The sequence below is a fragment of the Oenanthe melanoleuca genome, chromosome 10 (genome assembly GCF_029582105.1).
Source record: "Oenanthe melanoleuca isolate GR-GAL-2019-014 chromosome 10, OMel1.0, whole genome shotgun sequence".
In the NCBI taxonomy this organism is placed as follows: Eukaryota; Metazoa; Chordata; class Aves; order Passeriformes; family Muscicapidae; genus Oenanthe; species Oenanthe melanoleuca.
Window position 1 is genome coordinate 12,290,708 of NC_079344.1, and position 205,752 is coordinate 12,496,459.

The 205,752-nt window shown below is 41.8% G+C and overlaps 1 protein-coding gene across 2 annotated transcripts; it reads left to right on the plus strand.

Moving 5' to 3' along the window:
- The first annotated feature begins 51,962 nt into the window (after nucleotides 1-51,962).
- On the plus strand, nucleotides 51,963-168,777 carry MCTP2 (multiple C2 and transmembrane domain containing 2). 2 transcript variants are annotated; one of them, XM_056499993.1, is made up of 24 exons: nucleotides 51,963-52,052; nucleotides 66,625-66,722; nucleotides 67,507-68,047; nucleotides 73,133-73,195; nucleotides 74,305-74,413; nucleotides 85,341-85,483; nucleotides 86,290-86,366; nucleotides 87,469-87,580; nucleotides 89,506-89,541; nucleotides 97,754-97,918; nucleotides 99,257-99,387; nucleotides 105,847-106,033; nucleotides 106,744-106,837; nucleotides 110,583-110,685; nucleotides 112,335-112,437; nucleotides 121,436-121,537; nucleotides 122,445-122,519; nucleotides 123,282-123,401; nucleotides 146,006-146,128; nucleotides 148,916-148,957; nucleotides 158,788-158,897; nucleotides 161,238-161,347; nucleotides 163,676-163,773; nucleotides 165,973-168,777. In XM_056499993.1, exons 3-24 carry the CDS (start codon nucleotides 67,571-67,573, stop codon nucleotides 166,039-166,041), a joined length of 2,649 nt encoding a protein of 882 aa, XP_056355968.1. In that variant the 5' UTR covers nucleotides 51,963-52,052; nucleotides 66,625-66,722; nucleotides 67,507-67,570; the 3' UTR covers nucleotides 166,042-168,777. The 2 variants fall into 2 exon arrangements, with proteins under 2 accessions (XP_056355968.1, XP_056355969.1); XM_056499994.1 differs by lacking the exons at nucleotides 51,963-52,052; nucleotides 66,625-66,722; nucleotides 67,507-68,047; ... (4 more) ...; nucleotides 87,469-87,580; nucleotides 89,506-89,541 and having other exon boundaries at nucleotides 97,841-97,918; nucleotides 99,322-99,387.
- Nucleotides 168,778-205,752: the final 36,975 nt, after the last annotated feature.

Here is a 205,752-nt window from a genome sequence, read left to right on the forward strand (position 1 = left end):
AGACTAGGGCTTTGATTTTTTAATACTCTGATCACTTGACCTGATGACAGCCAGGAGCCACAGTTCTTGGGAACATCTTCCCTCACTTTGACAACTTTCTGTCCTTTGCTAGAGAGCCCTTTTCTAAGGCAGGAGCAAAATATCCTCTAGATCACAAACTCTTAGATGGCAACCTAACAAAAAAAATAAATCTTGGACCTTTTAGCTAAGGCATGAAACTAAGAACATTCCAGCAATGCATCTCAGTGGCAATATTTTGTTTTTATTCACACATCTTAGTAGCTCAGCCCTTATGTGGGTCACCAGAATATTTCTCTGTAAAGAAGAAAACCTCTACTGCCCCTCTCCAAACTTCAGTAGTATTTAAAGCAGACATAGCAGAGGTAATGAGAAAGAGATTATTGATTTTATGTATGTAAATAGAGCATAGCTGAGTTGACAATGTCTCTTTAAATAAGTGGAAAAATCTGCTTCAGCTGACAGTAGTTCAGCAGATAATGAGGCTGGCAGTGGAGGAACGTGAATAATTAGAGAGTGGGATTCTTGCTGCGTGGAATTGACCCTTGGGGGCTCAGAAAAAGAAGGATTTGTGGCTGCTCTGAAATGCTAGTGGTCTGCTGCAGCATTCCTCTTGTCAATACGAACCTTGTGTTTTTATTGGGAACACGTGTCAAAACAAAACAGCCTTTGAGGCTGCTGCTGAGGGAAGGTGGGCAAGCCCAGAGACACCAAACCTGTTTTTCTGTTTGTTGCCAAAAATTCCATGCCACTGCTGCCCATCATGCTCAGATGGGAGAGAGATGATGAGCACCCTCATAAAACACTGGTGATTCTTCTACTATTGCCTCCTCAGTGAAGTTATTTACACTCATAAAATTAGAGAAATCAGGCATCTTGATATACTTTGATGAAGTCTGGATTGAGGGCTTACATTGCAGTACTTCCCTGGAGAAAAGCTCTAGCAGCAAGTGAGTACTTACCTCTCCTGGACAGGCAGAAGGGCATTCAGTCATGTGTTATATTTAACTCCCTGTGGGCTGCCAAAACATTATGAGAACTTTGTAAATTTTGAGTATCAGCTCCATTACCTCCATTATAGAAAACTCGAGTCACGCAGTATCTGGTGTTTGCATAAATAAATCTTTGGGTTTGCTGGTTTCTTTTTTCTTTTTCTTTTTCTTTTTCTTTTTCTTTTTCTTTTTCTTTTTCTTTTTCTTTTTCTTTTTCTTTTTCTTTTTCTTTTTCTTTTTCTTTTTCTTTTTCTTTTTCTTTCTTTTTCTTTTCTCTCTGATGTTAAACATCTGCCTCTTTCTCTGCCCTCCTTCATACCCACCTCCTGAGATGGTTTTATTTCATGGGTGAATTAAATTGTTTTGGGAGATAAAGAACCCAATTTGTAATGTGCTTTGGGGGCTTACAGAATGAAAGGCAGGGATTGAAGTAGAGTATTTGGTTATTAGTGTCTCCATATTTCTTTCCCTTGATCTACCTGTCCCATTGTGTTGTCAGATCTTCACGGTTGAGGTTTGAGGCAATAATGGTGAAAGCTGGAACATGTGAGTCCTATTTAAACCCAGCACCATAGTATTTCTGGAGTGAATCTAAGTCTAATTGAAAAGGCAAGTTGGTTTCTCTGGCAAAAGAAAGCGTGGCTGTCATAGGCTTTACCAAGTTCAGTTAAACAGAGTAGAATGTGCTCTGGCATCTTTGTTTGGTTTCCATTTAAAATACAAAATTAAAAACATATTTCATCTGTTGTAGGTTTTAAGGATGATTTACAAACTTTAAAAAAAGAAGAATTTTGCAGCATTCCAAGATCTGCCTCTGGAGATGCCAGGAAATAAGTCTCTCCTCATCTCCACAGTATCATCTCCACACGAGTTAGTGCAGGCTGCCTTACACATCACCTCGTGGGCAGCATGGAGAGTTGTCACCATTCCTCATCCTTCTTATGTATTTCCTATTGCTGTGGAACAGTTCAGGAAATAGAAATTCTTTGCTTCCAAGTTCCAAAGGGTTAGAGCCAAGCTTTGAGTTGGAGGTGGAGTGGAGGTGGGATGAGAGCAGCCCCATTTCTTCTCTGCTGTCACAAGCACAAGCAGCTTTGAGTCACTTTCTTTGACTGGTCAAAATATCCCAAAGCTTGCAGGCACAGCTCCATATGTTTCCATCTTCTGAGATATTTTTCAATCATCACTGTTATTTTAGATGTATTTCTTTCAGTGAGTATCCATTTACAGTTGCAGATGACTTTTTTTGTAATTGATACACCTTTTTTTTGTTTGAACCACCATATGATGATTGTCATGTGCCCTTCAGAAGAGAGGTTATGGGAAAGCTTCACCCTCAGTAACAGTTTTATCAAAAGAGTTTCCTGTATTATTTAATTACAGAAGCTCAATGGATTCTTTAATGGAATATCACAAATAGATATCCATTCTAAAAATCTAAATCCACTTGTGCTCTTTTGATCAAGTGCTGTGGTTTTACCTGTGTCTGATGAATTTTAGTGTCCTCGTTGCTTACTGAACAAAAGCGCTGCCATGAACCAGGAATATTTTAAGAAAGATTTTGACAAAATAAAAAAAAATCTCACATTGAAGAAAGATACCAGTCAGTCAGCTGTGGAGGGCTCCTTTTGAAGGCCTCATCTGTCACTTGGGAATTGGCACTGGCAGCCCCTGGATTACAGAGGAATTATGTGCACTCTCTCCTCGCAGCGGTGGCACAATGGTTTTGAAACTAGGCAGATCTTCTGTGTTTACTATTTGGCAGGTTCTGTGTTTTTGGCTGGCAGCCACGCTGAAATGTGTTTAGTTTTAATTGACAGCCATGGTCAACACTGCAGATCCCAGGTAGGTACTGCTAATCCTGACAAGGCAAGGCAGAAACAGACAGGCTTGTGTTCCAGCTAGGCAGAGACTCAAGCCTTTGGGAAGCAAAGGCATTTTGCCTCCAGACAGTTCTGAACCTCAGGAACTCACCCTTCAGCCTCATCTCCTCAGCACCTCTTTGCAAGCAGCCCCCAGACAAGGGAGCTGTAAGATGCTGCAAACAAAGTGATTGTGAGATAATGTTCTCTAGAATGGTTTAGGTTGGAAGGGACCAACTCCCTGTGCCATGGGCAGGGATGCCTCTTATTATCCCAGGTTGCTCCAAGCCCCATCACTTCCAGGGATGTGACATTCCCAGCTTTTCTGGGCACCCTGTGCCAGGGCCTCACCACCCTCCCAGGGAAGAATCTCTTCCTAACACCCATTCTAAACTTTCCCTTTTTCAATTTAAATTCATTCCCCTTGTCTTGTCACTCCATGCCCTCATCCACAGCCCCTCTCTAGCTCTCTTGGAGCCCTTTTGGGCACTAAAAGTGTTCTAAGATCTACCCAGAGCCTTCTCTTCTGCAGGCTGAACAACCTCAGCTCTCTCAGCCTGGCTCCAGAGCAGAGGTGTTCCAGCCCTCAGATCATCTGTGTGGCCTCCTCTGGACTTACTCTTGTGGGTCCATGTCCTTCTGATGTTGGTGGCCCAGAGCTGGACACAGAACTCCAGACAGAGTCTCACAAAGGCAGAGGAGAGGAGGAAATCCCTCTTTTTATCCTGCAGTGAGAAGCCAGGTGCTGGTATCCTTGCACAAGAGATCTTATTAGAGCCCAGAGACATCCATTTTCCTGGGCTTGAGACTTGAAAGCCAGAACAGCTACACACAGACCTCTAGTTTAAAATATAAGAGACATTCCAAAAGTGCATATGGTTAGATTTATGTAAGCCACAGTTTGTAATGGTTTAGATTTCACCTCCTAGTCCTTGTGAGAGTTTCAGCCTTGCTCTCAAGAGAGCAAAAAAGTAACACAGAACATTTACAAAAATAAAAGAAAAAAACCAAAACCCATATGCACAGACTTAGGGTGGCTTAGTCATGACATCTAATTAGGGACAGCAATGATTTCTGTGAACCACAGAAATGTTAGTTTCAGTTGGCATAAAATTCCACAGAGTAATATTCAGGACTATCTCTCAGCCTATCTGTCTCTCTGTCTATCAGCCATGCTCATATGCTTTATTATTAGTGATGCATTCCTTCTCATGTTATTGTCTTCCTTTATAAAATAATTTCCCAAGGCATTCTTTAACTTCCCCCTGAAGTGCCTTGCATTTCAAGTAGCTTCTCAGCAGAGCTCCACAGCAGAGGGATTTGTATTTATGGAGAAAGGTTGCACCTGGCTACTGGGACAACAGGGCCCCCCCATCAGCATTTAGGTCTCATCCTTATTAACCTCTTATTTCTCTGACAGAGGGCAGAGAATCACCAGCATCGAGTTAGACACCACCAAGAGAGGGCTTCACCACCACTGAAAGCAGAGATCCAGAACAAAGGAAGACTTTTGTGTCACCTGGGAGGAGATGGGATGTTTATTCCACCCCTGTGTTGTGGGATGCCCCAGGGGAAAGAGACAGACACTGTCAGTGACAGCTTTAAAACATGAGATGGGTGAGTCAAGGTATTCTCCAGCCTCCAGCACAATTCCTGGTGGTGCCTCTGCAGAGAGACATCTTCAGAACAGGACAGCATTTATAAATCCTCATTATTTCTGAGGGCTGGTTTTTTTCAATCTGGGAGAAGTTAAAGAGGATCTCCCAGTTTCTCATTTTTAGTGGGCCTGTGAGATTGAGGTGGAGACCTGGCTGTTCCAAACTTTCCAAAATGCATTTCCAATAGCAGAGTAGCCCTATTTTCTCTTTCCACAGGTCTTTAAACTGTGCAGTACTTGTTCATCAGCCTCAGACTTTGATTTGGCACTGCTATGTCGTGCAGATGTAGCAATCACATTTGCAAGCCTGGAACTAATTAAAAATGGAATATTTTAGATCAGTCAGGGTGAGTGTGGCCAGATTTACAGGGAGAATACAAGGGAGCTTAAGCAGCAGAGTGATCCAGCCTTTTTAAAATGTTCTTCCTTCAACATTGGTACATTACCTACAGGCCAGCTGGGCTGGACCTTTACAGCACTGTCTTTATGCAACCCCTGGCTGGTTAAAGGGGAGCTTTAAGAGGACACCAGTGTTTCATGGTTTGCTGCATTCCAGATGCATGCAGAACCGTCTCTAAACTCTGTCTGGCAAGACACTGCTTTTTTTTTTTTTTTCTCTTTTTTTTTAAGAGGGCATGGTTGCCAAGCCTGTCAATCAATTTAACAGGAGACAATGAGTTAAAGGCAGCAGGGAATAGAAAAATCTGAAGATCTGAACAATAAACAGATGAGGGGATAAATGTGGCTCTAGCCCTGTACTACCATGCATCTGACAGCTGCACAGAGTGGGGTAGGGCTGTCAGAGGTAATGCTGCTACCTAAAAGTTGGAGGCTGTTGGTTTGCAAGGGCCTCCCCAGTCTGTGAGCTCGGTGTGTGAGAGGCTGAAGAGAGCTCTCCTGCAGACAGCCCTGCAGGGCCTTTGGGGAGGAAAGATTATCCACAGAGCAATTATATGGTGGGTCACCATCGTTTCCTCCTCGCTCAGCTCAACATTTTCTAGTTTTTGCTGCTCCTGGCTGCCAGCTCTGCACCTGCTCCGTGCTGATTGAACAAAGCCAACCCCTGTGGTGTAGCCAGGGCGTGTGGTGGAGCAGTGTTTTCCCTTTGCACCACCAGCAGCTTGCTCTGGTGGTCACTGGCAGCCAGTGTGGCACAGCACCAGCCACACACCCCCCACACCACTGAGCACAGCCTGGTGGGACACTGTGCTGCTGTCACCTGGGCTCTGTGTCACCTGGCTGTCACCTGGCCGCGAGTGACTGGAGTCAGCATCTCCCCCTGACATGCACACTCCCCTGGGCTCTTTGGTCAGATCCTTGTGGGATTGCCACTGGGAAAACAAATGCATAGGGTGCCCCAGATGTTAGTGCTGGAGGATGGAAAGCTTACCTGGGGGCTGTCATTCACGTGACACTCCTTGTAGGGTGTTCAGATGGCCAAGCCTGTTGCTGGTTGGTAAATGTGGGGGTGACTATTTATCCCTCATGCACCACAAAAGTTTTTGATTTGCAAACCTGCAGATGAGCAGGTGATTTAGTATCATACAATGGTATTTAAAAAAAAAATTTTGAAATACCTTTAAAATTAAACTGTAGACAAAGGGTTAAAGTGTTGAATGCAGGTGGAGGCACTACCATGGGGAGGTGATCAGGGAGTGTCACACTCAACTTTGCACTCCACCATGGATGCACTGTCACCAAAAGGCCCCATGTGCTTCTGCTGAGAGTATTATCAGCCTCCCCATAAAGATAAATAAAAAATCAACTATTCTTAAACATGGTTTGGCTGGCAGTCTCTGCCCAGGATTCTTTGCAGCATGGCTTTTCTTATCATAAATGATTTAAATGGAGACTCTGCCCAGCAGCATTGTAAGTGACACGTTCCCTAGCTGCCATGTATCCAAACAGATTGCTGCTGGGCCTTGAATAAACATTTTGCAAGTCTAGCTATGAAGCAATTTACATCAAGCAGCATACATTGCATGGATGCCAACTAGTTCTTGTGTATTCCTCACAGAGCAGACAATGTTTTCTATCAAATCTGTTGGGTGAAAACAGAAAACCTATTAATAATGTGTCAGGAACCTGACTGAATGCAATATTTATGTGGAAGTCTCATAGAGGGCTTGTTTATAAAGAGTACATGAATTCTGTGGTTCATGTTTGAAATGTGTAAGAGGACAAGAATAATTTGAACATTTTTCTCACAGGTACACCTACCCACACAATTTCATTCCTCTTGTAATACGAAGGGTTGATGTTTTTCTCAGAATGAGATGAATGCAGAGCTCGCCAAAGCTGGTCCATGCATTGGTCTCAAGAGGTTTAGTCCAGGGTCAGGGCATTGCAGTAAAGAATTAGACTAAACCATTCAAAATTTATCAAAAGAACCAAATTCCCAGGGCTCTTAAATTTTTCTTGTGTGTTACTATGGTGAAATCTCAAGTCCATCCATTGGTTTTGGTGACAAGTTGAGGCTGTGTTGAGATGGAGCAGAACCAGGTCTTGGCCGGCGCGCTGCTCGTTAGGTGGTGAGTTGAGTGCTAAGCACCTCAACACTGAACCTCATCCAAACCCCAGGCCTGCAGGATGGAGATGGAAATTTCATGGAGTCTTCAGCTGGAGTATTGCTCCTTTTTTTCTCTTTTTTTTTTTTTTGCTTTTGCACAAATCACCAGGGCTCTAAAAACAGCCTCCAACGCTCATTTCTACTGGCACGGCCGCTATCGATCGTGTCCAGAAAGAGGAATGGAAAGACACGACAGAACTGGCAAGGATCCCGAGCCATGAAGCTTGGATCTAAGCCCCAGTCCAAGCTTTGCTAAAGAGCAGGAGGGTTTTTGGTTTGGATTTTTGTTGTTGTTGTATCTGGAGGTTTGATTTAATCTCTTGTACTTGCATGGAAAATCCATCGTGCTGGAGCACGGTGTTTCCTCGGTGGATAAGATCTGTTGGTTCTGGTGCTCTGGGTTGGCTTAGTGGGGAAATTTTTAACCTGGGGAGAGAGTGGCTTAAGCAGCATCAGCAGCATCTGTGAGGAGAGGGATCTCCAGCCATGGGAACCAGGAGAGCAAAGAGTATTCCCAGTGTTCCTAAACACAGTTCAGCTCAAATGTCTCATCTGGCTTTTTTTCAGAACAGTCTCTTCTTGGTTTTGTTTGGGGTTTTTTTTGTTTGTTGGCTTGTTTCTTTTTTGTTTTTGTTTTGTTTTATTTTGTTCTGTCAGCTGGAGCAGGTATAACACTTAAAGCCTGATTCACAAATTGACTCATGAATAACGTGGAAAGTTTAATCAGCATGAAGACTTTGGTCACATTGTGATTAATACTTGCCAACTCTCTGCAGCATTTTCTTTTAATGAGTTGCAACTCATTAAACTAATTAAATTCATTGATTTCAACCAGATGTTTACACCTGGAAATGCATTTATTATCAGAGAGGGACTCTCTATCAGGAACTGTAGTGATAGGACAAGGAGTAATGGGCTCAGATTGAAAGAGGGGAAATTTAGATTAGATATGAAGGAGAAATTATTTATTGTGAGGGTGCTGAGACCCTGGCACAGGTTGCCCAGAGAAGCTGTGGCTGCCCCACTTGTGGCTGCAAGTGTTCAAGGCCAGGTTGGATGGGGTTTGGAGTAACCTGGGGTAGTGAAAGGTGTCCCTGTCCATTGAACAAGATGGTCTTCAAGGTCCTTTCCAGCACAAACCATTCTGTGATTTAATATTAATTAATATTCTCATTAAATTTCAGTTTTTTCTGTCTCCCCAGTTAATTAACAGAAATATTAGCACGTGATTGAGCCAGCTGGTACCATCACAGTTATTAAAATCAACTAACAAAATATCATATTGTACAAGTTGCAAAAAGACAACAGATTGGCAATTTCTTGTCCAAACTGTATGGTAAATAAATTCCAGTAATGAGTGGCTTACCAGAAAGCAGGAGAGAAAAGACCACAAATAAAATCAATATTATTATAAATATTACTTGCCACCAGTAATTTGAAATGCTACTTTTTCATCCAAAACATTTGTTTTAAATTATATGTTGACATATTCTGGAAATAATTATGATAGACTATTTTTAAATTAGTAGTGCACAAAGGACTTTCTTCTTTATGTCCTTTTTTTTTTTACATCCACAGTTTCTGGTTTCTGCTGTACTAAAATAGACTTGGATAAGGATCCATAAAAGTGTGTGTGTGCATGTAGATACTTTTATTTATTTATTTTTCTGGTTTGGACAACGGAATTGTGTGCTTTGGGAGGCAGGTGGCTTCCAACATTTGCAGAGTTCTGCATGTTAAATGAGTTCTGTTTTGTATTGCAGGAAAGTATTGCTACATGTATTTTCATGACATTCCTTTCAGGCATCTTTTTGGGGTTGTTTCCAAAATGCTACAAAAAAAAAAAAAAAAAAAAAAAAAAAAAAGATTTGCTTTCAGAAAGTAATCGCTCAGCTAAAAATAATGAATATGTTATGGCTAATGTGGAAACTCAATATGTCAGAGGTGATGTGGAAAACTTTGGAGCAGACTGAACTGAAAGGACAAATGATCCCAAAAAGAAATCAAATGAAAGTATTACAGAAAATCCTACTTCTGCCAGTGTCAGGACAGTGTGGAAACTACAGATGAAAGACCCCTGGTTCTCTGAAGGGTTCAGGAGAACAGGAGACTTTCTGCTGGTGTTGATCAATGAGTTGGTTCTTGGCCAGCCTATGCTCACATCAACCCTCTGGGCAAAGGATCCAAGTGTGGGTGGTGCCCCGAGCCCTGTACCCCATTATGGGATGGCCGAGTGTCCCCAGAGGCTTGTTCATCAAGGAATATTTATAGTTCCAGTGCCAAGCACACACACGTGTGCAGGAGGAATACTGGGGATCTCGGCTGGGAATGAAATTTCCTTGTATTTCTCCTAGGAAGCCCTGACAGAAATGCAAATGAGGAGCTGCAGGTTCAGCAGAGCCCTGTCTGATGGCTGGCAGCCCTGAGGGATGCCTGCCCTGTCCCCATCTGCAGTGTCCCTACCACACTGGGTCTCTCATGGCTCCGTGTGTCTATTGTTTCCCTGGTTTTACCACCAAATATCACATTGGCTGAAGGTTAAAAGAGAATTCTGATGGGTGTCAGCTCTGCTTTTGAGAGTATTCATCCTACCAGAGTGCTCTGATCAATTCTCCAGTTTGACTACCAAAATGAAAATTAAACATCCTATCCACCAGGAAAACTAATTTGAAAATACATTTTAACTCTAGAGCCATCTTTTACCTGCAAACTTAATTGTGTTCCTTTAAGAAGATATAATTAAGTATCCTCATGGCAGACCATCAGTTTTAACAAAGCACCTCTAGAGCAGATAGACATCATTACTAATACAATTCTTTGAGGTGCAGGCAGGAAAATAAATTGGTTGTCATTGGGACATCATCAATATAATGAACATCTGACATGTAGACTCTGTTTCAGATGACACAGACAGAGATGAGCAGGAAAAATTGTTAATAAGAACTGCAGACAGGACATTGCAGACTGTATCTGCCTCATGAAATGTTATTTGCTGCCAACACATTGCAGTAAAGAAAGACTGTTCTACCTGGAAATAGATGAGAAAAATAAAGTGAAGAGTCACTTTCAGGTATGTCCTGAGAAACTCTGCTCAATAATACAGTTTGAATCTTTGACTTTTTTTACTGCATCTTGGTAGCTACTTTCATTTCAGGCAGGAAATTGGTAGTTTGCCTGTTTTTCATTTCCATTTAACCACTGCAGCAAGATGGAACCTTTGATTTTTTGGAACTATACCATCTCCAGCAGAAATCAGTAGCTGACATTGTCATTCAGACAGATACAAAGCAGAGCTGGTTGAAGTTCTGCAAAGCCTACGGGGAAATTTTGACATGCAGAAGTGAATACCCAAATACCCTTGGCTGTCTTGGGGATTTCCAGCAGCGTCTGCAGGATGTGGGGAAAAATTCCAGGGTTGAAAAATGTTCTACAATGGAGTCCCAGCTCAGCACTCTTTAGTCTCACTTGTCTTACGTGGATTTAAGCATGTGTTTATTGTTAAGGGTAAATGTTTAATCCAACAAAGACCCCCTGCTTTTCCAAGCAGGACCATAGCTCCTTTTCTGTTTCATAAATTATTTGGAAAGTGAACCTACACTCTTTCAAGTCCTTTCTCCCAATATTCATTAACAGGTTTGGACGGTGTGTACTCTCTGAATCAGTTGTTTCCTATTCAATTCACATGATGAGTGAACTGAACCACACAATATAATTCTTTTTCCCAGTTTTAGATGACTGAAACACAATGAAGGAGAAAATTTTCTTTACTTGGAACAGTTTTAGCTCATGTCAAAGGGATTAGCAAAGGGGTTTGTCAACATACTCAGATCCCCACTTGTTGGGATATGTGTGAACTAAAACCCCACAAGTTGGAGCAAAGTAAAAGAAGCAACACCACCAGGAAGCATCTTTATGCAAGCAGAGCAGTTTGAAGCACTGTGCACACCCTGAGCTCATCAGGAGATGTAAATAACCCTCCTCAGGAGATGCATTTGGCCAGAAAAACCATGGTAGGCAGAGTCAAAACTTACAGGGAATGTGAAAGAGTTATAGGATCAAAAGCTCAGATAAGCTCCTAACACTTAGATACTAATGTGGGTGCTCTCCAAAGTTCCCCAAGCCATCTGGGCCCAGCTCATTCACCTCATGGTGTCATGAGGAAAGGGTTTCTCACAAGGTTGCTGATGCTTCCTCTTGTTTGACAAGTAGCAAACACAACCCAATGAGCCTTTCTCACCAGAATTCATAATTTTTGGTAGGAGAGAGAATTAGATAGTGAGGCAGAGACAGAATGTAAAACAGAATGCTGGGGTTGGGATGAGGGGGAAGAAGGGATGCTGAGAAGGAAAGCTTATCAAGTTCTCTAATGCCACAGAAATGTGCCAGGTCTGAAAGGCATCAGCTCCTGTGGGGATGGGATGCTGTGCCAGGATGTGCTTCTGGAAGAGGAACTCAGCCCACTCACTGGTCCAGCACAGGTAATAACTTTCCCCTGCGACTGAGGAATGCAGCAGGATGAAATGAGAGGCTGAAAATGCACTTCTAAAATTATTTTTCCATGTGAGAATCCCAAACCGGTAACATTAATCTTGATGCTGTTGTCACTTCTCAGTGTACCTGGCATCGTGTAAAAGGCTTGTCATCCACTGGGTTTTTAAAAATTATTAATGATTTTGTTATTTTGCAGGGCTCTAATTAGGCTGGTAGTGTTTATCTGGCATGCCCTTATTGCCCCAGGGTAGCAGGGCAGCACCACCACCCCAGTGACAGACCCAGCTGTGTATGGCTGTTGTTCTCCTACAGAGAGAGCACAGGCAGCATTCTTTGTGTGCAAGTCTGAGGCTGTGTACTCGTGTGTGAACTCTCCAAAGGCAAACAACTCACCTTTAGAAAGCCAAATTCCGAGCAAGAAACGAGCTCAGCAGCTGTGAAAGGTGTCTCTGTGTTTCATTGTTGATAAAAGCACAACCCAAACCTGACTCAGACCTCAGGATGTGGTGGGAAACCGGGAAGAAAAGAAAGAGAGTGGGGAAGAAAGGGGGAAAAGCCAGCATTGTCAGGATGAGGAGTTCAGACACGCCAGATTTCTTTGGCACAGGCATTGCTGTCATAAGCCTTGTGGACATTTCATGTTTGAGCTCCTGCTTTCTTTTTGTTGGCTCTGAGCATTTTGAAAGATTTTGAAAACAGTATTGCAAAGTGTTTCAGGTTGCAAAGGTGGCCAGTGAGTGCCATAAACAGCACTTTGTAGGTTGACAGTTCAGGCAGAAACCTGTCACCTGAGGGCTGCCACCAATCTGTCATTAACCTGCATCTCCTCACTGTGACATAAATGTCAGTGGTCATTTTCCTCCACATCAACCCTTTCTTCAACTCTCCTGGGCAAGCAGAGGGCAGCCACTGGGAGGACAGGGGCTTGGCAGTGAGAAAGGCAAAGGGAAAAGCTGATCTGGAAGCTGAGCACTAAAAGCATTGATTTCCTATCATAGAGATGATGTGTTTGAATTTACTGTGCTGCTTTAGATGGAAAGGCATTCACCCAGCCAGAGGGACTGCCAGGTGTGCTGTGTTCAGATGGAATAATGCTTCAGGGTTGGTTCCAAGGCCCTGCATTTCACTGCTCCAGCCATCTGGCTCAGGCACAGCTTTTACTGAAGTGACTTGAAGCTTGGTGGCCCAGTGTTTCTCCTGTGATGCTGTCAGATATTTAGCTATAGGAGCACAAGCTCAGGCACGAGGAAGGAGCTAAACTATCCAAAACTATCCTGTCACAGACAGTACCTAACTAACAGAACAGGTCTTTTTTCTACTGAACATGTATATTCTTGACGTGCAGTGAAAGAGGAGGGCAGCTACAAGATGTGTGGAGAGCAGAATGCTGCAAGGAATGAAGAAAATAAGAAATGGAGTAAATGGAGTGAAGGCTGCATGGGCTGGTCACTAGTGTTCACTGAAGGAATGTAAGAGGATCTCCTGTTGGGCTGCCAGAGGCTGATCCAGCACAGAGATGCAGTGCCTGGTCCCCAGAGGAGAGGCTGAGCCCCTGCAGCAGTGATGACTGCACTCCTGGTGCTGGGAATCCAGGAGTGCTCACACCAGGCACATTGAGAGCAGCTAAAGAAAACAGGTATAACTGATGGATTTACATTGCTCCCCTCCTCCATCAAGCCATTACTGAGGCCCAAGAGGCTCACACCTGCAGGCAGATGGAAGCCAAACCAAGCTGCTCTGCATCACCTCCAGTGGTGATGGTGATGGGATGGTGATGGTGATGGGATGGTGATGGGATGGTGATGGGATGGTGATGGTGATGGGATGGTGATGGGATGGTGATGGGATGGTGATGGGATGGTGATGGGATGGTGATGGTGATGGGATGGTGATGGGATGGTGATGGTGATGGGATGGTGATGGTGATGGTGATGGTGATGGGATGGTGATGGTGATGGTGATGGTGATGGTGATGGTGATGGGATGGTGATGGGATGGTGATGGGATGGTGATGGTGATGGTGATGGTGATGGTGATGGGATGGTGATGGTGATGGTGATGGTGATGGTGATGGGATGGTGATGGTGATGGGATGGTGATGGTGATGGTGATGGTGATGGGATGGTGATGGTGATGGGATGGTGATGGTGATGGGATGGTGATGGTGATGGGATGGTGATGGGATGGTGATGGTGATGGTGATGGGATGGTGATGGGATGGTGATGGTGATGGTGATGGGATGGTGATGGTGATGGGATGGTGATGGGATGGTGATGGTGATGGGATGGTGATGGGATGGTGATGGTGATGGTGATGGGATGGTGATGGGATGGTGATGGTGATGGGATGGTGATGGTGATGGGATGGTGATGGGATGGTGATGGTGATGGGATGGTGATGGTGATGGGATGGTGATGGTGATGGGATGGTGATGGTGATGGTGATGGGATGGTGATGGGATGGTGATAGTGATGGTGATGGGATGGTGATAGTGATGGTGATGGTGATGGTGATGGGATGGTGATGGTGATGGTGATGGTGATGGGATGGTGATGGTGATGGTGATGGTGATGGTGATGGGATGGTGATAGTGATGGTGATGGGATGGTGATGATGGTGATGGGATGGTGATGGTGATGGTGATGGTGATGGGATGGTGATGGGATGGTGATGGTGATGGTGATGGTGATGGGATGGTGATGGTGATGGGATGGTGATGGTGATGGTGATGGGATGGTGATGGTGATGGTGATGGGATGGTGATGGTGATGGGATGGTGATGGTGATGGGATGGTGATGGTGATGGTGATGGGATGGTGATGGTGATGGGGTGGTGATGGTGATGGTGATGGGATGGTGATGGTGATGGTGATGGGATGGTGATAGTGATGGTGATGGGATGGTGATGGGATGGTGATGGTGATGGGATGGTGATGGTGATGGGGTGGTGATGGTGATGGGATGGTGATGGGATGGTGATGGTGATGGGATGGTGATGGTGATGGTGATGGGATGGTGATGGTGATGGGATGGTGATGGTGATGGTGATGGGATGGTGATGGTGATGGGATGGTGATAGTGATGGTGATGGGATGGTGATGGTGATGGTGATGTGATGGTGATGGGATGGTGATGGTGATGGGATGGTGATGGTGATGGTGATGGGATGGTGATGGTGATGGGATGGTGATGGGATGGTGATGGTGATGGGATGGTGATGGTGATGGTGATGGTGATGGTGATGGGATGGTGATGGTGGCAGGAGTGGGATTTCAGCATCCCACCTCTGGGGGAGGTTTGCCTTTGAGAACAGCAGGTTGTGTCTATTTAACTTCCAATGAGGTTACAGGAGTCCTGTGAGCTCTGAGTGTCTGGAAAGGACCACCCACAGGAATAATTGCAGTGGTACCAAGATTCCTCAGCAGACAATGACACCTGATCCATGCAGTGCCTTGTGGTGCTTGCTCTTTGGTGGATCACAAATGCCATGCAGCCTGGAGGGTGTCACACACAGCTCCTTTGGGCACAGGGAGAAGCCACAGCCTTGGCAGGAGCAGAAGAGTGACTTACCCACTGCCCCTTGCTTCTGCTCTGCTTTTGGCTCAGCTCTGCAACAGCATGTGGGAAAGCTAAAGGAGAAGTATTTATTTTAATATTCAGATGTTCTCATTCACACTGAGGTATGTGTGTGTGGATACCACACATGTGTAACATGAATGTGTTTGTTTACCAGAGCGTTTCCTGAATGGCTCTGGTTCTCTAACAGCACTATCTTCTCATCTCCACAAATAAATAACAATATTAGTCCTGAATTCTAAATATATTCTGAAGACCAATAACCTCCTGAAGTTTTCTGGATATAGAATAAAAGCCAAACAAAGCAATCAAAAGAAGGGTTGGTGGAGCCTCTCTAGCCATTTGCTGGTGGTTAGGAGAAGAACCAGGTACATTTTCATGGCAAATCTTTGCTTTTAGACCTCTCCAGCTTTTCTTGGTATCCTGCAATTATTTTTGTATGCATTTTTTGGTACATGTTTATATTCTTAGAAATTTTGTATACATATTTTGTATAAACGCGTTTCAACACCCTGGTAATAAAGTGCTGCTTAGCTGTATTCAGGGCTGTTAAAGGTATTTGTGTGACATTCAGTGTCCAAGAAGATGTTTATACTTGGAGACCAGAAAACACTATAAAACAGAGAGTGAAAAACCAGAGATTCCTAGATGATCACACAAGCACTTGCCTAAACTACTAGAATGATGCAAGAGTAGACAGCATGACCCAGCATTATTTTAGTATATAGGGTGTTTTAAATTTCTCATATCTTTGTTTTCAGATTCTGATGAAGTTATAGTTCACTTTTTAGGACATAATCCATGTTCAAGGATATTTTACCTTTTATCATTTCTTCTTCAGGTGATTTCCATAGGAACAAAGTAGTCCCTTGCTGTAATGCAAATACCTCTGGGGTTAAACACTTCTGGTTAACTCCCAGCCCAGAAGCAAAGCACATCTGTTTCTTCAACAAAAAAAAGAAAATCAAAAGAGAAGAATTGGATAGAGGGGAAGAATGTGATTTGTGAGGGTTCTCTTCAGAAAGTACCATGAGATCTTAAAGAAGGCAGCAGGATTAGAGTTCCTATTGCTTGTGAATTGCCTGAACTGCATGAGTGAGCTTTAAGGAGAGCTGTAATGAAGAAATAAAACAGCTTAAAAGCTACATCAGCCCTGGAAAATAGGAGCATTTCACAAATGGTTTCATCTTCTTTGACTGGTGATACCCAACAGCGATGTACAATCACTTCTTGTTGTAGTCCTTTTGTTGTATCTGAAACACAAAGCTTTCAGTCTAAACCTGGTTAAAGAGTAAAACAAGGGAATGCAGCAATTTCTAAGCTAGCCATTAGGTCAGCAGCAGGGTTGTCTCAGGCTGTTTTGATAGACACAAAAAGAAATTAAAAAAAGAGAATATTTTAAACTTTGCCTCAGGGGTTGGAAACCTATTTTTCAGGCTGTTTAACTGTCATTCTCCGTGCATCTGTTCAAATTAGCTTCAGACAGTGAAATAAATAGGAAATATGGCCCAAGGGTCCTTGGTTTTGTCAGAAGGGACTTAGAAAGAAGTGGAGGAGAAGAAGAAGGAAGTCTGGCTCATGAAGGCCTGCTGGGTCTTTTTGCTGACATGAAGTCAAAGCTGACTGAGGGTAAGTTCTTTCAATCATCACAAACACCCCAGTGGACAAGAAAACCCTGGATGTGATACTGGATGGAAAGGCCAAGACAAGGCGTGGTGTGAACTTCCCCAGGCCTGGACTCAGAGTTTCAACAAAGGAAAAATAATGACAAGTAAATCTGGGAAATGGGTTTGGGGAGGGTGAGAGAAAAGGTTATATGCTCACAGTACAGAGTGGCAAAGCAGCTGCAGGGGATGTGCTGATGGGGCACATCTGGGCATTGTGAGTCAGACTTTTGGATCTTAGTGTCTCCTCGTGTCACAAGACATTGCTGTTGATTCTAGAGAGCCAAATGAGGGGGAAGCTTGGTCACACACATCTCAGACCCAGCTCAAGAGAATGGCTTTTCTCAGGCAGCATTTTGAACAGCTCTGTCCCAATAAACCCTGCTCATCAAAAATCCTGGATACTTGGTCCCTCTTCTCTCAGAGCACAGAAGTGTCTTTGTTTCCAGGCTCCTTTGGTGCTGGTCTCCTCTCATTTTCACAGGAAAACCCTTCATCACTGCACTGGTGTCAAACATTTGTGTGTCAGTGGAATGACACATGTATGTACAGCTGTAGCATCTCCTCACCTCTGCAAGGCTTCCCCCATCCCCTGATTTCTGTGGTTTGGTACCTAGAAATTCAGTTTACCTGTTGTTCCTCTGTCACCTCTGTGTGCATGGATCACCCTGCAGAGCTTCTCTCTCCTCCTTGACTGGATCTGGAGTTGCTAAAGCATCCATTACACATCAGAAAGCAATTATGAGATGTTTGTGTTCATTTAAGAATCAGTTTGTGTTGGTTCAGTGTTTGTTTCTCACAGCACAAAGCCTTGCATAGGACACCTCAGGTCCAGAGTTCTTCTGGACCACCTAGAACATCCTTGCTAGGTAAGCATGAATGGCATTCCTGGAAGCAACTTCATTAAAAATATATATTTTTGTGTCACAAACGTGTCTTGCTAATGCTGATGATTTTTCTCTAACACAATTAAAAGTGCCTAAAATCAGCATGGAACTGTACAGACAAAAGAGTCTTAATTAATCCTATTTTTGTCTAATTTGCACCTCCAGGATATTTTGTGAGAAATAAAATGCACTTCACAGCTCTCTCTGGCATGTGCTATAATTACAATCAACATTTCTATGTACCATAATGATGATGATGATAATGACAGCCACTGTTTCCCACCTCCTTGCTGCAGGAAAAGAGCTGACTGCAACAGGATGTCCTGGGAGTTAGATTTATTCCCAGATTTATTCCTCCCCTCTCTCCAAGGCAAAATAGGTCAATATTCTATTGTAGTCCAAAGATTATTAACTTACTGTCCTCATACATTTTGATATTCCAGTGGAAAAAAACCACAAAAATCAAAATTGAACTTCAGAAGCGTGACTTATTTCAAGTGAAATTTTTTATGTTTTCTCAACCCATATTTTCCTTTTTTTTTTTGTCTCCAGGTTTTCTACCTATGTGCACTTTGCTTTCTCAACAGAAAAAAAAAAAAAAGGGGAAAACAAAAACTGAGGACCGAAAATGGAAGAAAACAAAACAGATCTTGGTGCTTGTGGTTTTTTGCACTGTGAGAGAAAATATATTAAATATATTAAAGCAGAACTACTGTAAATGTCCTGTCCATTTATTAGGATGACTCTTACAAAGAGCATTTGTGGGGTTTTGCCACCTCCTCTGACAGAAGAGAAACTGCAGTGAAGGGAAGAAATTCTTCTGTCTGTGCCCAAGGTTAAGGCAATCCATAGGAAAGAACAAGAACAACACTGAGAAATTAATATCTTGTTTCAGCCAGGCCTAAATCATTATCTGCAGCATTTTGGATGACTCACTGTGTTTCCTGAGCTTTTTCTTGCTCTTTTCTCTGCTGTACCTGAAGCTTTTCCTCCTGCTGATTGTAGGATAAATCAGGTGTAGGTGCAATGGAGAAACACTGGTGTGAATTCACTGGTGTTACACATCTCCAGATCACTGCAAAGACCTCAGACCAGGGATAAGCAAAAATCCTACAGGAAACACAGCTAATTTTTGGATTAAATGACTGGATTTTGGAGTTAATGACCAGGACAGTGAAAAGAACAGAAACAAATATAATCCAAGGAGCAACCTTCCCTTTCTCCCCAGGCCCAGTGTATTGCTCCTCACTGGAAAATAAAGCCATGAGCACATTATTAAAAATGGGATGGAACAATGCCTTAACCTTTTGATTTAAACAGGAGAACAGAGTTTTTAGGATTAGCATATAAATTATTCCACTGATGTGTGATATTTGCTATCAAGGGTCAAATATTAGAAAGCAGTCTCCATTTCTTTTTACTTATAATCTATTACAGAAACAATTAATTATAAACATAAGCTACATGTAAGAGGGGAGAGAGAAAATTAACAGCTGGAGTGGGTAATGAAAAGGGAGAAGCATGAGGAAATGAAACAGAAAAATACACATAACCACATTTGCTGCAGAGATAGCAAGGAGAAAAGTATGAACTTGTATTCTTTGAATATGTTCTTGTTGACAGGACCCTGGAATTTTTATTCACCACAATTTCCTTCTCCAAGGTATCCATTTTTACTTGAAATCTTGATATTTCAGATAATTTATGTCCCAGAGAATCTTAACTCCCTGGTCTTCCTCCAGATGTGTGTGATGAGAGTTAAAATATCCAGATTTTATAAAAATACAATGAAAGCTCCATAACAAACCTATAACAAATATCACTGATAATGTACAAAATTATAAAATCACATTTTCATGCTCTTTTTGGGTTGGGTTGTTTTATTTGTTCATTTGCCAATCATTTCCTCTTTGAGGGAGAAAGGTAAGCAGAGACACCAGATAAATGGCTGGAGGTGGCTAGGAATGGCTAAAGCAAAAAAAAAAAAAAATTGCTAAGTCTTTTTATGAAGCTTGTGCCCCAGCTCATGCGTATGGAATTAATTATTATATTGTGGATCTTGTTTGTCAGGCACCATTCAGAGGAGCTCTCCTTGCCCCAGAGCTGTGCAGCTAAATCCCAGCTATGGAAATAAATTGGCAAACTCTTCAAAATTACTTGAGAAATAAGCATTTGGTCAAAGGTACAGGTGAAAAGGCTGAATGGGCTGATGAAAGGTATTCCCCCAATGAAGGAAATCCTGTCCAGATGAAGAGGTCACTTCATCTGCAAGCCTTAGGCACTGCAGGGATAATAATCCCCAGGTTCAAGCGTTAACAGGAGAATAGAAGACAAATGGAGCCATTTGTCATTTATTTCCAAATAAATGCAAGTTCATTTTGCACAGAACCTTCACTCTGTCTCAACAGGAAGATCCTAAAGGGTAATTTCAGGGCAGTTTTCCCTGGTGTGTGCTTGCTCAAGGTTTATGTGAGTTTCTGCTTCACTCCTTCAAGGCACTGGGCTGCTCAGAGACTGGCTGGTGCTTTGTATTTTATGATGCTGCTTTTGGTGAACAAAGATCCTTAATAATTTCACATAGTTTTCTTATAAAGAGATTTCCTTAAGCTAAGAGAAACTCCTACAGTGATGCTGTGAACTGTGAAGGAAGGAAATAAATGTAGATGTGTTTTTACTGCCTTGGCACATACCTGGGAACGATGCAAATGCAAAAAGGCTGAGGTTGGATTTGGGGAAATGACAGCCATGAATTGATTAAAGCACTTTGCTGATATGCAGGGAGGGACACATGGTCCTGATGGAGAATGGTTGGATCTGCCCACCTGTGGGCAGGAGAGATTGCAGGTGATTCCCACCCCCATGGCACCAGCCTGGGAAGGGCCAAAGAGCACCAGTGATCTCAGTTGGGAATCTGGGAGGCAGAGCTGGCCAGAGGGATGGCCCAGAGGGGCTGTGGCAAAGGTGGGGTAGGTTTGTCTGTAGGCTGTGCAGGGCTCCTGGCCTGGGACCATCAGCTCCCCTGCTCCATCCAAGGGCAGCTGCTCTCAAGAGGGAGATGACAATGGCAATTTTTTGTCAAGGGTAGGTAATTTTGAGGCTTAAATATAATGTTCATCTTCTATAACTACGTTAGAGCTGCTTTCTAGTCCTTGAAACCTGGTCTGTGTTTTTTGGCTGCAAGAGGTTTCCCAGGTTGGCTACTTTGCCTGGGGATGGAGTAACAAATGCTCCAGCTCATTTCAACTGTCTCCATTTATCTCCCTTCCTTGGCAATACTGGGACTAGAGAGAAACAGCAACAGCTCTTCTGCTGCCTGGGTTTTCTGTGAGCTCCCATGTGCCAAAGCTGAGCTGTTGGGATGCTTTGAGCAGGTATCTGAGAGCTGTGGAAGTGGGCTGGGGGGTGGCTCCAGGGCTCTAGAACAGCTTTGCTGAGGAACCAGCCAGTTCATCCTCTGGTCATTGCTGAGAATTGAGGGTCTGCATTTCCTCTGGGGCAGTGGTGCCAGTGAAGGAACCAGCCAGTTCATCCTCTGGTCATTACTGAGAATTGAGGGTCTGCATTTCCTCTGGGGCAGTGGTGCCAGTGAGGGGGAGCTGAGGTACTGATGGACTCCTCACTTTTCCAGTGCTCACCAGTAAAGTGTTTGAGGGCCCTCCAGAGGAGAGGCAGAAAAAAAAACACAAACAAGAGAACTCAAACAATAAACAATCTGGTTTCATTGCTGAAAAATAAATCACTGCCTCTGTTCTGTGGCGATAAGGAGAATTTGGTTTACAGATACACTCTGGTTTCCCAAAGAATCTAAAGTGGAGGCAAGGCAATAACTAAAAAAAGAAACACACACAAACCCTTATAAAGCTCTAAGCTTGTGGCCTGTTTTGCTGTTTCCCTGCCTCCTCAAGCCCAACACACCTTCAGACATTCCTGGCTGAGGTAGTTATAAAAAAAAATAATAAAATAAATGTCTAATTTGGATTCCTAGAGCCCAGTCCTATCCTAAACAAACAATGCTGCCTGGAATGGCTTGCCAGACAGTTGCATAGCTGTCAGATCAGCTAACACTAACAATAAGGTGTTTCAAGAAGGAGAAGAGGCTGAGCCTGGCCTCCCTTGCCAGCTGGAATGGCAGTGTGGGGATGTGTGCCCATCCGAGCCCCTCCTCTCACAGGAAGGACTGGCAGAGAGCAGGTTTCCCAACCCCAGCACTGAACCCTGTGTGGAGGTGGTTTGCAAGCTGAGCTGGGAGAATAATTCCACTACAAATTGCTCCAAGTGTTAAAGCTCCAGGGAGCAGATTTAATAGCTGCCTTCAGCTCCTGCACTGGTTGGTCAGACTCTGGTTTATGGGCACAGCTGGATGATGGGGAGAATGCCAGGGAGGGGAGGTTATCCTGCACTGAAATTTGTGGAAAAGTTAGTGTGCACTTGTCCAGGCTTTCCTTTGTGTCGATTCATCCCTGTAAGTTTAGATGCATGGAGGAGAGGTGCAGGCTGTGAGGGAGGAACTTTAATCCTGGATCAGGAATGTGGGAACCAGCAGCAGCCAGACCTTACACGCTTTATGTACAGTGGAACGGGGTTTCAGCAGCTTGGCCTGGAATTTGGGTGGCCACATGTAAACACCAGCTTAGCTTTCTGGGGGGAAAAAAAACTCCAGGACTTCAAGCTTATATTTGTCTCAGATGTCAAATGGTGAAAGGGGAGGGTGTATAAATGCCAACTCAGCAAAATAAATGGTTCACACAGAAAACCCAATGTCAGGAGTGAAACCTGACTCGCTGAGAGCCCCTTGTGTTCCAAGTGCATGTGCTGCAGTGACAGGAGAGGATCCCTGCTGCCCTCATCCCAACACAATCAAAACGCTTCTGGGCCAAGTGTTTGCAGATCAAAATGCCAAGAGCAAAGGAACAAAGGCATCTCTCCAAAGATGTGAATAGGTGGAAGCTGAAGTTTCAAACATCAGCTTGGGGAGTGTGCAAGGCAAGCAGCAGTGGTTCTTGCTGGGAGCCCAGCACATCTGCCTCACACCTGCAGGGCAGACCTGGCTGCTGGGCAGTGCTGGCATCACCTTTTGGGAGGGAGAATCTGAGGGGGTCAGCATTCCAAATGGATCTGTGGGGTGGTGATGTGAAGGAAGCACCTTTTATGAGCATTTGTTTCTGTCAGCTTGTGTGGAAATCTCACCTGGCAGGCTTTGGAAACACTTCCTTGAGGTCTCCAGTATTTGTTTCCATTTTCTTTACATCCCATCCCCAATGGCAGCATCACCTTCTAGATCCCCAAGCAGCTGAGTAAGGACTGGCAGTGCTCTCCCCAGTATTTTCCTCTTGCCTGCAGCCCAGAGCTTGTGTGTCAGCCTCTTTCACTGAGGAGAAGGCAGTGTAGTCCTGTAATACCCACTGAAATGCTCGTGCTGCTGGAATGGGCTCTGTCCCTCACTGCTATCAAGTCCAGTTCTTCTCAAGACTAAAACTTTCTCTTTGGCTTCTGAGCAATGCAGCTTCTCCAGGTCCAAATCTTGTAATTGCTCAGTGGTTGTTAACAGCTTAATGTTGTTAAAAATGGTCAGAAACTGGAAAATCACAACAAGGGGAAATATTAGGAACGTGCTTGCCAAAAACCCCCTCAAACCATCAAACAAAACCCTCCAAAATGTAAACAGCTGTGCCAAACAGAAACAGAGAAGTTGTTCAGGTGGCAAAAGCACTCTGTGTTTATCTAATACCTCTTCAGACCATTTCTAGATGCCCAGGGCTGTGCAGGTTTCCACTTGCTTGCTCCTAAGCTTGGCCATGCTTTCTGCTTTTCCAGCCCCTGATCCAGTGCCAGGGCTGGGAGATGCTCCCAAATCAGCTGTGTGGACCTGCCTGCACAGCCTGGCTGTGTGGGGACCTGCAGACCCCTGAGCCAGGGGCTGTGTGACAGCCAGGGTGACTCAAGGGTGACAGAAAGCAAAGCTGAGCCTGGCGTGTCCTGTGCCAGTGTCTGCAGCAGCTGAAGAGCTCAGGTGTCTTGTAGGGACCTCTGTCCCCCCAAAGGGGTGCAGAAGGCTTGAGGGATCACAGTTTTATCACTTGTGGGGAGAAGTGAAGCATGTCCCAGCAAAGGGCTCCTTCCTGGTGCAGAAGGCAGCTGCCTGCTGAGCCCTGGAGCTCCAGCCCAGGGCAGGGGGCTGTGCCCTCTCACAGAGCACCCTGCCTGTGAGGGGACCATTGAGAAGCTCTGCAGGAAAAACTTGTCCATCACAGTCAGAATATTGCTGGAAATAATCCCAGGGAAATCTGGAACCAGCCAGAATGCACTTATTAACTGAAATTCCAAATAATGGGAAAGTTTTTCCAGAGCCTTCTGAGTGCTAGCTTCCTTTGTCCCAGCTGGTGTGGAAGTGCAGCCCCAGAAGGGAGGCAGTAAACTGGGAGCAGGGTGTTTGCCTGGGGAGTGATCCTGTCAAAAAGGAGTGTGGGAGAGGGGATCCTCTCTTTTGGAGCTGAGGAGGAGGCATCTCCACCAGCCAAGTGTGTGTGGAGTCAGAGATCCTCTCCAGAGCTCAAGGCAGCTTCTGGCCCTTGCTCTTTCTGCATGGGCAGACATCTGTGCATGCACCTTTTAGAGCCAATTCAGCAGCACTTACCTAAGATGCCCTTCTTTAGGCTAATTTTGCAGTTTTGACTGTTTTGCTGTTGAACATCCTCCTAAGGTAAATGGAGCAAATCAAAGTGAACATTCCTGACAAATTAATGGGCAAACACATTAGCAGCTCTGAAATGAAATGCCTGCACAGCACATGAATCCATTGCACAGTGTTTATATATTTATGGAAATTTCTTTGAATTATACCCCCAGCTCCAGCACAGATGATTTCTTCCTGCATTATAAAGCAGGTTATGTGGTGATAACTTCTAGACCCCTAAGAGCTACTGGAGCATGTAATTATCTTGTTCCACTTATTAATGATGAAAGGTCCATGCAAGTCCCAGAGTAGCTGTATGTACTATGCTCAGTAACCTAAAGAGGCTATATAAATTTAATTTAGTTTCAAATTTAGTTGCTGACTTTAAATAATCTTCAAATAGAGAATATAAATGTTTTAGGGCATTTACAGCCTTTAAAAATTATTAATGGATCTGTAGTACTGGAAATCTAAACTCAATTTTGTGGTGCTAAGATATGGAACTGAGAAAGTGGGCTACCAGCAAAAGAAGCTGACCAGGCTCTACTCTGAAATTAATATTACAAAAAAAATCAAGGTAATACAAATTAGGACTCAGACTTTTAATTGTGAATGGAAGAAATGTTAAAAATTAGTTTCATCTTGATATGCTTGGAAGGTGGCAAATTTATGAAATTCTGGGCTAGAGAGCTGCAAACCCCCATTCCCCAACCTTCCAAAAATGGCATCACTCATGTGATGATGTCTCCCAGCTATAATCCTGCTTCTCCAATCTGCCATAATAATGCTAATTAGTTCTGTGTGTAAATAAACCATTGTTGACAGGACACTTTAAGCAATTCACACATGACTCATGGAGGGGGGAGAGAGAGAGAAGGTTTAAAAATGATTTATCCATAAACAGAGATTCCATATGTCCTAATCTGGCATGGATTTCTCTCCTTCTCTTTATAGCAAGGAATGTGTGCATGCCTGTATAGCAGGGCTATAATGTGACAATTTGTCTCAAAGGGAAACCAGGATTTATGGTACTTAGCAAAGACCACAGAGGTAAAATGAACAGCAGGCTGTATTTAATCATCTGAATTTTCAAATATTTCTTTTGCTTGGGTAAATGTGTCTTTGTTCCTTTTTGGAAATGTGCTCAGCTGGAGGAATGGTTCCTGTAGAGGTGTCTGAAAATGCTGCAGGCAAGTTTAGTGGAGTGCATACAGGGAGTGTGGAAGGATCCACAGATAGGGGACATTCCAGCTGGAAAGGGGTTGGACCCCAAGTTCTCTAGGCAAGATATTACCAAATCCTTGAAGAAAATGCTCATGTTGGGTGTCCCATGCAGATTTCTGGAAATCAGGGTATATTGCACTGATCCCAGATGAATGCCATAGGAAATCCCAGGCAGAGGAAAAAAAGGAATGCTGAACAGTTAAACACTATTTATTTTTCCTTCAGGGCCTGATCCTGTGGCCTTCAGTGATACCATTCCAACCCTGAGAGGAGCTGTGCTGATATGAATTTAAGGCAAATGTAATTTGGAAACTTCTCTGGGAATTAACCTTAGGCTGAAATACCTTGTATCTGGATTTTATTATAGCCCTTGTAGTCTGGACTGCAGTACATATTATTCTGGTGATGCTTTTTTTTTTCCTCCCCATTTCTTGCTTTTGACTCTTGCCTTAAATTACTTTTGGTTTTAGCACAGGGTCATTCATGTGAACTAAAAGTAATTTCTGTAATTTGCTGATTCTACTGTTGTTTTAAATCAAACTCAGGGCTCTCACGACCACAAGGTTACAGAATATGGAGTTTTGGGTAAACCAAATAGAAATAATGGAATTTTGGTACTTAGAAAATGGCACATGGATTACCTGAGCACAGATAAAGCAGATTTACAACACAACAACACCAAGGCAGGTGGTGTTTGTGCCTTCATGGTTTGAACAAGGCAATGCTGCACATGTGATCCATAAAATGAGATGAAGTGCTGCTGGCAGTGAGTTGTGATGACAGAACAAGAGGAAAAAAAAGCTGAATTTTGAGTGAGAAGGGGCAAAGCTGGCACCTGCAGAGAGAAGGGCTGGCTGCTTATTTGTGCAGAAATGGCAGTGGAATTGCAGCCTGCTTTCTCCCTTAAAAGACAGGGATCTCTCCAGGGGTGGCAGTGGTTTAATTGGGATGGCTTGTTCCAGCCCTGGGCTGTGAGCCCTGATGGGGCTGCCAGGGAAGTGCCAAGTGGAGGAGATTTGTCTGCTGCAAATCCCTGTCTGAGAACTGGACCAGGCACAGATGCATTGGCACAGCTGTTTGTGGGAAAGGCAAGGCCAGAACCACTTTTCCCTCCTCTCTTGAATTTTCAATGACTTTCCCCCTTCAGGCTGTGCAGGGAGAAGAGACAAAGGCACTGAGATGGCTCATCCAAAGGAGGGATCTATGAAATCTGAAATTTTAGAGCCCATTCCTATTGCACTGTCTCTGTCCTTTGCTTCCCACCAAGGCATTTCTGGTGTAAACACGTGGTGATGCTAAAAATGAAATAAAAGCAGGTTTTTGTGAGGCAGAGCAGAAATTTGGGTGTGAAGCAGGAGCTGCCTTTGCCCAGCCCTGTTAAAACTTTCCTTTTTCCCCACTGTAAACACTTGACAGCTTACAGAGGGATCAGAGATGACATTTTCACGCTGTTGCCATTAATTAGTGCTTGAAAGGTGAAATGAGGAGTTGGGCTGTTGGCTGCTGTGAGGAGAGTAATGTGTATTTACTGAGTGGTGATCTTGGCTACCTGTGCAGGCTGCTTTCAGCTACAGAAAAGAGCTTGGGGTTATGTTGTGTTGGATCCATAAAAACAAAGGGAAGGGAGATTCTTTCCCAGCTGTCTAAACAAATTATTTAATGAGCAATATCCCCCAAACAGGCTGAACAAAATTTTTGTCAAACAGGGCAACACCAACCCAGAAGTCAAGTCATTCTCAGGGAGAGCATGCTGGAGAGAATGGATTTTGAGTGTGAAAAGTGAGCTCAGAGATATGGCTGAGGCTCCCAGTATAATTTTTCAGGGAAATTTGAACATTTCTGCATTCAGGTGCCCTGTGCCACCATGCAGTGGTGGGTGCTCCTCATGCAGAAATGTCAAATATTCCTTACATGCTGGAAGAGTTTCTATTGAGGGATTATTGCCTAGAACCTAGAAATTCCACAGAAAATCTTTTGCTTAAACTAGGGCTTATATTTTTAATTGTTTTGAGGTAAATAATGTAGCTGTTTGGAGAAGTAAGTGCAGGAGGAGTGCAGGACAAGTCCACAGGAAATTCATCAACTATTCCCAATCCTATGCCCAGCTTTTCTGCTATAAATATTGAGAGAAAGGCTTGTGGTATGAAGATCTTGCAATATTCCTCCTAAGAATCTTTTGTCCCAGAGTCCAAAGTGTGAAATTTAAATTTGCCCTGTGTGCATAAACTCTGAACAGAAATGTCAGGATTATGGCCAAGGATGATTGAATAATTAGTTACAGAATTTTTTGCAGAAACATTCTGGAAGAATCCTCCCCAAATTTCTGGGGTTTATGTCAAAATGTAGGTCATGAGGCAAATATAAAATTTGGTTTGCAGATGCAGGTGGCAGTTTAGTTCTCAGATTACCTGTGTGTGTTAGCAGGTTTTTGTGGCTGCTGCTTATCTCCCCATCCTTTGGAGCAGATTGTTCAAGCCCAATATTTGCAGTGATGGCTGTGGGTTGCCCTGGCAGAATCAGAAGTGTGTGGGCACAAAGATGCTGATTGATTTATGTGAATTTTTGTTACTTATCAAAAGTCCCTATTGAAAGGGACTTCCTGTTCAGGCCTTGTGTTACTGTTTATTGATCTGATATGAGGCTTTTACTGATATGAAGTTTTATTTTTCCTATGGTAAAGCTTCACTCAAGTTTGATAAGCCTTTTAACAAGCCTACAAACACACAGGAGCTATACTAGTTATCCTAGAGAGAGAGACTGTGAATTGTCAGGCCCCAAAGCTGCTGGGGTGTCTTTTGTGGGAGGTAAAAAAAAAAAGTTCAACTAGTTGAAAAGCTGGTGACAGTGAACTCTAACATGGGAGTGTTTGGGGCAGGCTGGGATTATGTTTGAGCTGTTTGCTGAAATCCTGTTAAGGGGTCAGTGAGGCTGAGTGGGATTTGAGGACACTGGGGGTTTTTTTAACCTATAAAGAAGTCTTCAGCAAAATGTGTCAGCTCAAGGTCTGCTCTGGTGTTTCCTGGTGCTCCCAGCACTTTCCATTGGGATGCAGTGGGGAGGTCACTCTGGGTACCTGCTCAGCAATGCATCTTGCTCTGCTGTTCAGCCAGTTCCTGCACTCCTTTCCAGTGCCTGGAGGAGGGGGAGACTGGACCTAGAGCTGCCAGAAGGCAAAAATTCAATGACAACTTGCATTCAACAAAAAGGTATAAAAATGCTCCAAAAAAAAGCAATTACTGCTATTGTCCTCTAAATTTTTTCAGAGCAAATCAGTGCTCTGAGCAGATGTTACCCAGAGAAGCTGTCCCTGCCCATGGCAGGGGGTTGAATGAGATTTAAGGTCCATTCCAATCCAAACCATTCTGTGATTCTACAAACCTGAGCTCAAGAGCTCACTTGGAGCTTGGCTGTTCTTGCTTAGGGAAGAAGTGGGGCCAGCTAAGAAAATCCAGTTCAGCATGAAACAGGCATCATGTGGGTGGCTTTCAGTAATTTCAGATAAAAAAATAGAGGGAAAAAGGGATACCAAATTGATCTGCAAAAAGAAATTGCATCAGAACAAGTATGGATAAGTGAAGTAATTCAGAAATTCTTTGGGCTTATTTAACAGCTTCTGAAGAGTCTGTCTGAGCACAGACTTGAAAGTGGATTAGAAGGTTAGCCTGGCAGGATCTAAACTTTCAGGTATTTCTTGAGATCCATGTTTTGTTCCAGGCTCTGCTACTGGCCTGGAAGGATGAAGAAATTTGGAGAAGATATTTCATCTGTCTTTGATTTCCTGTAAAATCAAAGCAGTGATACCAGCTACCATGAAAACATGTGGAGATAAGCTGAAGGAAAGTTATTAATTATAATAGTAAAATGATTTCCGTGGTTGTCTGTGGCAAGTTTCCCAAATTAAACTCTTGAGTTAGCATCTTTTGGTAAATAAAAATCCCTTGTTTATGCCTCTTTCCATCTCATGTCCGGAATACAAGAGGGATCTCAACTTTCTGTTGCTTCCACTTAATTGGATTAATCAACTACCTGCAGAGGTATGTGCCTCAGGTCCAGTTCTTGCTGACAGCCAAACCAATGGGCCATTACATGAGGTAGATGGAATCCAGCATCAAAGGAAAGAGCAATTTGGGCTGGAGAGATGCCAGGACCTTTTTGTGCTTAACCAAATACCTGCATTCATAGAGATCTTTTTCTCATTGCTGCCCTGCTTCCTTATTGCATGTTGAAATGGATTAAAGCCTCTGCTGTGTGCTTGTGCTACCATTATCTCCAGTGCCCAGTTAAAAAAGGTGTGGGGCTGTTTGTGATGTGGGAGATCATTTCTCATTTTCCAAAGCTGGTGCCTCTGGGGAGTGACAACAAGTGCTGCAAACAGCTACCTACACATGGGAATCTTAGCACTGCTTCCATATGATCAGCTCTTCATCTCTTCCTGTCACAGATTCAACAAAGAAAATTAAGACTTACCATTGTTATAATGTGGCAGGGGGTGGTTGCAAGGAGAGGGGAGCGCAGAGTTCCTGCTGGGTTCTTCTAATGAAGCTGTTGCTGCAAAATAGCTTCCAAAACATCTGTGAAGGTCCCTGGAGAGCCTGTCAGAGATGTGGCATTGCAATAGTTTGTGTTGCCCTGGTATAGACCTCAGCAGTGTGCTCTGTGCTCTTGGCTGTGGTAGCTCACAGTGCAAGGACCACCTGCAACTTGAGAGCAGCTCCTAAGCAGACACTGGGAAAGCTGGAGCTGAGTTCAAAGTCTCTTGAAAAGTAGGAAAAAAAAATCAGATAAATATCCAGTTCATCATGTGTGAGAAATTAATCCCCTAGACCTCTACAGAGCTGAGTGCAGCTGTTCTGCAAATTGACCCCTTTGGTTTCCACATTGAGCCAGACAGCTCAAGAGAATTCTGTTTGCTGTGTTATTTCTATCCTGCTATCAGTATCCTCCTGGGAAAATGATCTCTGTGTTCCTTTTCTGCTGAGCAGTTTGGAAGCAGAGGCAGAAGGATGGTAACTGGGCTTTGCTCTTCCCAAAGTTACTGTGGGGCCAAGCCAATGTGCAGCTAATGTCACCTGGAAAGATCTGCTGATCAAATTGTTGTGCCCTGCTTGGCACAGCCCATCCCCTGCTCTGTGCCTTAGTTTTCATGTTGAAATGTGGGAGAGGATGCTGATCTTTGAATTGCTTTGTCTGGAAGAGGATAGAAATGTTTGGGAGTTGCTTATGTGGGACCCTTCCTCCTTATTTCTAATATATGGAATGGAGAGCTTTGTTGAAGTAATTAACAGGCTAACATGAAGAGTAGTGAAATCATATGAGATTGCAAAAAAGCTCAGGACTGCCTTAGAGATGCAGCCTTTCCTAGAGTATCTGCTAAAGCTGTGAGAGACCTGAATCAACTTATTGGGAGCAAAGTTGTTGTCTTTACAGCCCACAATACATTTGTACCAAGTCAAGTGCTCAGTTTTGGGTTCTTTTGGTGTGAGGGTTGTTGGGTTTTTTGTTTATTTTGTTTTGTTTTGTTAATCAGTCCCTGGCTTCTTCCACTTCTCCCACTTTTGCTGTGCAGATATTCAGCTTTTCCACAATCCCTGAGGCAACTTGCCCATACAGATCAGGCAGGTACAAAGACTCCTCTTGAAAGTCTTGTCCTGGGGGTCTGCATCTGTAAAACCTGGCTCTATAAAACCAGCATCTGGCTATGGTTGTTCCCAGCATAGAATAATGTATGAAGTCAGGAATTCCAGTGTTAGTCCTGGGTGTGGATTTGCCACTCTGGCTTTTTTTTCGTTTCTTCTAAGGAGGAGATATTCTTGCTTTATTTCCAGAGGCAAGCCTTTCCAAAGTTGTGAACACAAGAGCTTGCCAAATATTAGCTTTCAAGGTTTTAAGTCACACAGTGTTTACTCGAGTTACCTCTTCTTGAAGTCTATATAAAGAGTCATGTTTGCTCAGGCACACTCCTAAAAGCCCCAAGACGTGGCTCTGGAAGGAGGTATGCAGCAGCAAATGTAAATATTGTGTTCTTAAAACTGGAAGCCCTCTGAGCAATCTATAGAAGGAAATAGTAATGTGAGGAAAAAGCCTTAGATTTGGAGGAAACTTTATATGATTTGGAGGTGAAGACTGCAGAGCAATACCTGGAATGGATAAAATCCAGAAATTCAGGGATATTGTACTCACAGTTTCACGTGGCTCAGGCTTAGCCCTGCAATCACAGCTGCTCTCTTCTGTTCCCCAGAGTTTCCCTTTGCTGTCACCAAGGCAGCATTTTCCCATACCCCCTCCTTGCTGGGAACAGTTTTTAGGGATTTTGCTGGACAAACTATGCTGGCCTCTTGCTGTGGGACGAAGTTAGAAACAAAATATTTGTTGTACTTAGCCAAGTGATTCCCTCCCACCTTTTGTCAGTAACTGGTGTCATTTTTCTGAGAAGACATTTCTGTGGAAATGTGAGCTGAGTTTTAGGTACTCCATGATATGATAAACAGGAGAGGAATTTTCATGAAGTGCCTAGAAACAAAGTGCAAATAAAGAAAAAACAATTGAATTGAAATTCAACCACAATATTTACCAGCCTGCCTGTATATGCAGGTATGCTGAGACCAAATTCACATCATGTTTCCTGCAGCTGAGACAAGTGAGCAGAGTGCTGGCTTGACTGAGGAGAATATTTGCCCTTGCCATGCCACTTTTTCTATGTATCAACAGGCAGCCCACCGAATTCCCATTTCCTTTCTTCCCTCTCTGTACATAGCTATTATCAGCCTTCCACAGCAAGGGCAGGAAGTCAATAAATGGAGCTGCAGCAGGAAAAGCCCTGTGCACGAGTTAGTGCAGAATTATTGCCCTTATCAGTGTATTTATCTAGTGCTGTGCAGCCTGGATGAGTGAAGGATCGCTGCAGGGCTGGAGCAGCAGGAGCAGCTGTGCCCCTGCATCCTGCAGGTTATGGATTTATGGTTTCCCGGTGCCATCTGCTGGCACAGGGCTCACTTGAGCACTCCAGCTCCTCTCCTCAGCAGATGCTGCAGCTCTTAGCAGATGGTGTAACCCCAACCCACCCTTCCTGGGTGATTTCTTGGGCTCTGCAAAGCAAATTCTCCCTGCAGCCAAGCACTCTGCTCACGGTCCCTCCTGGAGCTCTGCTCAGCTGGGAGCCCCTGGGCTTCCCCCTCCTCCCTTTGTCCTGCTGTAATTCTGTCTGCTCCTCGGGAGAGAGCTGCAGATGGAGCTTTTTTGGTAATATAACAAGCTAAACTTTTACATTTTGAGGTTTTGAGGGAGAGGGTTTGTCTTCAGTGCACAGTGATGCCAGTGACGCTGCTAGGTGGGGCTGTAAAGGCACTGCTGGAAAGCTTTCAGGGCAATGGAAGTGAAATTTGAAATTGCAAATGGAATTTGTACTTCTGTACAAATCTCTGAAATGGCCTGAAAAAAAGGAATAAAAAACAACCCATCCATGTGACAGAGGATATAGGGAAGCTTTTCCTTTTTTCTTGTAGAAGGGATGTGTGGCAAGCAAAGATGAGCTGTGATAACATTAGTGGTGATATCCCTTGGCTTTTGCAGTTAGCACTCCAGATAACTAAGTAGAGCTGGTTTTGTGCTTTAAATTTGCAATTTTCACTGCCTCCATCACAGCACCTGCTCTGGGATGGTGTGTGCTGCAAGAGCACTGATGTCTTTATCTTCCTTGCTTCTGAAAAGCACATTTTGGTGTGTGCCAGTCCTGATGGTGCCCATGTGCACTGCATGAGCCTAAAGACAGGATGTGTGTAAAAGCCAAGCCACCAATTCACTTTTAAATCTTCCAGTTTTTAGAGGTAATATATAATTCTGTGCAGTGGCCACATAAAAAAATTCAAACTTGCTTGATGCACCTTGCTTTGACTTCAGCCCAGGTTTGCCCTGGGCTTCCCTTATTTCTGCCCATTTGTTCTGCAGGTTCTGTGAGGAAATTGCACCAGTTAACCACAAACAAAGTGGTGTTTTCTGACACCTAAATTCTGGTATGTCAGGAGTGGGTAGTGACAAGACCTAGCTGGGATCTGTATTAGCATGTTTGCAGATATCAGAGGTTTGAAATCCAGATGACGTGAGCATGGATGAAGAGGAGAAATTGCTAATCAAATTCTCCAGGGCTGCAATGCAATAAACCAGGGTAACTTGATGGAAAATGTAATCAAGCCTTCTAGTCTGTTTTTCAGCTACATCTAGGCTTCAATTTTTCAGCCTTTGTGCCTCCCTCTCACGTGGACTTTAGAAGGAAGGAGGATGTCTGTGAGGATCAATGAAGTAATTTAGTTTTACCAAGTGAGTCCAGTAATCCTGCTGGACAGATCTCTCAGAGATTTCTTTCTCTTAATTAGGGAAATATTGTAAAGAAATTCTCCATCTTCAGACTGTTTCTAATACAGTTAATGCCAAAGCAGAAACATAACCTTGTAGTGGAAATGGATTTTTCTCCCACTCATTGGTCAATAACCCTCATTTGAGGGTTGTTTTCTCTATCTTGGCCATATATAAATCAGTTTTTCTGAGTTTCAAGACCTGATTTTGTGCTGGGGGATATTGGTACTTGTCATGTTTATCAGAATGATTCAAATTAATACAGAATATTTATCAGTAAAAACATTTGTGGGCATTATGATGGGCTGCATGTATATTTTTGAGATGACAGGATGCAAAAAGCATTGCCCTCACATTACTGGATGGAGGTGTCTCCTTGTTTAGAGACTTTTACTGGATACATAATTGCAGATATTCTGACATTTCTGCAGGATGAAAGGAGCTGAGCAAGTTCGTAGTGGACTTGCAGGTGTTGGTTTTCTCCAAAATAGAAAGCTCTCCTCTGAAAAATGCAGTGTAAAAACTCAGCAGTAGCTGATACACTGCCTCCTTTTTGAATTTTAGCCAATATTTTACCTAAAAAAGTAATGATCAAGAACTTTGCATGCCATAGTATTTCAGACCCATCACTTTTCATGTTTTGACATTGGCCAGGGGAGAGAGAATGTCCAGAATTGCTCCTTTAAGTCTTGGATGGTTTCTGTGAATTAATAGCTTAATTTTTCCTTTTTTTTTTTTTTTTTTTTTTTTTTTCTAAAATGTGCTTCCAGGTTGCATGCAAACCGTTGCTTTGATAGGGACAGCCTGATTAGTTTTAAGAAAAATGATAAACTGCCAGCAAGCTGTGAGCAGTAATGGGACCAGATTGCTTAAAGACAGAACTTTTCCAGTTCCATCTTAGAGGTAATCTGAATGTTTACCAGGGGGTGTGTTTATGTGCCCTGGGAAAATCACATAAGGGATGTTGTCAGCTCTCCTGGGCCAGTCAACAACAAAAAAAAAAAAAAAAAAAGGAGAAATACTTGAGTGATCAGACCTTGCAATGGGCATCATCTTAAAATGGGTTTTAACTGGCAGGGTTAAAGGAGGGAGTGTCACAGCCATTTAAAGGATTTTATGTGCAATTTAAAACACATTTCAAGGTGTTCTACATCATGGGAAGGATGGGGGTGCAACTTATCAAGGCCCTACATTTCAAACAGCATCTTACCCACTCTCCTGTTGCACAACTTTTGGGGGAGCTTGGCAAAGCTGGAGGATGCTCTGGCTGTTAGAAAACACAGAGGTTGGATTTGCTATCAAATAGAAACAAAAGTTCAGGAGACAGCTGGAAGCAGTTTTCTACATTTCAGTTCAGCTCCTGCAGGCCCCCAGGAGCTGGGGATGGGAGGGGGTGGAGGGAGGAGCTGCCCTTTGCTTCGTGCTGCCCCTCTGCAGGCAGCACTTCTCTGAGTGAGGCTTGGGACAAGCCTCATGCCAGAATCAAAATGGGATTTGAAAGAAGAGTTTTGGTGATTCCATACCTCAGTGGTAATATTCACTGGGAAGGGACGTGAGAGCTTTTATGTTTTGTTTTTATGTTGCCTCTGCACTGTTTAGCACTCAATTGATGTTTTGCAAATCAACTGATTTGGTTTTTAGGCTTCCTCAAAATTTCCATGTGGTTTAACCCAGAGATGGTTATACTTGGTGGTGGGAGAAGGTTTACAGGTATTTGAATGATAAGAATACAGAACTATTTAGGGGGTAAAAAATAGGAACTGCCACAGGAAAACCACAATGGCTCTTATTTAGCAACTGTACAAGAGCTTCCACCAATATCATACTTTGCTTAATTCTCACCAGGATGCTCATGCTCCTACATTCTACATTTCTCATCAGAAAAAAAAAAAAAAAAAAAAAGAAAAGAAAGGTATATTTCTTTGATAATATCTAATTCTGCCTGAAAATAAGCCACACAAGCCACTTGTGTAAGAAAATACAGAAGGCTGGAGTCTGTGTAGCTGTGAGCTGTCAGAGTTGCAGCACTTTGCCTTGAGATCTTTGCTCCCCATGGCCACGGAGTGGCAGCAAAATCCAAACAGGCTTCCCCATCCTAAAGCAGCGTCAGGAATGAGCCCCAGAGCTCTGCCAGGTGTGATCCTGCAGTGGGGAAAGGCTGGTGGGGATGGGGATTCACCTCCAGCAGTGCTCGATTCCTTTTGTGCTTTGCTCCTGGAGGACTGGGATGGGTGGGAGTGACACAAACTTTTCCAGATATTTCCAGTAAGTTTTGGCTGACTTGCATGGTTTTTCGACGAAATTAATAAAGTTTTTTTTAGCCTCTCTCTGAGGATGAATTAAAGGCATAGCAGAAACCAGTCTGGCTTTGGGGCATATGTGATTTACTTCAGTCCTGTCAGATTGTCATTACAGCTTCAGGGTCCTGTTAGGCTCTACAAACACAGTATGAAACCATTCCCTAACCAATCCTTGAAGCCTGAATAAAAACCAACAAGGAAAGGACCCTTCCATTACCAGTAAGTTACAAAAGCATGGAGGCAGAGGAAACTTCCTTTTTGTGGCTAAGGATTTCTCTAGAGACAACTAAAAAACTGAGTCTTTATAAAAGCCTAATTCCCTTGGGATAAACTCTTCAAGTGTTTGCTTCTTGCCTAAAACTACACTGGAAATACTTTGGGAGATGACTGGAAAACAAAGTTTTATCACAGTCCTGATTCAAACCCACTTGCTGCCCCATGGCCTGAGCCACTACTAATAAGCAAGGACAGGACTGAAAGGCAACTAATCATCTATTATAAAAGAAAAATAGTGCAGCTCAAAATGGATTTTTGCCTCCTGGTATATAAATTTTCTGACTTTCTCTGCTTGTCTAGAAGAAAAGGAATTTCTTTGCAACCAGTTAAAAAGATGGCTGTGTCTGTAGCGTGCCCAGCTCAGAAGGGAAATGCTTGTTCATTTTTTGCAGCCATAATTAGTATGGGACACTAGTTAAAGGAGAAGCTGTTTGCTAAGCAATCACCAGGTGAGATATGAGGCTCTGGGAGCTCATGGGACAGCACTTGCTCTAAGGAATGTGGTCCTACAGGAAAGCAGAGCAAAGCACCACCAGGTGTGTGAACTCTGCAGCAATTTTTTCTGCCTTTCTCGTAAATGGATTAGAGACAACTTGAATGCCTTCCTCAATTAGCACCATTTCCTATAGATGGAGTGATTTACTAGTTTAAATAGGAAATAATGTAGTGCAATTTATTTAAATGACTCATCAAATGGAGTAAGGCTCACTCAGCCCTCTGCTTTGTGCCTGTCCTGTAGGAAGGGGTATCTCAAGGTGCCCCCAGAGCACAGCTGTCACTTTGGGCTGTACCTCTTGCATGTCACCAGGGGCCTGCTCAGTACTTTTGTTCTCCTGTCTTTCCAAGTTTGCCAGACATGAGGTACACACATCTGGGTGATGTGGGTGCCAAGGAATTTTAGGGAGAGATCATCTTGAGTGGGATTGCAGGATAACCTGGGCATCAGGCCCAGCCAGCACAGGGTGTGAAGGGCAGGTCCTGCCTGACCAGCCTGATCTGTGACCAGTGACCTGCCCAGAGGATGGGGAAAGGGATGTTGTCTGCCCAGACTGTGGCAAAACCTTCAACACCTTAGTGGTTGGACTCAATGATCTTAAGAGCTCTTTTCCACCCTTAACAATTCCACGATTCTACAGCTGAGATGGAGATAAATTATCTTGCAGTTTACAACAGCTGCATGCAATAAAGAGTGTATTGCAATTTTAAACTTTTCTTTTGATCACTGACCATTAATTATAAAAGAAAAATAGTGCCACCCAAAATGGATCTCTATGTTCTGGTTCATAAATCTCAAAGGTTTCTCTCCTTGTCTTAAAACAGGAATTTCTTTAAGGTGCTATTGATCAAATTTAATGCTTATCTGTGTTCAAGGCTGAACACAAGGTTGGAACATTGGCACAGCCTCTGCAGATTCCTTATGATTTTCTTCTATATTGCAAATGAAATATTCCAGCACAAAATCTGTAGTAGTTTCACTGCAAATAGCTTTTGGAGGGCTACTCTGACTGTGAACATAGGTCAGAGTAGGAAGGTTGGTGTATTCTTTTGGAGAAAGGAATTAATTACATTTAATTACTATTAATTACAATTAATTACAATCCTTACAACTCTATTCCTGGCAAACCTGATGAATCCCTGACCAGCCTCTTGCAGTTCTTGGGAAGGTACAAACACCTCTACAGGAGGTGGCACAAATAATCTGGATCTCACCTGATACATTTTCATGCATCTCACTGGTTTTCTTCCTCTTCTATGTATACTCTAAATGTCCATGACAAGTCTCTTATTTCCCTCCCTCAACTGGGGTCAGACTTGCAGCCCCTCAGTGCAATGCCAGCTTTGGAGCAGAGAGGGTTGGGTGAGCTGTCCCTGCACCTCCCTTCCCCAGGGCCCAGCTCCATCAGCTCAGTCAGTCTGTGGTTGAGATTTCCCCTGAATGTGCCTGGATCCTGTTCTTTGGTGCCATTCCTGCTTGCACAAGTTCCCTGAACTTTTGCTGGCTGTTTGCATAACCAGGAGCGTATTTCCTGGCTGGCATGTGGCCCTGGGGGTGAGTTGGTGTTCAGAGCTCTGGGATGGTGCTTCTCATGCTCTGCAGGGTTTCCCATGGGCTTGACTCCTTGTCTCATTCAGTCACTTTGTCACTTAATTGCTGCCTTTCCCCCACCCCAAATATCACTGCACTCAGAATTTGTGCAAGGATAAGATTCCCTGATGATGATCTGAGGGAAAGTGCCTGTCACCAATTGCCCATTTCAGTTCTTCTCAGAAGTTTCTAAACATCAGCCACCTTCTCACCATGCAGCTGTAAACTTACTGTCTTTAAAGCCAAGTTTTCAGGATATGGAATAATTTATGGAGTCTGAGCAGTAATAATGCCTGAAATGCACTTTGAGCTCAAGCTTTTGATATTTCTGTATACCCATTTGTTATCCATCTGATTTTCAGATTCAGTGTGGATTTCTTGCACACTGCAGTTCTTCCCCCTGAGCCATCTATCTATTGAGTGTCAACTGATCATCTTTAATGTCTCAAGCAAGCCAGAAGACTATTTCTTTGTTTTTCCTCCTGTGTTTGCCATTTCCATCCCATTCTTCCTCATGTAAGAGTGGTGCTGTTCTCAGTACTATGGCATGAAGTTTAGTGTTATAGGAAGTGGAAGAAATGTGGTGATGCCAGTTAGCATAGGCTAAAAAACCTTTTTAACCTTATTTAATTCATGTACAAAGCAATTCCTATGCAAGACAAACAAATGGAGAATTTGAGATGTTTTACCATAAGAGCTATTTCTTTTCTGTAGAGTTCAGTTGACCATTTAAAAATGGAAATGCAGTTAATAGTGAAAACATGTTTGACACAGTGCAACAGAACCCATGGCCTTCTCTAACCAGAAGGAAATAATATTCTACAACAGGGCTATGATGTGGTTTCTCCCTGCCAGAGAGAGGCAAAGGAAGAGAGGGGAAATATTCATTTCAGGCAGAGGAGAAGGAGAGACTTCCATCAAGTCTGTCTTGTGTTGTCAACACTGGAGAGAAATATTTCATGCTTTTTTATAGCTTTACTAAATCATATGGGAACATCAGGCTCTGAATAAAGAATAGCATGGAGGAAAAGAATGACTCAAAAGTCGATCTGTCTTACTGAAAGCACAGCTAAACTCTGGGCACACACAATTCCTGAAACTGTTTTCCCTGCTCTTAAGGTTTATCCTTGAAGTCTCTGACTAGCTACAGCTATTGGAGGAAATGAATGTTGGAGTCTGTACAGGATGTTTGTAATTTGTTTGTAATTCTTCTAGTGGTACAAAAATAACTTTCCCAGTTTTGATTGAGTCCTCATAAAGATCATTTTGGGTTTACGTAACGAAATTTGGCAAATTCCTAAAGATATTTTCTATTTAACTGCCAGTCTTAGAAACAAGATTGTCAGTGTACATCATTGATATATCAGCTGTTAGGAGTGATAGACTTGTAAAGAAGCAGTATTTCCCTTCATTCTTAGTGTTGTAATTTTGAAAATCAGTGTACTATCCTTCAATTTTAGATTAGATTTCATTCCTTACTCTTGGATTTTCCCAGTTTTTTTTTGAGATTCAGACTCCTAAAAAAAAAAGTTCATTTCCTTCTGGAAACATACATTTTGACCCTTTAAATAAAATAGTCCTAAATTTAATTTCTCTGCAAAAATTGTGGAACTAAATTTGATACCCATGTAAGTTTTCTTAATATTTCTTCTAAAAGCACAAAAGGTGATGGTGGTGATGGTGCAAGAGTTCCTCTTTGGATAGGTCACAAACTGGAGCCACTCTGTAAGATTTAAGAAGGTTTATGCTGCATCAGACTTTCTCAGCATTCCCACTCCTCCTCACAAAGGTTTAAAGGTATGTAAAATAACAGCCATGTGAAATATTCACAAAGGCAAATGAAGCAATAGCCCACAGTCATGTGGGGTTTTTTTTTCCTGTGCATCAAGAACCAAAAAGGGGAAATGTTTTCATCTTGCACCATTTTTAGGCAAATTCAACCCAAATATTAATAAACAATTTTTAGAAAGGAAATTCTCTTCAGGTGGGAAGAGATTTGCTTTATAAGAATCCACATCTGACCTAGATAATCTTCTCTGTCTTTGGGAACCAGGGCAAGCCCAATAATTCTATTGAGAAGGTGGGACCTGAAGAGACCACACTGAGCCCTGTGGTGTGACCAGTGGGGTCCTGTCCCTTGAGCTGAGATACTGGAAAACATTTCAGTTTCCAGGTGATCCATGTCACAGCTCAGTGCTGGGAGTGGTTACCCCTGGGAGGCCTTGGCAGAGGGATCTGATGCCAGGAGCTGAGCTGAGGGAGCAGCAAGGAAGGTGCAGGAGCATCCAAAGGGGCTGGGGAGGAGGCACAGTCCCCTCCTGCTGCCCAGACCGACTAAACCAGTGTTTAAAAGGCTGTCGAGGCTCAACTTCTCTTTCACAGCTGCACAGGAGGAGGGTTCAGGCAAACCTGATTGTCAGCTTGTGTCAGCCAGAATAGCCACTTACATTTATGCAACCAGTTTAGTTTTTCCAAGTGATGCAAAACCAGGCAAAGTGGGAGAGTCTCACTGAAACTCAGGGTTTCCAGAGCTGAATGAAGAGCAGAACTCAAAGGCCAGGCTATCTGGGAAGAGTTTTGTGAGAACTCTGGGAGAAGAAAATGATCTGGAATATTTATTTTGGCCCCAGAGAATGTAATTATTTAGCAAAAGGCAGTGAAGTGGGGCAGGAAGAGCCTTGTTGGGTGCTGGAGTACAGGATTAGAGGCAGTGGGAGGGTAACCTTGAAGGCATCTCCTAAGTAATGAAGTTCAACTGCATCAGTATGAACTGTAAATTACCAGTGTGTAAACTGGCATGTTTAGCAGTAGCTCCCCTTGTGCTGCCCCAGAGCAGGAGCTCTCTGTTCCTGTGTGTCCCTGTCACCCTGGATGCTCAGAGCTGTGTCCCCTCTCCTCTCCCAGGTGGAACTGGTGAGTGTTTGGAGGCTGAATCCCTGCTCATTTCAGGTTTTTGGGTTTTTTTTGTTTTTTTTTTTTGTTTTTTTTTTTTTTTTTTTTGTTTTTTGTTTTTTGTTTTTGTTTTTGTTTTTGTTTTTTGTCAGAGTCCCTTTGCTTTTTCATCAGGATTATATCTGTCTTGGAATGTGTCTTCCCCATCTAGTTATGGAATATTCGGCAGAGAAATGGTGTAATGGGAGCCAGGCTGGGCATGGGAAATAATTCAGGGACTGACCAGAGAATATTGACAATTTTTGGAGGGTTTGGTGCCATTATTGGCATTTAGAGTCTCTATTCTAATGTGGCACAGGGTTCTGCTTTCTGGGACTATCTCTGATTTTTACAAAGTTACCATCTTCATGTTTAAAATATCTTCTGTTAAAGGAATCTAGAAGAAGAGAAAATATTCTTGATGTTTTTATCTTATGTTTTTCTGCTGAACTTTGTTTTCTACATCTTGTGATCTCCTATGAAATAGATGGAGATTGGTCCTAAGAGATTTTTGTGGCATCTGGGCTAGGAAGTAAAAGTTGTGGACATCCCCCTGGACTGATCACCTGTTCTAGGGTTGCTTTTGACTGCAAACCTTCTTTCCTATACAGAATTTTAAGGTGTTAACTGGTGTTGGGGAGAAGAATTTGTACTTTACAAGCAAACAAATATTTGTTTCCTTTACCTAGTACATAAACCCTTTTTTCCATGGTTCCTTTTCTAACTCTCCAATTTACTTGCATGTTTTCAAAATAAGAGTCTGGAAGGAGTCCCAGTTTGCTCCACTTAGGCATCACTGCAATTATAATTTCACATTTGGCCTTCAGCAGAACAGAGTGTCTTATCTCTCAGAAAGGAATATTCATAGGAAAACAAATAAAAGCACTCACCAGCTGGTGCCTGGTGAATTATACTGTTCGAAGTTCAAGGATACTGAGTGGAGTACATGCTGATTGGCATTTATGTGGATGTTTCACTGGCATCATTTGGCTCCTTCTAGCACTAAATTCAGGCACCCATCCACCAGTGTAGTTCTTGTCTTGCTGTGTGAAAAAGATGTTTAAGCTCTCAAGAACTTTCCTTGTTCCCTGTAGAGACTTGATTTGCAAATGGTCTAGGTTGGCTCCTCTCTTCCTTGAGCCCACAGAATTCTGTCTTTAGTCCTTTATAAAACATAGGTGGAGGCAGGCTGGAGCAGCAGCTGGCTGCCAGGAATGCCTTGCCTGCAGTGGGATTCCAGCCAGGACAATCCTCCTCCTCCTCCTCTCCCACCACCCAGAAAGGGGCTTGGAAAACTGCAGGAAAAAAGGAAAGCAAAATGCCCTGGTGTTTTCCCCCTGGGGTAAGAGGAATCATGCCACAGCTTCCTTCACCTGCTGCTACATCACAGCTTGCAACATGGAAATACTGTCTGTGGTGAAAGAAAGTTGTAAAAGTCAACCTGTGGAAATGCTTTCCCCAGAATTTTGGGGGATTTGGATCCTTCGTTTCCACTGAACTAGACAAACAATGGGATTGCATCAGTTGTCTCCAGGACTTAGAAAAAATAGGACGTTTTGGTGCTAAGGCTGTGCTGCAATAGTGGTAAAAATCCTGATTTTTGAAGAACAAAGTCTCTCCCAACTTGGCTGTTTAGTCTTTCTCAACACTAAATTATTTGCATCAGTTGGAGATTTATAAAGAAAATTAACAACAAGATGCTTAAAGGATAAATCATTTTGGAACATCTTGCCATGTGGTATATAGAAATGCCATAAAAACACATACATGCATTACAAATGCATTTATGTATTACAAAACCCTTTAAAACACCCACACTCCACAGGTTGTTTTTCTCCTCTGTTTTCTTTTGCTGTGTCTTAGTTCTAGGTACTGAGGATGGTAAATGTACAGACAAAATTGGGTTTGGTCATTCTGTACTAAAACCTTCATTCATATCCCTGTGCAAAGCAGAATATTCTTTCATTCCCAATTCACTGATGCCTGCCTATCTCTTATCAGCTGTGCTGAAGCTGGATGTGTAAAGCACCTGGCTGTCAGCTAGGGCTGTTACCTGGAAACATCACTCAACTTTTAGTGCTCTTTCACCCACCTGGTCCCTAGGTTTATATTAAAAACCTTAGCAGTAACCTTTTTGAGTTTATCAGGGAGGCAGAGGGAAAAGCAAGCTCAAAGTACTTTTGCTATACATATATATTTTATATCAGCCTCAAACTGCTGAGACAAGAGTTAGGTGGGTTTTTTTCAGGCTGCAGTGCCATAAATCTCCAGACTGGCTCTTGTAGTTTATCAGGGCTGAGTGGCTGAGGTGATCCTCCATAAACAACTCAGACATGGGGAAGATTAATTTTAACGAGTGTTCTCAAAGCTAAGTGCTACATCTTGCTTCTATGCCTCAAATTTTTATTTTTTATGTTATATCAGAGGCTGCTCTGCGGTTTTTTCCCCTCTAATTATCTCCACTCAAGCTGGATTCTGTCAAACCCAGAGGAAAGGGAACAGAGCTGTGTACACAGAGGTGGGGTTTCCACCTGGCCTGACTTATGCAAGGGTTTGAACTCCCAGTGGAAACACCTGGGCTTTTAAAGAGGAGGGATTAGACACTTGTGCCTTGGGATTGTTTCATTTGGTTTTGCCTGTGCAAAAGGCTTTTGTGTTTCATGTCCTCTCTGTAAAATGTTCAACCTTGTTCTAGGAAAGGCTCCAAAGTAAATTAGAGCAGCCTCAGGGGCTGTTTTAAATCATAGCAGCTGAGGCCTTCCCCCAGCACTTAACACTCCACCCTGTGTCTCTTCCACCAACACTCTCTATAACAACCTCACATCTTCACTTTTTCACAGAGAGGACTCTTTGCTTTGCATCACTGCTGGGTTTTCCCAGGTAGGCTGGGAAATCATGAGATCTGGTTCACAACAAGCAAAGAGAATGAGAAGCAGAGCCCACTGGCCTTGCTGGGAAGCAGGCAGTCCCCAGTTACTGTAATTCAGTATTCCTGTTTATATTCTGCAGCACGCAGGCTGACGAAGTAGGAAAAACACAGCTAGAATAATTGCTCCTGGGTATTGTGCTTTCATTTACAAACATAACCCTCCTGAAGCTGCTGAGGACAATTTCCCTGAACTTCCAGCATTGTGCAATTGCCCCATGTCTTCTGTGGGGTTTCCACTTTCCTCAGCTCTGACAGATACTGGTCCCTGAATGGATCAGTGAAATGATCCAGTACCAACAAATTCATAGTTACAAAAATAGGCAGTTATTCTTATCATTTCCTTGTTCTGACACAATTTCCTGCCCTCCTCTCAGGCTGTTCTGAAGATTGCCTGGATGACAGACCTGCTTTGAAGCCTGTCAGCCCCTCTGCAGAGCACCTCTCCTGTTAGGAATTGCTGTCCTGGAGAACAATGGCTGGGAGCAGGGAGGGGGGCTGTGCTGTGCCTTTGATCACGCCTGGCACACATCCAAACTCTTGGGCACTGCTGGGTTTCAGCATTTCTGATCATATCACCCTGAAGTATAGGAACTGTGCTCTGCTTGGTGAGTTTTTAGATTTAGTCATCTCCAGCCTTCCTGGAGCAGCTGAGAACAGGAGAGGGATGTGGGGAGCAGAGATGCTCCTCAACGAGGTGGTTGGACGTGTCTGCAGCAGCCAAGGGAGGAAGGTGAATGAGTTTAATTAACAGGCTCTGCCAGTGCAGTTGATTTTGACAGAAGAGGATTAATGAGGTCTCACAGCTGCAGCCCTGCTGCCAGGTCTGTGATAATGTTTGGCACAGGGGGCAGTGTGCAGATGGAATTGATAACCTCCTTGGCAAGTGCAGCTGCCCTTGGCACAGGGAGCATGAAAGGCTTTAACAATTCCATCAGGACCCTTGGGGATCTGTCTGCTGGTGGCTCTAAGGACGTTTGTGACACTTGGCCAGGCTTTACAGGCTTGCCACCTTTAGCTTGCCATTCTCAAACCGTGTTAGGCTCAGTTATAGTTTTCTCAGCTCACCTTTGGTAATTTTTGGGTCTTTAATATTAAAAAATAATTGAATTTGAAAGACTGAAGAGTCCATAGGTCAGTGTTTTGTAAAACAAAGTCTATTTGCTCATGGGATAATGCTTGGAGAGCAACAGTAGGTGAGGCTGTAAGTAGATCTGTGGCCATGCCTACATGTAAACACTTGTTCTGACCCAGGAACTTTAATATTGAATAACTCATTCAGCATCTAGGAGTATGTGCAAGACTAAGCCTCAGTGTCAGTAGTTCTATGTTATTCTGATTAAACAATTCACTGGAAATATGTATTGCCAACAGGGATGGGATCTGCTGTGCTTCAGTTTTAGGCTATGGATTTCAGCTCAGTGAGAGTTTTGAGCTATAATAGAGTGCTAAAACCCCCCAAACCAGTAACAGAAGCAAAAATAAAAAAGCAAATAGCTGTTTTTCCTGATTCAAGTCAGTTGTGAGGAATGTAGAGCTTGGGTTTTAGCTACCAATTATTAGAAAATAGATGAAAACTCTGCTGTGTTAAAACCTGTGTCTGTAACTTTCTTCCTTCAGCTACCCCAGATCACAATTTATGAGCAAATGCCAGTTCCAGCAGTCATGGTTCAAGGTAGGAAAAACCCTGTTGAACATGCATTTTGCTGAAAATAGACATAAAGGAAAATAATACCTTACTTGGTAGAGTCTGGAAAAAAGTAAAACTCTTTCTTACATTCACTCCCAGCCCTGTGCTCTGTTCTATAGATCCAGGACTGGGTCTGGAGCACATGATTAATCTCTAGTTTGTGTTTGTATCTCCTTCCCAGGAGGATCACTTTATGAGAAAGCAGGGGTAATGGTACACCAATAATCAGCTTTTAATAACTCTGTACTTGAAGAAACAGGGAGAGGATATTCAGGGGAAAATATTGGAAGACTGGGGCTTTTTTTGTTTGTTTATTTTTTGTGTTTTGTGTGTGTGTGTGTGTTTTGGGTTTTTTTTTATTTTTCCAGCCTTTTTTCCAGTGTTTATAACTTATTTGCATTACTCAGATTCTCCACAGCTTGTGAGGTGCCCACCTCCCCTCTTTCAAGGACCAAATGTTTCACTGCAGCTCTGGTAAGAGCTTGGGGCTGGGAGCTGCAGACACTGGGGTCCAGTTCTCCCTTTTCAAGAAGTACAAGCAGAAAACACAACCAGAATAAATCACTCACCATCTCCTCCCCTACCAAACACTTTGATATTACTGGAAGGATCAAAATTTCAAAATTTATCCTTGACCGGTTTCCTGTCTAATCCTGAGCCAAACATCAAAAAACAACTTTGCTCATATCAGCCTTTTTTTTTTTAACAATACTTCTGAGATGTATGAGGATGTTTGATTAATGCTGGTAAATTCCTGGATACAATTCCTTATTTAAATCCCTGGCTACACTTTTGTTCTAGAAGTTGTCAGCTGGTCTCAGGAGCCCACAGACCCACTGCTCAGCTCTGCTTTACTCCTGGGATGAACCAGAAACTGAATTTTCAGATGTTCCAAAAGCTCATTATTTGCGCAAGAAACAGTCCCCAGCATTGCTCCTCAATGGATTGTCAGGAAAATGACTGCATAGATTCTGAATTATAAGTTCTGTCACAAAATGCAGCCTGTTTAAATGGCATTTAAAAGCTAATAATGAATCCTGAGGGGTTGAAACAATTGTCTCACATCTTTGTTCTTTCTCTCCTTGTACAGCTGATGGAAATGTTGTCAGTGCTGTTCAAATGGTGAAGCTGCACACAAACACGGGCATGGGATTGAAAAAAACTGAGGAGGAATGTGATGGTTTCATTTCTGTGAAGTTTAGGCTCAGGTTTGCCCATGTGACATTTCCACAGCTGAGACAAAAAAATGGTCAGTGACATTTCAGACCAGGGAATCCAGCCCTAAAGAATGCATTGCACATTTAACTGATAAGATGAATCATAATGATGTTAAGTGGGATTGAAAATATGTGGTTTTCCAAGGGAACCTGTTGGAGCTGAAAGCAAATAGTCAAGCCATAACTAATTATCATTACTCATTTATTAATCCCACATTTACTGCCATGCTTAAGTCTCCTAAGATCTTGAGTACATTTATTTGTGCAGTTGCACAGAATGACTTAAACCTTGGCTTAGTTTGTGTTCTGGGAATGGCTTAACACTCAAAGACCTGGGAGCAAGCACACCCTTGGTCCTGCTCCAAATTCTGCCTGTAAACCAGGTGCTCAGCTGCAAGGAGAATGGGCTGCAACTTAGGGACTTGTAATTCTAGATTTTGGGGTCACCAGGGCTCTGGGACCCACTTGTCTAAAAGGAAAGAAACATAACACTTAACTCTTGCAGGAGATTTCACTTTGGGGTTTTGAAGAGTCTTTATCAGCTGCATCAGGCTCAGAAATGTCCCAAGCAATCTGTCAAGCCAAGTGCTGTAAACATGTCAGTAAAGCTGGTGCTGAACAGGTGGGTGCAAACAGAATTGCCCAAAATCCTGATAAGGGCATCTTCAAAGCTGGAGGTGCTTCCAGTGAACACCTTCCACTTGCAGGTGAGATAAGAGGAGGAATTACTGACAAGCTTTTAACTTGATTGAGCTCCAAAGTCTTGGAGCCAGATACACACCAGCCAGGTCAGGAAAAGGAGTTAAGGAGTTTTAACCTGCATGGGAGAGAAATCCAAGTTAGATATCAGGCAGAAATTCTTTCCTGTGGGGTGGTGAGGCCCTGGCACAGCCTGCCCAGAGAAGCTATGGCTGCCCCATCCCATCCCTGGCAGTGCCCAGGGGCAGGGCTGAAGTGGATGGGGCATTGAGCAATTTGTTCTGGTGAGAGCTGCCCCTGCCCTAGGTGAGCTTTAAGGTCCCCTTCAACCCAAACCATTCCATGGCTATTTTCTTCTGTGATTTGATCTCCTTGTGTCCTCCTGTCTCTTGCTCACAGCCTGGAGAAATGCTGCTGCACACAGGCTGTGCAGAGGGGTGGGCTAGATATAACTGCTTCACTTGCTGCCTCTCTGACAGGTTGCAGCTGAGCCTGTAATTAGGAAAGGAGCTAAACCCATTATTTTCAGCAGCCTCACACTGACCCACTTTGGCTGGGTTTTGGTGAAGGCTGAGAAGGTCATTTTTTCTTTCAGCAGTCAGAATACAGGGCTAGAAAAAGCAGGCAAAGAAGAAAAGTTGCGGTTTTTCCTTTTTATTCTTTGCTAAGAAGACAGGACTTCTTTCCCTTCTGAGAAAATGAGATATTCACACAAAAGATGAGTAGGATTTGATAACGCCAACTATGGTCCTCAATTATATATTTTCTCTTCCCTCACAGGAATTGATAATGACATCCTTAATAAAATCCAGAAGAAAAACATTTGTGTGCATGAAGAGAAGGTGAACAGGGGCTCCTTGTGAGTATGGAAAGCTAATGAGAAATCTTGTTTGGACATATAAATTTCAATTTCTCATGCTGAAATGCTTCTGTTTACTGTATTTTTAACTGTGCCTTTTTTTTTTTTTTGACAATGTGTTTTACAGGGGGATTTAATTAGTGCTCATCTTCAAGTCATACTTAATGACTTACTGTTATAATAATGCACATCTTGGCTCTCAATTACTTCATAATACATTGGATACTTTCACAGAATACCTCACATGGATGTTTTGGTGACATTTTCAATGTTTCACATTTCCTCCTCTCTTCCTTTTAACCTGCCAGTGATTTAAAGTTCCCATCCCAAGGATCTTCCCAGTACTGTCCTCCTTTTTTTTCTCTTAGTTAGCATTGAAATAAAAAAGAAATTTGATATTCAGCATTCTGTGGCCTTACCAGCATCCTTAATACAGCTACATGATGACTAAGACAAGAGAATTTCTCAAGACAATGTTTTGCAGAGCCCATATTTGGGTAATCTTGTAACAGGTAATCAATTTATCTCTTTATTGCCAATAAGCTGTGGCAAGCTTTTCTCATTTGGGTGGATATTGGCTATGAGAGTTTAATTTCTGTAACTCTTTCTCCTATTGCATCCAAGTATCACTGTTACATTTCATTTTGGCAGAGGCACACACAAGCTGCTTTCCTTTGCTACCCCTGAAATCAGCAGCCACCTTTATTAATTGCCTTTGGGCATGTGTACAGTTTTTTTCTCTCTTGGCTGCAGCCTTTGACAAAACATGCACAGAACTATATTTGATACACTTTTTGTAGGATCACACACCTAAGAAAAAAGCATTTTAAAGGCTGTGTTGTCTTAGTTCTAAACTTATCTAGTTATCTGAAGCTGATATTTTTCTTGGTTTAGATGAAAGGAAAGTAAAAACATTAGTGGCATGAGTTTCCTTCTCTTTTCAGCTGACATCGTTGATTAGTTTTCTGATCTCAGCCAACTTCCCCTTAGATTTGTGATTGCATGAGCAGAGTAAAACTGTCCTATTCAGCATTAGACAAACTTGGGGAAGGTTTATGCACTTTAGGAGTTGTTGTATTCTTATAACGCTGTCTGCAGTGACCAATGTTGTTGTTGAGCTTGAGCTGGAACATCAGGATCTGGCCCTTCAAACATGACCTTTAAGTCAGGAGGCAAAATGAAGCATTGCCAGTTTTTTTTCCTGTTCCTCTAAAATTGCTCACGTGTTCAAGCAATAATCTTCCTGAAGTGTAGCTCCCAGCTCCTGAACTGATGGCCCCTGGTCCTCTTTTTGTGAATCCATATGGGACCACACATAGGTGTGAATTCTTCCTCTCCAGATCTTGTTGAAAGAATTGGTGTAATGGCTTTTATGGTTTCCCCAGAATTTTATTAAGTGGTTAGAGAATGATTCTTTGCACTGTGACAAACCCTTCCCACATGTCCATGACCATTTCTGTTTTGCAATGGCATCACATGGTTGCATCACCAAGTTTCACTCTGAGGTGTGAGATGGGTGTCACCACGTTAGTGGCGCTCGTAGTCAAGGTGTAATTTCTGGTCAGAATGACATGTATGGAATGTAAATATGTTCCACCACCAAGCTTGTCTTTCCCCACCTCGTTGCTCTGCACCTCCTGCAGTGATGCCACACTCAAGGGATGTTGAACACCGCAGGTGGGAGTGGTGAGCTCCCAGTGTGCGACACAGCGTGCTCCAGAAACAGCCTGGCACAGAGGGTGGGTTTGGGAGATGTGTGCCTTCCACACTGTGGCAAACTCATGAAGAAACACGTGTGGGACCATGTCTGAGCTGCAGACACACCAGGTAAGCACATCACCTTACCCAGTCCTGCCTCAGTTTCCTTGCCTGGCACGGCTGCGGCCCTTGGCTCCCTCGTCAGGCACCTGGAGATGCTGCCAACAAAACGTGTTGGGAGATGCAGCCAAGAACAAGTGTTACGTGGCAGCAGTGCTGCTCTTTGATTATGTTTCCCTTGGCCTGTCGTCATTCACGTAGTTTCCTTCCTAGCTCCACCCTCACCCAGAGCTCTCCAGGGCAGTGCTGCCAGTGCTGCCCTTTACCATCATTCCCAATGTCCCTGGAGTGTTGGGCTCGGTGGGAGCTTGATGCTTTGGTCTTGGTGTGGAGTGGGAGGGCAGGATGCAGGTCTGGGAGGGGATGGCGATGTCCCAGCCACAGGACCTGAGGGGGGATGCTCCAGGGGGATGTCCGGGGGATGCTTCAGAAGGATGCCCTGGGGAAATGTCCCAGGGGGATGCTTCAGAAGGATGCTCCAGGGAGATGTCAGAGGCATGCTCCGGGATGCTCCAGGGGGGATGTCCTGGGAGGGGTGCTTCAGCGGGATGTCCGGGGGAAACGTCCCGGGGGGATGCTCCAGGGAGATGTCAGAGGTGATGGTCCGGGGGGATGCTCCAGGGGGGATGTCCCAGGGGATGCTCCAGAGCGATGTCCTGGGGAAATGTTCCAGGGGGATGCCCTAGGGGATGCTCGAGAGGGATGTCAGGGGTGATGCTCCCGGGGGATGCCCGGGGGATGCTCCAGGGGGATGCTCCAGGGATGTTCCAGGGGGATGCTCCAGAGATGCTCCAGGGGCATGCCCCGGGGATGCTGCAGGGATGCTCCAGGGGGTGCTCCGGGGATGTTCCAGGGGGATGCTGCAGGGATGCTGCAGGGGGTGCCCCGGGGATGCTCCAGGGATGTTCCAGGGGGATGCTCCAGGGATGCTCCAGGGGCATGCCCCGGGGATGCTCCGGGGATGCTCCAGGGGGTGCTCCGGGGATGCTCCAGGGGGTGCCCCGGGGATGCTCCAGGGATGTTCCGGGGGTGCTGCCGGGATGCCCGGCGAGGCGGCGCGCAGCGGGTGCCGGCGGGGCGGGTTGCGGGAAGCCCCGGAGGCGCGGGGGCGGGCGGGCAGCGGAGCTCGCAGGGAGGCGCCGCCGGCGGCACCGCCCCGGCAGGCGGGAGGGGACGGGGACAGGGCCGGGTCGGGCGGCGGTGACAGCGGCGACAGCCACGACAGGCGCGACAGGCACACGTGCCCGCCGGGAGCGGCGCAGCGCTGCGATGGGCGTCTGCGGGCAGGTAACGCGATCCGAGCGCTGGGCACGGCAGCCCGGCGGGCCGGGGCGGGGGTTCTGCAGTTTGGGTTTGTTTCTTTCTTGCTGTTTGTGTGCCTTTTTGAGGTCTGGCGTGCGCCGCCCGCTCTGTGCCAGCCCCGGCGCTCTCGCTGTTGCGCTGCCCTGCGCTGCTGCGCTGTCCTGCTCCGCAGGACCAACTTCGCCGTGCGAGGTCGGGGCTGCTTCGCTTTTCTGCTGTGTGTCGCTCGAGTGATGCTGCTCCGGGCACTCGCACCTTGTGTGAATAATTCTTTTTGTTGCCGCTGATGCGAGAAAATGATGCTGGGGAAATTCTCTCCTTCCGCAGCCAACTCTGCCTGAACCGCCGCATCCCCGTGCGCACTTGCCGACTGAAATTGGGGTGGTTGCCTGTTGGCTTTGTCTAAATAAATAAACCACTTAACAGTAAAAATAAAACAACCCCTAAACTAAAAACAAACAGCAAAGTGGAACATTCACACAAGTGCATTGACACAGCAGAGTTGTTTTAAGGGTAACTTTGAGGGAATTGTAATGTGTAAGGCATAGTAGTTTCATAGTTTGTTTTTTGTTTTGTTCAATTTTTTTTTTCTTTTTTTTTTTTTTTTTGAAAGAGCTGTTCACACGATTGCAATGAGAACTAGTGTGAGTTTTCATTGCTATTCACCCAGCACAACTATGGCAGCTGGCAGGGATCCAGTTGATGCCCTTAGTTTTATGACAGTCACTTGCTCAAAGCACACTGAAAACCGAATTGCTGCTATGTGGCATTAAGAAAATAGAAGTTCTCACCTGGATATCTTACTATTAATTTACTGTGATTAGGCTGTAGAATTTGTCGTGTATTTTTCAGTAATTCTCAGAAGATGATACTGTTGAGTGAGTCGATTTAGCTGTCAGGATGAGTGAGTGTATTTGAGTAATATTCTTGCTTGTTTGATTTCTTGCTGCTGTTCAATGCCATCATAAAATAGCTTATCATAAAGCAAATAAACTGCCATGTGCTGTAGCCTGAAGAAGGATTCAGTATGTGTAGTTTCACTTTGCTACACCCGTGGAAAGAATATTGAAAAATGGTGCTGAGAGGAAATTTTCATTTTATTTCTTAAAAATTTTGCACTTTTGAAAAAATAAAAATGGTAAATTTTGTGCTTTTAAGACCAGTTTATTTTTTATTATGTTCAAGGAGCTATGAGATAGTTTGTAGATGTGTGGATTTAAGGTGTCATTTATGAACAAGGGAATGAGGAGAGGCACTGCTGTCATTTACAGGAAGGTGGGTGTCTAAAGAGCTCAGGGATTCCTGTAATCATCCCCTCCTGGGACAGTGCATGAGGCTGTAGCTGTGCTAGAAGTGTTGCTTGTCATGTCAGTCAAGGTAATTAGAACCATAACTGGCTCAGTTTCACTTATTTCACTGCAGGTTTTTTCCTCCAGTGTCTTTTGCATTTAGCAATGTAAGCAGCTGCTTTTGACTCACTGCACCTCTTCCTTGAGCAAATTATTATTAGAACAATCTACCTGCTCAGGCAGGGAACACTCCTGAGGAGAACAGGGGTTGCACCTCAGATGTTGAAGTTCACTGGGATTTGGGACTGTAGTGGTGAAGCTGGGGTAGGTTGTGTGTGTGGCTGGAGTGGGCTTGGGACAGGGGATAAACCTCACCCCAACCCCTTGGTTGGTCCCCTGACATTTCCAGGCAATACTGAGCATCTGCTTCTCCTCCTTTGGTCTGCACTGTGCAGATTTGCCCATCTTATCTTTAATTTCTCATAGACAGCAGAAGAAGGCTGGCACGAGGCTCCCACCAGTGGCTGTCAAATTCAGGCAGGATGTGTGTAGCAACTTGTGCTGTCACTTTGTTGTGAGAATTTTGGGTTTTAATTGTTTCATTCACCATCACCTACCTATACCATGAAATAATTACAGTATAGGGTTTTAAATTCCAGTCTCTCAAAGTGCAGAGTTGGGGTCTCATCACCTGGAGTCCTTCTGCCTGGGCACAGGGGAGAGAGAAGCTTTACCTCAGCAGAGGAGAGGGAAGCATGCCAAGTATGCTCTGCATTTCCTCTCTGTTGTTTCCACCCTTGAGTGGAAAATTGCTCCTGATTTCCTCAGATTTGGAGGATTTACATTGGCACTCTTCCCACATTCCCATTTTGCTTCCAGTTGTACTTTTTAGATAACAAGCTTGCATAGAAGCTTGTTTATAAGAAAAAGGACATTTTTCTTCAATCTATTCCTATTTAACTTAAGCAGTTAAATGTTCCCTAGGTCCCTATTTCTTAGGGTTTCACTGGTCTTTGCAGGATTGTGAGGATGTTGGAACTACAAGTGCCTTGAGATCTGATTTTAAATCATGTATCAGCATAAGAGCTCATCCTGAGTGCCCCTCTGTTTCCTACGATGTTGATGCTGTAAAATCAAATCCTAGAACCAGATGGAATATTCATATTCAGACAATTTATGTGTCTCAATATCAAGGCTTTCTTTGTGTATTTCCCTGGAATCCACATAAGGTTTTCTGTGATCCACATAAGAATTAACTCCCCATTGTCTTTTGTGTGAGGGTTCTGATGAAGACCAAGAGTGAGAAGAGAAACTGGGCCAAGTTTCCCACATTAGATCAAATGTTTGATCACCTTTTTATATAGATGCCAATTTCTGCCTTGGAGAAATTAGCTTGGGTGTAGCTACAGGTTTGCCAGCTTAGCTGTGGAGTGGGTTGATTGCTGCGTGGGCAGATGGTTTTGGTCCAATTTAGGGATCAGTAGTAAGGAAGTCTTGTTGATGGAGACTTTATTTCTATTAGATGTTCTCCATCTTCCCTGGATATTGGGTATCTCCTGAGCTGCAAGGCACTGTGGATGTGCAATCTGTCTGTCCTGCCCTGAGGATGTCACCTCCTAAGGCAAATTTGACTTTTGGCACCCCTGTGGCCTCGTGTCTCTCTGTGCCAGGGTAAACAATTGCAGGAATACAATTGTGTTTACAGTAACTCATCCAAAAAGCTACTTTGGAGTGACATAAAGAAGGGTCTTGCTCTAATTTTTTTGAAATATTTAGGGATTACAAATTGTTCTTAATCAAAAACTTCAGTCCTTTAAAAAGCTACACAGCCAGAGGTAATTTTCAAACCCTTTAAGCTATTCTTGCAACTTAGAAATTACTTGGTAAAATATTTGTAAAGACTGTAGAAAACAAAATGTTAATTACCTTTTCTTGAAACATTCCTAGATGGTTTTGAACTTAGGTTGTTTTGCACTACATTATATACTCAGACAAATCAATTATCTCAGGGGAAAAAGCAGCCTGTGGTGTGTGCCAGTTCAGATGTTTGGATGGTGTAACATTAACCAGGTTCCTTGAATGAACCTCTCTTTCAATTAAGGGAGATCATTAGAGAGGAGAATGCAGAAGTGGGAACAATCTGAGTGATGTGGAGTAAACAGAGAACAATTATTTATAATTTCACATAATTCCAGATGTTAAAGAGGTAAGAATAAATGAGCAAGATTCAAAGATTTTTTTTTTCCTAAGGTGCTCTTCAATAAAAAAATAAATTCTTCCATAGCTAAATTATGCTTCTGCTTCACACAAGCATAATTTATCTGTGGAACTCATTATTCCAATATCTTTCTGTTGTTAAAGATATAAATGAGTTTTAAAAGTTGTTTGGCAAATTAAGAGAGAAAACATACTGTGGGGCTGTTAATCACAAAGGTGCAGGTACAGTTTCTGGCTGAAGCAGCTCCTAAATCACAGATTCCTGGAAGCAAGAAGATTATTTTGCAGGCAGATTCACAGTATGATTCTGTGACCTTATGGGCTTTCCCCGAGCATCTGTTTTTGGTCAGAGTTGGAGGCAGCTTATTGGGCTAAGTGGATTTTGGAGTGATGCAGGCCCCCTGTGTACTGTGTGTGATGGAAATGTGGTTGGGTTTTCCTGGGATCACTGCTAATTATCTGGAATAGTTTCAAGCAGGTGAACATTAGATGCAACTTCAATTTTCACACTTGGGGGAAAAGCCTGAAGTAAATTGTGGGCTCAGTGCTGTGTTTCTTTGAGTTTTGATTAACTGGCTCTTCATAAAAGTAATCTGTATAGAACACAGATGGAGTTGACCTTTTGCAAGGCTACATTACTGCTGCAAAGCTCCATTGTGAAATAATTGGATTATTGTGGGAAAATCTGGAACATGTAATAATTTTAGTTTTCTATTTTCTTAAATGCACACTGCTTTTCTAAGAAGACTTTTTTTGTTTTATTCACATAAGCAGCCTGATGACCTTTAGGCATTTTTTTTAACCCTTGCTTCTGATTTTTTCACTCCCTCCTGTCAAACCCTAGATGGGGACAAATTGTGTCTGTGCTTTCCTGGTGACTTCCACTGCTGCTTTTCTGAGGAAAACAGACCCTGGAGCTCAGAGTCTTCAAGTCTGCCTGTGGAGTTGAAGCTGGAACTTCATTGTGATCATGTAGGTGTCCAACCCCTCCTGCCACCAGAGGAGCCTCCCGTTGGGCAGGTTGGATGCATGCTGTGACCACCTTCAAGGAAAGCCTCTTGGCAACAATTTCTGGTGGTCTTTAGTTCAAAATAATTCATTAGCTGGCCTGCTCCTGGTGTTTTGGTCACTGTGATGGAGCACAGTGACCCAGTGGGTGACTTTTCCTCCTGCTGTGGTGGGTGCCTGTTCCTTATGTATTTACACAGATGCTCCCTTTGCTGGCTTGTTTTCACTTTCCCACAAAAACAACTTGCTAAAATGCAAGCTAAATACTAATGTAGTTTTTGAGATCTTTGTTTGGTTTTGTTGGCCTTTTGGGATGGGGAAAAATAAGGAGATCTTATTCATATCCTTCCTTTCTGGGAAGTACTTGTACCCTTGACAATTCTTCCTGTTGCCCACTCCTAGAACTATAGATGTAGTCTGTGGAGTAAATTTTGCTTTACTGGAAACTTCAGGTTTGGGAGAATTTCATTGTTTTGGGAATTCTTGCTGCCTTGAGATCAGAGCCAATTTAGAAATAAAACAGTTCTGCTTTTGCATAATGCCATAAATGAAGACACAGAAGCAGCTCTGTCTTTTTAGGATTTATGAGTGTGCACTTTCATTCTCTCCTCCCAAACAGATAAGCCCTACTCTAGAAGGTAAGTTTCTAGCCAGGACAGGGTGTATAATCTATACTGTTTGATAATACTTTAATAGGGGTGAGTGGAAGTGAGGGGGCCATGCTAATTTATTTGAGCAGGCATTTGTCTGTGTTGCCATTGATGTGGAGGTGGTGATGATCAGGAGCTGTCAGCAGGGATGGGGCAGTCTCTCTCTCAGCTCACTTTATCACGGTTGTGAAAGTTCTTTTTTTTTTAAAGTCTGACTCATTTGGGTTTAAGTGAGGAGAGATTAAGAGCTCAGTTCTTTGAAATTTTATTGGATACAGGTTCCCCTTGAAGTAAAATCTTATTGAACCTAATGGTTTTGACAATTTCAAATAAAAATATCCAGTTGAATGAACATAACTCATCCCCTTGTCGCTGCTTCCCTGGGTTTGAAGAGGAATGGTTTTTTGCTGTCTTCCCTCATGGGAAACATCTGCAGATCCAAATGGCAGATCATTAATGCTCATTCAATAGCAGGCTTTGTTCCCAGTTTTTTCGACTTGGAAACAATTAACTGGAGAGTTTTGTTTTGTCTTGTTTTCCTCTCTGAATGCAAACATCTAATTCCAGTTACATATTCTAGTGGATTTTGTAGAAGTCCTGCTATTTGGGATTGCTTGTAATTATTTTAGAATAAATGCTCCCTACCCAAATTCAGATAGTGGGAACAGTGCCTTTGTGGTTGGGTGATTTTAATTTATTTTATTGTATAAGTGGCTGAATTTTGTTCAACTCTGTAAAACTGTAAGATACAAATCTCATTACAAGCATTTGTGTTCAGTTCAGGAAGGCTTCTCGTTCCTCCCATTCACCAAATGCTTCATAGTAGCATTTAGCAAAAAAATCTGTCTGGTCTTTGATAGTAAGCAAACGAAAGCCAATCAGACATTCACCTACTTGGGCGCAGAAATTGAACCAGAAATCCTGCAGATCTGTTTAGCTGACTGTGAGCAGTTTGTGTTTCAAGACACTTGCCAGATTGGTGACTCCTGTCCATGTCTGCTAGATGGAGGAACTGAAATGTGAACAGCTCTTAAATCCATTAAAAAGAAATTACTACATATTTAAAGGGTGTATTGACACCTGCTGAAAAGTTCTGGATTTGAGCTTTATGTGATTTTAATCCATAAGCCAAACCAGGAAATTATATAATTATGACAGCTGAATTAAAATACCTTTTAGTCAGTATTCACCAGAACTAAACATCCATGATTAATAAACTCAGTGTTTTGTTGTTAATTAAGGGCTAAGTAGTCATAATTTGTGCACTTAACATTTGCTTTGAGAATATGTGAATGGGGCACCACAATGACAAGTGGCCAGCTTGATCTATTCTAAACTGTCCTGCCTGGAGCTATGTGTGCATGAAAGGAGGATTAAAAACAAAAAACCCCACTGTGGTAGCAGTGTACAGAGGAGCAGCAAGAGCTGTAAATATGCTTAAGGGAAGGTATTTAAAGTTTAGCAATCTACCCCACCCTGCCTCTGGCAAGTTTGCCCCAGATGAATCAGGGCCAAAGAGTTTTTTAAGGACTGTGTAATGTGTCTGCAGGTTTCATGGTGCAGGTTTGTCATGTAGAATCATAGAAAAACTGAAAGTGAAGTTTAAATTGCTTTGGCAGTTGTCATCCTAGCTCTTCTATACGTTAGCAATGCAAATATTCCTGTTTTGTGGAGTTTTTCTGATTGGATCACTTCCAGGAACCAGAATTAACAAAACCAGGCTTTGCTGTAGTTGAGGTTCTCTGAACTTCTGCAAGTAAAATCCTGAACAGATCACTTATTATTCACCCCAGCAGAGTATTTCTATTTAATATTTTAATTTTTGTCCCTTTTATCCAAGCTTAAAATAGTTATTGGAATAATAGTTTGTGGTTTTCTTTTGATGCTGCTCCTGCCTGTACTTAGGGACTTCATCTCTAGCAAACCAAAACTCCAGTGTTTGGAAGTGCCAAGGTGTAAATTGCCAATGCACATGAGTTAAATTTACAAACTTTCCCTAATCTTCTCAGTGGGAAAATAATGCTGTAACAGAATAATGCTGTAACAGAAACTGGAGACAAGGTGCAGATTTCTGGTGCCAGGAGGCTGAAAACTCAGATGGTGAATGGAAAGAGAAACCTCAAAGCTGGCTCTTTTCTGTGAAAAATTACTGACATTTAGAGATGTGTGCTGGCATTTGTTCAGTCTCTACTGTTGGAAAAAAAAGGAAGTTTAAAGGAGTTAAAGGAGTCTTTGGGTTTGTGCTGCTGTTTTTGTGCTGAGCACTTTGCTGAAATGACTTCAGGGGAGCAATGTGACTGTTTTTAGTTGTGTGCACTGGCTTCTTCATATTAAAAGTACTAAATTATTGTCCAGGTGAGACCCTCAAACACTTGGCTTCACCAAGAGATTCTCTGTCTGTGGGTTTCCCAGTGTCCCTTCCATCTTTCTCAGGGTGATGCACAATTCCAGATGTTTATGTGCTGTTATTTTCTGTAGGGAGACCTGTGGCTCTTGCAGAAAATCAGGGCAATTACCTCATTCAGTGCTGTGCTGCAACACAGCAAACTCTCTTTTCTTTAGGGTTCTTCTTTGGGAATTAAAAGGCTGCCAAAGCACAGGTTCACTTTACCTACAGATACACCCAAGCTGTGTGGAGATGTTAAATGTGAGAGGACATTTAATCATAAAGGTTAATACAAATTCAGAGTAATCTCAACTCTCCCATGTGCCCAGCTCTCACTGAGAGCTCTGAGCCTGGCTTGTGCCATGTTACTCTTGGAAAGAGGAACACACTGTAATAAGGAGAAGAAAAAAAAATAAAAAATAAAATAAAAAAAGGCAAACCAGCAGGTTTTTGTCCTGCTCAGGTTGTCATCAGGCCATTTTTATGAATCAAAAGTGTTCTGTTTGGGTTATTTTTGTAAATTGTTAAATAAAGAATCACACAGAGCTTTTAATAGACCTTTCCTCTATAGTCACTGAATTTTGATAAGAAGTGTGACAGTAATAGTAGTTATTTAGGGAGAGATGCTGGCACATGGACAAGTAATCTGTGTGTAGTCACAAGCTTCTTTCATTGAAATATATGATTTAAGTGCTAATAAAAGGCACGGGTTGATTTGGCCCCCAGTGGAAGTGAGTCTCTATTTCCTTCCTAGGTTTGTTTTCCCTGAGAGTTATGGAAAGGGAGGATCTATTTCTGTGCACCTCTTGTTGTAAAAATAAACCTTTTGTTACAAGGGAGGTGAGCAGGGGCTGGAAGGGGAGAGTGAGGAGGAAGGAGCTGCAGGGCTGGATTCCCAACAGAGCTCCTCCAGCAGGGACCAGCGTGGGTACCTGCCTCATCCTGGATTTGTGTGAGCCCTGGCAAACCTCAGGTACTGTACAGCAACTAAACTTCTTAAAATGAGATAAAAAGATAACTTTTTATCTCCTTCTTATGCTGCTTGTACCCACAGCTCTCCTTCCCCTCGCTGCTCACCAGCTTTCCCTCTCTCCCTTCTCCTCTGCTCTGTTCCAGGTGCCAGCATTCCCAGGGATCTTCTGATGGGGTTGGAAACAGGGAGACAAATTATGAACCAGATATATTCAGTGGTGATGATGTGTCCCAGGTGCTGGTGTGACCTCAGCCTTCCAGGAGAAGGATCTGCCCCTCCAGGATCTTTCTTGGAGTCTGGTTTGGGGTGCACATCATCACTGCAGGAAGCAGATCTCTGTGCACAGGTGTCCCTGGGCAGGTCTGCTGCTCAGCAGGTGGTGTTTGCACTGTAGAGATCATACCTGGTGCAATCCCACAAATTAAACTGAAAAGGTTGAAAGGGCCCTTTGGCTTGCACAGGTACAATTGCAAGCCACAATATTTTGAAGAAAGCTCAAAGAGTGGAAGGAACTTGTGAAATATGTTTGGAAAAAATACACCCAAACACTTCCTCCCTCATTTCCTCTACACATACTCATCATTTTTCTTCTGTTTTAGAAAAGACAGAAGCAAAATGAAAGCAATACTTTCATAAGCTGGAGGCAGGTGCAGGGTATTTTCTCAGTAACTTTCACTATCTGATGCTATTTTAAGATGCTTGTAGCAGCTGGTTGTTCTCGTCTTGTAGTTACTGTCTGCTCATGAATGTTGAGAAAAAAACCCTCCAGATTGTGCAAAAGAGCCTCTAAGGAGTTAAAGTGTCCCTGTTCCTCTCTTGCTGCTAAGTGGAGGAGGATGTATTCTTGTTTCATGTGTTTGTGAAAGATGAGACTCATCACGTTTGAGCCAATTAAAAATCAAAAAACCAAGCATGGGATCTAAAAGCCCAGACGCTAAATCTGTGAATCTGTGAAAAAACCCCAAACCCAACCCAAAGCAACAAACCCAAACCTAAAATAGAAAATATTACTTTAGATGCCTTTATTATCTGCATGTAACAAAGAGGCTTTTCTGTAAGCTTTGTATTTACCCTGGATGTTACCCTTGCCATCTTCTGCAGAGACTGGAGATTTCTTTCACCCCACATCAAGAAAATAAAGCTGGTTTGTTTTGGTTATCTTGTTTTCACTGAAGCATGTAAAATTGTTTCTTGTGAGGCACTTGTACTAGTTTGGCTAACAGCAACAGGTCAAGTCTCTATTTTATTTTATATATTTAAGTTTAGCATCCCACTGCACTCTGCAAATGAACCTGTTACAAAAGAGTAACAGAAGAGCAAGATCTGTATCCCCAGACTGGCATCATTTCAAGCCCTACAGGGAAGCTTAAGCTCAGTGGGAAGATTTGGAAGCTGCCCAAGCCATGACCCTGCTTTAGCAGCAAATCACCTGTGCAGTGAAGACTTTACCTGCACTGCATCGGTGCACTCTCTGTGATGCTTGTTAGTGCTAAAAATAATTCTAGCACTGATTTCCCCGGGGTAATTAGCCTGTGCAGAATCAGATTGAGATTAGACTCTTTTTTTTCTGGTGCCTTATCATATTTAAGTCTAGGTATTTGCCATATGCTGCAGGGAGAAAAGGCTGTCTCAGTTTTTCCACGTTGTGCTGTATGGAATTCAGTGTCCCTTGCTGCCTCCTGGGATCATACCCTGGGAGGAATGGCCTCAGGCCCACCCAGCTCAGCCTTTTGCTTTGGACTTGTTTTTTTCTGAAAAGGAAGCACAGTGCTTGCTTGAAGGTGTTGATGATCCAAGGAACATCCTGCCCCTGGTACAGTATTCCCTTTTCTTTTAATAACTGGTGCTGGGTTTGGAATGCTCCAGGGCAAACTGGTAATGCTGCACAAAGGGTTACTTTATTTGGATGATATTTTCTTATCTCTGTGGCTGTTGGTGCTTAGCATGAAGCATTGACAGATAAGGTACTGAAATGAGCCATTGCAAAGAAGGAAGTGTTGGTTTCTTTAGAAAAAGTTATTCCATTCCTAGTAATGGTTTGTATTTGGTTTGTGTTTGAGCTACAATGATATTAAAAACCTGGTGTACTTGGTATGTTCTGTTATAGAAATAACCATCCAGCACATACAGTGATTGTTCAGCCAGCAGAGAGCTATTTCCCTGACATTTTCCTTTCTCTCCCAGGGAGAAATGGTTTCATTTATGGCTCCTAGAGCCAGAAGACTCAATTTATAGCAAAAAGATAAAAGAAAAATATGGAAAAAAGTCCTCAGTCCCTTACTCCCCTGCTCCCTTATCACCTTTTTGTCAGCTTTCTCAGTGCACTGAATTCAGAAATTATAAACCTAATGGAGGTTATAAACTTATATTAGAACTTTCCATAGACAAATATTATGTTGCATAACAGAAATGTAATTATCTTTTCTTGTAGTTTGTACAATGTCTCGTACATTAGGTTTAAGTCAGTGAATGTGCCAGACAGGCAGAGATTGGGGTGAATATCCTATTCCAGAACAGCCAGAATCAATAGAGGCTTTTCATGGAGTTCCATTAGTTCCTTCCAATTTGAGCCTGTGCTAATATGCATTCAAGTGAGGAGCATCTTCCTAACAGCCTCTGATGCATGTGTTAGTAATTTCAGCTGCCATGGATTTAAGTGTTTATTAGCATTTAGTTGTAGCTGAAAACATGCTGAATGAGTTCCAGCTCAGAGGTGCCTGGCATGCACACTGACCCAAAGTTTTCACCTTCATTGGATAAACAAATGTGTATAAGTTTAATAGATTCAATTAATCTAGAGCTCTAATAGTGCTGGCATGGTGCTCAGGTGTGTTTTTGTCATCTTGGCTGACTTTGAGGATGATACTTTGAAAATATTAACCAGCATCTTCAGCATGCATGGGGCACTTCTGGGTGTGTGGGGAATGGTTCCATAGTGAAGAAAGACAGTTTCTTCCACAATTTCCAGTGTGTAAATCAATTTGGGTTTGTTCAGTTCATTTGCTTGGTTATATTGGGTGCTTTTATACAGTTTTCAGAGTGTCTTGCAGTGTTTCTCACTTGTGGCTTTGCTGGCTTCCTGTCAAGACAGTAAGTGAAGTAGAATTGCAGGATGATTTCTCTAGGCTTTCAATGCCATTTGAAATATCTCTTACAACCACCTGGTAGAACATCTAAAAAATCATTTAGCTCTAAATATTATATGAATTTAAGGGAGTGCATATGGAGTGTTTTACAGAAAGAAACCAAAGCACATAAAGTTTTTTTAAAGAATTCCAAGGACCATAATTAGAAGATACTTAAGGAAGGATAAAATGCTAGAAATATTTGTTCAATCATAGTGAGCTGTGACCAACTGTTCTCTCTATAATCCTTTCTCTTTTGTCCCTATTACCCCCAGAAGAGGAGGAGATGACAAAATAAAAGGATATAATAAAAATGACAGGTGCAATCAAAAGCAGTCTCTCTGAAGGATGAGAATAAAGTATATGGATTCTTCTGAGCATTTGAGATTTGGCAGTGTATTAAAGAGAAGGCTGAAGGAGATAGACTGAAAACATTATTTTTTTCTTGTTGCATAAGAACAAGGAGCCATTCAATTAAATCAAAAACAACAGAGTAAAATTGATAACAGGAAGTGTGTCTCTTTGAATGTTTTCTGTTTGCAGATTTTTGCTACAATGTGCCATTGAAAGGGGAAGAATAAAGAGGCCAAGCTTAGACCAAGAATTTGGCAAAGTGTGTTTTTTCCCTGTGGTTGCTTAGGGAATATTTGGCCATACAATTGGCCATGAACTTCTGAGGCTGAGGAAGGAAGAGGGAAAACTGGTCTGTGGAGGATAAGGAGTACATGAACAACATGTTGGTACCAAGAACACACTTTCTACACTCAAGGGAGAATTTCTCTCTCTTCAAAATAAAGCATTTCTATGGATGCTGTTCTGCATGGAAGAGAAAGGCAGAGGAAATTGATGTAGGAAGAAAGAAGAGTTGTATATGTGAATATGGGCTGGCCTGGCAGGGGTATCCCAGTAATCCTGGCACCACTGGGCAGGAGGGTGATCCCCTTTCCCAATCTTCCAGGGATCTCCCTAGGGAACATTTCTTGTTATGGTGGTGATCTGTGTGTCTTCTGCTTGAACTGAGGAAGTGAAAAAGGGCCATGGGCCGATGGCTGATGTCAGTGCATTTGCCCTTCAGGCTGTATTTACACTTTCCTCAGGTGAGAACACATCGTGTGTTTGTTGTTAATTGTGTTTCATAGCCATCATCTGGGTTAATTTATTTATAAATACAATACTTATATGAGAGAAGTTGTAGCTGCAGCAGGAATGTGGGTGCAAAGGTTCAGAGGCAGAGTATGGTTAAACTTCCAGGCAATCCAGTGACCAGGGATGGGCTTATTTCTTCAGCTGAGGCAAGCTGCTGCTCCCTCTGCAGCAAATATCACTGATGTGGTGCTCCAGTGTTGGAGCTGTGAGGTGGCAGCTCAGTGAAGCCATCCCTGCTGTCTTGACAAAACCCTTCTAATTTTTTTTTTAAACTTTTTGATTCTGCTGTGTTTCTGCTGGGCTTGAGGAGGACTCTGCCCACTCTGGGTTCAGTGCAGGTTGGTATCAGAGACACAGTGTGGTCTCTGCACCATCCTTTCTGAATGGGCATTTCTAGTCAGCAACTGAGGCAATATAACTGGGAAAAAGAACATTTGACTTGGGGAAAGCAACTGGAAAAACCTACAGGAACAAGTCTGCTCCTTGGTAACAACATCTCTCAGCAAACAAAATAAAAACAACGGCAGTGGGTCCTCAAAGTGAGAGGGGTGGAGAAAAACAGGAAGGGAATAGGAAGCAGTAAGTGCCTTGAGAAGTGGATGTTGAGCTGGGCTGTGCCTTTATTTGCAGCATCGTGGCTCCAGCAGGTTCCAGCAGTAGGCGAGCCCACAGGGAGCATGGCAGAGGATGAGCTGTTCAAATGACTCCCAGCAGTGTGTTTCATAATGTTGTGTGCAAACGTGTTCAGCCCAGTAACTGCTGCTGCTGGCACGTGGTGTGACGCTGCCAGGGAGCCCTGTGCCTGCCTTGTCAGGATTTTATGGGAAGAGGGAAGGGCTAAGGGAAAGCTCTGAGCTGGTGGGAGCAAGCCCAGCCACGGCTCGAGAGGTTGTGCAGGCATCAGGTGCTGCTCCAGCAGAGCATCCCTCCATCCCCAGCCAAATTGGGATGGCATTTATGTCTTTTCTCCTCCCTCTAAACCTATTTTGTTCAGCCTGAGTTCAGTGAGAAACACAAAGGCATGGTGGCTCTTTCTATGTGAAATCCTCCTCTGTGGGTCCCCAACAGTTTTTTACTTAGTGGTTTTGTAAGGGAAAAAACAATTTCAGTTTGTCCATGTGCACTTTGATATTGTGGCTGTGTTAAGCTGATGTATCTGCACTAACACACATTCCTCTTTGGGCAAAACCTTTTATTGCCTTGTGAGTGCATGCACTGCCATTAAGCTTCTTAATTTATTGTATTGAATATAATCGTGCTGATATTATTTATTTGCCAATATAAATGGAGGAGGGGAGTATTGTGCAGCTTTAGTTACACAGTAATGCAGTCAGAGAATTTTTTTGTGGATTCCTGAACGCTCTGCAAGTGTGGTGAGGTTAGTCATAAAGTTATTTAAATAAGTTATTAAGTAACAGCCTCATTCAAATTAATGAATGCAAGAGCAGATTTCTTTGAAAGCAGGCAGTAATTTCTCTGTGTGGATTAATCTAACAATTGTGTTTCTGTTGCCTGTCCTGGTGTTTTTCCTACTAATCAGGAAAACAGTGGGAAATAATTTTTGTCAACTGTGCAATAGTTAGAAGGTAAACATGCTGTGAGTTTAGGAAGCAGCCCTCATGTAGTTAATGTGTGTGTATTTCTGAGGACATGGATATGTACTGTAACATCTATGTGTGTGCCTGCAAAGGAGTAAATCTGAACGTTTCACCAGCTTTATCCTTACTGGGTTTTGATGATGATTTGACCACCTCTTTTCACAGAATAAGGATGATTGCTCAGCTGTTACCCACAGAAGAGTCTGTCTGTGAGGATATTCCTGTGCTCAGAGGTGTCCCTGCTCCCTTACGATGCACACACAGTGAGTGATTTTATTTTAGCTCTTTTATTCCTGACCCTTCCAGCTGTGTAAATGCTCACAGTGAACCAACTCAAAGTTGAGTCCACCAGTAGGTTTTCAAAAGTGACCCATTCATCCATTTTTGTATTATTTTTCTCTCAGTTGCCTACTTTACAAGGAAAAATAATTCTTTAGTTTTTACTGACAGTGGGTTAATGCAAGGAAGTGTTTTGGGGTCCCAGTTGGGATTCCTCAAGTTCAGTGTCCTGTCTTCAGCCTCAGTGACTTAGTTTGTGGAGCTGTTTTTTATATGTGCCATCAACACATCCTGTAAGAATCCATGTAACCTTGAAAATAGCCACCAACGCCCTGCATGGCCTGGGAAAGTGGCAGCAGAAATGTCAGTGCCAGCTTTGCCAGCATGTTTTGTGTGCTTGCATTATCACGATTTAACTCCCATCACTAAGCTTTGTACAGAAACAGTTTCAAATTGGATAAATCTCAAGTTTTCACAAATCAAGGCTTGACAGAAGAAGAAATATAATGGCCTCTCTTAGCAATTACGAAGTAGTGGGCAGACATTGCATTTTTGTGTAGGAATAAATACTTGCTCTGGCTGTTTTCCTCCTAAATAATCAAACCTACCCACCAGATTGTATTTGGAAGCACTTACTAATGTGACATGCTCCGTTTTAAACTGTTCAGAGAAATGACTGAAAGTTTTAAGATGAGACAACATGAATCATAGTCTTGAGCGGCTGTTCACTTTTGTGATTGACTTGCCTCCTTCCTACGTTCCTTTTAGTCACCCTGGGGATTGCTGAGGCTGCTGTGAGCAGGAGGCATTGCTGAGAGATCCCCTTGCAGCAATGGACTTGGACAAGCACTCGGTGTGGGGATCCCTCAAGCAGAAGACGCGGCCGTTCCTGCGCAACCTGAGCGTGAGGAGGACGAAGAAGAGGCCTGGCAAGATGCTGGAGAGGAAGGGCCGCTCCTTGGACCGCTGTCTCAGCGTGTCAGTGCCCGACATGCTGGAGGTGGAGACCCTCATGGAGGAAGGAGAGGAGGAGGAAGAAGAAGCTCAGGCGCTGCCCGGCCGCTCCCCCAGGAGCTTTGGCAGGCCGGGGGTGTCGCTGAAGGGCAGCACGGCGGCGGGAGAGGAGTGGCCGTGGGCGTCCCCGCAGGGCCCGCGGGCGGAGGTGGCCGTCGCCAGCCCGGCCACGCAGGCCGTGGGCGCTGCCCTGGCTGAGGCCGTGGGCAGCGCCGTGTCCGAGGGCAGGAGGAGATCCAGCGAGGACCTGCTGGAGCTGCTGCCGAGCGCCCGCCGGAGCAGCCAGGGCGCGGAGGTGGGTGTGGAGCAGCACTGGGGTCAGGGGCCTCCTGTGGGCTCCTGTGCTTCTCCTGCGTTTTCTGGGTTATACGGGGATGGAGGATCCGACCTAGGCAGGGTTGGGCAGGACTCTGAGTGCAGAGCCCCCATGGCAATGAGCATTAAGGTCCTTACCCACCTGAACCATTCTGTGAGGAGGGGGCTCTGTTCAAGGAATGAATGAGCAATACAAATAAGCCTAAACTTTACATGATATACACATTATTCAAGACTGTCCTTCCTATCTGGGGCTGCAAATAACACTGCTCCAATTTTTTTTTATTCTTTTATTATGCTTCTTTATTATTCTTGTTATTTGTAATGGTACTTTGGATTTTTCAGATTTGTTGGAATTGCTTGCTCAAATCAAAAGTTGTTGCAGTTCTCTGAGCTCTGAAATGAGGTGCTGATACATTTGCTTTCTAGTTAATATAGTTACCAGGATTGCTATGTAGCACAATCAATTTGCCATCCTTGCACTCAAGACCGATGAAGGCAATAGGTGAAAGATAGCTCTAAGCCAGGTGAAGTCTGGCCTGTACCTGGAATTAGCCAAAACAAGCACATGGTGGGCAGCAGACCATCTAGCATCATTCTCAAGACTTTTATTTTGTTTTTTACGACGGTGATTTGAGGAGGTGAAAAATCGAACATGTTTTCTCTGCACTCCCTTTCCTTCCCCCTGTCTCTGTGGTCAGTATTTGTGTCTGGACATAATGTCCCATGCACAGGATGATCAGATACCAGTACTGCCATGAAACTAATTCCTGCCAGGCCTGAGCAAATTTGGAATCCTGAGGAGCTGTATGATAGCTTCATTATATGGACAGCAGGTGAAGATTGTGGCTGCAGGAAACACTTCAGGCAAAATTTGTTTTATTTATATTTGGTGGAAGTATGTCTGCTCCTGTTGAGTTCTCTCTGGGAAGGTTACATTTTGAACTTCTTGGTGCCTTTTTCTCATGACCTGATGGTTGCAGTTGTGGGAGCTGCCTCTGTAGTCACCCAAGATGCAAAAATGGGAACCGGGCATTTTTGTTTGAGTCCTCCCTGGGGAATGGGGGGTTTCCCAGGTTAATTGTTTTTTAACTGCACGTTCAAAAGGATGATTAGCGCTGTTGTGGGGAAAATGGTCCTTTCTGATACAAACTGCTTGTTTTGCATCTCAAAGGCCTGTGTATTCCTACCAAATGGGTGTCGGCTCCCAGCCTGGTGTGATGCAAAGTGTCAGACCGGTAGCTACTGACCATCACTTGCGGTTTAGTGTTGCTAAATTGTTCACAAAGTGGTTTAATCTTGCTAGAGTGTTAATTATTCTGAGGGGTACTTAAGAAAAGGGACTGAAATAGTATAGTGCTTTCTTTCTATGCTTAAATCGAACTCAAAAGTTGTAGCACCTCACTCGTATATAGTAAATATATGGACTCATTATTTTGGAAGTTTTTTAAGGTTGTTTTAACTATAGCAGCGACTTTTTTCCTGCACAACGAAGTTAATACTAAGTCCTGCTTTGATTTTTGAACAAACTGAGTGTTCTAGGAGAATGAAGTACCTGTGCAGTGATTTAATAGCTTCACCTCAAATCAAGTTTCATCCAGGTGCACAATCTGAGTCTGGCTTATTTTCTGCAGCACTTACATCTTTCCCTAAATGTGTATTTCTGTATTTATTAGTGTGTGTAAATAATTTGGTATTTACTTGTATGGCAAATCATCTCTCTGTGTGAATATGCTTTTTTACTGTAACCTGCCTCCAGTGCAACTTATAAAGATCTTTTTCCTCAAAAATGCAAGGAGAGAATGAAGCAAAGGAAACTAGAAATTAAAATTGAAATCTGAAATAGAAATTGAATCTGATGAAAAACAAAATCAGTATTGGAAGGTGTCCATGGCAGGGAGGGTGGCACTGAATGATCTGTAAGGTGCCTTCCAACCCAAACCTCAATATTCTAAGATTATTTGACAACTTCAATATTCAGCTTTGCTTGTACTTAATTGAACAGCTGCCAGATTTGTGCTGTGTGTTCCTCGGATGGGAATAGTTTGTTAGAGAGGTTTTTGGTCCTGAATGCTGGGTGGGGTTGCTCTGAGGGGCACAAGAGTTGTTCTTGTGTGGGCATCACTCCCTGCCCAGGGAGGTAAATCAGAAGGGAGGCAGATCCCTGGAACAAAACAAACTAAAAAAAGCAGAAATGTAGGTTGAGCTTCTTTTCCCCTGAATTGCCTGTCACATGCCACCTACTCATTTCCTGGCTGTCTCTGGCCACCCCAAATCGTGAGATCCTCGTGGCTGACATCAGCTTTTGCTTGTGGCTTTCTCACATTTTCTGAACTCTGTGCAAGCTGAGGGTGCTCAGCACAGCCCATCTTCACCCAGGCTCTGCTCACAGGTATCATTTTTCCATTTGTCAGAGATTTCCTCTCTGTTCCTCACTGCACCCAGGGCAAGCCTGAAGAGGCAAGTGAAGTTGTGTTGAATCCCTGTGTGATTCAGGTTGTAAAGGGTTCCTGTAATGCCTTTTTTTAATTTTTTTTGCCATTGGGTTTTGTCCATGGCCCATGCTGAAGTGCTCTGGTATCTCTTTATCTCCTTGCCAACACTTTGCAGTGAGTCACTGGCACCCCAAAGCCTTCTCCTGTTGCTGATGCACTCAGTGGTCTTGTATTTTGAGTAATTCTTCTGTGGAAAACAAGGGGAGGCAGAGGTAGGAACACCTGCCAAGAACTTTCAATTTATGTGTATTGATACACCTACTCTTGCTTGATTTTTCATGCAGATACATTTGGGGCTGTGGCCCCCCCTGGGTGTGCCCACTTGTTTAAAGTTGAGAAGTGTCACTGTAGTTCGATAAAATCAAGATTTCACGACCATATTTTCACCAAGACTTTTATCTATATTCAGTGATCTCATTGCAGTAAGCTACCTAGAATAACAGTAATTTATATTATGTGGAGCTAAAATTAAAAAAACAAGTTTTTCTAGTTGAAATTGTAATAGTTCAGTAGCTGTGGATGCAATGCAAGTAAACAAAAAACAGAATAAAGACAAAATCATAATTTTGAGGGTATTTTTTTAAAAATAAATTATATCAAGCTAGCCAAGACAGTACTTTTAAAATTATTGTAATTTAAAATTATTGTAATTTCAATGCAGTTCTTTGATCCTGTGTTTGTGCCATGTAAAACAGGCTGCAAAGAGAAACCATTACCAGTGCCAATGATGGTGCCTGAAGGAGATTCCTGTGAAGCCAGAGACTCCAAGAAACACTAAGTTTAATGCACATGAGTGAGATTTTATGCATACTAGTCAGAAAATTCAAAGTTAGGGTTCCCCTAGCAGCTGTAACTCAGCTCCATTGTGTGAGAAAATTCTTTTGCTGCTCTTTATGATGATAATTTTTCCGCTGTTAATGTGCTTTTGCAAGGTGGCCAAGTTATGATTACTGTGGGAACCATAAAGTTAGATTTTGTCTGTCGTGCAAGGGAAATCTTGCAGTGCTGGATCACTGTACTTCCTGATATATAATACATGCATTTACAGGAGGAGGAGGAAAAGAATTGCACAAAGGGTATTTATGTTTATTTCAGCATGTCAATAGAGTTAAGATTTATGTACTTTGGTGCAGGAGCTGGCTGACTTTTAAATATTTCTGTAGTGCTGCAGACAATGCTGCTCTCATCTGACAGGTTTGGATGGTACCACACTTTCACATGAGGATCGAATTCCACCTCGTGTGCATTTCTGCAAAGATTTCAGCACAAATCTTTGTGTTTGAATGGGCTGCATCAGTCCTGAAGAGTTTCCCAGGCTCTCTTCAGCTTAAGTGATGGTCGTGGGCATTGGAGCAGCCAGATGAGCATCAGAGGCTGGGCCAGTAGCCTCAAGTTTTTGGATGAGTCAGGATTTAGGAAGAAATGTTTGACTTGCTCTCCTGTAGATAAAAAATCCTTTGGATCATCCAGTTACTGCAGGAACATGGGGGAAGTAGATGCTCCTTGTGTTTTTTTTCTCTCTTTTGTCGTGGTTTAACCCACCAGGCAGCTAAATATGACACAGCTTCTCTCTCACTCCTTGCTCAGTGGGACCCATCATATGCAACAGAGAATAGGGGGGATAAGGTAAAATTTGTGGATATAAAGATATCCACCAAAAAAAAAAAAAAAAAAAAATTTGGGGAGATAGACAGGAAAAGACAGAAAAGGAAGAGGTAATTATTTTAACAATATTTTATGTTTTATAATATAAAGCTACATAAAAGTCTAAAAGTTAATTATATTAATTGTATATTTTATATACACGATTTTAAAAGAAGCAATATTTTTTTAAAAGTGATACAACAGTTCAAATATTCAAAACAGTGCAATTGTTTGTCACCTGCTGGCTGATGCCCAGCCAGTTCCTCAGCAGAGGGACAGTACTTGTCCAGCAAGAACTAAAAACATCTGTGTTATCAACATTGTTCTCACCCTAAATCCAAAACAGAACACTGTACCAGCTATTAGAAGGAAAATTAACCAGTCCAAAACAAGGACACCTTTCCCTTCAACAATTTGTAACTTTTCCCCTGAGCATTTTTTTTTTTTTAAACTGAAACCAAACAACCCCCCCGCCCCCCCAAAAAACAAAAACAAAAACCCAACAAACAAAAAACCCAACAAACAAACAAAAACCCCAAACACCAAACCGAGTAAAAAAAGATTTCCAAAACCTTTAAGTGGAAGTTGCTTTTTGGATGGTGAAGGAGAAGTTGTGGTCAGTTGAGAGCAGCTGGCCACCAGACACAACAACCTCCAGATATCAGGAGAACTTGTGATAAAGCCTTCAGCACCCAGTGCTGGGGAGGAGAAGAAGAAATTTATTCCTGGCTGGAAGCAGGCACTTATTTTTCCTGGATTAAACTCAAGAGCCTAAGAGCAGTTACTGTAAAACAGGAAAAAAAAATTTAAATTATCTATATGCATAAGTAAGCATTTCTTTCATTACACATATGTGTGAGTAATTTCTTGATTGATGCTTTCTTTCCTGTATTGTTGTCTAATTCATTGTATCTTTTGTTTTATAGTACCCTTGTGGAGAAATGGATTTTGACTCTTCCCTATCATCTCAAAATTTTGATGACCAAATGGTAAGTCCTGTCAGTTTGAAGCTGATCAACAGCACAATTTATTTTAGGTTATTTGCTTCTTACAAATTTAAAAACTCATCAGGTGAAGAAGTCATCTAGAGATTTGCCCAGTGTGGGTTTTGTTTTTTTTTTTTTTTAAATTTGTGGGGATTTTGTGTGTTTATGGGTGGTTTTTGTTGTTTGGCTTTTTAGTAGTTCAGAGTAGTTGCTAATGTTTAGAATAGACCCAAACGTTCTGGATTTTTTTAAGGTTCTCTATAATATCCATATTGCACTGATAACTGATGAAAGCATCAGTATAAATACTCAAATAACAGTGTAGGAACAAACTGGATTAAAATAAATACAGAAAATAACACAGCTGTAGGCTTTGACAGACAGCAAAATCAGTTTTAGGGCAGTGTGAAAAGGCACTGGCAGTTCTGACAGTCATTCTCATGTAAAACAAGTTTGCTTTGTGGATGAACTTCTCTACCTTTGCCCTCTGATAACCTCTCAAGTGCTGTCCAGAGCTGTTTTCACTGAGTGCTCCAGCTGGAGGATGATGCTGAGGTGTGTAACCCTGGCAGCACCTCTGATCTGCAAAATTCCTCTTGAGTTTGTTCTGCTAAACCTCACAACCAGCACTGCCTGCCCCTGGGCTTCTCTCTTTTGGGGCAGCATGAAGAAATGCATCCTCTGCTCTCAGGAGCTGAGTGAAATGTGTTCTGTCTCCCGAGGATGCAGATGGATGCAAAGGACAAGATGATTTTTAGGGGCCTCTTCCAACTTGAGATGCTATGAATGCACAAGAAACAGGTCCAAAAAAAAGTGCTGATAACCTGATAGGATTTGGAAAACCTGTGCATGCATTTGTGATTGTTATCACCTTTCATTTCCAAGTAAAACCCTTGCCTTTTTGAACATACTTGCTGCTGACACTTGGCTACTTGCATAGTGAAGCAAAGCCTGGGAAAGGTATATTTTTTTCTTTCCACTCTTTGTTTGCTTTCTGTAAAAGATTGCCCTAAGGAAAGGGCAGAACTTTGTCTCTGCAGCACTGGGAGCACACCTGCCTCGTTTATGACCTGCTTCAGGAGGTGTGTGACTGATTCCTTTGTTCTCCTTAGGCTCTGGAGGAAGCAAACGACTGCCTGAGTGACCTGCCCAGCCCCTTTGCCTACCTGCTGACCATCCACCTGAAGGAAGGCAGGAACCTGGTTATCAGGGATCGCTGTGGTGAGTCCCACCTCTCCCCTGCCTTGCTCTAGAACTCACATCTCTCCTTTATCACTGATCTCAGCCTGGCAGCAAGCTGGCTGCTGATCTGCAGTGCAAGAATTCACGGAGTTGTGTCTGTCCTGCAGGTCAGAGCACTCAGTGGTTGGGTTTATTCTCTCTGGAAATACAGAGGAGGGAGCTGCCCTCTGCTTGCTGCTCCTCCTGCCTGCCTGTGCAGCTGCAAAGCTCCTTTTGGCTTCCCTTTGCACCTGTACCCATTCAGGAACTGCAAGAAATTCTATTTCAGCTTAAAAAAACCCCCAAAACAAAGACTAATTGGAGGTTTGTTCAATGATGGAGCTGCTATTAGGAGTGCTTTTGGGGTTATCTGCAAGGATGTTAATGAAACCACAGGAGCAGGGCAGTAAGCCAACAATCCTCTCTAACCTGGGGTGTGACTGAACAATGACAGCGTGCTAAAATCCCAAAACCCACCCCCAGATGATGTGTCAAATGAATTGTGAAATATTTGGGGAATTCCTGGAAAAAATGTGTGAAAGTGCCTGCCCTTAACCTGGCTTTTATTCAGACTGTTGAAAGAGGGAGTAAAGATGCTCATGAGCAGCCAGTCCCTTGCTGTGGAGGGAAGATCTGTCCCCTCTGTGCAGGATTGAGGACTCTGAGCAGCAGCTGCATCAGGATCCTCAATCTGAACCTGTCTGAGAGCTCTTCCATATGTCCAGTCTTACTTCTTATTTTTTCCCTGCATGTGGGAACAATTCTGGTAGTTTTGTCTTGCAAAACGTCTGAGCAGCTTCTTTTGAGGTGAAGCCTTGGGGTTTATTCATTTGGTCTTAAACAAAAGCTTGCTCAGCCTAAGGGCCTGTGAAGGTTTGCACCTGGAGGGACCTGTCTGATTTAGGTTCTCACACAGGCTGCTCCTTGGGATTTCTGTTATCTGGTATCTCAGTTACCTTTTTCCATTCTGGTTTTTCATGGCTACAAAACAGTAACTTTTGGTTGAGTGTATGCTTGTTTTTCCTAGCAGTTTTTGGAAGGAGTGAACCAGTACTTAGATTAAGATCTTTACTGGTTCTACAGAAGCCTGTATTTCCTAACAGGGTAGCAGTTAATCTGATTTTACTAGCAGACTGCACAAGCCAGGACACATCCAACTGCTCCTATGAAAAAGATGCTGGAAATGAGCAATTCCAGCAGGGTAATATTTCTAGAGAAGACAGAGCATACTTTGCTCTAGGCTGTGTTTTGTTGTGTAAGAAAGCAAATGCTTGTCTTAGTGAAGCATTGGACAGCATAGTGAAACAACATAAGGGGGGAAAAATCCCTTTTGATGAGTCTCTGTTGCTTTGTGGCAAATGACCTCTCATTTAGTAAACTGAGTATGTGAGGTGATGCTTCCTTCAGCAGAATTGCTGCTTTTTATTGCACAGGCAGCAGGAGGGGAGAAAACAGTGATTTAATGATTATTCATCAGTCCCCACCATGCTGCAGTGGTGGCTCCTTTGAAAAATAAAAAGCACACTGTGGATGCCCATCGTTACAGGTCTGTGCTGCCACTGGTTATGTGACATCTTTGTGTGATTCTGGGGCTTGACCTGCAACCACTGGGTTTTCTCCACGTGCCTTTGAAAGAAGGTTGTGAGCTCTGCTTGTCTCTTCAGTGTGAGAAAGCCTCAGAGATAACTTGTGGGCTGGGAGAGTGTGACTTGCCTGCTCTCCCCCCACCCTGGTGCTGGTTAGAGCTGCTGTGCTGGGCTCTGAATAATCTGAATTTAGCAAAATATCCACCACAGACTGAGTGGAGAGTTTATGCCTCAGGATCTTTAGCCTAAACAGGGTTTCACATAACTCTTGTGATCTTCTTAAATTTTAATTTTCATTTATCATGCAATCAGTGATTTTTCTGGAAAAAAAAAAACCAAACTCAAAGCAGTCATCAAACCCATCAATTTACATTTTTTGAAGGAGTTTATCTACTTAAAGATAAATGAAATGGTGTTTAAGTGTAGTTTCCTGCTTTCTTCTCATGTTTGCACTTTTCCCCTTAATTCTATTTTACAACAGTGTAAATAGCTCAGGCTTAGGGGCTGCAGTGTGGGTGGGTGATGCCCTCTCCTGGCAGCTGAATAAAGTTTCTTGTGCTCATCTTCAGTCTGTTTCTGCCTCTGTTTTGCCCCAATGTAAGAAGTATTTATCTGTGTGTACATGTAAAAATAAACCCAAGGTGTGTGACCAAGGAAAAATACTTCTGACATTGGAAACAGCTGTTGCTAAAAAAAAAAATCCTGGCACTACTAATGAAATTCACAGGTTTCTCCCTGAATTTACTCATTATATGCTTGTTATTAGTTAGGAAATAATTATGCTTGGCTGAGTAAAAGTGAACAGGAGTTCTGCTTAGAACTGCAGGCTGTAAGACCACCAACTTTCCAACTTTCCCAGTATTTTTTCTGACTCTTTGCCTCACTATGTACTGCTGTTTCCAGGATATGTTCCCTTTGGTGTGATAGAAATTCCTCCTTCACTTTACCAGATTTTTATTGCATCTTTTTCCTCTTCATAGTATTAATCCTGTTAACATCTGCTCTTTCCTATTTTTTCCTTCACTTTTTACTTCTTGTATTGCTTTTTATCTGTCTCTTGTGTCTCTGACTTTCTGCAGCTCCTCTCCTTGTACTGCTCTCTTTAGAGAGGGTGCATCAGCCCAGGAGACTGGTTCAGATGCATGTACTTCCTCTAAATTGCACAACAATGCAGAAAAGAAAAATAAATCAGAGTTTCAGTGTTTCTTTCTCCTCTTTTATCTATTTTTTGAAGGGTAGGTGAAAGAAAAAGCCTCTCTACAGCAACACCCAATATATGTGCCCAAGCCAAGGAATCCAAGTGCTGCTAGAGCAGGATCTTGATTCTGATGGAAAGTAGAGAAGCTCCAAAAACCCCTTTTTTGGGTCAAAATCAGTGTCCTGTCTAGGGATGCAGGATGGGAGAGGTGTTACCTGTTGGTCATCACCTTGCTTGGAGTCTGATTTCATTGCTTACAGTCTCAGCAGTCACACAGTAGAAGCTGCCTGAGCAGATGGTAAATTTGGCATGTTACCTGTGTGCACCTTTGGGGCCAATGTTAGGCAGTGCACGGGTCCTACATTTATAATTCTTGTAGGGGACAAGCCAAACATTGAAGGTTATGGGTGTTTGTGTGTGTATACACAGCACCAGAAGTTTGATTTTTATGGTATTACTGTAATTAGATGTGTTTCAGTGATGACAAGGAGTTTGTGTCTGTGTAGTTTTAATACTGTAGGTAGTAAGAAAGCAGAAATGTTATTTTTTATTAAAAATCTATGAAGCACTGCAGGAACATGGCAGAACAGAGAGATGAATATTCTGTATCTCATTTGGCATTAAAAAAATATCACTGGTGCTCTAAGTGTTGGCATCTTGTCACACCCTTGGTGATTTTATGCTGACACTTTTGTGAAGCTCAGCTTCGTGCTTTGAGCTGGGAGAGGCTGCAGCCCATTTCCACCTACTGGTTCACCTTCACAGGGCAGGGTGTTTGAGTCAAGCTAAAGGAATCTCAGAGGTCCTGCTCCCTTTTGGCACTGGGGTGCTCTGACTGTGCAAGTGTCTCGTGGTCGAGTCTCCCTTAGAGAGCAGTGAACAAAGTGATGCCACAGCTGTGAGGAAGGGCTGCCTTCCCTCAGGGGCAAACCCAGCTCTGCTGCTGTAAGAATAAACAGAAACTGGGTTTTGAGTGCCTGTGAGGGTGAGCAGCCCCTCCCATTTCCAAATCCTGTGCTTTTAAAGTTCATTTTTCATCTGTGAAACAGTGTGGTTACAAGAACACAGTTCCCAGATGTGATGTCAGCTGGTGAGTGGCTGTGGTTGGTGTCTTTTTTCTTTTTTTCCCCTTTTAACCACGTTGTTCCAGCCTGAACTTTGTGTTTCTCTTTTCTACCTGGTTTTGTGTTTCATAGATCTTTTTTTCTGCCCCGTCTCTGTTTCTTCCTTTCAGGTTTCATTTGTTTCCTGTTGCTGCACTTTGGTTTTCCTGTCCTTTCTTTCCTCTGGTGACAGAGGCAGCTGAACGTGGGAAGGGAGCAAGGGGAGGTGCAGTAGTACAGAAAATGCAGCACCTCAATGTGTGCATCCTGCTTTCCTTAGCACATCATCCTCTGCTCTCACATCTCACAGCTCCCACTGCCAGAGGGTGCTGGGGAACTCCCTGTGAGCTGTAACAGAGATCCTAAGAACAAACTAAAAGGAGAGAAAGGTTGTAGGATAACCTACACTTGAACTTTCAGCAGCAGTGAGCCTGCTGAACCCACCACTCTCAGCTCTGGGCTATCCAGGGGTTAGACCTTGGTGATCCCGGTGGGTTTTGGCAGCTCAGGGTATTTTATCATTCTGTGATTCACTGCCTGGGTCTGTGCTGATACCAGAGTGACAGAGGAAGGGATGTGTGTATGCTGTGCTGGGTATTTGTCAGCTTAGAGCAAGTAATTGTTTGGAAAGCAAATGCTCAGAGCAATTAGGCTGAATCGCTCTCTGCAAACATGCTGATTAATTTAGACTTTCTCTGTTTTCAGGGTATCTGCAATTAGATCATTAGGCCTTCAGATTTATTAATTATTGCCATGTATTAGGCAACTTTTCACACTTGTTTTTGAAGGGGGTAATCATGGCTAATTTACCAGTGCTGAGGGTTTGAATGGTGCTGAGCCCTCGTTGGGATGTGGCTCTGTGAGCAAGGGCTTGTGCTGAGTGTGTCTGTCTGTGCCAAGCCCAGATTCTGGAAATGCAAAGTGTGTGCCTCAAACTTTGCCCTTGGGCACGGTGATCCCTGTGAGCATCCTGCCTGCACTGCTGTGGGAAAGGAATGCACTGAGATAGGAACCTCAGGAGGAGATCAAACAAAAGCAGTTTGTGTGTCTGGAGGAGTCCAAACAAAAGCAATTTCTGTCTCTTCCCATCCTTGTAACGTTAAGTTAGGAAATGTAGGGATGATAGCATAGGGGGAGAATATTTGGGCCCAGAGAGCACCCTGTGACTCTTATTGTGCCAGAATTGTAGTTTAGAAAACAGGTTTCTTAACCTGTTCTAGCTCCATCAGTTGTCAGAGCTGAGCCTTGGGGGGCACCTGCCTCCATTAACAGCTCACACTGCATCTTCCTGAGACTTGTAAGAAGATTTTGTTAGGGTGAAGACTCAGAATACAAGAAACAACACTGAGTTGGGGTAGTTCAGCATGCAGAAGAGAAAGCTTCAGGGAGATCTTGGAGCCTCTGCCAGTGCCTAAAGTAGTTGGACCAATTCGTACCAAAGACAATTCTGTGCTTTCTGTCACATGTCCCTAACCTATGTCACATGGCATTTTGGTAGGTTTTTCCCAGATACTTTTTTTTTTTTTTTTTTTTTTTTTTTTTTTTTTTTTTTTTGTGTTTCTGAAGTGTATTGAATAGAAAGTGCTATATCTGCATCTTTCATTCCATTACTATTAAGTTCAGACATTTTTTCCCCCTCCTTCACCCTCCCTTAAACTGTGGGTTTGCACACTTTCTTCACACTTCTCTGGTCTTTTTCGTTTATTGAGTTTTTTGTGGTGGTTTTTATTTCTTTAGGTCTGTGTGTATTTTTTTTTCTGGTTGGTTTTATTTTCCCCTGAAATCTATTGGGACTGCTTGTTTCCAAGCAATGTTTCATTTCCATCTGGCCGTGTAAAACTAGCTGGGCACAAAACTTTCCAAAATCACCTGAATTTCCTGCAAGCAGAAGACTTTTTTTTTTTCTGATTTCCCCTTTAAGCCTTGGTCTTGGCTGTTTCTCTACAAGGATGTAGTGGTTTTCCACTTAAAAAGAAAAATGTGTGTTCTGTTTTAGAATGTCTTTTACTCCTTGTCGTAAATAACTCCAGTAATTCTATTTCTAGGAAGATTGTCAGATATTTATTCTTTACATGCATATAAAATAAATCCTTAATTTCCTTCTTCAGATTAAAATTTAGTTTTTTTAACCAAAACTTAAGATGGTCTAGGTTATATTTCACACCGCTTTTTGATTTTTTCAAGATTTGAAGGCAATTTGGTGGTCATTTTTATTTATTTATTTAAGGAACGAGACTTGTTTCATATGCTACATTTCCAGTAAGTTTGCTTCCATAAAACAGTGTGTGGCTTGAAAATATATTGGGTCTTCTGGGTTTGTTGGGTTCTTTTTTCCCTTGTTCTGAAGCAGTGGATGTGATCCATCGCTCGGTAGCTGCTAGAGGGCAGCAGTATCCATTTAAAAACACCTTTAACAGTTTAGTTTCTTGGGCTACTAAACCCTCTCCTGCTGCTCTGTCCCAGCATCTTTTTGCTCCCTGAAGCTTTCTCAGGTTTTAGGTGATGTCTGGTCTGCCTGCACTCATTGCTTTTTAGCATTAGTGGAAGGAAATAAAGTGAAATTGGTATTATGTAAAGGAATTCCAGGGAGCACCATTGTTGAGATGAATGTTCTTTTTCTCATGGGGAAAGAGGCCTAGCTGATGGAATGATTATTTTTTTTTAAGAGGTCAACCTTCCTTTTTATTCTTATTTGGTTAGCTTTTGGCTGAGAAGTAGATTATCTTGTGTTTTAATATATACACATTTATATTATTATTATATTTACAATAATATATATTATTATATATATCATTATAGGCTATTATATATAATATATTTATATATATATATATATTTAATATATATTTTGTCCATATATTTTACTGTGTTTACTTTGTGTGTATTTTACTACTTGTTTCACTGCACAATATGCAAATTAACCTCAAAGCACCTTGCTTTTTCCCCACCAGAGAGATATTTTTTGGGGACAAAATTCTCACCTGGCTTTAACAATAATCCATTTCCCTGTTGATACTGCTACAGCGGATGTGAGTAAGACCTTGCTTTCAGAAGAGCCTGTATGCACGTGCTTAAAAGTTGTTGATTCAGTTGCCTTCACTAGGAAATGGATGCTAAAAAGATTTTTTTTTTTTTAATTGGTCTGGCTTCTTCAGAAAATTATCCATTTCTGTCACAGTTAAAAGAAGATTATAAACAAAAAATCCTTTTTTTAGTCTGGTTCATCTCTAACATCACCAGGCTCTTTTCAGAAAAAGTTATGTTTTTCTGCCTAGATTGTAGATTGTCTCTTATAAATAGCTTTCAATAGACCCAGACGTCTTTCTGAGCTTGAATCCAGAAGGCTTCAAGCCCTGAATTCAAATGCAGTCAGTAATTTACAGTCTGTGCTGTTCATCCCATCAGGAGAGGCTTGCCCACCTGGCTTATTTCTCACTCCCTGTCAACTGTTTTGGTCACCTGGATGCAATCTGGGGTGTGTTAAGGGAAGCCAGGAGCAGACACAGCGAGCCGGGAGTTTCATCAGCATCTTGGGACCGACCTGGGGGCTGTGGTGCTGCCTCCATCCCGGACATTTCTCCATCCCTGACATTTCTGTGGCCACCCAGCTTCACCCAGTGACAGCACCACCCCCAGGTGCTCTGTGTCCCATGCCCAGGTGACAGCCCAGCTGCTGGTGCCGCAGAGGTGCCACCCCTCGTTGGCAGGACGCGGCTCCCTGTGCCACCCGCCTAGTTGAGATGTCACCCCGTGACAGCCCGGCAGGCGAGCCCACAGCACCCCCCACCCCCCACAACCATTTTCCCTCACAATTAACAGCAGCACTAAGTTGACACCTTTCCCTTGTCTGGCTTTGGTGAGCCCCGTGCCCCTCTGGCCGTCGATTCTCCGCATTGATATTTTCGGCGCGCGGGTGCCGCCGCTCACCCGTGAAGCCGCTGGAACATTATGGAGCTGTCAAGATAGCAAGGGATTACCCAGGCTGCCTTGCTGGAGTAAGTGACACCACTGAGGCCCTGCTTTGAGATGTTTATTTTGAGAGTAAGCTGACAAGCATGAAGGCCTGATCCCAGAGTGGCAATCTTATTTAATTAAGGGCCTCTTTTTATTATAGCTTCCCCCCCCACACCTTTTTTTTTTTTTTTAAACAATGCACAATATATATTTTTATATTAAAAAAAATGTATATTTCCTTTCTATTTATTTTCCTTCTCTATGTTTCCCTTCTCTATGTTTCCCTTCTCTGTTTCCTTTCTGTTTCCCTTCTCTGTTTCCCTTCTGTTTCCCTTCTTCTATGTATGTTTCCCTTCTCTGTTTCCCTTCTGTTTCCCTTCTTCTATGTATGTTTCCCTTCTTCTCTGTATGTTTCCCTTCTTCTCTGTATGTTTCCCTTCTTCTATGTATGTTTCCCTTCTCTATGTTTCCCTTCTCTATGTTTCCCTTCTATATATTTCCCTTCTATATATTTCCCTTCTATATATATTTTCCTTTTATATATATTTCTTTTATATGTATTCATTTAAATACATGTGTATATTTCTATACATAAATACATGCAAATATAAAGGAAGAGTTTATTAAAAATAAATACGTAAGAATGGATGCTAAAGCCTGGCTTGCATGAGCAGTGCTGGGCAGCCCTTCCCTTCCCCCACCCCCAGCTTTTATTTTACTGTATAACAACCTGGAAAGCTTTTCAGAACAATAATGCAATTGGGAGGCTTACTTAGCTATAGTCTTCCTGCTTCCCATCCTCAGAGAAAGGGCTTGGAGTTTTCTGCTTGTTGGTATTGAACTCACTGGCTGTTTGCTTTTATTCTGTGTCTCCTATTTTTCTCTCTTTTTTCAGGTTTTGCCCTTTTTCATGGGTTTTCTGTGCCAAAAGCAGATGAGTTATGGCCATAAACCACCTGCCTCCATCGTCTCTTTGTGCTTTCATTTCATCACTTGCTTTCCTTGTCTTGGCCAGTTGCTATTTTATGCACAGAATAGGTTGTGGACATTATTATTATTCTTACTTTTAATTACACAGCTTTGTCCAGCTTACCCTGTAAATAAAAGTCAGGGGATTTTTTGCCTTTTTTTGGTCTTTTAAAATCTTTTTGAAGTGACACCAAAGAGCTCAGCACTGTTATTTCTTAATTCTGCATCTTCTGAGGACTGCTGCCCCCCACACTGTGGGGCTATGATCTGTCTGTGTGTTCCCACTCCTGGAAATTGTGCTGGTTTTAAGATGGATGCTTTGTATAATCATAGTTCTGAGAAATTTTTAGGGAAAGGTCTAGTCCTAATGCACTGGGAACAATGAGAAACTGCCCTCTGTCTTTTCTGGCTTTGGATCAGGCCCTTATTATTATTCTCTCTTAGAAGAGAAGAAAAAGAAAACTCTATTTAAGAAGTCTGCAGCTTTTTTTTTTTTTTTTTTTTTTTTAACAAAAAAAAAAAAAGGTTTTTTTTTCAACAATTATTATTCAGGAAAAGGATCAGCTGCAGATAGTATCTGAAAGCCAACTTATATTTTCCTTCTGTGAATGAAACACACTTTATGTGCAGAATGGCCCAGGTTCTACAACTCTTCCCTTTTGAAATTAAAGCAGAATAAAAACTTCCTATAATTCTTAGATATAGGTCTGTCTCCCAGGAGCACAGTTCTTTACAGTGCTGTGTAATTCCAAATAGATGCTTGCACATAATTGTTTTTTCTTGAGTTTAAGTTCACATAACACTGATGAGAGCTTTGGATGTTTAAATATGGATTTTTCACATCCTCACAGGTGCACGAAATCATTGGCAAGACTGAGTATTGCTCTTAGGCTGGATTATACTGCCATGCTGGGCCAGTGGGAACCAGGGAGGACAGGTTCAGATTATTTCTGACTCTGAAGTCTGCTGTAGAAACCAGTTTTTTTGTCCAGCAGCCCTTTCTGCAGGCTGGGGGCAGCCAGGACCATCCCCTTAGCTGTTACTCTTCTAATGAAATTGAACTGTTAGGAGGGAAGTTTAATTCCAACTATCACATACAGCACAGAAAATGCTGGATATGACAGGTGAATGGCACCTAGGCTCAGTTAATTGTAGATGCTGCTACATCTCAGTTTGATTTTCCCCTTTATTTGCAGCTTGTGAAGATTTTTTTTGCAAAGTCTGTTTGGATAACTAAATCAAGCATCATCCAGTTAAATCCTCCCTGTGCCTTGTTCCCCCTCTTACCTGGTGTCTTGCATGGTGGTTGGTGTTAGTGCAGATGCCACCAGTTTTACAATAATAAAAAGTTGATTCCCTCTTCTGTCTTCCTTTGACAGATGCAAGTCTTTCTATTGCTGCAGAGTGGCCTCATGCTCTGTCCATGGACATCTGCTCCATAAAAACAGGGGACATCATTGCCCTGGCAAATTGTGCCACTTGGATTAAAAAACGTGTTACCTGGACAGTGCTGGTTTTTACAGAGTCTGTTCTCTGTGTGGTTTTTATCCTGAGCTGATGAATAACGTCGCTGTTTTTTCACTGAAACCTCAAACTGAGTTTTAAGTAAATTGGCAAAGTGACACCAGTGATGAAATCCTGACGGGTATTTTAGCTATTGTTACTGGTTTCCTTGGAGCTCCTGTCCCAGTTACGATGCTTTGGAGTTTGGGTCCTTTGAATATATTCCTAGTCACAGCATCACATTTTCTCTCTTCCATTCATTAGCTGGCCTGTAAATAGTGCTTCAATGCTGCTTCTGTTTGCTGTTTTACCAAATTAAAATTTTAACAGAGTTGTTAAACAGCAATTAATGTTGTTTAGGAATAAAACAACAGAGATCAAGCAAAGAATGGAGATTTTTTTTTTTTTGGTGCCTGCTCTCAGACAACTTTCTGGTTCTGTCTGTAGATTTCCTGTAAGAATGAGCAATTTCTATATAGGTAATTAAAAATAAGCTTGTATCTGTAAAATAGGTAATTACCATTAACTGTTTTTAAGTATTTTATGAAAATATAATTTAAGGTTGTGGAGTTGCATATGGCCATGCTAATCTATTTTTTAATAAATTATCACAGGTACAAGTGACCCGTACGTGAAGTTTAAACTGAATGGCAAAACCCTCTACAAAAGTAAGGTAGTGTACAAGAACCTCAACCCAGTTTGGGATGAAACAGTTGTGCTGCCCATACAGACCCTCGATCAAAAACTCTGGATCAAGGTAAGTTTTGGTCTCAGATTTTTGAAAGTCTGGCCAATATTTTTTTAAGCAATTATTTTCAACTTTAGAAACATATTGATTTTTATTCGCTGTAGCAGCACGGCATAAAACACAATCGAGTTTAAGAACTTCAGCAATTTCAAATTAAAATGCACATATGTCTTTCCCAGATTTTACTTGCATGTTTTGCTTTCTGTCTGCAAAAACCCAAGTTTGAAACAAAACTCCTTGACTGGATCTGTTTAAAGCCATGGAGCTGAATTCTCTCTCTCTCTCTCTTTTTCTCCTCATGCTTGTACAAACTCAGGGAAACCAAGGGCGGTTTCAGGAGCACGTTTTAGGAGTGTAATTTGGCTGGGCTGCACAGAATTATTACCTGGGATGCAGCCGTGACAAGTAGCAAAGCCTTTTCTGGTTATGAGGAACGTTACAGTTACCAGAACCACAAGCTACCAGTTGTGAGCACTAATTGCTAAAACATCTGTAAGCAGAAGTACCTGATTTTTGTGCAGCGTTTCATTATGCTGTCGTGTAGAGTATAAAGGAGCAGGCACAATCCATAGCAGCACACATGTCTCTGTTTACATAATATTAAGAAGATACTTTCAAAATGCTGGTTAAATATTTAGCTAAAAATACAAATTAAAGCGGGGAGATGGAAAGTGATCCCTGAATTATATCTAAGCTTTGATCTTTCAAATACAAAATTGAACTGAAAGGGCTTAAAATATCTGTTCTTTCATCGCCTGGGATAAAACTGGCTTATGATGTGAAAATTGGAAATATTTGTCTTACTTTGCCACCAGGTGTACGATCGTGATTTAACCTCTTCAGACTTCATGGGTTCGGCATCTGTAGCGCTCACTGAACTTGAACTTAATAGGTAACAGTTCATTTAATTAAAGATTATTAATGCAGCTTGGTTGAGAAACAGAGGGGAGTAGTGAAATGCTTTTTTTTCTGGCTCGGAATTTTTCTATTCGTGAAAACTTGTTTTTGATGGAGGAGTGGGGATTTCAGGAGGAATCACTTGATATAAATCTTCTGCACGCGTTTTTATCCGGCGTTACGCACCGGATTCAAATCCCGCCTGGACGGAGCCCAGCTCTGGCACTAAGAATTTCTGTGTGCAGCATTGCTCAGGGAGAGCCACACCAGGACAGTTTATGGAGGTGGGAGAAGGTTTGGGACCTGTCCTCAGCCCCACGGGGTGCCTCTCCCGGGGCTGAGGAGCGTTCTGCCGTTCTGCCAGCGCCCCTTTTCCAGCTCCCCCCACATCCATCCCTGCTGCAGCAGCTGCATCTGGCCCTGATTTAGTGCCGAGGCAAGCCCTGTGCCTTTTGTCTGCTGCTGATGCTGCTTGGGCTCAGTGTGGAGCTGGAAGCCAGGAATTCAAGTTTTAGTTGTTTCTTTTATACTCCCTTGCTGTGCGATGACTTTTTTTTGGGAGGAAACGAGTTCTCCCTGTGTGGGGGGTGTTGTAGCTCCTGTGGCTGTTATATCTGAATTTCTAGAAATGTTAATTTGTCCATGAGATAGTGCCACTAGGTAAATACCAGCATTCCTGTTTTCAGCAAGGGAACAGAGTCATGGTGAGGGATTAAAAGCAGGCAGAATAAATATCTCTGGAGTCAAATACAAACCATTAATATTAGAAGATTCACTTGGATGAGTTTCCCTGTCACTCTTCTCTGTGTAGTGGAGGTAGTAGTAACTTAATTCAGTGTGTACCTGCATATGGGGAGTTATGAGTAGTGAGCAGTGCTATAGGAACACTGTGCTGCATTATTAAAGGAGGAGTGTGTTTTGTCAGAACCAAGAAAGAACTCTCCAGGTTTCCCATTTTAACATTTAAACTCAATATTGGGAATTTCAGACAAGAAGCTGAAATTTGCACAGCTCAGCCTGACCTTTAATAATCAACTCAAGTTAACTGGAGTCAATAAATGCACAACTTTTTTTTTCTTTTCTTTGTTGCCTTGTAGAACTACTGAACAGGTTTTAAAACTGGAAGATCCCAACAGTTTAGAAGATGACATGGGAGTGATTGTATTAAACTTGAGTCTAGCAGTCAAGCAAGGAGACTTCAAGAGAAATGTAAGTGGCTTAGGAAATCAAATTTATAGCTGGAATTTGTAGGGGGGAGAAAAGAGGAGCTGGCATAATCTGATTTACTGGGAAATGCCACCTTTATTTTCATCCTCTGAGACTCAATATTGAAATCGAGATAGAGCATAACTTTAAAAAAAAAAAGCCTTGTATTTAGCTGGGTTAAAGTTGTGTAGACATTTGTAGCTGGATGTTTCTCTCTTGTCACTGTGATGTGCACTGTGGCAGTGCTCTCTGTGCTCTGGGCTTGTGCCCAGCATTGCAATGGGCAGGTTGAAAAAGAGCTATTATATTTCCCTTTTGTTGTTTTTTTGTTTGTTTGTTAAAAAAAAAAAAAAAAACAAACCAACAACAAAAAAAACTTACCCACATGAAATCTTGGAACTGAGCTTGGATGTTAAGATTTAAAGTGCCCAATCCTGTAGAGGAGCACCAGGCTGAGAGGAAGAGGTTGCTTGTAAAATCCTGATCTTCCCACTGACAGTTTCTTCACTGAGTTAATTGAACTTGTCTTCTGATGCAGAAATGTGGTGATTAGTGATGTTAGAAACCCAGAGAAGCTGGGCAGAGACTGGGGACACCATAACTGAAGCTGATAGTTTTTTAAAATTTCAGGTCCTGCACGTGGCTATTTTTGCTTCTGCTTTTAAAGTTTTCTCCTAGTGCTTTATTCAGAGTGTACAGAACACAAATATTGGTGAACTAATCCTGCTCCTGGCCAGCAAGGGGTGGAGAATACCCAAGATCAGGCAATTAACTTGGATTGTCTTAAAAACTAGACCTAGTTTAAAATATGTGTTATACCTATTAAGAGAAAATATTTCTACAAGTTTTCTGCAGAGTCTAGTATGAAACTTGCTGTTTACAGCACATTACTGAATTATAGGTGTGGAATTCCAGCCTGAATGGGATTATTTATAGAAACATAAATGTTTCAAGGGGGTGGAAAGCAAAATGAGAAGAAGCTAATGTGGGATATTTGCTGTTCATATTTATTTTTCATATAGATGCCTTTTTGAGAATTTTAAAGTCTTAATTAATAACAAGGTAGTGATAGTTATTTTTACCTCACTATGTGATTATTTGAAAGCTTAATGGCAATATTTAAAATAATGGTGTATTTGTATATTATGAGATGGCTTTTATTTGGAATGTGAATTCCCCTGTAACTTGTACAAGACAGCATTGTTGCCATGTGTTACTGAATTGCAGGAAGGGGTGAAGCAAAAATATAAAGTTACTTTTAGCAAAAAAGTTAGTTTAGTCAGAAGAACCTCAGGAATTCTAGGATTTTTAGTAAGGCCTGGGCTAAAGTGGACCTAGCCAGTGAAACAAAGCTTATTGGTTTAAATAGCAGCTTTTGGTGCTCTTGGGTGCTTAGTTAACATTCAGAGTGCAGATGATAGAAGAGCTGGTGCACACTGTAATTTTTTTTAAAGACAATGTTTTAAGCCCTCATATTTCAAATGCAGATTGCTCAGCCATTTCCAAAGGAGTCAGAACAGTGAAATAGCTCTGTCCACATTAGCACTTAACAGCAAGATGATTTTTTTACCCCCCTTTTTAAATTAGCTTACTGTAGAACCAGATGGCACCAAAAGTATAAGCCATGTTTCTTACTAATGGCTCTGGGTCTCTCCACTTTTTATTCTCAATTACTTTTTTTTTTTTTATTGCCTCTCTTTTGGTGCAATGCAGGTATTTTGAGTTTGTTGATTCTTATGTTCCATGAGGCAGGAAAGGTAGATGGAGATGCAGTTGTAGATTTAGCCCCCTATTTTGTAATAGGCTTTTCTAGCTCATTTGACAAGCTGCTGTTTGAATTATTTTACTAAACACTTTCCCCATTTTGCTCCTTACCTGTTTCCTTTCCCTGGATTCCCTTTGGTACAATAATGGGGACTCATGAACAGAGATGGTCAAGTCGAAAGAAACGAACTTCATCCAAGGTAATCCACTTTTTTTTTTCCCACTTAAAGAAAATGAAGGTTCCCTCCCAAAATCTGTGCCCTCCTCTGAAACAAACTAAACAAAGGAAAACCCAGAAATGTAGAGGCAACCTGTCACAATGTGATGTCTGTGGTAACCTTTGCTGTTCTGATTTTTCTATTCATCATGATGGGAAATTGCTGTTGTTTTCTAATTGTAGGTTCCATGGTAGTGTCTCGTGGCAAGTGAACTTTAGACTCCATTCACAAAGAGCTGTAGAAAGAGAGGAAAACTTTCTGCACTAAGGAAAGGGGTGTAAATTCAACCAGGATGAAAGGAGCTGTGGAGGGTTTGGGTTGTTTCAGAACACCTGGATGGGGTTGGTGCAGGAGCTGAACGAGGCTCTCCTGGATCCCCCTCTGCCTTTGGGGCTGCCTCTCACCACGGGTGGAATTTTGTGAGGCAGTATTTCTTCTGGTTGCCCCTGTGGGTTTTGAAATTCCTTTTGTTCTTGGAATGGAGGCTGAGCAGGGAGTTTTCATTGCCTCCATTGTAACAGGATTTCCAAGATTTGTGTGCTGCCACATGTCCATGTAACATGCTTCCCTTGGTCTCCTGTAGGATCCCTGCAGGCTTCCATTGCTTTTATATTCCTGTATCATTTTTGCATTAGATTTCAACTTGTTCAGGAAACAGACTGTGGCTTTTTATGTGTTCTGCAAAGCTTTAATTTGCTATTGAGTAAATAACAATGATACAGACACTGCAAGCCCCAGTACTCAGCTTGAGAGCTGTACAGTCTCAATCTCTGAAAAGCAGAATTTGGCTCTTAAGAAGTGTGTTCTCATGATATTTTCCCTCTGTAACTATCGGTTTGTGCCTAAATAAATTGAATCATTAACCTCCTCTTGTTTTATTCATTACAACCGTGGTGTGCTGTGTAGAGGAGCCAACCATCTCAGGTACTGTGCCAGCAAGAATGTTTTTGTCAATGGAAGAAGTGCAAAGCACAGCCTTTGGAGCCCTGATTGCAGGGATATTGCAGTGCTTGGAGCAGAGAGCTGCCAGGAATCCCTGAATGCCACATGATAGGCAGTGATGGAATAACTGAAGGGCTCATCACTTTAGTTTTTAACTAAAATTCTGGAAATTACTGTGCCCTGGCTCGGTCAGTGTTGCTTGATCCCCATATTTCTCACATGCTGGTTGGCTTTGGTATGTGGGAAAGGGAGTCAGGTTTTTAAACTCAGGCTCTTTTTCTTCAGAATAGCCAAAATTCTGTCTTGGCTGCTGGCACTGGAAGTTTTGAGGTGTTTTTTTTTTTTTTTTTTTCGTTTCCCTAGGGTTTTTTTGTTTGGTTTTTCTTTTTCTTTTTATACAATATCTCCTTGCATTTTGTATATTTTTTTACATACATGATTTTGGACCTTTAGCTGCCAGCCTTTCAGCTCTCAAGACTCTGTCTTGTGCCTTAACACCTTTCAAAACAAAATTAAAAGATGCTGAAGCATGGTGCTGATTTAGGAGATATAAAAGTATTGTTTTAAAGGAAAAAAGCTTCAGCCGTGTGCTCTGTTCTGTTCCAGTCACTAGAGGGTAGGAGAGCTTCAGCTCTTCCTAGGGAAGACACAGTTCATGCTCCAGTGTGATCTCTAACGAAAACCTCTGTGACCATCCAAAGGCAGTAAAAAATATTTCCCAGCATGCGCCCGAAAAAATCTGACAAAGCAGTATTTCCTGGTTTATTGATTCTGCTACTGCACTAAAACACTAGTACTGTACATCAATAACCATCTTTAGTTAGGAAACTCTGCTCTGTAGAAGCAGTACTAGCAGTTTGTGGCAGAACATAAAGCCTAGGAAGAAAAATTGTGTGCATGGGGAATATAGGTGTCTAGGGAAGGCACAAGAGGTTATGGAAGAATAGCCAGAGAGTATGATGGGGTAGAAAACAATGGTGCTGGACGAGATAAAGATACAGAAATAAGGAGGGCAGGGGAAATGGAGAGAGCTGTGTAATGGATCCACAAGCTTGTCTGATTTTTGGCTCCTGAGCTGACTCTTGTTGGGTTTTGCAGGAGGAAAACACAGTATACTTTCCATTTGAGCAGCTGAACTGAGACATCTAAATTTCCTTTCTCCAGGTTTAGACAAATAAAAGTTTTCTATTTGAAATAGTTTTCCTGGGATTTTTTTTTTTTTTAAATGTGCTGAACTGCAGCTGACCCCTATTGTAATATTTAGCTTTTCCTCTTCTATAAATACAGGGAAAATGACTTATTTTAAGGATGGACAAAATGAATATAACTTTCACAGCTGTTTTTTAATCTGTATTGCCTACATGAAAGAAATCTGATTATCCTCTAATTTGACCATTTTATGTTGTCTTAATGCAGATTTGGCACATCAGTATCCTAAATGAGTCTTTTCACATTAATCACGGGATTCTTGCTGACTTCCCAAATTTTCCCCAAATGTTGATGGCATGGATACCTGTTGCAGCTCCATGTCAGACTGGCAGCAGGGCTCATGTGGGCTGTTGTGGATGCTGTACTCTCTTCATGTGTGTTCTCTGAGCTCCCTTGCTTTTTGAAGAAAGAGCTGCATTTCAGACAACTGTGTCAGCACAGGATCTCCTGTCCAGCTCCAGTAGCCTCATGGTCATTACAGGAAGGATTCCAGCAACTCAGTATGGTGTTTTAAATCATTTTGGAGCAAGAGCTGTTGAGCTGCATGATTTAGGTATCTCTTGATTATTACACAGTATATATTTTTCACTGCTGCTGGAAGGGAATCGTTGCATATTTGGGTGGATTCCCAAGACATGGGCAGCACATTCAGATCCCTCATTTTTCAGGGGAGCTGAGAACAGCATTGTCCTCACTGGGAGCTGTTTTCAAGAGTGTGGCCTTCTTCTTTTCCTGGTGGAGGGTGACATTGCAGAGAGAAGAGGATGCTATTAGGCAGCATTAATATATTCACTCATATCTGTGTATTGGCAAGCTCTCCCCTCTGTTCTGCTTTCCTTTCTGGGGCACAGAGGGAGTTGGTAGCTCTCTGCTGGAGCCCAGCATGCTGATGCTCAGTCCCCTTGTTTGTCCCGGGTGGCTTGAGTCTCACCCTGAGTGCCCTGCACGCTATTTCCAGCATTTGTACAGCTGAATAACCTTTAAGTGTTGAACATCCAGGAGGCAGATAAGCAGGTCTGCTTGGGGTGGGTTGACCTGCAGCAGCTCAGTCCTGAAACAAAAGCGACAGAATTGCCACCTTGCTAGCCGAAACTGATTGAATAAATTGGCTGAAGGGCTGACCGGGCCCAGGGGCTCCTCAAGCATCTCATCGCAGGGGAAAATCCCTCACTCTCATTTTTTTTTTTTTTTGTTCTCCTGTGTGGGCTGTTAGGTTTCATTTTTGTCTGCCTCATTGTGCTTGCTCTGTCCCCCAGTCCCCGTGGGCAGTGCAGCTCTGCGGGGACTCGCTCGCCACAGGTCACAGCTCGTGGTGCCAATCTCGTGTTGGTTCACTTGCCTTTCCCGCTGCCCTCTCCTCCTTCCCAAGGGGAATCTGCCTCTGCAGAAATGCTTTCCCTGCCTAATGAGGAGAGGTCCTAAGAGTCCTCCTATTTGTGTGTTGTTGTTTTCTCAAATGGCAAATTACGTGGCCCAGTTTTGACGTTGACCTCTTCACAGGGATTGCAGCAGGATTTCTGTTGTCCTGTCTCATCCTTTTAAATGAAAGATGGGAGAGATGGGCTCACTTCACACTTGGCCACCTCGCCGTGTCATTTAAATGTACAATTTTTCTACATCTCTTTATTGCTTCAAAAACAAGTTTGAACTTGGGGCATGTATGTGTGTGTCAGGAAAAGAGACAGATCTGAAAGCAGCCCTGATGCACCAGAGGGGATTTGCTGGGTGCCTATAGAGGGAGATTATAGACAAATGGAGTTATCAGGGAGACTGGAGCTCCTAAAGGATTTTGTGAAGCTGGGTCAATGAGCCGGTTCTTTCCCCTCCAAAGCTCTGTCATTCTTGCTCAGCTCCTGTATTTGGCTCTGTGAAGGCAGCCCACCTGCTCATTGTTCTTTTTTAAACCAGTACCAGAAAGTGATAAAAAATTGAATGTTGATATGAGAAACTTTTATATTAATTTTGAAACCAGGAGCAAGATTTTGAGAGTGATGATGTGAACACTGATTTTTAATTTTTCTTTTTAGAGCTGTGGGAATTTTTTTGGGCAAATGTCCTTTCTAAGCAGTTGGGAGAAGAACCATCTTCTGGTCCTTTTGTGGCAGGGTTCTGCTCTATGACCAGGTCATACTTTTGCTTCAGAGATTGCTCATTACTTATCTGATAAGTTACACTCCCAAAATCTGCAGTGGACATGGGTTCTTAGACTTATAAAACATCTAATTTGTTTTAAGGAATAAGGATCTCTGGATATTTTTGTGCTTATTGTCTGTTTTTGGGTTTTTTTTTTTTTTGGCTGGCTTGTTTGAGGGATGTCTTCAGTTCCAGTTTTTATCCATTTTACAGCAATGAACTGCTCATAAAGGTTACTGCTTATTTGCCCACGGAGCCCAGCCAAAATCAGAGCTCTGTCTAGAGACAACCCTCAAATTCTGGTCTCAAGGCTACCTTGATTTCAGAAATGATGAAGGGAAGGAATAAGCAAGCTTACCCAATGCCTTGTGCCTGGGACACGTGCCAGCTTCCATCATAAATCATGTATTTCTTAATTTCCAGCCCTGTAGCCTGATCCCAGCTTCAGCCAACTTTTCTGTACCTGTGCAAGGCACCTTTACTTAGGCCTGGGATGTAGCCAGAGTGTGAGCAGAAAGCTTACAGGAAAATATAGCAGGAGAGGCCTGAGGGAGCTGGCATTCAGTGTGGGAGCCCAGCTGGAAAGGGCTCAGGTTCAGCAGGGAGGAGCTGCAGCACCCGAGGCATCAGTAGCCTGGGAGGTAACAGCAAAGGGAAGAGCTGAATAGATAAAACACTTCAAAATTGTCAATGATTAAGCAGTTATGTCCTCATTTTCTGGCCAGTATGGACCAGGGCTTTGGCTTTTCTGGTCTTGTCATGAAGGCAGGTTAGGGTGGTGGCTGGAGGCAGGGGAGAGTGTTTGGAGTGGTTTGTTGGACTAATGGCTGTGCTCTGCTCTGCAGTAGTTCTGCCAGCTCAGAGGGAGGCTGTGAAGTTTAATCAATTAGCTCTGTGTAAATCAGTTTGAAATGAGTAGGTGTGGGGTATCAGAGAGGAGGTAAGACGTCTAAAATAAATAAAGCAATATCATTTTCTTGTCACCTGGGAGGCATTTTCCATAGTGCAGGCTTCCCTAGGCAGCACTAAAGTTGACTCATTGAAGGCCTGGGTCTGTGGGTCTAGCACACATCTGATTTTCCCCAGACGTGCTTCCTTCCAGAAACAGAGAGTGGAATCTGAGACACTGCCTATTTCACTGGGGTTTCCATCAGGGTGGTCAGAGGAACAGCCTGCCAAGTACCTGGGGAGGCTGGAGAGGTGGCCACAGAGCAAGTACAGAGGGGCTCTTTGGTGCTAGAGGTGCAGGAAATGTGCCAGACCTGCTGAGTAGACTCTGTGGGGGCCACCTGGGCATGTGCAGGAAATCCAGAGCATTCCTCTTGCGCTGTGCCTTGCAGGGCTGTAACGCAAGCAGCTCAGTTTGTGCCATGGCAGGGCTGGGCTGGGAGAGGTGGGGAGCTGGGGGAGCCTGTGTGGAGCTGCTGCAGCTCAGCACCGTGCCCTGGACCACTTGCAAACCTCCAGTCTGCAGAGGGATGCTCTCAGGTGATGCTGGATCTCATGCAGCCCTGTGAGCTGGAGGCCAGCACAGCCCTCCTGTGCAGCTGCACAGCCAGAGGGGGGGAGCACGAGGCTGCTTGCTTGGGGCCACCTGTTTTGGGAGGTCAGGGTTGGTGCATTGCAATGTGTTCCAGTAATGCTGAGTGCAGGTGCTGATTTTTCTGGGGCTGTGTGGGATCCAGGATGGTTTGGGTACCTCCCAGCAGTGCTTTGAACTGTCAAGTCAGCAGCTACAAGGGTGGGGTTATGTGTGCTGTAGAGCTGGGGTAGGAAGGTCCCCAGTGCTGAGTGATCCCTAAAATACTGGCCTGGATGAAAAAAAGGATAGAATCCAAGTTTGATTTGAAAACTGAGTGATAACAACTGTCTTTTGTGTTCAGCCTGGAAGCTTTGAAGAGAGCTGGATGCTTTGTTTTTAAAAGAAATTGTAACGTGGATAATAAACTTCATCTGTTTGTTTTTTGTTTTTTTTTTAAATTTTTTTTTTTTTTTTGTGAACTAACATCAAATACCTCTTCCTCCTCCTAGGAAGGAGCAGGAGGGGGAGGGAAAATCCTTGCTCCTAAAGCAGCGAGTACATCACATCAAACATGACTATGTTAAATACTAAAATGTTCAAAGTACGAGCGAGATAGATAAAGGCTTTGATGGGAAGTGGATATTTCCCAGGGACATTACAAGCAATAATCCAGATGTTCTGGTGTAATGCAATGAGTGTCCATGGATAGATGGGGAGCTCAAGCCAAGCAGCGCCTGCTGTAGGCCTTAGCCCTCCACTCCCATGCTGTTACGCCATATGGAAGCAATCTCCAGGCCCCCTTAATAGCCAGCTTTGGATTCCATTTTCACAGGGCTCATAGAGCTAAGTGGAGCTGTTTTATGGACAAGTTAGATAGAAGCCTTTCCAAGATAAACATCCAATTCGAAATTAGGACATACCAAGCTGCAAAATTATTTTAGGGCATATTTCATGGAAGCACTGCCATTTTTCTAAGGCGATTGCCAGACTGTAGAATGCCCTTTGATCCCTTGTGGACATTACTCCCTTTTTTATAAAAAGGATTTTGAAATAGTTGCAGTGTTTAGGGAGGAGTATATCTGCTGGGACTTTGAAGTATGTCCATGGGAACAGTCATGCTTTAGCTTTTTGGCCCAAAAGACGAACTTTAAAAAAAAAAAAAAAAGAGAAAAGAAATTACATTGCAGCTGGATTTATGAATCAAAATCTCGTTTTCTTTTTAAAGGTAGGAATTTTTACCCAATGTGCCAGGAAAGCCAAACGGGGTGTTTAAATAGAAGTATATTAATATGCCTGTGGGATTCAGAATTCGGTATTTTAACCAGTAAAAAGCAAGTAAAAAATTTGTGAGTTCACCACCTATGATTTAAGAATTTTGTTGCCGGGTAATTGATCCATAAAAAGTAATCTTCAGACACCAGGTGCTTTTGCAATCGTTTTATTTAGCAACAACATTTCTTACTTGCTTTTAAAGCTAACACGTCCTGTTTTAAAGTGACTTGTGAAATCTTCTCCTCCGTCTTGCTCCCACCTGTACATGACATGATTGAAGCTCCAAAGTGTGGCGAGTTAAAAGTTGCTTCAGGAGAATAAAATATGGCAGGATTTTTACTGCGGGAAGAAGAGTGTAGCCTTGAGTTTTAATGTTTCCAGCTCACTCCCCCCAAAAATAAAGGCCTATTTAATCATCCTCTGTCCAATAAAATATTGCCAGTTAGCAAACTGTTAGCGCAGCCCTGCCGCCCAGGATGAAGCTGGGGAGGTAACAAATGTGGCTACCAGGTAACCATAACTTCAGATAAAGAGCCTGGTGGTGTCAGTGGTTTTTCAGCAGGCATCAGTATTTTTGATTCGTGGGCTCAGTTTCTGGAAGCAGGAGCGGCAAAGGCAGCGGGCAAAGAGCGAAGGCGGGTGGCTGAGTGATGGAGGAGGTGGAAGATGCTGCTCAGCCTTTCACCTGGCTGTGGGCTTTATGACCCTGGGCTGCCTCCCCAGAAAGGACAGACCCACGTTTTATGGATGTAGCTGGAGATGTTTTAAGAGTTTACTTTAGTTTCTCCCTTGCTCCGTTCCCCATTGCTTTCCTGTGCTTTTCCCTGAGCCAAGGTACCAGATTGCTCTCAGTGCATGAGGTCTGCTCTTGCCAGAGCTCAGCCAGGGTAGCTGAAGGCGACTTCTCTGGTGGTTGAAGCAAATCCTGCTGATTTTGCTGTGACATTGAGCGTCGTCCCTTCTCAGGGACCATAGTATCCACAGCCTTCCATACTGCTGACCCTTAGGGAAGCATGGTGCCTCTGCCACTCCTGCTGTGCTTTCACAGCACACTTAACGTGAGCATGAAGATGTGTTTGGGTCCTGAAACATTTCGTGTTGGTGCTTGCTTTGCAGTCGAGTTTCACGCGGAGCATGCGGCTCTCGGAGTCTCTGCGCAAGAACCAGCTGTGGAACGGGCTGGTCACCATCACCCTCTTGGAGGGGAAGAACATGCCCAGAGGGGGCTTGGCAGAGATCTTCATTCTCCTCAAACTGGGAGATCAAAGATACAAGAGCAAGGTAAGTATTAAGGATTTCCTTAAGTTGTCTGAGGTCAGTAGGGTGCTTCTCTTTTGGTGGTGCTGCCTCAGATGGAACTATTCTTGATGCTCTTTTAGATAAGTGAGTTCAACACCAGGAAACAAGACCAGAAGCATTAACATTTCGCTGTTTTGATACCAGTAGAGAAAGAGCAAGTTAGGAATATTGTGTGCTATCAGTGCTTTGTGCATTTAACATAATCATCATGTCGATGAATGTTTGAAATGAATAGGAAATGAAATAAAGCTACATCCATCACACATGTGTTTTGTTCTCTGCCAATACAGAAGTTGGGCTTGCAGTGTTAGATCTGCTGGAAAAGTAGATCTGAAATGGTTTCCAGTGCAGGGGAATTATTACTCTTTTAAAGTACTTTTCTTGAAAAATATGTTACATATTGCAAAGCCTGCCCTCCAAACAGATAAAATGTTCTGTGGTTTTGATATTATTTTTTATTCTTCTAGGCTGTGTTTATCTGTATACAGTTCAGTTATATAAGAATCTAAGAAATGAATGGGGTTCCCAAGGATACACATTTCATCTGGAAAGTCTAATAAGAAAGGCTATAATTAAAATAATACTCTTTTGAGGGAGCAAGAGCTCTGCATGTCATGAACTGGAAGTGCAGAGGAGGAGAAAACAAACCTCCTCCTGTACAAAATGTACAGAGCAAGTTCACAGAACATAACATTTGGACGTAGGCGCGTTTGAAACCTGCACTCTGTCCCTCAAACCAAGGTCACGATATGCTTTTTATTTAGAAAAGTAGTTTTGAAAAATAACAAATGGTTTAGTTACTTTAGAATAAATAGATGTTATTCCCATTACAGTCCCTTTTCATGTGTCTCTTTAATGGCTAAAGAGATAGATGTGTTGTGAATCTGCAAGGCTGAGCTGTTTGCTTAGCACAGAGGGTGAAAAAATACTGCTCTGGGTTCCTTAATTAATTCAAACCTGTTTCCAGGTGATTGCCCTCAAAAGGGTTATTCCTGATTTTTTCTAGTATGTGATGGTGGATGATGACCACAGTCCATTGCAAGTGGAGCTGGTGGGGTCTACCTTGTAGTTCCAAATTTTGCCAGCCATTCATTCAGATAACAACTGTATATTTATTTTATTGAGAGGGAGGAAAGAGAATATTTCAGAAGATGAGACTATATGTGATGGGCTGGGGAGCTTTGGTTGGAATGACATTAGTACTTGATGCTCTAACATCCAGCCTTGTTCTGTGGAATTGATTTATTTTTTTCTTTTTGATTTACTGTGAAAATAAGTACTGTTTAAGAAAAGTAAATATTATAACTGCATGTTTTCTAGACACTGTGTAAGAGTGCAAATCCTCAGTGGAGGGAACAGTTTGATTTTCACTACTTCTCTGACAGGAAGGATATGTTGGACATTGAGGTGTGGAGAAAGGATAACAAAAAGCATGAGGAGCTTTTGGGAACGTAAGTTGAGTTTGAGTTAGACTTTATTTTTTTTTGGGGGGGAGTGGGGTGGAGAATGAGCTAAGTACAAAAAATAAAGTGATTTTGACTATTTTTTTTTTTAACTGAACAGTTTATTTTCATTACCAGCATCATAATGTATTTTTCTGTCCTTATTACAGTCATGTCCAGGTTATGTTTACATCATGTTTATTAAACAATTGAAAGGTAATTGATTAGCCAAAATCTGAATTCAGAGACACCCAAGCTGCCTCTAAAACCTGAAACACTGTGGGAGCTCAGTGGCATCAGGTGGCAGAATTTTTCTGTATTTTTGTGGTGAAATTGGCTCCACATCTTTATATGCTCTGCTGGTGCCAACCCAGGGATTTTGTGCTCCTTTTGAGAGTGGTCTCTCTTTTTTTCTGTTTGCACTTTGATGTTGTGTTCTTCTAAGACTCTTTAATTCCATCCCACTCTATCTGAAGTTGTACAGTGTTGGTTTCTTAGTAGTGCCTCTCTCTTCCTTGCTTTGGCTTTCAGCATTGTCCTGTGGACCCATCTCCCCAAAAACATCTGTGCTTTGGGTACATGCAGCAGCACCAAGAGCCATTCCCTTCACTGGACACCCTCCTTGCTCTGTCCATGCTCCTCTGCTGGCAGGACTCTCAATTTCCTGAGGGTGGGAACCCTGCCTGCATTTGTTTGCTGCTCTCACCTGGCCAGGGTTTCACAATGTGCTGACTAAATAACAGTAACTCATAAGAACATTCTCTTACTTTAGGCATTCAAATAGTTTGAGACTATTCACTGAGAAGAACAATGCCCTTTGGCTCTACAAATGTTTGTGGTTTTGCAGAGCAGGAAATTCTTTCTGGCTGAGTGCTGTTGCTCATCACATGGAGAAGTGGCTGAAGATGAATCTGTTCCTTCCATTCTCACAGTTACTTCCATTACTTCTGATATTCTGTTTAGAGTTAGGAAATAAAGCAGTGTTTGCAGCTTGCCTCAAGTCAGTCTCTGATGCTGAAGGAATTCTTCCTTAGGTTTATCCTCTTTATTCTTATTTTTTCTAAGCTTTTTCTTTTTCATCCCCCACTTTTTCTTTCCCTACTGGTTTCTGGCAGGTGGTGTTCAGTGTGGCAAAAGCTATCAGAGAAATGCTTATTCTGTTCAGCACTGGCAGGGTCTGTGTGGTAGATTTACCTTAAAGTAAAGGTAAATCTTCCAGGGTAAATCCCTGGAAGTGCTCAAGGCCAGGTTGGATGGGACCCTGAACAGCCTGGTCTAATGGAAGGTGTACCTGCCTGTGGCAGGGGGGTTGGAACAAGATGATCTTTAAGATCCCTTCCAACCCAAACAATTCCTGTGTTTCGATGTTTAAAATTATTTTTGATGTCTGTGTGGAGAAAAAAAATTTTGCTTTTGTTGTCTTAAGCACAGCAAATTGGCTGTAGCATCGAAACAGGAAAAAATACACTAATTTTTGAAGAGCAAGAATGGATAAACACCAAGTGCATAATAACAGGTATTGTTTTTACAGTGTAGAAACTTTTTGACACCCTATAAATAATATTTTATGAAGGGTTCAGATGCAGTCTAATCTGGAAAAGGATTCTTTTGGAAAAACAGCATTATGAGGTGCCATGTTTATTGTCTCCATGATTTCCAAGTTGAGTTTTGAGATTTCTGGATTTCACAATATCATTGTAAGAAATATTCTTTAGTAAAATGTCTGTGGGTTATATTCGGTCATTACACACTGCAGCCAGCTGCCCTCAAATAATTTGCATGGCTTTAAGGAAAAAGCAAAATTTTCTGGATCTGACTTAATAATTTTGTGGTCAATTTATGAATAGAGTTAGAATTCATTATGGTCTCTTCTAGCCTGTTCAACCTCCAGCTGTGTTGATTAAACCTTTAAATATATGCATGTTTTTAATATTTAACTGAAGCTGGAGGTGCTCACAGTGGAGTCAAATCTGATAATCCTGACTGCAGAACTTTTGTGGCACAGAGACTCCTGTTAATTCCTTCAGACCCAGGGTTTCAGATAGTAAGAATGCCTTAAGACTCCAGAATACAGTTCTTCTCCCAGGCATAATTTGTTTTCAAGGTAAAATATTGTTCTTGAAATAGGACCTGAAGTGTCTGTGGAGAGCATGGAACATGTAGAATAAGGAATGCCTTGGACCTCTGGTGCTGAACACAAACACCTGGGGTGCTTGTCTGCTTCTGAATTAGTGAGGAAACATTTCATGTCACCCTTCTATCACAAAACAAACCCTCACTGTCAGTGCACATCACCAGCTAAATTATTACATTCAGCCTACCTGCAGTCTCCTTAGAGTTTCAGCTGGGTCCAATTTCTCTTCCTCACTTAAAATCCCTCAGCTTTGAGTGGTTCAGCTGCAGGCTCTGACACTGAGGGCTGCCTGCATTTTGGTGCTGGATGAAATAATCCCTCTATTTAGTCTGCACAGGACTGTTAGTAACGTTTATGGAGTGCTTTTTGTGTCCTCTGGGATAAGAGGCATGCCATAAACAGGAGACAATATTAATGTATATGAATAAACAAAGGTGTTAACGTGTGCAGAATTTGTCCAGGCAGAGTTAAATTGTTTGTGCCAGGTTGTTAGAGAGTGTTTCTGCATTAGGGGATATGTTCTGGGAAAAGAGGTGCTGCAGAATGTTGGAGGGTTTTCCTTCACATATTTACCTCAAAAAAAAGATTTTACAAAAATTGCTAAACTTAAGACAGTGAGCTCTGAGACTGGAGTGCATCCAATATCTTTATGATGAATGCCTCCAGGAAACTGTCTTTGCAATAAGAAACAACCTGTGTTTTAAAGGCTGTGCTGTTGAGATGGAGCAGTAAAATCCCCATTATGTCTGCAACCAAAACCTTCTCTTAAATCTCACTAGGCTGTAGGATGAGTCAGAAAAAAACAAAATTTGTCCATTGAATAAGTAATAATAAAATCTTACTAATTGCTTCCCTGACACCTGTGACATTTGAAATTTCAAGTATTAATCATAGATACATCTTTCTGTACTCTGATGATTCTGATCTCTTTTGTGAAGGGCTTTCAAGAGGTCTGCAGGGTGTAAAGTGGCACTGTTGTGTACAGATGTTTTTATATGCATCTATATATATTTAAAGATTCCTGTCATAATTTGATTAACTATGAGTGGGAAAATAAAATGCAACAACATGGCTATTAAAAAGCTAACCTCAGCACCTTTTAGTGGAATTTTAACATGTGATTCCCTGATAAATATTTTAATCCCAAATTTACTGTGTACTGTTCTCAAGCACTATTTCTCTGCAAAATTAATAAAAAACAGGGGAAAAGAAGCTACAGGTGAGGGCTTTAAATCAGAAGAAAAATCTTAAATGAAAAGCTGTGCTGACTGGGACTAATACAGATTGTAGACCTCAATACTGATCAAGAGGAGGAAAGAAAGCATTTAATTAATCGTGGTTAAAAGAAATAAAAGTGATACACCTGTATGCACAATGCATTCTTAACTTACAGAGCTGCAGCCCCTGTAGATTGTGCATGTAGCTACTTGTGTGAAAAATTAGGTCTGAATTTAATATGTAGCATAGTGACAGATGACAACAAGCAGAGCTATTCCATGCTAAAATGGGATTACTGTCGAGAATTTAACTCAGGAGATCATTTGTATCACCTAAAATACAAATGTTCTGAGAGTTTTGCCCTTTGCATTCAGAGCAGGTGACTTTTAAACAAAAGTGGATTACCTCCATTAGTTTGATTCTGTGCCCATCACAATAGTCTCTTACCACTTTCCTGTGAAATAATTATCTGTAATTAGATCTTGCAGATAGAAAGCTGAGAAAGAAGGAAAGGAGGAGTTTCTGTTTCAAGAGAATGAGGGAAGTAGTTTGGAAATCATTAGACTCGTTTTAATAGTGTAGAAGTGTTAGTGTGGAAATTGCTGAATTTATATAGTAAATTGAATGTCTAATAGTTTTACCAAGCTGCATTCTCTGCAGTCTGATCAATTATGTTGTATAACCTAAATGAGACAGATTGTCTTTTTTTTGTTTTTTCTTAAGTCTTTTGCCAGTGCAAATGTGGATTTTTTTTTTTTTCAGCTCCTCACAAGAAAATACAGGCATACCTTGAGTGAACACAGATGTTTTAAGGAAAGTTAGTTTGCACAGAAATCAGACATGATTTGAGGAAGAAATACTTACACTCCACCTCCTGCTGTTTTCCCCTCCACATGTGCATCCCTCCAACCCCCACACCCTTATGCTCCATCTTTTCTTTGACCTTGTGCAAATCAAGTTCTTTTAAGAACAGAAACTATTCCAATTTGCCAAAACAAAATCGAATTATATTTAACTTTGACATATGATGGAGTTTGAGGTTATCTATTGGTGGGAGATGCAGTGTTGTCTGAAAAAGTTGTGTTTTATGTCTTACTCCATGGAAAGTTTTAAACATAAAAAGCAACTGCAGCTTTTCCCAGTTGTGGATTTTGTTGAGTGGGTGGTGTATGAAATGCTGATGTGGGAGACATGGCCTGTGTTGCCAGCTGAACCACACACCAGCTGGGTGACCTTGAGATTTCCCCTCTCCTTCCTTCAGTTTCTGCATCTAGGAAAAAAAAACCCAAAACAACAACAAAATCCTAAACTGTAGGATAAGGATACATCCCCCCTTTTGTGCTGATACCCAAAGTATCACTGGAACTGCTGCAGTCTGAGACACAGCAGTGTTAATGCAGCCAAGGTGAAGCTGACCTCCAGTGTGGAAGTGATAAGGGCTTTTTCTCAGAAAGAAATAAGGTCTTTTTTTTCTCTCTTTGTTGTTGTTTTGTTTTCCTTCCTGCTGTAACTTTTCCTGTCATATTTTTCTGAAGAGTCTAGGCGAAGCAATGAGCTTTAAATGCAACCTCTCACACTTGGAAATGGTGTTGAGAGGCAGCCCACGCCGAGCCTTGGTACTCTGCCTGGTTTATTTTCCTTCCCTTTCAAAGCTCTTGAAAGCAGTTAATAAGAGTAAACTTGAAACCTGTTGTACCTCCAGAGCAGTGGAGAGAAAAGAGCACACTTAAGGCAAAGTCATTCCCGTTGATTGTGGTCAGAGGAGGCTTAAGGAGTTGTGTTTTAGTACAGTGAGCTACTGGACAGCTTAGAAACTCTTCAGAGCCGTGGCTTTTACTTCATAACACGGCTTCTTGGGTTCTCAGGCTGAAATGTTTTGAGATTTTTTTTTTCTTTTTTTTTTTTTTTCACCCCCTTTAGCATTACAGAAAATAGGCTGTTAAGAAGCGGAAAGCGTGCAATTTATAGCAGATGGGCATAAACTGCTCCAGCTCTACTACTGGAATGGGATCAATCAGGAACACTACATGCACCATTTACCCAGAAGAAACCCACCTGGGGGAACCCTGTGGAATTTTAGCCTATTAAGACAACACCTTAACAAGTTTAGTTTAAATAAAAACTTGTCGGCAGGCATTAAGTGAAGCAAAACCCCTCACTCTCCATCATCCACTGCCTGTCCCTGTGAGGAATGTTCCTCCTCTTGTAGTGTGGCAGCAAACCTTCTCTTTATTTTATTTGTTTTGTTTTGATTTGTTTCTTTTTTTAAACTCTTTTTTCATCTGTAACTTTTGTTCAACCTGTTCTCACAAGCCAAGCTCCACAGAGGTTCAAGGAAGTTCCACTCCATTTACTGGACTTCTAAATAGAAATCATTTAGCTGAGCCAAGTGATTAGACTTTTTGTTGCATTGATCCACTCCCTTCGTGTGTTGCTGTCTGCTTGGTGATCTCCCTGCTTTAGCCCATACTCATATTTTATTGTTGTCTTTTTATGAATGTTTCTCTTTTATCCTCTTCATTTTTATTTTTGGGGGAAGCATCAGGTTAATGATACATATTATGTGCAAGGAGTGGGTGGGGGGCACTTTTAAGGCAATCCTTCCCTTTGGGAAATATAACAGTACACTGAAAATGTAGCTGTAGTAAAGCTTGTAAAAGAGATTGGGGCATACAGTATAATGTAGCATAAAATGGAGTATGTGACTTTAAAGAAGTGAATCTATTTTAGGCTAATGTTTTAAATTTTGCATTTTCCCCTTTTCCCCCAGGTGAAATAAAATTGTGTTTCAAATCCATCACAAAACACTGGGGGATTTTAGAGGGGAAGTGAGGCAGGCCAGAGTTGTTTTCCTCCTGTACTTGCAGCCCAAACCTTTTACCTTTGCTTATCAGTAGACAGACCAGAAGGCAAAATCTGACAGTAAGTGCAATAGAATCTGCCAGATTGGTTTCCCATGTTTAATTTTGGGATGATTTTTTTTTCATCACTCTTTCTATCCTGAAGAAACAATAAGTTTTGGTGCCTGCTTATTGCTGAAATCAATATAAATGTTGCTTTCTTATTGTTTTCAACCAACTCCTTTTCCTTATTAACCCTTGGCAATGTCCTTCCAGATGCCACGTTGACATTACTGCCCTGCCAACAAAGCAGACCAACTGCTTGGAGCTGCCTCTGGAAAAGCATCCAGGGTCCCTGCTGATGCTGATTGCTGTTGCCCCATGTGCAGGAGTGTCCATCTCTGATCTGTGTGTCTGTCCTTTGGCAGACCCCAATGAACGGCAACAGATTTCTCAGCGTTATGTGAGTTTGTCTTTCTTTTCTTTATTTTTTTTTTTCGTTTGACATAGTCAAAATTGCAGAAAAAAATTTCTTCAGTCATAATAACACGCCCCCTACAAAGAAAACTATTTAATGGAGTAGTTGCATTTTGAATGATGAGGAGATTGGCAGGGCAGACTGACCCAAGCAATTTGGCTGTTTGTATTTGTTGAGTTTAAACTAATGCTGTTCTTTGGAAACTTGTATTGTATTAGGAGATTATCATGGGGAATGAGACACTGAATATCATGAAGAGATAATAATATACCTAACTTTATTCTCTCCTTTGGGGAGGTTATTTTCTGCACTTTCAAATGTTGGGAGATAAAGCTTTGACGCTTCCACATCCTCAAAAGCTGGTCAGGAAGGAATAAGTGTATCTCAAGTTGTGCCAGGGGAGGTTTAGATTGGATATTAGGAAGCATTTCTTCACCAAAAGGGTTTTCAACACTGGAACAGGCTGCCCAGGGAAGTGGTTGAGTCATCAGTGCTGGAGGTATTTAAAAGAGGGGTAGATGTAGCTTTTAGGGTTTAGTGATGGGCATGGCAGCACTGATTAATTGTTGAACCTGATGATATTAGAGGTTATTTCCAACCTAACTGATTCTGTGGCAAGTTATTTAGTGGTCCAATAGTCTCTGTTTCTCACTGAATTACAAGCAAAATACATCTTTGCACTTTTCTCCTTGCAGTGTATAAAGAATTCCTTTCGGGACATAAAGGACATTGGCTTCTTACAAGTCAAAGTTTTAAAAGCAGTGGACCTGATGGCAGCAGATTTTTCAGGTATTTTATTTCTGTTTTGCAGCATATGATGCTATAATATATTGCAAATGATAGACTTTGTGCAGTACTGTCAGTTGATCAAGGAAAAGTAAATCATCCCATCATCTCTCCAGCACTGAAACCTGCCTGGGGAGCTGAGATACCAAATGACTTTGACTGCCTAAAGTATGTGGGAAGGTCCAGTGCATGGAGATCTTAATTTCCCATTAGACCTGAGCAATCTGACAGATAAATTTACAACAGCACGTCATGCTAAGTGTTTTTTCCATCAGGAATATGTAAAATAAGTGTTGATACAAAACGGTGGTGCCTGCAAAGCACCTGCAAAGCAAAGCCTCTCCATCTTCTATCAGGTGCCTTGTGAGTTTGGAGCAGGACTGGAAGATTTTGGGGTGTCTGACGTGGTGCTGGGTGTGTGGGTTTGGGGGATGCTGCAGGCTGTCACCTGAAAGAGAAAACTTGTCAGCAATGGGGTTGCCAGTGTGATGCTTTCTCTTAGAGCTTATATGAGGCTTCAGTTTGGGATGACCTTTTGGTGGTCTTACTCCATGAAAAGTATGGATTTTCCACTGAGCTGTTCCTCAGGTTGTGCTTGGTCCTGACAGCAGTGGGCACTAACACCTTTTAAAACCACAACTTTATATTGCACCTCTGGGGAAAGTCTAGGAGGTTGATACTTCTCTGTAGCGACTGCCTGGATATTATTATTTTTATTATCATCTTCTCCAGGATTCTGGAGACCTTTTAATTCCCCTCTCTATCTCACAGCAGCTCATAATTCACAGGCACAGCATTGTGTGTTGTGTATTTGCTGACACAGTCATTTTTTTAAGATAACTTGTTGATAAAAGCAGGAAAGATGGTAGAGAGAAAACATTCTTGCCCCATTCCCTTGTATTTGTTACATAAGAGAATGCTGCTCCTAAGAAAAGGAGCAAAGGAGAAAGCCCATGATTAATCATGGAACTGTTTTAGGGCTATTTTCAATTCATTGCTTAACCCTGAATTGGAAAAAAAAAGTTTGCTCCAGTGAGCAGTACTTTAAAGAACTGAAAAACTTAATTTAAAAAAAACCCAAACCAAAGCAAAACCTGTCAATAATGAAAGGTAACATGTAAAGAAATCCATACCTAAATTGACATAATGTATAGGTCCATATGGAATTAGGATGTAACTGTACCTTGCTGACTAATTTAATTTAATAAGTGTAGCACAGCAGAGCAGCCCCAGTGCCAAAAGTGCCATATAGAAATATGTGAGGTTTTAATATAGACAGAATTCATGGAAAGAGCTGAGCCCAGAAGGTTATTTACCCTCTGGAAAACTTTGCTGATGCTAAAGCAGTTGCATCAGTGATGGATTTGGCCCCCTCTCCCTCAGTACTCAAACAGGAGCATGTGGGTGGATAATGAACATTGGAAGAGACACGCAGGTTCTTGATTCTGCAATTCAAAGACTTTTCAGATAGAGTATGTGACACACATTCCTTGTGCATAGCACAGAATGAAATTCTGCTTAAGTAAAAGGTTACTCAGTCTGTCATTATATTCAAAATAACCCAGGCTTTGAGCCTGATTCATGAAGCAAATGACAAATTGTTTTTCAATGGCAGTGCTGAAAATATCCTAGTATTATGCTGTAATAGACCCACCAAATTGCAAAAGGATGCAGCCATTTTAGGTAAAAATAGCATAATTTCTGATCATGAAATGAGAGACATAAAGATTAATTATCTGTTCTGAGCCATTCATAAATGATTAGTGCAGCAATTATGGGCTTCCATAATAGAGCCCTCCTAGAGCAGTGCCATATTTCCTGCATTGCCAAGGAGACTGCTCAGATTTATTGTTATTGATAAAAGTAAATTCAGAGTCCCAGCTAAAAATCTAATAAAGGGAAAATCGCAGAGGGAATCAGAGGTACAAAGATTTCCAAGGGTTAATAGAGGAGCAGTGTGAGCAGGTAGTGTCCCCTCCCTGTCCCTTCCCATGGCAGTCAGGAGTCTGAAATCCCCCAAGTCCTGCAGAGCAGTGGGCTTGGTGAGTGTAATGCCACCTTATACCTTATTCCCGCAGCAAAGATTGGGTTTTGGTGTGATTGGGGTTTCTGTCAGTTGCTTGTATATTATCATCAATAGATTTTAATTGCAAGTTTTTAGCCTGCTGTAATAATAGTGATCAGAAAACACACACTGTCTGCTTTGGTTTTGAACACTGTTTTGAAAATCCATATTTTACACTTGGACATAAATTTTTGGGCTGGTGTCCAGGCAGCTGTATCATATATGTAGAAGCTCTTCAGCCACAGCTAGCCCAGTTTGAGCCTTCCATACTTTTATATTCCTAGATAATAGTTCTGTTGACGTGGAAATGACTTTTTCTGCTTTGTTGGATGTTTTCTGTGTACGCATGAGAGTTCTTCTCAAACACTGCATTTGCTCACTGACCAAAAAATAGCACTCAGAATACCAAATTATACAGTAGGATTGTTTTTGGCATATACCAGTTTGCATTTCAAGCAGTTTCTCTGAAAGGCTTACATGCATTTTCCAAACTTACCAGGGAATGGACATGTAAGCTGAAAAGGAGAAGACAAATAGATTCCTGTAATACACATGGTCTTTAAACTTTACCAGTATTGACTAGTTAATACCCACTGTTTACATACTGAAAAGATTCCTGTTTAGTTTATAAACTTCTGAGACTAAGACCCTTACAAGCTCTGCATTAATAATACAGAAAATAAGGATTAAGAAAAGGACAGCTTTTGCTTAAATATCTTGTTTGTCTGGTATCTAAATCCCTGCATTGCTGACATATTTAGTTGCCTACATAAAGTTAGGCTGGAGTGTCTGTGGCTGAGTTGTACATGAACATTGGAGATGAGATTAAATCAGATTCTGAGCCAGACATGCTGATAAGGGGCCATTCTGCTCACAAGGGAAACTGCTGAGCTGCAATGAGTTAGGAAAACTACAAATTCATTTAATGTGAGTGATCAAAAAATACATTAGCAAACATGTGTTCACCTAATAGATTCCATGTTGACATCCTTCTTTAGAGAGGAGGGTTTTTTGGTATTTTTTGCCTTTTTTGTTTTATTTTGTTTTGTTTTGGGGGAGTTTGCTCGGTTTGTTTGCTGTAAGTACAATACCAGGATCATGCATGGATTCTCCAGCTGATGTTGGGTTTTGTTAAAACTGTGGCATGGTGTAGAGATTTCATAGCTTCAAGGACTTGCTCACGTGGAACTAATTGAAGAAATGCTTCTGATTTCAGTCAGTGTTGTGCTTCTTTTCTCATGATGTGGATACTTAATCCTGTAATCAGCTGAAGAAGACCACAGGCTCTAGGCAGAGGATAAAACAGGGAGTGTGACTGCAGCACTGCTCCTTCCCTGGCTCAGAGCAATGGTGCTGTTTGCTAAGGGCAGCTGAGTAATTGTCAAAATGAGCTGATCTCTCTTGCTGTAAAGACTGAGAGGTGATTCACTGAAAGTCTCAGATTTCAGGTATTAGAGGGAAGCCCCTGAGTGAGCTGTAAGGTAAGTGTTGGAGTTTCCAGAACTGGGCATGATCAGATATACTGTTTTTTTTGGCAAGTCATTCCAACAGAATGGGGCACTTCGAAGTTTTTTAATGGATCTAATTTTATTTAATCAATCACTTCCTCAGCCCTACTGCAAAAAAAGAGTCTGCATACTAAATACCATTACTGGTCTACTTAATTTTTTTTCCTTTCCCTAGGCAAAAGTGATCCTTTCTGTGTCTTGGAGCTGGGGAACGACATGCTTCAAACACACACCGTTTACAAGAACCTCAATCCAGAGTGGAACAAAGTTTTCACATTGTAAGTGGATTGCTTTGGAAACCATGCAGCAACTCCAGCTAGCAGCCTAACCAGGAAAGCTATTGACTTTGGGAAAATACAAAGGTCAAGTTTAAGATATGTCATTTTTTCATAGTCGGAGAGGATGCTGGAGAAATCTCAAATATAACTTAATTAAAGCCTTTTGCCTTTTACTAGTTCTTGCATGGAGTTTATTAATAGAAGTCATTAAAAGAAAAATTACTGTGATATTTATAGGAAGAATCATGACTAGACATAATGGAGTCATAGCTTGATCCAAGAGATAATGTAACAGAAAGTTGAGAGCAGATACTCACGCCTACATTTTCCGTAACTTAAAATAAAATATGTTTCATTGAACCTTGGTAGAACCCTTGTTTAATTTGAAGTAAGCAGAGAGTGTTGGTTTTGGTATATCTTCTGAATTTAAACTAGTCAAACATGCTCCAAATCAGATGCTTAAATTTTTATGGAAATCAAGGTATTCTTTTATTTGTCACTTTATTAATAATATAATTTATAATTTAGGTATTGCTTTTAGGCAGCCCAATTTTTTAATCTTGCTTTATGCTGACAGAGATTTTTGTGAGTAAGTGAGTGTGATAAACGCCTCCCAAGGCTGCAGCAGTCTGTGCAAAGGCTGGCAATGAAGCATTTGTGACATTTGCATCTGTCCAGTGGAAGAACAGTCTGAAAATTATGAACTTCTTGCTAAAGCAACATTCATAAATACTGGGCTGAGTGAGAACACAAGAAAAGCTATCTGCTTTCTGTATTAGAAATACTTTGCTGGATTTTTGTTTAATTCAGGGACACAGCTGAATGCTTGTTTCTTGGAGTCCTTTCTCATACTTTGTTCTCAAGTAGCTTCCACTCATCACTGTTTTTTCTGTACCAGCAGATGAGTCTTGTCGGATGTTCAGCCAGCAAAATAAATCTAATAACAATCCAAATTTATTTTATTTAAAAAGAAAGTTTGTGTCTGTACTTCCTGTGGGTCTCAGAAATGTCAGCTATGGACTCTCTCTAACTTTCTTACTGATGTTTCCTGCCTAATCCAAGCACCAAATCTGCAGAACCAGTCAGGCACTCGCCTCTCTCCTTGGTTTTTTGTCCATAAAAAAATAATTAATTAAGCCCCTTAAAAGCTATTGATGATTTAGATTTATTTTGGAGCAGTGTGGATTGTTTTGGGTGGATGAGTGCATTTCAGCTGGAGCTTTCATTACCACTAGAAAGCCCTCCCCATTATATCCAGGTTTTCTGCAACACACTTCTCTGTGTGTGTCACAGTGCAGTTTTAATGCAATGAAACTTGGGTTGAATTCAGCCCCTGACCTTTCCCAGTCACCAGCATTCTCTGTTGGAAAACTGAGTTTTACATTGATAGCATCACCAATACAAAAAAATACCAAAAAGTCACTGCCTGGTAGTTTCTTCACCTAGTTATGCAACTGAAACATGAGGGGAGAGCTTGGGGAATACCCATCACTTGATTTGTTTTGGGGGGAATTTAATTAAGTGCTAGTTATATACCCCAAGGTAATACAAACTTAATTAGTAAAACAGTAGTCTCAGATCTTTGTGGAGGAGACTGTGTGCATGTGTATTTAATATTGTTTTTATGTGTCTGCACTTTTTTGTTCCAGCCCTATTAAAGATATTCACGATGTTTTGGAAGTGACAGTGTTTGATGAAGATGGAGATAAACCCCCTGATTTCCTTGGAAAAGTTGCCATCCCTTTGCTGTCTGTAAGTTACCTTTACCACATGTATCATGATTGGCTGGGAACAAGTTGTGTTTTTTTCCCCCTGTAGCATAAAACCCCACAGATTTAAACAGGTTTTGTGATCTGTACATGCCTTAGTTGGCAGTGTTTATAGTTCTCCTTAGTGTAACGAGCATTGTCAACCCATCTTAGTACAAATTTGGTTGATTGGAAAGCAAATTGCAGAAATGTCCTTACTTCATCAGTGCCATGTAGGTCTGAAAACATAATTGAGTTGTTCTGTGTGTTTCCACATCATCTTCTGAAGGTAACACTTTAAGCATGTCTTTGTTCCATCTTGCTTCTTTTTACTCCAAGAAAGTAATTGCACATCGCAGTAGGATTGACTAGAGATAGCTGTTGTTATTGGCACAGCTGAATGAAATTACCTAAAAGGGGTGTTTTCCACTCCATAGTGCTTTTAAAGACTGGTGGCTTTTGTTCTGTAAACAAATATGTGAGGAGTGAGCGCTACCATGGGAGTGTAAAATCAAAACTGGAAACAAAGCGAGCTCAGGGGAAAGTGGTTGCTCTGGAGATTAAGGAGAGTTGAAGCTTTTTCAGAAACTGCCAAAAAAAGGCCAAGCTAAAGAGAGTGGAACATGAAAGGATCATTAAAAGACTTTAATAGGGGAATGGGGGAAAAGCAGCTTTGTGTTTGGTAAGACTGATTTAATTTTGAAACAAAACTGGTAGTAATGGCAAGCAAACCAGATCAAGAGGACGTAAACAGCTCCATGTGTATGTGCACTGCCACAGAAGGTTCTGGTAGTTTTTACAGTAACGTGTAGGAAGAACTTTCTAGGCTGTGACTTATTAAATCAATTAGTAGATGAGGCTTGAAACATCATGGGACTCTTGTGTCATATTAGCCAAGTTGTGTGAACACGTTTGGCTGCAAGCATGGGGGTTTCTGTGAGTTGTGTGAACATGTTTGGCTGCAAGCATGGGGGTTCCTGTGAGTTCTGAGGCAGTGATGCTTTGCAGGAGCTTCCCTGGGCCCAGGGGAGGCTGTGACAGATATTTGTCCAGTTGAGCCCTGTGCAGACGTGTGGGGTGATGATTTGTTGTACAAACATTGTGGTGTGATTTTTGGGGTTGTCCCATGCAGGAGTTGGACTCAAGGATCCTTGTGAGTCCCTTTCAAGTCAGGATATTCCATAATGACATTTATACCTAATCCAATTCCAGCAGCACAGGCTGCGGTGAGACGCTTTCGGTAATGCTCGGTGTGATGCTGTGGGTAATAGCACTCTCAAATAGGCAGATGGTGGATCCTGATTGAAACTGCAGAGTACAGAATTGCAGTCTTGTTTTGAAACATCCCCGTGCAAGCAGATTCACATCTGCAGAAAGGCTGCCACACATCTTCCAAGGGTAAGGCAAGAGCTTGTCGTTGAATTTTAGAGGTCGGCTGCTGCAGGAAAGGCAGTGATGGATCTGTGGGGCTCTGTCCCAGCAGAGACTGGAGAAATGGGAGATTTCTAGAGGGAAAGCAAAGGTCCCATCTGATCAAGGCAAGCCATATAAGTCTCACAGCATCAGCACAGTTTAGGTAAGGGAACAGTCAAGATCACAGCGGGGGACTGAAACATTTGGTATTTCCAAACAAATAATGAACTGCCCAGAAAACTCTTGAACTGACTTAGAGGATATGATCCCAAACTAAGGAATGCTTTATAGTGGTAAAGAAATAGGTCTGTGTGCTCCAGTTTTGTTGTGAGTTTGTCTAAATAAGCGTATTTCTTATATATGAGAATTAAAAGCAATGTGGTTTCTGAATCTCTTCACAAAAGTGTGTATGCTTTCATCCACCCTCTGCTGTTCACACTGGTGTCTGAAATGGGGGAACCCCAGCAATCTGAGGATGTAAAGAGCCTAAGATACAGGAGTAAATACTGAGCTCTCAGTGGCCCACACGCTGCTGTGAGCTTTACAATGCTCTTCCCCCCGTGGCTCAGACTATGTGATCTTTTTGGGGATATTTTAGATCGTTCATCTATTTTCGTAGCTTGAGTTGTCAATATCTCCTATTTTAGAGTAATATTCGAGTCAGTTGGGCATGGAGGATTATTTGATGTTTACAGGGAGGAAAAAACCTCTTAACATCTTTTATTCCATTTTTGATCACTTTGTTAATCTCTCCCCAAGTCCTCGTATCTCTGATGTTTCTGGAAGAGAGTGGCTGGAGCAGCTGCTCTCCTGCAGACCCAGTGCTTGCCAAATGGCCTGCATGATCGGCAGCAGGCTGTGTGGGCTCACAGTGAGAAGATGTTAGATTTGGATTTTCTGTTGATTTTATAGGCATTTGTCAAGTATCCCTTAGGAAGCATGTAACAAGGCAGAGGAGGGGAGTGCATGTGTGTGGTAATGTCCAAACTATGCAGTGTAGGTTTTTCTGTGTCCAAGGTTTGGGACAAAAATAATAAAATAAAAGTTGTTTATGCTTTCCCTTGCCAACTGATCTTCTTCCTTCCCATCCAAAGTTTTCTGCCTCCTATTTCAGTCAAATCTAGTGTAAATATACTCATCTCTGCTTCTGATTAAAAACATTTTGCACCTATTAACTTGGTCTGCTCAGACAGAGAGCTGTAATTTTCTAAGCTCTTTTTCTTCAAATGGGAATTTCAATGTATGTTGTCATTCTGACTGTAACTTTGAATGTATCCTTTGAACCATTTAGATAAATATACTAAAAGAGAACAAAAGTTAAAGACTCAAGGAAGCCTCCCAATCACGTAGATTTAATTTCTGTATGTAATCAGGCCTAATATTTGCTTGGCATTGAATTGTCTTTTGAAAATAGATGTGCTTTTGCCATTCTTTATTCCTGTTAAAAATTCACAAGTTTGACTTGTGAGCTGTCAGCACATGAAGTAAGTTTACTTCAGGAATTGTTCATGGATGACTAGATTCTTTTCTTAATGAAAAATTGCCTTGAATAAAGTGTATGTTGGAGGGATATGAAATGTTTAATTAATATGACACCAAATTTTGGGTTAAATGTGTTCAGTAGTCCCACACTGGCATTTTGCAGACATGACTACACCCTCATCATCACATTAACACAGGAATAACCTTGCAGCACAAAAATTCAGGGATGGTGAAATTATGTTTTCTTTCCCTTCATCCTTGCCTGTGATCTAGGATTATAGCAGGAACCAAATAAGAAAAATAAAAATCTGGGCAGCATGAGAATGGTTTTAAAGTGCCAAATGATGAATAAAGCTGCAAACTTCACATTCTGGTAGATGTGATAAAGCAGAATTGGATAAATGCACGTTTTGCTAGCAATAAACTGAATTTGAGGAGCAAAACAGAGGGAGAGAAATTTGTAGTTTAGCTTTAACTTTTCCATGTTGATCAACCTATTGTAATTTTCTCCTGTTCTTTTTGTCAAATTACTGTCCTCCTCTAAAGCACGTGTGAGACCTCATCTCAAACACTGCTCTGGTCAGCCACATGCACAATTTACACCAGAAAGGACATAAATTAGTGCTGCCACAGTGCCCAGCAAAGTGGATCCTTCTCTTGCAGAGGTGACCCATGGAGTGTGGCTTGGCCAAGCCTTGGGCTGGGAGGGAGATTTTGGGGCATGGGCAGTGCAAGGGAAGCCCATGAGCTCTGAACAGCTTTTGTGCCAGAAACTGGAGAAGAACCTGGGGAACAGAAGAAGTAGGGCAAAAACTTTATTACTTCAAGAAAGAAGTTTGATAGGTTTTAGAAGTTTTGTAGGTTCTGGGGGACTTGAACTAATTATCAAAGAAGTCCTTTCTATCTCTGTGTTCCTTTGTGTCCTAGATCTTAGTAAAGGCAACCGTGTGTCTCTTTGTGAGGGTCTGTCTTTTTTCTTCTGCTTCAAGAGACTCCTATCTCCTAGAAGGCTGCAAGTTATTAGAGACATGGGAGCATATAGTGTGCTTCAATGAATTTGAAAGCAGAGTATATCAAATATCCTCATGTAGAAAGGCCTTTGAGTGAAGAGTTGTAGCGCAGAATGGAATATTTTTTATCTGCTGGATTATCAGGTCAGAGTAGTCCTCAGCTGCACCCTTTTTTTCCAGCCAACAGGAAGAGGTCTGTGAAATATTCCCAAGTGCCAGGCAAGGTCACTAGCCAAGGATACACTGAAAACAAGGAGTGTGCCTTTGGCAAGCTTAATGGTCTACAGGATGGCCTGGATTCAGAGAGCACACACCTGATGATTGCACTTAGCACTTGACCACAAGTTGCACAGCCCTTTCCAGGAGAAAGTTTTAAAGTTTGAGAAAAGTGAAATCCCTGTGTTTATGCAATGGAGGCAGCTGTGAAGTGTGCTGCTTGTTCTGACTTTTATCCTGATCATGAACTGGGATTTTTGGGATGGGGAAAAATCCCCCACATCTCTTCCAGAGAAACAACATCTTGTTTCTGACATTAGATTCTCCCCCAGCCACTCGCTGCTCACTGGAAAGATATCAACAGGGATGTTGTCTCAAGTATCACCTAGGATCCTTGTGCTCCCAGGGTTTCAGCTCCTCCTCAGACAGGCTCAAAGCCCTCATTTGAAAGCCCTGCCTGCTTTCTTTCAGTCCAGCAGCTCCATATCTCTTTGGTCTTTGGTCTGCCAAAAACCCAAATCTCCGTTCCACTTTGGATCCCACAGAAGGTTATTCAAAGTGAAGTGTTTGGGGTAAGGAGTTTTGGGGTGAAGGAACAGGCATTTTGTACAAAATTGGTTTGGTGGGGAGGAATAAAAACCTCTTTATTCACGTGCAGGTGGGTCAAATATGTGGCTTGCTTTCATCTTTTCCTGGGGAAACACGTCCTTTGATAAGGGGAGGTGTGTGTCTATTACAAGACAGCTTTATGTTATGCAGGGCAAATGGGATGACATTGTGCATCAGCAATGAGCTCAAGCAGGAGTATCAGAGGTCCCAAATGCTTTAGATGAATTACCCTTGGAGAGTAGCCATTACCCTCTCCACACGTCACGGGTGTTGATGTACAGAGGTTTAACCCAGCGCTCTTCTGTCAGGTCATCAATATATGACATTGAATCTGCATCAAAGCTGGATACAGAGTGAAGTTTTCTTAAAATCAATGTAAAAAAAAAAGCCTCTAAACCATATTTCTTTAAGACAAGAGCAATGAAAAAACACGCTTTGCTGCGTAAGGGTCCTGTCTCCTCCGTGTTTTGTGTCATATCAATCTTGGCTTTTGCTATTTCATTAAAATTCCCAAGCGGTCAGAAGGTTGTTGCTTAATAGATTTAGCATTGGCTGGCTACATCAATACTGTGTTTAGTCACATTTGTTTTACTGGGGACATCTGTGCGAAGAGTTTAGCAAATATATTCATTCATTTGAGAGGAACCTGGTGCACTTTGGACCTTGACTGGATGGTGGTCTCGTGTACCTCAACATTTCCTTCAGTTAGAGGCAACTTCAGGGAGTTTTTTTGCCTCAAGTGCCTCTGTAAAAATATTTATTGCAAAAAAGAATTTCAGCTTTTCTTCCAACTGATAATTTCCTTTTCTTGGTCCTGTATAGAGAAGGGATGTAACATAGAATATACAGTTTTTCCTGTGAAAATATGGGTGGTTTTGTCTCTCTGTGTTGACTCAGAAGAGGGAAATGCCCCAAATATCAGAAATTCCCATGGGATGAAAATCCAGACTATTTTTCTGACAGTGACCTTGCAAAATGCAGCATGTGGGTGTGGTAGGCAGTTCTGTCTTCATGTTAATCCCAGAGTTATGGGCAGGCTTGCTTGGTAGTTGAGCCCCAGTAAGCTATTAAGAATCTTTCAGAGAATGCAGGCATTAGTATTCAGTGAGGATATAAAGCATCATCAATAAAGGAATAATATTGATTATGTCTCTTTAAGGTGCTTACCTGCAGATATTTTCACATTTAATTTGAATATTCCTTTCCCTTCCTTTCCCATAAGTAGATGTTAAGCTGTTTCAGGCACAGATATCAGATCTACTCATTGAGTCAAAACTGTGACATCATCAGGTTTGTAGCTAAAGGTGACAGAAGAAACCTGATCTTCCTGACATTGAGGTTCATCCTACCACACCAGTCCTGGCTGCTCTTTTCCACAGCTGGAGAGAACATTCCAGCATTCTTTGGGAATAGCAGAGACTGGGGGAAAGTACCCAGAGAGCAGAAAGAAAGAGATGCAAAATGAAATTACTGTAACTGTCTGTCCCTCAGGTTAGGGGAGAGGCTGAACAGAAACTGAACCCTGCCCCAGGAGCAGGATGCAATGAAAATGAGGATGTTGCATGTTTTCTTGTGGGCACAGTTGAGACATGCCACCAGTGTAATCTCTATGCAGTCATGGGTCTTAGAATTACCCTGTGCCTTCTGTTGAACCACACTGCCCTAGCATGGTGCCAAAAGTGTAAGGGAGTCTTCTGTTTGACTTATTTTTCAAGGTTTTTTTCCTTTGTATCCAAATAAAAATGCAAAGAAGACAGACTATTTCATAGCCTGCCATTCTTCTCTAGTGCTTTTCCCCCCTGAAGAAAGTCTAAAGCTAAAATATCTGTATGAATGTTTAGTCTCAGATTGAGTTATAATTGCATATCTTTTTCCAGACAGTTTGAACACTTAGAATTAAATACACCAAATAAATCTGACTGTAAAACTTTATTTGCACTGCATTACTTCCTGCCCTGTTCTATTTAAGAATAGCAGCAACCATAATAATGACACCATTCAAGAAATTTCCTAAGCAACCCCTGTTTACAAATACAGAGGTGGAAATTACTTGTTGCTGATTTAAAACTTACTGTTTGAAAACACCTGCAGACACACCCAAAATGTTTGATTCAGCTCCAGCTCTTAAAATAACAAATCTTTTCTTCCCCAAAGCATTTTTTTTTTTGAGTGCAGAATACCACAGTATCAGGCTCAAATACTCAGAAACATTTCTTTTCCTTTTTCTATCAGTTTAGCTCTGTGTCACATTTCCTTTCCTTGAGGGTTATGCTCTTGAAAGATGTAAGAAACAAATATATCCCAAGGAATATAAAGAGGCCTTCCCACTAGCTTCTGGTGTAACTGGCTGAAATGTGATGATATGTGTACCTGAAATACAAGGAAATTCAGCTCCAAAATTAATAACCATGGAGAATCCACAATTAGGATATTGTGATATATACTGGACATCTGCATCCCTGCAGACACACTGGGAATAAAGTACATTCTATCCTGTCACAGCAGAATCCATGAATCAAAGCTCACGCTAAACCTGTTGCTGGGTTGCAACGACCTCAAACCAAATCCTTCTCAGTACCCCTGCCATCAGTAAAACCATGTGTCCTTTAATTTGTAAAATTCAACAAACTCACTATTTTCCAAACAAAATTTTGTTTTCATTCAGTAAATTAAGGGTTTTTTTGCCTTTTTTCTTTTGAAGGGAGGAAAAGCAAGCTGGTGAGAGAGCAGAAACCTTTCTGATGGGTTGACAGTGCTGCATGTGGCAGTTGGCCCAGGACCTTCTGACGCCAGTCCATTTGGCCCTAGAAAAGGGTCTAATCACTTTGGCAGCTCTTCTGTTTTGAGGCTGCAGGACTGCAAAATGTTTTATCACCTGCCCCTCTCCTGGGAGCTGCAGCATCCACCTCCAGCACTGTGTGTGCTCTCTTGTGGAGAAAGCGGAGGTGCTTAGTGATCAGTTTAGTGTTACTGCTTTTTTTATTTATTGGTATTAAATGAATTCCATGTAGGTCTCTGTAACTGTAGAGCTTTGGATGGAAAAATAGGAGATAGCTGGAGTTCCTGGCCATACACCACAGAGGATGCAAAGCTGGTATTTGTGAGATCCCTCTTCCCTTGCAACCCTTAGGCAGAAATCCCATCTACCCTTTGACAAGCTGTTTTGGTGTAGAAAGGGTGGAGCAACACTGGGAAAGAAAGTGACCTTTCCCTTGTCTTGTGAAATCACTTTGTTCCTATGACACTTTTTTTTTTTTTCCTTACTCATTTCTACCATGGTTTATATGAGTGCCTCTTCTAAATGCCAGAGCAGCAATAGCCATTTTAAATATGGTTGCAATTTCATGCCCCCAAATCTCCTCAGTTATCTTTAATCTTTGATCATTACAGTCCCTCAATATAGCTTTTTGGTAAGCTGCAGTTTTTTATGTTACTGCTGTTTAGAATTAACTGGTCTGCTTCCTAAAATGCCAAATGTTTAATCAATACATATCCTACTGTGTATAATAAATACATTTCTGCCATCATTTTTGAAGAGAGAATGCTTTTGCTTTGAGCCAAATAGTTTACAAAATGGCAAGGAAGGTATTTTGTTTTTTGGGCTGGTTGTTTTTTTTTTTTTAATAGATGCTTAATGAGATAGGGCCAACCGGTTGATCAGAGCAGAGAAGTGGTATTGAAATGGAGGGGTGGGGTGGGGGGAGAAGTCTTTTACATGAATTAGTTAATTTTGAACATTTGTTGCATTAGCATTCGCTCCACTTCAGCCTATTCATTTCTTTGGATTGCATTTGTTTTCTGGGTAATAATTTGATAGCGTTGCAATAAACTAAGCATTAAGAAGTGGTTTCGTGTGCTGGAGTGTGCAATAGGCAGGTAAAGTTGTTGTTTGTGGCTCTTTTCCTAAACTTTGGAAGAAAAATCTCATTTTAAACTTGTAATAACAGAGGCTGATTACTTCCCATCAGCTCACTGGCTTCCAGGGCAGAATTTTCAGACTGATTATTGCGTGCACTGCTCTACTATAAAGTACAAGGTCTGAAAATTAAAGTTGGACCATAAGAGATTTAATCTGAAATTTTATAGGTCTCTAATCCAACAGTTGTTTTGTATTTCAGGCTCCAAGTATATTATCAGGGTTTGGGGGAAGTTTTTATTTTTTATTCTTTTGTGTTTGAGTTATTTATTTATTTGTTTGCAATGTCTTTAAATTATATTTAGGATTACAGCCAGGAAAATATTGATGCTTTTTCTCCCCATCCCAAACTATAGATTAGAAACGGTAAACAAAGTTGTTACACACTGAAGAATAAAGACTTGGAACGTGCTTCAAAAGGAGTCATTTACTTGGAGCTGGATGTCCTATTTAATCCTGTAAGTTGAAGTATTTTCTTTTTGCTTATCACTGTGTAAGAAAAGAGCAAATCTACAAGGACGAGGCGGGGGTGACGCTTTTAAAACCAGGAGCCAAGCCAGAAAAGTCCTGTCCCCATTGCATCTGGTGCTGGAGGGATGTTTGATGTTGGGAGTGAAGAAGATTTGGGCTATCAGAGCTGTGGCCCCTCCAGGTGGATGGGACAGAGAAGGGGCATTTCTGGAGGGACAAATAATCCACAAGCACTTTAGGAAGGAGGTGCTGATTGCTGCAGCCAGGCTTCAATTGCAACAGCCAAAAAAGGGCTTCAGGTTCATTTTATTATACATTACTTTTAACACTTACTTCTCCCCCAAAAAGCTGACCCAGGATGTTCTCTTCCCAGGGTGTTGACAGCAAAATTAATGAGGCATGGACACAGTGCTTAGTTTTTAGGTGGCTGAGTCAGTCTCAATCGTTTATGCCCTCCAGCCTTTTACTGAGTTTAACTCCTATTTATTAAGGCCATCGTGGGCTGTGCCACAGCTCTGCTCCTGCTGAAGTGAGTCCAGCCTCACCCAATTTAACTTGTCTGCATTTTCCTTAGAATGGAATCATAGAATGGTTTGGTTTCCAAGGGACCTTAAAACTCAAATCATGGGCAGGGGCACTTTCCCCTACACCAGGCTGGTCTGAGTCCTGCCCTGAATGTTTCCAGGGATGGCCAACCTGTGCCAGTGCCTCACCCTCCCCATTGGAGAAAATATGTGTTAAAAGCAACTGCTATGTCACACAGTCTGGACAGACCGAGAGATGCTGAAATTCCTAATCTTCCTGAGCAGTGCTGGTGCTGCTGAAATATGAAACTGAAATAACTGCTTTAAAACGACATGTTGTTACTTTTATTGTTTTTTTTTTTCTTTCTAGATAAAAGCAAGTATTAGAACATTCAAGCCTCGAGAAAAGCGCTTTACTGAGGAGAACCGCAAATTTTCTAAAAAGGTGAAAATTGTGTCTGGGCTAGGCTTCTGAATTGCTGTAGCATGGTTGCAAGAACAAAACCTATTTATGCATAAAATGCTGAACACATGTAAATCCAGTGTATTTCTGTATATATTAAAAGGTTTGTTTGTGTTAACACAAAATTGCTTTCTGATCTGGCTTGCATCAGTAGTTCTGCTTTGTGCTTCAGAGTGGGGAAAATGATAGCTGTGGATTTTGCACAGTTTAAAGCTCAATGAGAGCCTTATTCCCTTCTTCATGAAGAAAAGCTAAATTCCTTATGTAAAAAGTCCATAGGATTTTCCACAGGAACAATGGCCATTATTCTTATTAAAATCAATAGGCCTTATAATAAGTCTAAAAATCCCTGTTTATTTTTATGAACTAGTGGAAAACATGTAGAAAAGAGGATCAGACTACATTCTCTCTGTCCCTTTTCCTGTGACATTGATGTATTTTAAGAATTGAATGAGGATAGAGGTAGATTTGTATAACTGTTTTATTTAATTTTGGCATCAGTTTGTGCCTTTTTTCTTGGTTTTTTTTTTTGGTAAGAGATGAGGAAAATCTGGAAGGTTTGGGTGTAATCAAAAAGCAGACAGGAGCTGCTGAATGTGTCTGAAATAGAGGCTTTATTTGTAATATGTGTCCTGGCGTGCATTTGTAGCTTAAATTGTCCCTGTTTCTGAAGCAATAGTAGGATATTAGTGTGTTTGATTAAACTCCTCTTCTCCTCCCCTCCTCCCACTCAATATTTATCAGATCTTATCAAGAAATGTTGATCGCGTGAAAAAAATCACCATGGCAATATGGAATACAATACAATTCCTTTGGAGCTGCTTTCTCTGGGAGTCCACAGTAAAGAGCCTGATAGCATTTGTGGTAAGTGGATTTCTTCTTTTACTGCATGGGGCTGAGTGATCCAAGATCTGGAGTGTTCCTGTGCCTTCCTCCCCACCAGCACCGAGCCTCTTCTCCTTTGTTGTTGCTGTTTGGTGGCTGCAGGGCAGCCTGGGCCACACTGGGCCTGATGGGGATGGAAGTCAGACCTTCTGGAAAGCCTTTCCTGGCTTGGAGCAGAGGTATTCACCCTCTGCACCGAGCACTGGGGATGCCCATGTCCCCTGGTGGGTGACATGTGTGTGGCGACTTTGGAATTTTTAATTATTTTTAATTTGAACATGGCAGCTGGGGTGTAGGAAAGGCTGGAGGTGGTGGCCAAGAGGGTGATGTAAGGAGATGCTTTTGGTCTCAGTGATGCAGTGAGCTGATGGGTTTTGTCCCTTCCATCTTCCATTGCAATGAGGCATCACTTCACTGCAGGTTATCAATTCCTGCTCTGCCTGTGTTGGCATTGCCTGTTGCAAATTTATTGTCTGACTGTAATAATACATTGTTTAAAGGAAAAAAAAAAAAAAACAGGAGAAGGCTGGTCAGTGAGTTCTGCTGCACTCTGCAAACAAAAAGCCAAGTTCTCCACCTGCCTATCCTGCTTTTCATCTCTCGTTTTTCCTCTTGGTAGTAAACACCCCATTTGCAGTTTTCTCATAATCCACTCAAGCACAAAAAGATTTTGCCTGCTCTTTACTCTGCGGTGTGACATTTTCTTCATGCTTGAAATGTTTGGCATGCCATTAAAGGTTGAAAAAATCGTTTTGTGGTGGTCCAGCATGCAGAAAGAAAGTTTTTGAGTTGAGTGTTTATTAAGCAATACAACATCCACATCTCCAAGATTTTCTCTTGTGTTTACTGTCTGTGAATTGTAAGATGCTTAAAGGCTTTTTTAAGGAAAACACTTCAGTGTATTTGCCACAGATGGGTAAAATAGACCAATCTTGATTGAAAGCAGCTTCAGAACAAGGACAGAGGAGCTGTCTTCACCCTGTAGGTCAGAGGGATGGCTCACACAGATGAGTGGGTAGGATGAAGAGGGTCTTTTCTTTCTAATTTTATGTCTTCATGTTTCTTGAAGTTCATTCAGAAGATATTGTATTGTATATCTTATATATAGTTGATGGCTGGAGTAGTTGGCACCTTACTGAAGTAAGAGTGGCTGTGCAAAAGAGTACTTTGATTGTGTCCAAGGAAATCAGATGGCTGTTCATGCTGGGGCTGGAAGGAGAGGGTAAAATTCCAGTGTCCATGTCCTGCCATCACTGTACAGCAGGGATCTAAGCACATATTTGAAAGGGTTGCTCTTTTTTCACCAAAGTGCTTGTGAAGTTGCAGCTGTCAAGTTCAGTTTTCCAAACCTAAGAATAAGTTTGGAAGGGGTGGAGAGGCAGAAAAATAAGAAGGTGGGAAAATGGGTCTACAGGAAAAAGAATTTTTTCCCAGTGAAAAGGAGTTTAAGCAGGTTACAAGTTACAGGTTGATAACATCTTTACTGGATACCATAATACTCCTGGTTTCCTGAAAGGAAGTGGGTAATGGGAAAGGAATAAAAATACTCAACTCTAAGAATAATTACCACAGGCTTCTTCTACAACCCAAAATTTAAGTCTATCTGATTTTTCTCACATGGAGATAATTCAGCTCTGGCACTGAAAATGAAATGCTAATTATATATCTCTCTCTCACTATTTCCAGCATGGGTGTTCATAGTATTGAAAATACACACACAGCACAGTAGGTGCAGCATCCCTCCCTGCCCAGTCTGTGTGGAAAAGCCACTCCCATGTGCTGGTTAAAAGATGAGGTGAGGAGATTGCACAAAGCTTCTCTGCCCATGTTTCAGCTGGGTTCATGAAACCCTCATTGGTAGCTTTGATGCCAGTTAAGCCCTTAAACTAGAAAATGTGTTTTTTAAGAACTATTTTTCCTTACAGATGATGTCCCTTGGGCCCCTGGCAATTGCCATTTTGATCTGGTATTTCCCTTGTTTCCCTCTACAGGTAACCCATGCTCCTTCTTCCAAGGGGGAATGAAGTGAGGGAGGAGGAGGGAGACAAGCAGACAGTGTAATCATGAGAGCCTTGTTTTCCTCAGCAATCAGACAAAACCCACTGGCAGACAGATAAAATATTTGTGAGGTGGTCAGAGGACAGCAATAGCCAAGGACAGGGAATATTTCACCTCCCTCTTTTAGTCTTCCCTCCCCATTAGTGCAACAGCTCCTGAGTGTGACAAGGACATCAGCTGCTTTTGGGGGTGTAAGAGAAAATGGGGGAGGTGAAGAGGGAGGAAACAGAGGACAGCACAGGCAGGACATGAGTGAATGAGAAAAATGCACTCACTCTGTTTCCTCATTTATAAGATTCATCATCCCAGGGTAAATTTCTTTATTAGGGTGTAATGGTGAGAGGAGACAGTCCAAGAACATGTGAGTAGATGAATTTTTTTGTGCTATAAAAATGTAATCACATTTTTCATCAGCGTTCTGTGCTTTTAATCTGAAGATTTTTCATCTGAGTTAATTGTACAGACACAAAGGACACTGGGCTCTGCTGAAGCACATGTAAAATCAAGATTTTTTCAAGCTTAGAGGTGATGTTTGCCCTGTACATAAAGGGTTTGGTGGAAATGGTGTTACACCATCAGAGAAAACATCCAGGGACAGAGGAAAGGATCACACACAGGATTTCTGGGTACTTCATATTCACCTCTCTTCACTGGTCTGGTGTGAGAAATGGTCACACATGGTTGTGTGTGCCTGGGAATATCAGGAATATTCCCCCCACATGAAGAATGTTGCCTGTAGAGTTGACAGTGTTCATATACCAAGAGATATCTTTAAGCACTTTGTGTATTCTTCTCCACCAGTTCAGTGTCTGGGAGGTTTTGTAGATTTTTAAGACCCAAAAGGCCTTCAAACATTCCTTTCTGTTTAATCTTGGTATAGTTATCTCTGTATTCAATCCAATCTGTTGTGTTTTGATTGGAACATGTGTCACAAAAAGATCTTTATGTTGAAGATCCCTGGTCACATAGTGCAGTACATCCCTGTCTGGTCTTTCTTGTGTGCCTGACACACTTCACATCCTACCCTGGACAATTTTTTACCAGTTTGCAGTCTCATTGTTGTAGCCTGTAGTTGTTGTAGTTGTAGCCTGGTCCTCTTCACTCCTTCCTCATCACACTTTTCTCCATTGAGGCATCACTTCCACACAACATTACTGGTGTCCAAAAAGCCAGAGCTGTGTCGTGCAAAGTGCCTGGGGAATATCTGCTCACAACTCAGCATATAAGTCTGATTATAACCTGTTTGCTTTTCCCACTCATGCATACAAAAACTTGGTTTTTTACCTTCCTATTGCACACTTAAACCAGATTTTTCAACCTTCATTCTGTATGCAAACACTCTCTGCCTGCTCTGCTTCCCCTTTGCTGGTTGTGGAAGTGAAGTCTGTAAAAACCAAATCATTCTTACTGTACTGTATGTATTTTTAAAACATTTAAAAGTTAATTTTAGTCACAATGATTTTCATAAGGAATTATGCATCATTGCACATTGTGCTTGTGATTTTATACAGCATAATTACACCTTCTATTGACAGTTTTCTCTGCATTAATGGTAATTATGCCATTTAATGAAATTACAGTAATTGCATTAAAAAATATAATCTGGTGCGAATTAAAAGGATATATTGACTGGAATTTTTACTATCATACATATATTTTTTGAAAGTTTGTATGATAGTTGCAAGAGATGTTGACAGGATCAGGCAAATGATGGGAAACCAGCCACCAGAGCACCTCTGGTGTGACTGGCAGTGCTGCTGCTGGATTCCTTCGGGGTCCCTGCACACTCACCCATGCCAGAATACTTCATTTTCACTGGCAGCATTTCCCTTTCTATCAGGTTTAGGCTTCTTGCTGATCCAGGCTGCTGCCAGGGTGGGGACAGGTGGGAGTGATTTTGCTGGCAGCAGGGCCAGCCAGACAAGGAATGCACAGGCAGTATTTATTTATTTTGCAGTGACATTGCACTGTGTCTACTAATTATTTTATGATGGCTTAGTCCTGGGAGGAAGGGGAGGAATGTGTGGTGAGAGTAAGGAAGCTCTTGGGGCTATGGATGCAGCAGCACAACCCAAATGTTTTGTGCTCCTTGCAGCAGAGGTGGGATTTTGTCTCTCTTCTGCATTGGGAGCTCCAAAGCTCTTTAAACCCAGAGGGAGCTCCAGGGTGCCTGGTTCTTGGCACTGGCCCCTTGGGCTGTGGGAGCATGAATGATGGGGAGCCCCAGGGCTGGCTGGGTGAGGCTGCAGGGATGTGCATGGCTCTGCCAGTTTGCTGCAGGTCTGACCTGGGGCAGTAGCAGAGAGAGGACAGGAACTCCTGGGCATCTCTGCTGTGTGTGATTGAGCACTGCCACTTCATCCTGCCTGCCACAGGAGCTGGATCTGAGCCCAGCTAAACTCATCTCAGAGAGAAGATACCAATCATCTTATTAGACATGAACAGTTTTTGATCCCCGTTGAGCTGGGCTATATTTATAGTGATGAACTATGGGCAAAAGGCCATTTGCCTATTGACAGTGTCCTCTAAAATTGCTAATTGCCTAGCAGTGAGAGGGAAACAAAGATATTTGTTAACTCAAAATCTGAGCCTTCTGGAGTTTACTTGGGGTAAATCTCTCATTCTGTATGTGGACAAGTGTCTCCTGCAAGTTATAGTTTGGCTTTCCCAAGCAAAGCACAAAATGTTCCAGCCCTGGTTGTACTGAGCATAATTCAACCCTGGACATGGCAACAATATATGGGTAAAACATCCAATTTAACTCCTGCATTGTTTTGCAGCACAGCGATTTATTTTATTTTATTTTCCCCTTGATGGGAGGGGAGTTATAGATCAATAAGAGGAAATTCTTGGGATGAAAGTTTCACAGGGAACATTAGAAATCTATGGAGAAGGGAGACCAGTAGCAGCTTTGGAATAAGATAGAGACTGAGTCACCAAACCTCTCTTGCACCTCTGGCCAAACAAACAGAGAAGAGAGGTTTAATTTAAGTGAGTATTTACCAGTAGGTGGTAATAACTCTTCTGTAGGGTGGGGAAACAAGATGTACTCTCACATGAGCTCCCCTAAAATATTTCTTATTTTCACTGTGGAAAGCACAAACCCTGATACAAAGCACAAACCACCCTGCCATGGCTACATGTGTAACTGATGAGAAGGATATAGTCTTTTTTCTCCCCTTTTTTTTTTTTTTTTTTTTTATCCTCACAGCTGAAGACGAAATATAAATCATTGTTCCCAAACTATTCGGGAACAGCATTAAAGTAATGGTAGATTAAAATGTCTCCACATTAAAAGCTAAATAAAATGAATAGATGTAATCCTAAAGAGAGAAGAATGAGTATTCTTCAAACACTGAATAGGGAACTTGGAAGAAGAAAAAAACTTGAAAAAAAAAAAGAAGGAAAAAAGTATTAATGCAAAAGAGATGGTCTTTACATCCGCATTACTGTAGAGCTTTTGCTAAGGGCTGTTCTCAGCCCATTTGCAGCTTGTGTTTTGCTACAGTTTTAAAGAAGCAGTCGGCAGAGGAAGGCAGGCAGTTTCTATTTAAGTAGGGGAGCTGTAAAATAACACTGCTACAGAAATTCGTTCATGTTAAGGCTAGAGCTGGCGCTGGAGGAGCAGCAAGAGGCAGGTTTCAGGAATTTGACCTAGTAAGTAATTCTTCAGAAACCCCAACATTTCTTCCCCTCTTTCCCTCTGCAAACCCCTGGCAAAGGCACACCTTTGAAATCTGGGACTCTGGAGAAAAGGCTGGAGTGGTGTGTTTTTATTTCGGGCTGTTACATCCCAGTAAAAGCCTTTTCCTGATGATGGAGGAAGCGTTTCCATCCTGTTTCCCCTGGCTGCTGGTGGCAGTGCCTGTGCAGAGCTGTCAGGAGCACGGTACCTGACACAAGTGGCTGCTCAGATGAGAAACAGGCTTCTCCAGGCAATTAAAGGAGATGGTTTCACCCTTTCCCCAGCAATTTTTACATTTCCACTATTATTCTTCCGTGGTCGAGGGGGGAATACAATTTAAGCTTGAGATCCTTTGCTGCAGCAGTTAAAATTCCTGGAATAGCAACAGTGATATTGACGATGCTGAGAGACACACAGCAAAGTAAACACATGTTATTTCCAGCTCTTTCAAAAATGCAAGAACAAACAAGGACAAAGTTAATAGGGAAATAACCACTTTGAGCCTTGACAACACAATAAACAAGATTTAAAAAGAAAAGTTTGAAGCTTTGGAGTCAGGGTGAGATGGAGCTGAGCAGAGACCAGTACAAATATCCCTTTTAACTTGGAAAAAGATGGATGGCCTTATGTTTCCAGCTCAGGAGTTTTGGGGATTTGCTTCTTAGCAGTGAAATGTTCCAAATAAAAATAAAAAGCAAAGCTATGTTTTGCATCTGAGGAGGCATTTCCTCTGTGTGTGCTTAACAAGGCATTTACCCTGTATAGCAATTCCCTTGATTTTGGGGTTGGGGATCTTCCTTTTAAATTAATGCTGTGCTGATATTTTTGAGGCTTTCTGTGTCATGTACTCAAAACTTGAATGCATCACATCGAAATGATTCCCTCAGCCCTGGTAATGAGAGAGACCTAAATCACTGCCTCTCACTCTTTAATTGCATTTTGTTGGGTTTAATTGATGATAAAGCCTTTTAATACCTTGGCTGTGTGTGTTAAATTCTGTGGTCCAAGTATTTGGGTAAAAGAACAGTCCTGATGTAGGATAAGCCTCTGTGCAGCTGGTCAGCAGGAATGTGTGTGCAGACATCTAGTTGAGAATTAAGGGGAGGAGAAAGAAATTCAGCTTTGTTATAGTATGTGGATTTATCCCTGGAAGGTGTTAGTGCTAAGATAGCTAACTAGATACGTGGATCTGTCAGTCTCCTGAACCAGATTGGAAATGTAGTTTTCATCTCTTTGGCTATTTAATCACAGCCCACAAAGCCAAGATCAAATGTGGATTCATTTTATCTAATAATAATAAAAAAAGGGAAATGGAAAAAAAAAAAAAAAGGGCTTTTCTAACTAAAACCTGAGCTAACTGCATCCACAAATCCTCCTGCCTGCCTTTGTGCTCAAGTTGCAACCTGTTGGAGAACTCTGCTCAGTGCTTGCATTTCCTGCTAATTCGATATCGCCTCATTTTATTTTTTTTTATTTTATTTTTTTTTTTTCTGTTGGTTGAAGCTTTGTCATTTGTTTCGAAGCTGTCATTTTTATTAGTCTCCCTGGCTGATCTTTTTGGGCTCTCGTCAGGTGGTGTGTGTTCTCCATTGTCTGCCTGCTCTTGGCAAGCTGCAGGTCCTTTTATTGCCATATGACGTGGGCGTGCTTGCAGCAGTAGCCTGTAATTATACCCACCACAGGTGACAGCTACAAGAGAGCTTTGGTAATAATTTTAGCTGCCTGATCTGATGTTTATGAAGAGCAAACCCTCTTTGTGGTCTGGTTGGAGTTTGCTGTGTTGTGTTGTACTTTCACCGTGTGATTTATGAAGCCTTTTTTCCTAATTTTTTAAAATTTATTTTATTTTTCATTTTTCCCTAATATATAACGTCTTGTGCCTTTATAAGCCCTGAAGTTTTGCAAAAGGTTGTTGTTGATCTTGTGCTATTTTGTACTTTTCCTATTTATTTTTGCACGCCTTGTATTTATTTTGCTTTGTTCAGCACAGTAAAATAGTTCTCTTGCCTGTTGCTGGGTTTATTTGTATATTTAACACTGCTGAACTCCTGTATCTAACACCTTGCTAGCAGATATTCTGTGCTTTCCCAACTAGAGAGTAATAACATATTAGCATCAAATTATTTATTTTTTTTTTTTCCTTTGGCTATTATTTAACTGTATTAGAAAAGGTGAAATTTTCTCTCCAGGAAGGCAGCACTGGTTCCTTTACTCCCAACAAAATTGCAAAACTTGGATTATGTCAAAGGTGAATTTAGCTCATGATATTTATGGTTAGCTTACAAACCTCCATTCTCACTTTAGGAATCTGCAACAAAAATTTTGGACAAGGCTGAGTGCCCACTACCTGAAAGCTGTCTTATATTTCTTTTTGCAGTCTTAAATTCTTTAGAGGAAGTTCAGATTAAAACTCATGGGCATTTTCTGAATGTTTGATTCTTATCACAAAATTCTGACTTGTAATTCTTCTGAACTGAATAGCAGGTTAAAAACCAAGACAAATTTATCTGCAATAATTTGCTATCTTATCTGATCCTAAAGAGATGATTTTCCACGTCAAGATCCAGTCATTTTCATTTTCCCAATTTGCCTGGTGCTTTTTCTGAAAGTTCACTTTATTCATAGACTAGAAATCACATAAACAAGGATGAAATTAGTATTCTGAGTTGAATGAATGTTGCATCTGCGTGAGACTCATTAAACAGGAGTGTGAGACAGAAGCTACTTACCCACCACTATTGGAAATACCAGAATTTGAGAAGCTTATTTGTAAAATTCCCAAAGTTGGCATGGATTTAAACTCTGCAAGCTGTATGGGAAAAACATACGGCTCAGCCCAAACAAACAAACAAAAAAAGGCAGGAAACCCATGGCATGTAGGATGAAAAAAGTATATATAAGGAAGCAAAAATTCCATTAAAATTAAAAATCCTTATACTTTGTGTGCTCTTTTTCCCCTCCAAAGCCACAGGTGTATTGATTTTCTTTCCATCAGCATCTGCTTGGGTTTGTCTCATTATTCACATTACTTTGACCTGACACCTCTTAGAAAGTATTTTAAAGCACTCAGTTTTACAGGAAAATTGTAGCCATTTACTATTAATGCCCATGTTATTGGTGGAACATCCCTATCAGTATTTTTCTTTTTTTAATTATAAAAAGGTCGATTTTTTTTTTATAAACACAAATGTAAGCTTAGAGCAACACTGCATTCCCCTGAAGCCGTAGAGGAATTTTTTATTCTTCCAAAACAAGGGAATAAGTAGAGACATGTCTGTAGATGGTTTAAATCACTGTAACTCCATTAGCTTCAGCAAACTCTTGTTACTTAACATCAGTTAAAAAATCTACATCCTCCTTTTGGGCAAAAAATCCTGTGTGAACAGAATGATGAGGTTTTCTGAGAGGAGGAAAAGCCTGTAGATGGCGATGGACCCTCAGGAATGAGCCTGCTCTGGCATTCAGCCTTTTGTCAGATTTTTCTGGCAGGTTTTCTTTCTCTTGCTTGAACTATTTTATTTTTAATTTAATTCACCCTTTCCCTCAGTGCTAATGTAACAGTAGTTGCAGAAATCGTGACAACTGGAAGAAATTTCCTATTTGAAGGTAATGCAACATTTTGGTTTTATGATGGAGACAGATACACCTTGAGGGATTTCTCTTAAGGCGTTCTGCTTGTCGGGCTTTTTTTTTTATTTTTTTTTTTTTATTTTATTTAAAATAAGAAAGAGTTGGATCCTTTACAAGTTCTGAAATAAAAAGAGATTAGCTGCAGAGCAAATACACTTTTTAAAAAGCCTGTTCTCATTTAGCTTTACTTTTCTTTATTAGCAACTGAGATGTGCTTTAACTTAGAGGTAATTCTTAAGTAACCAGAAAGTTTTTGGGTTGTTTGAGGATAGCAGCAATAGTAAAAATACCTTAAATCAGGGTATGCCTCTTCCTTATTTTTTTTTTGTTAATGTTCAGTTGGAAATAAACCTGGAGCAGTGAGACGACTGCAAAACCCCAGAAATCTGATTTAAAAAAAAAAAACAAAAATCTTTACTATTAATTATGTATGAATTTGACTGCTTCCACAGTAAAGGTTTGCACTGCTACCAATAACATCAATAGAGTTTTGATCTCTTCCCCCACAACTTCATGAAAATTAAATCTGTTGTTCTTAATTGTGGCATCCACGCTGTAGTCAAGCTTGGCTGATTTCTTTTGGTGTTTTTCTGTGGTTTTTTTTCACTTTTTTATTTTTTAAAGGTAGTGCTGTGATTTTGAGAAGTGTTAATAAATATGTAAAACATGTAGTGCTTTGTACCAGTCTAATATGCTGATTTATTTTACCTTTAGCATTACCCATGTAAAGTCAGCATGTTTACTGAGAGATGAGTGCCAAAGGTGAGCAAAAGTCTTCACTAAAACAGCCTTTAACTACTTTGCTAGCTCAGGTTCAGAACTTTCTACTTTTGTTTTGGGAGAAGTCACTGTCTTCTGTACTTTCCTTCAGCTTTCATCTTTTAATGGAAGAGAAGAGCAGCACATCTCTGTATCAAAGCCAATTGTCAGCTTTCATTAGATGCATTCTATTGTTTGTTCAGATTAGAAATAACTGCATTACACTTTGACTTTGAAGGCTTGCTTGTTTTTAAATATACTGGGTATATGTGACCTTTTTGTCATTTGTGATGCACTTGGCTTGGCAAATTTGAGATACCCATTTCAACAGCAGCCAAACCTTTTTGTAGTGCAGGTACTCCACAAAAAGGCACTTTTTGTAGGTCTACAAAAGTAAAACAAAATCCTGCTGCTAGTGAAAAGCATTATTAGCCTCATCTAAATATTTTTAGCCATAAGGGTGCCTCAAATGCATGGCATGGGAGGGAGAGCCCCCAGTGCTTGGGGAGACTGCAGCACCCATTTTTTGGCAGGGGGTGGGAATCCAGTGAGCTGCTTTTATCCCCCCATTATGTATGGGCCATAGGAGATGTGGCTGCTGTCAGAACATGATGGCAAGAAAGTCTAATTCCATTAAAAATTTGCACTAAGCAAATTTTCTTAAAATGTTTAGAATATTAAATGGGAAATGCATAATTGATACAGTGATATTAGCTTCTTTTTTTTTTTTTTTTTTAACTGAACATGCCCATCAGGAATGAGATGATGACTTGTTCTAGCAGTTAAGAAAACTTCCCCAGATACTTCCATGTACACATTTGGGAAAATTATTTGCAATGATATATTTCAATTTCCTTAATAAACTAGACCTGTCTTCCTAATTCCCTTTCCCTTAAGTCCCTCTGCAGGGGTTAAGAAATGAAGTATTTTGAAATTATTATCAGATAACTGTTTCTATGAATAAAAAACTAATCTAAGCTTTTTTTCTAAAAAAAATAGATTTATATTCCAAAGCTGGGAAATAAACAGTGGCAGTAGAAAGGAAATATGAGATTAATAAAAATGAAGACATTTTGCAGAGCTACTCTGGATGGTTTTAATCTTGTTTTGTTTCTTTTTCTTTTTTTTTTTTTTTCCCTTCTTCTGGGAAGTAGTACTTCTGCAGCAGCATGCATTGCAATGAAAGCAATTCCTGCTTTCTTTTTTGAAAGTTGGATGAATACTGGCAGAGCCAGTGGTCCTTTAGTGCCCAATGAATCCTGTCTCCCACACTGATACCTATAGTCAGGCACACAGAGTGGGGATGAGATCAAATGCTCTGGTTAAAAAGCCTTGGGGAAGCATTATGTGTCTGAGGTCTGATCTATTGTCTGCGAGGTCGGAGAGTGTTAATGCACTCTGCAAAGATTAAACTCCCTCTCTAATTGCTCCAACACTTCCTTAAAGGATTTAAACAGTCAGGAAAGGTGATGCTCCTTGTCAATTTTTGTCTTCTGACAGCTGTTGAAGTTTATCTGTCTTCCCATGGAGACCACTAGATCATGCAAACCAAGCAGTGGCAAAAGCACAGCCTGAATTAGGACTGAGAGCAATGAATGCCACTATTTACAACTATTTCAGCTTTTAATACTGCAAGTCCTCAGACCAGGGTTGCTCCTACATTGCCATGGCACTTACTTTTGGTTATAGGAGATCCTGAAGTCCCATGGAAAGTTTAACTGCTGAATTTGATGGAAGTCACCCTTTTAATTCAGCAGTGGTCTCCATCCCTTATTGCTGGGCTGGTGCTTCCCCAGCACACCTCTGTGGGGCTCAGACCACAGCTTGCTCATCCCAGGGCAGTGCCACACCTCAGCTACTGGGAGGCGCCCTGCTATTTGCTCCAGGCATTTTCCTCTCCCCCACTAAGTCTGATCAGCATTTGAGTTCTCTTGGTCCATAAAGCCTGAAACAAAAATTTACTCAGAAAGCTGGTGAAGCCCAAGGCAGGAAAGTTTTTCTGCTTCTGAACCAGAATGTCCACACTGACAAGTACCTGACCCCTGACACTGGTTTTTTTTGAAGCAAAATAGAAATTTGCCCAGTGGATCACAACCACTTAAAAGAACCAATTTATTATTTGGCAGCCTAGATATTTGAAATAGCTTATTGTTTGCAAAGGATGCTGATTTACTTGTAAAGTACTTTAAGGGGAAGAGATGGAAAAAAAGGTAAATGTTACTGAGAAGGGAGAAGCACAGCTCCACCCCAGGAGGACTTGGGAGATTTGATATTTCTGCAACAAGGCTGTGGTATCCTCACGTTCACAGTAGGGTAACATTACTGTAACAAGAGTGGAATTTGACCCATCTTTTTCAAAATGCCCGTTCCTGTTTCACAGACAGATGTGAGTGTGTCCTGTTTCACTGCATCTCACACAATGTGACAGCTCTGCCGACCAGAGAGCCATCCTGTAGTTATTTTTTCTGGTGGATCAGAAGCTTTTCAAGTTGATAGTGTCTGTGTTTTTGCTAGTCTTGTAGCATCTAAATGTGTTGGTGTATCAAATCCATTTCACACATAAATGTATAAATATGACCTATATAAATATACATATATTCAATGCCTCTTTTCTAGACTCTGAGCAGATGAGTAATACAGCTGTTCAAAGGAGAAAAGGATTTTTTTCTTTCTTTCTCTCTTTTTTTTTTTTTTTTAAAGCCCTCTTGGCTCTGAATCGGAAATTGAGGAGCAGAATTCATCAAGTGTATTCTGATCGTTCTCAGATGGGTAGTTCCTCCTTCCCTTCCTGCATAGCATGTTCCTTTGCACTGTTGCTATATTACATGAAATGTTTCATCTGTATATAAAAATTAAAAATTCAAACAAAAATCTGGCCCACATGAAGAACAGGCCCTTTGGGCATATGGTTCATTATGCATATTCGTTTAATTACTAAAACACTTGGGATGTCTCTACTGCCCTTGCTTTCAACTTGCAAAGTTGGATCTGTTCTGCAGCACAGAATATGTTGAACAGGCATGTGTCATAAAGGACTTCAGTTTTCTCCTACTTCAAACTCTATATAATGTTCTTGGCTGAATCGTTAGAATTTACTGATTATTAGTTAAATCTATTGCATCAAAACAGCATTTCGGGATCTCTTTTTTCTTAACACCTTCTCTAACCCCAAAAAAGCAAGTTTTACAGTGGTTCAGAATTGTGTTTAGTGTTGAAGTAATGTGAGACTCAGGATTTAGATTTCAGGCACATTCCCACAAAGCACCTAAAGCTGCATGTTGAAGCTGTATAACTTTTATTAGCTAGGAAGGGATTGCTGTGATAGTGTGACTTTAATTGATTTTCAGGGCAAACAGGTGGTGATGGTTTAGGCATCCCCCAGTCTCCTGCCATTCCTAATTTGGAGTAGCACATATAATAGCTTTATTAAAATAAACAATCTTCTGGCTTTAGTTTTACCTGAACAGCTGCCTGGAATTGCAGGAGTCTTGCGATTTTTAATTTTTTTTTTTTTTTTAAGATTATTCTGTGTTTTGGAAAGCAAGATGCTACAGGTCTGAAAATCTCTAGTGGAAAATCTCTATTACATAGTCATGCTGTCAATATACAGGGGGTGGTTTTGTGTGTCACTGCTGTTAGCTTACAATGGTAACACATCCAGGGTGTAATTACAGTGAGCCTCAGTCAGCTTCATGCATTTATTCTGTAATGCAGCAATTTTGTCACACTGCAGATGATGAACCTGCTGGAATTGTTTAAGTGTTGTGTAATCACACTGTTCCTGGTGTCCTGGGTGTGTGTCAGGTGTGGGGAGGGCTGGGGTTCAGTATTGAACTACATTTCTCCTCTTCACTGTGGGAAATGAAGATGAAGAGACCTTCTGGGCTCCGGCATGGGGCTGTGCTGGGGAATCCCAGGTACATCTTAAGGACAGAGAATAAATAATCTGGAATTCTTTTTCTGAAAGGATATCATCTCACTGCTTTATATGTGCTTTAGAGGTGTTTTTAGATTTCTGGGTTTGTGGTCTTGGTTTACTAGTTAGTTTTAAATTTTTTTTTTTTTGTTGTTGTTCCTTTGCTCTGTTTCAGTTTGGAAATGTTTTCTTAGGACTGGAGGTTTTGGAAAAGAGGGTACCAGGCAATTTTGCACCAATGGTGTTGCAATGATCTGTTCCTTGTTTGACTGGGTTTATTGCCAGGTTCTACAAGCCTGGTTTTTGATTTTTTTCTTTTTCCCCCTGTGCCAGAGCTGGAGATGCCAGGGAAGTAACCTTATGTGTGCTTCTCCCTGCACACAGTTTAATTTACATGTTTGCTTTATTTGAGAGCCCTTTTTCCTTTACTCATTCAGCTCTAATTTGCATTATGAACACGGAGGAGGAGTCATTAAAGTAGTTTAAACATATCATTTAAGATTCTCATTCTTTACCAATTGGAACCCAGTTGAGAGCCCAAATTTAAGAGCATTTCCACCACCCCTCCTTCTGCTGCTGAACAATTACGTCACCATCTGTCCCTTGCTGCTAATGTTTCTCAAAATGTTCACAAATATATCTCCAAATAAGTGGACATTTATCAGCTCAGCTAATGATAATTTTTTTCATGACCCTTTTAAGGTGTTCACTTTATCCAGAGTAAATGAAATTTGCCTACATTTTTGCCTTCTTTTAAATAGCACAAATATTTTTTTCTGATGCTTTTTGGAAGAATTATTTACTATAAGATCAGGCTTTTAACTTGCATAATGTCTGTCTTCCCTGCAAATAGATTATAACTTTGTGTATGAGAATAATTCCTCAGCTATGACCCTGATGATAAACAAACCAAAACATTAGAATTAAAAATGACCATTTAATTTATCCACGATATAAAATAACAGATTTTTTTTTTTTCTTGCATGTCACTCCCTCTTTGTTTTGGGATCTTCTCCAGTCACCTTGGTCTGTGATAGTAACCCCTCTAGAAATAGCATGCAGATTTATTCCCCAGAGGATTACCCCCAAACATAGAAAACTGTTGTAATTTTTTTTTTTTTTTTGGATTTTAAGCTTTATTGCTTGAGGGTCTTAACTGTATTTTACTTGGCACAGGAAATGTAAAATACGTTAGATAAAAGCATGAGGGAAAAATTAGACCAGTCAGCATGTTGGCAAACAGCTATTCCTTCTGTGTCTGCCACCTAAAAGGATTTGAAATCTTTTACTCTAAAACTCTTGTATGTACATAAATACAGATCCCAAAACTCGTGTTGGAGCTGATTTTGTTTTAACCTCTCTTAGGGATTAGGGATAAAGAAAATTGGACAGGGGCACCCACTAGACTTGTGGGCATTGGGTTTGGGGGTTGGATGTGCATGTTTAGAGGACAAGGTGACACCCCCAGGCATGCACCCCTTTGTGTTGGAAATTATCATCCACACTGACCACTGTGCCAGGTAATTGTCAAATAGCTGGAATGCAATATAGAAATCTTAACTTGCACACAGACTTTGCAAGTGGTGAGTTCAGTGAAATAAATTTAGACTGAGTGCCTCTTCCCGACCTCCTCATTGCAGAAATATATCCATGGATCTTGGTTCCACTTTTGTAGGCTGGATAACCTCATTAATGTAACTAAAATAATCAGAATGAAAGAAAACCGTTGCTTTTTAATTAGCTTAGTTTTTGTTTTGTTGTTTTCTCTTTCTGATTCCAGGCATTGTTATGAGTAGGGGATAAATCCATTGAACGTGTTAATGACAACAGTAATTCAGGCTCAGAGTGGGGACATTTTGTAAGTGTTTGCAGTCTTGAGTGTAGCATCCCAACCTTCCCTGATGGAGTTTCCAACGGCAGTGTCCCAAGAGGATGGTGGAGAACAGATTGCAATATTGTCAGCTCTTCTGATTTCTCTGCGACTTTTGCAGAACATGCTTCTTCTTAAAGCACTATTTCTTAAGAGTCCTGTGATTGCACATGAATCACAGCTTTCATTTAAAACACAAATGAGTCTCTACTTCCTACCAGCAGCAGAGAAAATGAGATCCCCCTGAAGAGTCTAAATCAGGCAATGACAAAAAAGGCGCTAACACATATTGACTTAAACAGTATGAGTGTTTTTGCGTGTTTTTGGGACTATTTTTGTTGATTTTGCATCTCTTTTTTTTTTTTTTTTGTTGGGAGTGGGGAGCATTGACTTTTTTCTTTTGCTTTTGAATATTTGGTAAAATTGTGACCATGCTGAGCAGAGTTCCCATCCTCCCCAGGCTTTATTCTTTTGCTTGTTTTCCTTGTTGAATCCTCACACAAATTGTCAAGCACGAGTTGGGTACCTCCCAACAAGGTGGGGCCCCCTTTTCCCCCTTGAGCTCATCCTGGGCCATTCACTCAGCAAGATGCAGTTGGGAAAATAAGAGTTGGGATGTGGATATGGCAGCAGGACATGGCTTTGTGTCATTTAGCCTATGCAGACAACTGGGCTGGGCAAACATGACTTCTTGTTTGTTATCCAAAGCATTACCTGAGGAAAAAAACCATTGGTTTGATGCACATGGTAACAAATTGTGCAAACATATCCTTTATTTCTGCTTCTCAGTTCTATGCAGTCACACGTTAGGCAGACTGAGGTTTTTTGGGGCACAGCTTGATTCTTTGGTTTGGCTTTTTGGATATTGAAGTGGATTTTTTCTGTCTTTGCATTTGGATTCTGGTTGTGCTTCCACTTGCTTCAAAGAGCTTTTTGCCTCGTGGTACACTCTTAAAAAAATTAGTAAGTTGTACGCTGGTGTGTGGAGCAATGCAGAGATAATTTGTAATGAGGCATAAATATTTAAAGCCCTGTATTCCTTCAGGTCATTTTTGATTTTGGTGGTTGCCGTTCAATACAGCGCACGTTCCGCGCCGCCGTTGAGATGCTCCCCGTTCTTCTGCCAGGGACACAAAAAACAAATTGAATCTAAAGTAAATAGGTTTCTTCTGCCAGTGCTGGTTTATTTAAGTATAATTTCTCTTCCTGCCACGTTCTCCATTACTGCATTGCAATGAGGGAGTGACTCTGCTCAGAACTGACCCTCCTTGAGCTCCAGTTTGGCGGCTGTGAAGTGCAGGAAGAGCACGCAGGGAGGGAGCATCAGGTGGATGTGGGAAGGAGAGTACCAGTCACAACAATTCTGGAATGCATCTTTGGAAGAGGATCTTTAGTGGGAAATACATGCTGCATGGTTTCCTCAGCCTTTTTTTGCCGTGCTGTGAGATGGGGGCTGTATTAAGATAACTGCTATTCTTTTTAATGGCTTCTTTTTTTTAATACTCTCACTATTCCATGCAAAGCCAGCCCAAGAGCACAAGCCTCATTGCTGCACTCCCATCAGGCTGGGCCCTCACCAGGCACCCTGATTTTTGTCAGTGGAGGCTCAGCACTGCTGTGTTCCAATCCATATTGCCCATATCTGGAAGAGATGGCTCCATATGCACAGCTATATATGCACATATGCACAAATGTACTGCTCTCTGTGAGTGTGTTCATTCTCTCCTCTACTCTTGTACTCTCCCTGTCTAAGGGCAGGAATAAGTGTCTGTCAGAAATAATTTGTTGTCGACAGGCTTATTGCCTCCAAGGGATTCGAGTGCCCTTTTGGGGAGCCAGTATCTTATGTTATTGGCTAATATCCTGTATTTTGTCTGGAACAGAGGGACTGAAAGCTTAGAAACCCCCCAAAAATAGAGAATTTGTCCCTGAATATTTATTCTCAAAAATTTCACTATTTTTATAGGGTTCATTTGTGCTTACATGGCAACTTGAAACTGTGAATCCCAGAAATAAGTTAAAAATACTTAATTCCTCTACCCTGTAAATAAGGAGAAGCACATCTGTCTGTCTTAAATCAAATTTGCTGATTTGGTTTGGTTTAGTTTAGTTCAAAACCCAAACTTGGACGTTCACAGCATTATCAGCCCAAGTGTTTCTCCTGCCTTCACAAGTTCCACAGAATGTGTTTATAAATCACAAGGAAACTTTTGATGAAGCTGTTGGAAGTTTAGAGTTCAGTTAAATTGTGGCTTTTGAATCTTGGAGTTTCAAACAATATTTTTCACAGCTCTGCTGATGAGGCATTTCATTAGCCTTGGAGCCTACACTGACTGAAAAAATAACTTTTACTACAGGTTCCTCGCATGCGTTTAATCTCTTTTCACTTTTATTTCTTCCATCTGATAGAATGAATCCCTCTCCTCCCATCACTGGTGTTGTCCAAGAGTTATTCTGTCACACAACACAGCAACCCTCACTGCACCATAAAGGCTTGCAGGTCAAAAAAGTCCTGTTAATTTTACCCTTAGAAAAACTGTAATTACTGTGTAGAAAAATCACGCAGAAAATCCTATCTTACACTAGGTTTCTAAGCCTCTTAAAACTGTTCTATCCCATGGCTGTGGGTTTGCTGGTGACAAATGTTTTATGGGCATATTTTAGTAGACACCCGTCCAAAATCTGGTCTTAATAGTCAGATGCTAAATTGGAACCAGAGCGGCAGAAAAACCAGATTTGAAACGTGTTTCTAAGGGTTTGTTTTTACTTTCAGTTGAGACTGCCTTCTCTCATCTTTTGTACTGCTGTCAAAAGGGCCACTCTCATGGTTGTTCAAACTCCATGCTTCTTGACAGGAACAGTTGGACCCCTCTTCAATGATTTTCAGATGAAACGGCTCCCAAACCTCCAGAGCTTTAACTTGTAGTTATTAGGCCCTTTGAAATAGCAACACATTAATCAGCTGAAATCAAGTGGTCCTTTCTCCAAGGCTGTGATATTGCTGTTGTCTTTTAGGTAGAGCTCTAGTCTAAATATTAGTTTCAAGAGCTCTTTTTTTTTTTTTTTTCCCTCTAGCTAGGTCTATCACATTCCTGTTTCTATTTTGATCATTGTTTTAGAATGCTGTGAATTAAAGTGCTCACTTCTATAATAGGCTTTTATACTCCCAAATTGCACTAAAAGGAGTACTGAAGAAAACTTGTTTCTGCTACTTTAACTCTTACTTTAGAAATTGGCTGCTGTGCTTTTAACTTCTCCCATGCACAGTGTGAAGCCCAGCAGAAAAAGTATCAATTATGTAATGGATTCTGTCTGACAGAACTTGGTTTAACAACGAGAAACATTGAAGAATTAATTGGTTTGTTGAAACTGGATCATTTGAAGCAGGGCCATGGTTTGTGTCCCTGACTTCTGTGGTACTGGGAAAGTGATCTGAACCTGTTAATGGATTCCCTTGCTGGTTTATGTAACAGGCAAAAGGCAGACTGAGGATGACAAGAAATCAAGAAGATACTCTTCCTTGCATTAGCCATTATTTACATCAGCAACTGAAGCATTCTTGAGTTTTGGCAAAAAAAAATATTGATAAGAAAATAATTTAGGGAGCATAATTCAAGACCTTCTCCCAGGGATAAAGTATCACTGAGGAGAGAGTAAAAACACCCATGATTGAAGACCTTGTCATTTGGGGAGTGGGTATCTGTGTCACAGGGCTGCTGGTGCTGTGGTCAGTGTCAGGGAACTGCCTGAAAGTTGATAAAATAGGACATGGGCCTGCTTGGGATCTGCTTTGAAAACTGATGCTGCAGAACTACTCAAAAGGCTGTTGGAACAACAGAAATATTTCTATTCGCTCTATAAACACGCTCTGAACTTTTATTATGTACTGTATGTTCACAGCAATCATTTCCCATACCTCCGAGGCTAAATAATTTCTGAATAGCTAAATCAATTTGTCTTGTGTCTGTGTCGTGTCACAGTAATGAAAGTTCCCTGTACTGTGGCAATAGCAGAAAGCAGCTCTTGTTAAGGAGATGTGGGAGCTCCATCAAAGCTTCACTGTCTGAGTTATAACTCAGCAGCTGATTAACCAGTCAGCACTAGAAAGGAAGAAACAGCATGCCTCAGCTACCCATTGAGCCTACAGTGAGATTGTGTAATTAAGTTTGAAGCTTTATTTGAGGTCTGAAACTTAATAATACACAAAATGTACTGTAAGATCTAAAATCACCAGGGTCTTGATTCCGTAGCTTGCCTGAGTGACCTGTGATTGCAAGGTTGTGTTGCACTTGCAGCTGAGCAGGGTGATGTTCACATGGGATGGTGACAGATGCACTAAAACTGGGTCAAGTCCTGCAATTGAGTGAATGAAGAGAGGTTCTTCAAGAGCTTCATTGACTCCTTGTAGGACTTTGCCTGGCTGGCTGCTGGTGGGGTCTTTTTGCTGCATCAAGAGAAGGCTGAGTTTGCTTGTGCAAATGCAACTCCCTCCCATGGGCTGAGGCAAATGTTTTAAATTAATACCTGGAAATATTAATTTCTATGAAAGGAATTTAGGTAAGGATTGGATATATGCTTATATGTATGCCCTTTTTTTTAATCTGTGTGTACATGAGAAAGATACCTGTGGAGATATGTACAATGACAGGTCCTCGTTCTTGGAAGTAACATTTAGGGTAGGACAGAAGCTGTTAGCACCTTCACTTTGTCTTAAAAGACAAGCATATATTCATCCAAGGGAGTTGGAATAGCTTCAGAGGAACTTGTTCAGGTTAGAACTTTTCATTTATGGGAGATGTTTTTATCTGGGAATATCAAAATTTTTGAAGGTTTTATTAGCTAAAGTTATGCAAGACTCCTATAAGACAAATCAAGTACCAATTCTTGGCCTGGATTCATGTGTTTCTGTTGCCTTGCTTACATACTAAATGTGGCTGTGTGAATCATTATCACTTCTAATTTTTTACTATGTTGAAAAACAGGATCAAAAAGGGAAAAAAAACCAAAAAAAACCAACCAAATCGTCTTCCACATTCCTGTGCTGCAAATCAATAGCATGGGGATATATTTCCTGGATGTCAGCCCATTTTGTAAATGAATATATCTCAAAGATTGCTTTACTGGCCAACAAATGCCAGGAACAGGATGACAGTGTAATTCCTTGCATAGCAACAGCTAACATGAAATCAGGTGCACTCCAGAAAATGCAAGTGCTGTTTGGGCAAGGTTATGGATACAGGCATTGTTTCTTGGTTTATGTTTGGCCCATGGTAGGTATTAACTGGCCATTTGGCTGATGTCAGACAAGTATTTTTGTTTAAAAAGCTAAAACAGCTGCTGTTTTTTGGGGGTGTAAATTCTCACACTGTTGAATGCAATTGAGAGTGTTTCTTTGGTACAGTGTGGCTACACTTTCAGGTCCTTAACACAAAATACATTGCCATAAATATCCCATTCTGCAACTGCCAGCATTGTCTTTATTTGTAGTATTTGGCAGGCCAAGGATGAGGGGAGGTAGAGATTTAGCTTCCTCATCACCCATGGAGTTTTCCCTTTGTTGTTGTTTGAAATACTTTTACTGGATTTGGCTCATTTCCATTTACCTGTATTATTCTAAAAACGTGATTGTAGTTTCTGATCAAACCAGCTTCTTTAGGGGAAAGAAAAAATCAGAAAAATGTGTTTGTGCCTTGTCTTTGAAGGAGATTGCTTAAAATAGCTTCAAGTTGCTACCAGCATTAGACAGCTCTGGAAACACTATGTATGAGTAGAAAAGGAAATGGGATCACAACATACATTTTATGGCAGTTCTGGATTTAGTTTATTAACTTTCCATTGCCAACCCCTCAAGTTTGCAGTCTGTTCAGGTGTTGCTGGTACTTGTAAGATAGGATTGCAGTTTTGCTTGATACAGTTCTTTGGAAAAATCCTGTGTGCTTTTTAGATCCCCATCATGTTCTTTGTGTATAGTTTGGCTTCTGGTTTTGCTTTTAGTGGGTTTTGTCAGATACCAGTCCAAACACACACTTACACTGGTTTTTAGGAGAAGAGGCTCCAAAGAACCAGTGACATCAGAATATACTGTGCATGAGAATGGAGTCTAACTAGGCTGACTGGAACCCTGTCCAAAATAATGCATGATGTGCAACCCAAGGCCTTGCTCCTGCAAGGTGACAGTCCTTGCTCTGTGCTGCTGTGCCAAGAGCACAGGTGGATTAATGTGAAGATGCATTTGCTGATCATCCCTGTGGAGTGACAAGGGAGCTCTGTGGCTCCTCCAGCACGAGAGGAAAATGCTCTTCCCCAGCCTGGGAAAGACCCCCTAGCAGTCAGGGTTTGATGAAGTGGAGCAGGTTTGCCTCTCTAAGTGCACCTGTTGTACAGCAGCAGCAAGGACAAAAGGCTTTCAGGCTAGAGGGGTCCCAGGAAGGAGTGGAGAAAGCCCTGGACTGACCTCATGTTCATCACCTTCTCCTTCCCCAGGTACAGGAGAGGAGAAGCAGCCTAATGAACTCACACAGAATAGAGGGAGCAGATTCCTTTGCCAAAATAATAATAATAACCTGAAGGAGGTCAGCAGAGATTGAAGGATGAATGTGCAGTGATAATTAATGTCTGACAGCCTTTCTTACATGTCCTTCTCTTTCCACACTTGTTTCTCCCAGGTGTTTGTGGTCACTGTCTGGACCGTGGAGCTGTACATGGTGCCCCTGGCTTTGCTGGTGCTCTTTGCATACAACTTCTCCCTTGTCACCACAGGGAAGGTCAATAATGCCCAGGATGCCCAGGCAAGTAGAGTGGCAGTGACAATTCTGGCAGCCCTGATTCACCCCTGAGTTTTAATGGCATTAAGCTGGTTGCGTAGCTAAGCAGCACTTCTGTTTCAAAGTTACTGAAAAGAAACCTCAATTCTCTCCGTTTTCATTATTCAATTAAAGCAATAAACCATTCAGAGTAGTAGGAGAAGATGAGAGTGTGTAGGAGGAGGATTTCACTTATTAAATAACTACAAACGTTTTCAAGTTGAATTAAGAAAGATTTGCAAAGCAGAAAGTTCCTAAAAGCCATTCCCCTCCTGCCATTGCACTTTACAACACACTAATGATTCATGTTTCACAGAAAAGTCAATAGCATCCAAAAGAGAATGTAGTTCTTTTAAACCTTGTCCTGTGATCTGAGGTCTTAAGAAGCTTTTATTCTTCCTTCCCACCCCCAGCTCTTAAAATACAATTTTTTTCCCCCAGAAGTTTAGCCTTTGGGTTTTAACTTGGGAGAAGGAAAGGTTTAAATACAGAAATAGTCACCAAATGTGACAAAGTGCTACTGTTGGGTATGAAATGATTGTTTGATGTTGACCACTGCCTTTAACAATGGTAATTAGAGCTAGAAAGGAGAGTAAATTCATGAATGTCCATAATACTCTGTTTTTAAAAGTGAAATATAGACAGTAATGAAATGGAAGTCAAAGGAGCACTTCCTTCTAACTTTTGATTAAAAGATGATTGACATTGGTAATCATGAATAATACTTACACCCGTACAAAGGCATAATATCCTAGAATTTAAAAAGTCAATAGCTGGTTTATTACTTTTAGTGTGAAAATTTGCTCCTGGTTTAGTTTTCATCCACTCCCAAGTGGAAAGATTCTTAGAAAACAGGAGAAATTGCATTATCCAGGCTAGGGGATGCTTAATTTGAAAACATGGTAAAAGAAATGCCTTTCTCCAGTTTCAGCCAAGTCCAGAATAATGCAGAAAGATACTGTGTGTCTTCAATGACTACTTGATTTCATCAAGAAAAGCAGAACTTCCCATGTGGGAGAATCCCAGGCAAACAGATGTTTTTGTTTTTAATACAAAAGGCAGTAAAAAATAGCAATAATAACTTACCCAGAAAAAAAAAATACACAGAGAGTGCCTTTCAGCCCCTTCCTTCATCCTGTGGTGAGTTTGTTGCATGTTCAGGTGAAGAGAGTCTCACATAAGACAGAAAAATTAAGCAGAGCATCATTTAGGTGGACACTGCAGAAAGGCTGTTTCTAAAAATTGTGGCAATACTAGAGAAAGGTCCATCAGGAATTTGGCTCTCTTCCTGTCACACATTCTGTAAGCAATGCCATGCCATGAAATTCAGGGGTGCATTTTGCATAAGCAACATCACACGTCTGCCAAAGTGCTTTGCAGGATTGGGATCATATGGAACAAGTAGTCAAAGTGCCTTTAATATTACCTGATTCCTTTTTTATGTGTGTCTATGATTCTAACCATCTGTAGGTCAAAAATAGACAATCAGGTGCTAGCCTGAGTCACATCTGTCCTGCAGATGAGAAAAGGGTTTCTTCAAAATACCAATGCTTTTTACACAGTCATTTATTTATTTTCTGCTTCTTCAGGCCTTGGCTGGATATTCACTGCCTTTGGTTTTTGTGTGCCAGCACTCACATTTTGTGTATACAGAGGAATGCAAGCAAGAGTCTTTTGCAAAAAAGTGAACCTCAAATTCTCTCTGATTTCTGTGCTATAAAATGTGAATAACAGTATTAACCTTGTACTCCTGATCCACTTGCCAGGAGGCTAAATTTGGGAATATTGGTAAAATGTTTTATGATTTACAGATGGGGAGCTTCTATAGAAATTTAAACCATGATCAGTGTTAATTCAGCTGCTCAGGGTATTCCAGAGAGCCAAAGAATAAATCTGGGTATCTGAACTCCCAGTACCTTTTACATCCTAGATGCAACTGCTTTTCAGAGGGAAAAAAAAGAAATTAAAAAAACCCAAAAGAGAAACACCCAACCCCCTAAGAAACCCTAAATCCAAAACATCTTTTTATTGTGATTCTTCACATTCTTTGCATGTTTGCTGTATTTAAACTTGTAGTACACAGATTCAAATGTAGCTATTAAATAACCAAGAAAAAAACAGGAGGACCCTGTTAAAGGCTGAGTTTATTAAATACCTGAATTGAAAGCCAAGTGCTCCTAATTCCAAGCCTTTGCCAGGTCTTTTGTTTTCTGTCCTACCTGTCAGCACAGAAGTTAAAAGGAGGAAATAATGCTGCATAGAAATCTGCCTGTGATTCTATGTGAGATTGATTATGTTCATACTAATGTGTTTTCTGAAGTCTAATGTTTCAGTAATGGCCCTAAAGGGAGGGAGCAGTCATTGTGGCAGTGGGGATGGAGCAAGTTGAGTATAGAGTCCTCAGCCTTGACATACCAGTTGGTTCATTTGCAAGACTGAGAACAAAGCTGTTTACAGATAGTAAAAGTTGGCAATGTGTTTGAAAGCCTGTTGCCTTCAGATTAGTGGACACAGCCACTAATGCTTTATTTAGACTTAAAATTTGTATAGGGTATTGCATTCTCTGTTCAGAATACCATAAAAAAGAAAGGTCCTTGAATATAAAACACTGTTTTGGAAAGGAGAAAATGGTGGGATTTTTTAATGACTTTCAATAGAAGTGGGAGAAAATTGTGTAGTGAAACATTGTGGGAGTATCATAAGCTTTTTGAACATTGCCTGTCACTGAAAAATAAGAGTTATATTTTGTAATATGGACATCTGTTTCTGCAGGAGCTTATGGGCTTGGATGAAGATGAGGATGAAGATGATAAGGTAAGCATATCATGAATGTGCACCTGCAGGGCTGTGAGTGGGTGCAGGGGTGCACAGATGGGCACAGGGATGTACAATCCCCCCTTGCTGCTGTTCACAGTGCTGGATGACATTCCCTACTAATGGCCTTCCCCAAACAATTTGGCATTTCCACTTCAGTAGGCCAGAATTGGTGTGATTTGTGGAGGGCTGGTTAGAATTTTCTCAACATTTCTTTCAGAGCCTGGGAAAAAAAAAAAAAAAAGTTTTAGTTCAGCGGCTGAAATGTGGAAAGAATTGGAATTGGCAAGGCCTGTTTTTTATTTTATTGGAACATACTTACTCATTCTTCTCACTGTGAAAAATTCATTGGATTTTTTTCCAAGTTTATCAAACCACAGTGACAAATGATAAAAGGATTAGAGGGCATGACATATGAAGAAAGATTAAGAGAACTTAATGTATACAGCTTGAAAAAACATAAGTAAGTGAAGGAGGATCTGATAATCTATAAATACTTTAAAGCTAAAAGGTGAGGAATTATTTAACGAGCAACAGCATGCAAAGGAACATTAGCTGTTAGGAAGAAAATGTTCATGAGGGGATGTGAAGCTTTCAAATTGCATACTAAGTTAATAAGACTCTTCCTGAATATTCTGTGTTTTAAAAATGCTACAGTGAAATTGTTGATCATTAAGAGGTAAATCAATAACTCAGCTAGCAAGTGCACCTTAACTCTGCTCAGTCACAGACCCTGGGATTGAAGCTCAGCAGACTAATTGATGGGAACAGTTATTTAAATTTAACTTGCTCTTCTGCTGTGGTTATATTTTAATGAGCAACTAGAAATCCATCAAAGTTATAAAGTGAAGTTTAGGCAATCCAGCTGAATTACAGGTTTCTTGCAATACACAATAGTTGTTTAAATGTTCTCATTTATAATTTACTCTTTGCATTGTAAAATTCAGCAACTGAATGGGCCAATATCTGAAAATCACCAGAAGTTGCTAAATGAAAGTTGCATCTTTTTCAAAAGCATCTGTGTACCTGTAAAAGTCAGTAATTTTTATTCTTGTTCTAGACACCTGTAAATATTATTTGTGTGATGCCTAAAGGTGTAACTTATTCACTGGAACAATCCCATTTACTTCTTTCTATTTTAATATTCCTGGTTTTCCCTTGCAAGTGCTGAGGTGGGAAAAGAGAAGTAAGAATGTATTAAATAGGTATCAAATCCTCTGTTTCCTGTGGTGTGCAATAGATCCATTGCTGCAATGCTAAAATATTCTAGGTTACATTTACCCTACATTTAACTCCAGTGACTTTGGTTCTCTCTACAAATACAACTGGGTCACTTCAATATGGATTTAGTGATTTTTGCCTCCCCCCAAACAGCTTCACTGTCATTCCCCTTCTTGGTTTATTTTAAGTAAGCGTGCAGGTTTGGTAACACTCCTGAGAGTCAGTGCTGAGCTGTTGATGGTTTGGCCCTACCATTTTGTAATGGGGGCTGCCTCTCTCTCCATTTCACACACTCTCTGGCACAGAGAGCTGGTAGCACTGGCTAAAGCCTCTCCCAGTAGACACCCCCAGAAGGCTTTCTCATGATAACACTTCACATCCCAACATTACAGTCATAACTCATAATTCATTCTAATTGTTATGGCTCTGTGGAATTATGACAGAGTTGCCAGGAGAGACAATTGCCAGCCCCTGCATTTGTCCCATGTCCAGTGCTGTGCAGAATTGCTTTAATGTCTTTACTGTGCCTTGTGTGTACCCCTGTACAGCAGTGATGGGCCACGCTTGCACTCCTATGACTTCCATCTTTAAGTACATTAGGTTATTCTAAGTCACTTTTCCAAGTCTGAGGGTGGCCAGTGCTCTCTGGGGAGTGTAAGAAAAATGTAATTTTATGACACTATCTCATGGCAATGTCAACATTTAAACAGACAACTCTACTTTAAAAAGAAGTCTGTGTATTTTTTTTTCCCTCCCTAATACAAGAGCTCCCAAAGTTGAAATCTGCTAGTTGGGTTGTGGAGTACGAGGTCACTGTTTCTGTTTCCTGTCATCCTGCTGTATCAAAATAGTCACACACAGAGCCCTTCTGGGTTCTGCTGCCTGTTAGACATAACAGACCGTGCTTCTGGGAATTGTAACACACCCTTGAAGAGATGAACTGTTTACAAATTATAAATACACAGACACTTAGTTCAAAAACCCAAGAGCAGATTAACTCCCTCCACCTAGACTATCTGTCTTAAATGACAGGACTTAATTGCTGACTCCCCCATCCTTTCCCCCTCTGCCCTCCCCACATACCAGCGTGGAGGGCTGTAAAGGATAGCAGTGCTCTGTCCCTTTGGCACGAGCTCTTCCATGAATAAATGCCTTCTCGGATTTGTGCCATCCTGGACACAGGGTTCAGGCTCTGTCCTGTCAGCTCTGGGCTCTGTCAGGCTCAGTAAGGATTGTTTCAAAATTACATCACTGGAGCATCTTTGGTCTGCCAGTAAGAAGGTATAGACAAGCTGCATGCAACTCAGTTTAACTTGTCTGATTGTTTACCAGTTCTATTCATTTTATTTTGTTGGTTTTTAAATTTTTTTTTATTTTCTGTTTCTGATAATGACTGTAGAGTTTCAAGAGCAGACAGTCACCCTGTGAATGATTGTGTCATAGCACCTGACTGGAAGGAGCCTTGGAATCTTCTCCATTGTCTGAATAAAAATTTACATCTCCACAACAGACAAAACTTAATTTACTACTCTTTTCAGGTCTGGTAACTGATTCAGAAGAATATTAGAGACAAAATTAAATCAACAATAATTCCTGTGTGGGGTTTTTGTTGATTTTTCAGGGATTTCTTTGGAGAGTTTCTGTCCTGTGGTGAGCCAGTGTAGTCCTGTTTGACTATGCAGTGTAACAGGGAAGAATCAAATGTTAATGTGGCTTTAAGCCAAGTTATTTGGCAACTTCCAAGAAATGTTTAGTATCTCATGTATTGGGAAAAAAAACAAAAAACAACCAGAAGTGGAAAAAAATCACCAAAGAATAAAAATTCAATGCCTTTAATGCAGGAGATTCTCTTTCAAAAATAGGTACCAGAAATATACAAAGTTTTATGAACACAATTCAAAGAGACTCCAGCCGAACAAATTAAAGTCAAATTCATCCAGTAGCAAACAGCTGACATTTTCCATTTGAGTTAGATTCAGCATGTGGAAACCTTCCGTATGGATCTTATTTGTACGGGTGGATTACGATGAAAATTGCATTAATTTTCTCCGCAGTAAAGGTCAGTAATTGAAACATGAACCAAGAGTCTATTGTGTAAGATGCTATATCCCCATACTTAGGAAAGGTCATTCAAGACAATATCATCTCATTGTTTTCTTCCCTGGAAGTATAAATAATTTCATTAGTTTTTCTCTTTTTCTCTTCAATACAACAATTGCAATATAATATTTCAACATCCCCCATTAAGACTGCTGAAGAGAAATGATGGTAAGGACTTGAAAATGCCCTGTGATACACAGGGTATGTTCAGATTGGCAAGGAGCATCCATGTCCTCCACAAAATTATGGGCAAAAAGACCCAGTTCAGGGCTTGCTGTGGATTTACTTTTCTCTTTTCCTGAGAGCCTTCTTTGTACAAGAAACTGGAAGTTAAATGGTCTCTTGTTAAAATCTTACTTGCACAGGCTGATCTTATCCATGGGCATCCCATAATTTGGCACAGTTCTTACATCAGTGCCATGAGCCACCCATTCATAGGTTTAGAGGTGATAGGGGAGAGGAGTTGAAAAGGAGTTCTTGCAGAGAAGTTTTAGATATCCTCACAAAGAAATTTTAGCAGCCCTATGGCACTCCAGAATTCTCTGTCTTAGAGAGAATTACTTACCTAGGTGTAGGTAAAAGCCAACACTGCAACTTTTCTAAATCTCTGGAGAAATATTAAGTGACACTAGGCAGGTCACAGGGCTGAGCACATGAGCCTCAGGGAGTTCTCCTCCCTTAAAAATTCCAACTATTTAAAATGTTGTTAAATTCTATTTTGAATTGGTTAGATATATGAATAGATGTCTCTTTCTTCCATGCCCCAAATTGCTAAAGATCATTACTTAGATTATAGATGATGGTCCAGTAGTTTTTAGTCTAATAACCATGTGACTGTTCTTAAGTCTCATGTGTTTCCAGAAGAAAGCACTTATTTTGACAAAATTATTTTCTTTTCCTTTCCATTTTTTAAATCAAAGATGACTGATGACTTTTTATCTCCATTCAGGATTGATTCTTGCTGCTTTTTAAGCCTGTGTTCCTCACCTGAATTGTATTTTATTGTACTGTGACTGCTGATATTGCTTGAAAACTTGTGGCAATGCCAGTGAACTTTGGGTTACTTTATAAGTCTATGAAAACGTGAGCAAGTACAGAAAATGCTTCTTAAGCCCCCTGCATTTCATGCCTGTGCATAGAAAAATAAACTGAATTACGACCTAGGGTTTTTCACATAGGATTTTTCTTGGGCTTGGCTTAGGAGACTTTTGCTGGATTCCTGTGCATGGATGAAATACATCTAATGTCAGCAGAGAAAGTGCAGGCATGGCTGAACCAGGCATGGAGTGGTCATCCTCTTCCCTTCAGGGAGTGTTCCCAGCCTGAGCTGTAGGATGATGTGCTATTGCTTTCCAAATGTGTCCTTTTAAGACCAACGCTGCTCTCCTTCATACCAGTCTGAAGTGATTCTATTGGCTCTGGTGGAATTATTCCAGATTTCACACCTTTTTAACTGAGAGCATAAATTGACCTGTATGTGTTGCATTTCCTCTATTTGGTAATTATTTCAAGTGCGCTCAGATTCGCTGAATTTCCACAGGCAGGCACATTTGCAGCATGGTGTTAATAAACAAAAAGATCCTGTGATGCACAGTTTCAGGACTGCACGAGGCAGTTGCTCAGAGTTTGGCAGCCGTCCCCTCGGCGTGCCCATCCTCCTGGAAGTGCAGAGGAGCTCTCCTAGCAGACTCTGCAGCACAGGGCAGGGCAGTGACTCAGCAAGGCAGATTGCTGGGCTCCTCTCAGCAATCCACCCAAGGCAGGAGCAAGTTCAAGGTTGCTGTGGTGACTGTTTGCAGAGCTCAGCCTGGAATTCATTTTAGCTACCAGGAGAGTGTCTGTCACTCCATGGCTGCCACCTCCCACAAGAGCTTCATTCTGCTGCTAGACTGTGAGCAACGTGTTCTCTGCAGACCATGGAGGCCAGTGGACTGCTGTTGATACCCCATAAAATCCTTTTGGTTTCAGAAGTTCTTCATGGACGAGTATTTTGGCCCTAAGATGATGTTTGGCACAGGTTTTGTAAGATCGGAGTTTTGTAGTCCAGCAGAGAGCAAGTTGCAAATTAAATCCAACTTTGGCTAGCTCTGCTTTTCTCTAAATAACTACAGCATGTTTTGTTGGATTTTTTTTAAAGCAGAATAATAGTGGAGGGAAAAAGAATGCATGCCTGAGCTATTTTCCTTTCTTTTCCCTTTCCATCAATCTTGTTTGTTGCTAATACACTGAAGAATTAATAACTGGTACATTAGATAAATGCTGGTAAAACACTGCCCTAATGTGCTTGTAGCAGCAGTAGCATAATGAGACAGCTACTGTAAGAAAGCTAATCCTGGAAGTTAGGCCAGCCCAGGGCTAGGCAGACTAATTCTTCCAATCCCTGAAGATATTCAGGATTTTCATTCCTGACTGAGCTGCCTGTACCCTGTTTTCTTCCTCCTTTTGCATTAATCCATATTTATGTTTTCTCCTCCCCTTTTCCACATCTTTGCCCCCAAGTGTTCCTCAGCTTTATATATTGAGTTTCCCTTGGCACGCCAGAAATCTGCTGATGAATACCACTTGTTTGAAAGTTGCATGCAAGATTTTTCTCTGCAAGTGTTTTCTATGAAATCCAAGTGAGCAAGTATTATGTCGAACTTACCCATGGCTTCAAGCCTAACTTTTCGTTGTGTGCATATGATATTTGCAGTATACATCAGAAATACACTTAGAGAACAACAGCAAAAATTGTCTGTGCGTTTGGAGCGTCGCTTGCTGGCTTGGATGTATCCAGAGGAAAAATATCTGAAGGATAGATTTAAAAAATAGGAAACAGCTTTCTGTAAAGATGAAAGCTATTAATCATTGAAACAAATGATCAAAAGAAGTTAGGGGATCTCCACCATCCAAGCTTTGAATTCAGTAATGGATGCTTGGCTGGAGAAGAAGCACTAACGGGTGGCATTGGCCTTTGTTCCAGAGCAGACCATTGAAGAATTTTGCCTTCAGTGTCTTCCCCCATAACTCAGGATTTTCCCTTGCAAGACCAGCTCTGACTGTTGCAGCTCACCCGTTGTGAATTGCTGTGTGAGTGCTGAGGACATCCTGTCCTGGCCTGCCCCATATTCCCACCCTTCTAAAGTCTTCAGCACTGGGAGCCCCTCCATGCTGTGGTTGTGTGAGGGTTTCTTTTGTAACTGACCCTGAATGTCTCAAAGCAGCGTAAATTCCTTCCAGGGAAGGGAGATGCCAGAGCTGTGGTAACTCTTTAAGTGTGTTTATATGTCCTGTTTAACTGTTACATATTTCAGAAACAGAAAAATCTAGGAGCATCTTCCAGTACAGCAGAGATTTGATGTCTTCATTTCTGAGTTCAAGTTGATGTGTGTTAGCTGGAGACAAAAGACTTAATTTCTGAAATTGCTGGATCTTGGTTAGTGTTGGGCTTTTTTTCCCTCTCCCCTGACATGTTTAATCATTTGTAAACCCCCTTTTGTTATTTTGTTCAGGCAATTAATGTAGAAATGAAGAGTTCTTAAATCAGGATATGCAAGGCAGAGTTGAAGTAACACACTGATTATATAATTAATTCTCAGTTGTAAATTCATTTTGATGGAGTTAATTCTTTACCAGAGGCTGAGGACTAGTTTTGGTCCACCCACAGTGCTGTAATCGTCTAAGAAATAAAGGAGAAATAGGCCTTGAATTAATGGAAGTTATCACGACTGGTTTTAGGGAAATAATGCCAGAAACAGGCAGGATATTTCATTTTCAATTCATGCAAAAGCGTCTGAGCTGTGATCTTAAACTATTGGTATCCAAATCCAGTTTTGAAGCAGTATAATACATTGAGTCCAAAAGAAATCAGAAAGGAATGACACCTGAAGAGGATGGAGAAGAATTGTCTGGGTGGTGGCACCATGCACAGATGAGGAAGTGTGTTTAGTGGAAGATGTACTTGGATTCTTTTTTACATTTTCCACGAACATGGTAGTGCTCAAATATAGATTTCTCTATGACAGTTACCCATTTACTAATAAATAGGCTCCAGTGAATGTCATCCTGATGGACTCCTACTGCTTCTGGCAGTGCTTTGTGAGGTGCTGCTTCACAAAGCATAAACAACACTCCAAAACCTAAATAATTTGGAAAATCCCATTTCTTTTACTTCTTTTGTCTACTTCTCTGTTGCTTAACCAGTGACCTAATAATCCTGTCCCTGTGTTTAGACTGCAGGTTTCCAGAACAAAAACAACAATAGCAAAGAAACAACATTGACAAATTCCCAGGATTTTCTCACAATTTTGCACGCTGTGCATACACACAGTTGCAGCCTATATTTCTCTCCAATAACTGATTTTATTTACAAGGTTTTCTAATCCCAGTGTGTCTCTGCCCTTACATTGCTTGGCCATATTTTGCATCAGAAATTGAAAGCACTGTTGCCCAGGGGTGATTTTAGCATGCAGCCAGGTGAGCATGAGCAGTTGTCATAATTTAGGGACTGGCAGTTTCTGGTTTATTGTCTGGCTCTGCTTCGTGGCTGCAGCAGGAGTTGTGTTGTGTTGGTTAAACTGCATTATCACCACATCTCTGAGCTCCATGAGGACGTGTAAATGAAGTCAGCATGATGCAGACAGAGCTGGCAGATGATCTGCCTTGCAGCTCTGGGCAGCAAGAGTAGGCTTGCCTTGCAATATCACTTAATTTAAGTGGTTTCTGTACCCCTCTGCCTGAATTTGGACAGAATGAAATTCCCACTGTCTGGTTTTCCATGAGCTGCTCCCCAAGCTGCTTCCAAGTTTGGTGGAAAAAAAGCCAGCTATGGCTAAAGGACTGTTGTACCATCCCAGTGAGGAAATAGTTAAATATAATTTCAGTGTGTCATTTACATTTGAGCCTAACGAGATTATAACTGGAGCTGTGTGAAAATGACTTTTTGGTGCTATTTTCACATAAACTGACTATTTATTTATTTATTTTGTTCTGGGGTTATTTCACACCCCAAGGGTTTCATTTTTGTTGGTTGTTTTATTAATGTAAAAATACTCATTTTCACACCCAAATGTGTGATTATTTAAAATGCTGCTTCTATTCATTGTGCACTGACTTGCAACCTAAAGGCAAATATTCAAATGTCTGGAGCTTGATAACTCCATGGTGGTTTTGGCTGGCTTTTTAAACTCAAAAATTGCTGGGGAGAGAAATGGGCAGTAAGTAATTCAAAGTGGTGTAAGGGCTGCATTCCCATGCCTGCCTCTCAGCATCCAAGGATGGGTCACAGGTTATTCCAGCTCCCTCTGCAGAGTGATGCCCTGTCTCAGCCCCACACAGACCCTCTCCCATGGTGGTGCCAAAATCTGGAACAGGAGCCCTCACCTCTGTGGCCCAGTGTGATTTTAAATAGCCTCTGACCCTGTCCTGCATGGAGGAATAATGTGGATGACAACACAGAGGCAGAATTGCAGCAGTGTTGTTGCAAAAGTCTCTGGCCCTGGCTCATTCCCACCCACCCTTTTCTCTGCCTTGGCTGGTGTGGGCCATGGAGAGCAGGGATACAAAATGCTCCTTACCATCATCTCCCCTCTTTGGGAACAGATTGGTTAAAACACAGCTCAAAATGTTTTATTGGTTTGTTTTTTGTTGGGTGTTTTTTTTTTTTTCCCTAAATTGGACTGATTTTTTAAGTGTCTAAATGTGATGTAAAATCAGTGTCCAGGGCTCTGCATTTTGTAATAAGTGAATGTTTTGCTGATTTCTTGCTAGAATATCTGCAACCACGCCAATTTGCATGCCTGTATGTGTGTTAGATTGCTGGCAAAGAAATGCTGAATGCTGATAATTGTACACTGGTTTTCAAGCCTGATTTAAGTAATTTTGATTTTTAATTCATTCTGTGCTTCCTTTTTATTTCTGCACATGTGTAGTAAAGTCCTGTAGTGTTGTTGCCTAAAATAAGCTGTAAGAAATGAAGTTGAGATGGCCGCTGTAAAGGGAAAATGACATTTTTTTCTTTTGATCCTTTTCTTTCCCCCCCAGTAAAAGAATAAATCTCTGTATATAGAATGCTCAAAAAATATTGCATTCACTATCTTGCTGCTGATTTATATACACAAATCAGCATGGCTGTGGGAAGCCTACAAAGCTCAGAAAAGTGATATTTAGAAGTTCTGCACAAGAATATTTTTGTTCTCTGAGCAGCCAGCACTCCACACCAGGGGTGCTCAGCACCTCTTGTGCTTTGGCATCCAATTGTGTGAAATCCTGGTTGAGATCCTGCAGTCAAATTGTGTTAGAAGATGAAGAAACCTCTGCCCATGTGTTCAGCAAAAGGAAGAAAAAAGGGATCTATACAAATAACGTTAGTTCTTTGTGATGAACCCAGAGTGTTTGTTCTGTCCTTCCCTCAGTGAAATACTTGAGGTCATGGGTGGATCAGCAGTGCTGGAAATCTTAGTTTCATCATATGTCTGTGAACATCCCAGCAAATTATTAAAATGTGTGGTTTTCTGGTTTCTTTTGATTAGGAATCTGAAAAAAAGGGGCTAATTGAGAGAATCCACATGGTCCAAGAGATCATCATAGCTGTTCAAAGCATCCTGGAAGAAATAGCATCGTTTGGAGAGAGGATTAAAAAGTAAGTAATAATTTTATTCTTGCTTGACCATGATTTGAACAGAAGAACCAAGGGGATCAAGGTGGAGTAATTGTCTTGCTCCAAAAGTGCAGCAGGACAAGCTGGCCAGTCCCACCACTGCTTTTCCTCCTACAGTCTTTTATTAAAAAAAGAAACAACCTTTGCAGAGCACAGAGAAGAGGAGAAGCAGTGTTCTTTACTGATGTAGCTTCCATGTTTGCCTGAATTTCTGGTCTTGCTTGTTTGTGATGGGGTGGGGATTCATGGATGCCACAGATGCTGCCTGAAGACGTGGGCACAGATAAATGAGGCATTTTTTCCAGTCCCATCACAGAAAGTGGGTACTGATGGTCAGTGCTGCCTTTCCCACGCCCTCCCCATCCTGACCTGGCCGTGGGGGTTGCAGTCACTGTGTCCCTGGCCAACACATTGATCTTCTTCTGTCTTTACCATTTTGAGCTGTCTGCTTCCTGCTGGTGCCACAAGGAAGCCCAAAGGGGTTTTTCAGGGTCTCATGGCAAGGGGGGGAGGCACAGAGGGTATTCCTGACCTTACAAAGGAGGGAGGTGAAGAGCCTAAAAAAAAAAAAAAATAAAAAAAATCCCACACACAAACACACACAAACCTTTTTTACAACTCAGTCTTTATTGGAGCTTAATTGATCCATATTGTTGTCTGTTTTGAGCACAAAGTGATGGTTTGTGACCGAGCCTCACTTTAATGAGGAGCTGGGTTCAAGCTAAAAATACAGCGACCACATGTGCTGTGGTGCCCCTTTGGCCACCCCAGCTGGGGTGGAAGTGGCCCAGAGATGTCTTCCAGTCTATGAACAGGGCACTGTTCTGCCCAGCTGCGTGGCAGGAAGACTCAAAGCACTCAAACACTATTAATTCTTGCATTCATTTTGGTAACAATGGCCTTAAAGAACACGTTGGGTATGAATGTGGACGCCCGATGTAATTTCAGAAGAATTCTGTTGTAGCTCAGCAGTGATGTGCCATTAAAAATTGCTATCAAAGTTTTTTTTGTAAGTGACAGACTGAATTGTGCTACAGTTTCCGTCTGTCACTCCAGTTACACAATCATAGGGAGTTTTCATAGTTTAACTCAATTGAGCTGTTTTGCTATTTTTTATTTTTTTTTTTGCTTTAACTTAAGCTACATTGATTGATAATGATGGATCCTCTCCCACCTATTTTTACTTAATATTTAATATGTCTATTGAAGCTTAAATGCAATTCTTGAAGCGTCCTATTAATTTTATCTGTCAAGGGAAGTTTGTCTTATTTTATAGTCCAGATTCATTCTCTCTTCTTCCTACTCCCCATCATTGTGATATGATGAAGTTAGCAGGCAGATTGTGTGAAGCAGAGATGCCCAGATCCATAAATCCACCTGTGGACTAATGGGCATCCTTGTAGCCCAGGACTCTCAACATTTGGTGCAGGGCATAGGGTTATGTCTTACAAGGGCACAGGGGGACAAAGTGATCTCCAAGATGTGTTAGCAGTGGCTTCTCACCTTCAGTCCATCATTGACTTGCAGATGAGAGGTCTGAGTGAAATAAAATCCTATTTTTCACTACAATGTGGCCAAAGTCTGAAATGCTGTAGTAGCTGAGCCTTTCCAGAGTGCTCCTCTTGGGAAAAATCTGATGTGGATTGTTGGAATGCAGAAACTTGGGCTGCTGCTGGCTTATTACAGGTTATCCCAGCCAGCCTCCTATATTCAGTGTAGTAAAGAATTGCTGAAAATGTAAAGATATAGGAGAACATTTGTATATATGTAGACAGATTCATATAGAATATTATGGTCCAATGTTATACAGAGAGATTATTACTTGAGCTGCCCTTGTTTGGCATCATAATTAATCCAGTGCAAGTTATTTGTTGGGGCTGACTGGCTACCTGCCACCCTGGGTTGTGCACTGGACACACATCTCATGTCATCTCCAGTGTGGCCCAGTGGAGCTGGCTCAGCCCAGTCTCCAGATCAGATAATCTGCTCATGAATAATGGAGAGATGACTGGCGAGCAGAGATGTGTAACAAGTGTGACACACAGAAGAAGAAACAAAAACAACTCACTTACATGCCTAACAACTTCAGTGAGCTCCCCAGGGCTCCTCTTCTCTTTCCTTATCACGATATCTGTCTCTCAGATATCTCCCTTAATCCATTATAACATCCAGATGTAGGAATCTGCTTATCCACCTTCCAAAGGGTCTGCAATTTACAGCATATCTGAGCACTGCAAAGAGGTCATTAAATTATTATTGGGCAGCAGAGCACAAAGAGTGTCCAACAGAAATGTTGAGAGGGATTGTGTTTTTTCCTTACAGCACATTCAACTGGACGGTGCCTTTCCTCTCTGTCCTGGCCTGCTTGGTCCTGGCAGCAGCAACAGTTATTTTGTATTTTATACCACTGAGGTACATTGTTTTAATCTGGGGTAAGTACTCCACCGTGTCTCATTTGTATGAGATAAATACAATATATGTCTACAGAGTGAAATCAAACCAGCTTTAAACGACCTGTTACACAGACAAATAAGTGCTGTTGCTTAGAGGTGAATAAAGATGCTATGAACTTCTTAAAATTACCATTTCTTCCCCCTGGGTTATCCGATAATTTGCTTTTCTTAGGGTTCTTTATAAGTTTCCAACAGCACCACAAGAAGAGCATTAGCCTAGATAAGCTACTTTCAGTGTTATTATTCTTCTGCAGGAAAGTAATTAGTTTCCTGGTGCTGGAGCCCTCCAGCTGGGAAATGGTAGGAAGTGGACAAGATGTGTTTGCAGAGCTGGACTATGTAGATTTGGGGCCCTGGGAGCATTTTGGGTCTGAGTATCCTGGCAGTCAGGACAGGCTGTCCCCAGTGGGACATGCTGAGCATCTCCTTTGGTCATGGCTCAGAAAGTATTTGTGTGAAGATACATAATGAACTAAAAGAGAAGCTTTTAAAAAGTAAAACTTTCCTGATGAATTTATGAAGAAATGTGAGATCATCTTTCATAGGAAATGGCATTCAAGGGCATAGAACTAAGGCTTTAAACAGAAAGAGGACAGGTTTAGATTAGATATGAGGAAGAAATTCTTCATGTGAGGGTGATGAGGCTCTGGCACAGGTGCCCAGAGGAGCTGTGGATGCTCCATCCCTGGAATGTCCAAAGCCAGGTTGGACAGGGCTTGGAACAACCTGGGATAGTGGAAGGTGTCCTGCCTGTGGCAGGGGGTTGGATTGGTCACTGGGAGATGGTCATTGGGACACCTTCCAACCCCAACCATTCTATGATTCCAGCTGCTGAAGACTTCCTACATCTCCAGATGACCTCCTGTCTCGTTTAGGGTGCTAACTTTTATCTCAGCCTTAGGGTATAAGGATGTGCAGGTAAATCCTCAGTGACCTGCAGAAGCTCAGCCCTGATGTGGCTCTGAGTTGTAGGGACCCCCTGTCACCCCTGGGGCTCAGCCATCAGCTGCTGTCTTGGATGTAGGAAAGGGAGGGAATGAGAAGGTGGCATTAAAAAAAAAGCCATTCTTGGGCAACAGCAACAAAGAAATAAAGAATTAAATCAAACAAAAGAAAGGGCAAAAGGAAAGGGGAGAAATTGCTGGGAGTAAAAAGTTCAGTAACAAAATATTGTTGTTCTTGTATGGAAGACATGGTGAGTACATGAAAACTATACATCCATTCAACATCATCTAGAGTGACAGGGCCTTCAAATATGATACATGTTAAACAACTACCCTGTGGCAAGGCCTCAAAAGACCTTATGGTATTTTCTGTTTTTTAAAAATCAGGTACACAGAAAATTGTGTTGTCATTTTGCTACAAGTATATGGCTGAAAAGCTGAATCTCAGATGTGAAGCAGGTACATTTCAGGCAGAGGAGAAGGCTGGAGCAGCCATCACATTTGAAATCACTTTCAGGGAAAGCACTATGAGATTTTGGACAGGGGCATGATGGAATTGAATGCTGTATTATGATCCTCAGAGGCAACCACATTTGAATTTTTTGCTATTCTTGAAAATGGGTTAGCTGATTTCCTTCACCTATAAGACCTTAAGAGAGGCAAGAGAAGACCTTATGAACTTCACAGTAATATGAACATAAAACTCTCATGGATCTTCTGTCCAGACCAGAGACCACCTCTGCCAACTGAAGCCTGACTAAGTCCATGGAGATGGACTGCTATTGCTGCAGTTAATAAGTCTAATTATTCACACAAAGATCAAAGTAAAGTAAACCTTGTGATAAGGTTTTACAGTGTCCCACAGCATCATAATATGGGCAGTTGGGCAAATGTGGCTCTGCAAAAAGGGGATAGGCCATGAGGGATGGGAAGGGAAGCTTTCATTTTCTGAAGAGATGGAAGGAAAAAAAGCCTTTTTCTCAATTATTTTCAGTTTGTAAGGTAGCAGATTTAGCAGCATACTTGGTTTTCTATGTGTGTGTTGTCCCTATAGTATCCCCCAGGATGAATTCATGCTTCAATTGATTTTCACCACGTTGTTGGCAACACATGATCCCAAAAGTAGAGAAACACCTCTATCAATAATGTCCCCTACTTCCTCCAGGAAGCACTTGTGAGTGATTCCACATGACAGGGAACATGTGTGTGGCTTTAAGTCTGAGGCAATGTTTTCACACTAATTTTTACTTGTGAATTCCCTTTCCCTTTTTCACCTTGCCTGAACAAATTTAGAGGGAGGGAGTAGAAAAGGGTCGTATTATTTTGTTTGCCTTTATTTTTATTTTTTTTTGTTTTGTTCTAGGCATAAATAAATTTACTAAGAAGCTTAGAAATCCCTATGCCATCGACAATAATGAGCTACTAGATTTCCTCTCCAGGGTACCATCTGATGTTCAAAAGGTAAGTAATGAATGGCCAGAGCCAACAGAGGCAAGGAGTGACACTGAGAGCGGCTGGGCGCTCCGATGGGGAACACAATGCCAAAGACTTTTGAATAACAGCGATAAGGAATCTGGGGAAAATCCACAGAGGGAGGGGGAGAGAGTGTTAGAAGAGAGGGGAGACAAAATCCTTTGTCAGAAGGATAAAATGATTGCAGAAAAATTATCCTGAAAAGACCTACTTAAAAATGATCTGGAAAATCACTCAGCGTGGTTACTGAGCTATGGTTTTTGTCACCTTTCTGCTCAGGTATTTGTACAGAGGGAGGAGAAAAATAGTCTCTTTGATAGAGATAACCATCCAAAAGGATTTGCTGAATTCTCCTTTTTCTCAAGATAGGGGGAGGAATGGGAGGGGGGGAATTATTTCTGTGACATTGTGCTTGAGCTCCAGGCCTCCTTTGGACAATGCCCTGCTCATCTTTTTCTTTAAAGAAAACCCTGAAATGTGTTTAAAATACTCTACAGTAGATCAGATCAATCTTCTACCATTATGGAATTATAACTTTTAATCTAACCAGAATCTATCCTCCCTCAGTTTCAGTCTTGTGTCTTCTCCCATTTCTTTGAAACAGCAACATTGTCTTCAGCAATCTCTCCTATCTTCCTGGAAATTATTTGAACTAAAAATCCTTTTGAACGTCAAGATCTGTTTATTTCTCTTGGAGGAGGGAAAATAGTCTTGCTGGGTAATGAAGCCACACAATATAAAGGGTTCTTTCTTTTGTTTTAACTAACTGGAATCTGTGTCCCCAGGCCCTGATCCTGATGCCCAGGATTCCTCTGACATTGTGCCTTTCTCTGTGAATTGTGACACTTTCCCTGTGAGGTGCTGCTCACTGGGAATGAGAGAATTACAATCTCAACTGTAGTGACTTTATACTGTTAGAGACAGAAACTGAATTGCTCACATGCAGTGTTGAAGCAGGGTTGGAAAAAGCTTCTGGTGACATTTATCTCAAGAGGCCACCAGACTGGTTGGTGGCAGCACTAATAACTGGGAAGATCTCACCATGGACTGGTGGGAGGAAAAAGGATAAGCAGGAGCATTCATAGAGCCATTAAGTTTCAGTGTATTTTTATTTGTTGTCATTGCTCTTGTAGAGGCCACTGGATTTGCAGTGATGGTTTGCATATGCCCTTTAAGTGTTTATGTTTAAAGATAAGCTGCATTTCTATTTATGCTTTATTTAACATTTACACTTACAACATTTCCTTGAGTGGTTTCTATCATACTGGGATCATTTGAGCTCTCCAAGGAAAATGATCACCATTTTCTATGGGAGGAATGATAAAAGTTCCTTGGATGGGACAAACCTTGGGAGTTTTCCACTAGTGCTGAAAATAGTGACAGCCACACACTTAAGGGACAAGTCATCCATGGAAGCTCCAAAGCCCCTCTGTCTGCTTTGTTTTATGGGCTATCAATGCATCAGCATTTCACTGGAGTGCTGCAGTGAATTAGAAATTATTCCTGCCTGTACAGTACCCATTTACAACCACATGTTGGACAGAAGACAGAGGAGGAGTGAAAAAGGTGGCGTGTTCAGCCAGATTTTCCCCATGATTTCAGTGGGAATACTTTTGTCTCGCACAACAGACAATTTAGAGGTTACACCATCCTTCACAGTTTGCCACATATGTTTTAATCATTACATTGTGCATGAATTTGGTTTGAAAGGTGGAGGTAGCTTTGTCCAAGTTCTGTTTGGGAGAATACTTTCCTTTTCTGAAATTATTAAGTATTTCAGGATCTCAGGGTCTGTATATGGTTTTGACAACTGTGATCTTACTGTCTATTGGGATCCACTTGAATTGAGACTCCTGAGAGAAGTTTATTAAACTAATAGGTTAATGCCACAAAGATAAGAAAAACAACTCCCAAACCAAAACAAACCCAAAAGATTGCTGAAATCAGGTAGAACCCCATGTATCTCATTAGAAAAATCTGCTTTTAATATTTTTGTTTCAAGAAATGATGCATGACTTCTCAAATCCTTCCTGCAATTAATCCCCCATGTTCCTGTGTTTAGAAAATGATTCATTACTTTTGAACCTTCCTTGGTTTCCCTGGGCTTGTCCTGGGGGAGCCATTAGCACACGCTGCAGCGAGCTAGAGTTACCTAAGTGCAGACGTCATGCCTGTTTGTTTTTCCAGGTGCAGCACGCCGAATTGAAGCCATCCAGCAGCTCCAGCCCCATCAGGAAGAAGAGGAGCACGCTGTAGGATGCAGCAGGGCTGGGAATGCAGCGCCTCCCTCCCTGCACAGGCGTGCACACACAGCTCCCCTCCCCTCCTCCTCGCTTCAGAACAACGCCAGAGCCACTGCCACCGACTTTCTCCTGCTTGGAAGATGTGGTTTTTGATAAACGCCTGCCTTGGCTTTCTTTTCTGGGTTGTCTTTTTGGCGTGGAATCCCAAAAAAAGAGCAAGGTGAAGCGTGAATTAGTTTGTGGGATAGGGAGGAGAATGGGAGAGGATGGTGCAACTGCACCTTTTATTTTTCTCTTTTTTTTTCCTCCCCTTTGATTGCAGAGACAAGGCTGGATGTGGCAGCACTCCCTGTGTTATGTAGGAAGAGATAATTCTGCTTAGTGTAGCAGATCAGCTGAGCTGATGTGAGGAGATGCTCTGAACCAGTTTTTAACATATCCAACAGATTTACATTAAGATATGAAAGCTATTCTTTTCTGAGTTAAATCACTGTGCCTAGAAAGGTTTAAGCTCTGAATTAACGAGTCTTTGATACCCATCTTCTGTTCAAGCAGTGTACATTTTAAAAAGTTTTTTATCATAATTAGCAGAAAGAGCTAGGAGCTCCAACAGTATCTCAATATTTCATCCAGCACTTGTGGGTTTTTCTTTTTCTTTTTCTTTTTTTCCTCCTTTTTTTTTAAAAGCCCAGCCTGTGGTTAACTCTTTGTATACTGGAATCATTGGAGATCCATTGCTGGCAATGGATGCATGAAAACCTTATGCCATGAAAGGATTAAGAGAAAAGGCTAACTCAGTGACCTGAAAAGACTCTGTTGGCTTGCCTTTTATAATTCCATCTCATCAGATATTTTCAGCATAGCTGTTGTTTTCCTGTCTAAATCCAGAGGGGTCAACACTACAGATCCAAGAGGAAAAAAAAGCAAAAACACTTTATAGCCTTAAAGAAACAAGTGCTTGTGCAGAAGGAGAGCACGTGCCCAAAGAAGTGGTTGTGCAATAGTGTGCAGGCTTTGGTCCACCACTGATGTCTTCTTGCACTCTTTCCTGGTGGTTCACAAGGAGAGGACCCAAAAGTGAAGTCAAGTGGAAACAGCAATGGAAGGACAGAAGAAAGGACCCCATTTTGTGTTCTGTGAAGAATGTGATTTCTTGCTTACTTACCAATCTTTTAGCAATTGTGCATTTGCTTTATGTGTTTCAGAAAACCAGCATTAGTCAGGCTGTTTGACTGGGGAAGCTAAAACACAGAATCACATGTAAAACCTGCTTAATATTGGTGATACTGCAGCTCTTGGTCCTTTAGATGCTGTGGGACATTTTGGGAGTGATTTGTCACCACAAGTCATTGGTAGCATGAGAGCTGGAGTTGTTGCTTATGATTCCCAGGCAGGGATTACCACCAGCATTCCCTGGGGCAGTTGACAGTACACAAAGAAATACAGAAACCTGAGAGACAGGATTCTTTTTGGAAAAAAAAACAAACCCAAACCAAAAAGAAATCAACCAAAAAAAAAAAAAAAAAAAAAAAAAAAAAAAAAAACCAACAAAAAAAGAAAAAATGGCTTTGAAAGTCATCTAATAAAAGGTAAAATGGTTAAAACCTTGCTTATGGATTGGTGATCCAGATGGAGTTGTTTGTGGTTCCATAGCACAAGCTTGTGGGCCTGTTCCAGGAATTTGAAGAAGGAAAACTAACAGCAGACTATCTTCCACTGGGTTATTAGCTCGATTCAGTAGTTTTTCATAAGTTTATTTTTCGAAGTCCCACTGTGCCTTTGAATAAGGACAGGCACATTTTCATATACTTGATTGGCTAAAGAATGTATTTTGCTCATGCAAAGCTGTGTGTAGCTGCAAATGGAAGGATTGAGGAAAGATTATCCTGGTTTAAAAAGCCACAAAAATGCCTCTTTGTTTGCACGTGTGCTTGTGTACCCATGCATATACAGAGTTGTGTATAAAGAGTACATGTATAATGTATTTATAGGCGAATGTGTGGGGGAAAATGGGTGAATATACAGATTTAAAAAACCTTGAAAATGTTTATGAAAAATGCCAAAGATTCTAAAGCTTATCATCTCGCGTCTGTTCTTCTTCATTTTGTATCTTTCCCGGCATGTCTCTCTGGCTGAGCCAGATCTCTGCATGATTTGATTTACTTCAACTTAATGAAGCTGGTTGGAAAGAGCCTTGTAGAAATTACAAAATCTCCAGTAAATCTCCTTCTTGTACATACAATAGACGTCCACGGAACCCTTTTGTTAAACCAGTTTCTCAATCTTCTCTGTAAACAATGCCTCATTGTCTCGCTTAAAACTATCATCTGGTTTATCATACTGTAATCTTGTCATTTTGTAAGGACCAAAGTCAGGCATGTTTAAGCAGGCGTGTGGGATCTGATTGTTGATTTGAGTGAAAACATTCAACTGCGGGAAAAACTGTTTATTTATTCAGAAACTCAGATTGATACTTTTGTAGTTTGAGGGGTTTTTCTTTAGGTTTTTCCACGTGGAACTGATTTCTGTTCAGGAGACAGGGTGATATCTTTTTCTTCTTATTCTTCTTTTATTTTATTTTTTATTTTGTGTAGATATGTTGGGTTTTAGAATAATTTGTGTTAATTGTTATGCTGGAGATATACCAAATGAAGGGGTTTGGATGGTCCAGTACCTATATAAGTTGTGATGAGCTCTTTGTTTTGATAAATGCTGTTTGAAATACAATAAATATTTGAGGTTAAGATGATGCTTTTAATTTGTCTGGATTAGGAGATATGTTTCACATTTTTGCAAAATGCTGTGCTATATTATTTAGTATCTGACTAGGTAAGCAAGGACATCTCTTGGCAGTGCAGTGTAACAAGTCACACTGGAGTTTGCTTGGAGTAAGGAGTGTAAGTGCATCTCCTGCTGCAGCAGGAAATGAGGTAAAGTCTCATCTCACCTGCCTACAACTCTAGTTTCCTAGTTTCTACTTAAAGGAAAGAAGGGTTATGTTTCTTCACACTCCACTTATCAAACACTATATTCAGATTTGTTGTGCGATTCGTAAAGCAAGGCTACCTCTCTGTGTCCATTTCCCTGTGCAAATTATCAGTTTTTACATTTTTAATCTATTCTGTATATAGCATAGAAATTAAAAGCTTACATTTTTACTTCAAGGTACTTGTTTCAGGGCACTTGTAGTTTAAGGTCTCTAAGACCAGAACCATTTCAGAAGTTCCAGTCTAATGTTGGGTCTTTGGGATTGTAGAACCATGGGGATATGGGAATGTGGAGCATGTCCACTAACTCAACAGCATGCAGATAACTGGGTTTGACATGTATGTGCAAATGCAATATTTGCTCACATTTGTCCAAACATAAGGTGCTGCTGAAGGTTTAGGTTTTTGGAATATTCACAAATAAGACTGAGGACTTGGCTTCTCTGTGGATCATTGTTAGTAAAAGTCAATCACTGGAACACACCTTGTGGGAAGCGAGCAAATAACTGAGTAAAGCACAGCTGGAAGTGCCACACACCTTTCCTTTTTCTCTGCTTTAAAAGCTCCAGATTTTAACCTTCAGCCACAGCTCTGCTTCCCCTCAGTCTCCTCCTGAGCCCCCCAGACAGAAGGAGAGCCCAGGCTTTGTCCTGCCCAGGGATCCCCCTGGAGAGCCCTGCCCAGCAGACCAGCACCATGGGAAAGGGAAACTGCTTGTCCCTGAGAAATTAAACTGGCTGCTGCTAATTCCCTGCCTGGGGAAAGGGTACAACAACTCCCTGAGCAGGGCTGTCCCACTAGAAAACAGAGCCTTGCCATTTAATTTCCTGTGCTCTCTATGGGGCTACATTTTATTTTATATTTTTAATTTGGAGGGCCTGATTCTGCAGGCACTACCACAAGTGGAACTGGAGTTATTTTTCTATCAGACCAGTAGGTTCACACCAGGAAGGAATTTGGCTTCTCTGATACCATAATTAAAAAACTGACAAAATACCTTCAAACCTTAACCTTTAGATTTTCCATCCTTTAACTGAGCTGATAGACTGTTTTGGAAATGTTAGCTATGGCATGTGTTAGCAGTGAATCCTGTTCTGATTTTAATATTGTCTGTTGTTTTATCTTTAAAGCTGCATGTGTCAGGGCCCTGGTGCATCTATCCCTGTAAATCTCACAGAGGCTTGATAAGAATACCTGCTCCTCTGCATCCCAACAGTTACCAACTCAGAAGGAAGCTGAGATACTCCAAATTATTGTTGGGTTGTTGCAGATAGACAATCATTCTTGAATTTGGGTAAATTAAGCCAGGTGAAATATGATTTTGGGACAAATATCTGCCTGAGAGTTTATCAGAGGGAAAGACCCTCAGCAGTAATTGAGTAATTCAAGGAATATATGAGCGAAGGGTATATTTATGATTAATGTAAATATTCACCAGCATTTAGAAATAGTGTTGGAGGGAAAAAAAAAGTGTCTTGACATCATAGCATTTTTAATTTACTTTTCTCTGTGATGCTTTGACTGAAAGCATCACAGCATTTTAAGGGAATTTAGAGGGTCACTTTGTTTTGCATGGAAGACGTGCTCATCTGACATAAACCATGAAACTGAGCATGGGGAAGCAGGAGATGGCTCCAGGTCTCAGTATTTGCACCAGCACCTGGGCAGGCACGAGTTCAAATCCTCAGTGTGGCTTTAACCTGAGGGCTGGTGGTTCTTGTTAAGTTTTATGTGAATGAACGTTGCCAGTCGGTTCCTGCGTGTTGGATTGAACACCTGCAAACTCCCCCCTGGCTGAACAGGATGCTGTGCCTCTTGCAGGGCAAGAAAGTGAGAGCTGGAAGACATTTGTGCTGATGTCCTAGTGCAGCCAGCCTTCTAAAGTCTTGCAGAAGGAAGGTAGGACAGTCTCATGGGCTGGGCAGATACATCTGGTTCTGGGTCTTACAGAGCCAACCAGGTTTAGATGGTCGACAGATTTTGCCTCCCACTCTTAAACATTGTCTGCTAGGATGGCTCAGCCAGCACATTTAAAGAGTGGCTTTCAGTCCAAGAAGGAAGAATAAGGCCTGGCCCTCAGTGGTTTGGGGCATAGATGGATGGGTATGGTAGAGAATGGTTCCCCAGGGAACCTAGGGGCTGCTTAGCTGGGGATCTCTCCTCTGTGCTGGATTTGTTGTGATCACACTTTCAGCAGACAAAAAAAAATGAATTTTTTGCTCTTGATCTCTGTATTTTGATAAGTTGCTCTCACGGTGGGATAAAACATTAAATGTTGAACTGTCATCTACAAACTGAAGGTGATAAAACCTAAGGGCTTGGGCCTGCCACTTCCAAATGCACAATCAGCCTCCAATCCTCAGTTCCAGAGGATCCAAATGCCTTCAGGACAGTGCAAAGCTGCTCACCAGCAATGTTACAGTGCCTTCAAAGATGCTGGTGAATACTTTATTTTCACCCTCAGTACTGGTAAGTGAATATAAGGGGGAGTGTCTTAGTGACACTACTCTTTGTTTATACTCTGGTATTTTTTTTTCAATGAGATCACATGAAGATAAACCAAATTATTTCTGTTTCTTGAGCAAATGCTGCTAGTTCTATCCTAGCTACTGTATGTGGCACATGGTATTTGGCTGGTTTTTGGTCTCTCACTGTCACATAGGGCCACTGATTTTATGGGCCTGAATCTGCACAACAAAACCATGTATTTTTCACTTGCTCAGTACTGCCACCTCCCAAAGTAAATATCTCTCATCCTCATTTTCAAGAGGAGATGCACAGTGGAAAGAGCATATGTTCCTACAGACAAAAAAAGCCTGTTAGATTCAGTGATTTGTGTGCTAAATTTTGCTTTGATCATGGCTGTCTGCTTTCTCCCTCCATCTTCTGTCTGCCCGTGGTCGGCTCATCCCAGAGTATCTGAAACCACACAGCAGCTACAGCCTCAGAAGAAGGGCTGGGAGGGGGGTGAAGTCTCCCTCCAGCTCTGGCAATAGACGACTTTACTGAAAGTCAATGCCATTCCCTTGCATTTATCACTGCCACTCTTGCTCTGCATATTTTTGGTATTCGCCATGCATTGTTAGCAGTGATTGTCATGTAATTAAATCACTGCTCATCACAAGAGCCTATTTTTATGCTGAGATAAGCATCAGAAGTCTGCTGCAGCGTCCCCCAGATCAATAAAGATGTTCCCTGTAGGATTACAAATAGTCTGGGGTTGTACAGGGCACTAGAATTAATTAGGAATGATTTCTCTTTTTCTTTTTTCTTTCAATACATTTTTAATTGTTTATCCATTTTCGATGGGCTTGTTTTTAACTCTGCTGTGATGGCCCAGATGCTTCTGTGCAGACCTTTGGAGTAGGATATGATACCAATTTGGGCAATACCATTTGATGTAAGCAGTCACAATTATCATCATCTTTCCATAGCCATGTGTGACTGTTACTTCAAAATATGTTTTTGAAAAAGGTATTTGCATTTCAGGCTTTGCACTTGAGATTACAGTTAAATGGGTTTATTAAACAATTGAGCGTTGAGATCCAAACACAATGAGTGACTTTCAGGTGCTACCCTGAAGATTTTGGTATTCTGATCAGAAGGACAGAGGGCAAGTGGAGAAATTCGAGCCATTTCCTGGAGGAGCATTTGCCCATGGTCACAGGGCAAGTATATGGCTAAAAAGCATCCTGGATTATTTGATTTAGGCTTTCCTAGTCTCAGCTGTCCACTTTCCTTTGCATTGTTTTTACATTTTGTTCTGCTTGTGTGGCAAACTGGTTGTACCACCCTCCCATGATCCATAGGAGCTGTGGGCTGTGTGAGAACACTGTGTGCTGAGACAGAAGCTTCTGGAGAGTTTCTGTAAACAGAGTGGGAATGTCCAAGAGTGGATGAGGCATAGGGAAAGTGAAGGTCTTCTTTCCCCCTTCCTCTTAAACAGCTGAGTGGCTTGTCCTTCTGATCCAGCATCATCAAAAATGGAAACAACTTCCTCAGCTGTGCTGGTGAGAGTGTGTTTGCCCTCTCTAAAGCACAGGGAAAAAGTAGATTCCTTTCAGGGAGTAGAAGCAGTGTCAGGATTCCTGTAGGCAAACATCACCCCTTCTCTACATGAAAAAGCAATGAACACTTGATGTTTTGCACTTGCACTGCTTATTGGTGCTCATGAGCTGCACCTGAAGTGCACTGAAATCAAATGCCTGTGGAGCTCAAAGGCTTTGGATCAGTCTTCAAAACTCTATGATAAAGGGATAAAGAGTGGCCAGATTTGCTGCTGATAAACTAGGTGTCCCTAATGGTGAGAGGATGGTGATGCCCTGAAAGAGGATTCCTCACAGTAACACAGTGTTCATGGAAATGATTCTGCTAGTGTTAGGATTAGGAGACCCCATGCCCAGATGCACGACAGGAGAGAGGAAGTACTTTAATTTAGGCCCATCAAGACCCAAACTATGTGAGTTTTACTGCATCACAAACCAGCAGAAGGTGCCTGTGCCCAGAGCATGATGTGATGCAGCTCCTGTCAGGCAGCCAAAACCCATCTGCCCAGGGCTGGCATGGGGCAGCACAGAAGATCTGGCAGCTTCTGAACATCTCTAGGTTAAAAGCTTGCTGAGAACAGTCTGAATGAACCTCTTTTCATATAATCAGTCAGGAGAGAGCTCCTGCACAGTCACATTCTGCAGTAGTGCCTTGTTCTGTCCTCCACTGCAGCACTGAGCACTAACAGTAGAAAGGGCACTATTGTTCTGCTTGTGCCAGCAGAGCCTGGATGATTTCTGCACTTTCCTGGCTTACCCCAGAAACAGAAAATTGAGTCTTACCCCTTTTCCACTTGCCAGCTCCCTCCTTCCTCAGAGGGAAGGGGTTCTGGGGGATTTTGTTTGTCCTCTGAAGCTCTGCTCACCAGAGGCAGTGCCCAGGGGTGCAAGGTATGAACGTGCTAAGAAAGTGAGGGGTCTGTGGAGTGGGATTTTGGCAACCTTTCTATTGCACATGCAGATTGTTAGGCTTCTTCACAGGGAATCTCTTTCCAAAATTATTTTCTGTTTTCTCACATGTTCAGTCATTTCCATCATCACAGTGTGACTTGGATTAAGGTAATTCAAAACAGGACACTCCTGTAAAAGCCTCAGAAATTGTTATGGGAAATAATACTTCCTATTGCCAGACTGTAAGGTGAGTTTGTCCATTTTTTAACTCTAATAATAAGAGTTCAGGTTTGTGAGATAAATTTGACACTGTCATGCATTGTGGTTGACTGCAGATTTTTGGGGAGTGGTTGGCGTGTATGCTACTGAAATGCTCCATGTCATGGAAAACTGGATGTCTTAACCAGAGGGGGAAGTATACTGAGATTTTCGGTGGGCAGGTGCCTTAAATTCAGTGAGCACCATCCCAGTCCTGCTGAAGTCAATGCCATTTTTCTGAAATTAGCCCTGGACACCCTTGCTGAGTGTGACCTCTGTGACAGTTGCACGGTTGCCTCACAGATAATTTGCAAATTGCCCATGAACCAGGCGTGCAGACGTGTCTGGTATGGTGCTAATTTACTGGCAGGGTCTGGGTACACGGATCCAGCTCTCTGCTCCAGGGCTGCTTCAGCCATGCCCAGCAGCCACTGTACAGGTCTGATTTCTGTGCAGCATGTCAGGGATGTCTGATGGATGGGCTCAGCCTCCCTTTCACATGTTTAGAGATCTCCAGCCAGGCCAGTATTTGCCAGATGACCACAATGGGGAAGGCATCAGAAATATTTCCGTAAATATGACCCCTCCACACCCCAAAAATTTATCTAGTTTGTACATGGATGTTACAAACCCCTTGTTCAGGGCTAGGGGAAGTGGCTGGACATTATCTGTCCTGTGTTCCGGCTGGGTTTATTTTGGGGTGGTCAGAAAGGAAATCCTAGTGGAGAGAAGGGTGGAACATTTTTGTTGAACTGATGTGAAAAAGAAAAATACCTGGCCATTTGAAAGGGTTTGAACTCTTAGCATAAGGCTCTGGGAGATGGATGAATGGTCAGAGGGAGGTGACGGGCGGGTCAGAGGTCCTGTGGCATAACTCATCTCTGTGAGAAATCCCATCTCCCAGTGAAAGTCTGAGGACTGGCTGGCAGCAGCCTGATCTGTGGCAGCCAATTCATCAGAAGGATTTCCCGTCTGAATATGCAGATGTGTGCACAATTATTTTACCTATCTTCACAAACAGAGTCCGTGTCCCTGCACTCTGAAATAAATCTTGGCACTGTCCTTTCCAGGAGGCATTTTGGGTTCAGCCTGGTTGCCTGCATCCTGCAGAGTTTTGTTCAGCAGAGTCCTTGCAAACAGCCCGTCTCCTCTTCCCTTTCCGCTTCCCCTTCCTCCTCCTCCCATCCCACTGCAATCACTGCTGCCCAGACCCATCCTTCACTTGCACAAAACTGATTTCTGTTTATGGAGCAGCTGGCAGCAGCAAGGCTTGAGCACTGAGCGATGACTAAGAAACAAGCCCACTTTTCCCTTAGCTGTCAGGAGCTTTTAGAAATAACACCCTCCTCTGAGGAAGTCAGAATAGCAACAGGAAAATAAGTAAAACCTATTATAAAACAGTTGTCCAAGAACTTAGGCACGGCGCGGGGTAGAGATCAATATGCTGTGAAGGTTAAATCTATTTTCACACTGTGTTCTATTTCACAGTTTAATGGTGTTTTAATGTGTCTGTCACTGAGCCCCCTTCATGTTATGCAGGTAGAGCCTTTACAAAGGAGAAATAGCGTTGGCTTTACAAGCTTCACAGTAACATCTTATTTACCAGCTGAGATCTGACGCTTTCCTCTCTGGAGGTACGCCAGGGCCTTACTATTTTATTTTATTTTATTTTATTTTATTTTATTTTATTTTATTTTATTTTATTTTATTTTATTTTATTTTATTTTATTTTATTTTATTTTATTTTATTTTATTTATTTTTAAATTTAATTTAATTTAAAATTATTTTTTATTTGTGTTTTATTTTATTTACTCTTTTTTTTTTTTTTCTTTTTGTAACTTTTTCAGAAGCCATAATGTGGTGTTGCATTTGCAGTAATTTTAGATGGCTTTTGGGGAATGCCTGTAGGGCTGGGAGCAGCAGGAGCATGTGCGTGCTGTGTAGAAGGGACAGAAATATCTACTGCTGTTTATACAAGCTAAATACATGGAGGATATGCAGAATTCCCAGGCTTGAGTTTGCATCCAATTCACAGTAACATATTTGAGCGCTTTAGCTTGAACTCAGCTGATGCTGGGATGTTGGATCAGGTTTGGGAAGAGGAGGACAAAGTAAAGATTCTGAGGAGGATGGGGGAGAAAGAGGGCTGACCTCAGCCTGTGCCAGTGGGAAGGATGGAAGGAGAGAGAGAGGGAGCAAAGAAGGAAGTAAGGTGTAAAATCCAGAGAATGTGCAGTGCTAAAGCACACAGTCCCATCCCCTGTGTTTGGGGTGAGGAAATTGATATTTCTAAGGCTCAGCTCACACCCTTTGTTTAGAAGAGGAAGAAGGAAAATCCCACTGTTCTGCTTTAATTGTCTCGAGTTTCATCTGGGAGAGGTTGGGATACCGAGTCCAGGCTCTGCTGGCTGTGCTGCCGCTGGGGCGAGGGGCAGGCAGGTGCTCTGATGTGCTGACCTGGGGCTGAGCCAGCAGCTGGACACAGCCCTGGCCATTCACAGCCCCTGCAGCCCACCAGGGCTGCACACAGCTGGATTTGCTGCCACTGACAGAGCCACAGCCCAGCAGCTCCTGTGGCTCTGCCACGAGTGGGTCTGAGTGCCTGTGTTTTCCATAGGGACTTGCTCCTCATACTGTGACTGGGGGAGGACAACCTGCTTGTGCCAGTGGCTTCTCCTGTGTGATCTCTGTGCCATCTTTGCCCTCAGCAGCTCCCTGGGAGAGCTCTCTCCTTCTCCTCTCCGTTGCCTTCTCACATCTCTCATCTTCTGCTCCCTCCTCTTCCTTTGTCTCACAGCCAAATGTCTTAACTCTGCTCAGGCTCCTGGGAGGGGTGGCTGTGAGAGGGGAATGCAGCAGAGGAGGAGATATGATATTGAATCTTTTTAGGAGCAACTTGTTAAAAACCTCACACTTTCCCTCAAATGGTCGCTTTGCTGGAGTAAAAACCTTTGCTCTGCCCAGGTCTACCGAGGGCTGGTGCTTGTTGGAGCATGAGTTTTTAGACTTGCAGAGCATTGACTTGGCTTAACCTGTGTCCCACCGCAGCAGAAATGTCTGCAATGTGTGTTTTGGCTTTGCTGTGCTGTCTGCTCTGAGTTCATCTCTTCCCCCCTTCCGTTTTGCATTGTTGGAACAACAATCTTCTGCTGGATGCAGAGCTCAGCCATCCCTGTATTGTGGGGCCAAAACAAACTCTCTGCTAGAGTGTTTTCCATCCTCCACCAGTTAAAATACCAGTGCTGAGAGCAGCTGCCCTCCCAGGTGGGGATCCTGTTGTCTGAAAATCCAACAACTGACTTCACAGGGCAAAACTTTCTCTCCAGCAACGCTGCTGAGAAATTAATTCATATCTTTTGGAGCTGAGGAAGAATCACCTTTGGAGGGCTCCAGAGGTTCCCTCCCCGACCACCACAGCCACCAAAGTGCAGCCTGGTGAGCTGAGACATCACCCAGTTCTGTGCTGCAAACCACAGCACTGAGCACTTGCTTTATCTGTGCTTTCCAAATGGATGGAAACCTCTGAGAAGGTCAGGGCTGGGGACAGAAAACTGCAGGGAGATACAGTCCCATAGGGCTGCCAAAAATAGATTCAGTCCCTTTTTCTGCTCCAGTTTTTCATGTCCAGCATAGTTAGGGATGGTTGCCACCCAATACCCTTTGCTCAACATCCCTAACAGGTTCACATCTGTCCTTGTGTGAAATGGTGAGAAAAAATATCTGCTTTGTAACACAGCCTGTTGTTTGAATCTTGTGTCTTTGGGTTTTGGTTTGTTTTGCTGTTTTGCACTGTCCTTTAAGGGTTATTTCACCTACTGCAAACACTAAATGAAGTCCATGAATATCTGAATTACAAGCTTGAGTGTACACTTTGAAAATTTGTCCAAGTGAGGTCACCTTTCTGAAAAAAGAACTGGATACCTGTTATGGTTCTAATATTTAGGGACCAAATTTATGCAAGTGTGCCACCTTAATCACAGAGTTTTAGACTAAACTGGAAATTTGAGAAAGCTGCCTGATCAAGTGGCTTTGAAGTTTAATGTTCATTTTTAGAAGTAAAACTTTGATGCCTTGGGCAATCCATGGCCAGGTGCCTTATATCAGGTTAGGGTTTTGGAAAAGTGACAAAAGCCATGCTGAAGGAGAAATGCTTCATTATTGTAAACTAAGTTTGTTTCCTGCTTCATAGAGGAGACCTAAGGAAAAGCATGTTTGGTTTTTTGTCTTGCTGAAAATAAACTTTTACTGAAGTCATTAATGCAACAATATAGTTTATTTGAAACCTCAGATTTACTGCAGGTTTCCTCGTGAAATAGTAAAACACTGAAATCACAGATTAGAAGAAAATATAAGGTTAGAGACAGGAAGATATCCAAAAGCATGTGAATTTTAAAGAAATTATTAACACACAGACATATGATAGTTTATTGTTGGCTAATTCTTATTTACAGAAGCTAATGGAGGATTTTCTAGCATGAGAAGATTAATGCTTCTGGTAGCTGAGAGAAAAGTTTTGCATCTCTTGGTGGGAGAAATTCAACATTCCCTTGAAATTAGAGTTTCTCCATAGGTGGTGTTGTCTGCCTGCCTGAGTTGTGTTCTTGGTGCTTGCTGGGGCTCATTTGCAGGGATGTGTTGGGAGCAAGGGATGGTGGCAAAGGGAGACTTCAGAGATCTGAGCTCCTGGAAAAGAAATGGGTCTGGATGCCCAGATAGGGGGAAAAGAGAATTACTGGGTACCAGCCAGGGCAGAGCTTGTGGTCCTGTCCAAAGAGATAACTGTGAAGGTTTGCTGGTACAGTCCAGAGAAAATAATAGTTTTTAGAGTCTAATTTCAATTTTTCCTTTATATATTCTGTTGATCAAGTATTTTTCAGAACTTTGTCAAATGAACATTTGAAATGCTAAATGATGTCACATGGAGACCTTGTCCTGTTGGATTTTCATGAGCAGCCTGCAATGTCATGGTCCTGGAGGTAAAGAAGTTCTCCAGCTGTTCATAGCCAGTTCCACTTGTATTTCATGTAATTTCCAATGGACTCTGACTTGTGGAGATTTTTTGGTTTCTTGAGTACATTTTTGAAGTCATGTTTCTGACAATGATGTTAACTTGTGGCTGCTCATATTTTCCAAGTGTCTAAAATTTCTCACTTCACATGAAATTCTCTCCCTGTAAAATTGACCCTATAAAACACCCAAGACACATCAGCACTGCTGAACCAATTTAAGTGAATCCAAATATCTGAAAAACATTGTTTAAAACCCCCACCTAGACCTGATACTTGGTGAAATTTAGTGGAGTATATACATTTGAGATACTTCTAGGGATAAAATCAGTTCATAACCTGATAATAAGTACTGTGATACAAATTTATACATTTCCCTGAAATGCTGAGACCTTCTTGCCATTTTTAAATTGAAAAGTCACAAACTTAGTTATATGTTTTATTTACATCTCCAGCTACGTTTTATTGCAAGACTTTGGAAAAATATTTTGTAACACTGCAATAGTTCTGACAGTAAGTCAATATAAGATACCATAGAAAAAAAATTCTCAACAATTATCCTTCCCACCCAAACCTTTTCTTAGAAGCAGTATTAGAAAACTTTAATAGCATTTTACTCCCACCATAGGCAAAAAGATTTTTTTCATTGACTTGAAGGGAAGAAATGTTTAACCCCTTCATTTTTGCATTAGCAGAGAGGAGTAGTTGAGTCATTGGTGGATTTTGGATTGAAATGGAGTTATAATAAATAAGACCAGTCCCATTTAACCTGAATTGAGCAGCTCCACAGCTGAGATTCTCTTTCTGTGCTTGCATCCCCTCTAAAAATATCTGCCCAGGTGCCATCGTGATGCAGGTGAGTGTCCTGTATAATGAAGTGTGTGTGATGACATGAAACATCTTATTTTCATCCCTAATTTAGTCCATTTTTGCTTGCTTCTGAACTTGGTAGTGATGGCAAAGCAGCAGCTGGGAAAACAGTCATGTCTCTTGATGAATACATGGAGGATTTTAGGCGTTGCTAAAATCAAAGGGAGCAATGGGCCAATCTCAAAGAAACCACCTGCAAAACATCAAATGGCCAGTAGGATTTTAAATGGCCATTTATTTCAGGAAGTGCTAGCCCTGCTTTTGTGCAATTGTACTCAGTGGGAGAAGTCCCACTCTTAGGAGGAGTGTCAGTAAGCAAGTAAGCCAAGGCATGTGAGGAAAGGGAACACTTTTTGTTTGACACACTAATCTCAATTGTGGGTAGGGAGACAAGCTTTCAAGTATTGAAGCCTGTTTTCAGGTCAAGCCACTGGTTTTCTGATTTCAGCTCTCAAGTTCAGGACTGATCACATCTGATTCTACCTCAACACACAAAACTGCTACAAGGAGCTGCAGATCTCTATTAGTGGGAGTTTCTACTGAAAACACAGTTCTTCCATTAAATTCTTTAAGAATGAAGAATTATTCCCAGCTGCTGGATTATGAACAGGACACAGCCTAAAAATGAAGCTAACTTTGACTTTCAGTCTGTTTCTTAGCAAACTGGTCATGTGTTTTCCCAGCAGGATTGCTGGTGTCAAAGTGTCCACTGTGTTCTGGCCCAGTGTAATCTGCATTTCTAATTAAGGCTATTTGCAAGTCCAGTTATCTGACATGTGCAAAGAACAAATAATAAAGCAATGAGAAAGCAGCAATCTGCAATGAAACCTTTGTTTTAAATTTCCTTCTTTTATCTGTATCTCATATAAATGTCGAGTGCACAAAGGATGCCTTGGCAATGGCACTGGCTGCTGCAGAGGGTTGGGGCACTTTTGGTTGTTCTGTCTGCTTTCCATCTCCAGGGATTTCCCCATTTGGGCACGGGGTGTTCAGTAGAAATGCTCTGTGTGCTTTAGATTCTGCTGGTTTGGGGCAGTTCAGCACCTTGCAGGGCTGAGTCTGCAGCTGCAGCTTGGCATTCATTCCCCTCAATGATCCTTCTCTCTTGGAGCTCTCCAAGGTTGGTTCAGGGGCTGGGCAGAAGCATCACCATGTTCAAAACCAGAGCTTCCTAAATTACTCACTTTTCATGTTTCTAGGCTTTGGTCGTTTACCTCTCTTGGAAGGAGAAGTGGATTTTGAAACTCCTAAAACAGTTTATATTTCCAGCCTTTTTTTTATTTTTTTCTCATCATTTGACACATTTTTACAAACAGTCCCTGTATTCTCCTGAAGTGTCATGTAGAAACTGATCTTGTTTCACCTGCCTTGCCACCCTTCCAGCTTGGTACCTCATCACTGGCTTTGGCTCTGAAATCCCAGCCTGCCCCACTGCCTAGGCTGGTGAGCTCTGATTTGGAACTGCTCTGAGATAGGAGAAAATGAGCTGGAACCCAAATCTCCAAAGGTGTGAATTGTCAAGGGAAAGTTAATCCCACCTTCCTGGAGTATGGGTGGCTGATAATTCCTCTGAGAATTTAACAATAGAAGTGATGCTTGACCAAAATTGAATTTAATTGGAAAAGAGTTTCCAATGGCTTTTTGTTTTTCTTTTCAATTTTATGTGTAGGGAAATGCTTTAATGGGTTTAAGCACCACATTTTTTTGAGTTGCCTAAGGAAACAGAAGCTGGTTGTTAATTTTATTTTTTTTCAATACAAAATTAAACTGCAGATAAATTTTACTGTTTGTTTTCAGACTTACATTTCCAATGCTGAGAGAACAAAAGACTTGAGGAATCATTAGCAATGAAATTCTCTGAGACACCTCAGTTCCTTGTGCATCCAAATGTTGGATTTAGAGGAATGTTCATATTGGGGTTTGGTTTAGCCCTTGAGACTTCTGCTATTGCAGAAGTCAGTAAAGGTATGACCTGCAATATTAGATCTTGGATTCACTCCACAGAGCTTTTCTCCTATGACAAATTTCTTGTGAAACCCCAGTGCTCAGTCCTTCCTAAGTACATTACCTGACATGATGTATCCCAGTTTTGAGAAGTTGCAACAGGTTTGTCTAGATCATGAATTGCTTTTAAAAAAGCAAGAAAAGTTCAAGTTCTGGGTTTTTTTAGGCTCCTTCTCACTGCTAAACCTTTAGCAGTCACTTCTTTCTATTATTCATGATTTCTCTGCTGTTCTCATAAGAGGTTCATGATGATTTTTGATTTTAGAAGACAGCGCTATAAAAAGCAATTAAAAAAAGTCAAAATATCAATAGACTTGTGATATACAACCACAAGACTTGGCAATACTTCATTTTCCTTCAAATTTAGTGTCGTCTTCTCATGCACAGGTTTTCTCAGATTTCTTTTGTGAGGAAGCAAGTCTGGAGCTTCAGTTTTGCTGGGCATAAAGAAGAGAGGAATAGTGAACCTCTGCTGTGATGGGGAAACCTAATTTTTGTCTCTGTCCTTTGCCTGAGTCAGTGTTGGCTGGATGGAGGAGCTTGCTCTTGTGGTCAGATGGAGGAAAGCTGGAATTGGGATGTTTAACCTGAGAGCTTCTTCTGTGAAGAGACAGGAAACAAAACTGGAGAGAAACATTCAGGAAAGAGGTAAATAACTGTGAAATATTTAGTCTTTGTCCTATTTGGGCTGTTTTGTCTATTCATCCTTGTATTACTCTGTCCACCCTTTGTTTTTCTTACTCTCACAGTGTACCAAGCACAGCACCATTTGTCCCTTTCATGATTCCCTCTACCCTTGGCACTACAATTTGCAGAACATCTTGGTGAACAGGATGAGAGACAGATCCATTTTAGTCATTTCTCACCTTATGCCTCTTTCCATGGTCTAAAATCCAGCAGAATCTTATCTCTGGTGTGATTCATAGCTAGGAAGACAAGAACACAGCTGGAGGCTGCAGTATGCAACAGGTATGAAAAGGAAGGGAAATATTTTATGCAGCTATTATCACCAAAAATAGACCTGTAAGAACAATCATGGAAACCATCAAGATTAAATACAAGTGAGAGAGAGCAGAGGTGAATCTTACTCTTTTAATAGCTGCAGAAAAATAAATGTTAGGGACAGATAATCCCAACTTGTGACATGCAGCTTTTATTTTCAATATAATATTAAAACAATAGCGTGTAAAAGGAGAATTTTCTTCTTCTTCCAGTCATTTCCAAACCAGGACAAACCACCTGTGACCCTTGGTAGGTCAGACCAAGCAAGTCTCAGTCACTCTGTGAGGACAGAGAGAGCTCACATCCCCTGCCCATCACAGGCATGGGGGTGAAGAGTTCTGAGATCCCCTGGCTGGGAAAGGGCAGGAGAGCATCCCTGTCTCTTCCAGGAGCTCCAACACCAAGGGGGAAAAATAAATCACACAAAGCTTAAATAGGAAACCGCAGCTGCTGTCAGATTAAATCTGTTACAAGTGCATTCCACTGCCTTGCTGAACAGTGTTTTATTTCACACCTCAAAATGTGAGGCCCTGTGCCATGGACTTGCTCCTTTTTCCCTGTTCCCCCTAGATGATTTAACAAGCTGAAAGTGCAGCTGGAAATTAATGCTTCCTGTCTTTTTAAATAATGTGACATTGAAATCCTGGTATTTAATGCGTTGGCATTTAGTATGCCACAATATTTCAGTTACTTTGCAGTGGTTGGGGTGCAGAAGTGTTATTACAGCTGTTCTGAAATTCTGACAAAGAGGTGCATTTCTCTCTTCTTTTTTTTTGTTTCTTTTTTTCTCTACTCTGTCCCACCATAATTGCTTTTTGCTGCATCTCTGAACCGTAACCATGGCGATCTGCCACATTCATCAGAGGACCCTCTTGTTGTTTTGCTTGTGTGAATGTAAGAAGGGGGAAAAAATATAAAAAATAGAAAGAAAAAAGAAAGAGGAGGCATACAATATTTGCAGAACTTCCCCCCAAAAAGCGCCGATTTTTCTTTTTTTAATCTTTTTTTTTTTTTCCTTTTATTTTTCTAAAGACAGAAGCTGCATTGGAGAAGTGGCCTGGCCCAAACACCAAGGACTTGTTCATAGCCTAAAAAAGGGAGATGAGGAGTCTGAGTCTGGAGGTGTCACTCTGTGGAAAACAGGCTTCCATAACTGGAGCTTTCAAGCCATTCTCCCCTGAAAGGAGGAATTGTTATGTGCAGAAAGGGCAGGAAAGGTTGACCCTTTTCCATTTCTGTCTGATGACAAGCTGGTCCTTGTTTGGAGAAGAAGTTCATGCAGAACATCATTACCATAAACTCATGGCACTTCTGACTTCTGGGGAAGGAGAAACTGCTTGGCTTGGGACAGGAGCTGCCCTTTCTAAGGGTTTGCTGGGCACATGGTCTGCTCCTCATGACATGGGTGGTGAGGAAGAGAGAAGCTGAAACCACTGGCTGTGATAAGGCAGGCAAGAGGTGAAGGGGAATGTTCTTGCTCTGACACGTTTTTCTACATCTGACACTCAGTATACTTCTTTTGACTGCTTCAAGGATCTTTGGAAATCAGCCTGGAGGCTTTCATGTGGAGGGACTTGGGCAGTTCATCTTTGCTCATGTTCTGGAGCTACTTACAAGGGATAGGAAAGCTGTCTGACATCCAAAGTGTCCTTTGACAAGCTTTGCCCACCCAATCCATCACTGTTGGTGGACTCAAGACACAAGGAAAGAAAACCTAGCAGTGGTTGTCAGAGGGTCTTCATGGGATCCTGTAGTGTGGAGGATGGGACATGGCATAATTTCTGTGCCCAGTCTGTCACATGAGATGGCTGGGGATGAGAGTTTGGTGTCCTGGCTATAGAAGAGATTTGTCCCCTGTAGAGGTAACACAGCTCATTTCCATGGAGTAGCAGCAACTACCTGACATTATTTTGCTATCCTTCGACATGACAGCCTGGAACAGAGTGATGAAGCAGCTGTGCTCTGGATCCTATGGCAGCACTCACAGGGTGATTTTGAGAGATTTCCTAAACGTCCTTGCTGTGGCAGTCATCTGCAGCAATACCCAATTGTCTTGTAAAGCAGTAGCTCTTGACATAAAGCTTCATCTGAATGAATAATTGCATGTCCCAAGGCTGTAAGTTGTTGTAATCAGGGACTGGGCTTTGTTTTTGCTTTACAATATTTGGTGTCTGGGACTTCAGAGCAGCAACAGGCTGGTGCAATTCACCCCAAGCCCAGTCTAAACTCCTTCAGCCTTGTGTTCATGCCCTGCCATGGCTGGTAGGGCTCATCAGCAGTGACTGTGGAGTGTGGCAATTTGGGAGCTTTTCTGCTCCTGCTTTGCTCTCCCTCAGCCAGCTGCACCTTCTCTAACTCCCCCAGCAGAAGTTCTGGTGGGTCCAAACCTCAGTGTGTGCTGGCAGTGCCCCAGTTCCCAGCCTGGGATCTCTGTCAGGGTTCCTGCCAGCTGGCTGGCCCTGGCCAAAGCAGGGCACACGTCCCTGCTGCCACCAGCTCAGAAAGCCTGGAGGAGGCAGCAAGGCTCCCCAGGCAAAGCTACTCACTGTCGTGCCTCAGCGTGGGCATTTGTGGCGAGGCAGAGCCACCAGAGCATTGCTCAGTGACCTGAGAGGTATTTGGTGGGGAAATGTCTGCTTCTGTTCTCGTCTGGGAGCCGTCTGATCCGTCCCCAAAGATGCAGCACAGAAAGGACCCTGGGGCCCTCCCATGGGTGACAATGGATACGTTGGGGTCTGCAGAGCAAACAGGGCTGTCCACAAGTCAAAAAGTCTCAGAGCCCCGTTTGTAGGTGGGATTGTCAATACAGAATAACAAAGCGAAAAGCACTCCGGGCTAAATGTTATCAGTGATTATTTTTAACTTTATTTTTACTGTTTCTGATGTGCTCTTCAATCTGTCTTGTTGATGTTTATTTTTCCCTTTGCAGTAAGGGTCAGATGTCATGCCTCCCTTGCATCAGGTGCCATACAACCATGTACTGTCCTTCCCACAAAGAGTTCACAAAAAATCTTCTCTGGGGATGAGCTCTCACTGGCACTGCAGTCACTGACTTGTGCATGCCCTGTAACAGGAGTTTCTTTGGAGAGTGTAGGACTCCTTATTTCTCTTATAAGGTAAAATGGGACATAAAATGTGCAATAATATTTTCCATAATCAAAATTCACAATCAAATTAATAATAATTAGAAATACCTCTAAATCTACTCTATTCATATTTGGGTATTTAACACAGGGTGTTAATTTTTTATTTGCCCTTGAGTTGTTTTCTTTCTTTCTGCCTGATTTTTGCACATACTTACTTCCTCCACATTCCCCAAAAACCTGAGACCTAAACAGTAAACTCAAAATAAGTTTCCAGTTATTTATCAACCATAATGTAGAGCTTTAAAAATGCTGAATTCTGGAGAAGTGTTTATCTGTGGCAGGATGCTCTGCATGTTTGCAGTGGGCAATCAGAGGACAAAGGACCTTTTTTATGAGTATGACCTGCACAAAATTCTGTTCCACAGTGTTCAGTTGAGGATTCATTGAGCACATGTCTGTAGATGTAGAAAACTGCTAACAAAACATATATATATAAAGTTAAAGCTACTCACTAAATAACTTGAAAAGAGGTAAATTGGGTGATGAGTAATAAAAAGCGAAACAGCAAATTTTCACTGAACAACTGTTTTAATTTTTTTTTACAAGGAAAATAGGACAATGAAGGAGCTATGTGAGGTCCCACTGGACCATGTAAGGTCCATCCTGGGAAGCTGCAGGAGCTCTGGGGATGCAGCATCTCATCTCATCTCAAGGAAGAATGGCCACAGGATGAGGTGGGCTTTGGAGATAGTTGTGGATGTGATACAAGCCTGAGGTGCCAATTTAAATTTAACTTTTTTCCCCTAGAAGTGAGAAATGCCTAGAGTTTTCAGCCTCCTGCAGATGAAAAACAATAAAGAGGTTCCACAGGGATGTGTCTTGGTGGGACTAGAAAGGTGCTCTTTCCATATTGCTGATCTCTGAGGGAATTGTTCCAGTATAAGGCAGCTTCTGAGCCACAAATGATTTTCATTTTTTTCAGCTCTATTTTGGTTGTTATGGCTGAACACAAAATAGGGCTCAGCAGGGCCATTTGGTGGAGCTGCCATAGGCTTGAGCTTTCCACATAGCAACACTGCAGCAGTCTGTGTGATGAGCACCACAAACTGTAATGCCAGGTAGAGAAAATGGAACTCAGAGCTGGAAATTAAATATTTTTAATTAAAATCCACATCTGCAAGCTGCTTGCTGAGAGGCAGGGTTTGGCTGCTGAGTTCTGCTGCCATGCTGGGATCACCAGTGTCAGAGATGGTAATTCCAGAGAGGCAGCCAGCAGATCTTGCTGGTTAATATTTAATAAGGTGCTGGTGCCCAAAAGATAATGTTTTGTGAAGTGCCCTACCAGGAGTGATTGTATCTGCTTGTGAGTAGTGTCACAGGTGGGGAGCACAGCTCTCACTTCTGTCAGGGGCAAGCCTGGCCTTGATGAAGGTTCCAAGATGTCTTGGAGCTGTTCTGATGCAATGGCCACTGAATTTGTTGTTATGCCAGCAGCGTGCCATGAACTCAAATTAAGCCATCCTCAGGGTTCCTCTAAATTCCTCTGACTGCTCTTTCCATGGCTTGGATAACATCTCTTGACCTCTCTCTCTCTCTCATTATGCAGGAGGAGGCTGAGGAGAGATGGATAATGTGCTGCTAGGGTCACCAAGCCAGGGGTTTGTCCTGCTCATGCCCCACTGCTGCTGGCTCATGCCTCTCCAGTTCCCCCAGTGCTGCCTTGGCCACCTCACAGCACCCCCTGAGCAGGGCTTGTGTCACTGGGTGGTCTGAAGGGACACTCTGGGGCTGGAAACACTGCCAGGAAAGGTTTCCTTACACCATCTCTTTTTGTTTTTAATGGAATAGCTGAATCAGTCTCACTCCATCCTTCTATACACACTATGGAGGCAAGGAAGAGCCAATGAGGAGTTAATTCCATTCCTCTGCACCTCTCTGTCTATGTTATGGGCCATGAGAGAACAGGTTTGAAGCCTGTTAGCAATGATTTCAAAGACAGAGAATAGAGCAGCACATTCATACCTGGTTAATATGCCTCAGCTCTCATCAGGATTTAGCAACCCCCTACTCTGCCTTTACTGCTGTGTTGGTTTTCTGTGCAAATTGAACTAATAGTATGTTTTTCATGAAAAACAAACAACAACAAAACCTGTATCCTAATATCTTTTAGCAGGAGTGGAATAACGTCAAGTGGCAGATTAAGGAAAACATGCCAGAAATATTTAGAAAGGCTTTGGGGAAGAGAAAAGCTAGAGCTTTCTGTTCAGTTCCTACATTTCAGGTTTGTTGTTTAGGTTTGTGTCTGCTTCAATGGAGAAACAGGAGTGGTAAGAGAGAGATGAGAATTTACAGACTTCAAACGTGAAGATCTCTGCCAGACAAAAGCTTGTCACCCTCCTATGTCTTCCCAATTAGTTTGGAAACAAGACTTAATCAGCAGGGACAGTCTGAGCAAACAGGGTTATCGTTCAGCTTTCTCTAAAAGTGGCCAGATTAATACTTAATTCTGTCAAACAAGAAGTGAAGTTTGGAGAAGCCAGCCCGCCTGGAGAAGGGCGGCTGTCGGTGCTACAGAGCAGGTGAATGGTCAGGTTCAGATTTGTTTAAAATCAATTTCATTTGCTCTAATGCAACCAGGTTGTGTTTGTATTTTCAGTAATGGCTGGGAATAATTAATTATCTTTTAACTTAACAGATCTCCCACTCTCTCGTCACTCTAACGAGACCCACAGATTTTATTAAAAAAAAAATTACTTTGACACCAAATTAACTCAAGATTTTAAACCAGTTGTCAGTGTGCCTTTAAGTCAAATCCTCTTTCCACTTTTAGCACAGACGCACGAAAGAGGAGGCTGCTGTTCCTCCACCAGCACAGGGGAAGATTGAGTTGTGTGTGGGAGGACAGAACAGGAGAATACTCCACTTACTGGGGCCACTCCTCCAGCAAAATTAATAAGTATTGTTAGAAGGTACTTTGCAGGGTAAAAAAGAAAAAAAAAATTAATCTCCTAAGTGTAGTCGAATCAGGGGGCTGAGTTGGCAATAATAATAATTAAGGGGGAAAAAAGAATTGAAAAAAGTTGGCTAATTTTCTCCATCATCCAGACTTATTCTGGGGAAACAGGAGATAGCGCTTTTGTCGCTGTTTCCAAACTGGATAAATCACCCAATCTACAAGCCATAACAAATCTTTCTTCTGTTCTAGCTCTTTCTGAAATTATTTTTCCTCCAGAGAGGGACGATTGCAGCCCCAAACTTGATTCTGCAGGGTCCAGGATATTCAAGCCTTCGAAGGTCATTCAGACACAAACTAAGACAGACCATCTAGCAAGCACGCGGGGATTGAGTTCAAAATCAAATCTAGGTACTACAAATACCCAGAAGAATTTTCTTTCCATTTTCTATTTTGCCCCATCACTCATATATTGTGCTATTGAGTTATCTAAAGAAATAAAGCATGTTTATGTCATCTAGGTATATTCAGCAAACTTTATTCCTCTCTCAAGAGTTCATCCATCAGTTCCAGCCTCCATCTAAGCTGGGGACATGTGGATCTGTAAGTATATCACTGCATCTTTCTACATCCTGTTCATTATGATGGCTGATCAGCAATTTGTGCTCAAAGAAAGGCACAAACTGGACCCAGACAAACCCCATAGGCCTGTCAGAAGACAAAAAGAGTGAGGAGGGGATAAATCCTTTTTGCTCTCCAGAAGTAACCACAGAAACCTGATGCATAAGATAAATACAATACCAATAAAGAGGAATCTAGTCTCCTTTCAGCCCTTTGGGGTTATACTGACATGCAGGATTCATGTCTCCTTGGCAATACAGCCCCTTTCAAAGGCTTATCAAATTACAGCTCAGACTCCCTTCTGTTTAATTTTAGAAAATGATAACAGAGTTTTAATACTCAAATAATAAATACTTGTATTGTTTTATTTTCATGGTGAGGTTATTCTTGGTTGATCTACAATTAATTGATCAAATGGTGTCCTTCAAATTACATAATCTTTCTTTACTGTTCCCCTTGTCTCACCATCCTGAATCCTGAATGCATTTAAGAAGTGTCATTATAACTTCTTTTCAATTTTTAGGTGTTTAAATAAGACAAAGTTCCTTAACCTCTTCATGAGGGACCCAGCACATTCCTGTCACATATTTATACCCTACTCTGCATTGTCCAAGTAAGGTGTCTGTTCTTAACTATCAGAACTAGATTAAATATTTCCCCAAGTTTTTATCAAAGCTTTGAGCAGTGATAGCTTTGTATCAAAACCACCTCTCCTAACACAGCCTAGCCATTCCCTGAATGACCAATAAGACAGATTCTTTCCTTCCTCTGTGGCACCTATTGGATTACTTTTTTTCCAAGGTTTTGGCATCTCTCTTTCCAGGTGAATCTTTGGAAGAGTACAGATATGAAAATTCCAGTTTGAGGAAGCCAGAGCTTTGGTCGTTGGCCTTGGTTTGCTGCTTGTTGGTGAAATCTTAAAACTCCATTTCTTCTTGGCATCTCTTCAGCCATTTTCTGTACAACTTGTGCTCCAAGCAGAGCAGAGCTTGTTTCTGGATCTTGACAGAACTGGTAAGATGAATACAAGTCCTATGACCATGATGATGATGATGATGATGATGATGATGATGATGATGATGATGATAATAATAATAATAATAATAATAACAGCAATAATTCCTGCATGGTAGTCTAGGTGTCCCCTCTTAGCCTTTCCTCCTCATGTGTTTCCAAATCAGCAGATGAAAAGGGATTTGTAAATCCAATGAGAGTGATAATCATTGCTACTGAGTTTTGAAAAATTACAAATCAAATTTGTGTTGTCATAGGTTTCCTGAGAGCAACAACAGGAGTTGGAGCAAGTTGTGGGGACTGTGGGAATTGCTCAGGTGGTGCTTCAGCATCTCCAGGGTGGTTCCCCTGGGTGTGATCAGGTCAGACCAGTGGAGACTGTCCTAAGTTATAATTCACTTTTAGATCAAAGATCATATTTTGAGATGAAGAATGCAATTATGAATAGTTTATAAACCGTTAGTAAATTATTAATAGAGAAGAATACCCAAGTCATGAATAAGATGTTATAGATTATTTAAAGCTCATCAGTTCTAGTAGTGTAGATGAATATAATCCTAGCTAATAAGCAAAGTATTGAACAGCCCATAACAATTGATTTACTCATTATTAATATATTTATTACTACCTTATTAATGTGTTGTTCACTATTTATGTGATTGCTCTGGCAGTAAATTAATCTAAACTGATTTCTTTTTAAACAATCATTTGGAAAAGTCATTCTTCTGCATTCTGAATTTGGAATTTGTTGAGGAATATACATAAGCACTTTTTTGTCCCTGTAGTAAATTAAAAACATTTGACTCTTTATAATGGCTATCTGAAAGGAGGTATTTCCTCTGCCACTGCTTTTAACACCCCATTCCATAAACTAATCAAATTAATGTGCAGCCAAGGGAGAAAATTAAAATAATTATGTTGATCTAAGGCTTTGATAGGAAAAAAAGTAGACAAGCGGGAAGTTATCAGGCCTGTTGGAAGTGTGGTCCATGTGAGAATATCCTGGTGAGATGGGTGGGATCTTTGGTTGTAGGTCACATTATCTGAGCACAGCTCCAGGGATGACACTGAGGAAGGAGTTGGTAGGGTGGGTATCAGGAAGCATTTCCTGGCAGTGAGGTCTGTCAGGTGGTGGAATGATCTCCCTGGAGAAATGGAGGAAGTCCTGTTGCTGGAGTCAATTAGAGGCTAGTCTAGACAAACCCTCCATTAGGATATTCTCCTAAGGTGCACCCTTGTATACAGGGAGGGAAATGACATGAGGGATGGGAAAATGACCTCATCCATCTCTGTCACCTTTAAAATGCAGAGGCTGTGTTGGTGTTGGCTACCACTCCACAGAGGATGCCAGTAGAGATATTAATTGTAGAGATGGTTTTGTGATACAGCTGGGAAGGAGACAGTAAATATCAGTGACTCATAAGAATTGGCAAAAAGCTCCTTCTGACTTGTCTCCTGGTCACTATTTTTGTGGTGAGGTCTGTATAATAATGAATTGAGCACATGGGAAGAGCTATTTGGCCCATTAATAGTTCTCCATCAGGTAGTGTTTGGATTTCATCATCATAAAAGACAACAAAAGAAAAAATACTAAATTGCAGTCCACCTAAAATGATTGGAGCATAGTCCACTGGAGACAGTCATCTTGGCTCCATCCACTGCTTCATTCCTTAGAACTAATGCTGTAGCACAATCAATAAAAGGAGCTCAGCTCCACCTGGGTAATGGCAAAGGGCTTTATTTTACCTCTCTTGACCCACCTTGGCCCTGTGGTCTGTGGCAGCATCAGCAGTTGCCTGGTGGCCCTTGCTGCCACCCTGGTGTGAGGGTGTCAGAGCAGAATGTCACTGGCAGAGCAGGAGGGCTCTGAGGACATCTCTGCCTCTCCATCCTGGTGTCTGGCAGATGGGACACAATCAGGGACCCCTTCTGCCTGCCTGGCAGTGAGGTGTTGGAGCAGCTCCCTGTTGCTTTTGTGGGCACCATAAATGTGATCAGGTTTAGAGGCTGCTCCAATTTATACAGCACTGACACCTCCAAGACAGCTGGAAAGCAAGAGTGGCTTTAAAACATCATAGAAATGCACCAAATAAGTGCTTAGCTCAAAAACTAGCCCTATGCCTCATGCAAACTGACAAGGGCCTGTCAAAATCTACCTGTGCAGGAGAACAGGGGGAGATAATGATGGTTTTTACCTTGCTAAGGTAGGAATTATTTTCATCCTGTGCAATAAAAGCCTAACAGTGTACTTGCAAGGCACAACTGTACAATTCATCTCATAGCCAGAATGTTATCCTGAAAATTACATTTTAGTTAACAAAGCACACAGCAGTTCTCCTCTTGTCCAACAGATAGAAGTCCTGAAAAACCAGGTAGGGAAGGCAGGCTGGGGGTAATTTTCTTCCTCTCACAAAACATAAATTGCTTTTGACTATTTGTTTGTTTGTTTTTAGGTATTTATTTATTTATTTATTTTAGAGCGCGTTTCCAAGGTCATTAAAAATGAATGCAGGCCTTTAAATTTCTGAATACCAGAGGAGCTCCCATTAGCTTTCATCCTCCTGTCAGTGTCTTTTTCGGGAATACTGGAGCCGCAGATGCGGAGGAAATGCGCCCGGTCGGTAGATAACGCCTGACTGGCCTCTGACCCTGGGGTTAAACTGCTGTCTGGGCTGTGTGCACCAGCATCCCCCTTCCCAGGGATGGAAAGCTGCCAGCCAGCTGTCAGCGTGCCAGGGCATTGCATACAGCACGGGGATGTGACTGAACAATATCTTTTTAATGCCCACTCCTTTCCTGCCCCTCTGCGCTCGCAGGGACGGAGGGGATTGTGCTGAGCCTCCCATCAGTTGTGTTTTCAGAGCTGCCAACTAAATCTGATTAGTTTGTCTGCATTCCCAGGAAAGTAAATCTGATGTTTATCGCCGGGTCCATCAAATCCTGGTTATTTCGACTGATGCTTGTTAAGGCATATTATTATTTATTTTCCTTATTGTGCAATAGCCACAAGGATTTTTACAGTCTGTTGAATTATAGGTAAATGGATGGTTTATCAAGCTAATACAATGAGACTGGTAAGGCAGAACCAGGCTCTCTGAGCCTCTGGTGCAATAAGGGAAAGGACAGATAGACAGAGATGCATGTAGCTTTGATTTGGTCCTGATGGCACTAAGGAGGGAAGAGTGATTGTTGTTGTTGGAGCTGGGCAAGCCACAAAAGTGGTTTTTGAAGGGGTCTCTGACTGCCCTGCTTGCTGCAGGACAGCTTCTGCCTGAATTCTATAACCAGAACAGTCCCTCCCAAAGCCTGAGTATGCTACAGCTTCATTAACACCAGCTCAAGCTGGCTTGGGTTGGGTATCAGGGAATGAGGGACACTCCTTACAGCCCATTATCACAACTGTGCTTGCTGCTGCTCTGGTGGCTTGGCTCCTTTCTGTTCCTCCCTGGCCCAGCAGAGTTTGCACTTGCAGTAATATTGTGAGTTTAGAGATGGGAAATCAAGTTTAACTGACTTGGCCCAAGACATACACAAAGACTGTAGAGAGCAAAGGACTGAACTGTGGAAACAGACCCTGAGCTGAGCCCTGCCCATCCCCACACCATTCTCCCTCCTCCAACCCGAGATGGAAAAGAGAGGTCACAACCAGGCATGCTTTAAAGCATGGCAAATAAGCATGGGACTGAACAGCTTCCAAACAGGATCTTCCTAAAATACAATCAGCAGCTCAGGTGCAGAAAAGACTCACCACTTCCCTCTATATTATATTTATACTCAGCTGCTCCCTACACCAGACGTGCTTGCATCTTTGGTGGGTGAAATAACTCCTGGTAGGACACAATCTGGACAGTTTTATTAGAACCATTTTCCTGCACTTGGAGCTTCCCAAGTTTTGGCTCAGAACTGGTTCTCAGTGGGATGCAACAGGATCTTTCAGGAACACACATGAACAGAAAGTTACTGGTGCTCATCAGTCACTTGGGCAGGATATTTTTCTCTTGGTGTAGAAGCTCCTAATGCTGGTTTTTATCTTTCTAAAAATTATTTAGAAAGTGGGTTTAAATATACATATGTATATGTACACATGGGTGTATTCCCATTGTTACCATGAATTAATTTTTATGAAGAAAACCTCAGAAGTAATTTTTAATTTTGGAGTAAAGAAGTGAATACCACAGCAAAGCTTAGCAGGTTCATAACAGATCTTTTCCTCAGGTGGTAAAGGCCTGTGGTTAGTCTCAGTTTGATTCTTGACTTTATACATTTAGAAATTGGAAAACTGAACTCAAAGTACAGCAAGTGCAGCAGTTCTGGTTAGCAGTCTCTGGTAAGAAGGTGGAGGACAGCATGAATACAAATTACTCTGATTTGGGTGCAAATCATTGCATTTGGCTTAAACTTAAAGCATTGTTGAAGCTTCCTCCAAACATCCCTTCCACACCAAAACCCCTCACACCCCAAAGTGTTCAAGCCTATGCTTAAAACACACACAGGCTTGGGAGAGCACATCTGCTGGCAGCAGCAGCAGCTGTACAAAAGCACCCTCTGCTTGCTTTCATCTCCTTCCTAATGGAAAGGAAAATGGAGCATAAAGATATTCTGCAGAAGGTTAAGTGCTCCTGTCGAAATGCGGTGGGTTTGGAGGAGTCAATGGAGCAGAGCAGGACTGGGGGGTGGAGAGGGCAGGGGGGGCCTGGAGGGGATGCACTGGGCTCTGCTGTTTGCTGCAGATGTGTTATTCCAATTAACTTGAAAGCGGGAATGCGAGGGGCGAGCAGGAGGGAAGGTGAGGAGGGTTTTTATGGCAGGAGGTGAAGTCTGCCCCACAGACAGTGATGGAGATGGCCCTTCTGGTCTCTCTCAGGTCATCTGGTTTTATGTGAGGTGCAGAACCAGGACACGAAACCCAAACAGGAAGGGTCTGAATGGCACATGTGGAAGAGCTTAACAGGCACATGCTTGACCCAGGGCTTGGATTGCTCATCACTGAGCAGCCCTGTAATTACAGGCTTTGCTGGACAGTCACTACAGCGAGTTACAGGATAAGCCACTTGCCTTAATTTGATGATAAGCACTGCACTTTGACTATGTGTGGTTGTCAAGGTCTTTGGGCTTGTTGAGTAGATGGATGGCATCAGGATGTAGATGAAAAGATATTTAAAACATTCCTGCTGGATTTCAACACTGAAGGTACCCATAATTGCACTGTGGTGAGAGTCTGGCGAGTTAATCAGCATTTCAGGCTGAAAAAGAGGAGGGAAGGAAGTGTGTGTGTGTGTGTGTGTGGGGAGGACATGATAATACTGAGAATAAAAGTTAATTAAAAAATAAAATCAAGAGAAATGTGTCTCTAAGGCCACTTCTTTTGCAGAGACCACCTGTCAAACGCCTCCCTGTCTATAAAACCCAAGATTGGCTTCCAATCTACTCTGCAGTTCTTTAATTTTTAATGCCCCTCCCTGGTCTCACAGGTGGCTATTATAGACAGAAGCTGTCACCTGTATGGATACAGATGTGTGTAATGCATGCACTGAACATGAGTGCTCAGGATTTGGGAACTGACACCAGCCGGGAGCGGGAGCTGCCAGAGGAGGTTGTTAAAGCTGCAGAGAGCAAAGTGTCTCAGTGTTGTTAGGGATTGCCACGTCTCTTCTTCCTCCTTCTTCTTTTTTTCTTGCCTCTCCAAAATGTCATCGTGGAGAATTTGAATTGACAGCATCACTAGATGGTGAACTGCAGGCAGGGAATTCAGGGTGTGGGTTGTGTATGGGATTTTGAGGTAAGAACTTCTGGTTTTAATCCAAGCCTCCTCTGTGTTCCAATCCTCAGCTTTCCCGTTGCAGCAATTCCAGGTAAAAAAAGCAAGGAGTCATAATTCTTTACCTGGCTCACAGGGGTGTTGTGAGGCTCAGTTAGTTAATTATAGTAAAGCTTCTGAATAAGAATCATAATAACACTTAGCAAATGAAAAGCGAGTATTATTATCGTTAAAGTAATGACAAGGCGCCCTGCTGAAGGAAGCAAATATAATGCTGATTATTAAAATCATTTGTATTTAGTGGCAAATGTAGCAGTGGCTTTATAAACTTAGAGATGTAATCTTGTCCCCAAGCCATAACAATAAGTAATTCCAAGTGCTTTGTTGTTAGGCTTCTCAGGAGCAAACAGGTACCTTCAGTCAGAAGGGATTTTATTTTGAGAATTAAGAGAATAATGAAAGAAAAGAGGGGGGAACCAACATCTTGCTGAGATGAGGCCAAAGGTGGGTGTCTTATCTGAGCATTCTCTGGCTGCTGTGCCCCCTCCCAGTGGTGCCAGTGAGCCCCAGGGACAAGGGGTGAATCTGGGAGAAATTGCAATGGGAGTGGAAGGTGAAGGGGAAGTCTGACTTTGGAGATCTATAGCCCAGATTTTGGTACAAATAACACATGCAAATTGTTGTCACCACACCCAATGGTCAACTCTCAGATTTGCTGCTGTGCATGCAACTTATTTATCTTAGCTTTTATATCTGTCACCACCCTTGACATCACAGTGCCACAGCCTGTCTTCTCTGGCTTCTCTCTTCTTCCTCATGTTCATGTTTCTTTCTCCCAGAAAACTTCCCTGCCTTGCCCAGGATATAGCAGGAATATCAGGAATACCAGGGCCTGGGACGAGTGCTGGGACGAGGCAAAAAGGAAAGTTTGAGTTCTAGTGAAGGGAGAACACAACTTGTGATTTTGCAGTAAACACCCATCTTTTGGGTAACACTAAGTTTTTTTCTTCCCTTTTTAAACTTTTTGTCATTTAACCGCAGTTTAAGATTTGAGCAACTGGAAAGAGCCAGTCAAAAAGTCATTGCTGTCAGCTGCCTTCTGGACAAAATGCCTGTTCCCATCAGAAATAACACCACTGCAGCGGGTCACAGCTGGCTGACACCATAGATGTCATCTCAGAAAATGGTAAAAACATTGAAAGGGTCTCTGGGTGTTCTTCTCACTCTTCAAACATGCTCTGGCTAAAACAAACTTTACTTTAAAACAAACAGTGGGATATGCAGAGTCACTGTTTGCCTTGTTTATTTTGTGCTGATGGATGGCCTCCGTTACTAGGGCTATTAATCCAGCAATTTTTTGGAACATAAAATTAATTTTTTGGAGGAAATAAACTACATAAATAAAATGAGTATAATTGGCTATCGCCCTGGTACCATTGATTCTAGGGCTGTAAATTGCACTTGATGTTCATGGTGTCAGGCTCAGAGGCCCTTAATTCTGTTCCTTAAGGATGACTTATGCAGTCAGGGGTGAGTGTTTGCTTCAGCAAGTTTGACTATCTCAAGGGGATCCCAAATTTGCTATAAAGGAAAAGGACTTGCTTGTTAATGCAACCTATTTGCTTTTGGGTTGTAATATTTCACCTCAAAGCTGGCTTTTGATCCCAGGAATGGTTGTTATTCATACAAATCTAATGCATGTGGATGTGGCATAAATATTCAGGGTGACATTCAGGTATTTGTATTTTACTCTAGGTTGTGCTGCAGTTGAGGTTGCATTGTGCTCTTGGTCCCATGACTGCACATCTCTGCTGCCAAGGTACTTTGTGGCCAGTTTTGGAGAGCTGAATTATTACCATTTTTTTTATTGTGGGGGATGAATACATTCATATCAACTGGTGAGCCTTCAAAATAATGGCAAGTGTGAGGATGGAATAAGCTTTGCAATAGATTGGGAAACTTCTCTCATCCCAGGAATCTGCCAGTAATTGTTGATTTGCCTGGAAGTGCAAGTTTTGGGGCATGGAAATTCTTTGCCATAACTGCAACATACTTAGCCCTGAGGGTTTCCAAGAATAGAAGACATATTATATATAAAAATTCCCTTTACTTCTTATAAGGTCTTATCTTGTGTGGAAGAAAAACAGAATCCATAGAGGTCTCCCTTCTGGTCCAGTCTGAAGAAGGCACTTAGGACCTCTTCAACCCTTCACTTTCTTTGTTTAATTTATTTTACTGTCGTGTATGAACATCTTCAGGAAAATATTAATTAGAGAGTGTGTTCCTTGACAACTAACTCTAAATGGATTAAACATGCTTTACTCGATGAAGCAAAGAGCTGCTGATTAAGAGAAATTGAATTGTATCCCTGAGATAATTTTCTGTCTCTGTGTCTAGAGAATATAGGCAGCACCAATGCTTGTAGAAGAAATAGAGACACCACACTACAAGTATCTCAAAAATAATAGTCAGGACATACATATTAATTGATTTAATATAAAAAAGCTTGATGCAAACTTGTGAGACTTTAAATTGAGGTCCTGACCATTCTCTGTGGTCACTAGAGGATCCTTCAAGAACGGGAACGACCTGGCAATTTCCAGTTTGGATAATTATGTTCTGCTTCCTTAATGTTTCCCATGCCCTTTCAATTAGTATGGTAATCATCTCCACTTTGTGACCTACACTGAAGTGTAAGTGATGGTACATGCTGTTAAATAGCTGCTGTGCTCCACCCCAGGAGCCACTGTTTGCCAGGAGTGATGCCAGAGTGGGAGAGCTTGGTCTGGTGGAGCCAGGAAAGTGAGGGACTCCAGTGGTGGAGTCAGAGCTGCCCCTTTTCTGCAAGCTATTTCAGAAATTCTCCTGGATGAAAAATCTGAAATGTACAGGAGATCTCACTTTAAGGATAAAAGGGACAAATACACAAGTGTGGAAGGAGGAGAGAGTCATTAAGTGCAGTGAAATAACAGCAGGTGAGGAAACCTCAGCTGCAGCTTAGGGGTGAATTTTTAGTGCATCTGGTGCAGTCCATCAAGCAGCTGTGGAGGAAGGAAGAGGTGCTGCAGCTCCTCTCTCCCTGACAGTGTGATTTAAAGAACTGCTCTTTGCTAGCCTGGCCTTGTGCCTTTCAGTTGCCTTGAAAGAGAGAGAACAGTGTCTATGCTCCCTCATTGGCATTTGTCTTAAAAATAATAAAGAAAAAGAAAAACAAGGGAGCGTGTTGCTGTGTGTGAGTGTTTTCCACACTGAGCCCCCTGGTCAGCCACTGAGTAACAAGACAAAAGGAATATCTCACTGGGCTTCACATGATTTGTTTACATTCCCCTTAATGATAAAGAATTTTTTAGAGCAGTGCTACACCTTGTAGCTGATGTGGTTTGCAGCATGACAGCAGTCCCAGCTGCCTTTTGGATAGCAGAGTTTCCTTGCAAGAGATGTGTTGCTGTTTTCCATGTTTTTTGATATGCAGCCCAAATGAAGTCTCTGAAGGAGTATCTGTCTTTTGCTAACAGCCATCATTTTTATATAAATTCGGAGGTATTCATATTATGTCTTCATCTTCTATATCTCAACTAGTAACAATATCACAACTACTCCCTCCTGACAACTATATTCATTACTCATTAAAGATATTTCATGTTTTATTCAGGAATTTAAATGAAGCTATCAGAGCCTGTAATAGCAACAGTTTGGGATAATTGTATCTCATTGATGGCAGCCTCAAGAGTTCTAATTAATATATATTTAGCTCCCTGGTTGTCTTTAGACCAAACGCCTCAATATGAAAGACTGGGTGAGGCGATAAGGAGGGGGGAAGGGAACAGACTCCAAAATAACAGCCCCTTTTGAAATTCGGAGAGGAAAATCTGTGTTGTGAGAAGGAACTGCTCGCTCTGGGATTCTTTCTGCTTCTCCCCCCCTGGTTCAATCCAAAATAAGTTTTGAGATATAGAGTCCTTTCTGAGAAATAAAATACAAGAACCTAGGTTTGCTGCCCATTTGTTTGGAGGGAAGGAAGGATGACAGATATGTATTTTTCTGCTCCAGTGATACACCTGATATCCGAATTCAGCTTATCAGGGGTCTCTGCTTTTATTAGCTCTTTCCCTGCCTCCTCTGGCCAGAGTGCTCCATTCAAAATTGCTTGGTTTCAGAGATATGATCTGCAATGCAAACAGGCTCTCATTACACTTTTTTATACTTCAAAAAAAATCTTACTTTCGTGTGTGCCTGATTAGCCCTCACCATACAGCTCTCAATTTTCTTATCCCTTTTGGGCTTTTTATTCCTTTCCTCTCTTTCCTTCGACACTACCTTTCCCTCTGTTGTATGAAATGAGCTAAAAAAAGATTTGGGGAGGGGGTATTATTCTGTCATTGGAATTCATAGCACTTGTATTCACTTACAAGCCTGAACTATTTTCTCAAATCACTTCAGTCTCTGTGACTTTCTCAGACTGTAGTTTATAAATCACTTTTGTGGTACACTATCTAGAGGGGATCAAGACCCCTGGAAGCTTGAGTCATATTGAATTGCATTGTGTAACGGAGAGTCATTAGGAGTTTACAGTCAGGGAGAAAAAAGAAGTCTTATAAATAGGCTAATTCAACTGGCACTTATATGTTTTAAAGACATTATTGAGGAAGCAGGATGGTAGTATTATTTGCTCCCAATTTTGCTCTCATCAGCAGCAGCTAAGGGTGGCTCTTGAATAGGACAGGAATAGAGATTTTATAGACCTCCAGCTTTAAAACCTCTATTTTTCCCCCTTTATTATTTAAGCAAGTACTAAGGACTGTTTAGAGGTTTATTTAAATGGCTTCCATGCTGGAAGCTAATCCAGCCTATACTGGCTCAAATTGCCTCAGTTTCTCCTGAGTAAGACCTGCTTTTCTTTTACTTCTACTGATTTTTTTTTTTTAAGGTATTAATTTAAGAGAAATATATTGTGCAGAACAGAGGCTTTCTGACAGTGAAAGGATTTTCAGCAAGAGGTTTATGCAGCAGCCGCATTTTTCCAGTCTGATTCTGACAGTAAGGTTATTCCAGTAAAGCATCTCCTTTTTTCCCTTTCTTTGGAAGTTAAAAAAAGCCTGATGATGTAATGTGAAGGTATTTATTTCATTTGGGTGTGTTTCACTTGCAGATTTGTGACAGAAAAGTGTCAGCCCCTGGGTGTTGCCTCTCTGCAGGCTGGATCTTCTTGGCTGAGGTTGGGGCTGATCGAATACCTGGATATCCTCAGGCTTACAGGTGTGGTAGATGGAGAACAATGACCAGAAGCAGGTGCCTTGGCTCTCAGGAACTCCAGCTCACTGCCAAAAAGCTCACTCCTAGCTGAAATTGCTGCTTTTTTGAAAAAAAAAAAAAAAAAAAAAAAAAAAAAAAGATGACAATTCTCAGTATTGTCTGCAGTTCTCAGCCCCATGTCCTCCACTTCCATGCCATCTGTGGGATTGCTGTGCTCAGCTTGGTCAGGATTTTCTCAGAAAAAACAAAGTGAACCCAGGACGAACCCCTGGTTAAAAACAAGGCTGGAGTCAGAAGTTCAAAGGGTGGAGAGTTGAGTGGGCTCACATGGCTGGCTCTGGGTGAAGTGTCTCCCTGGGATTGTTTGATGGGTTGCTTGGCAGCTCTGCCCCAGTGCTTCCATAACCTGGGCTGGAATCCAGCCCAGTCCTGAGAGATGGAGGGTCAGTCCAGTTTGATAGTGTGAGGTCAGCAATGGAATAAGGCTGGGATTTCTCGATTGAGATTTGAGTGTATAAAAGTATAAATCAAAAAAAAACAAAATCCTTGAAGGGACGCCTTGCAGCTGTCTTGGGAAATGAAAGGCTTTAAAAGAAGAAGGCTCAAGAGCACGAGAATCCAGCAGTTAGTGCAACTAATAAAGCTCTTTGGTCTCAACTCAGAGAACAGCAAAGTCCTCTCTGTTGTCTGGAAAAGTGGAGGGTGTGTGGCAAACCTGAGGGAGACGCTGCTCCTCAACACAGCGAGCTGCCAGCATACTGAGGATTATCTGTGCAAATAAATACAGATCACAGCTTTTACACTGCTGCTTCCCAACCAAATACATTGAAAAGCTTATTCTACAAAGGGTTTTTCAGCTGTAGGGACCCTTTTTCTGTGTCCTTGAAAATTCTCCGTAGGCTCAAAGTTCACCACCAAAGTCATGGAAGGGGAAAAGAATGAGCTTTTTTATCCACATTACTCCTGAATGCTGCTGTCTCATTTTTGCTGCAGGATACTCATAATTTTATGCTTATTTAAACAGACACATATCTAGTTTATGGGCATATTCCAGGAAAAAAAAAAAAAAAGAAAGAATCCTGTCGCTTAGAGTGCAGTTCTCATGGGCAAACACCTGATCCCCTTTAATAAGAGATAAAAGGGAAACTTCCCTTGCCAAGCTGCTACATTACAGGGTTTTGCTTGCAGTGACATGCTGGTAAGCTGCACATCTGCCTGGTGCATGGCACAGCACAGGCTCAGCTTGCAGGTACAGGGATTGCCAGCAGCTTGTGCCACTGAAACCCAGGGCAGCAGAACGGGGGTGGAACGCGGAGTGGACACAGTGAGGGTGCAGGAGAGGTTTCAGAGCTCGGGATGTGCACATCTGATAATCAAACACAGGTCAAGGGGGGCCTAATTAATATTTCAATCTGCATCAGCCAGGATCCTTACTGTTTTAAGGATTTTTTGTTGGTGGTGGTTTTGGTTTGTTTTTTTTTTTTTTTTTTTAATTCCCCTGGACCTCTCAATGGTTTGAGTTTTTTATTGCTATTAGTATTTCCTTAAGGAAAGTCAGTACAGTGCTGAGTTCTCACATGCTACCTTATTTCCCCCTTTCCTATGATATTTTAAGTTTGCATTGATTTTCTTTGAAATGGTCCATGCTGGCGCTTTTTTTATTTTTTGTAATGTCTGTTATTAGTTGAAAGCTTTGGATTCCCTGCTCTTGCCCAAAAAGATGGTCAGAGCAGTTAAAGAAAACAAATGGCTCAGCTATGTGAAGTGATAAAAGCTACAGGTTAAAATTCTGGATCTGTTTTGATAGGGATAACCATAAGATGTCTCTTCACAAAATTTTAAAGCTGCTGCTGCTGAACTTTTGTTTTTTACAGGTAACACAATCAGAGATGTTTAGGTACCCGCCACCTAGCTGGTGATCTGGGATAGCTGAGGATCCAAAACAGGAAAGGCAGGCTGATCTCTGTGTTACCCCACTGCACACCATCACCTGTGTGACAAAGAATAGTTCCATAAAGCCTTTTTTAAAGAGATGGAATATACAGAGTTTGGTATTTGTTATGACTTGAATAAGAAAAGCACTATACTCACTTTTCTAGTTTGAATTTGAGTCTGATTTCTCTTTTGGTCCCCACTGGATGAAATTTTGCTTTCATTAACTGTTTTTCAGTATATTCAAGGGGTAATCTCTAGGCAAAGCATCACTCAGGATCTCAGATTTCAGGAAAAGCCACTGTTGGCGAGTTCAGTTCTGACATAATGAAGTCCAAAAAGTCCTCTGGTTCACTTTGAAGCAGGAAGTAAACATTGGAGATGTTGACTGAGTAACTTTGCAGGCAAACTTGTATCTTCACTGAACCAGAAGGTATCTCTTATTCACACCAGTATGGACACATCAGGAACCCGGTGAGAAGCTACATTTAGGAGAAGGTTCCATTGAGCAAACCCAATGTGCACTTAGTTCAGATAAACCCTGGAGAGTCAGCCAGTGAGACCTCAAAGTCCGGAGTAATTTGCAGTCTGATGTATCCCAGTCCAACTTCACTGCTCTCTTTCTATAAATCAAATGGAAAAAATCAGGCAAAATGATCAGGCACTCAGATGTGGTCCCAGAATAAGTGCAAAGTCTGTTTTGCGATGTCTGGGTCTTGTCTGATTTCTGCTCACATGCCACTCAAAAAGTCCATGTAGGTTTTAATCTGACATTCAACCTGTGCAGAGGCATCTGCACACTTGAAAAGAAGGTCAGTGTTATTCAAGTGTATTTCACTTTGGTGGAAGAGAATTATTTACAAAATCCTTTAGTTTGAATGTCCTTTCTGGGCAATCTCACTAAAAGAGCAGTAGAGTTAAATGTCTAACCTGTTCCTTTCCTCAAGGAACTGGCAAAATACTTGCATCTAATGTTTTCTATAATGCCTTTTACAGAGTCAGTGAGTGAAAAGAAAGGAAAATATTATGGCAATCCAGCTCATAAATTTCTTCTGATTTTTCTGGCAGCCATGTAACACAGAGGGCTCCTCTATGGAGAATGTGTTGTCCCACCAGGTAGGCAAAGGGGAACTTTGCAAATCATTTCTGCAAATTGCTTAAAATAAAGAGATAAAGTATTGAGTCTAAAGGTGTAGTAGCAAGAGGGAACTTGGTCTGAGAGAGGACGGAGCAAGTATCCTCTCCTTGCCCATGGTGCTCTTCCCTAGTTTCACTGTCTTTTAGGATTTCAGCTATTGCAGCGTTTCAAACTTCTGTGGTTTGAAACCAACACGGTTTTTGTGGTCTCTGGCAGCTCCTCCCTTTCTAAACAAGAACAGCAAAATGCAAACACTCAGAGAAACTAATGATATTGAAAATCTGCTGAAAGCAGGGTGAGGGAGAAAGGAGAAGAGCAGATTAAGGGAAAGCCCTGCTCGAACCCATCCCTTTGTTTTATGGTCGATGGAGCCTTTCCTCGACAGATCACCAAGAAACAAAGAGCTGAAATGAAACGAAAGGGGCAGAGAAGTGTCTGTAGCATTCCAGCAAGGCCACCAGGGCTGGTGCTGGTTTGGCTGCTCTCCCCCAGCTCTGCCTCCCCCTCGTTACACGATCCTACTCGGGAACATGTTCTCAAGGACTGAGAATCAGGCCAGTGGCTGCTGATGTTAAAAGGACATGACATGTGCACAAGGCAGGGCATAGGGGCTGGCTGCACATATTAAAGGCAAACACATCACAATCCAATTAGTAGAAATGGAGTGTGTGTGCTAGCTCTGGGAATTTTTTTTTTTTTTTTAAGTAATACTTCTGTGCTTTTTCTATTGATTGATTTATTTTTGAAAGGAGTAATTCCCTTCTAGCTTTTCTTCCTCATCTCCTCCCTCCTTCTCCCCACCTTCAATTCCTTCACTCCTGAGTTTTCACCTCACCAGAGGAACACGGGTTCAAAGGCAACTGGAGTAGAAATAAAAATAAAAACAAAATATTGTGAATGTGAA

Excerpts from the sequence above, each read along its gene's own strand:
- MCTP2 (XM_056499993.1), top strand. The coding sequence starts at position 67,571 with ATGGACTTGGACAAGCACTCGGTGTGGGGATCCCTCAAGCAGAAGACG. Across the intron at positions 123,402-146,005 it reads AGAGCCTGATAGCATTTGTG|GTGTTTGTGGTCACTGTCTG; the intron begins GTAAGTGGATTT and ends TGTTTCTCCCAG. Across the intron at positions 158,898-161,237 it reads TTTGGAGAGAGGATTAAAAA|CACATTCAACTGGACGGTGC; the intron begins GTAAGTAATAAT and ends TTTTCCTTACAG.